Source organism: Larus michahellis, chromosome 3 (genome assembly GCF_964199755.1).
Source record: "Larus michahellis chromosome 3, bLarMic1.1, whole genome shotgun sequence".
Classification (NCBI taxonomy): domain Eukaryota; kingdom Metazoa; phylum Chordata; class Aves; order Charadriiformes; family Laridae; genus Larus; species Larus michahellis.
In genome coordinates this window covers 114,605,253-114,893,610 of record NC_133898.1, presented here as the reverse complement: position 1 = coordinate 114,893,610, position 288,358 = coordinate 114,605,253, and the positions used below count along the sequence as shown (strand labels likewise).

Below are 288,358 nucleotides of genomic sequence, written 5' to 3'. Positions count from 1 at the left end.
TTCAGTAAGAGTCAGAGCATAAAGAAGATGCTCCACCTTCATTGCTCCAACTTTGACACTGATGGGTACAGTGAAGAGAGGGTTACCTACTTTATGCTTCAGGGTCCTCGTGTGGACCCCATCCCAGAGATATTTCTTGCAGGGGCTTTACAAACCATTTCCCAAACAGGCATGCTTCACCGTTCATCAAGGTGTTTGGAGAACTGTTTGAAGTCCAGGTTTCCATTGTGCCAGCTGCTGGCCAGTGCAGAGCTGAACCCACCATCGTCCTGCTCCGAGCACATGCTGGCCAACGCCAGTGTCTCCCCAGTACTGCTGTGCCCTGGCTTGGTCACCTGTGAATGTATTTGCTAAATAAAATGAGAAAAGAAGGGGTGTATTGATGTTAAGAAAGAGATGTGAATACTGATGCTACAAGATGGGCTTGTAGGACTACTGATGCTACACTTCCAATAGTCCTTGGAAGCAGCTGTTTTGTTGGCAGGAGATTATTCTGGTGGATGGGAAGAAGCTTTGTGAGGAGGTAGTAGGACCTGGTGGAGCTTGAGCCCTGGTTCAAGCCAGGGTTTCTGCTCCAAGCCTGGCACTCACCCTAGGGCTCTGCGGTCTCAGTGCTTCAGTCTGGGGGTCCTTTGGGAAGCCCGACAAGGACCAGACCCACAATACAACCACCACACCACCGCTTTACCCCAGCGGAGGACCTGGACTTGCAGGAGATGAAAACACTGAACGAGCAGAAGCCGGCACGAGGGAGGGAAGCAGAGAGTTAACTGAATATTCAAGCTAGCATCAATATGAAGTGTAGCTTGCCGAGATTTTTCTTTCAATATTATCTACTGTCATTTAGTAATTGTATGTACACACACGCACGCATGAAATACGAAGTGGTGGGATGCAAAGTTTTCCTGGCACAGGCTTCGACAGATGCATTACGCATGGAGGGAAGAGGCGCAAGTAAGCTGTTCGGATCATCCCTCACGAGAGCCAATAAAATCTTTATACCATGCCATTAAGCATTCATGATGCACCATCTGGACTGCAGAAAAGCTAATTTTGGAAAGTTTTAAACACAGCAGTTTATAAACTCCGGAGCATTAGTTATCTGGTTACCTGGAGGGCAGTTTTGCAGAGAGAAACGGTAAAATGCACACGGGTGGAGCGCTGCAAAACAACTGCATCCGCAACCGTGCAGTTTCCGAGCCCTCCGTCCTGGGCAGGTGCAAAGCCCCAGAGGGCTCTGTCGTGTGCTGGAAAGCCGCAGATTGTCCTGTTCCCAGGGGATAAGCGCTGCTTTTCCAGCCAAACCCTGGAATTCTTTTTTTTCTTTTTTTTTTTTTCCATGTTTAGCTGATGTTGGACAAATTTTGCTGACAGGGAGCAGCGGGGAGGAAGGGCAGCAGCTCCTGAATGGCAGAGAGGAAGAGGAGGAGGTGGCGGAGGAGGAGGAAGCAGCCAGCAGGTGGACGGGGTTGCCTATGCCATCGGCGGCTCTTTGAACTGGTTTGGGGCTTGGCAGGCTCCGGTGAGTGGCTGGTTGCGGGCCAGCGCTGTGGTCAGGGTTATTTATTCCTCCTCTGCCTTCACAGTTGATCCCGATGAAGGTGCATTTAGCCCGCGCCACCCTGTGCAGGCACCGCGGCTCATCCTCAGCCAAAACCCAAGGCTGGAAGGAGACTTTCCAGACAGGTGAGCAACCCGTATAAACGAGGTACATTCTTCAAACCAGAAAACGGGCATTTTCCTTTTCCCTGCTCCGAGCAGAAGGCACCCCTGCAAGGAGCCCCATCGCTCCGCTCCCCTCCGGGGCTGCTCAGCCCCGTGCCCACAGGCAGGTCCCCTCCGGTCCCTGCTCTGCTTTTGTAATCAGAAAAGCTCATGTTAATCCGCTTGATTTCTCTCTGCTACGTCCAGGTAGCCTAGTGCCTTCATTAGGTCCTTGTCTGCAGCTGCTTTAAATACGTTAAGGCACTTGGCTGCTCTTTCTGCTGGCTTGGACCCATTGCTGCCTTAATGAGACGTGCAATTTTATGGACCCCCCCAGTGATGCCCGTTAACACTTGAAGAGTAGTAACCGTGCACACACACACTCACACATCTTTTTGGAAAAAAAAAAGAATTCCTGAAAATATGGAATGTACACGTAAAATTGCCGTGCCTCCTGAGAAAAAGTGTTTATTTTCACATATTAAATGGGTTTACTAACCAATAACATTTTGCAGAATCTTTTCTTAGATTTGAGTTTAGCAAAGTTTTCTACACATTTTCATAGAGGTAGAAATATTTTAATGAGGTAGAAATATTTTAATGAAGTAGAAATATTTTAATGAACTAGAAATAGTTGTCCAGCTAAGAAGTCGTGCCTTTCTTTTTTCCTAGCTTCTTTGCAACACCCTATTTGCCTTTTTTACACTTCACGCCTAAGGAGGCTCAACTGTGACTTTAGCCGAGGAAGGCCTGGGGTTTTTATTCAACTCAGAGCTGTTGTATGGCGCTGACTTTTCCTTGGAAAGGAAACCTCCCTTCCACCTCAGAGACTTATTTTGTTTTATAGGACTAGAAAAACACTGCAAGATGCTCGGCTGCTCTTGATGCCGCAGGACCTCACACGCCACAGGTCGTGTCCTCCTTGGCACGCTGGCTGGTGTAGAGGGCATCATCTGGGGACATCACTGGAGGGTCCGGGGTCCAGGGCAGCATCCTGCAAATCCACATAGGAGAGCCTACCCACATCCCAGGCTTTTGGGGTGGTACCTGCCATACCAAAAGCTGGCTGGGATGCTCCAGCGAGCTGAGTCTCCTGCCTGCCTACGTGTGGGTAAATATAAAAATTAACTGTCAGGAAAGAGAATTGCCCGAGGTGTGTAAAGGAAGCAGCAATAACAGGCAATAAGCTGTCTCTTATTAGGTCTGCCCCCATCCTGGAGTTGTGATTAAGTCATGGATAAGTCAAAACCACCTCCTCATGAGATGTAATATCAGGCTTCATCTGTGGATTCATTTTTTGCCTGCACAGGCATTGATCCCCTTGACTGGGGAGGTCCACATCCAGGCTGGAGAGAGCTGGGGGCAAGTCCCGCAGCGGGGGCTGGTTGGGAACACCATGGGTTGCTTCCAACTCAAAAAGCCAGAAATTTCATGGCAGCATCCAGGGTTTGAGCAACCACCCCAGATTATGAGACGCTCTTCAAGAAAAGAGCAGCAGCTTTATCATTTCAATGATGACAAAGATATCCCCCACTTTCCTCTTCCCTAAACCCCCATAAATTCCCCCAGCTCTTTTCCACCTGCCCCAAAATACTCACACAGCCATTCGCTCTCTACCCAGCGCCAGTCACAGCCCTGCGGGCACACGTCTGTGATTTCCAGAGCTGAACATTTTTAACGGTCTCCCTAGAGCTTCCCCAGCTTTTCCCTTCCTCTTGGAAATTGTGGAAAAGGAAGCAAAACCAAGAAACTTGCGATTAGCGTTGCTAAAAAAAAAATACCCAAACAAGGATCACTAGCTGGAGAATGAGATGCTTCCCGCACCAATAACTGCAGAGTGCCAGGGAGAGCAATCTTTCTATCAGTCTTCTCAACGGTACATGATGCCAGTCCTCAGTCGGTGCGGGCCGAGGTGCAGGCTCTCCCTGCCCCGAGACCTGCTGGAGCCTGTGGCCATGGGATGACCTACAGGCTCTTCTCCCCAAAGGCATACAGCTGCAAACCCCATCCATTAGATGATAACCACATGAGAAAAAGCAAGGAGAGATCCCTCTTTCAGAAGGTTTGCCCAAAGGGGAAACCACGGGTGAGTGTAGGGAGAGTGTTTCTAACCAGCCTTGGTGTGATCTTTCCTGCGCTGGCAAAAGGCGGGAGAAAAAAAATCTCTTTCTCGCTGTTTCAAGAAGTTCTGCGTTTGGTTACTTTGTGATGGTCCTCTCCCATCCAGACTCCATCTTTTGCAGAGACAAGGTAGGTATAAATAGCTCTTTCGTAGCTGAGACTTTACAGTGACACTCGGGGATGGTCTAACCTTGCCCAGACTGAGAAAGGCAGATCTGGGCTTGTCTACACGAGGAACCACGCTGCCTTAACCACATCAGTGCTGTGAAAAACATCCATCCTCCAAGCATAGACATGCTTCCCTGAGTGCAAAGGTGCTCGAATATCAGGAGAAGATGCAGAATGGAGAATAACTCCGCTAAAATGAATTATGTCTGTGTTTTATGCCTTGGGTGAGTAGAGGAGCCCTCAGCAGCTGCGATAGCTGGAAAACTTGCCAATGCAAAGTGGAACAGAGACCTGGACCAGCTCACTGTGACATCCCCACCACCTGCATCCCTTAGCTCGTCTCTGCTTTTGAGACATCACCAGTGGCGGGGAATCACAGAATCACAGAATGGTAGGGGTGGGAAGGGACCTCTGGAGATCATCTGGTCCAACCCCCTGCCAGAGCAGGGTCACCCAGAGCAGGGGAAGGCAGAGCCACTGGGGCTGCACTCAGACTGCGCCCCATCCTGGCAAGGGGAGGCTGCGTTTCACATTCATCTTGCTCCGGTGTCAGCCCTCCTTTGCCTTCACCATCTGGGACCACAGGTAGGGGGGAAGCAGACGACATAGGTCTTCAGGGTCAAGTAAATGACTTAGGAGGTGCCGGAGTAGCAGCTGACGAAGGCTGCAAGGTTCAGAGAGCGACCTTGCAAACTAAGGCATGATGATGGGTCAAAATTTCCAGTAAAGAAAGTGCTTCCTAAGTTTGTTTTTTTGGGTTTTTTTGTTTGGTTGGTTGGGGTTTTTTTTCTGGATGTGTAAATTCTGCCTAAGAAATGTAGAAGGTCTAGGGCAGAGCACTCACACGTTGTCAGCCAAATCACACAATAAAACCTGCCACAGCACAGCCAGAATAACCATTTATGGAGTGAGCCGATGCTGAAAAAAATTGTTGTTTACAGCTTAGCGTCTCCTCTGTCTGCAAATCACACAAAGAGAGAAAGGAACTGGGAGAGGAGTCATTTGGTGATTTAATGTTTAAATAAGAGCGTGAAATGGGTATTTCTGTCTCAAGAGGATTCGGGATTTGATTCCTCTGACTCCCTGCAGCCACTGCTGGGGAATAAGCAGGTGGGCTGCACCGTGCCCTGGGTATCTCCTGAAATGGGTGCCAGCAAATGGGAAAAAGCCCATGGGAATGGGATGCCGTCACACTTATAGTGGTAGTGGAGAGGGGGAGAGGGAAAACCACACTTTTAATGAGTTATTTTAGCAGGACCATTTTATGAGCGACTAGATAAGGGATGTGAGTCCATCCTGTCAATGGCTTTAGGAGGAATGGGCATTGTGGAAGGAGCAGATCCCGGTTTTCAACTCCATTCCCAGCCCTCTGTAAATCCATGGACTCCTGGTCTGCGGTAGGATGGCAGCAAGGTCGCACCCGTGCAGCCATACAGCTCTGGTGGCACTAACGTGCTGCCAGCCTGGATTTTACCTGTATTTTATAGGTGGCAATTCTGAGCCTCCTCTAATTTAATCCCTGCAAAATGATGAGCTAAATCAATAGTCAAAGAAATCATCTCCTGTTTATTATGGTTAGTTGAAAGAAATTGGTACCCTCTTCCAATTACTAGAGCTAATGATACCTAGCTTCTATGTGAAGAAACATTCCCCATTTCCCAAATAAATTGCACGTTCAGGCTAATTAACCCTCGCATCGCCTTTGCAAGGTAAATAATTATGATCACTGCAGAATAACAGGGAGCACTTAAAGGCAAAAAAAATTATAATTAGGAATCACAGTTGTTGAAATGAGACTGTTGGGGCTCCCTATGCCATCCGCAGCACCGTGCCCTTCACGGAAAAATCCCATATATGTGCCCAACTCTGCTTTACTTGTATCTGACCAAGTGTGAATGCTTGTTCCTCGGCAAACTATTGCCATTTAATGTGCTTGTGTGCATCCCTGAGGTTGCATCTACACCAGGACGCCGGCAGCCCCATGGACGGGTGGCCCCAGGAGGAATTAGCGCCGTTGCAAAAGGCATGGAGGACCACGCCATCCCTCAGCGCAGCAGTGCCCTAAAATATTTGGCCATGCTGAGCCCAATGTTTGCCTGTCCCACCACAGTGTAGCAGCCTGCACAATATAAAATGAAATATCATTGCTCTGATTAGCATACGCTTTCCACTTCTTTTAGACTGATAACAATCTGGCCCTGAATTTATCTGCTTTGCTATTTATTGTGCAGCCTGCTGTGTAACTTCCCTCCCATGTTAGGGTGGCTGGAATATATTATTTCAAAAGTATTTTTCCTTAAAGTGCTATTTTCAATGTCACAGGCAAGAGCAAGAGCAAGCGCGGTCTTGGGAACTTTCAGCCACAGCGTCTGCTCTAACACATGGCATGGCTGCTGAAATGCCACCCTCTGACCTGGAAGCATTACAGCCACTCAAGCAATTTCACCTAAGAAATGTGGTAAGGTTGTTATGGACGAGTACAGCCTGTGTCTACCATCTCCTATTCCCCATATCGGTGCCACTAGATGTCTGAGTCCATTTTCCCCATCCTGCTGGCTCCTGGCCCGTACGTGGCACATTGCAAAGACTGCTGCTTGCTGAAGGAGATGGCAAAAAGGGGACATAGCACGTCATCAGCTGTCACTTTCTGTCCTCCCTGCTGTTCCCCTCCTCGCCCTCCCTTTATGCCTCCAGCACCAGGCTGGAGGATGTACACGGTCCTCGGCACCAGGGCAGGGTTGTTCTGGGCACCTCCTGAGACCATTTTCTACAAAGATCAGCACCAACATCGAAACCTGCCCAGCTTTTTCCCATCTTCCTCAGGACAGAGCAGGGTTACTCAAATAAGTTTATTCCAGAAGTCTGCAGAAGGGCGATACTGACATCACAATACTAGCATTTCTGTGTGGGAAAGTACCAACATAATGATGGAAGCTCTCTGAGATGCCCCACAGGATTCTTCAGTAGGGATTTTTATTTTTTGTTAACTTTCTAAAGACTTTCCTATGGGGGACATCAGCAGGATGTTTTGCTGGATCGTTATGCCAGGACGTAACAAAAATAACGAGAAGCAATCCAACACAACCCACGCAGGGCTGAGTGCAGAACTGGGCATGATCCAGACCTCCATAATGGGACGGCACGGCTGTCCCATTAGCAGTGGTGGCACCTGGGTGGCATAAGAACATACCTGGGGCAGCACAGATCAGGAAGAGGTTAAACAATGCGTGGGAAGAGATGACCCGAAGACTAGAGGACATGTTTTTGCTCTGGGGCATGGGTAGAAGCACTTCCAACAGAAACCTTTTGATGTGGTACAAGACAGGAGCAGACCTAGGTCTCCTTCCATTTCTGCTGAGGAGAGGTTAAGTTAGTCATCAAACAGAAGAATTTCGGTTAATTAATTCCAAAAAGTTAATTAACACTATGGCTTCCTTGGAGCTTTCTTGGAGCAACAAAGCAGCCACATGCTCCCTGCCATGCCACCGTTTTTCCCTGGCAAGATGACCTTTGCTGGCAGCAGCAGACTTTGCATCCACCAATGGCTTTGTCCTCAGAGATGCTTCCTGAGCTCAGAAAAGCATTGGCTGATGTGGGCTTCAGGAGGGGATCTCCCAGACTATGGATGCTGCATTGAGATGGAGGCACAAACCTTCCCCATCCAGTCATGGATGGACTCCCAGCGAGCATCCGCAACGTCATCTCTCCTACGAGTGAGATAGACAGTTCTGAGCATGATTGCTTTCAAAAGCCCTGTGCACGTCTGATTGCAAGGACCAGCCTGATAGCAGCTCTGGAGAGGGTGATTTATGAAACCCCCATAGGGACAGAGAGTATTTGAGAACCAGAAAGCTAATAGCCATTATCAGTAATGCCTTTACTTAGAAGGCAGTTTCCCTTCTTCCGATGCTATTAGCTTGCAGGTAACGCTGGGGGAATGAGACCCCTTTTCACATGGGGTAATTAATCAGAATAACCAAATAAGAATGTGAAAGCACACAAAGCCTGAGAAAATAAAATAACCCCTCGTCCACACGCACCCTTCTTTTCTCCTTGCCCGGGAAGAAATGCCACCTTGGGTCAGAGGGCAGATTAGGTAGTTATATCCAGATGTCTTTTCTTCATGGGTAAACTAATTTTTTTTCTGCCTCTGTTTTTATCTTTCTGGCTTCCTCTGCATTACCGCAGAAACTACCTTTGCTTGCCTTTTGTTGGCAAGACGTACCATGTGATGTGTAGGAACAGCCTGGAATTGTCTGGTCTGGGGGGGAGGGAGACATAATATTTGACTTAAAATTAATGAAGATGAGTAAGTGACTAAAAGGAGCAGCCGGCGTTGTAGCAGCTGTTAGTGGAGCATTTTGAGCCCTGACTGAGGAGAGAGCAGCATCCTTCTCTTCAGCCTTCGGTCTCCCCAGTGAGTTCACCAGCGGCAAACTTCTCTTAGGACACCCGACCCCAACACAGTGCATGCAGCCAGAGTAAAAGCAGCTTTCCCTCAAAAGACCTAAATGTTTTACTCTGGAGTTTCCACAAGTGTTTTCCTGTGGCTGTATTCACGTGTCCTCTGCTGGGTCCGCAGTTCACCCGTGGGGAATTGTTTGCAGTGGCGAGGTGTCCAGGCACGGTTCTGCGCCATCCCTACCCCAGGGCATGGGGCTCGGACGCAGGTTGTGTCACACATGGCCATGGCCACGGCCACGTCGCACAGGGCCATGCTTTTGGTCCCAGGCAACAAATCCTAAAGCGCAAGTAACCCCTGTGAGACAAATAAAAACTCGTTGCAGGAAGATAGATAATTCACTAACCAGAGCGGTGGTGGGTTTACATTAATAAGTAATAGCACATTAGCTGGTGGAGGAACTCTCTTGTACTTTAATGGAATAATATTGGTGCTTTAATAGGTAGAAAGCCCCACTTGCCCAGGGAGGCTGCAGATGGAGGCTCCAGCTCCTTGCTCTCCCTCGGCTCGGAGGTCAGTTATCCCTGAGCTCCTGGGAAGACACCACAACAGCATGAAAACACCAACACTGCTGAGATTGCACCCAGGAACTTGCACAGCCTTTTGCTGATCCCGTAGCTGTAGTTTATTGAAAGACAGAGTGGCACCATGTTGGGGGTGGGGGTGGGGGTGTCAAGAGGATGCCAGAACCTCACTTGCACACTTTAAGGCTGTAATTGGAAAAGCGTGAGGGAAGTGCAAGCCAGCATCATCTGACACCAGCAGTCCTGGCTAGAAAGCTGGATTTGACACGTAGCCTTGCCAAAGCACTTGCAAGCACCATTTGGCATCCTCAGAAGCAGCGCTGAACATTTCTGGGGGATGTCTGGCCAAAATTGTAAATGGAAGGAGTTTTCCACAGCACGTTATCTGGGCTGGACAAAAGCCCCGGGTAGCCCAGTTGCCCACACCACTCTCTGTGGGGTTTGTGTTTCTGCCTACAAGTTTCTGGGCAGTGGCACCCAATGGGACACATGTGAGGACACACACCAGACACAAACCTCACCATCTCAGCCCACAGAAACCACTAATAAAATAAAATAAATCTTAAATGGCTACCCGAGCCCTAATTTGTAAGAGGAAAAATGCCCCTTTTCAGGCTAAAGGGCTTGGAAAATGAGAGTGGATTTATCAAGGTGATCCTTTTCTGTGAGGCTCTGAGGATAATTATAATGATCTGAATTCTTGATTCATATTTTAATAATCAGTATTTGTTGATCACTGGGAGCAAAAGACTAGCTGAAAATTGTATGAATTGTGGCTGAAAAGTTATGGTACACAGCTGAATAATCTGGTTCTACTGACTTGCACTTTTTCTTGGGAGGGCAGTAAATACTAACATAAAAACCTGGTGGTTTAATTCAATTTTGTGTCTCAGACCAGACGACTAATTTTAATATCTACATTTATAAAGATCGTATCCCCTAAACCAAATGTCTAAAAATAAAGGAAGAGAAGGCTAGTGGAAATTTAGTAAAACCGAAGATTTTAGGGGAAGTTACATTTTTTGAATGCTAAAATGTGTTACTGATGTTTTACCCACTGCTGGAAGAAGCTACGAAGGGGAGGCAGGACAGGAGGGAGCTGCTGCTTCCCCAGTTTACCCCTGTGGCGTAACGGGGGTTTGCCAACGGCAGACCTCACTTACACAGACACACTTTTGTAATTCGTATAATGCACAATGGAAAAGGAAAAACGCAGAGCTGCTTCGTAAGCTGAGATTTATGCTCCCCTTTGAACATTTCGCGTAGCTCACAGGTACAGCAGCACTCCTGTGGTTGCTGCGCTGTGCGGTGCAGGGAGGACGGGCAGAGCCTGCAGTGGAGAAATATTATTAAAAATACATCTGACTTGCAATCTCTGCAGCATCCAGAACTGCATCCAAACTCGCCAAAAGTTCAAGGATGCTCAGAGCAAAGGCTTTGGTTCAGGCACGTCCCTGGAGACCTCAGAAACGTGTTTACGCTGCGAAGAGAAAAACAGGAAGCAGAGCCCATGTCAGCCCCCGGGGCCTTCCTCCAGCTGAGCTGGCATGGTCCGGGAGAGATTATTTTGGTTGCAGGCACAAGCAGTTGGAACTTTCCTCCGCTGTTCAGTTACGGCTTTGTCCGTGGAGTATTAACCCCCTGACGGGAGTCGGCGCCTGTGAGCAGGCTGTTTCCCAGACAAGATGTGGAAACCAAGGGGCTGGATCAATGGAGTCTTGGGCTCATTGGCACTGGGAGGTAGCTTGCTTGGAGCATCCTTTCTGCACTGAGCTCATCACCTGTGCTAAGCAAATGACTGATCGGTTTTTAAGAGGAGAACTGAGTCTTGGTTTGCCCTATCGTTGGCTCTTGTGTCTTGGCTTCCATGTTCCAAAGGTGGCTTTCATGTTCAGGTGGCTGGGGCTTATCAGCAGGAAAACTCACAAAATAGGACAGCAAAATGCTTTTCAAAAACGAATTTGTAAAAACCATACATTTGTCATAATTGCATGTGAAGTCTGGAAACCATAGCACGCAACTTGGGTAGCTAATCAGCAAAGCTGTAATTGCAAACCCTTGCATCAGGCAGCTGAGTCATGAGATAAAGTGGAAGAATTGGGGATGAACAGCAAGAAAATCCACATTCTTGGCTTGGAGAGACGCAGAGCATTTCTGGTTCCCTCCCTGGCTGCTGTCAAGGCTTTGCAAGTAAATAATCAGCGTGAATAATCTATGCATGTCATGAACGCTACTCACGTAGAGTAGTTTTAATGTGGAGAGGGTTTAAGGGATTTTGAGAAAAAACTGCTCAGAGCAGTTTCAAACAATTGCTAGGTATTAATGTCACATTTGCAAGTCCCGGTGTCTCCCTGATTTTAGCAGAACAACGTTTTCTGCTTATTAAGGGTTTATCTTTTTGTTTTAGCTGTAAAAATACCAGGGACAGATGCTAAATTGCAGGTAAATATGCTGCTGTGCTAGGGAATGGCCCTCTACCAGACATAACTGAGGCAAACACTTTGGAAAACCAGGAGGCTAAAACTTTGTCATTCATTCAATCTGCTTAACCAAGGTTGATGAATACAATTAAGGAAAATCAGAGCTGATTCACAGGCTGTACACTGACCACAAGAGAAGTAAATACGTGCTGAATAAATTTTATCATAAGTAGTTCAACCAAGTCTAATTTCAGAATTGTTCACACCGTGGTGGTGTGCTTTTGTTCTTGCTCTGCTTTCAAAATATCAAGCAGGGGATTTAGTTCTTCTTCCACCCTCTCCAGATAATACTCCAGGCAGTTCTCACAATAACACATCTGCTCCATTTCCAGTGTGAACATCCCCACGTATGCAGAGCCCTGGGTGTCTCACAGTTTCACAATATCAGGATTGCATGTTTCCGAGAAGCCTTTTCCAAACGTGCAATTTGAAGTGATGGTTTTAACCATTATTCTGTGTGGCTGAGCTGGTGGCCTGCGCTTTCCTGACAAACGGGGAGACAACCTACTCAAAGAAAATGAAAACCTTGGTAGGGAGAGGAAACTAAATCCTCTTTGAAGAGCTTCAGAGAGTGGTTTCCCAGGGTAAGTCCAGAATAACTTCAGGCTGTGATTCGGTAAGCTGTGTAAGAGAAGCACGGATTTAACTCCCACTTGTGTTTTCATTAGCACTGCTATGCTGAATCAGTGTAATCAAGGATTGTAGCCCCTCCAAAAGGCTTTTTGTAGATCACCTGGCTTTATGGCAGGAGGTGGAGAGCACCTCTCTCCGATGCTCTCCAGAAACCAGCGAGAGAACAGTCAGGGTTAAATGCAGCAACAAACCACCCCACAACAAGCCAAAATTGCAAGTTTAGAGAAGTTTGGCAAATGGCCTTTGAGACACAGCTTCACAACATCCTTCCACCTTTGTCAATTTGAAAGGTCTCTTCTGTCTTCTGCTAGCAACGCTTGAGTCTGTGATGCTGCTGTGCCGTGAAAGTCAAAGAAAGAAGGTGTTTATCATGACTAAGAGGATCAATGGGCAGCATCAGAAGGAAGCTCAGCCTGCTCTGGCCCTCATCACCTCCAGGTGTCTGCACGCACACTCCCATGTCCCAGGCAAGGGGTGGCATCATGAGCCGTGAGTGCAAAGCAAGCACCGCAGCCACCTCCTGGAGAACAGTAGGGCCCAAAGGGTGTTCCCCACCAAAACCAACCCTGCTGTGATTCTCTGATGTTTCATATGAGAGAAGTCTGCATCATGGCCTCTTCCTCATGGTGGGTATTCACTCCCTTTTAGCTGCATTGTTTTTTTCCAAGGTATCAAATCTAGCAAAAGCATGTCAACTGGTAGTCACCAGGAAGATCCCAACAGATCACAGCTGTCAGTGCATGATGAGGTTTTAAGGTAGACTACCCCAGATCAGTGGTATCTCCTCTGCAAACCATCCGACCCCAGAATTTTTATCTGGGAATGTGGCCTCACCCCTTTCGGGCTTATATGCCAGGAATTCCCAAGAAAGGGCTGTGTTGCTGCCACATGCCTGGAAAATCCCATACTTGTTCACATTAGGAAATCAATCACTAAAGCATGGAAAACCAAACCCAGGCTAGAAGCGATTTTATAGTACACTTAACAACTTTTATTTGGAGAAGCAGCACAGCAGGCTCTTTACGTGACCCTTCCACCCCGCACCTCAAGAATTTCTGATTATGGAACAGTTCTTTTTTTCATTTTACGGGGGGTTTAAACTGCAAACCTCTTTCATTACTGAATGGACTGTGGTCTCCTGCAGGGCTTGGATCCAAGAACTTTCCAGAGCAATTATGGAGACTTTGCAATAGGCCTGTCAGTAGAATAATAGCCCAGACAAACTTTCCAATACAGACTTTCAGACTGGCTTCCCAGGGAATAGCCCAGGCTAGCTTTTACTGTCACTTTAGAGACAGGTTCTTTCTAATTTTTTCTCATTGCACTTGAATTCTGTGTGAACGGTTCGATTTAACCTCACAGTAAAAAAGCTGTGCATGGTGCCCTCAGCTTCAGCAGATTACTGTGATTTTCACCACAGAAAGATCTGCCTTTGATTGTTGCTGTCCCTGTTTGCCGCCTGAGAAGTGATTTGTCCCTGCCCGTGTGCTCTGACCTGCGACTTCAAGGTCCTGAGAGCTTATGGGTGGAGGTTACCTTAATATCCACAGATGTCCAGATAATTTCTGCATGAAGATCCCAGTTCATGTTTGTTCTTAAAAATGCAGCGTGCTAATTTGCTGAAACGTCATGGGTTTAAACCAGTGTAGGTCTATTGAAATCAGTGGTGTTACCTGGATTCACAACATGAGGGCTGGCTCCGTCCTTCATTGGTCTATAAAACTTCCCAGTTCAAGCAATGGGGCTTCCTCAGTTTTATTGTCTTGGAGCCAAATTTGTTTGGAACAGGTTGCCCAGAGAGGTGGTGGAGGCCCCATCCCTGGAGACATTCAAGGCCAGGCTTGATGAGGCTCTGAGCAACCTGATCTAGTTGAAGATGTCCCTGCTTACTGCAGGGGGGTTGGACTAGACGACCTTTAAAGGTCCCTTCCAACCCAACCCATCCTATGTTTCTATGATTCAATATATTAAGGAGTTACCTTAGCATGAAAGGCAGGAGTGAACTAATGACATTACAAACAAAGCAGTGCCTGCCCAACAGAGGGACCGGTTGTCCTACAGGCGTCTAGGTTCAAGGAAGAACTCTGGGGAGCTCCGGGGAGGAAAACCTGGCCGGTGTGAGGAAACTAAGTTTGATTTAGCCTAGTAAATTGGGGAAGAGTGGCAATGGTAGTGATCTCCGTTAGTGCAGCACACATTAGGGACAAGGATGATCACTAAGCTCGGGGACGGCAGGGCTGGTGTTGGCAGTTGTGCTGCTGCAAGTGCAAATGGGCTGCTCTGCTCTGGAATGGCTTTGGACTGAAAAGGAAAAGGTGATTCTGGACCATTAGAGCAGGGAGGGTCAGGAAAGGCTCCCTGCGGGATCAGAGTGAGGAAAAAACACCTGTGAGTGAAGAAGGGACTGGATTTGACTGTGAGAGGGTGGGAGGGAGAGGGTGACTGGCAGTGAGGTCCCTGCCCATCCTCTGCACCTCACATGGCCCCTTGCACCCACCTGTCAGGGGCTGCACTGCCCACGGGGCACTCACAGCCCTTTCCACGGGGCATTCAACTCCGACAACAAAAATCCGGTCCATTCTGCTGTTGGTTGGGCATTTAAACACTCACCCACGGGCCACTGGGCTGGACTGAGGAACCGCATGCAGCACAAACTGGTTTCAGACCAGTAGTGTTCAGACCAGAGTGAGCAGCCGTGTCGTGGTGCCAGTGCCCCGCATCATCCAGCTCCCACAAATCCACCTCCTTTTTTGTTAGTGTGGACCTAGGTTGGTATAGTTTTTGCATGAACAACCTCTTTTTTTCTTCTAGGCATACTACCTTTTCATTTACTACTATTAACTAATAAAAAATCCGGAGCTATGTATTAAACAGGTATGCATCTAACTGAGCCAGCAACAACAAATTATTTTTATTTTTTTCTTTCTTTAAATGAGAAAAGCCTCTTGTCAATCCCTCCTAGAGCATAGGGAAGATAAGCTAAATAAAATTTAAATCAATGTCAAGAAAGCAAGCCTACAGATAATGGAGCCCATAAAGGGGTCCTGGGGAGAGAGCAGCACTTATCTCATAGGTCAGGTAGCGCTCGTGTTTCAACATTAAACTCTTAGCTGTATCAAAACCAACCCTTGTTTCCACTGAAGTCATCACTAGCTATTCCCAATTGATAAATACCTTATTAAAAGGGGATGCTACTAAAAGTATCTGCGGCAAAGCTCAAAGCACACAGATTTTTCACTCAACAAATGCCTGGAAATATTTAGCATGTGTTTTTCTCTGCTTAACTACTTATAAAATTTGGATGTGCTACGAAGCATGTTTACACTTAAAGCGATGACAGTATCATCAGATACACTACTTCTCTAAATGGACATGTGCAATAGACCGGGCAATCACTGTGATGAGACATTAGATGAGCAATAGCAGCTCATAAGCAACTACACGATGTAAATCCATCAGGTTCAGGTTGGGCTGAACAGACTACTGTGGTCTGATGGATAAGGTACCCATGCCGTGTTCTTACTAGCAGTATTACTGAGCATTACATGGGCATGTCAAGGAGGAAAAAGACTTATTTCAACATATATTTTAAGTTCAAAAGCAAGTGGAATTGCTTTAAATTTGGTCTTGATGGAGGAAATCTGGTTTGTAACTGAAAACACGCGAGCACAGAGATGCTGACCAGTACAGCAGTGCTCCTGGTATATCACTCTGACATTATCCAGGATGAGGAGGAGAGTTGAGGCAACCTGGAGAAGGCCCTGTTTCCTTCTGAGCCTAATTTTTGGAGTCAGCTGAGACAGGACTTCTTCCTGGCCTCTCATGCCTTCCCTCCCTACAGTACACAGGACCAGACTCCAGCCTGGCCAAAAATGTCATGGCCCCAGCTCATGTCTCCTGCCATTTGTATAAGTTGGACCATGCTGTTGTGGCACATGAAGCTGTGACTCCCTGGGAGCTCCTCCTGGTCTCTGGGAGGAGGCTGGGAGGAGGCTGGCACATGTCCTGCTCCCTGGGAAGATGCTGGAAGGAGGGTGGCATGGCCAGCAAACCGTCCGGCTCCCTGCAGGCCAGCAGCTGCATGAGGGTTTAGGTGGCGAGTCTCACAGGCGAGACAGGTGCTGCTTTGCCTGAAGATCTTCTCCTTCCTTCTCCTCTCCCTTCCCGAGACAGACAAAGGTAGGTAAAATCCCTGGGCCTGTTCTCTGCTTGGGGGATCATTTCTGACTCACTTCTGCTTCCAGACTCACGTGTAAGCGACAGTGCTGGGTACTACCATTCATTTCATATAGGGTAATTTGACTGCCAGCTTTTTAATATGAAGATCTTGTTATCCTGATCTACAGAAAAAAGTCTGGATTGTAAAGGGATACATTTCTCTACTTAACAACTGCACACAACAGATAAGATTTTGCTTTAAACGTGCTAGGTGTTAATCAATCAGGATAATAGTTCTGTTATGCCCAACACCACTTACAGAGTCACAGAGGATGAGGAAGCCCTTCAGCAGCAATGCCACTGTAAGAAAACTAAAGGACAGATGCTTGTTAGCGGCATAATCCAAAGAGTAACACAGACCAGAATATCCTGAGTTTGGAATAATCAGCCTAAACACAGGAGAGCGATTAGTGAGAACTACATGAACCTGAACACAAATGCACGCTAGTCAACCTGCCTTCAAAAAACGTAAGGAAACAGAAATTAACCCTTGGGAATCAGTTCCTTCCTCAGGGTCACTTTGAATTGCCTGTGGACCCAGAGATGAATGTGGCCAGGGTATTTTTTCAAAGGCCAGATTAGCATGGGCTCCAAAAATACAAACAGGCCAGGTGGCAGATGAGAAACCTGCTTGATGAATAAAGAGAAGAAAGTCACAGATGAGACCCAACGTCTTCCTCAGGTGGACGATGCTCTCAGCACACAATGATGTGTCCCTGTTTTCTGGCACTGTTATTTTTGGATGCAGCCACCCTTCTCCCCTGGAACTGACTCACCTCTGCAGGAAGGCCTCTTCCCCCCCGTGCGGTTGTCTGCCTTTTCCTTCCACGACTCCTGATTTCCTTCTAGGGGTTTGCATCAAACCTCTCACACAAACAGTTTTAGAGGATGACCACTGCAACTGTTTTTACAGGGAGAAACCCAAGCCAAAGAAAACAATAAATGCTTGAACTCTGTCCTACTAATCAGATCTCAAAGCATGATTATAATGAATCTCGTAAACCCCAACAAATTAATTTCTCTAATGCTCACTTTGCATGCATGGAAGGTCAAGCATGGACAATTCAAATTATTTTCCCCAAATTCATTCTGTATGGCAGGGACAGGAACACATTTTAGATCTAGAGATTCGTAGGCAGCCTGAGCTGGAAAAGATGAGTTTTCAATCAACATCAGGTCAGAAGCTGGTCTGAGATGTCCCTTCTCAGGGCCGATGCTTAGATTGTACCAGGAGATAAAGCAGGGCAGGAACACTCTGAGCAGAGAGAAGACACAAACCTTTCAGAAACACCATAGTTACTCCTTCTCTGATTAAAAACTCTTCTTTCATGTAGAAAATGAAACAGGGTGATTCAGGAAGCAAGCAGGCACCATGTTGTACAGCCCACTGTGACCCTAAAACAGACCCCAGTCGGAAGCACGAGAGACCTTTCGCAGAAGATCCTTGTGGTAAATCTTTCCTTCAAATTCCCACAGAAATTGGTCTTAAAAATAACAGGCAACTGAAAAAAGTAAGCATCTTAGTAATCATTTTAAGCCTTTAAAAAATATGGGGAGGGTGAAGGTGTCTCGCTAGAGCTCAGCAGTCGGGTGGGCCTGTGGGTGCCCAGGGTGTGGTGGCAAACCCTGCTGGGAACAGGAGATGCGGTTGTGCCCTGTCCTGGATTTTTTGGGGGTGTTTCTTTGCCTCTTTGCCTTCCTGTTGAGCGTCCTCTCAGGTGAACTGATATAATGATGGGATCTTCTTGTCCCTTGCAAAGATTTACAGTGAACTGCCTGTTGATATGTGTTTCATTTTAGCATATCCATCTCCCCCAGCCCTGGGCACGCTGTAGCATCCAAGAGGAAGGCCAAGTGCTCAGCAGCCTTCCTCCCTGAGCGGTACCACCAGGTATCAGCCTACCATGTCCAGAAAAGCCTTCCCTATTTGATCAAAAAACCATAACAGCAATGAAAACTACAATTTCCTGGCTAAAATTCTGGTATGAAATTTGCAGGTAGGCAAGGCCTTACAGGGTCATCTTATGCTCTGGGCTGATCATGTTCCTCTGCCCACTCTTTCTCATCTGAAGTTTTTAATGGCTTAAATATGTAAGTGTTTTGGAGCAGTCACAGTTTGTATCCATGTTTTAGAATAAATAGGAAGTGAGAAGACTTGAGCAGCAGCGAGGTTGCCATAGCAATTGTTTGATGGAGAAGAGAAATTGCAACAAGAAGACCCTGGAGAACATGTCACTGTGCCTCTACCTTTTGCATCACGCCCGTCTGGACTTCAGAGAGGACAGGCTGCATGGGAGAAGGGAGCTGCCTTGGCCTCCCCGCTGCTCTTCAGACGGCGTTTCAGGGAACTTGCCTAGGGGCATGGCCAAGGCGGTGAACTCATCCGTTCAGCCTGGAATTTCGCTGAGTGACACACATGGGAACTTCGCACACACGTTAAATCACGCCTGAGTCATCAAGCGATCCCATCATTATATCGGTGCGAGTGCTTACTTATAAATCATAGGTGAATCATAAGGCATTAGTTTGGCCCTTTAAACCATGGAGTATCAATCATATGTTTTGTCTCAGGTTAAAGCCTGCATTCACTTTGAAAACAAGCTGATCTCTGGTGTAGGAAGGTTATCTGCAGGGTGCTCTTGTGCTACTCAGCTGAGCGTTGATGGGCCACTAGCCGGAGAAGCAGCTAAATGGAAAATAAATCCATGTGCAATTTGGGAGATTTACTTTCACTTCCATGAGAATATCTCTGAGAACCAAACACCAGATACATCAGCACAGCAATACTTGTACCGCTGTTATCTGAGCAATGCAATGATAAGTTGACAGCATTTGTAGAGAGTTTTTCACTTGTGGCTTTACATTTGGTGCTTTATGTATTTCATTTGCTTACACCTGGCACCAGCCTTTAATGGCTGACAGGCACTATTATTCTCATCTTACAAAGGGAGGGACATGAACAGAATCTAAATAGGGGCCAAGGTGAGATAGACACAGCAGAGCTAGAAATAGATCTTGTTTCCAGGCTCTGTTTGACATGGACCTTGCCTAATAGTATCAACTCACGGACGTTTTGCTGCCATTACAGCAGATGCTGCTGGAACCTCCTAGATGCAAGGGTCACACCACGTCTGAGCGTCAGTGTTTTCAGTGACAACGTTCAGAGTCACCCGCGGGACATTTATATTCACATGTCAACATCACTGGCCCAGGAAATAATGTTTGCATAAATAGGTTAAAACTGCTGCCTCGAAAATCTTAACCATCATAGGACACCCTTCTCTAAATCCAACAGCAAAGTGACCACTGTGCCTTAGGAAGAGGTGGCAGCGCATTATCTCGCCGGTCACTGGACCAACAGCTGGCTGCACTGGGCATCAAAGAGCTCTCGCAGAAGGGCTCTGACCTTTTCACCCACAGGCAGGACATCTCAGACCAGCACGGTGCTTCTAGAGGAAGAAATTAAAAGGTCGCTGCATGACCGTGTCTGTGCTAGGCTATACTGAAGCATGAATGCCTAAGCTGTACTCACAAAATATACATGGGTGATGGCGTATCCAAAACAGGTCTGGTTACTTTATAGAGCATATTTGGCCCCAAATGATCTTTTCTCTTGAAATATTTGCCAGCATTTTGTCAGGCAGAGCTGATGCTGTCTTGGAGCAGAAAGCATCCTGAGATCCCTTCCATCTCGGTATTTCTTGTCGTCCTTGTTCTGAACAAGATCAAATCCGTAGCATCATTTTTGATCCCTGCTTTGAACTATTAGAGTTTATGAAGCAGAACAAACTGCTCTGATACTTCTTCAAAACAGGGAATTGCCAGACACCCAGTTGTGTGAGATGTTCACCAAAAGCTGTGGAAGAACACCAAAACTGCTTTCCTACAACAAACCAATGAACCACACAATCTAGAAGCTGGTGTCCAACAGCGGTCAGTTATGCTGAAGTCAGAGGGAGATGCAAAGTAGCACTTGGCATAAATTCATTCCCAGCATATCACACAGTGTTGACCATGAGTTAATAACATTTTACTTTGAGAAAAAAAAAAAAAAAAAGGCAGCTGTAGGATAATTCACACCCACTTGCCCTGTAGCTTTACGGTGAACGTAGCTTCCTCAGAACTGCCAGGTATTGGTAGCTGCCAAGCAAATTTTTCACACACAAAGATCTTCTTGCTGTTTAAAATAAAAAACAGCTTCTCATAAAGAAATGAAAATCTGGGACCTTTTAGATATTCCCAAGGCAGTTTCCAAGACAGGATATGAAAAGCTAAGGCTGCACTTAAAATCCCGCATTAACTGAATGCTTGCGTTAGTGAAGGTTGGAGAGGGAATAGCCACCTTGCCCTCAGAAAAGACAGGAGAAAGTTTTGAGGTGGGAATTCATTTCATCTGCTTGGACCAGCTCGTGAGAAAGCCTCCCCATCTTGGGGAGGGCTTAGCCCTGGCGCCTTCCCCGAGGCTGCTCCTTGGCACGGTGTCTGTGGCGTTCTCCCCGTAGGGAAAAACAGTCCACTGAAATAAGCCTTCATGGTTGCCAGGTGCACCCAAGAAGTGAAGGTCAGCGCAATAAATCCTACATGTTTGCCACCATTTGGAAACAACACACCTCTCAGTCCGCAGAACGCATTCCTGTGCAGCATTCCTGCTGCAGCTTGAAAACATTATGTATGCTGCGCGTCTTGCTACCTCGGTACCGTAACAGCGTCACCAGACGAAGCTACCTCCCTTGGAACGTGTACTGAATACTGAATACCAAGGAACACAAACCATCCCACACCAGGAGATTTAGTTTGCTTTAAACGAGCTCAGCTACCAAATCCAAATTCTTTTTGCTGTAGACACGTTCGATAAAAAATATTTATATAATGTTATCCTTTGGAGGGTTTGAACTGCAGGTTCGGCTCTTGCTGACTGTGTTTCAACACACAGATGAAAGCTTTTTATTTCTCCGCGTTCCTGCTTTTTAGCTCGGTCAAAGATCACTGCGCTCACCTGACAGCACATCTTCTGAAGCCCAAGTCAGAGCTCATGTGTGCTGCCAGAGCTGGCACTGAAGCCCCTGGTTTCAGAGATGTAAATACTGACTCGATATCAACCAAGCACCATTTCTAAAGCAGTTTCCAAATCTTCTGTGCTAAGGAGCTACTACTGTCTTATGAAAAGCTTTACCAAGCAGGGACGGGTCTCCTCACGGGTCAGTTCCCTCCTCTTTGTTTTATTGCAGATATTTACCTGAAAATAAGATGCTTTGTTCATGAAAGATCGTCTATTCCTTGATCCATTCCACCACTAAAATCCAGGTTGGCTCCATACCATATGCAGAATTAGCAGGCTACATTAACGGCATCAAAAAAAAATACTTCATTTTTTGGAAGTCTTTGTTACAGCAAGCCAAGAGTGGGGAGAAGCATAAGTTTATACTGTCTCAGCAGAGCTATTTTCTACTGGAAAGCTTTTAGATTTGTCAGCAGAAGATTACAAAATTCATTTCATTTCTTAGCATCCCTCTTCAAGGTTATACATCCACTGGGACTCTTAAAAATTACATTTTTTCCCTACCCTTGGCAGAAAGACTACCAGTGACCAAAACAAACTCCTGACCAGCCCCAGCCCTCTCCCAGATAGCAACCAGGCAGCACCAGAGAGAGAAACTAGGACAAAATCTGTGCAACATATGGTCCGTGAGGCGACTTGCTCGGCCCCGCAGCTGCTGAGGGGGAGTGGGAGCCACGCAGCCGCTCCAGAGGCCACGAGGAGCAGCCAAGTGGCCCATCATCCTGCAGGGACCCGAGGTCAGGCTCTTGGCCGGTGACAACGCGCGTACCATTTGGCTGGCCAAGTGGCACATATGTACTACTGGCTAGCAGCCAATCTGTCTCCATTTTGTTTTGCCCATCCCAAGGGGCAAACAAGTGGGAAGCTGGATGTTGTCTTGGCTGGAGAGTGATGGAGGGTGGCTGCCACAGTGATGGGGGGTCGGGGACATCGAAGGCTCCAGGGATGCAAATTCAGGGTCAAGTAAAAGATGTGGGAGGTGTTGCATTGTAGAAATCTTAAGGTATTACAGACAGCAGACGTAAGGAACGAGGAAGGACCTGTCATCTTGTGGAGAAGAGGGAGAGGAAACTGGGGGATAAATATTGTGGGTGCAGGGAGTTGTGGCCCAGTAGTGATGTTTGGTGGTCTCTAAAAGACAACATGACCATATGAGCTGGGTTGCTCTGGGCTGTCTCTGCAGGCTTCAGGAAGCCAGCTTCACCTCAGGGAGTACGTTGGCTGTTTGCATTTGTAAACACCAGACCCACTGCACAGCAGGGCGTGGAGCCGCGCAGCCTGCACAGCTCACTTGTATCCTGCTCAGGTCGGGCAGCATTTATGCCTTCCTTTTTTTTTTTTTTTTTTTTTTTTTTCTTTTTTAATGAGTGAGTTTTCTATTCCTCACAGTTGCAGGCAGAATTTTCCAAATTGGGATCAGGTATTACAAGGGCCACACAACTACATAGCCTCCGAGTTCTCATTTCACCACAGAGTGTAATTAAAAGTGAAACCCTTCTCTTCCTTATGAGCGCGCCGTTCTCGTGAGCCACGCTGGGTAGAGTTTATTTTCCCGAACACATTTGAGCAGGGCTATAGAAGGAAAGTGCTGGTGATGCCGATCTCTGCAGCACCTCCCTTAGCTCTGGCTGTGCTTGGGCTCCAGTTCTGCATTCACAGATCAGGGCTGGAGCAGAAGGCCCCTGACTCCAGCAAGACGCGGCACAGCCCTGCACACCCACCAGATCAAACTGCCAGAGCAGGGGCTTATTCATTGCATTGCAGTCTCAGTGAGCTAAGGACCATAACCCAATACTCACCACAGGAACAAAAGTCCTACAGGTCATCACCAAATGAAGCATTTAGTATTCACTGCGCTATTATATTCTTTAAAATAATATTATTATTACAGGAAAATATCATGACCGCTTTCTCTTAGCAATGATTGTTTTATTTCCACATTAGTGCTTGTTAGCAAATTTCTTATATCAGAATGCGATGCTGGCTGGAACATAAAGTCTCGTATAGACAAATAGGATTTCATAAGCAAGTATGATTCATTACCACTGTCAGATAATGGAATTACCTATTCAAAGACCTCTGAACTATTCACAATTCACTGAAGGTGAACTATTATGTTTATTAACAAGAGGTATTTGTATGAGACAGCCTCTCCACATTCTCAAGAGGGCATTAAGGCACTACGGTGTGTGTCAGCCTGTGTAGAGAAAATTAGACGCATCAAAAGAAAATTAAGGGACTTAACCTCTCCAATTTTGGCTCCAAAGGGAAACACAGTGAAAACTTGCTCTTCTCTCTACTGCCACTAGAAAGTCCAGAGGGTAAGGTGCACCAGCACCCAGGCTCCTGGGATAGGAGTCATCCTGGGCGGATGCACGCTGTTCGCTCAGCCCCAAGCAGCCATGGAGAAAAAACCAGGAGCCTTGGCAATAAGCGCTCCTGCGACTGTGAGTTAATGTTGCCTCACATCATTGCTGGCACATCTCAGGAAGGGCATGGGTTCAGGTGGCACCGCCTGTTTCCCTTGCTCTCCTGGAAGCACCTCCAAGGTCCCCACAGTAGACCCGTAACCCAGCACCATCTTCAACCTCTCCTGAGGAAATTTTCCCCTTCTCGTTGCAAAAACTGCGTGCTGTGCAGCACTGCCAGCAGTGGAAACATCCGCGTCCCAGCAATTTCCCAGGCACCTGGCCCTTCGTTGGTCAAATGCACGCTCAGGAATCAGCCTGCAAGAGTTTAATGTACATTCAAATCTTCTTCTGCCAGGTGTCCTTAGATTAGAACAGTATTTCAAGAATAGGGCCAGAAGAGCCCCAACAAGCAGGCGCAAGCATCTTATGGTTATCCCTTTTTGTTCAAACAGTTAAATGCCAAATCTTTTGAGGTCTCTGGCTTTGTACGCTTTGCTATTTCATCCCATGGTGATGTTCTGCTACAGGAAGCATGGCCTGTGTAAGGCATGAGTAATATCCCATGTAGCTGATCTATTTGCGTTCTCCTGTGGAGAGCAGATAAGGTGCATTTTGTCCCATTCCCACTAACAATCCTCGCTCTCCCTGGGTAAGTCTGCAAGTTAGTTTCCTCATAAACTTCCTGAGAAGGAAGGGCCTTGCATGAGCACATCACCCTTAAAAGACATAAAAAACAAGGTAGGAATAGGCAGGCAGTATTCTCAGAGGTGGGTGATTACCAGTGAAGTCCCACAGGGATCTACTCCTGGGCTTAGATCATACGAATCATACGAATCATATGGATCATATGACAACACCTTCATAAAGGATCTGGAAAAGTGAGGAACAGAGATTGCTGGTGATATGAACTGATTCAAAGCAATAAAACAGAAAGCTGACTGCGCAGAGTTGTAGGGCACTCTTCCAATAGTAAGTGGCTGGATGATAAAAAGCCAGGTGAAATGTGATCTTGGTCAATGTGGAATAATGCATACTGGAAAGACAATTGCAACTCCATGTATGCAGTGATGGGATCTGACCTGGTTGTTACCACTCAGGAAAGACATCTTAAATAGGTCTGTTTGTTAAACTGTCTACTTGAAGTTCAGGAGCAGTTGTAAAAGGCTGATTTTAATATTAATGTTAGGAAATGTTAGAAAAGAAATGGAGAACAAACCAGAAAATATTATAATGGTGGTATGCCTGCGTCTTACCATACATCTCTACAGTATATAGCACTGGCATCTCTTTCCAAAGCAACATAGTAGTAGTAGAAAAAACACAAAGACATGACTCAAGGGTGATCTTCCTATATGGGGAACAATCTGACAGAAGTGAGAAATCTTCAACCCAAGGAAGAAAGGACCATGAGGAATGTATGGTAGGGTTTATAAAATCATGAGGCTCATAGGGAAGAATAAGAGGGTATAATGACTCAAATTCTCATAATTTAAAAAAAAAAAAAAAAAAAAGCTAGGGGGCCTCACCTAAAACTTTCTAGTGGCAGATTTGAAAACAAGAGGTGTGCACGGCGTGTTGTTAAACCAGGGAACTCGCTGACATATGACATTGGTGGATGTCACAGCTCTATGTGTTCAAACAGTGAATGGAAAAAAATGATGGAAGAGAGAATAAATATATCAAGGATTATTAATCACAAAGATATCATACTTGACTCAGGAGTTCCTTGGCAAATTCTCCCATGGAAGTTCTCCTACACCTTTCACACTTCTGTGCCCTTCCCTAAGCATTCACTATCAGTCACCTTATTTTTCCTGTGCTTTAACTTCTTCATGGTTCTAAAGATTGTCCTGTAGTCCTGTGAGAGGTGTGAGGATGCAGCAGTAAAACCTAGTAGAAATATAAGTCAAGCTCACAGGGGACTAAATGACACCGGGGTGTGCTAACCCAGGTCACAGAAGGAACAGGCGCTTCTTAAAACAGAGGATTTCTATGGCGACAGTGAAAAATTATTATCTGCTTGCTTGTCTTGACATCTTTTGATCTGCAGGAACCTATGGCCTGCACAATTTTTATCCCTCCTTCCAGACATGGGCAGAGACAACCTGCTGACCGACCAACCAACCATCCAGTCTCAGCAGTGCAGAGCTGGTCCTGATGCTTCCCAGCTGGCAGGGACCTCAGTAAAAAAGTTTGTATTGCGTAGTGTCTGTAGCGTGCTTAATGCAATGGGTGATTGAGTGAACAAAATCGTACAAAAAGGAACAGTACAGATTATTAATTGTGAAGATAATAATAACAAGACAAGGTTTGTTTGTTAAGTGTTGGAAAACAAAAAAAAAATGGTGCTTTTTTGGTACTTCAGCTTGTGACTTTGCAGCTTTCTCCTGTACATTCCTTCTCGCTCTCAGCCAAATTGCCACATGCCAGCCTCTGTGAGGTTGGGGATAACTGGCAAAATTCCTGCTGAGGGCAACTGTGCAAGCACCTTTTCATAGGATTCCTTTACGTCGTGATGCCCAGACTGGTGCAAAAGTGAGCTACAAGCCACAGTTCAATTCCACTTGCCAGGGTTGGTCTGCGAGGTGCGCAACACACATTTCTACAGAGGAAGGGCAGTCGCTCAGACCTCTCAGGGTCTGGGAAAAGAGACAGGCAGCCTTTACTTTCTGCAGATAAAGCACACACTCCATCCTCACCATGGGCGTGCCGAGCACCCGCTAGCACTGGAAGGCAGTTGGCAGTATAGACACTTCACATAGAAACGAGATATTTCTTATTCTGCATTGTGGAGAAACTGAACTGCTGCTGGCTCATCTGAGGATGGGTGAGCAGGTGTCAGGCGTGATGTTGGAGCGCCTGCAGTGTGCGACTGCAGCTATGCGTTGCGTAAGGTTACTAACTTTAAATGGAAGTGATCAGCTAAGTGTGGACCGGCTCTGAGCAGAAACACGTTGAGTTTGGCTGTTAACCTGGGGGAGCTGTGCTCGGGGGAGTCGTACCTGGATGAACAAGCCAAAACAAGGTTGTACCTTCAACAACTTTGAGAAACATTGACTTGGATGGACCCCAGTGATGGTAAAACCAGTGTGAGCAGGGTCAGGTGTGCTGTGATGGTGTGGGGCTGTGCAGTGTCCCCAAGGACACCATCCTGTTCCATGAGTGCTAGTGCCAACACTGTGTGACTACACGGGCGCAGCTGAAATGCCCTTTAAATGTCAGTAAACAGTGTAAGGAAGACATCAATTAGATGTTTCCCCTGCTCTATTTTATGCTTTCTGTGGTACAAAATCCAGTGTTATAAAACATAGGAAATTTATAAAGAAAGCAAAATACCTAGAAGAAAGGTCACAGCTGGCAGGGAAGGTGACAATAAAAAACCAGGATGTCCACTTTGCTGGTGCTAACTGTTGGATAAACCTCAGCTTGCTGAGCAGGTCGTGAAGTCTTGGAGACGGCTGCTGTTGTAGTAGCAAATTCAAAAATAGCAGGTTAGCACGCCTCAACAACTGAAGGGCACTGAGGTGTGGTCTTAGACAAAAAAATAAAAAAAAGCTGATGAAGGACAAGACTAGAAATATAATTATGGAAGATAAGACCTGCCAAAGAGAAGATTTAATTCTTTGAGGAGATTATGTGTTTGATTTATAACTGCAAAGACATAATAGATTTCTGCAAGGTATTTTTTTCTGAGCGCCATATTGGCATTCTGAATAGAAATTATCAATATAGAATATTAATAAAGCATTAAGTGGATTAAGAAGTGACTAATAAACAGCTCAAAAAGTATTTTGTTCATCAAACAGATTTGTTATCATGGGGTTTTAGGAAGATCAGCAGGAGCTTGGTACCTCTCCAAAATTTTTATCTGTTATCCGTAAGACACAAAATCACTGTTGGTAAAATTTCAAATGCAGCACATGTTGGGGAGGGCAGAAAGATCTGGATTATGTAGCCAACTGAGACTTTTCAAAAGCAAGGCATTTAAAGGCAGTCAAATTCAAAGTTGTTCTGATCCAAGCAAGGTAGACCAGCCCTAAGAACTGCATCTTAGACTCTGGAGCAACTAGTGCAATGCACTCAATGTGGTCAAAAAAGGCAAAAGAAGTGTCTAGTGGGCAGAGAGGCAGTAAAAATAATGCACTATGTTAAGGAAAGCACAGAGAAGCTGAATATGTTTGTCTCAGCCCCTTCTAATGCCTCCAAACCCACAAAAACCATCAGCAGCCCTTGCTCTGTGCTGGGCACTGAGGCTCTTCCCCACACTCCCCCCACCGAAGCCTGCATCCCTCTTACTCGATGCTGCTGCTTTCCTTGGGTTTTAATTTCCTGTTATTTAAAACCAGAGTTTGCCCAATCTCTTGGGAAGCAGCCACCTTGACAGGGATACAAGCAACTCTAGAGAACGTGGGCCTGAAAACAAAGATTCTCCTGGCAGCTGATAAAATCAGAGAGAGGATGGGACCAGCAATGGTCATGCCACCTCCAAGGAAGCACCAGTGGTCGAGGGTGCTTCTGCTGGGGCATGCAAAAGAAACTGCATTGCTTTGTCAAAGGGCTTCATTTCTCAGTGGTTTTGGACTACTTATGCAGTACACATGTCACTTTCTAATTTATTTTTGGCTAGTGAAATTTCTGAGAAGCAAATCAGATTGCTATTGACACTGAATCTAATGCAGGCCCTTCTTTGTCACAGTCACTTTCTGAAATGAAGTTATAACAGTGCTGTAAAAAATACTTGATGTGACAGGCCTGGAAGATGAAATGGTTTGTTGATGTCAGTCTGTGGTAATAGAAGCTGAGCCGAATTGCTCAAAAGCAACAAATTATATAGATTTAGGGCACAGAACAATTTCAGCTACATCGCCTTAATGTCCTTTTTAATGGAAACAAATTGCCTTGTGCTATGTAAAGTGGTGCCAGTGGGAGCCAGAAAGTTCAAAATGACACAAGGGCATTGGCTGGATCCTCATCCAGTTCAACAGAAGCATTGCAGAGTGAAAAATTAGGAAGGAACTAAGAATTTGGTCCCCAACACATACTCTGGAGCCTTTGTTTAGAACCTGTACTAAGCCAAACATGAACAGATATTCTTGTTTTATTCATAATAATAACTGCTTATCATTTGACTTCATCAAAGTACTCATCAAACTTCATTTAAATTTGCAACACCTCTGAAGCTTGGCCTAAGTTTCAAAGTGTTTAGTCATTTTAACTACGGTGATATAATTACAGCAAGAAAAAGCTAAAATAAGTGGCCGTACCAAGGAGCTGTTATCTCAATGCAGTTTATTTAAACTGTGCAAAGCAACATAAGCAGTGAGTGATCGTTATTTGTATAGTGTGGCACCTCGTGCTCCCAGCGACACACCCGCATCACCCTGTACTAGGTGCTAGATGAATATACAAATCTTAAGCCAATATTTTTGTACCAGGCTTTTGATATCCCCAATACATTTGCAAAAGATCAAGTCTTTAATTGACATAGTGCAACCATATCTTCATTTTAAAGAGGAAAACTGAAGTCAGTTGAACTCTTTCTACCACCAAGGTGGAAATGGAGAGATTGCCCAGAGAAGTGGTGGAGGCCCCATCCCTGGAGACATTCAAGGCCAGGCTTGATGAGGCTCTGAGCAACCTGATCTAGTTGAAGATGTCCCTGCTTACTGCAGGGGGGTTGGACTAGATGACCTTTAAAGGTCCCTTCCAACCCAACACATTCTATGATTCTATGACTCTAAATCTACAGATTTCCACAGAAAAGGCTTGTCAGGACACCTTTGCCTGCAAAGATATTGGATTGCTTATTCCAGGTCATATAATGAAGTGGGACTGACTCCTTTCCTCCTTCCTTACCCTGACCACAGAGAAGCACTATCCTTCTTCTTTTGGAGATGACTACATTTTAGTGCCAGTCTTCTGTACTGTAACACCGATATTTTTCAGGAATAAACCTTCTCCTTTGTACGCATAAGTTCACAAATGCCTTGAGGCTAGTCTTGAAATCCAAATAGTCTTACTAGGTACAGATATTATCTATCATCTTCTCTACTGGAAAAAAAATGTTGGAATAAATATTAAAGTCATTATACCTGTACTGTTATAAGGGGCCCCTGGAAAAGACTGATTTTGGTCAGGTTGGCCAGCCTGATGGAAGAGGTGTGGTGGTGTTCAACAGACAACACAGCTGTGCTGGGGCTCCGCTGTGCCAGAGCTCTGGGGCTGCCCCGGTAGGACTGAGCTCGGGGTAACCACACAGTCACTGATGCTTTGTTTTGCAGTAAAAGAAAGCTCGTACAGCTTTGACAGGTATATAATGCTTAGATCTTATCCCACTTCCACCTTTTGATGCTTAGATGACACACAAAACACTTTGTTCACTTTCAATTAATGTTTCTACAAACTAACTTTTTGCTAACGCATCTGTAGGAAAAGCATCATAAATTGCTGCTTTGCCAAACTGAAATGCATGAATGAGTTGGCAGTCAGATGCTCAGAAAGCAAAAATTACGTTGTATGAGCGGGGTGACTTTTCCCGCAGCATGAACAATGGATTATCTTGGGGAACATGAGCAAATTCTAGGAGAAAATGTACTTACTCAATCACTGGCCAAATAATTTGAATAGTAAGTATGTTTTTAAAAGATCAAAGTCTGTTGAAGGATAACTAAAATGGACTGCTGTGATGAAGGACATGGCCAGAGAAAAAAAAGTCTCTGCTCTATGTTCCATCAAAATTATACAGGTTTCCAAAATGGCCTCCATTTCTTTCACACATTATTAGGGATTTGATTATTTGCATACAGATGTGCAGTCAACAAAACCATGAAGTCTCTATGTGAACCTGCATATCCCACTGCTGCCATTACCCGGACGCCTTTCCACTCCCATGGAGAAGTTAAATTTAAGCCTAAAATGGCCTTGCCTGTGAAATAATTTCTTTCAGAAATTACTGCATTGCGTGATGGCTTTTTTATAATTTGGTAGGATGTAGAGCATCTGTGAGGCCAAAAAAATCCCCTACAGGCTGTTACAGAAACTGGAAGCCGAGAGTCTCTCCAGTACAAGGGAGACATGGACATACTGGAGCAAGCCCAGTGATGACCACAAGGGTGATGAAGGGGCTGGAGCACCCACCCTACGAGGGGAGGCTGAGAGACTGTTCAGCCTGGAGGAGAGAAGGCTCAGTGGGATCCTTCAATATCTTTAAATCCCTGCTGGGGAGGGAGTAAAGACGATGGAGCTGGACCCTTCTCTGTGGTGCCCAGTGACACAGGCAATGAGCACAAACTGAAACACAGGAAATTCTGTTTAAACATAAGAAAAAGACTTTTTTTTACTGTAAGGATGTTTGAACACTGGAACAGGTTGCTTAGAGGGCTTGTGGAGTGTCCATCCTTGGAGATACTCAGAACTCAACAGGACAGAGTCCTTGGTGACCCTGCCCAACTATTTGCCCTGCAGAGGTCCCTACCGCTGGTACCACAGCATCCTTGAAGGCCTGGTAGAAATTGTTCTTGCAGTTTGCATTTCATGAATTAGTTTCCTTCTGCCCTTCCATCTCTTTCTTCTCATACCCTTAATTTGTTTCTGATGAGTCTTTCTGACCTTTGAATGGCAGTTTGATGAGCCAGCTGGCTGAGCTTTGCTGTGACTGGACTGTGTCTTCAGTGCCTAATGTTTTTAATTGGGTTAAAAGAATTGGAAACGTTACAGTGGGACTGAGCTGGACAACCCTCACGTTGGAGTCACCCTGTGTCAGGCTGCCACAGGGAATGCCACCACCCTTGCATCAAACACTTTGGCAAGAACTAACAATTCAGCTTTAAACTAGATCACAGTGACGTGGCTGTATTTAGTCTTACTTTAGGGTAGCTGTTATAACAGCAATAACAGTAAGGACTCCAAGCAGAATTCTTTAGATGATTGATGGGATTGTGGGATTGTCTTGTCTTGTGGAATGTCTTGTGGGATGGGAGAGGTAAGACCAGGCTTCGTCTACACAGTCAAGTTGGTAAGGTCCTGACTTTGCTGTCCCTCCCATGTGCCCCACGATGCTTGAGAGCTACTGCCATGGCCAGAGCAGGGGCAGTCTGCAGGGCTGTAAACACCCATGGCACTGGTGAGCCTGGGTATAGGGACTTGGGTCACTGTCCCATCCCCCAGCAGGGCTGCCTTCCTGACCAGTCTCCTGCTGCCACGTGCCTGCAAATAAAGCATGTATGGGCCACAAGTATTGCTAACCATTACTCTTCACAAACAATGACATTAAAAATAAACAAAACCCTCACACCCTCCTTTTTTAATCAATATTATCTTGTGACTTTTAACCCACACTGGTGTTCCAGCTCTCTCCCTGCCACAAAGCACCTACAACAAGGGAGGTAAATCCTCCCTTTCCAGCAGGGACCACCTTGTCGTGATAAGGGCTATCCTGGTACCAATGACATCTCCTTTATGAGAGCAACTCCTGGTCTTCTGTCTTAAAAAATGAAGGAAGATGAATAATGTGCAAATCTGGCATGCTAAAATCAGTCACCTCAATACAACGAATTTTGAGCCTCACCTCTTAACGTCCTGAGGAAGAAACCTTTTCTCTAAGGCTGTTCCGGAGAAGACAAAAATCAGAAAAATTCTAAAAAAGTAAATTTGAGGGTTGTAGTGTTCCTAGTTGTACACGGATACATACATAGGAGCAGTTTACAGTGCAGTTGTGGTACTAATAGCTTGGCTCCCTTTGTGTGACAACAAGGATAGTATATTGAGGTAGGAAATAGAAATGAAGGGGACATTCATAAAGATGTCAGCAAGCACAGTAAATCCTCAGGATCCAGGCAGGACAGGACACCCAGGAACACACCGTTGTCCCTGGCAGCCCTTCGCCAGGGGTCTGTCGCCGATCAGACAGCTCTTGGCCTGGGAGACTATCGCGCCTTCCCTGCGTGCACACGGGATGATAACTGGTTGGCTGGGGTGGGAAAAGAGAGAATTTTCATTAAATCTGCTACCCGGGCAGGCAGCCTGCTGCCTGCTGAAACCTGACATATGCGACTGGCTCAGCCTCACAAGAGGCAGAGATGGAGGAAATCCAGGGTAAGGGATAACTCTTACTACAAGCAGACACGAAAAAAAAAAAGGGAAAAGAAAGAAAAAAGATTACTTAGGTGCAAACTCCTGCTAGGTGTAAGACAGATGGTTTCCCAGGGCCGAGAGCCAAGATTTTTTTTAATATTGGCCAGCAATTACATGAAATTTTATTTGTTTATTTATTTAGTTAGTTAGTCTCCAATTGAAAATACCATAGAAATAAATCTGACAGTATTCAAATTCAGTTTGCTCCAGCCTTATCGTTTCATCCACCGGTGGGTTCAATTTCTTTTTGATCTTTGCCTTCAGGATGGCGAAGCACAAAAACTGCTATATCAAATTTTTACGAGGGCTGCTGACATTTCCACTCTGCGTCAGCGCTCCCGAGACTTGCCGGCAGCAAACTCGCTTGGGCGGGTATGGCGCGAGCAAAGCCTCGCTCCTCTTTCCCCTCCACGTCAGTGACTCTCCCGGAAGATGATGTCATGGTGATTGCAATGACATCACCCACACGCAAGGAGGAAAAAAACAGTCCCGAATATCTCAGACCAGGGCAAATGGAAGGTGAAACCGAAGTCTCTGTGCAAGGCAGGGTGGGTGGCAGCTTCCCACACGGCACCATCACAGCCTGGGAGCCTACCTGCTGCAGAGACTGTGCCCCTCCTCCGCACAGCCACGTCACTCACCTTGGCGGAGGACCAAGCCCTCTGCCAGAACATGCTACATGGAGGTTGCAATTGCGTTTCTGCAACTGCATGGCACCGGACTCTCAGCAGAGGTTCGCAGAATGGTTGAGGCTGGAAGGGGCTCTGGGTGTCATCTGGTCCAAAAGTAGTTGTCTGCACTTGTGCGGTTATTATTTGTGTTATACACTCTCTCCACATATGCAAGGTATGCTGAGACGCTCAAGTCTAGCTTTGCTTACTAGATTCTTAGGAAAAAATGGGGTATGAAATGTACTCATCTCTTTCGGTTACATTTTTTCAAAGCGCTGCCATGTGCATTTTGAAGGAATGATCTGGCACAGCATCATATCCCAGCCAGGTTTTGCTGAAGGTGAGGATTGTCTGGGAGTAAGGTGGTGAGACAAACAAGCTGGCAGCAGAATCGTGCTTGGGGCGATAACGCAGAGTATGAGACTGACCTGCTCTGTGGGATGGGGTGTCCTACCTGCAATACAGGCAGCGCTGAGGACTGTTACAGACGGTCTAACCTCACCTGAGATACCGAGGAAAAATATCAAGCAAACACAAGACAGAGAGGAATAACCTACAGGAACGCCAAACTCCGTGATGACAAGACCAAAGGAGAAGATGTCGTGGCCATTGGGCAAGGGGCCAGGAGCAAGGAAGGCACAGAGCTGCCAGGCTTGGAGAATTTCCACCTCTGCCCCTATCAGCCACCGACTACAACAGAACCAGGCGGGGAAGGGGATGGGAAGAACCTCACGGCGCTGATGGGATGTGACAGACGTGGTCTGGGAAAAAACCCAACGCATTAGGTCAGCCTTCATCTCAGGGCTGGCTCTGAGATACCAGCAAACAAGAAGAGTTTGTATCACATAATTACTTTTAAAAACAAATGTGATGTGGGTTTGTTTTTTTTTTAAGTAAGAAAGGTCTGGTTATGTGATCCGGCTGGGTTTTTATTTAAAATCCTCTCCCCTGGTTTCAAGTCATAACATTTCCTCAAAGCAAACCACCCAAGGACTGAATTAGGATAAGTCAGAGCGTTAAATCTGTTAGTTCACATGGTTTTAATTTTCTGTTTGTTTAATTTAGTGAAAGTTCTTTTATAACACCCTAAAAGTGTTATTTAAGAGAAAAAGGATTTTAGCAGTTAGAAACTGGAGACAAGGTGTTGGGGCTTATGAATCAGATCATAAAGGGCAAAGCAATGAAGCTCTACTGATTTCCACGAAGTTAAAGCCTTTTTTACACCACCTGAGTGTCTGGTCTTTCAGCTTCAACTGGCCTCCACTGCCAAATAACTGTTGTGATAACGTCCTTCAATGGAGAACATTCATTAAAGAAAAACAACAACAACAACAACATGATTTTTCTTCCCTTGCTGCTGTTACAAAGATAATTACACCTAGAGAGTCTCAAGAAAGGTTGTCTTTGCTTTCAGTTTTGTAAATGGACGTTATTTTGCAGTGTCAGACACAAGATTTAATCACAGTTTGCACCTCCTTAGATACCAGTGCTAGTCACCCTGGCACACTAACACGGAGGGAATTCAGCCCCTTGAGCACCACCGTGCAGACTCGCATGTGTCCTGCCTTCCTTGGAACTGATGGGGGAAGCTGCAGAGCGAAGGGTTTTGCACCACTGCAGAGGAAAGCATGGCCCTTCAGAAGAGCTGCACAGAGAATTGATGAATGCTTTATGAGTCCTGTCTAGAGGTCAGACCACTTGTAAGGGTCTCTCTGTGGATTTACTCCACCATTTACTCAAAAGAAACTCCCAGATTTGCAGCCTGCAAGTGACCCAAACCAGAGTATCTTTGCTCTTGGACGCATTTCACCAGAAGTCCCAGGGTCTGAGCAGAGGCAGGACCCAGCTGTCCCCACGCCTGGCGTTCCTGTGCTGGTTCACAACTACTCGTAAGCCTTTTTCAGAGTCTGCTTGGAGTAGGGTGAAAGCTGGTGATCTAACGCTTGCTTGTAAGTGTGCAGCCTGCAGGACACGACCCATTACGGACTGAATGTGCCACAGGAGAGATCTTCACAACCCGGGGAGCGGAAGCTTTTCTTTAGTCTAGACCACAATCAGCTTTAGGCTTAATAAATTTCCTTTTCTAGGTAACAAGCTTCACTTTAGAAAGAGTAACACAGCGCATAGCAAGGACCTGAACATCCCAGCGTGGTGCAAACAAGCCTGAGAACCTGCAGATCAGCCGCTCCGACCCCAGCACATGCAGTTGGCGTTAACAATCTTTCCAGTCCACTGCCTGTGCAATAGACCTGGGGCGAGATGAGCCTCTGAGGAGCCCCGCACTCTTTACAGGTAACTCGGCCTCATACTTCAAAGGCAGTGATCCCGCTGGCCAGGGATGAGGCAGGCTGCCAGCAGGGCACAGGGAAGGTTTTTGCTGATCATTCCCTGAAGCAGGAGCAATAACTTCAGTCACCAGGGCTGCCTTTCAGCAGCACAAAATTCATATTGTTTTTAAAGACGGTTTATGGCTCTTAGCAAGTCGGTTGCAAGTAAGCAAATGAGGTTTTTAAAAAATTTGCATGAAAGAACATGCCTTGAAACCACATGAAACTGCACAATGGTCCAATTGTATAGGTCTCAGACCTGCTGTGTGATGCCTGCCAAGGATGCCCACTTCCTTAGGGTGGCATCCCTGGAGTGCTGGCAGGGGTCCTCTGCCTGCCCCAGCCCTCCGCACCATCACACTGCCGACATCCGTCCCTCCGGGGAGAGATGTCCACTGCTATCGCAGATCTCCCAACTCAACCCAGAAGTTCCCAAGTACTGCCTGGAAGTGCAAACGGCAACAGAATCATGGACCTGAGGGTTGGGGCGAGTCCAGAGGGGTGCCACAAAAATTACCAGAGGGCTGGAGCACCTCTCCTATGAAGACAGGCTGAGAGTGTTGGGGCTGTTCAGCCTGGAGAAGACAAGACTCTGAGGAGACCTTATAGTGGCCTTCCAGTACCTGAAGGGGGCCTATAAGAAAGCTGAGGAGGGACTTTTTACAAGGGCGTGTAGCGATAGGACGAGGGGTAACGGCTTCAAACAGGAAGAGGTTAGATTTAGATTAGATATCAGGAAGAAATTTTTCACTATGAGGGTGGTGAGGCACTGGAACAGGTTGCCCAGGGACGTTGTGGATGCCCCATCCCTGGAAGTGTTCAAGGTCAGGCTGGATGGGGCTTTGAGCAACGTGGTCTAGTGGGAGGTGTCCCTGCCCATGGCAGGGGGGTGGAACTAGATGGTCTTTAAGGTCCCTTCCAACCCGAACCATTCTGTGATTCTATGATCATGATCCCCATCCACAGTGAGAGATCATCAGCAGAACAGTTTGGGGTATCGATCCAGAGGGCAGCTCCAGCACCGAACCAAGCTGTGGGGTCGGGACTGCCTTGCAAAGTGCTGCATTTTGCAGCGAAAAGCCTGGCTCACCCTACACAGAGGAAAAAGCTCTGCATTTCACGGGGTTTGGATTAGATCCCCCACCTTTAATACAAAATCATGTTCTCTTGTCTTATTTTTCTTTCCGTTATTTAAAAACAACTGCAAACACCTGGTAAAAGAACTGTTATTTGAAGCTACAAGATAAGTCCCCCCAAATCCTTATCCTCTTGCATTCCAGGACATCTGTGCATATTAAGCAAAAAGAACTATTATCTGCTACAAGGCAGGTGTTTCAGCTGTACTGGGAGTTAAAAATGAGTCTCGCTAAAAACTAATTCGATTCAATGGGAAGTTCTTTAATTTAACACACAAATTGATTTTTTTTGGTTGATCAGTAGTGATAAAAATAGAAAGACATGCTTTGAAATAATTAAAGAAACATTTGACTGGAATAAATTGTAGACTACAAATGCCTTCTGAATGAGTATAATTCTGACTTCTGTTTTCTGAGAAGAGATTTGGAGCTGACAATGATCTGGACCAGTTTTCTAATGTTGGGGTCCCTGGCTGGTTGGTTGGGTTCTCTCCTGTTGTAGACTACTGAAGCCAGGTGCTACATTTAAGCGTAACCATCTGACTTCAGGACATGGCACTTAAACTAGTGCCATCATTTTTCAGCTGCCCCTACTTGCATGTGTTCTTCAAATCCTTTTTCAGCAATTCAATGCTCTAAAAACGAACAATACACGGTAGGGAAAATCATGGCTCTTAGTTTCTGTAGTTCCTTCTCATTTATTCCCTCCCTGAACTTCTCAGAAGCTGTAAACATCCAGATAACTGCAGCAGCATCCTCTTCTAAAAAGTGTTACTTAGTGTTTTGCACTATAATAAAGAAAATGTGACATTATGGTGTGGTTCTTCATCTCTGCAAAAAGTAAAGCATGACTTCTTCGTTCAGAACTTCTTGTTCTAAACTGATGGCTAACTTGGGGCAATTAATATGAGATGAAAACTAATAAATTTCCTAAGAAAATCTGGTTTAGGCAACATCCAGAAAGCTAGTATCTGGCCTATCGGGGTGAAAAGTTTGTAGTGAGAATCAAAGCAAAGATGCTGGATGCTTTTGTTTTTAAAAAAAAAAAGTTCATAAGCTCAGCAGACCTGGCGCACTCCTCAACAGGCATTTGCATCATTTCCACTGGAGAAGTTATCAAAAAATATTAATAAAAATAATTCAATAATATTTGCCAAGAAAAGGCACTAGAAGGTGTTTTTGGTTTATTTTTGCACCCACAAAGACAAACCTGTAAGAGATCCTTATGTTCAAGCAATAGCGTGCAGTGGGCTCTGCTGATGTATACGGACATCCTTCATATAGGTTTGGTCTTGTATTACAGTAGTTTGTGTGATTTTGTACATTGGAATTACATCAAGGACTAGCTTTTTAAATAGCTTGAAAAAGCTGTGCAGAAGAAATAACTTGGACAACCCCCCTGTATTTTTCATGTGTTACAATTCTCAAGGGATATTGTTGTACGGAGTAAATGTCTAAGCAATCACGATTGCAGTGGGAGACCAAGCAATGGAGCTGGTACATGGGCTGAGCATGGGACTGGGAAGCAGGACTGGCCTCCAGGGTTTTCCTCCTGCTTGTGCCACTGACCTGCAGGGTCATATTCTGCCAGATTTTCTGTAATACTCAGCATCCTTGAGGTACTTAACATTTAGGGTGCTTGGCCATCTCTGAAATCGTGCTCCTCAGAGCGTGATGGGTTCGGGAGTGATGAGCACCCTCAGGTTTGGCTGAAGTCAATGAGTGTCAACATACCTTTCAGCACACATATCCGAACAGTTACGTTAAAACGGAAAATCCCTGGGAGGAAAGATCAAGGTCACATTTACTTCTGTGTAGCTGGAGAAGGCCATTCCCACCACCAGCTTCCAGCAGGGATTTGCTTTCATTAACTACCTCAGGGTGGGTACAACCCTGCCTGATCGCCATTAGGATTTTACACACAGGTAGGCAGCTTGAATTCACTGTGCAAAGTAAGACCATTTTCTATTTTTATCATTGGGTAAAGACAGTCTAAAAGTCAGGACATTACACTCGTACTCAGTGTTTGCAAGGTGCCCTACAACCCTGGGATTGCAACCGTACGCTGTGCAAGAGGCAAATATTGTCGTAACCACTGAGAGCAAAGGGTGATGGCTCTTTTTCACACCACCTATATTTTTCTAATTGCGCTCTCTAGTAAATCGTTTATAAATAGAAGCATTGTTCAGTTAATGTAGTCGCTGAATGAAATGTAAGCTCATGCTAGACACCTATACTAAGAAGGGAATAGAAATAACATTGTTGAATCTTCCGATTGAAGAAGAAAAGCTGCAGAAAGATCGCAGACTGTGCCAAGAAAGTCTCTGCCTGTATGAATGCAAGTGCTTTAATCTGCATGACAAAGACTTCCCTCCCCTTCCAAACTGCTATTTCTTTCTGCTTTGTGAAACCATGAGAAATAACGTGGCGTTCGCTATTCACTTCATGCAGTCTCCATGCTGCACTGTGGAAAAAAGAGGCTGGACCCATGCGGGCAGTGCCATGAGTACGTTTTGGGAGACACAGAACTTTAAATTCTCATCAAAATGTGTATTCAATCCCTTGCCCCTGTGCAGGGCAGGACTGCGCTCTGTGTTTCCTTTGTGCAGCAGTCAGTCCCTTCGCTACACCAGAGATTTTTGCAAGCCTGACTCTAAATTACATTGCAGAGGTTCGATTACTCATTCCGTATAAAATTCTGCGTGGTAATAAGATGTCCCTTAGATGCAACCGCTGTGCTGGGTTTGACACAACAGAAACAGCACAGAAACAAAGGATGGAGCGTGAATCACCAAAATCCACAGCAAAGCGAGTCTCCAGTCTGAAACGCGGGTTGCCTGATGATACTGACTTTTTGGGGGGACAACCAGCGAGACCCTCCTGAGACCCGCAGGGTAGGGGATCCCACCAGGCCATCTACTGGCTGGTGCCAGCCTCCAGACACGGGAGCCTGCCCGGGGACGGTGGCAGGGCCAGGGCAGGGCAGGTCCCCAGCTGCCCGCTGGGTAAGCACACAGAGCCCTTCGAACCTCCTGCCTCCCCACATGATGCCAGCACTTGGCAGGGACCCTGAACCAGGGGGATTTCTTTAATTAGGTGTCACTTTTAACTCAGGTGTGCTCCTGCTCCCCAGACGCACCAATTCAGCTACTCCGTCTACTTACTGTAAACTCAAACCGGACTGGAAACCCTCGAGTGCTGAGCTGTGCTCTGAGCTGCATGGTGAAAGCTAAATTAACTCCAGTGAAGACAAAGCTTCACACAGAGTAAATAAGCAGACGTTGGCCTTTTTTCCATTTACCACTGACTTCTTGCATTTCGTTCTAGCCAAATCTCTCCCATGTTTTTGGCAGGATCCTCGCGCTCCGATCAGACAAAGGTCCTGATAAAGACAAGAGGGATTTTGCTCAGAGCAGGATCCTGCCAAAGGAGAGAATTGTTCAGATCAGGATTATTATTTTTTTTATTTTGATCAAGTGGCAACTGGTAGAAGAAAACAACAGATTTAAGGACCAATTTTTTTTAAAAAGCATCTATCTGCCCTGCAGATCTGTGCCCAAAAAGATCGTGGGCATACTGATGGTTCAGTAGGTTGGGACTGCAGAAACTTCTTATCACGGGGCACAGAGACACTGTGCCAGATTCTGATCTCAACTGCACGTGGTGTAATTTACCTTATGTTCAAATTTCACTAGAATAACTGAGATGGAAACGTGCTTCACCCTTCCCATCTTTTGCCTTTGGAGTTGAAGCGAAGGGAAGCTTTCCTTCAAAATGTAGGAACAGTGAAATGATTAACAAAAGCTAAATAGGGCAGTTTCAGGCTGAAAAATGCATGATTCACAGCAACTTGTTCAGACGTATTCCTAAGTCATATACATTATGGCAACTTAATTATGTAATAGAAGGGATCATGTACTGTTGCGTGCCCACAGTTCCCACTCATCCGGCTGAATGCAGACGGGCTCGCGCTACACAGAAAGTAACACACAAAAGACAGGGAGAGAGAGAGAGAGAAAAGGGATGCTGGGACTTAAGAGAAAAGCAAGTAGCAAAAAATAATACCCAAATGGCAAGCTTTGCATACCACAAAGTATTCATTTGTTCAACAATAGCAAAAGGCTGGGCAGAAGAAGAGCGTCTCAGCAACAAGCCACGGCAATCCCGGCGTAGGATTAATGCCATTAAGTGGAAGGGAAATGTCACAGCATGCATAAGAAAGCTGAAGACTTCAGACAAGCAAGTACCACTGCTCTCCAGTGAATGTGGGTGTTTCTATTACAAAGCTAGATGTGGAATGTCACAGGCTTTCCAGTACGCTTCTCCACTTAGATCAAGAGGTTTAAAGGCTATCGAGTGTTGCTTCAGCTTCTTTAGCATTCTGATAAAATCTAGCAGGTGATTTCTGAATGGTTTGGGGAGGATGCATGTATTTGTAGACCACTTGCACCCCATGACTGCCTTTTCCATGAGCCCACAACACTACTTATTTCATTCAAAGAGGCACCCTCTTCAAAAAACTCCTGTCTTGTTTATGCACTGGAAGACTTATGTCTATTGGAATATGCATTTTCACAAATTTGTATCATATCAATCTCTTTTGAAAGTAGCGGTGGCAAACAGCAGCTGAACACGAGGGATGCAATGGTGGCAGTGCTCACAGAGATAAACTGCTGCTCACAGAGATGGAAACTTCTGAAAAACCCGTTCAGCCCCCTGAGGTGCCAAGAGTGACATCCTTCCCTTGGTTGACCTTCATATTGCAGAACAGCGCTGGCACAATCTCCTGCAGCCATCAGACCTGGTGAAGACCATTTCTTCATGAGAACTTGTGTCTGCAGTTATGCGATTTGTCAGCATCAGATTTGTGCAATGAGAGATAAACCGCTGGTGCGTATACAATCTAGATCAGACACCAACATGTAATTACATTTATATAGAATTTGTAGGATCTGATAATGCCGAGTTTATGCTCGCTTTATGCCTGCTTTTGTCAGCTTTGGGAGAGCAGATAAGGACTGATTGTCCATGAGGTCCCCAGTGTGCTCTGCAGTCCCTGGGACAGGGGCATCCCCCCGCAGATCCTGCCGATGGCGACAGAGAGGATTGTGCCCAGCCAGAGGGCAGGAGAGCTGGGAGCAATATGAAATATAAATGTATTTCATAAAATATATAATATAATACAAAATATACATTTAAAAATAAATAACACTTAATGCTTCGGTGGTCTGTCTGAGCACCTGGGCATGCTCCCCAGATGCACGCTCTCTGTGCCAGCTCCAGCAGGGCTGTAAGTACACTCCTGCGCTGGAGGAAAACCCGCCTGTTCCAGGTGAATGGCGCTTGAGCCAGGGGCAGCATAATTAAAAAAAAATGTACAGGGGTGCGCAGCACGAACAGCCTCTGAGCAAGCAGAGCGGGCAGAGCCTCCAGCAAGCCTTGTTTCGTCAGATTTGGCTGCTTCCCGGTGGGAGGAGCGGGAGGAGTGAGGGGCTGCTTGCTGGCCCGACACCTCACTCTGGCCACCCAGGTGTGCAGGGGGACACAGAGGGATGCAGAGAGAAGCAGAGGGATGCAGAGGGATAAAGGCAGGAAGAGGCAGGTGCTTGCAGGAAGCAGAGGCAGCGTGGGCACCCCTGAGGGAAAAGGGACACCTTGCTGACATGGAGCAATGTGAGACGTGGAGCTGCCACTGGTGAAGGCTTGCTCCTAGTGCCTGGTGGGAACTTACACCCTGTGGAGAAGGCAGGGAGGACCTGTCGCACAGGGGAGATGCTCACACAGAGTGTAAGAAGAAAACGTTGATTTATTAATCTGTGCCCCCATTAACCAGCAAGAGCTAGCGCAGCACTTGCCTGCAGGACGTACAGGGAAGAAAAGATAAAGAAACCCTGAAGAAATGGGGTTAATCAACTTAATGAAGAATAGGGAAGTGTAGTAGCCTCCTGCAGGCGTGAGGGACAGCCCCCCGCGGTCAGCCACCCCGTCTCTGTGTCACCACTCCTACGGGGAGAGCCGCTGCCGCCACCCCAGCAGGCGAGGAAGCCGTGAGCAGCATTGCCTCATCCCGCGGCGGTGACTCAGATCAGCAGTATCACTGCTGCATGCCAAACGCACCAGGTCAATAAAATTATTTAAAAGTATTGAGGAAGCAGGTCTAGTATGTAAGAATCCCTCAAGGGAAAAGGAATGACACAGACTGTAGGGAAAGGCGCGTTATTGCAAATTCCTGTACATCGTCCATCCATGTAGTAACACGCAGAGGTGATCGATGTCCGTCAGCTGTGATGCTCTTCTTTCTCTTCAGGAAGAGCGCAGCATATTCATGCTTCAGGTGTGTACCTTCCCCATCCCTGCTGCGCACTGTTGTCAGTGAAGGCAGGGTCAAAGAAGCTCATCTGAGTTTGGAGCAGAAAGGGACATACTCCTAAGGGCTTGTAGAGCTGGTTGCACAATGGTGAGCCAGTCCCTGAAAAATCGCAGCTAAAAGAAGATCCCATTTACAGATCAGCTCTCGCGCAGCAAGGCCTTTGGGGTCTATCTGCAGAGTTAGGGGGTTTTAAGCTTGCTGGAGGCTGAGAAAGAGGAGCAAGTCTGATCACAGAAACCCTTCTGGTCTGGATGCAAGCTGGAATGGTATCGTCTTGTACGGGACATAAAAAATGTGGAGCTGGGCTTTGAGAGTGATGCAAGGAATATGCTCCAGCTTGCCTCACAGCTTCAAGCGAGAGAAAGCTGTGTCAGGAGAGGGACAAAAACCACCCCTGACCTCATATGTCAGTGCCCCACTGAGCTCTGATCCATGCGTATGGCACCGTTGCTAAGCTGGAGTCATCCCAGCGCAGGTACCGTGTGTTGTCCTCCACCGAAGAAAGCAGAAGAGGATTTCTGTGCACTTCCTTATGGAGAAAGCAGGATCCAGGTTTTAACATCTTTTACATATAATAAGGCACTGGCCAAAACTGGTTCAGTGACAGTATAATTTAACACACTTTTCCTTAAAAAAAAGTAATACAGTTTTCCTCTTCAATGATGGGCACCATTTTATCTCCGATTTAAACCCACCAGAACCTTAGGATGCAGGAAGCCGATTTCTGACCATAGATTTCAGCTGTTGAACCTTCACATAACCACCTTGGGAGGCAGAAGCTATTTCTTGGTTCATCTTTACTCACAGAGTTTTCAGCGGCTTTAAAAGACATTTTGCACTTCTTTCTAACCTAGGTTTTCAAAGGTTTGCATACCCTAAAGAAAAACCACAGGGTTTCTTTTCCTTGACAGAATAAAACCAGGAACATGTATATGTAATAAACACATGAAGAGTACCCATTTTATTTCAGTTTTCCCTTAAACAGAATAAAAAGGCATCGACTCACCCGAAAGGCAAGCGCTACCAACAGCTGACAGCGGGCTTTCGGCACCGCTCTGTCCCCGGCGCAGGTCACCGCCGGTGGCATGGTGTGCCGCGTCCTGCCAGCCAAGGGGGATCTGCTGAAGAACAAACAGCCCTTCTGGCACTGAGATTGCTGACTGTAATATTTGCCAATCTGGTATCTTTTTTTGCCAATCAGATTGAGAAATGGCAGGGGGATCATTCTGGTTTCTAAGGTGTAGCAGGTCGTGACAAACAACCGGGAGAAATGGCCCTGGGGCTAAAAATCAGTCCTTATTGCCAGCCCGAGCTCAGCCTTCGTGCAGAGGCTTGAGCAAGTTTCTGTGCATACGGTTACATCCCATCGGAGCTGATAAAGCTAACCCGTCTCAGGGGGGAAGATTTACTGAATTCACTAATTCTTTTAAAAGAAAACCATTGCTGGATGGAGTGAGCCCAGGGCTGGGAACTGAGACAAAGGTAATTCCTGGAGAACTGCTCTGTGGTCTCTAGGCAAGAACCTGTCCTGCTCCCATCCTCTCTGATTTCTGCCATTGGCATCAGTGGGGCCAAGATTTCATCTTTTTTGTACCAAGCACAAATAAAAAGGGATGCAAAACTGGGAACAGTAATGTTGACTGGACACTGTCCGCTGCTTTGAGGTCTGAGGGAGATGATTGCACCAGCGACTTCTGTCTTTGCCCAGCTGCGATGCAGCAGCAGAAAGACCTTCCTGTTAAAATGTCAGAAATAAGGTTCCCTGTTTGAACGGCTCATTAGCAGCAGAATCTCAACAGAAGTTTAAAAAGGCTGCGAGAAGGATTAACACTGCCTTGAACCTGACACTAACCATGGATAAGGGGAATTACACCAGTATAAAGGAAGGTGTGAATTTAATTAATCATGCTGGCAACATAATTCCCCATGTGAGCATTTCTCTTCCAATATGAACCACGGCCATTTTCAACACAATTGATGTTTTTAAGAGGTAGTTTAAACTAAGCTGAAAAAAAGTCACTCTTTATCCTGTAATAAGAGGATCCACATGGGAGATTATACGGCATAACTGCAGCAATATATCTGTAATTACAGTGGTTTGGCTTCCCATGCAGATGGTAGAGGTATTGATTTGTGCTGCTGCGTGTGAGAGGGGAACAAGCCCATTGAGTCTGAATTATCCTCTCTGTGTGGCCAAGAAGGAGGACAACAATTCTTGGTAAAGAAGAAAGAACAGAAATTTCCTTTCTCCCCTTTTTGTTTCACAACTTCCAACAAACAAAACTATTTGATGTCAAACCACTTACTCTGTAGGACTGTAATCCTCCCAAAATACCATTAGATCGATATCTCAAGCAGAATAGAGAAACAGATGTTTTGGTTTTTTTTTTTATTTCTCATTTTATCAGTCACTAATGCAGTCGTTTTAGATACTAAATCATGGGAGAAGAGAGAACGTGTCCCCACCTTTTCCCCTGCAGCCAAAGGTGAGAGGAGCTGGCACTGCAGGCTGAGGCTGCTTTCATGACATCTTCTCCAACAGCTCATTTTCACTCCCTCATTCGGCTGTCCCTGCTCACAGGTACATTGCATCAGACCTGCAAGCTCACTGGCAATTTATCAGACTACAAAGAGCATACTGTATTCCTACACGCTGTTCTCCATGTAAATAGCATAACGTAAGTCATATGTAAGTGTCTAAACACAGCCCAAACCACCATTAACTTCCAGGTAGACATATCAAATGCAGGCACAATGAAGTCAATGTATCAAACCCAGTTTACCCCAGATGAGAATCTAACCCCAAATGTTTGTGGAGTTCAGCACTGCCTTTGGCAGGGCCAGGTGTCGTTCCACATGCAGGGGACAGTCCGTATGGCAACTTTTAATTATTCGCATAAAAATTTGGCCAGGATATTAATATTAATGGCACAACTTTTGCAAAATAGTGCCATGCACAATCTTTAAAGTCTGCAGGCTCTGGTCTTTCATCAGGCCACTGATATAAAAGTCAATTTATGAACTAGTTTCACTACTCTTCTGATCAGGTTCATGGCCAAGTAAATGTAATGACTTGGGCTGGGAGACATTTTGTCTTGGCATAAGAATATCACGTTTTCCCTCAAGCAACACTTTTCACCTAAGCTATCGCATGAAACCAGGAGTGCCTGTTAAAACAATTTCCCTGATGAAATATTTAATACATTTGTTAATTAACAACATACATCCTCCTTACCTTTAAAAATAAAATAAAACATTCTTCTCTGCACAATGAATGAAAATGAGAAAAGGCCAATGGTGAAGGATCTCAGTAATGTTTATGAATGGAAAACACCTCACTCTTAAGATATTTAAGAACAGGGCTTCCACTTTCTGCACGAGGTGGAAATGCCTGGCCAAGGACTGCACCCTGGCAACGCAAGACACTGTCTTTGGAGAAAAGTCTTTTCTCCCTGTCCGGCCTTACATATGGGTCACACAGAGCATCCACGGCAAGCAACGGGCAACTGGCAAAACCTGGGCCAGCTGTGTGAATGAATCCTATTTCCACAGGCATCGTACATCTGCCCCACAACATGGACAGAGAGCTGAACACTAGATGACCATGACGATGGCCTGCCCTGGAGTAGAAAACACTATTAAGGAGAGGAGAGATCCGAGGGCGAGAGCACAGGAGGACTGAAACTCAACAGCAAAACACTGTTGGAACGAGCAAGAAGAGCCAGGACAACTGGCATGCTGTGTGGATCACCTGGGCCATGTTAGTACACGAAGACACAGGCAAACCCAGGCAGAACTGTGGGAGATGAACGTCAGCAGTGTGACTTACTGAAGAGTGAACTCCACTCCTGCCATGGCAGGGGGCACCCATGAAAAGGAGAATCTTGAGACGTTTCTTTCTCCTTGTTTGATCCCCTCAGGTGTCACCTGGGGAGGGTATTCCTCTCTCTCTTGTTTGAGCGGGGTACATTCCTGAAAGGAAAGGGCGATCTCTACCTGTGATGGTGGTGGGAAGGCGCAGCAGCCCTGCAGGCTCTCCCTGTGCACAGGAGAGCACAGGCTGTGCCCAGAGGTGCCTCGGGTCAGGCGGAGGCACAGACCCCTCGGTGTACTCACTTTGCACGGGCAGTTGTGTCAGTGACATGAACCAGGTCTGCGACGTGAGCCGCTCCACTGCCCTCCAAGGACCTCCCTCCAGGGCCTCCTGCGAGCCAAGGCAGGGATGACTCTGATGTGTTTGTGCGATTTTTGAGCTGCAGACCAACAACAGTAAGCAATAAATGAGAATCTGGTCCTGTCGTGACTGCTGGGCCACAGACAGTGTCCCCCTCCTGGAGTCTCAGCAGGGATGCTCAGTGCGCAGAGGGGCTCGCGTCCCTCCTTTCCTGGGGGGTTTGCCAAGGCTCACACTAAGCTGTGACCAACTACAGCTATTTCAGCTCCCCTAGAAAAAGGTTTTCTTTCTGCCAGTCGATTGCTATGAATCTGCAGCTTCCCCCCAAGAAACCCGTTTTATTCATCCCCACCGAAAATCGAAGGGACACATAGGCAAGGTATAACCCTCCAGGCACGCACATGCTTCTCCCAGCATATTCCCTTACCTACATGTATCCTCTCTGTTCCCAGCCCAGACAAGTCCCGTTTGCTCATCCTCGGGAGTCGCAGGAGCAGCCGGCATCACTCGCAGGCGGCTGCCTCTGTCTCCATCTTCCCGCCGACACACCCCAGCAGCCCCCGGCTCCCTCCCTTGCTGCCGGGCTCCTACGCTCGCCGTTCGGCTCGCCTGCCTCTCACCAGCCTTCCCAAAGCAGCCCCCCAGCCAGGGGCTAGAGCTCAGGGATCCCTCTTCATTCCTCTCAGCCTGGTTATCCATTTTCTGTCCGGGGTAATGGTTTTTATCCAAGCCATTGTTTTCTCTTTCCTGCCTGGCTTCTTTAGTAACTCCAGTACTGCCTCCTTTAACTCTGCATTTCCAGTTAGCAACACAGAACTGAGCTGGGAAAGCAAGTCATATAAGCGATAATCACTAAAAAAAGAAAAACAACCAAAAAACACTTTGGGTGCTTTTCCCCTGTTCCAAAAAGCTATGCAGAAATGGGTGTGCATAAAACGGCAGGGATGTTCTGCGGAGGAGCTGAAGCCCCGCGGGGAGAGCGGGGAGGCTCCAGCACTGAGTGACGCCGGCAGGCAGGGCGCTGGGGACGGCAGCCTGCCCTTGGGTCCAGGCTTTTCTCTGTTTTCCGAATAATCAGACATGTTGAATCCCACAAAGGGGTTAAGTTCAAACCTTAAGTCAGTAGGCTCCGGTGGGAATGAGTTGTGGGGTGTTTCACCATCCCTCTGCTCCTCCCTCCCAGCGAACTGGCAGAGTGTTCCGGTTTTTCCCTGCAAACTGCCAAACCACTATTAAGCCTTAAACTCATGCCGCTGGAGAAAGGAAACTATTTATAGAATAAAAAATTGAATGAGTTTGCTGGACCTAGTTCATATTTGGTGACTTCAACAAGTTATATAAGGGCAGATTTCAAAACCACCACCTTCGGAGAGCCCTTCTCAGGCTTTTCCCAGTTTTTCCTGTTGTTTTGCTTGCCTCTGCTGATTAGAGCTGAGCACCATTCTGCAAGTGATTTTAACTGGTATATTTTTCATGTTTTCTTTAGGTGAGGGTCCTATTGCCGTGGCCTGGCCTGTCCTGAGCACCTCACCCAGAGCCTGCAGGGAGTGGGATGCGGCAGCCTCCAGGAGTCCGGGTGTAGGGTTCCCCCGTAGTCTACTCGTAAGCCTGACAGGGTGGCAATGATGTTGGAAAGGACGGAAGATGTTTCCTTCCTTCAAATTGTTTAGCATTTGTCAAAAGCAAGTTCTGAATAAAATATTAGGTGTAAAAAGCACTGCAACTTAACTTGACCTTTTGTTAACAAAAGAGCTTTATTAAAAAATATTTAATGGCTTGCATAACAAATGCAGGATGAATATCATAGTTAAATTCATAAATTGAAACTCAGAACTGAGCTGCCAGAAGCCCAGGAATCATGGATGTTCATCTGAAATACCAGTCGTCCTCAAAATTGAGATACAGATGCAGATGCAGATGCAGATACAATTATGTTGATAAAATACTGACCTTCTCAGTAACAAAACTTTGAACATGGAGACCAACCTAAAGACAGAATTTATAAAACAGAGGAACAGAGAGACCTGCTGTCCCACTGAAAACTGCTCCTGCCAACTTCTGAGAACCCCTCACAAGATGATATCAGCCCCAGTTGCCACCAAAGCCAAAGTGCTTTAAGGGCTCGTGCAGCATCTCCACGAAGTGGAGATCTAGTTTGCACCTGGTGGGAAACGATACACATTATAAACAGGGCAGTGTATCCATGGCAGCGTGCAGCACCACTTTCAACTCGTCAGGAAGGATTGCTTTTCTTATTTCATGACATTTTATAGCAATACGTGACCTTTGGATCACACAAGGGGCCTGGTGGCATCTTCAAAAGCATTGCGTTGCTTTTTCACATCTCAGTGTCTGGGAGCTCCCATGCATTAAAAAATGCTGCAGTTTTACAAGACAGAGCAGCAGCCTAGGGATGGTTTTGGCGTCTCTGCCTACCTCAGGTCCGTGTGGCAGGTTAGAAAGCAGTTTCTCAGGTCACATGGAAGGTGTGTCTTATTTCCTCCGCTTAACAGAGACAGGGAAGTGCCCCCTGGGGACTGTGTTTCAGTTGTAATATTTCCTTTGTTGTAAACAACAAGTTGTGCCCTAGGAAAGGACCTGCTAAAAGGATCTGGAGGGTGAAATGTGCTTCGCTTGTGGCTTGGCTTGGCTTGGCTTGCCTTTCCCTCCTGGCATCAGAATCCATCAGCCAGTGCACCTGAGTGCCCGGCTCCTACAGACTTTAATGATGCTTTTGAGGTATTTAACAAGGAATTAAGAGTCTAAACTGCATGACATCTGTTAACACAATCTCCATTTTTTTCATAAACTGAGGCAGTTGTAACATTTAGGAACTTCAGGTCTGTGGGTGAAAGCTGAACTTCTGAAGTTCGAAAAGGAGCTGAGCAGTGTTTCAGGCCTAAGGCTCAACCAGTGCTTCAGGGTTCCTACTGATTTCAGCTAAAATGATGTTATAAATCAGTCCTTGGCTTGCAGATTAAATATTTTAAATATCTGTCACATAGCAATCTCAATCATTTAAATATCGTGTGGGCATACGCCAAAAAGATGGGCGAGGCAGTGGACTTTAAACAAAAGCAAGATGCTGCATTAAGTGCAGAAGGAAAGAAGTTAAATGATGTGTTGGAATGTAATGTAGATGTTTAACGTTCAGTTTCAACAAGCTCTCAAGCAGTGCTGGAAGCAGGGGTTAAATTTAATTCGTGAATCAGACAAAGCTTGAAAAACTCCATGAGAGAAATGTGATACTTCGTAGGGCCAGAGGTCATTAGCAGCACATAAGTGACACCCCTGCAGTGGAAGCCGATGAGTGCAGGGGCTGTGTCCAACAGCCTCCTGTATCTGCAGCTACTGGGGGTGAGCAAAGCTTTCCTGCGTGCACAAATGCAGCTGTATTGTGCCCCAAACTCTTCTTCATTAGGAAGATCCTAATGTCCTCCACAGCTTCTGTAACTCTGGAAAGGACTGAGGTGGAGGCATGGAAGGGACTACATAAACAAATACAGCAGTAATCGCATACCCACAGGGATACTCCCTCTGATGCGCTGAGTACAGTCACGATGACAAAGTGATAGGAGCTTCCCAAAGATACTGTGGGCAGGGCATCACTGCCTGTTGCACAGCAATGCTTGAAAACACATGACTCCGCCTCACATTATTGCCTTTAAACTGCTTACGGTCTCTTACCAGCTAACTGACACAGCTGGGTGAGGCAGGCAGACTTTCTCCACTGGACTCTGAGTTTTAACGTGGGCTCAGCCTCCCTCATGATGCAGAATGGAGACAGAAGTAAAATCACCAGGGTACTGTGTGGCAAGGGCAGCGCAAATTAGCGTGCAAGTTCTGTTACCAGGATTATAATGCCTTCAACAGGCATGATGCACATCCTTGAAACGCTTTGACAGAGATTAGATTTCAGCTATAAAGTCCGGATTACTTGATGTCCTTCATTTTTCTATTCAATTAAGTTGATACAAAAGGCTGTGAGGCTTCTGTTTCACTTTGCTTTCTTTGAGGGGGATAAAACCATCATTTCCAGCTTTATTTTCCCTAACAGTGGGATGCAGTGTTTTGGCCATATTCCTCCTTTCAGCTCAGAAGCTGTCTTGGAGCAGGTTGCTGTGATTTCTCAAGCTGTCCTTTGCTGGGCATACCAAAGGAAGTGTCTCCTTTGGACAAATGCTTCAAAGGACAGACACCTGGAGAAAGCAAACGTAATTCAGAGCAGATCCATCCTGGCAGATGTATACCTGCATTACCATAGGAGCTAAGCTACTCCCAAATATTTGGCAGTGAAAGCTCGCAACCGAAATGGGAGTGAGCCCATTACTGTACATACAAGGCATACTGCCTGCAGTGTACCTTAAAATGTGTGTCACTTCCTCCTGGAAGTGTGCTAGGAAGCTTCTGACCAGATTTGGGGGAACACAAATGGTAAAATTCACATGGGAAGGTAGGCAATATGATGTCCTGAGTTCAGGGACCAAATCTACTGCTGGTCCTGCCTTTTTCACTGGGGAGAGGGAACTTTCCTCTCCCTATCATCGAAAGGGACTATTCCTTTTTGAAGAGAAGATATTTGTCTCTCCTTTGCAGACACAGATCCCTACTCCTTCATTTGTGAGAGGGAGATGCTCCACAAGGCACACTCCCCCTTCTCCTGCAGGTGAATATTCACTAAGGTTCATCCTTGTGCCTCAGGCCAGTGGCTTTGCAGAAGGCTCATGGTCTGGCTGGTTCTCGCTCCACACCCGGCCCTGACTGTAAAAGAATGTAAAGAATGTGGGGAAATGGAACAAAAGAGATCTCCCGGAGCAAGGGATGAGCCAGGAGAAGGCTTTTTGTCTTTCGGTTTCTACACCTAGGTCCAGCTGGATGGATATGAGAGAGATAGGAGTTATCTACAGTGCATTTCACAAGCTTGCTCTGAGTTTACCAGCATTGAGGCAAACACTCGATACACAATAAACAATAATAACCGTGTCCAGCTGGGAATGGCAATTCCTTCTCCAGTGCACTCAGAGCTGCTTAAGCCTAAGGACTGGTGCAACAGTGGAACTACAGCTTAAACACTAATACAGGAATGACAAAGGGCAATACTGCACATTCAGATGTGGCTCAAGACAAGGAGAGACAAGCTTTTCCACCTCCTTCCTTTGGCCTTCTGAACCAAGAGGGAGATCTGCCAGCTACCTGGTTTTGGCTGCAGCCATTACCTGCCTTCTTGCGCTCTGGCAAACAGCCCAGTGCTGGTCGTTGGTAGCCTAGCTAGTGGCAAGCTGATTTACCATTGCAATCCTGTACTGAAGCCTGGAGCTGATGACCCTTTGAGAAGGATGCCTCTTGGCAACATCACTAGCAAGTGCTTAGTGCAGGAAAAAAACAGATGAGGGCTAGTTAGGACCCCCATTGTGATAAAAATAAAGGAAATAAAGTTAGGCTGCAGGAATGGTACCAGGGCATCAAGAAAAGGTAAGATGGCTTACTGCTGCATAGTATTACTGAAGACCTAACTGCTCCGGTTCTCTCCGAATCCCTGCTGGAGCATTACTCTACCTCATAGACTGGGGAAGGGACCACTCCAAAGGATATCGGATGGTACATTACACTGCACATGTTCCAAGGTGATAAAAATACCTCCCTTCAAAATAAATAAGATCCTACACAACAAGAAATCTGCTGCATCCCCCCAGAATGCCCTTCCATGTCCATCACAAAGCTGGTTACCTCCTTCTCCACTGAGCTGCTTGCCCAGATGATAGGGCATTACATCAGTCAAAGAAATCCACAGCTAAAGGAAAACCACATCAGTTGGAAGGAAAAGTTATTTTATTCTAACAGTGCTTAGTGAACAAGGGGGAAAAACTGCTAGAGACATGTTGCCGACTTACAATTTAATTAATGCCCTCAGCTTTGAGCCAGCATAAATTATTATTATGAGGGAAATCGCTGAGCTCAGGCTATGCAGACACTTGCCAAAGTAAAGCAATTCTGACAGGTGCTATAGGGAATTCTCTGCAGCTTTCCTGTCATTTTGCGGTGTACTTCATGCTGACCTGCTGGACTCAAATGAACTTTTGCCAAAAGTAGTGCCCTCCCTTAGCGTGGAGCCTTAGCGTGCATCAACACAGGTCTCTGGTGGTGCTCATACTGAGAGGGAGTGTGCTTGTGTCTAGGCTGGGGACAGCATTCTAGAGGAATAGGATGCATTTTTCCTCCTCTGTCCTTACCCTCATTTAATAAAATCTGATTTTGTCTGCTGGCAGCAAGCTTGACAGTAATCTCCTTCAAAGTGAGGACAGCCCTCCAGGTGCCCACTTACTGATTTGCCTCTTGTGCACTTTGCTACCCCATACCAAAAGCAGCCATCGACTCTCCTAACAGATTCACGCACGCCCCCTGAAGCCTCTCTCCAGTTAATAGCCTTCTATGCTCCTGCTCCTTCCCTGGATATCTAAAAATCCATGCTGTGTTTAATAAACTTGTCCCTGCGTTACCAGAAAAGCACTGCCGTTATATAACAGGCTCAGGGGACCAGCAAAAATTTGGGAAGATGAAATCCTTGTAACTTCAGATTTGTTTAGGTCTGGAAAGAGTTTGTGAGGATGAAGACCCAAACCTGAGGAAAAGAAAAAGGACATCTGCAGTGGGTTAATGCCTGCAAGTTGGAAAGTAACTTCTTGTTCTTCTTTGTATTTCCCCAGAGCTTCAGTATAATAAAGAGAAGACAGACAGAAAAGGGCAGGAAAAGGTCTGATATGCTACAGCACAACCGCTCTTGGGGGTGACGGAGGGGCAGATAACCCTCCTGGAGCCCACGGGTTTTAATACTCTTAACTGCTTTTCAGATGCTTAATAGTGGGGGTTTTTTTGCTCAATGTTTAGCTCTATGTACTCCTTGCTATTTATTTAAAAAATCATTGAAATTATCTTCCCATTCCACAGAAAGCGCAATTAAGTCTGTACATAGAATAAGGTAAAAGGTACACATGAATCATGGTAATAGTATTCCATACACCAGAAGACATGCAATAAGCTTGACTAATGCTTTAAACAAAGACATATCTGTTTTTCACAAGTGGCTGTTTGAGTCACGCCAGGAGCACAATGCATTTCTGACTCTATGCCCCCCGAGAACGTACAGCATTTCTGTGAGGCTCCTTATCTGGCTATTCAGGGCATTCGGCTCATGTATCCACCGCCTCTCCCCACATCTGCACAAGACCCTCTCGCTTTTTTTTTTTTCCTTACAAAGTTGCTGCAAAATGCACTCAGCAGTAAGACACTAGGATTTCTGTCCTGCCTCTACCTCAACATCAGTGTTATCCATACAACCATGCTTCTTCCAAATCAGATTTCATTGTCCGTATAAAGCTGCTCAGGCCATAGAACAAGGGACTGTTTTGCTATCAGTGTGCAGGACAAAAGACTGAAATGAAACAGCATCCTCTGAATAACCAGAATAACTCTACAGAAGTCAGCGGGATTAGGCTGATTTGCTCCCATGAGGATCTGTGCTGTGTCCTTTGTTTATCTACAAAATGTACCCTGCACAACCAATTAAGGCTTCTTCAAGCTTGGGACCTTGGAACTGATCTTATTTAATACTTTCATTAACGACCTTGGCACAAGAAAATGAAAACATGCTAATGAAACCAGAACATATCACAAGATTCAAAGGCTGTGTCAGCACAGAGGAAGATTAGGGTATTATACAGGTGGGCTAAGAGTAAAACAGGCAGGATAAAACTGAAGATCATGGAGTATAAAGTCATGTATTTAGGGATTAACACCAGAGTTTCTGCTATAAACTTAAAAGCCCATAATTTAGCAGCAAAATAGGAGCACCCGTTATTTCTAGCCAAATACAATCTGACAATCCCTTGCTAATGTGATGCAGGGCTGAGAAACCAAAGCGTGATGCCAAGAGGTATAAGGAGATTCATTTTCACCAGTAATAAAGAGAATGTGTTAGCACTGCAAGTCCTACCGGGATCTCGCTTGGATGCTCTAGGACACTGGGCCTTTTAATTTGAACAACAAATAATTCAGGCTCAAGAGGTGCAGCTTTGGTGGATGGAGGGAAGGAGGGAGCTGCAAAGGGGCTAGCATACAGGCAGTATGGGTGAATTGTAAGGTAGGACTGCAGCATTTGAGGCAGAGGCAGCCAACCAGGCACGCTCCTGCCTTGAAACGTGCACAGAATTTGCTCTTGTGCTTCAGTGAACAAGCACAGAGCCTTCCAGCATCCCTCGTATTGCCTCCCCAAAGGTACCCCCGGCATACTTCTACTGCTCATAATTAAAGACAAACCTGAGAGGGGAGACGGGCCTGCAGGAACGACTCCCTCAGAAGCTGCCCTAGCAAACTGTTGAAAAGTAAGTGGATCTTCCTTGCCAAATTGGACTAGACATAACCATCTCCTTCCAACTAATGAAACACTTCTTTTTGTTCATATTTCTCAGCTGGGACTCCTATCCTGGTGTTTTGATATCTGATCCTATTTCTCCCCATCTGCTCACACATTCTCTCCCCCCACACCCCGACCCATTCCCTCCGCAAGCTGCCTACATGCGTCTGAGAGGTGAGAAGAACTGCAGAAGGGAAAGTCTCACATCGGGCTCTTGTACTTAAACATGGGCATTAAGTAGCTCTTTTGCAATGAAGCAGCATCAATATTTCAGCAGCACGAGAAGAGTGGAAAGCCCATAGCTGACTAGGAGCCAGGCAATCATTTGGGAATGTAAAAGATGCCAGGACTTAGTCATCCTATGTTGAAGTTGTGGGAATATAACATAGCAAAGAGAGCAGAGTTTCCAGGGATTGTGGACTTTCATACTACCCCATGCTTGTTGAACGAGCCGCAGTGATGACAAGCTATGTGCAGAAATACCCCTTTCTAATAATGACTAGAAAGACTGATGGAAGAAAGAGAAAAAAAGGTACAGAGAGCCTTACCCTGATCCCAGTGCAATTGAATCTGCTGTGTACGATCTCCGGTGCACCAGCCAGGCTTATGCATACAGTAGAGAGAAGGACACGCACCCATCACCTTAGCTCTCGCTGCACCTTCCATCCAAGCGGTCAGCTGTCAACCAGTGGCTGTCTGGGGTGGTTAGATTCCAGATAACAAGCGCACGTCTCTGTACGCCGCAGCAAACACTCATCCATGGGCTCCACTCCTGCAACTCCAACAGGTTTCTTGGAACCATCCCAAGATTATGATGCCACCACGGCTGCTCACAGCATAATTTTTTATCCAAACTGGTTCAAACTTCAACCGATGCTAAAGTCTACAGGGACAAGATTTTTTTAGCCACTTTCTCAGCTGCCTCAGGTTCTGCTGTTGTCACTGATGCAAGCAAAAAAAGTGGGAATACAGGTTTTATGTTTCACTCAGGCCAAAGATTAACTGCACAGTGCTTAAAGATGCAGGCATGCAGGCTACTGCTCCGTGTCTTGACTAATGATCTGGAAAAGAGAATGAGCAGGGCAAGTTTACAAGTGACACAATGTTATTTGACAGTCAAAACAGTAGCCTGAGATAAGGTTGACAAAAAACTGCATACAGACCTAACAAATGCTGGTTGAATGGACAACAAAACAGAGGAAACTCCACGTTATCGAGTACAGTCTTGAAAGAAACCATTTAAGTATTGATATGGTCAGCAAAATGACAACATTTGCACAATGTTCAGCATCACTCCAAAAAGCTGACAGAATATGAGGAAGTACTGGACTGAGGAAGCACTGGAGTGAGAAAAGTCCTGAAAGCACTAAACCACTGTCTAAATCAATATAGCCTCACCTTGCAAGCAGTGTTCAGTTCCAAGCCTCCCATCACAAAGATATACAAGAAACAGAAAGTGTCCACAGAGGTATAATAGAAGAATTTCAGAAGCAAGGATGGACTAAATGAGATTGTACAAATCCCACAATGGGCTTACAAGAAAAATCTTCAAGCAATTAATTAAATACAAAAGACACACATTCACAACAGGCAGCATTTTTCTCTGATTTACACCAGACAAAAACATGGCCTTATGCTTTTAATGTGAATCAAAGGGAACTTGTGCTCTGTGAAAGTAAAGCACTAAATGACTCTTAACGACAATCATACTACTTATCAGGCCCTGCAACTACTGTTCGTTCAAACCAATTAAATGGCTGTGTGCCAAGAATAACAGTAAAACTGATTGCATCAGCAATACAGAATATTCTTCTCCACCTGAAAAAAATGTATAACTTTGAATTAAAGTATACAAGTATAATATCAAAGAGGGAAATCTAGAGTATTCAGCCCCTTAACAAATAACACTTAACAGTATGAAATTTAGCCCTACGTACAGACCTGATGACTGCTTATGTGCCTCCTGAGTGAACAAAACCTACACATAATTAGTATATAGTCTTTCTATTGGTCCATTAGGAGTAAACTTCAGCCATTATGAATATTCATCAAATTGCTCTCATATTTGTAGACTTTGGCTTATGTTCAACCTATTTCATTTTATTGAGTTGCTTAAGGATCTGGAAAGAGACACCTCCAGAGGCCCAGTGGGATGGGAAGAATTGTCCCCTGGAAATGCTTTTCACAGGCTACAGAGAGATGTGAGGGCTACTGTGCTCAAAAATTCATCAATTTGGAATTAAGCCTACAAGAGAGAAATCTGTGTCTGTCTGTCTGTGGAGTGTCCTAACGAAGTCTTGGGAAAACGACTTGACATTTCCAGGATACACTCTTCTGTTAATCTATATGGGAGCCCTTATTGTAGCCTTTCAATATGGCTTATAAGATCAAGAAGGACTTTTTACCAGGGGCTGTAGTGACAGGACAAGGGGCAATGGTTTTAAACTGAAAGAGGGTCGATTTACATTTGACATAAGGAAGAAACTTTTTATGATGAGGGTGGTGAGACACCAGAACAGGTTGCCCAGGGAAGTTGTGGACGCCCCATCCCTGGAGGTGTTCAAGGTCAGGTTGGATGGGCCTCTGAGCAACCTGATCTAGTGGAAGGTGTCCCTGCCCATGGCAGGAGGCAGGAGGACTAGGTGATCTTTAAGATCCCTTCCAACCCGACCCATTCTATGGTTGTATGATTCCATAGGAATAAATACATATTCACTAAATAGCCAACGAAATAGTTTTAATTATTCAAATTGTTTCATAAGACTACAAAAGGGGTTCTTGATTCCCCTGTATACTTATGATAAAGCTGGAGAGCTAATTATTTCTCAAATGATTGCTCGTTGTAGAAAGTCTTTGTTATTTCACATCACTACTATACAGATGTTTGTCGCTGCCATACCTAAATCTTACCTGTGCAGCTACCTAGCCAAGAACACATCAGTTACAATACCCTCCAATGGACACAACCTTTTTCGTTTAAGATTCTTCCACCCTCAGTAATGATTACCTGCCAATTCTAAAGAATCTCCAAGCCAAGCACCTTTACCAAAGCACCATTTTCTTACAAACATATTCGGAAGCAAGACAAGATGTTTGAAATGGTAGAACTATATTACAGTTCAAAAACCTCAAAACAACACAGTGCTGGTCTAAAGAGAAAGTTGGCCTATTATGATACCAACTCTGAAGCACAGCGCTTTGTGTGATGTCGCACTAACATCATTTAAAGCAGAAAATTCAGGCTTGAGAGGTATAGCTGATGGCCACTTTCTACCTAAAAAAATTTTAAAAATAAGAGAGAGAGAAGGGTGGCAGAAAATGACTTTCATGAAACAAGATCTGATGCATTTGACACACTGGACAAAATATATCATATTTGGGGAAACAACGTGCCAAGCCAGAGATTTTGATGGTTCCTAAGAAGGAGGCATTGACTGCTGCTTTCAGAAGGATGGATTTTATTAGTTTGTTCATAGAAAGTTTGCTTCTGATAAGTTCTAGGAAAATGTCTTCCCAGGTTCTCTTCTCATGTAGAATTTTTTATGATTCTGATACAGATTCCAGTATGGGATAGTACAATAGCCACGATAACAGCCACAACATATTTTTTAAATAATGCACGCTAAGAAGGAAAACCTACTTACAATTAATATCAACAGCTTAGCTTTCTGCATCATATTACATAGCCAGACGTTTCTTTGATATTATGCACATTGATTCCATAGTATGGAAAGGATGGAGATTTTATGTATTTATTTTCAGGGGAAATTTTGGACTGAAGGCAGGAAATAACAGCCGGTCCTGGTCCAGAGTTATCTGCCGAAACATGAGGAGGGGCTGCTGGAAAATTAATAGTCAATAAAACCTCACTTTGAAAAGTTTCTTGTGCTGGAGATAAGGAAAAGACAGAAGAGATTACTCTGCATTTAAAATAACCCAATGAAATAAAAAATGGCAAAATGGGAACATGAAAAGAGATCTCGCACACCAGGTGAGTGCTTTCATTCATATTGTAGAAACATGTTTTCTTTTTTTCAAGAGAAAAGCTCTACAGCCGCCTTCTGCAGGGTAAGAAGTCTGAGTTTCTGAAGAGTTTGACAGAGTAGGACGTTAATTTCCTACCCAGCTCTGACAACAGTGGCACGGGAACAATAAAACAAACTGGCCAACTGGTACCCCTCCAATATGACACCTAGGAAAGTAAGACAACCTCTCTTCAGGAAAACATTTGAATAAAATAGCTAAGAAAGGTGGTAATCTGAGATGCCAGAAAAACAGATTTATGAAATATTTGATACATTTAACATAACATTTTATATTAAAGCTTCCCGTTTCATTATCTTATGATTTTAATGATCCATGTATAGCTTTTCAGCACAGGCAAAGATTTATAGAAATGTTGTATTTAAATTTACATAAATTAGATCAATCCACAGAATTGGCTGTTCTCAAGAAGGGGAGCAATGCTAACTACTTAACAATAACATTCAACCTTTCAAAAACACTTTACTGAAGCTTATACAAACAAGAATAATTTGAGAAGAACAGGAACCATTTAGCTGCCCTGGGAGGAATCCCATAAACATGCAGAATGAAATAAATACTGGGATTTAATTACACCTTTTCTGTGTTCTATTTGAAAGTCTCCAGTGTTCAAATACATGGAAATTAGATCTGAAAACTCCTCACAGCACCACTGTTTAACATCTAGCACCTTCAGACCAAACTCCTCATGTACCCACCTGTGGATCGGGACCACATGTGAATCTCTCTGTTCAGAAGTATCTCCCACTGCAGAAATGGCATTACAGAGCAACACAGCAAATGGCAGTGTGTTGTTGTGCTCTTTTTTGGGCTATTTGTTGTAAGCGTAGCTCTTTTACCTTAACAGAAAGCTCTATTCTCTCATTAGCAGCAGATCATGAAAAGAGGGAAAGGGGAGATGTCTCTCATTTATGTTTCCCCATAAGGCAAAACCTCCCATTAGTAAGCTCACCCACTAATGTAGGAGGCAACCCATTGCCTAGATACCTCTTTCACTAGTCTGAAGCTTTTTTTTTCTTGCTTGTAGCTCCATGGACGCTCATCCTGTGTATCTGAGGCTTCCTACAACATTAACGCAAGTAATTAAATGATACAATTTGCATTAGCACAGGCCATCATTAGGCAGCTTGCTTATAGTAATGGCAGATAAGTACAACAGTGATAAAATATTTCAGTAAAGCAAAGATGCAGTAAATTAACTTCCAAAATGAATTCAGTTACTAAAGATGCATGTATAGTGTCCTGTTCTTGGCTTGTCAAATAGCGTTTCATCCTAAAATATGTATAAATGTATGTATGTATGTATATATGTATATATATGCATATGCCATCCCCTTCTTCCACAGAAGGGTTATTTCATTCTATATATAAATCATCATTAATGGTGTACCAGGTACGTAATCATAACTAGCTAAAGACCTAACATGCACTTTCCATAGTCCTCAGATTTCTGATCTTTGTACAAGGAAGACAGTACTGAGCCCTAATTAAACGCATAAGCAAGAACCTCGTCATTACAAATTGTAAGGAAAAATTCAATACATACACATCCTACTGCCACGTTCAGCTGATGGAAGAGCAAGAACTCTTCAAAACTGAGCTTGAAAAAATGTTTTACCTAAAAACAAACTTCTGAGGGTTACTGCAAGTTTTATTTTAGCCTATAAAATTCACATGAGAAAGGATAGTTATATCACATCTTCCCACAGGTATCTCTGGTTAGCTGCTTGACTACCTTCTTCCCATCTCTCTTTTTTCTGTCCTCTCCCTTTCCTTGGCTTGTCTACACTGGAAATAATCTGATAATTAAGGTTTGTTGCTATTGCTCCCTTAGCTGGCACTGTATTTCAGAATAAAAGTGTCTTGCGTTCTAGAGTGGAGTTTCCATGTGGGAAATTACCCCAGCTTACCTACAGTGTAGACGTATAATTATTCAGGATTCCTTTACCAGTCAGTTTCCCCCTACGGACGAACACTTGACCTTCAAATATCCATCAGCCTTGATATTATATGGCACAGAACAAAAAAAAGTCTGCTTAGATTATATAGAGAAACTACATTGGGTGCTTTCAGATCAAATGCTTGTTTATTTTTCCAAATGTAAATTAATCTAGTAAGAGATATTGCCTCTCTGCACCAGCTTCGCCTGCTGACACCCCTAGCCCATCACAGCTACACCAGTTTAGATAACCAAGCTAACAAGAGTGGCCTGCAGCGACCTGCCTGCAGGACCTAAGGCTTTCTCACAACCTCGTCATGCTCCTAACCACACCTCCAATGCCCCTTCTCCAGCCCCTGCTGGGTAATCTGCTTGACCGAGGTCGTACAGCAGCTGTAGGGGAAGGAGAAGAAGATAGAGATAAAAAGCAACAAGTGCAGAGATCAAAGGCATAACAGACAGAGCTCTCCCTGAATTTACTGAACCACTGATGAAGCCTTTCCAAGTACCAGTGCACATTTACGCCTTTCGATCTTGTTCCCTAGTGCCCCCTTCCTCTCCAATACTTCGAATTCCCTTAAAGACAAAGGTAAATGTGTGCAGGCTTTATGCTCTCTGCCCTCTGCATTTCATTTTCGCCTTGCACATCCATTCCCGCTACCTGCTTTCTCGTTTGTCATCACCATTGGCAAAACAGGAGAAGAGCCAAAAATCTATACGTATGTATTGCAATATAGACATTTTCTGAAACCAGCAATCTCATAGAATCACAATAAACTGTTCATGGATGAGTGACTTTAATGGTCCACTCTCATAAATTGGGTAATTTTTCTTGGATAAAAGCAAGCTATATAATTAGAAAAGGGAACTAGTTACTTGTAATGAAAGAATAATCAAATCACCATTAAAAGGAAATTAGCTGCATTTTTCTTAATTCTAGGGGCCCTACTGTTGCCTCCTGCTACCATAAGCTTCAGGAGGATAAAATTTACTTGACAATCTCCCTGACTTTTGCCACTCCTGTTTGTTCATGCAAAAGGGGGCCCTTTATCATGTTTTGTCAGAGCAAGTTGCATTCAACTGAACAAAAGCCATTAAAACGCTATTTGTTTTATTTCCATAAAAAAAGACACACCTCAGCTTTCAGGGATGCCATTGAGGTCCAGCTGGCTCCTCTGTCCTCCCACTTGCAAGTCACAATTGCTGAGACGAGCCAGGGAAAACAAGAGAGAGGCCCCAGGGAGATCTGCAAAAGCTTTGTGTCCAACTGGACAGGTGTGGTGCAGGGTATTCCTGGAGAGGTATATCCCATGGGACTCCTCCACTAGTGGCTCTGGGCAGTTGCAGTACAGTGAGGCCCCAGGGCTTTGGAGCCACATGGTTCTGTTTAGCCGGTGTCCTCCCTGCTTCACAGGGTAACAGCCTTTTCCAGTCTTCAGCGACACATGCCACTGAAGGAAAGGATTCCGAGAAACACTGTTACATGCAATAACGTGATACATATTGCACCCCCAGAAAGAAAAGTGGAATTTAACATTGACTACTGCAGTGGCAGGCAGGAAGAAAAAGTGTCAGACAACGGCTGAGATGTTACTACCAACCATTATCAGTAGCTGCTTCGGTGTATCAGACGATAGCAGCATTTACCCCGCAGCAGATATCAATATTCATCAATATCATTCTTCATCAGCAAAGACCAAAGTACTCCCAGCATGGAGATACACTTGTCCTGCAGCCAGTTTAAACAGACAAATGGTGCTCAGCAGCAAACCTGAGGTTCGGTACCACCCTCCCACGCTGACAGTCACCTTCCTAACCCAAGTATTCCTTGACTCCTCCCAGCAGAAGAAAACGGTTTGCATAAAACAGCACCCACCATTAGCTACACACTCAACAACTTCCTTCAGAGGCTTGTCCTCCCTGAAGCGATTAGTTTATCCTAGTAATGAAAGAGCCATGCAAGCATTTTGAATATTTAAGGAGTCCTGTGGCCTTCCTCACAGCAGAATGCAGATACAATACAGAATCAGGCTAAATAATGTTTAAAGAGCTTGATCCCACTAGCTTGCATTTATTTGTTACTTACTGGACACTGGTGATGCTTTAGCCTCTACATGGGTCACTTTTTATTTTTAATGCAAGTTTTTATTGAAGAACTCCAACACGTACGACCACCAGTGTGGCTCCTTTAAACAAGTCAAGAGTTGGACAGTTGGAAGTTCAATCTTTTGCTGGTTTCATGGAAAACTACCCAAGCATGGAAAACCTAATGAGAAAACTCAATTTTGGTATGCTTAGTTGACATCTTAAAATTTGCTAGCAGACTTTTCTTCAGACTCCAGCTCACACGTAAGACTGTTAAACGTCCAGTCCTGCTAAACAAGTCCTCTTCTCTGCTCAGAAGTCTTACAAGAAGTTGGAACAAGAAAAGAAGGGCAGAGGGTACAACCACAGAAAGAATGACAGCAAGGAGAACAAGATGGGGAGCATATGGGCAGGAGCTGAGCAGAAGGCAGGAATCAGGAGGGAGGAGATCAGATAGCAATGTAAATTAGGGGTAGATAACAAGGCAAAGAAGATGACGGGAAGAAGCACGGGAGCAAAAGAGAAAAGTCCTTCACCACCAGAACACAGGGCCTTTATAGACATGAAATACATTCTCTTGCCATTAAGCAAACAGACATGAGACTAGTTGTAAAGAATCTTCATCCCACTCAAGGCAGGACACAAAATGAGTAAGTTTTTCTACTACTACCCACGGCAGGGCTATTTCGGATAATACAGGAGTATGCTGCAGATCCAAAGAGCTCAGTCATACTGATGTTCGGCGGCAGCCCGTGTAAATCCCATGACAGAAGTCCACTTTTTGGGGGTCTTCATTTGTGTGTTTACCTTAATTCACTGTGCTATATGTTTGCCTTGTGAGATACTACCTTCGCCTGCCATGTACCTGTTGTACAGAGTGTGGAGAAGGAAGCTGCTGTCTGTGTCATCTCTAACTCATTTGCTACAGAGATGAAAAAGCATGTGATGGAGGGGGCTGGTTCTGCTGGGAAAAATAAAGGAGAGTCTTATAGTTATGGCAAATAACTGAGCCTGTAGAAAACTGGATTCTAACTCTTGTAAAGTTCACATGTAAGTCTAAGGAATTTGCATTATATATATTCCTCATTTTTCTCCCACACCCCAACTGAGTAATTTGTGGTGTGAGCTGCTAAGATGCTGAGTGTGAGTAGGTGCATCTGAAGTCAGTGGGAGGTGGACTTTCAGTACATGCCGAGCAGCATAAAGCATTTACCACCCTGGAAATCAAGATCTTTGATTTAGTATTTACCACTCTGGAAATTAAGGTCTTGTATTTCTCCACATAGGTATCCAGAAGTGTTGATATTTTTCATTTCCTGGACATAAGAAAAGATAATGCCAACCATTTCATAATGGTGTGACAAGGGTAAAGTCATTAATGGTTAGTAGGATGATAGCAGTCCTGAAATGCTCTAAAGGCAATTAATTTTTTTTATTATTCAATGAAGGATAGTGCTATGCAGTAAACTGTACGTTAAAGTATCCATGGAGTGAGCAATAAAAGAAACATTAAATAGAAACACAGAATTTGAAAGCTTCTGGAGTTTAGTCTCCTGCTATCTCAAGGAACTACATCACATAAGCACTTTTATAAGTTGATCAGGCTCCACTTTCAAAGCAGATGGGCTTCCTGCCTCAGCACAGGGAAGTAGTTCCACAACCTTATTGCTCTGAAAATTCCAAATCTTCTAATTCACAGCCTAAATTCATTAATGTCCATTTTAAACACATTTGTCTTCCATTTAAATTACAATTCTACATCCATGTAGGATGTACTGTCCTTTTGACACATCAAATCTCCTCTTAACCTTTATTTTGCTAAACTAAACACAACAAATTCTTTGAGCCTCCTCTCATAAAAGCTCCCCAAAGAACATCATTCCTACTTAGCAATAGGGTTCCTCTGGGGAAATGAGCTTATGGCTATGTGATTAAAACCCATATCATAGTGCAGTCTTAAGGCACATGAGCCCGCAGGACCCAAACCTGAAAAGCAACCAGCTGCAGCACACTGTAGGTCTGAAGCCAGACACACAGGCCGCACAGCTGCTCTGCATGTATGTATCAGGCTTTACATCACACGTGCAGTTAAGTCTGGATCCATCTCATTTCCCAACTTTTAAGATAGTTCTGCATTTCTTAATGCAACCTCTCAATAGATGGGAGAGAGACATGAACTAAACTGTATGAGGCTAATTCTAATATATTCCACATTTTTGAGGGGAATCAGTGAAGGAGGTAGCCTTGATTAGGTCAGCTGTCCTTCCTCAAATAAAACCCACTCACCCATGCCGCATAGGTGAAATGGTTAGTTTTATCTCTGATGGAGACATGAAATTAATCAAAAAAGGTTTAGTTGCAAAATTGGTCGGTTTTGGTCTTTACTTCATGCGTAAATGGAGATAATCATTAGGGACTTTGGTGAAAATGAGAGCATATCCTACTGACAATGGAGAATAAAAAGGCAACCTAGAATGGTAGCAAGTTGCCAGGACGGTAGTTTCTGAGGTAGAGTAATACATTTCCATAATGCTTTCTGAAAGAGTTTCATTAACTTTGAAACAGGTATGGTCGATAGGTCCTTTTTTACAACAGAAATGCTTCCCAAACTCAAATGACAAAAAGAGTGCTTGTTTACAGCACAGATCCAATTTCCACGTACATAATCCCAGTTCCAGTCCAAACACAGATGAAGAGCTTTACGAGTTGAGACAATAACATCCTGGGGTTGATTCAGAGAATTCATCATCCCATCTGGATGCTGAAGTTCCTCAGCATGACTATATTTGGTGATGCTGAAACTGAAGGTGAGAAATCTCACCACTTCACGCAGAGACTCGGTACTGCATGAAGACATAGGTGAACCTGACAGGCCGGATGCGTCCGATCCACACCGTGGACTTTGTATGCTGAATGCCGGGACAAACAGCACAAACCCACTGTGTCCTTACCGCATCCTCTGAGACTCAGGAAGCACGAGCGCAGACAAAATCATGCATCCATTCAGACAGCATTTCCGACGTACGTACGGCAATAGGTGCCTCATTTATCATTCATAGCTGGGTAACATTTATTCATATGTCATAGCATGGACCTAAAATTCCAGTCTCTGTCCTTTGTACCTTTGACCTCAAGAATCTGAAATCAGGAAGGGGAAAAAAAGTAATATATTGATTGTTGCTTATGTGAAATTCTCGCCTCCCCCCGCATGGGGCCTCCGGAATAGGAACTCTTCAGGAACACCTTCCTGTCACCCGGCTCCCAGGGGCAGAGCGCAGCCACCCTCACTTGAAAATGGCGTTTGAGGACCTGCCATTGGGAAAAACAAACAAAAAAAAACCACCAAAAAATACGTGTCAGGAGCAGAGTCTCTATGAAACCCCCGCCGCCCCTACCCTAGGCTGGGGCACGGGCAGGGAGGGGCGGCAAGCCGCGCCGAGCCCCCCTCCTCCCCGGCTGCGGGAAGGCGGACTTTGCCCAGCAGGCCCTCGCCGGCCATACCTGCCCCGCCTGGGCCACCTCAGGGGCAGCCGGGCCGTGCCGGGCCGTGCCCGCTGCCCTGCTCCTGCTGGAGCTCCCGCCCGCCGGCGGCTGAGGGGAGAGGCGGGCCGAGGGCGGCAGCATCACCATGGCGACAGTGACGTCATCTCACCCTGGATCTAATTGGAGGAAACCCCGTGGCCCCAGCCGCAGCCCACGGGCCAACCGAGCTTGCGCCCTGCCCGCGCTCGCCCCCGCGGCGGCGCGCTCTGCTGTGATTGGCCGTTGGGGTGCGGAGGGGCGGGGCCCGGCCGGCAGGCGCGGTTGCGATTGGCCGCGTGGGCGCGGACTGAGCAGCGGGTAGGCTTGCCTGTGCCAACGCCCTTTAGCGCTGGCTCTCGCCGGAGACGGGAGCGGCTCTTTCTCTCCGCCACAGCCCCGAGCCAGGCAGCCGATCGGGTGGCGCCCGCGGCCCGGCCTAGCGCAGCGGACTCAGGTGAGCGCCGTACCGCCGCCCGCTGGGGGTCCCGGGCCCGCGCCCCTTCTCCTGCCTGCCTGCCCGCCCGCCCGCCATTTTGTGATCGCGGCGTGGAGCAGCTCGAGCGGCCCTGGGGAGCGGGAGGCGCAGCCAGCCCAGCGCCGCCATTTCGCACCCCGGCGGGGCCGCCGGCTTCCTCTTTCCGTCTTGGCCGCCGCGGGCGGTAGCGGCGGCCGCCCTCCCTCCGTCCCCGCCGACCTCCCACCCCTCACACTCCCTCCTCCGCTCACGCCGCTCTCCCTGGGGACGTCGGGGCCGAGCCCCCACCCGCTGCCGTGTTACCGCGCTCCCTCACCGGCGGTGCGGGGCCGCCATCCTGGGGCCGGAGCCGGGGCCACTCCCGCCCAGGGGGAGGCGGGGAGGCCCGGGCCCCGCCGGGCTCTACCGAGCGCGGCGGGGCCCGGGCCTCCCCGCCTCCCCCCGCCCGCCGCCATGAGGCGAAGCCCGTTGGGGTTTAACCCCTTCCTTGCCTCGTCGTCTCGGTCCTTTATAATTTATTTTTCCCTGGTTTCGGCATCTTCAGCTCTCGCCTGCAGGGTTTGTGGTGCACGGCGGAAGGGGCTTTGGGCCAGGCCCCCCCAGGCTGGCTGGTCTCTTTAGGTATCCTTCTCCAGGCCCCTGTTAGGCGGCGTTATTAATATGCTCGCATGAGGATGGAGAGCGGGGTGAGGACAGAAAGTCAGCTTTGATGGAAAGATAGCAATTTCCTGAGGCTGCTGTGCCTTGGCCGCTGCTGAGCGCGCCTTCCCCAGTTGGGTTTCTAGGTCGCGGTTTCCCTAGGGATGGACCCTTGAGACGAGTCGTCTCCCCATAGCCCGGTGTGGAAGGACAGGATGCTGCAGTCCATCATCTCCAAGAAGCTCCTGGAGATGGGGATGGGGAGGCGAGGCTCAGCGTGATCCTTGTTTTCTGGTGGGTTGCGAGGGGTGGTGTAAGATCGTGCTCTGTAGTGTTTTATCCTAGTGTCATCATTACTGTCTTTTTTCTGGCAGGTTTTGAGGTGCGTTCTCGTGTCGATAGCGCAACATCCCCAGCTTCTCCTGCTTTTGCTACTATACTGCTCTTGCCCCACTGCCAGCCACCATGGATAAGACCGAGTTGATCCAGAAAGCCAAGCTGGCTGAACAAGCTGAGCGCTATGATGATATGGCCACCTGCATGAAGGCAGTAACTGAGCAAGGTGCCGAGCTGTCCAACGAGGAGCGCAACCTGCTCTCGGTGGCCTACAAGAACGTAGTGGGGGGGCGGCGCTCTGCCTGGAGGGTCATCTCTAGCATCGAGCAGAAGACAGACACCAGTGACAAGAAGATGCAGCTTATCAAGGACTATCGGGAGAAGGTGGAGTCTGAGCTCAGGTCCATCTGCACCACTGTGCTGGTGAGTGGGGATTTTCTTTTTGCTTCTGTTTTTTTTTTTTAAGAGAAAGAAATACAGTATTCCTGTATGCTGCTGTACTGGGGAATAAGACTGGGAACTTGTCTGGGGAGTATCATCTGAAGTACTATGCTGGGGTAGGTGAAGTCAGTGCAGTAACTTCTGCAACCGTTATGTGGGTTGCTCTGAGGAAGATCATCTGCACTCTGCTACGGGCCCCGTATATGTAGAGATATTTGAGATACACTCAATTTTGAGTGTATTTGAAGTATGTTTTTGGATGGAGTGATCCATATGCAATATTGCACTAGGTAATTGCAGAGATGCAGAGAATTTAACCTCATGCCTGTTTGTGCTGTGATTAGTAAGCCTATCTATTCATAAGATAAACTGAAAAGAAAATGAGAAAACCCCGTTATTTTTTCAGATCAGAGCTTATAGCCTTTTAAAAGCATTTAAAGTAACTGGATGTGCATTTGGTTTACATTTTATGAAGAAAAATACTCTCAAGGGGTCTTTAAGAGACATTTTGAGGATTTTTTTTTTTAAATATAAAATATGATTTTATGAAGTAAGGCATCTATATTGAAGATAGGAAATAAAGATATGTAGAAATTGACTTTGTCAGATTCAAGCTGACTTCTTGGGGGAATCTTTAAGATGAATTTTCATTAATTCTGGCATAACGTGAAACTGAGGTTTGAGGACTGGCATGACACCCTGAGTATGCATCGAAGCCCAGGAATACATTTCTGTACGAGAAGCAGAATTCCAGATGCCATCAATAGTGAAACTGTACTGCACTGTAGTGGGAGCTGAAGAGACGCTTGTCAGCAGCATGGAGGCTGCTGGACCCTATTCTCTGTGACCAGGGAGAGGTGGCTGCACGAAGCTGTATGTGGGTAATGCAGTAGTAATTGTGTGGCAGATAATCTTCAGAGGTTTATTTGTTCCTCTTAGTTACGGTTTGGGTTTTTTTTGGTGTCTAGTATTGTGAACATGAGAACAGGAAGAAGCAAGTCTATAGGAAACAAACAATTTTTGAGGTAACTGTATCCTAGGTTGGTTTAGGAGACCTGAGTTTAAAGCTGACTGGTTTGGAAGTAACTGAATTTGCTTCTTGATTAAGTGTTCTGGCTTGTGTACAAGGGAGTACTTCTTTGGGTTGTGCTGACAATATCTATATGCCTCCATGCATGCTGCCACCTAGATTTTTGGGGTGGTTTTTTTTTCTTTTTTCAAATCAGTCAAAATTAGTTGCCTTTGCGTGAAAATCATTTGGAAATTTATTAACTTAACGAATCACTTAATTCCTTAACTCATTTAAGAGTCCATGTCTTCCAAAGAAGCTGTTTTTACAGTTACAGGCATAGTTAAGTTGTAAAACTTTCACCTTTGTGAAAATATGACTTGTGTAGGGCACCGATTCCTGCTTCCTGTGATGAGAGTTTCACTAGAACCTGGGTGATGGGGTGCCAGCATTGGTGCTGTTGTCACTCCTCTCAGCACCCCACTTCAGAACTAACTTCTTGGGACCTCAACATAAAGCTCACTCTTCAGACTTCTTAATCTCCTTCTGTCCTTCTACCAGACCTAGTTCCTAAGAGAAGGTTATGCATAAAATCTCATAGTGGTTGCTGTGCCATCTTAACAAGGAGCTTGTGCTTCCACAGGGAGATGGAGTGTCTTTGACAAAGGTAGTGAGCCATTTCACGCAGTGTCTATACTCAAATTATTCCAGTTGCATCAAATGGTGGACAGCAGGTAGTCTGGTAGCCATGCTAACACAAACCTCTGATGTAGGGAAAGCAAACTCTTCCTGTGCTAGCTGAGTTTCTCGCAGTATTTTAGTCTTTCTCTGTTCTCAGTGATGCTCTGGTTGGCAACTCTTTCCTTTCCTTGTCGCCTGGAAGGCAGCAGGAAGTAGTGAAGACCGAAACCCTTTCCTGTTCTGCCCTGCTGGCAAAGGTGTTCCTTCCTTTGGTAGGGGGAGATGTCAGCAATCTACTGCAAGCCTTCCGATTTTTAGTATTCCTTTGAGGGCCATATGCAGTTATGTTCGGTTCAGCTTCTCCCCCTTTCCTCCTCCATCTACCACTCCTATGATCCATGAGTCAGCATCCGAGAGGTTGGAATTCACAATGTGAAGGCACTACAAAGGACAGGTTTCCTAAAGCTGAGCCACGAAGTGGTTTTGACTCCTCCTCCTTCGAATGATAATTTATTTTTTTTACTAGTACTATAGTAACTGCTTGTAGCTTTTTTTGGATCTCTTAAGTCGAATCTCAGAGGTGCTTTTTTAATTCTGGGGAGGCAGCTAAACTGAAACAACTGCTGGCAAGTAGTATGGAAAGGTTGCTTGTCATCTGGAGTATTTGGATTTAGCAAGGGTGGATGTGTTGGGTGGAGTGTGACTGCTGTTAGTCATACTACTAGCAGTTTTTTCAAAAGGCTTTTTTTTTATTATTTCATTCCTGGTATGGCACAGCTTTTCAAAATGAAGTATCTCTGCTGTTGTAGAAACCTTCACTTCTGCTTCACTACTGCTAAGTTATTAAAAAGACAGCAACACTGAGTCTGCAATTACTTTTTTTTTTTCCTGTAAGGAGTGCCTCAAGCCAATTAGGTGAGGCATTATTTTAGGGCATGGTTTGGTAAGGAACTTAAATTCCATCACCACTAGAATACAAACATCCAAAATTGTGTTGAGATACCTAAATATAGATAGATAATTAGTAAAAGTTTTATTTATATAATTAATTTATAACCACCGACAGTGGTCACAGTAAGATATTCCATCTCATGCCAAGCAGTGAAGACATTGCTTTAACTGTCTGTTTTGCAAGTAGGAGTAGATGTGATCTGAACCCTTTTTAACTGTTAATCTTATGACTGGTCTTTCAGGTGAGAGTGGCTCTTTAATGAAGAAATGGCATTACTTTGTCAAACAACTTGCACGAATGTTTTATTTGAAAAGTACACTAGCAGGTTTTGTTGAAGTCCCTATATTGATTGACTAATTCTTTGGTTATGTAGAGAATTAATGTTGAATCATCTCTTATGAATCATAGCTGAAACTGCTCTTGAAACTCCTGTCCCTGAAAAAAGAAACAGGTTGGCAACTTTATTTTTTCGAGATAAAGTTGAACTATATTGTTGCATATAGTCTCTGAGCACAAAGTTCATGTTTCTTTATATTCTCTGAGTGATTTCAAGGCAGAGATACTAGATAATGTAGAAGGGATGGGTGCAGCAGCAACTTACACATAGTTAGTGATATAACATGTGAAACTTTGAAGATGGAATGTATATGATAAAAGACTAATGCTTTATTGTATATACACCCTGCCATTTAGTGACTTGAGGTTTTCAAAAAGGGTAACTTTTGAACTGGAACTTCTCTGGGGGAGCAGATCAAACCACTGGGTTTGCTGGGAACCTCAGTCCCTTTGCATAGTGATAACCCACATTGCATTCAAGCTCCTTCGTTCTTTAGAGAGAACTAGTGTAAAGGAAGGAAGGACATCAACCCTTGCCTGCAAGGAGTTCACTCTCCACCTGGAACTTGAGTGTGTTTTTCATGTGTAGTGCTCTGCATGTGTTCAGTTTCTAAGTCCTGATGTTGGAGCTCTTTGCAGAGCGATAGAGATGACATTTGATGACTACTTGCCCACAGTTTAAAACTTGTTGAAGATGCAATGGCTAAAGTCATTAAAGCTTGGAAGCAACTGTATCTTGATGGTTACTTACTCCTCTGTCTCTAGCTGAAACTTAAAAAGTTTATTTTAATATGCTTTTAAATTTTTTTTCATAGAAAAGTTACTTATGAGGCATTTCAGTTGTTTGCAAACATCTATTTTTACGGTGTTCTCTGTAAACAGTTTTACATTGCACTGTGTCAGGTCCATGTTGGCCATTTTGTCTAGAAGTCAGCAAGGGCATTGTGAACTTTTAAAAATGGACCAACAGTAACATTACTAGTGCTGTTGATTATTTTCTGTACCCTGCGGCACTGCCTGCAATGAGACCATCTTGAGCTGTAAGGTGTAGCTTATTTCAATTTTTACTGTCTTAAGGTTGAGAGGATGCTTGTAAATGTTTGATCTTCTGGGAGATATCAGTGTTAATTGTTGAAAGCATGTATTAGTGTGTTGCTCTTGCCAGCTCCCCTTTCCTTCCTTCCTCCCTCCCCCCCCTCAAGGTTGCAGTGTTGTTACTAACTTCTGCTTTGTGTAATCAAGAAGCAATAAATGCTAATAAAAACAAGGGTGAAAAATCTATGTCTGCTTCTGATTTTTACCCATTTTGTATATCTAGTTCTAAAGTTAATCACTTAAAAATAAAACAAAAATCCCCATACTAAAAGGTAATGTTCAAAGCAGTTTTTTCAACAACACAAGTTCAGAGCTTCATTGAAAATGAAGTTGGTATTTTCTTGCAGCAGCAAAATGATTTCTCATGTCAGCTAAAATATCTGATGTCAGATGATGAGTAAGCTTTGACCATAACCCTCTTTTTCCACTACTGTTACCTCTGGCCTACAGAAAAGTGAAATCTTATTTTTATTATACGTGTGGAAATCTGATAGATTCAGCAAGTATGAGCTTGATGCTGCTATATAAACAGTTTACTAGAGTTTCATGTCTTGTGATCCTTTTTCTCTGCTTTCCTATTTTCAGTGAACTGGCAGAGTTTATACAGAAATACATAATGTTGTAGAGGTGAAATGCTTGAATCCAAGTAAAAGGATATTATAGTCTTTTGACAATGGGAACTATGTAGGGTGCAGTTTTATTCTGAAGGTTGGGCATACTAATCACTTAATACAACTTTTGAACTTGAATTATCTGTCCCAATAGCTGTTGGAAGAGTATTTCAAGCATTACTTTTTGCCTTTTGTAAATTAAAGCAAATGCTATTGACTCATCCTTTTTAAGTAACTGACTAAAAGGATGAGCTACTTCATGACTCAAAGCCAGACCATAAGTTGGGAATGTTACTTGGCAAATCCAGAATTGTCGAGTGAATGTTTTAATTTGGAATAACAGTCGGTTTTTTTGATGAAAGATCATATGTGGGGAGAGAGTTGATTCTCTCTTGTGTTTGTAGCACAACTTCTAGCAAACACCGATTTATGATAAGAATTGTGTAGCTTAATGCATTAATCTCTTCTAGTTCAGTATGCTTGAAATTTAAATGTGTGATTTGACCTTGACTTATTCATAGTTACACCTTGTTTTACGTCAGTTTTTGCCCTTCATTAGAATCTGCTGCTCAAGTACTACACTTTTGTGCAGGGAGAACCGAATCCTTTTCTAAGAAAGGACTGACACTTGCAGAAACAAAGCCTAGAATGCCCTGAGGTTCTTGAAGCAACTGAAAACTGTTAAAACCCAACTAAATACCATTGAAGGAATTCTGATGGTAGCTGAGGCCTCCATCCCTTGCAGTCATTGCTTGCTGACCCCTCCCCTTGCCACCAGATACTGAATTTCTAAAACATGCAAGCAAGCTAGTGAAGGATACAAGGTAAATGGCAGCAAGGTATTTTGTCTGAGGTTCTGCAAACTTGTGCCATTATGTTATTTGTGTGTGCACTGCCATTTCCTTTTTCAGAAGCTTCTGGGGTGAGTTTAGATCACTTATTTGATTTGCATGGATATCTTCATCTTGAGGTATGTCTGTTGAAAGTAGAAAAACCTGAAGATCAGTGGCTTGTCTGTTCTTAAAAGTTTAAGAAATGACCCCCAAAGAGTTCCACTTCTGCAAAGTAACAGCTCCTGACAGCCCTGAAAAGCCTGTCCTGAATGTTAACATCCTGTGAGAAGCAGGATGTGGAGTAATTGAAAATAGGAAATAGTAATACTGATGCAGGTGACCAGCTGTTGGGAATGGGGCAGCCAAAGCCTTATCCATCTCCAGTGTCAAAATCATTTTTAAATGAGGTTAAGCCATAGATTAACTAGCCTGGTTGTAGTCAGGACTATTAAAGCTTTGTCTGTATTATACCTCAGTCCACTTGTACTACTTGTACAGGAGGTCCATGAAGACAATCAGAGGGCTGGAGCACCTCTCCTATGAAGACAGGCTGAGAGGGTTGGGGCTGTTCAGCCTGGAGAAGAGAAGGCTCCAGGGAGTCTTTATTGCAGCCTTCCGGTACCTGAAGGGAGCCTACAGAAAAGATGGGGAGGGGCTCTTTATCAGGGAGTGGAGCAGTAGGACAAGGGGTAACAGTTTTAAACTGAGAGAGGGGAGATTTAGATTAGGTATTATGAAGAAATTCTTTACTGCGAGGGTGGTGAGACACTGGAACAGGTTGCCCAGAGAAGTTGTGGATGCCCCATCCCTGGAAATGTTTAAGGCCAGGCTGGATGGGGCTTTGAAAAACCTGGTCTAGTGGGAGGTGTCTCTGCCCATGGCAGGAGGGTTGATCTTTAAGGTCCCTTCCAATTCTAACCATTCTATGATCTAGAGTTATTAAATTTCCTAGAGGACATTTACTGATCTGGTGACCTTGAGAAGGTAGGATGCACTCACTAGGTAGAACTGGACAACAAAGACAAAAATTCTATATCTCTAATAATGCAGTGAGGCTTTTAGCAGATCTTGTAAATCACTGTCGTACTTACCTGACAGACAGTTGTCTAGTAGGCATTTCTGCTATGTTAGGTACTAATATGATAGATGTCCTTTTGGAGTAAAATGTAGAAGGCTATGTATCAGAGAGATGGAACTTGATGAGGAAAGAACACACTTGAGTTTGAAGGTTGTTAGTGGTTCATTTCTTTATGAAGGTACAAATTGGGGTTGTTTCACACATTATCAAAACAGTAGATTGTACCAATTTCTTTATGGGCACAGAAGCTTGGTATTCTGTTTTCAGTAATATGGGACACCTGGTTTTCAGAGGAGGGTAGTGAGGAAAATGGGTGGGGAGTGCTGGTAAAAGTGCATGGATATACTTCACTTTGTAAGTGAAGGTGTGTCATTAATCAATGTTTTCTTACTTGTGTAGATCTTGGCCCTTTTTTAGTTTTATGTTCTTGGTCTTTGAGAATGATGGGCCTAGTGCCCCTAGATGTTACTTGCTGTTTGTGTTGAAGTGCTTTTGTATTTAACCATAAACTTGAAGCTAATTTTATCACAGTCTAACTAGATAAGGTAGGTAAGACTTCTTGAACACGACCTTTGTGGCACTCTACTCCATATAGCTCTGCTGAGTTCATTGGCCTGATGTTTACAGGTTCCTTCTCATCGTTTCTGCTTCCCAAGACGCCGGAACCAATATCAGAATGCTCCCGCTGAGCATTACAGCCGACTTGGAGGCTTGTAATGTGCTAGTTCACTCTGTACATCTGAATAACAGCTCATGTGAACTGGGCACTTAAATTCTTTTTACTGCCCACTATGTCTAAGTGATGAGTTTCACATCTTGTGGTTCTCTGGACCCAACAAAACATACAGATGTGAAGACCTATGAACTAGGAAGTCCTGAATTAGCTGTGATTTTTACTTGTGCTTTTCTCTTAATTTGTTAAATGAATCAAGTGTTTACCAGTGATTTACCAGTTTCTGACATTGATAAAGGTTTATTCCTTGCTCTAGAAATCTTTATTCTGTCCTTTAATTATACTGAAGGAGTTGGATATAGGAGTCATGTTAGGCTCTGGAAACAGAGAATTTTCCATTTGCTCTGATAATAAATTTTCTAAATACGCTATATACACTCTTATCAGACTGACAGCCTCATATTTCCTGGATAAAACTTCTTCAGGAAGTTCTGTTCTGAAGTTGAATACATTTTGCAAAACTCTTGTAAGCAGAAATTGTTATAAATGGAAGTAGGTAGGCAGGGCCTTAGCAAGAAAGTCAAGGTTCACTTGCTATGAGAAATTGCTGTAACAAGGTTATCTGAAACGTTGGCTTCTAGTTTTTGTGATTTTAAAGGTTAGACTTCATTGGTGTAGGTTGTCTCATTTGGGGAATAACAAATTACTGGCACACTCCTAATACACTGGATAAAATAATACATTGTTGGGTTTTCTTCAAGGTGAAATTGGACAATGCAAAAGGCGCTTCCAGCTGCACTAAACAATAGGAAGAAAGTGCATCTGTTTCGTTGTCTTTCTGGATTTCAGTGATCACAAACCTCTGATCTAGGACTTACAAACACAGAGCAGAACTGAGGCAAGTAAAACTTTTAGGCCATCCAGAGTTTATTTATTAGCATGAAAGGCTGACTTTAAAATCAGTTATCTGCACAAGGGCAACATACCTGAAACCCGTGTAACTCCCACATGTTCATTTTGACTATTGTTAGTCTAGATATATCTCAGTCAATCATTTAGTCATACCTTCAGGGCTTCTGTAGCTGCAGAGCATAGAAATATTTTTAAATGCAAATTTAGGCTTTTATGTTTGATTGTATCATATTGTAGAAGATTACAAAGGGGGGATGCTGGAATAAACTTTTAGGTAGTCAGGATTCTGAAAGGAAGATTTTTATGTCAGTAATACGTGTTTACTAAGGGGAAAATAACACTTGAAGTATTTTGAGGAATTAGAAATATGGAAAATGCAATCACAAAAGAATGCTAGAATCAATTTGAGATAAATCTGTCTGATACTAAGCAAATTTTCCTGAAAGCTTTTGGCTGTGTTGTATGGCCATTACTTCAGCAAAAATTTATAATTATTGAAAAGGAATGGCATTTTTTTTGAAGACTTATTTCTACATTTGGCAGGGGGAAAGTGGAAAAGTTTAGACTCTTCCATAAAAACTGGAATAATTCTTTGACTTTCACTGGATTGTTGGTTTTGTCTGATGAAAATCTGTAGAAAGGAGAACTTGCATTTACACACGCTTCTAGTTCCTGGCTTACGTAGTTCTTTGGAGACTACAGGACTTTCTAACTTCTTGTTTTAGGAGAAATGTAAGCAGTGAATGTAAATTCTAGATGAAATTAATCTCAACCCCAGGTGGGAATAGTGTGGGCAGACATGCTACAGCTCATTCTTCCAGTGCCTCTGTTAAGTGGGATTCCAGATACTTCATTTAGGGCCAATCCTAAATATTGACTGCCAGTTTTAAAAACTATGTAGGCAAAGACTCAGAAACAAGTGGAAAAGACAAATTAGGTCACACTCTCCGTTTCCATGCCAGGTACGTTTGTCATTGCTTTTGACGGTGCTTTGCAGGTCATCTTAAGGCCATGCCATTACTGGAAAGGCATACACATATTTTCCTCAATATATAAACTGAAATACTAACGGTTTTCAGAGGTCTGTATGAAAACTATTTAATGTTCTCCCAAAAGGAGGTGATGCATAGAGCTTGAATCCAGAAGGATGAAGAGCTTACTTATGCTGAATTACACTTTTGAAAGTAAAGTGATCTTACTGTTGCAGCAGGGGACTCTCCCTTTCCTGTCAAGAAAACAACCGCTGAATGTTAAAACACACCTAGGTTGCAGTGAGTCATAGTGTGGACTTTGGAATGACTGATTATACTTGAAATAGTTGAGAAGTCATAATACCAATTTACTAGACGATTAAAACAGGCAGTCATTTGTGAGTACAAGCCTTATTGAAAGGTCTGAGTCTACACCAATCATCTGTGCTGTCAAACACTTTGGAACATTTAATGTGTTTAAATTTGCGCTTAACAGTTATATTAGGTGAATATATTGGTCTGAGCTGTCTCACCAACTTCTTAGCTTTTACTTTTTGACTGCAGTTAGAGTGGAAACCATTTCCCTCTGTGCTGCCTGTAGGTGGTTTTCTCATATTGGAGCTGGATGGACCTTCAGAAATACTTGAGACTGAAGAACTTTTCCAGCTATTTTGCACACTACAGCCCTGACTGAATTTATGTAGCGTCACACACTTCGCATAGTGTGCCTTTTGGATGCAAGCTGCTCATCTTCTAGATGGGACTGTGGTGTTGAATCCATGTTCAGGATGGTGAGTTAACTTGCTAAAAAAAGTGGTGTTGACGTGCACTCTGTGCATGTGCATTATTTTTAACAAACCTTGTCTCAAAATAGGTTTATTTCAAAACAGTTTCTTCGCTTGCATGTAACCATTTGGTTGTGAGGTTTGGCCAGTAAGTGTATGCTGGTATAGGCAGGTACAATGTTAAGTAAGCAGTTACCTGCTGTCACCTATGTAGTATCTGTTCTGATGGCTAGCTTCAATACTCCTTTAAAAAAAAAAAGGGCACTTAAAATACAGAGGAACATTCAGTGTTGGCTCAGGAAGGGAAGGAACACCTAGGAAACAGCAATAAAACTCAATCTAGTCTCTGTAAGACCCATGAAAGTTGGTACATTGCAGAATGGCAGCACCTCCTCTGTGGGCAGGTCTGATGAGCGCTGGGACAGCAGAGAGCTGCTGAGCAGTTGATCTGAAGTTCAAGCTGGTCTTATTTTTTCCATATCATTGAACTTTTCCCATCATGGGGCGAGGAGGGATATAAGGGATTTTTTTTTTATATTATATGCATTGATGTTGATTGGCTTATTCTTCTGTCAAAACCCAGTAATACTATTGAATTTCCTTTTCTATAGATGCTTTTCAAAATGCCGTATGAGTTAAAGACCAGCAGAGGACTTTGTCTTGAATTACTGAAGTGTGCAAATCCAAATCACTTCCCACAAACAGTTATGAAGTTGGCATTTAAAGAATAGCATTTAAAATCATATACCCAACAGGTGAAGATGGTGTTGGAATAAAGTATTTGAAACAACTTGAAGATATATGGGCCTTCGGCTCAAGAATATTGCGGAAACAGTCTGACTTGAAAATCAAACTTTATATAGACTTTATTCACAAAACTCTATGCCAGCAATTTTGAACATTGGCACAGTCCTTCTTACTGAAGGTTGTGCAGCAAATTAACCACTTTGTATTTATAGGGGTAAACTTTTGGAGACCATTGCTGCTTATGATAGTTGTGTTTACATCGACTTTTTTCCTTGGTGGAGCAAAAGGAATGATATACTGTACTAAGTCAGTAAAAAATGCAAATGGCAATGTAGATCAGGCTTTTAATAGCACAACATTAAATAACTTGGTGCTGGTGATGTGACCCAAACATGTCGTAGGTGTTGACATCTGAGTGATGGTGGCATTGTAAATATTTTGAGTTACTTCAGTTTACCACATTGAGAACTTCTGTCAGTACTTAGGCACATGATACCTTTAGCTTGCTTTGAAAATTGACCTTAAACTACTTGTGATCTGTAGATAATCTCTGGAGCTGACCTGGTTCATGTTCATCCTCTGGTATTGGACGGATAAGTGTGAAGAATATATCTATTAGCTAATGCTATTGGAATATATGCAGAGACTTATGTATTTGCTTTTCTTATTGAAGTCCAATTCCAAATGGTGCAAGTGCTGAAGGCAGCTCAAAGGTCAATTTAGTATTCAAGATTATTATTTTTTTTTAATTCCTCTTTGCTGTCAAGATTCTTTATAGCTGACTATGTGGGAAGAGAGAACAGCGCAGATCAGATAGTGGTGGTGTTTTTCTGCCACTTGAACCTGCCACATAGTTAAATTGTACAGAAAGTATTTATTGTACGCTGTGGTTGAACTTGATGTTTCAGTCTTTTTAAAATAGGCTCAGATGGGGGGAGGTTGGTGGGACTTTCTGTTCTGATGCCAGCTTTTAAAAGAAGGGGTTGTCCTGAAAACAGGTAACAGGAAGCATATGTGAGGTGGGACTGGTGCATGAATTGCAGGGGATGTGTGCGTGGTGTATGTAAGGAGAGACTGGCTGGGTGCTTACACAACAAATAATTATGAAGGAGCTGTGTCTTCAGGGAAGCTTCTCTGTCTGTATCAGGCACTTCAAGTAAAAATAAGGCTGGTGTATTCTTTCAGGGCTTGTTTTTTATAAAGCTGAAATAATGGGCAAGTGATGAGCAAGTGAACTAAGCTTAGTATTTCTGGCTCGGGTTAATTGCAGTGGTCCGATAGTACAACTACATGTTCAACCCTTGTTCCTGCTTAAGCAGAGGGGAAAAGAGACTAACAAAGGATGGTTACTCAGCTGGGAAAGAACAAAAGTAGAACTAGAGAAGAATCCGAAAAGGCAATTGAAATGTAACTTTCTCTTGGCATGTAAAGGAGTAATTTTGCCAATGGAGAGAAAAATAAATTTTAGCTTTAAAGGGGGAAGAAGTGTATTGCTGGTATTGCTGCCAGGCTCCTTGCCTGCTCGCCATGGCTACTGCAGGTTTGTTCCAGGTACCCGTAGCCCTTTGTTGCTGGCATCTTTTTAATAGATAAATAAGTAAGCCTGACTTCTGTAGGAGGGGAAAAGAATATCATATATGACAATATGATGCTATTAGGATGGCAAGAGCATTAGCATGCTGTGAAGGTAGAAAAAAAATTGAGATGGATGAGCATCGCTAATGAGAAATGGCTTGGGAAATCCTGTCACAGTACAGGAGGATAATGCATCAGTGTGGGCGAAGTAGCGGACGTCAGCCACAGGCAGTCACAGCGCAAACCTGTTCTAATGCGACTACACCAGGACATGATGGGTCTGGCTCAAGGACAGAGTTTTGATTCCTGCGTCTTCGTACTGCTCATGGCTCTGAGAGTTATCCACCAACAGGGCGGGCTGACGGCTTGAACCTCACATGGCTTTTCTTTGGCGACGTCTGAGGCATGTTTGACACTGTAGAGCACATAACTGCTGGTTGTTCAGGTCTTGGTTTAGAAGGTGATAAGACCGGTCGCAGTTCTTAACGATGGTGACAACTGTGTTTTGATATATGACTTTCTCTGACTAAAAAAAAAGTGATGGGCATATTTTGTTGTATGTGAACATGGATGGCAGTCGATTGTATTGGCTAACTTCATCACAGAATCATACCTGTGGCAGTGCCTGTCTCTCTTTACCTAAATTTAAAATAAATTTTGAGGTAGGCTGAGGTCTGCTTCGTTGCTTAGGCTGCCTGTATTCATTTTGCTTACTATAAACTGATGTTTAAATTGAGGATTCCTGGCTGACTACTTTCTGATGGAGAGGTAGAAAAGCCCAAGTGGGGAAAGATAAGACAACAGATGTAGGAAATCTTGAGTTTTCCTGGCTATTACTGACTCACAACAGTATAAAGTAAATCATTGAACTTATCGTGCTGTCTGCGTTTACTGCCCCACCAACATTTTATCTGTTAGAGGGAGGGTAAGATGCCTTCCAAGAAATAATGATAATGTCCTGAGATGAATGGCTCACTAAGTGTACCAAATACATTATTGATTTGAAAGATAGCGTCTGGATAGATAGATAAATAATTAGCTATCTCAAAGTCTGTTTGTATTCTGTTCTATCCCACATGATTCATAAATGAGATCTTGTTCCATTTAAAGCTATTAAAAACCCAAAATGGGATATGTGAAGTCCAGAATGAGGATGTACCACTCTAGCTGATAGAGGCATGTATCTCTCACTTACCATGTGCTGTGGTAAGGATTAGGACCTCGAGATACCTTGAGATGAACTGGGAGTGGGAGCTGCTGACTGGGCAGCCCAGCTCTTCCAACGGAGGAGTGCCTAGGAAATATAGCAGTGTATGTAACCCATTCTGCTGTCTGAAAAACTAGGGTTCACTCCCAGTATCTGCCCTTTTTTTCTTGTTTTTTTTTGTTTGTTTTGTTTTTAAAAAATCTGCACAGAACCGCTGGTTTTCAAACCTGCATAGTGGAGGCAGCACATTTAGGATTCACTGACGCGCTGGCTGCTTGTGGTAGGGCTGGGGCCATGGCAAAATCCTTTTGTGCTCCTGGAACAAGGGTGTGGCCTGCCCCATCTGAAAAAAAATTAAAGTGGACATTAGTGCTCTAGGGAATGTAGTTTGGAGGATCACCTTAAATTAGACAAGCTAAAGCTCTCCTGTAAACATTATTTAGTGTACACTAGATTCCGGGATGTTAGTAACCAAGCCATGAGAGTTACACACAGTACTCCACTGCTAGAGCTATCTCCAAAGGTGGAATTTTGTAATAAGATCAGTAATATTTTTTATGTGCTAGGTTTGCAAGAGCTACAAGTCTTATGAGGAGCAGCTGAGGGAGCTGGGGTGGTTCGGCCTGGAGAAAAGGAGGCTGAGGGGAGACCTTCTCGCTCTCTACAACTCCCTGAAAGGAGGGTGTAGAGAGGTGGGGGTCGGTCTCTTCTCCCAGATAACCAGTAATAGGACAAGAGGAAACAGCCTGAAGTTGCCCCAGGGGAGGTTTAGACTGGATATTAGGAAAATTTTCTTCACCAAAAGGGTTTTCAAGCATTGGAATAGGCTGCCCGGGGAAGTGGTTGAGGCACCATCCCTGGAGTATTTAAAGGATGTGCAGTTGTGGTGCTTAGGGACACAGTTTCGTGGTGGACTTGGCAGTGCTAGGCTGCTAGGTTAACGATCGGACATGGTGGTGATCTTAAAGGTCTTTTCCAACCTCTATGATTCTACAAGAAATCATTAGGTTTTGGAAGACATAAAAGAAAAAATGACTGTTTAATCCCTTTTTGTTGTACTTGTAACATCTTGAAAAGTTTTATTTCAGCATTTAAAAGAAAAATAACATATATGGCTTTGTCAAATATCTAGTTTAAAATCCCTTACAACATGCCATTCTTGATTGTCTAGTCAGTGGCACAATTTTTCTTACATCTAATCTGTTAGGAGAACGTGGGTAAATCACATCTCTGCTGCTCAGTGCAGTCCTGACCTGAGAATGGCCTTTAGAGGCTGCTGGTTACTCTTTGATCATGACTGATTTAAGGAACCTTTCTAAGCGTAGGTGTGTTATGTGTCAGCTTTCTTGATTCTGGGCAGTTTCTTGTAAAATCAAACTTCTGTGTTAAATTTGAGGTTATTGCGTTGTTGTCTCCGAGACACTGAAACCGCTTTATGTAGCGTTGTGTTTTTATGGCTGGCGTTGACATCTGTCATAAGAGAAAAGCATCAGGAAAACACAGAACCAAATGTGAAGTTTTTCCTCATTGCAGAAACCTGTAGAGCGGGAATAACTCATTCTAATAGGGGAATGACTCTTGAAAAAAGTAACAGTATTAATATGGGGTTGTATTACCCATCTGCCTACTATGTCTTAACTGTTGTTTTGAAGCATACCTAAGGTTTTGCTGCTTTTTCCGTAACACCAGTGAGGTGTCCTGTTGGAGAAGCTTGCTCAAGCCCTTGCATGCTTCGCTGTGTTAAGCTGTTATACAAGTTCCCCACTTGTCCCTATGCTGTACTAGCCCATGTCTAGTTTTTGTCAGTGGTTTTCTAGCCTTACAGAAAGTCCTAAAAATGTCTGATTTGGTAAGTGGAAGGGTATGTCAGGCTCAGTATCATCTTACCCTCCTGCTGTTTTCTCTGAGGTGTTAATAAGAGTGCTTGTAACTCTTTACTGTTTCTTAATGCCTTGGTAGGGATATCTCCGAAGGGAGCTTGTCTGTGGAGATATACGCAATATTACATCCATGGTAAGCACACTGCAGGGATGCAAAAATGCTTTTTTCACTCAATTGGAAGTACCCTGCTACAAGTGTTGGTTTAAAATAATTGCCAGCACCTCAAGTGGACTTGGAATGAGTAAACGCTTTCAGCTGGATTGCTCTGCTGCTGTTGATTATTAAAGGAAGTAATAATGGTATGGTGGTATGCATAGGGAGTAGGTTTGTGTCTAAAAATTTGCTCATTTAATTATAGTGATAGAGTTGTTAATTAAAATGCTAAGGATTTTTGCCCTGGAAGCTTACAGTTCCTCAAACATTTTCTTTGTAGCTGCTTCATGAATTTGGATACATGTTCCTGTAACAAAAATCTTACTTAACTAGCCACAGTTTGCAAGCTTTGTGGAAACTTCCTGATGCCTTTATGACCTGTTTATTTTCCAAGTAACTGAATGCAGATCTTTATCACTTAAATTCTTAGTGTAAAGTTGCTCTGCATATTGTGGAGTTTCCTTGAGTCTATTGGAACTTATTCACATCTTTTTGTCAACTCCAGAGAGGGTGGGTCAGTTGTGGTAACGAGTTGAGTAAAATTGCTGGGGCCCAGGGATGAGGAGGTCAGCCAGAAGCTGCTGCTCTCCTTGGCAGTTCTCTGAGGTACCCCCTTTGGGGGAAAATCCTGTGCCTCTTCTCTCCTTCGCCTTTGCCCTTATCTTGGAAGGGCTAGGAGGCCATGCAGCTTTGGAGAGAGACTTACCTCCTCTTCCTGGAAGCTTGTAAACGTTTCCCTGTCCCTCTGGTTATCAGGTAGGAGAGCTGAGAGCGAGGGGAGCGATGCTAGCAGAGCTCAGGGTGTGCTGGAGAGCACTGTATAGCTCTTCCCGTTCCTGGGAGCGGTGGGACGGACATGAAGGATGCCTGCTACACTGGAGTGGGTGTTACTTTACAGCCTTGCAAAGAGCTGGTAGGGTTTGGTGAGGCTGGATCCCAACTAGATGGGTTTGAATCCTTGGTGCTCTCTGGTAGGTGGGCTGGAGATTCCTTATCACAAGTTTAATGAATGCAATTTATATAAAAAACAGAAGAGTTGTTTTTTCTAACTTTTTTTCCTGTGAAGTGGGGATAAGTTCTTACTTATAAATAGCTTTGAAACTTTCTGCATGGTGTTTCATTTTTCCAGTAAAAGCTTACTCATTTGCAACAACATTTTTGAAATGAGAAGTGTGTATCCTGAAACTACACCTAGTCCTGAAACTATACAGCAGTAAACCTTTTCTTGTTACTTTTCCTGCAGTCTGATCAGATGGCTGACTGATCATCTTAATGTAGTCTCTAGCTTTGTGCCTTTACACAGCTTGTTTAATTAAGTGTGCATTTATCTAAAATGCCCTTAAAACTCCTTTTTTTTTTTTTTCGTTGTAGCAAACATTTGAGTTCATACAAACTTCTGGAAAGAAGAAAAATAGATTAAACTTCTTTGCAATGATGTGTGTAATATGCCAATGTCTTTTGTTGTTGTTTCAGGAGCTGTTGGACAAATATTTAATAGCTAATGCAACTAATCCAGAGAGCAAGGTATTCTACCTGAAGATGAAGGGAGACTACTTCCGATACCTTGCTGAAGTTGCCTGTGGTGATGACAGAAAACGTAAGTACCTTGTGGTCTTCAGGTCTTTAATAGCTAATGAACTTCAGTTTGGGGCCATAGGGGAGGGAGCAGTAAATGACGTACACGTGCAGAGTATCTCACTCTGTGAGTTTGAGTGGGAACAGCTACATTTCAGTTGGAAGTGTCCAGTGTTCATACAGTTGGAAAGTAAAATTCTGAATAGACCTTAAGCATAGTATGCCAGGTAATTTCAGCTGCAGTTCTTGTCACCTACCCTGAATTTCTGGATAGTTGTTCCATAATGCTTATTTGGACCTTCTGGAAAATAATTTAGGTGAAGGTCTGCTAACCTATTTAATGTTGGTTGTTTGTATTTCTTTACTAAAATAAAGTTGGTGAGGAAGAGAAAACAGATCTCTGCAACATTTTTTTTTTTTTTATTCCATGATGGAGTCCAGGTGATCTCTTAAGTTTTAACCATTTCAGTGTGAAGCAGACTTCATTGTAGTCACCCAAGTTTATAAAGAAGCAACAAAATTACTAGGTCAGTAAGCTATCCAAAGAAGTGTGAGCTGCACTCTGAAATGGTTGATGTTCACGGGGATAATACTGTCCCTGTAATTTTAGTTTGCCCTTTTGAGTCCAGCAGAAAAGGCCTGGAAAACTTCACAGCTGGTACTGTCACTTGATACTGGGCACGCTGAGAATGTAGAACATTCCTAGAAGTTAGAACATGTGCAAAGGTGGTTGTAAGTACCTCAGGAAGCTTTTCAGGGAAGGATTTTAATTCTGTTCAGAGGATGTATTGAAGTAAGTATTAGAACTGTCTTTCAAGGTGCCCAGATACTGTTGTGATGTTAAAAACTCTTGGTATGGCATAAGCTAGTGATGCACTTCTACATAACAAACTAAAATTAGTCCTGGAGTGATGCCATGACACAGAAAGGAGATGGACAGTTGGAGCGGGCAGAGTGCTGAAGTGACTGTCCCCTTGGGTTGGGTGTGGTAGGCATCTGACAGCGTTGGCTAGTTTAAACCGATTAAATTGTGAAGTGGGAGGACAGAGCTGATGTCACTTAAAAAAGGCTTTGTTAGTCTCCTTGTGTTGTAAGATCGTTTAAGTTGAAAGATGAAAATATGCAAAATGGTGTAAAAGTCCATGAGTTGCATGCAGAAAACTCTTTAACCCTTCACCTGATTCAAATGACAACAGTAGGTCCAAGTGTAGCAGAGACAACTTGTCTCTGGCTTTCACAAAGATAATCTGATATGTATTTTGTCTCAAGCAACAGTTACAAATCTGTGGGCTTGTCTGAGCAGAGAAATACCAGCTTATCTTGGCTAAAAAGACTGCATTTAAAGTGATACGCATGCTGGTATGGGTGCTTACTGTAGAAGAGGGACTGGTTGATAATCTTATTAGCAGATCTTGGTGTTTTACGGTGGGAGGTTACAGCTTATGAGTATCACTGTGCATATATCTTGTGCTTGGCTTCTTGCAAACTTCTAGGGGTTTTACTTGAAGCTTTTTTTGATGTTCCACCTCTAAACACCTGTTTATTTTCTTAGCTTCAAATATATTTTATGTACTTAGAAGGTAATCTGTTTCCTGCATTTGCTAGGGTTTTTGCATTTTTCCCCTGTACTCAACAAATTAATAGTCCATTAGCACTCATTACAGTATGAATACTGAAAAACCCAAGTCTGCGTTGTGACTTGAATACATAACAGATTTTACTTACCAAACTTTTTTTTTTTCTTCTCTTCCCACAGCACTTTCTAGAGCAATTATGGTGTTAGCTCCCTCAGAGAGCTGTATTCTGAGCTCTGACAATGGCTCTTCTTTTCCTGCAGTCTCCTTCCATTCTGCAGGCATGTTTAGGGTGGCTGTTGGCCCTTTGGTTGTCTATCGGAAGAGAACCTGGAATAGACCATAGCACTCTTAAAGTACTTGCTCTGGCCTGGTAACCTCCTTCCTCTGTGGTATTTCTCCCAGTTATTTTGGGCGCGACCTTGGTTTTTTTATCTTGACCTGCCTACACCCAGTTTTTGGAGGCAGACTTTAAGTTTTTCAGGAACGTGCAGTACATGCCTTCCAAACTTTCTCAAGAAGTAGGGCTGTGCAGACAGGATCCGCCTTTACTCTGCACACCCGACTGATGCCAGCATGTCCATCCTGAGCAAGGAATGAAGCAGGAGTTCTGTAGGAAAAAGTAATGCACAATTTATTATTTTTTTTTTTGTACCTAAAGTATCAAAGGCCATTGAGGTAATAGAGTAATCTTGGATGTTAGTATTTATTAACTTCTGTGTGTTTATCTGTCTTGAATTCCTTTGCTCTGTAGTAGCTTAATTTGCTCCCTGTATTTTGTCAGCGTGGCAGCTGTACTTAAAATGGGTTTAAAATCATTACCTTGATTAAAGTGAATGCAGTGTTTTGCTAAGAGCGGGCTTAAATAGAGGACTGTTCAGTCTCTTACTAATGGAGTACTTTAAATAGTCATGTATTTAAAAAAAAAAAAAAAAACAACCAACCAAAAAAACCCCTTAATGTTTCTCATTCTTTTAACAGAAACAATAGAAAACTCACAGGGAGCTTATCAGGAGGCATTTGATATCAGCAAGAAGGAGATGCAGCCAACACATCCAATTCGCTTGGGTCTAGCTCTTAACTTCTCTGTATTTTATTATGAGATTCTCAACAATCCTGAGCTTGCCTGCACGCTGGCAAAGACAGTAAGTTACTTTTTTCATCTGTTTGCCTGCAGGGACAGTGGAAGAGAGCTTGTGCTTAAAATAATATGAATGATTATTTCCTGGAGTTTATGCAGGAAATGATCCTATTTAATGTATCTGGTTTCCAAACTCATATTGTTAGTGGGATTAAAGGGCTACAAGCAGGCTGTATTTACAATGTGACTTAAATTTGCAGCAACATGGCAAGCTTTTATTACGCCTTTATTATGCTTCCGTTTCAGATAGAGCCATTAAGGTCATTAACTTCTAATGTTGCCTTTTTTTTAAGCTACTTTTACTGATAGGTTTAGCTTCTGGTTATTTAATGATCAGTTAATAGAAAGACTAAAGGTGGTTTAATTATTCTAGGCGTTTGATGAGGCTATTGCAGAACTTGATACACTGAACGAAGACTCATACAAAGACAGTACTCTCATCATGCAGTTGCTTAGAGACAACCTAACAGTAAGTTGCCATTTTATGTTCTATCTGGTTCTGTAACTGTGTATTTGCTTAGTTAAACTGAATTTCTGATGAACGAAAACCCTTATTTTTGCTCTAGTCCAAAACATAGCACCGATTTGGGCTGTTTACCTAACGATACTTTTTCATAACTTAGTTCGAACATCGTGTAAGTTGATGTCAGCAACTTCATGCTGTGTCATCTAGAATAACAGCTTGGACCGCTCAAATTCTTCATTGTTTGCTGGCCTTTTCAGTGGAGGGGGAGAAGGTGCATTCAGCTGACTTAACATACAAGATAGGGCAAGGAGTCAAAAAATAATAGTTCATGATCTGTCAGGGATTCTTACTCAAACTTTTTGATGACTACCTTGCAAACAAAATGTCCTTCCTGTTGTACATCCAGCGCAGCTTGTATTATTCATTTTCCTGATTTTTCATTTGAAAGAAAAGATTCAGAATTTTCAATGTGTTAAGAATAAAATCAGTTGATGCTTGAGTATGTATTATAATGACTAACTGTTTAAGGAAAGTGCCTAATGGAATGACTAGGTTCTATTAAAATATGTAACTAAGGCAATTTTTTAGGGAGTGTTCTCTCTGGATATTCACTGCATTTAAAATTACAGCAACATTTTATTATTTTGCAATACTCCTTCTTCAGTACAAATGTCTTTTATTACCACTATAAAATTCTTAGCTTCAGTAATCAAAATAGTGATCTTTGTTTCAGGATTCAGAAATTGCTGCTTTTGAAATTGACATTCCTCGTGAAGCTACCGTTCAGACTTGTTGAATGATCTAGGATGGATGACATAGCTTGCTATTAAGCCCAAAAGTCTGGACCTGTTCAGAACGCTGTCTGCTCTGCCTTCAATACCGGAGGTGCAGAGCTGGTTGTGCCCTGTGCATGGGGAGCTATTCCCAATTACCTCTCTCCAAGCAAGTACTGGAAGCCAGGGTTGTAAAGCTCCGGTGCACTGGTACTTTGTAGCCATCCTTAAGTCTAATTTATTATCACTTCTATACAGGCTATAGCTGTCGCTTTTTGGAAGTAAAGCTGCGCTTCCGAAAGCTGAAACTGTTTCTCTTTTCTTTCTAGTTATGGACATCAGACAGCGCAGGAGAAGAATGTGATGCTGCAGAAGGTGCAGAAAACTAAACTGCGTGTGGGGCGTCATTCTCCCTTTCCTTCTCAAGAAACCTTTTTACACGTCTCCATTCCTTATAGCTCCACTTGGATTTCCTATAGCAAAGAAAACCCATCCATGTGTATGGAAATCAATTTATAGTCTTTTCACACTGCAGCTTTGGGAAAACTCCATTCCTTGATTTGTGTTTGTCCTGGCCTTCCTGGTGTGCGGTTACTGCTGTAGAAAAGTATTAATAGCTTCATTTCATATAAACATAAGTAACTTCCAAACACTTATGTAGCGGACTAAAGTGTACCTGGTATTTAAAAACAAATCTGAACCAGTTCCTGCCAGTTGACTGTGTTTTGTATTACAGTAAGATGAAAATGTAGTTAATTGCAACTAAAGAGTGTTCCACATAGCTTTTAATTCTCCACATTCCCTTCTTATTCTGCAGGGTTTCCTTTCCATAATTGACTTTCACATGCTACTGTGTATTCTTTTCAGTAGGAATATGGAAGTATTGGGCCAGATCAAGTTGAGCATTTCTAGTTTGGAAAATGACAAATTGAGTTGCTTCCTGTATCATGTAATACAGAAGCTTGTGTGTCCGAAAACAGGGGCTTCTCTTAATCTTCAGTTGCTGCTGTTTAAGTTGATATCCCTTCCCAATAAAAGTTCACTTACACTCCCGCCTTTGTAGTTCTGGTATTCACTTTACTATGTATTAGAAGCAGCATGTTACTGCCGGAGTACAGGCAGTGCTTTTTGGCAGACTAAAGTGCATGTCATTTCTTAATACACTGGAATGGGAAAACCAATTGAAGTTCACATGTCCAAGTATAAAATTTAGTACTTTTCCATGCAGGTTTGTGCACATGTGAGAAGGTGTCAAGTTTGTCCAGTGATTGTTATTTAGAGAGTTTGGACCACTATTGTGTGTTGCTAATCATTGATTGTAGTCCCAAAAAAGCCTTGTGAAAATGTTATGCCCTCTGTAACAGCAAAGTAACATTAAATAAAATTACATTTTATAAACCACTTACTGTTGACTTGTAACAATTCCATGTAATCGCTTAAGGGCTAACCGTAAATGTAAGTATCTTGTGCTAGAAGTGTCTTTCTCAAATCTAGTGCATACTTCTTAAAAGTCTGCTCTTAAATGAACTCACTTCATATTTGAACAATGTGCATTTTACAAAAATATCTGCATAACTTTTCACGGTTAACCTGACATGTGGACTTCTTAATAACTAAATCTACTTGAGCTAATGGCTTCACCTTAATAATGACCTAAGAAAAAATAGCCAATTTCTTGATATCTTCCACGGCTCGCAAATCTTCTCATCTAAATTATACGGTTTTTTGTAATCTCTTGAAATTCTCCAGTCTGTCCTCCTGTTGTCTTTTTTTCACTGCTGGTCATCATTATTATTACAGTATTCCAGTTACACTTTTAGAAATGCAGAGGAATTTGTCCTGCTCTAGAACATTAGTTTGTGTGCTGCCACATCATAATCTGCTTTCTGTTGTTCTTAGACTGCTTTTAGTAGTACTGTTTCCCCCAGTTTTTTGGGAGCCTTTTGTAGTAATACATTGCTTTGCTTTTCCTTTCCCCCCCTCCCCTTCCCTTCCCGCTAGATCACTTAAGAGTTTTTTCCTAAACCTCTACCTCTTAGTTTCCAACATTGGTGGGTTTTTGAAAAATATTTAACTTCTCTTAGTGTCCTGGCTAGACAGGATATGACATTATGAAAAAGGACATACTACTAGTCCGTGCAGGCTTCTGATGGTACATCTTCCACTTTCCATGTTTTTGTTCATTCTTTGAGTGTGCACAATGAGTGTTCCGACAATAAAACTGTTCAGATGATGTGCTTCAATTGACATGCATTGCTTTTTTAAGAAAAAAAAAATTGTATCAATTCCATTTTCTTCATGCAGTCACTTTGAATTGCTGTCAAAGTATTGTGTGGCAGGATTCTACATAAACTCATATGCTTCTTAATCAGTGTTTTGGTTTCATAATTTCTTCCCCTCCCCCATGCATTTCTTACTGATCCTTTATTTGTTTCGTAAAGGTTTTTAACTTCCAAGTGCTGTCGTTCTCTAGTAAAGATGTTTGGGTACTGGCGTGTTAGCAGTCAGCTTTACCTGCTCGTTGGAGAGTTTGCGTTCTCTGCTGGCTTCTGGAGTACCGTCTTAGCTTGCACTGCATTGTCAGCAAACACTCTTCTCGTTTCCTTCCTTTCGCAACTTGTCGAGAGAGTTGTCAGTTTGCCTTACAGGAATGGTATCTGGGCCTCGTATCTAGAGTATAGCTTAATTTATTAAATGCCCTTTCTGATGTCTGTCAAGCTGGGCAGATTCTCACTGTCTCTTGCCCACTGCATCTACGTTTTGTGCAAACAAAGGAGTCTTGAAACTGCAACATCAGCCCTTGAACTTTAATAATAATGAGTGCAGCATCACCTTTCCTGATACTGATACTTCCAGAATTTGGCCAAATAGATGTATTGTTGTGGAGAGGGGAGGGAATGAAAGGTGTAGGGGAATAGGATGGTGGTACAAAAAAGGAATAGACTGTTACTCCCTAAATTATTTTGCCTCGTGTGTCGTCCGTCCATCCCCACATGGGTAAATTCCATTATTAGTACAATACCCAGACTAATTAGGTGTATTCATGTGGTGTTACGGTTTGCAGCTCCAGGAGACAATTTGCCCTTGTGTGCTGCCCCACCTCACGTAAGAGGACCTGCCCCACAGCTTAGGAAACACTGACAGAGCAACACCTCAAATCCTGAACCATCCTTATTCTGTGCAAGCCAGACGTACAATGGACAATGCAATCTAAGGCGCCGTAGTGAAACAATAGTGTCTTGTTAGTTTAAGGATGGGATTTTCGTATGCGGAATATGGTTGTCTACAGTAAATCCTGTGGGGCAGAGTTCTTGCCGTAACCTCTACAACGAATTTCACATTAATCACTTCAACTTCTTTCTTAGTATTCTCAGAATATTAAGAAAAAAGAGGTCTCACTTTTCTGGCAGAAGGGTGGTATTTCACACTAAGCCACTTTGCTTTTGAGGTATTTGTGTTATAACTCAGTTCAGCAGCAGAACATAGTTTTGTACTTAATTTCTGAGGATCTTTGTTAAAATGAGTAATGTCAACAAACACGCTGTCGTCTTTTCCTCCTCTCGAAGTCTAGTCGCAGTATTCTGGGTGTGACACCAGGCTACCTACAGCAGGAGACAAATTCTTTTATGATTCTGTAAAACAAATAGAGCCCTTGCTACTTTGCACCTGACTTTCTTTAGTGCAGTACAAAGCGGTGTAGGGAGATGAGAGTAAGTTAGGGTTTGTGGGGGTGCTTCGGTTTTTTGTTTGGGGGTGGAGGTTTGAAGGGTTTTGACTTAAATACACACAAAAAAAAACCCCAAACCAAACAAAAAAAAACCAAAAAACGAACAAACAAAAAAAAGCCAGTAGAAATGTTGATTTGGATAACCGGAATTTACATGAGCATGCAAAATATACTAATGTTTTAAATGTTAGTGTGGTTTTCAAAGTAATAGTAATGCCCTAAGTCTGAGAGATGGTCTGATGTCACCCAAAATGATCTGGCATATCAAACTAAGAGGGGTAAATTTGGCAATAAATCATCATATGTAAGAGAAAGACAAACTTTGACAGTTATTCCCAACGTTAGCGGAAGACTACAACCTTGACATCCCAATTCTACAACTGCTATCCCAGACTTCTGTAACAAGAACTAACTGCCCTCTTTTGTGCAAGCGTAGCTAGATGACACGGCTGCTGAAAGCTCCAGCAATTACAGCTTGGCCAGCTTTCAGATGAATAAAATACCAGTGTGGGAAGGGTGAAATGTTAGTACCAGCTTTGGATTACTGCCATGATATTTTCCACTACGCTGCGAAGACTCCAGCTCGCTAGAGGAATGCCTTCGTCGTCTTCTGCCAGAATCCTTAAATCGATAAACAGGCACGAGTACATCTCCGGTTATAAAGCGTAGCCTCGAACTATGTGATCAAGTATTTTAAAATTTAAATTTCTGTATATGCAAACTTGTTTAAGGGAAGTTTGTCTGTAGTGCAGGCTTTGTGAGTTGACATCAGTGTAAGAATCCCTGCGCTGAGATTCTGTAAATGCCATTAGAAGTGGCTCAGAAGCTCTTTTATTGCAAATTATATTCTCGGTTGCCCAATCTCTTCGCTTAGTTAAATCCTCATTCCTGCCGTGGCGATCGATCGTCATAATGGCCAAACCCCTCTACTTCTGGAAACAAAAGGACAGGTTGTAAAACCTGTTTGGGGGGAGAAGGGTGGGGTTTTTTTGGGCCTTGGCTTCAAATGACGTATGGCTGCTGGTCTTGTTACTGCTCAGCAGTGTCCCTGTAAGACAGGGAGGAAAAGGAGAAGGAGAAGAGATGTTTGTTTGTATGCTCTAAATTACTTAAATTGCCCTCTCCAAGGAAAACTCCTGATGCGTTATGGCCAGGGAGTGATAAAGTTTGGTCTCAGCAGTGGCAGCCGTAACAAAGCTGTGCATTAGAACATTCTTCACATACCTCAAGTTTTCCAAAGAGATTTTGTGCGTGTGTTACAGACACAGCAGCCCCTGTCGTACAGGATGCGTGAATCAGCCCAGTTAAGTTTAGATCAGAAAATGCTTGAGTTTCTACTCACAGAAAAAAATGATGCCAACGTGAGCTGGGAGGCAGCAGAATGCTTTGGGGCTATTTCATAAAATGGCACAATCGAGGTTTTTTCTGCTCTCTCGTCCCTTCTGAAAAATCTGGACTGCCTTAAAAAGCTACCTTTGCTCTGTTAGCATAATTTCCATTGGTAGTTTAAATTCCATTTATACTGCTAATTTGATCGGAATAAATGGTCTGAACAAGATCTTGCTATCTGATTTAAAAGGTTTCAGTAGTTGGTGAACCTTATTCATCACTTAATTCACGTTTAATGTTAGAATTAGTCTGTTTAAATACAGTACTTTGAGAATATAACTCAATTTTCATAGATCAGGTCTTCAGGAGGATTTTATGCAAACAGTATTAGCATGAGTTTTAGATGTACCCATGCAAAAATCTATTTTTATTTTGAGGCTTCAAAGTATTTGTTACTATGTAGCCATGCCAAAATGCATAAAATAAATGTTAGTGCCCAGTAAATACTGGGTCAAGTGGAAACTGTTGCTCTTATGCCGGTTTGTTGCTGCTAAGCTTTGTGCTTGGGAGATGGCTTAGGGTTTTATCAGGGGGAGGAACAGGAGGAACTTCTCAAGCGGTACCTAAGCATCGCTAGAGAAGTTTGTGCGTGCTACTAGTACAGCTGGAGGCAGCTTAATTGACTCCATGTTTTTGCTGTTCCACCTTGTCTCTTCCTGCAATTTTTATCCCATCTGTGACAGCTTCAGTATTACTCAGGGGGAGACAAAATGATGGCTTTTGCTAGGCCCGCTCTTTACTTACTTACCAACTGAGTTCAGAACTACTGCTCCATAAAACTTCTGTTCCTACAAATGTGTTTCTAATGTTCTTGTCACTCTCCTGCTCTGCTCCGCTCCAGCTGTCCTTGGCCTTGCTCTTCATTTCTACCCTGTCCCTCTATGGATCTGGAGTGAGGGCTGGGCACGCTGCGTGGCTGGGGAAGAGATGCGGTTCTTGAAGGCACAAATGGTTCTAATATCTTGCACCTTGAAAATACTTACAGGAGGGGATGGTCTCTGCACCCAGATGCAAGGTGTGTAGGACCCTGGAGGGGAGACGATACAGCTGGATGATTGCACTGTAAGGCAATAGAATAAAAAAAGGAAGAGAGCCCATAGATCAGCGCAGTACTGAATGTGAACACTACTGTCTACTAGTCTCCACTACCTCTAAAGTGGAAAGAACTCGAAATATCTTGTCGCTTTAAACACACGCTGGTGCATGGACGTGCAGAGGCGTGAAGGTCTCTTCCGTGGTCAAGGCTGAAACGATGTTTACAGCCCCCTGTACGTGGTGCTCCGTTCTTCTGCACGCAATGAGACAATACATTTATGTGCTGTCCTGTATCAAGAGTGCACGGATACCTCTGCGGAGGCTGTAGAATGTGGTTCAAAACCAGCAGCTTTGATAAATAACAAAAAATATGATTTTATAGTAATAATAATATAAATGGTTCCTATGGAGAAGAAAGCCTTATGTGTGCCAACGTAACCAATTAGAGAATTTTGCCTCAAAGTGGGACAACGTATGCCATGGTTTATGTACTTAAAATAAGAGTGGAGGAGACCCCCTAGATCATCACATCCCACTCAGTCCCATCACAGTCACCACACAGCATGTTTATCGAGCCTTATATTTAGTTCCTTTTCTTCCTTTGCTACTGGAAGCCTGTTCCAGGTTCTCACCCTGATGATAGCTCGAAAACCAAATAAAAAGCTTACTCTTAGCCAGCTTATACCCACTTGTTTTTGTGTCAGTGCTGCTTGTTGGCTAAAACCCAGCAAGCATTCAGCTGTCAGGAGGGACGCACAGAGAGAAATCTTGAATCAATAGATCCGAGTGCTCCAGGAACGTTTTGGGGTGTGCTGGGATGGTAGGAATTGCAGAGCTTCAATGTAACAGTAACTGGTTTTCAGAGGCAGGTCCTGATGCTGCACACCCTTTTGCTCAAAGTTGTGCTGATTTTTCCTGGGGATTCCATTCATGGAGGGTCTGCAATAGTTAGATTTGTATTTTGTCAATGATTATTTGATAGGCAAGGAGGGCATTTTGTTTTGGGGTGTGTGTGCACAGAATCTAGACTGCAAAGGGAAAAAAAAGCTGAGGAAAGAGGAATCTCTGAATTGTCATTTTGATTGCCTAATAGAACGATCTTTAAAAGCATGAGCATTGACATTCGAAAGAAATAAACATTTTATATTCTATTTCCAAATTGCTGCTCTTTATAAAGGCAGCTCTCTTGTTACTTCGCTGCCATAAGAGATAAAAGTCGTTAGTTATTGACAGGAAATGTTACTTATCTGTCTCTCTCGATCGATGGGTCAAATGCAAATGCTGTCTTTATCCAACTAGAACCAGAGAAGAAAGGGTGGATCGTTCTTGTCAAAGGAGCTTCAATTTTTTAAAAGATGCTAGACCCTTCTAAATGTAACATAGCAAACTTTTTTTCCAGGCAGATGCAAATATAAGATCGATATCAGCATCCTGGAACTTCGTACTTTATTCCTTGACTCTCTAAATGTCACTTGTCAAGACAACGAGGCAGGCCTCATTACTGACTAATGAATCACTAGAATTAAACAGTGCAGTAGGAAAAAATAATGGGAAATAAAAGAAGTTGACTGTTCAGTGGGTTTGTAATACTGGAATGGTTTTGGGTTTTCTCTTACAGTGTGAAATTGCTACACCCACAAAAGCATTGCAATTTAGTGTGTTGTCCTGTTGGTAATCACACCTTGCCTCATCGAGTGGAGTCTAGAAACCTCTTGCTTCAAGAAAACCAACAAAATTGATCACATCAGAGTGGATCTAATAATTATTTTTATTACGGTAAAGCTTCACAGCCTTGCCGTGGAGAGCATCCAGAAAAGTCATGTCCCAAGGAGCCCATATGTGAAATGCTAACCCTACTTTCATGACTGATGACTTTTTGACAGCCTTTTGCTAATTGACCTTGTGCTTCAAAAGCTACCTGAAAACACGTGGAAAAGCCATAAACCCCTTTTAAATTAACACAAGGTCAAGCATTATTTATGTAAAAGAATGAAACACAGAGTGCTGTCATGCGCTTTAAAAGATAAGTAGCATAAGATAAGAATTTGACAATGACTTCTGGGTTTATAGTACAGATGGAATAACCTTGTCATCTGTTTGTAGTCTGGAGTCTAATTTGCTGGAGACAAAAGGAAAAGTTTATGTGGATTAATTTGTAGATTCAATAAGGCAGCTGTAGAGAATAACCTGTTCAATTCCTGAACTCAGAAGCACCTGAGAAGAGACCACTTTTCTTCCTCTGTTGGAGAAGGAAAAAAGGTGTCTGTCTCACTAAGAAAACCTTATGGTTCCTCCAGTGGGACATAACAGCCAACCACATGCACTTGTATTTGAGGTTGCAGTGGTTATGATCTTTTCAGAGAAGTGCTAGAGAAGAAATTACTCATTCTGTCATGATGAGCTTGTTTCTGAACTGCTGGATTTCTGTTGAAGTTCCTTAGAATGCTCGTGTCCTCTCCAGTGAAAATGTTGCTGCAGGGTGCAGCACTAACAAAATTATCCAATAAAGGCTGACGGTCTGAAAACTACAAGAACTGATGCAGATAAGCCTGTGAAGGCAGAGAAGGCTGAGAATTTGGTGGCAAAGCTGAGTAAGTTTGGAGAATCCCTGCCTAATTTAGGAAAGCGAAACTTTAAACCAAACTACGTGGTGGCACCTCATGGTAACACCACACAAACACGTCCTTTGGGAAAGGAGATCAACCCATAGGGAAATACTTGGACGGCGACTTACTGATCCAAACCATAGGACTTACTCGATGAGCGTGGTGATGTAGTCAAGGGGTAAAAGATGGGGTTATTCAGATTTGCAGGCAGCGTGGAAGTTAGTCACACGAAAGCTGCTGAAAGAGAAGTAGTTTGCCGTTTCCTTACATGTAAGTTCTATCACTGTTTTTTCCATTTGTGTTCGTTCATTTTTTTTCCCCTTAATAAACCGATCTTGCTCTGTACAGTCTGAGTGTTTGCACATGGAGATGTTCTGCTGCAGGAGGGGGATCCAAGCACTTAAAGGAATTTATCAAGGCAACCTCAAATACCTACAGCCAGCTAGCACTAGTGCCGAGTCTCCTGATGAGAGCCTGCTCAGAGCATCACGAGCACGGCCTGCTTCCTAAACTACTTACTGAACTAGCTCTTTGATTCTTTAGCAGGAAAACTATTGTTTAATTTGTAGAACTGAGTCACAGAAACTATTTCCGGTCTGAATAAAAACAGTGTCCCTGATTATCCCAAATATTGCACCATTTCTCTATTAAAAAGTTTTTACTGAGAATCAAATTCTGAGATTTGCTTTTTTTCTTTTTTCCCTTTGAAATGTATTTAAAATTGTTAGCTCTGAGTCTCTCATTAAGCATTTTTGTCCAAATAAAAAGTCCTCAAAAGCTCCGGTAGTCATAGCCAAATGGGACCCTGAATTGCTTTTCCATCTTACGAAAGACAGTTGGAAAGATAACTGTGTGGGAAGTGATACACTGCAGGGAACAGTCATGCCCTGGCAGTGAGGATGGACCAGATGACCTAATTTCTCTTTTCCATTAGAGCTGTCTCCGATTCCCCAGCTAGTCATGCGAGCACATGACTGACAATAAGGATAAAAAAATATGGAAAACATATCTCCCAGTGTAACAAAGAAAGCCTGCTGTTCTTGATTCCATCACCTTGCAAGCACCGATCAATTGAACGCCATATAGTCTTCTGTCTTTATGCTGGTCTTTTAGATGAAACCTTCAGAACTGACTTGCCATCTGCTCTGCCTGGAATTCAGAACTGCTTTCTCCGCTGCATGAGACAGCTGCTTGATGCAGCTGATGGGTGAATATAAGCAAGATTCGAGAAGAATAGCTCAAAGAAGTCGCAGGGGTAATACACTCTATGCCTTGATTTAATAATATCCCACACAACTCATCCACAACGCGATTTCGGAAGCGCAGCACTGTGCTGGCCACTCCCACCCTACCATGCCTTGTACACAAACGACACGGGCTCACTGTGCCAACTCACACAAGGTGTGAAGTCACTGCCTGCCCAGTTGGTTAAACTGGTGTTAAGATGGCTTTTTGCTGCTGTTCATAAATTGGCCATGACCTGGCTGTTGTGATCCAAAGGATTTTCTTTCAATTCTTTTTTTTTTTTTATTTTTTTTGTCGGCAAGTAAAATCTTCCCTGACCATTTGCCAAATTTTCCTTTCCCATCACTTCGTCAGTCAGCTTCTTGCTGACCGACTGCTCTCCCTCAGCCAGGGAGCCTGTGGTCTTGCAGTGTCAGATCTTATCTGGGGCATTAAGAATTTTGGAATCAGAGTTTAGATAACGCACAACACTATCATTGTACATGTCTCTGAAATATATGTTATTGACATACCCTCATGCTGCAGAGTCTGTACATGAAATTTTATTCCCACCTCGTGTATTCCATCCATATCATTCTCCACTAACACTATTCATGTCATACCTACAAACAAAATCACCTACCAAAGGCCAAAGAATCCTGAATGTAGCATTAAGACAATAATGGATTACAAGAATGAACGTAGAAAGAACCTGCATCTTGGTGCAGAGAGGTGAGGGTGTACAAGATAAAGAACTTTAAAAAGCAGAATACACTGACAAAACACCATTGTTGTTTTGATGGAAAACTATACAAACCCACTCTGTCATCTGAAAGTGGATGTTTGCCCTTGAGATCCTCACAATCTGATCTGCAAATACTAGATGGATGCTGATTGGGCCAACTGAGACCCAGGAGGAATTTGCCTCTCAGATACATTTTGCTGTGCTGCTGTAAGTTTTATTTCCTTCTCTGTAAGAGATAGTGGAGTAGAGTGCATCTTGCTGGAACTTTATATTATATGCTTTCTACGACTGCAGAAACCTAAGGTCTCTGCGGTGCCCAATCTCTCCTGACCTCTTACTGTGGCTTTTTCTTTTTTTTTTTTTTTAATAGTTGTGCCTTTCAGCCTTTTTCTGTAGGTATTTTGTGTTACAGGACATTGAAAACCTGTTCTGTAGCCCAGATTTATGGACTCAATGCTTTGTGGAGCCTTTTGAAGTAGATGTCTACCACACTCTTACTTGGATGTAAAAAGTTGGCCCAGCCCTGTGGTGTTTCGACACTGGTAATCACCTCTTTGCTCCTCACGTGGGCCAAAGGAAGAGCTCTCTCCACCCTGCCGCCTGTGGAGCCGAAGACAAGGACAAGATACAGGGATGTTGACTGTTTTCCATGCCCCGCATTCCTCTTCCTATTTTCCCGTGTAGAGCAATCCCAATTTCTAACAGAGACAATGAGAAAAAACCCTTCAATATAAATAAATACATGTGGATTATGAAAATCTTACTGGTTAATAACAAAAGTACTCTGATAACGAAGAAAGTTTAACTTTAGCATTTAGAAACAAGGAATGTCTGACTACTGAGGGCCCTTTGTGGAAGAAATTACCAAAAATTCAAAATCCTACATTTAACAGCATATTTCCTGTCTGTCTCTACTTGTTTTTTCCCTTGACTTGTGAAGTTTTTCCATGTTTTCCTTTTCCAAATGCAATAGAGAGATTGTTGCTGTTCAGGGCAACTGCCTGAGAGACCTACCTAATCGAAACAAAAGTAACTAGTAGATGTAGTTTGATGTATTTCTCCTTGGTTTTTTTCCTTGTCACTCAGCTTTCAGATTCACTTTCATCCACCCACTCCCAAAACTGCTAATTGCTATTAGTAATTTGTTTATTTGTTTTCATAGAATGGTTAGAGTTGGAAGAGACCTTAAGAATCATCTAGTTTCTACCCCCCTGTATTCTCCTCCCAGCCTGTATTTGTGCTTGGGATTGCCCTGGCCCAGGTGCAGGACCTTGCAGTTGGTCTGGTTGAACTTCATGAGGTTTGTATGGACCTACCTCTCAGGCCTGTCCAGGTCCCTCTGGATGGCATGCTTTCCCTCCAGCAGGTCGACCTCACCACACAGCTTGGTGTTGTTGCCAAACTTGCTGAGGGTACACTCAACCCTGCTGTCCATGTCGCCAACAAAGATGTTAAACAGCACCGGTCCCAGTTCCGACCCCTGAAGAATGCCACTCATCACCGATTGCCACTAGGACATCAAGCTGTTGACCACAACTCTTTGAGTGCAGCCATCCAGCCAATTCCTTATCTATGTCATCTATCAAATCCATGTCTCTCCAATTTAGAGACAAGGATATCGTGTGGGACAGTGCCAAATGCTTTGCACAAGTCCAAGTAGATGATGTCAGTTGCTCTTCATCTATTCACCAACACCACAATGCTGTCGTAGAAGGCCACCAAATTTGTCAGGCACAATTTGCCCTTAGTGAAGCCATGTTGGCTGTCACCAATCACCTCCTTATTTTCTGTGTGCATGGTTTCCAGGAGGATCAGGATACCCATCCTTGCTTTCAGCCTTCTGTAGGTTTCCTTGTTCTGTTTGAGATTGTCCAGGAGCTCCTTGTTCATCCATGCAGGCCTCCTGGTGTTTTTGCCTGACTTCCTCTTTGTTGGGATGCATCACTCCTGAGCTCGGAGGAGGTGATCCTTGAATATTAACCAGCTTTCTTGGGCCCCTCTTCCCTCCAGAATTTTATCCCATGGTACTCTACCAAGCAGATCCCTGAAGAGGCCAAAGTCTGCTCTCCTGAAGTCCAGGGTAGTGAGCTTGCTGTGCGACCTCCTCGCTGCGCTAATTATCTTGAACTCCACCATGTCATGGTCACTATAGCCAAGGCTGCCCTTCAGCTTCACACTCCCCACCAGACCCTCCTTGTTGGTGAGAACAAGGTCTAGCATGGCACTTCTCCTCGGCTCCTCTAACACTTGGAGAAGGAAGTTACCATCAACGCATTCCAGGAACCTCCTGGGTTGCTTATACCCTGCTGTGTTGTCCCTCCAACATACATCAGAGTGGTTGAAGTCCCCTGTGAGGAGCAGGGCTTGTGAATGTGAGGCTGCTCCTATTTGTCTGTTTTCTTATTTCAAAGATCCCTGGCTTAAAAACACTATACATTGCTCTTAAACAATGTTGTAGGATGAAATGTATCAGTTTGAGCCTTATAAATCAGAGCAACCCAAAAGCTATGTCGATCTATACTTGCTGCCGATGGTGTCTGAGGACTGTTTCATGAAATGGGAATTGCTGTTGTACAAAGCTCCAGTGGCAGCCTGTCCTCCTGAGCTAGGCCTCCCATGCTAGCAACCAGTTTCTGCACTGGATATATGCTTTGGAGGCTCCCTCTGAGGCCACAGTTATGTGGTCAGTTTAGTCCAACATAAATCCATACTGCCTCTGAAACCTTCTGCTGTCTCATCTCTACTTGTCCCAAGTGTCCCCTTTAGGCTGGCATCAGGCAGCGTGAATTCAAAGCCGAATACGAGGACAGACACCTTTCACTTATCACTTCCCCAACCGTGTGCTGACCCACACACAGCCTGGTTCTGCAGTGAGAAATGCGCGGGAGGAGAGACCAGGAGGACTACCCCTCCCCATGGCAATGCAAATTATGTTGGACTAACGCAGCTACATAACAAAAACCTGAGTACAAGGACTTCTTGGACACCCTTGTTTGTCAGACTCAAGGCAAGTTTGTCTGATTTGCAGTGAATTCTGGGTCTGGTCTTGTGAGGTTTATGTGGGCCTAAAGTAAGGGATACCAGATTCACAGTCACTAGGGCTGCATGGTAAAAGTCTCTTCAGGAGTAATACTTTCCAGCAGTGAAAGCTCCCAAGACTCAAAAGTAAACTGCACGAAAAGAAGAGTTATATCTAAAAGACAAAAATTATGATGTTCACCAAGGAAGGAACCTTGGCATCCTTAGCAGAACCCTCAATTCCAATGACACCCTAGCAGAACCGTGGCATGGTCAGCAAATGTGTCTCACAACAATTTTCATGTATTCTGTGTGATCCAAATATCTTCCTACCTTTGCAGTTGAGTTTATGGTTAAAAAACGATTTTAAGCATCAAAAGACAAACCTTGTTTTCAGTCTTCCCGTGCTTTACTGTGTGGCAGGCTGTTTCTGTAGTGTTCCAGAATGAAATGTCCTGGTACTGATGCCTGTAATCAAGGAAATGGGAGAATATGGGATTAATACAATAAAAAAGATGATCTGATAATTACCCACAGAAAATTAGTTCACTAAAAATGCTTAACTGATTAAAATGAAACAATCAAGGCCAAGACTCCTATTTATTTCAATTGGGAAGCCAAGAGTATTTGTAATCCCCACTTTAAAATTATAACCTAAAAGATGCGCCACATCTGAGGGAAGTAAAAGGGTGGGAAAATAAGAAGTAGAATGCCAACTAGTTTCAGTTGTGCTGGTGTGTGTATACTGAAATATATATTTTATTTATAAATATTATATTGTATATATTTTATATGTATTTGTGTATATATAGTTATTTATTTATGAGACGTGACCATGTCTGCTTGCAGAAGACTGACTCATTTCACTTTGGAAATTAGTTATAATCAGATGGTAACAACTTTTGGTTACTAAGGACCTGGGCTGAACCCATGTCAGTAACTCCACATCCTCAGCTCTAAGTCTGCACTCCTCCAAGCGACTCATGTCTTTGCATAACTCGGATTTCTGGACTCAAATAGGGACAGAAAACAGTTTTAAAAATGTTAAAAACTTGTTAAAGTTAAAATTTTGCACCAAATATGGTACTTTGATTATGGCATCTTTGGGAAGACTATTTAGAAACCAAATTTGACACAATAATTACCGGTCATGTTATCTGGGAAAACAGAAATAAAAGTATAAATCCTTAAAGACAGAGATAACTCCTATTTTCTGTATGTTCTTGTAGAGTTACATAAGACTAGCCAGTTAAATACCTATTTTTTAATTAAATTCAACTTTTCAAATAGCTCATTTGAACACTGTTTGAGTTATTACAGGAAATACTAGAGGCTTGCACAGTAAAAACAACTATGTAAGTCTAATAAACTCATGCAATATAAAAAACTGCTCAGGTTTACCTACTATCATATATGAAATACCTTTGCATTAATAGGAGCAAGACAAGCAATATACATTTAGACATCTTACAAAAACATCTCATATTTAAACTGTTTCTCTACATTGCACAAATTGCACACGCATTTCTAAAATACAGCCACTGGGTTATGTTTTCATACTTTACTGATTAGAACATTTTATAGCGAAACATCACACCTGCGTTGCTTTTATCACTAGACAATGTTGTCAGCCTCTACCAGGGCAGATATTTTAATAAAAGTAGGCTAGTTTCAATAACGCTTTAGAGTCATAAAACCATTAAGGCTAGAAGGGACCTCTGGAAATCACCTGGTTCAACTCTCCTCTCAGAGCCGGTCCAACTTCAAAGTTAGAGGTTCCTCAGGGCCTTGTCTTTGAAACACAACACTAAATAGCCCTAATACTCTACAGAGCATTAAAAATATTAATGCAGTCGTTTGTTCTCACTAATCCAATAACAGATACGTTAGATTTATCCTGTGTTTAAACTCAGCCACTATACTTATTCTGTCTCACATAAACAGCAACTTAGCTGTTTTTCTCTCAAGATCTTAACTGCTTTTATTTTTATGCTATCTTCTTTTTATTTTAGTCCCCTTATCGCCGAAAGACGGTAAGTACAAATATGTTTGTATAGTCAGTGGTGGTGTTTCTATTCTGGTGAACTATCGTTGCATTCTGAAGACTGGGGCTCGGTGAATTATGCTTTAGACTGCTATTATTCAGATACTTAGAAAAGCCAATAATCTGTATTCTTAAGGGAAAAATACCTGGATTTGTATCAGCTGTGGTAAATGAGAAAACATGTCCAACAGCAACACCCTAACGTTCAACTGGTTTAATTTTGTTCTAATTGCTTTAGTGTTTGTAAAAGGTCCTGAAAAGTGATGTTTTCTTTAATCTCAGTATAATTGCATAAAAAAAAAGCAGCAGCACATCCTTGTTTACACTGGCTCCATCAACATTTCTCATCAAAAGACATAGAAGAGCTGTCTTTTGGACCCAAAAGATGGTTTAATTTGCGGGGCACGGTCTGCTGATCTTACTAATTCCTCGTGGGAAATGAATCCTACAGCAAGGCCTCTGTAAGTACAGCTGGAAGATGCTGGCTGTACCCCCGATCAGCCTGTAATCCTGCTGGAGATACCCAATAGGGATGACCATCATCATAGGAGCGCAGACACTGCTGCCCAAGGAGTTGTATGGAGAACACACACCAACTCCTATGTAAAAGGTAAGTGGAGGCCCATGGTATTCCATCACAAGTGTTACCACCTGTGTCTGATTTTTCTCAGTCAGCTGTCTTTGGGGAGTCTTTGGAGACAACCCAGGAATTGGAACAACTGTAGACCTTGATTCTGCATAACTATTTACACTTTTCCCTGCTTTTCATTACACACATTTGAGAAGAACACAAATAAGTGGGGAAAAAACCAGCCAGCCAATGAAATAAACTATGGATGTACTTAAGAGTTCAATGCAGTTTAATTACAAATACATACAAGGACAAACCATATTCAGCACTGTTTCACTGGTAAAACTGGAACAGTTTTTATGAAGCTCAAAAAGAAAAAAGCAGAGGAGAGGGAGGTATCAAGGGAACAAGTGCAAGAGCAAAAACGCTGATGGCACTACAGATTTTAGGTTTTTTCCTCTTAAACTTTTTCTTGGTCACCTTATTGACCTTCTCATCTTTCATGGCCCTCTTTATGGCCTGTTTCAGGGTCTGTCTTTGCCCTGGTCCCATGGGGTCAGCTTTTCTCAGCGTCCCAGAGCAAGCAGGAACAGTCACCCGCTGCTGATTTCTGACAGCAGAATAAGTTTGATTCAGCTGAAGCCAGGTATACAAGTGGTGTAAGATCAGAATCAGGCCTTCTCTGTGTGTCTTAGAGATTCGAACTGTATCCTTTGAACTGCATTCTTGATGATATTTGTCACACACTTCCTCAGCAACTTCAAAAGCGTTTGAGTCCTTTGATTACCGTGCCGTTTACCTAGTATCTTAACTAAGAGGCATTTGCTCGGAACAGACATTCACTCAAACACTCCCTTTATTATCTTTTCCCTGAAGTGCAAAAATACTTTCATTTACCAACAGCCATATTAACATCCCTGGTTAAATATAAAGGAGTATTCTTTTGAGATCAAAAACGTTAGAAGAGTGATAACAGAGTATGAGTTTCTGTCCTAGATTTGCAGTAAACTCCCCGCCTGTGCTTGCTGCTTTAGAGAACCTTAGAAACTTCCCGCCTACCAGTTCTTCAGCATTCAGTATGCGGTCACATGTGACAAACTGGAGCTCTAAGTATCAATCTCGCTTTTCATAAAGAAAATTGTCTCTTGTCTCTAAGATAATCACTTAAAAATGGGTCTAGCGCTGTGCTTATTTTCAGGTTATTTCCCAGTTCTTTTAAACTGGTGCTTTAGGTCAGCAAGTGTGTAATAACTATGACTACTTGGCACTTACATTGCATACTTAATGTATGTCAATATCCATTGGAAAACTAATTCCCACACAGAAAGGTGAAGAGACTTAGCCAAAGGTCTCCCCACTTCTGTAGAAGCACCTTGAGTTACTTACGGCTGAAGGAGTATTTTGGCCAATGGTTTCCTTGCTGTGCCCCATGAGCCACTCGTATGGGCTCTGCAGAACCACATGAAAACACGTTTTCAGGTAGAATTTTAATAACAGGGTACAATAAGTTTTGAGAGTTGACTACACTCCAGTGGTCCAAACCGTTTGGAGGCTGCTGACCTAGTTTTACATTTATGATTACAGAATCACCAAAGTGCTCCCAGGTGCCTTATGACGGCACAGCTGTGTTACCAGGGCAATTTAAGTCACAGCTCAATGAAAAAGCTAGCTCAGTGGCATATTTGCTGAGCCAGAGAGCATACCTCTCCAGGTTTTTTTACTACCACTGCGCAGGGTATACTTCCAACCAAACCTGCAGATGTACAGGTAAGCCAGGAGCAGGATGAGAGCCTGTGCAGGTGTAGCAAGGGAACATGCCTTCTAGCAGCACTCTCCTGAAGCAGAAGTGTCCCCTGGAAGTATCCTTTGTCTTCCTGTTGTGTGTCCCATATCAGATCTAGCTGGTGAGCAAATCACGGAGGAGTGTTATCAGGTAGGGCTGGGGAGTGGCAATTGTATGAGTCACATTTTCAGCACATGGAACTGAAAGGCCTGCAGTGGGGACAGAAATGAGGCACCATGAAAATGAGAGTTCAAAGGCATATAAATACAAAGACATACAAAAATAATGGTTGAAATCTCAGCTGATGGGCAGGTGACTCTTGAATCGCATGTAGGTCTTAAGCAGTTCAAGCGCGGCTCCTGCATCAAAGCTCCATCACGAGGATGGCTAGTTTGGGTAATCTGAACCCCAGCTGCTAGATGAAGTGAGCCAGCTAGCGCTCCCAACATCAGTAGGCTGCCTGCAAGTCAAAGACACACACAGACCCACTTTGCAGTAGTGAACTGGTGTCCCCGATGCAGCCTGCTCGCAGAGATTTCCTTTTCTCTTTGGAAATAGATGGCATATGCAGATTCTGGTCACACGAAGACTTTGGTATAGTGTTCATAGACCCAAGGCATTTGGTGAACTTCTTTCCTTTGCAAAGAAGAGAGCCCACCTGGAGTACTGCGTGCAGTTCTGGAGTCCTCAGTACAAGAAGGACATGGACCTGTTGGAACGGGTTCCAGAGGAGGGCCACAAAGAGGATCAGAGGGCTGGAGCACCTCTCCTTTGAGGACAGGCTGAGGGAGTTGGGGTTGTTCAGCCTGGAGAAGAGAAGGCTCCAGGGAGACCTTATTGCAGCCTTCCAGTGCCTAAAGGGGGCCTACAGGAAAAATGGGGAGGGACTCTTTATCAGGGAGTGGAGCGACAGGACGAGGGGTAATGGTTTTAAACTGAAAGAGGGGAGATTTAAATTAGACATTAGGAAGAAATTCTTTACTGTGAGGGTGGTGAGACACTGGAACAGGTTGCCCAGAGAACTTGTAGATGCCCCATCCCTGGAAGTGTTCAAGGCCAGGCTGGATGGGGCTTTGAGCAGCCTGGTCTAGTGGGAGGTGTCCCTGCCCATGGCAGAGAGGTTGAAACTAGATGGTCTTTAAGGTCCCTTCCAACCCAACCCATTCTATGATTCTATAAATCCTCTTTGTCTTGCTCCCATAGTCAGCAGGACTATTTTGTCTGGGAAAGAACTGAGGAGCTGGATCCAGATTTCCTGCTCAGTGCAGTCACACCTACTCAGAGTGTGAAGTACTTGCTAGCCTGGAGCAGTAATAATTCACACTTACGTTGCTCAGATACCAATGAGTTTACAGGGTCAAAAATAAATGAGGAGAATGAAACCTCTGAACAGGTTGATAGCTTGTTGACACTGAGGGCTCAGCAAAAAGCTGCTTGCATTCCTCCAGTTCTGGGGCAAATGGGTTCATTCAGCCAGTGGTGGAAGTTAGGATAAATCTGCTGCAGCCCCCTGCTGCAAGGTCATCATAGGAGATCAGAATTTCTTCTTCCTCCTGTCCTGGTCTTGTCCCTCCATTGAGGCTTTCAAGATGATACCCAGAGGAGCATTAAGACAGACACACAACTTCTCATTGTACAGGAGGAGAAGCACAGCAGATTTTTTTCAAGGGCACCTGATTCTGCAAGAGGCTCTAGGCTCCTGTTTTCTCCACAGAACCCAAAGAAGATGCATGTTCTTATTTGCTTGGCTGAGGCATTTGACTCTTTTTAAACAACTCTCAGCGATGTCACATTCACAAGTGTGGTCTGCTGCGGCTCTAATGGGGAATACCACACAAAGTTTAACGCTTCTTTCCATGTATTCCATGAATTGCTCTTACTTGAGATCTTGCCAAAAAAACCTAGATGGCATTAATCCATTCCAGCACAGTCTCTCTCTAGCCCACTCTTTTTCTGTTTCTTTATAATGCAGATTGTACTGCATTCAACACATTAAATTTTCATAGCATGTTTAAGTATGCATTTACACTTAAATCCCATATTCCCGATATAGCTTGTGAGGAAAAAAAAAAACAAACCACGCGATCCAGGAGTTCCACCTTGCAACTCTCACTCATGAGAATAAACCTCACTTGTGAAGCCACTGAATACTGACTTCAGAGTTTGCTCAAAAGAGTTTCCCGTACAGTTCTAAGCCTATACAGGGACTGTTCATATGTGTATACAGACATAGATATATATACATACAAACAAATACATGGCCAAAGCAGTCAGCATCAGGTAGATTCCCAGCAGATCTTTCCAAATCCAAATGTGTGCAAATTTAATCAATTAAAATTTCTACTAATTTTTTTTGCAGTTCAGTGGATGTTCAGTTGTCCAGCTGCCAGGTTTTGCTTGGGTTGCTGCAGCATACTGGCAATCAGTTCCCTCTGTGTCTCATACATCAAAATAGTACAGTTGGAGACTAGCCCACATTTCAGTACTTCCCAAAAGCTCCACATTAGCTGCTTTTACATTAACAATACTTCCTGGAGATATATTAGCGTGATCAAAAATATTGCCCAGAAGGAGTACATTTTATCTTACTCGATACTTATATTCTCTTTTCTTCTATTAGATTTCAAATCGGACAAGGTTTTTCTTAGGACAGAAAAGAGAAACAACAAAAATATCTGATGTCCTCCGAAAAGCAGGAGATTAGTACCAGAGATGTTAACTTTTACCAGTGTCTGTTACAGCTGTTCTCTGGAGAACATTACAAAACCTATCAGTTTGAAATTAGGTCCAGTTCTTTTTGTTTCGTTTTTTTTTTACTGTACCCATGAGTGTAACCAAACAACTGCACTGGTGAAAAGAAAATCTGGTACCAAACAAAGCTAAAAACTGGATCCTTTGAACTTAAAAGGAAATATGTTGCTCTGTGACATTTACACGTTTATAAATATAACCCCAGTGCTGACAGTAGATTAAAAATTACAAATAAGCTATCACAATGATCAAATAGAATAGCATGTGCCCCTCCATCAGACATTGCAAGGTCTTTTCAGGCCAAATTTTGTGTGCACAGTGGAACCAGGGGCCGCAGGACCTGTTCACATCAGCATTGATGCGAAAAGAATTGCCTGAATTGCTTAAAATTATTTAGGATGAGATTTAAAACGCCTTCCTGCTTCCATTTAAAGCAGTGTCAAAGCTCGGGTTCTCTGAACAGGGCTGGGACGCCTGTGAAAGCACGAACCACCTTGCCAGGGTGCATCCACAGATGTCTGTAAAGGTGAGAAAGGCTGGTGTAGAAACTATGCAGCAAATCATAAAGATGAGTGTTTTATATTCATCGTCCTGTCATGGAGCACTAGAAAACTCTGGAAAACTGAATGGCTTTGTCGTTGGCACATGATGGATCTTAAACATGTATGTCCAGTTCTGAGACAGTAGGAAGCTTTAAATATAGAAAGGTGTTTTCTGTTTCCCTTAAGATCCCTATTAGGACAAAAGTCCACCAGTCATATGGCAGAAGTATCATCGTTATTGACACATGTAATTCTACATAAACACATGCCACCTTTCCTAAGAACTGGAAAGGAATAGATGGAAGACTGGCAGCACCATCTCCTGGCAGATATAAGAAATAGGGACCACTTTCGTGTCAGAAAGTAGGGCCAAGTAATTTCTTTGTGGCTTTTAAGAAGACTGTAGCAGGAAGTAACTTCACAAGAGTATATTCCCTCCCTGGGAACATTAACTTTGATATGCTTCAGGGAAGAAATGCATTGTGTGTTATTATAATTATGGAGAACACATACTCACAATTATGAAGAACAAATTCAGGTTCCTTCTACCTTTAAAAAATCTCTCTCATGTTGGCCTCCCTACTTCCCTATATATTGTAGTAATAGCAGATTTCAAAATTAGCACAGCAGGTAAGTTAGCCCAGTTGCAGCGTATTAGCGTAGTCTTGGAAGACCACAGAAGACCATAGAAGTTCCCTGTAGTCAGAAAATAATGGATTATGTAGATTTCAAGAGTTGTAGCCAAGTTTCTGTCTTGCTGAGTAGGTAGGGGAAATAGAGGGAAAAGACTATTAATACTGGAAACTGCTGGATCATTAATGTGGAATGCTATTATACTTATTTAGAAAGTGACAATGGGCCAAAAAGCACTAAGCGAGCGTGAGGCCTTTGGAGTAATGAAAGGCTGTATGGAAAAAAACATCTATGGAGATAAAAGGAGACTAAGTCAGATGAGTTGGTGAAAGACAGCTATGGAAGAGAACAGAGGAGAAAGCAAAAAGAAAAAGGAGAGGAAGAAAGGGATTCTGGAAACTTCTACATTTTTTTTCTTGAACAGTACAGAACTGGTAAGCCACAGGATCTCATTTATCAGAACAGTCTCAATCAGCAACGGGGAGAAGACTTAAGCTCATCGATCAAAATCTAAATATACCAGTCATCTTCTCTGTTAACTCTTGCAGATCTGTTCTTGCTATTAGGTCCCACGTTCCCTGGTATTAAACAAACACAACGCCCTCCTTGTGTTAACACAAGCATGGATGATGGCTTGCTGTTGGGGTTTTTTTTGCATGTTTTGGAGGTTATTTTACTTTGAGAAACTCCCAAGTGCTTTTAAGGAATTTTTTTTGCAGATGATTGTGAAAGTGGAAGAGACTTATGAACTCATTCATTCTATCCTCCTCCCAAAGGAAGAACACTCCTTGTAAGTCACCACGCTTCCCAGGACTTCGCCCAACTTAGACTCAAAAGCCACAAGTAATAGGGGATCCAATGATTCCCATGGGAAAACATGCAGCTTTATGCAGCCTACCATCTCCCACATGGGTGGGGTGGGGCTCTGCTTATCTCTCTAGCTCAGAACCAACATCAGGCCATTTTCCTCGGGGCATCATTTATTATTCATACATTCACAAAAGAAAGGTAATCCTCATCCTCCTCCAGGGCCTGCCACAAAATCTACCTTCCTTTCTAAGTGAATTATTAAACTGTATATTTTAGGAATCACTCTGGTTAGTGGGCTAACCTCTTCTGTCAAATACTTGTTTTAAAGGAGCTCTTCTTCTGAACAGGGTTAGCTGTCTAGTTAGCTGTCTCTGCACTCCTCTAGCTTTTATTATTTACACATTTTACTAGCTATATGTATTCAATCCTTTTGTTTATTTTTTTATTCAATGTGCTGTACTTGTAATATTCCCCACCAAAACACACTACGTGCTATTTCCCATTAATTTGTAGTCATATCCTATGTATTTATCATATCCTTGTTTACGCCTTAATTACATTAATAAAATGGCTCAAATTCCTTAATGGGGGAAGAGAAGAATGTATTCCTATCAATACTGGGTATCAACACACTCCCCAAGTGTTCTTGTACTGGACACAAGATGATACGTTTGTATGAATAAATAAATAAAAAATCACACCCAGACATGCCATCAAACTAGCCTACTGATACAAAATAAATTATTGTTATTATTGTGGAATAAACAATATTGATAAATCAATTTAACTTTTCCTAATTACTATTTACTGTTTTGCTATTATATTGTCTAAACGCCTTGATCTAACAATTCCATTGTGCTGGGGTCTGTCAAAACACAAATCACAGTCGATAACCCTAAAAATATTTACAAGCACTCAACTTTTATTGTTAAGGTGTCCTTGTGAGATAAGAAGTAAATAGAAGAAACAAACATATTCAGTGGGAAAATTCAAGTGATAACAAAAAAAGAAACCTTTTACCTGGTTTTCTGTATCTTGCTTTGACAAGTTAGAAAACAGTGAGAGATAAGAAAGTCCACCCCTCAATAAAAAAATGATCTCTACTGGATGTCTGCTGTTCAACATATGATCTGAAAATAGGGATAAATAGTTTGCAGATAAAACAAGACTATTCCAAAAAGATCCATCTAAAGTTGATTGTAAGAGTTGCAGAAAGATCCTGCAATATTAAATGAAAATGACATCTGATAAAATGGCAAATGAAAATTAACGTTTATAAATGCCACGTATAACCTTTACCAAATACTCACAATGATGAGCACTTGTTTAGTTGTCGCTACCTTGGAAAGAGATCTTGGGCTGCTGGTGAAGTATCAACTCCCTGAAATCTCAACTCAGTGGAAGTCAAAAAATAGGAAAGCCACTGGAATTAAGACATGAGCAGAGGAAAAGGATGTATTAGATACTTCAGAATGGGTGTACTATATCTGAAAAAATATAGAAAGAGATAACTAGAATAAGCACAAATATGAAATAATTACACACAAGGGAAGACTAACTGAAATAAGAATTTTCATTTAGGAAAAATAAACCAACCTCAGAGTGTTACGACAGAACTCATGAATGACATCAAAGGAAAGAGTTATAAAAGGCATAAAACCCAACAATAAATCCTTTTCAAGAGGATTTGAGAGGATTTCAATAATCTTAGTGTAACAAGTGCCAGAAGCTTGCTAAGTTCTAAAAGCCACCAACTGAACTGGGTATAAAAGCAGCATAATTATTACTTGGAGGTAATAAGGCCATAGTGGAAAACCTAAGAGAACTTCCTGTGTCTGTGTTCCTCTGCTGGAACACTTCATCATCGGCCTTCTCTCCGGTCTGTTTCAAACTGAAATGTTAATTTAAAAAAAGGTTCATGAATTAACAATAGGCAAAATGAACAGTAACTGATTCTCAAGACTAGGTGGTGTTCATCAAAGGAACTTGAGGATGCAACAACTGAAATTCTAACTGTGGTGTAAATTCTTGCTTAAAACTTTCTTGGCATCTAAGGAGTGGATTGTATCTGTGGCGGTGTGCTCTTCCCTTTTTCCCCCCCCGGCTCCTGCTCAAGCCATGGCCATCAGCGGGAGTTGTTATGAGTTGCACTTGAACTGTAGGAGATGGCTGGCAACATAACCAAAACACTGTCTGGAGTGGGAACCTAGGTATCTTGTTCCCATGAGAATATGGCTATAGGTCCATTATCTTACTCCATAAACAGCGGACAGCCCAAGAGTCCTCTGAGCTCTCCTGCACGGCAGCGGGCTGCACGACAGGATCTCCCCTTGAGTGGGGACGCTCGCTTAAGGTTCTTCTCCTCGAGGTTGAGAGATTCCTTGCCGCAACAGATTCTCGTAAGTGACTAATAGCATGCTAAACTTTGAAATCTTAGCTAAGTGATATAAGGATTGATTGCGCATATATAATCCTTTAGACATAAACCGTTGACCAAGTCTGGGACTAGGACTGGATCCAGCCGCACCTAGACTCCTCTCTGAGAAGGAGTTTAGAAAGCAAGGGGGTCCTTTCTGAACCTCGTGACTCAACAGGAGGGTCTCCCTGAGAGCTCGTCTGACCCTCGTCTCTATGCAGTAAATGATCAAGTGTACCCTGGCATCGAATCTCGTAAAACACTGTCGCATTCACTACTAACTTTGTTAAATCCCTGTTTTATGTTAATAAACATTTCACTACTTTCTTACAAGTGAAGTTATTCACTCCGCCCGCGACAGTATCAAATGTTCCAATATTTTTTAAAAATGTTTCTAGGTGAAAGCTGGAGAACTACTGACCGTTAAAATTGACACCTGTTCTGCACAGATTAGTAGCAACTAGAATTAACGCGTACATGGACAGACAGGATTTACTAGGGAAAGGTCAATGTGTTTTTTGTCAACATTGCTTTTGCAAAGAGAAGTTTGGCCTTCTAAATTTGGTATGAAATTTTCTGAAGGTGTCAGCAAGCACTTGGATAATGGGATTGGAGAGAGGTGAGTTGCTCAGATTTCTGAAAGACTTTCAACACTTTTTTGCCAAAGGCTTTTAAGGAGACTAAGCAACCACGGGATAAGAGAGAAGATCCCTGCATGGATTAAAATGTGGTTAAAAGACAAGGAACAGAAAAAGTGTACATGGTCACTTTTCACAGTGAAAGGGAGTCACTAATGCAACTTCACATGTCTGTGCTTATTCATAAATAATTTGAATAAGGAGGTGAGGAGTGACGAGACAAAGCTTTTTGATATGTTACTCATGGAAGGAAAGAAAAGGCGTGGCTGTGAAGAATTGCAGAAAGACCTTTCAATACTCGGGGCTCAATTCCCCACACTTGTGCTGTACAATATGGGAGACATCTTAATGGTTCTGGCACAGGACCTAATGGAGACCCATGCTCTTCTGAAGCCTGGGTAAGATGCCCTGTGTCATCTGAAATAGAACTAGACACCTACATAAGGGCAACCGAACTGAGCCTTCGGTGACTGGCAGTAAAATGATAGATGATTGTGAATACACATAGATGCAAAGTAACGCACGTGGGGAAAACACACTGCTACACTGTGTGTAGAGTAACAGTGTCTGAACTGACCATTACACTTCAAGAGTAAGATCTTGGAAATGTAATGTTATTTCTTTTTCACTATTTCATCAACAGCACATTGGATGTTAGAAACATTGAGGAACAACATTGAGAACAAGACAGGGAATAATGTCATGAAACTTTAAAAATACACTGTACGCCGCTATCTTGAACACTGTATGCAGTAACAGTCCCACCACCACAAACTGAAATAGCGGAATTGGTAAAGTTCACAGAATAGCCACAAACACCTTCCACTGAAAGAAGAAATAAATGTCACTTGAACTTGCCAGTCTGCAAGAGAAGCCTTGCCAGACTGGAAGGGGATCTCATGGAGGCTATGAAGTGATGACTAGCATAGAGAAAGCAAAATTGTTTACTGTCCTTTCCAAAGCAAGAAGGAAGGATTATCAAATGGTGTCATGAAATGCCAGGTTGAAAGCAAAGAAAGCGATTCTTCATACATACAATTACACTGTGGAACTCCCTGCTGCAGGATGTTATGGATGCCACAAGTTTACAAGCGGTAGAGCGTCAACAGGACAAATGTCTGGAGGAGATACATTGAGAGCTGCCAAGGAAGAAGACATGGCCGCTGATTTAGGGAGTCGTTAACGCAAATTGGAAATTCAAAGCGGGCCCACTGGAGGCCAAAGCAGTTTGGCCTCTTATAATCTTCCCATCTTTGGAGACAAGAAACCAGGAGACATACACTCTTGCTTTAAGTCTTATGCCTGTCTTCATGTTCTTACAAAAAAATGAATACAGAATAATTTTATTCATGCTATAGCTATTTAAGTATTTCAGGTTAACTAATGAGCAGTGTGGTAAGAAGCAGGATGGTTGATGGTGCTGTTTTTTCTCCATTTTTGCTGAGTACATCGCTTGCAATCATCTTTGGTAGAGGCATCTGCAAACAGATAAGAGATCAAGCTGATTTCAGAAAACATTAACTGGCACACAGCACGACTGTAACCCAAGTAGCACCTTCCTACGTTTTTATTGCAATAAGGTGTGTTGTTCAGGAACAGCTGACACACGGACCCACCACTCATCATTTGCACCTAATGCCACAATCCTCAGTTGTGCTAAGAAAACTACACAAAACCTAGCAAAGTGTTGTTATGGTTTGAGAAACCCACAACAATTTATCGTAATTTAGACAATTATTCTATCACGCGATGAGCCCTCCCCACCAGGGAGAGGGAACTGGGGAAAAACAAGGAAACACAAGGGCTGAAATATAAATATATTTAATAGGATAAGACTAAATAGTTAACAGTAACACTAAAGAACCGGTACTGATCCTGATACCAATATAACATATACAAGGATTACACTCATCCCATTCCATCAGTGGGAAGCTGTGCACTCCCAGCAGTTGACAGTAAACGTCGGACACTGAGCACTACAGCTTTGGGAGGAGGGGAAGGGCCCAGGGGTCCGGCACTGGGGCAAGCAGCTCTCTGGACCGTCGCCATCAAGAGAGAGAGAGAACTACACCGCAAACTTTCTAACTTATATTGAATGTGACATTCCTGGTATGAAATAACCTGGTATGAATAAGTTGGCCAGCCTGGGTCAAATGCCTGGGTCTCACTCCTCCTCATCCCTGCACCTACTGATTCGAAAACACTGAGACCTTGAAACCCACATACCCTATCTGGCTACAAAGTAAGTATTTTCACAAATTCAGATACTAGTCTTCTAAAACTGCAGTTTTCCCAAGCATCACAAAAGAAATTAGTCCTGTTTTGCTCAAACCTGGACAACTGCGACTAAAGTCACTCACATGGACTCAGAGGAAACCACATTCTGCAAATTGCCAACGTAACTGTGTGAGGCACCACTGTGCGTCTGCGAAGATGTGACAAGGCTGGAATTCCCCCCAGGGCCGGCCTGCATCCTGAGCTCTCCCCAAAGAGGGGCAGCAGAAAGCCGGAGCCCCCTCCCTTTCCAGGGGAGCAACGGAAGGTCTCTGCTCCCTCCGGGAAACCGGTAAGGGCGCCAGGGCGAGGATGTCCCGAGAGAGCGAGTACACTCGGGGGGAGAAACGCTGCTCCCCGCGCCTCACGCGCTCACACCGCGGCCGTTGCCGGGGAGAGCAGCCGCGGTGGCACCGCCCACGTCGCACCAAGGGCGGGCTGTCCCCACCACCGCCCCGCAGGAGCCAGGCCCCCGGCCGGGCCTCGCCTCCCCTCAGCGCCCGGCCCCACCGCCTAAGATGGCGGCCCCGCCCGCGCCCACAATGCTCTGCGGCTCAGCCGCCGCGCTTCCGGGTGCGGGCCCAGGAGGGCGGCGGGCCCGGCACAGCGCCAGGGGTCGCGGAGAGCGAAGTTTCCCCGACCGGATGCGAACGAGCGGGCGGACGGAGCAGGAGGGAGCCGCGCCCGGACCATGAGGCTCCGACTGTGGCTGGTCCCTGCCCTGGCGTTGCTGTGGGGGCCGGGCGGGCTGGAGGCGCTGGGGCGCCCGCCGCGCCGGCAGCGCTACGGTGAGGGGCTGGGCGGGACCGCGGCGGGCGCGGGACGAGGGGTGGGTGAGGGAGAGACCACGCCGAGGGCCGGGGTAGGCTCCCCATCTCTGCTCGGGGGGGGCCCCCCGTATCTGCTCGAGGGAGGAGAGTGGGGAGGGGGGTGTGGGGCTTGGCCAGCGCTGTGGGGCGCCGTGAGGTGCCGGGGGCCGGTGGCCTGGCTGAGCGCCCGGCTGGAGGGCGGCCCCTGGCCGGGGGCGAGGCCGCGGCCTGCCGCCGTGGCTGCCTCCCGGTGGGTGTGCGCCGGGGAGCGCAGGGCGCCCTGGAGACCGGGTAGGCCCCGTCCCCTCCCGCTGTGGCGGTGGTTCCCCCTTCAGCTGAAGGCATGGCTGGTGGTGGGCGGTGTGTTTGGGGGTCGCTGCGCTCTGCAGGGGGGTGGTGAGACCACTCTTCGCACCAAGGTCTGCTGAGGAGTTTTCCTCACGGGAGTTTGCATTACATTAGAGCAGGATGATCATATAAATGGCTTCCCTTCATAGTTCTGGTTGGAGAGTCACTGTTGCAGAGAGAGCCTAAAGCTATTGCAGCTGAATGTGACTTCTAGAAAGCTTAACATGGAGGAGTACCGTTGTTTTATTTAACTTCTGTAAACTTAGTTTTGCATATAAGCTTTTACTTCGGAGTGAAGAAGTTGCAAACTTCTATTGAATAAGGAAAAGCTTATCACCGAAATGGCAGATGAGCTGTTGCGAGAAGCAATAATCAGCTCTTACCCAGTCAGATGTCCTGTCTCCAGTTGGTGCAGCCAGTGGTGACTGCTTCAAGTCCCCTTGTCTTTGCTTAGATCTCTCAGCAGATTTCCCAACAGGTGTCCGGGCTGCACCTCTGTCCCTCTCTCCCACACCTGAGGTGGAGACTTGTGGTTCTGTGGAGACCTCATCAGTTGGTGACTGCAGGGAGCTGGGAAGGAATAGGATTCAGTGGTGGACGCTCCAGGAAGCGTAACAGAAGCAGAACAAACACAGCATGTCCTTTCAACATCAGGCAGGTCAGGGAGCTCCTCAAACAGAAGTTGCATCTTGGCCTGTCAGATTTTTATGTCTTCTGAGTACCTATCTGCTTTGAATTTGTGTGATCTTTATTTGATAGTTTTTGTATTCTTGGCCTCCGTACCGTCATGCCTGGACTATGAGCTCTTCCGTTTTTTTGAAATACTGCATGGAGGAAAAACTCCTTTCTTGTGTTTCTGAACTTTGATCATTTCTGTTGTCAGAAATGGTCAATATGGAAGAATTATTCATTTTCTTCACACCTTTAGTGACTTACAGACCTATGTAATTTGTCGCCTTTGTAATCTGTCTTTTATATGTATATATAAAAGTTTATATAATAATCCTTAGTATGGGAAAAAAATCATTACTTTATTGGTCGTTACTTTTGTCTATACACTTTTTATTTGTATTGAATTTTTATTTGAGGTGTATGACCGGACTGCAAGGCAGTATTTGTGATACAAAGGTACCATGGATTTATAGTGATGAATGCTTTTGGCTTTGTTTTCTTCCTGAGTGGGATTTTTGCTTTTTTTTTGTTGTTTAGTAGTCACTCTAAGATCTCTTTTCTTTTTATTTTTTTTTTTTGAGCGGTAATAACTATGCTGAAATACTTTGCTGCATAGATATAGTGAGAATTTCTTTTCCTTGTGTTATTTTATACACTGAATTTCATCAGACTTTTTGTTCTGTCATTCAGTAATCTAAATATATAAAAGCATTTTGTGAGGCAGCTTGAAAAATCCAGGTGTGCTCCATTGTGTTACATTTATCCACACGCTTCATTCTTTCAGAAGAGCTAATATATACGAGGCACTACTTCCCTAGTATCTTATTTAGCCACAGGTCTAGTAATTCATGCTTTGTTGTTATTATTACTTTTTTGTCAGGTAGGGACATCAAGTGTATTTGTTGATTAGGCTCCTACATGATACCTGGAGTGGAGACTGGTCCTGCACTTGCCACTTTTCAGGCTGCCTGCGGCAAGCCCGGTAGTATAGTACTTGGATACCATGATTAGTAGTTGACCAGTTTAATTTTTTCAGTGCTTTGTAACTCTTGGGATAATACATTCATGTCCCGTTGACTTCTTGCTTATTTTTTTGTCTTGTTCTGAAGTCTTTTCTTGAGTCTTGGTCATCCTATCAAGACTGGCTTTCGGGCATCTTTTTAGTCTCCTCTGCAGTGAATGCTAAGGTCAATTACTCTCTTACTTTTTGCTACTGGCCTTTAGCATCCATTCTTGGGGTCATCTTTGCAGCTTACTTGTTTTACAAGCCCCTTTGATAATTTAGCTGGGTGGTTTCTTTTGGTATACAAAAGCTATTTCAGGTACTAGCCTTATGCCTTTTACAAGCTGCTCTTCAAATATCTTTGCCTACTTTACTGTGGTTTTATGTTCATCTTTTGCTGGAGTTCTGTTGTCCTCATCTTACGCACAGCTTGGTTTTCTGAAATATCTTCTTTTCCTTCTAATAATTTCAACTATGCTATTTTGAGAGCTCTCTCTAACCACAGAGCTTGAGTTTTGTGAACTGAAATCAGATTTCTGGCAAGCAGCATCTTTAAGGAAGTTTCAAGGATTACCATTTTGTGATTTCTATTAAGAACTTTCTTGCATGTTTCTCTAAAAGTTCAGTTTTTCAGGAAGGAAAAAAATGATTATACCGCAAAGAACAGAATTTGTCAAAAAATAGAATAAGTAGATATAAAGACATGGGTTATTTCCCAGCATTTTTCAGCTAAAGTAATCTTAGGGTGTGGTGCTCCAGCAGTCTAAACTGATCTAAATTGGGACTGCCACAATCCTGGCCTCAGCTTTCTGATCCCTTCCCCATTCCTGTGAGCACATTCATGGAGCTAAGCTGCCTGGAAGTTAATCGCTTTTTTTTTTTGGTAAGGGGTAGGGTGTCTGCATTTAGGTGTTTTCTGTTTGTGGAGTCCACTCCCTGGACTAGTGCACAGCATGACTGTCCAAGTCCCTGCCCTATGTGTTGGGGGATGGTAGGGGTTGTGCTCAAGGTGAGGGATGAAAGTAGGATGGTATCCACCTTGGTTTGTTGCCTTTAGATGATCTGGAAGCGGTGCTCTTTTTAATAATGTTGACAACAGGGATTAATTTCTGTGAGAAGTGTGACTACTAGTCAATACAATGACTGTCGTTATAGTTTTACCTCTGAAAAATTAATGTTAAGTCTTTTAAAATTTTTCTTTCTGTTGTTGTTTATCTTTGAAGATAACCTTTTATAACTATTAAATATTAATGCTGTTTGTCTTGGAGCTCAGAGATATCTGAATGATAACAAGTCTTAACGTACTTGAAAAGAGTAGCACTATAAATATCCAGCTTCAGTGCTGTTGAATACATCACTGAATATATCTAAAAAGCTGCTTGAATCTGTTTTACAACACAGTGGTATTAGTAGTGCACTGCCACTAAGCAGCATGTATCCAGGATTGCCCAGAATAGAGTTGATATGTAAAATGTGTCTTACTCTACCGTTATCTGTTTTTGATGAGATCTTTTTATCACAAGCTAAGCAGGGAAATAAAGAAATAAGATAGCTGTTCCTCTCCTGGGCAGATGATATTCTTTGAGTCACTCACTGGTGGTCTTTTTCTACCTATTATATTGCACTAATAAAATCTGAGGCAGGTAACATGGGCTTGAATTGTTTTTCACTGCTCAAATACCGCGCAGAACTCAAAACAAACTGCATGAGCTAAAGAAATGACACATCATATACGGTTTGGTGCAAACCTACGTAATGCACATCAAAAGACTAGAATTTACAAGTTGTTGTAAGTAAAAAAAAACAAATGATAGTAGGGTTGATGAACAAACTGGGGGAGCTGAGTCATACAGAGGGCAGCATAGAATCATTCGCAGTCAGTTTTGAATTCCGTTTCACACTTGGTGTGACAAAGCGCAGGAAGTCTGTAAGGCCAGGAGCGTAACTGGCTGCCAAAGAGTTAAGGGGTGGGAGGTTTAGTTCAGTGTCAAGAGCATGCAGTGAGATAATTAGTGACAAAATCCTTATGCAAGATTAAATTTCCTCCTTCTGGACTGAAGCATCTGTAAGAGACTAAGGCAAGACCTAGATAAGGACCAAATGACTAATTTCCCTACCATAGTCTGCCAGTTTTGTTACTGTTTCTTATCCCACTTTAATATCCTTTGAAGCAAGATTTTTTTTTTTTTGATCTATTTTGGATTGAGTTGGTTTTGCAGTTTGACTCCTCAAGCCTAACTAAGGTTGCATGTGTATGTTGCCATGCACTATGTGGAGGAGAATCCACGGACATACAAACAAATAGCAGTATATTGCAGTGTGCGATACGTGCCCAGGATGCTGTGGGATTATTTCAAAATCGTTGTAGAAATTTGTAGATGCAGTGTTTCCATAGGTGGTATTACAGGCTAAGTGATAACGTTACAGTCTGTCGTATGCTTTGTCTCCATGTAAGCAGCAAATGCTTCATATAGATGTGGTCTTATTGAATGCAAATTATCAATGTGATTTTTTTTGTGTTGTGGATTGGCCACCTATTCTGTGGAGGTACTTAATATCAAGGTTTTAAAGTACTTTTCTCAGGTTTGTTTTCTTTTGTTCATGTGAATCAGTCAATGTTTCCATTTCCAACTAAAAAAAAAAAAGAAAATGTGATAAAAGTGTAATTCCAAGAGAAGTACTCAAAGTCAAGAAAGTGAAGTATGTCAACACTAGATTAAATTCTAATTATTAAGAATTATTAAGAACATAAGTGCTCAGTGTGAGTTTGGTTTTCAGTACTGCCAGTTTGGTCTGACCTCTAAGCAGCCAGAAAGGAAAATTCTTGTTTGCATTTAAGATTTGTGGTGGTTTTATTTTCCTTTACCCTCACTGTAAAAATGGAGAACTTCACTGCTGCTGTTTGTTGCTGATAGCAGCAGTGACTCATCTCGGTTTCACGCTTCTGCTACTCTGGAATTTTTTTTGTGTGTGTGCAGAAGCCCCAGTGTGGGTTTCTGCTCTGTGGCTGGAAGAGCCGAGCAAGGAAGCGCAACCAGCCAGCCCTTCAGCACAGGGTTCTCCTGATTGCTCTCTAATGTTACACCAGGATTTAATTATGTGTTTAGTAGTCAGGAGAGATTTATCTTTGAGATAGAAGTTTATATTTAACTTCTGTTATAAATAGGTTGATTCCCCCCCCCCGGCTTTTTTATAAACTGCAGGAGTTTGAGTTTGCCTGTTTCCCAGGCTGATTAAGGGAAGTCCTTTGCTGTGTGTAATAAAAGGTTAACCAAGAGCCAGGTTTCTTTAACAAAGAGCAGTACATCCTGCTGTCCTGTTCTACAGATTTCATATGCTATACTCAAACTTGCCTGTTCTGGGGATACCCTGCAACCCTCTCAATGGTTCTGATGGTCTTCCTGGTGTCTTCTGGTCTTGCAGGTTTATGAGACCGTACTGCTTGCCAGCCTGCAGCTAGTATGCTTTTTATCCCATATTTATGTCACTTGTGCCCTGCATCTCTTCACAATATCCATCCCTGTCGTCTTGTGCTACTCCTAATATGCATTATTTGTACTTTTTTTTCCTCCTTGCTACTTGCATTTTTAACCTGTGTAGGTACATGGACAGGGGGGTGGGATGGGAAGGGGGCTCTGTTAGGCGGGGAGGCACCTATAGCTGCCACCCGCTTGATGCTGATCTGTAATTATGGAGCTGTTGAACAAGAACATGGTATCCCTTGCATTCCCCGGTTTCCTTTCTCACCTTTTCAGATAGTTAATGAAATCCTAAAGCTCTGCCCCTCAGTGTCTGTGACGTAACTTGAAGTTTGGAAGATTGTGTCTGAGTGAGTCCATAGTCATATCCGCAAGGAGAAGAGATGCAGTCAGATGGCGAGAAGGGGTTGGTCTCACATGTGTAGCCCAGACAGTAATTAGTCTCTATCTAGAACTGGTTCCGCTCAAACTTATTTTGTGACAGAGCAGGATTTAGTGGTGTGGTATCTAAGCACATCTAAGTAGTAAGGCTGACAGTTTTTGGAGAGCCAGACAAATGATCTATTTCCAGAGAAGACTACATCCTGTGACTTGGCTGTTCTTGTCCGCAGGATATGTGAAAGCATGTGGTTTTTGGGGTGGGTTTTTTTGAGCATCAAGTCATATGATGCTGTTCTGGTTTAAGATGAGACAGCTGTATTGCCCTGGTTTCACTTTGAATATGAGGATGTTAATTCAGTGGGCTTCCTTATGTTTTTTATAATGTCAATATTTGAGCAGGATATTGCTTTCCCCCTCCAAAAAAAGTGCTTTCTACTTTCACTGATAGCACAGACTGAGTTAATAAATCAAGTAGATCAAACAGAATAAATTTTGTTCCTCACTGGTCCCTATTTAAGATGTGTTTAGTGAAGGAGAAAATTTGCAAGGTTGGAAGTGTGTGAGGTAACATGTAGGAGTCATTGGGTGTATTCGGCTGTACTCAAACCCATCAGAAATAGCAGTTTAAATATCTGTATGACTTCTGCTAAACAGAATTTGCACCCTTAAGGAAGTGTTTGTGCTGTTCAGAAACAGATGTCTGTTTTACTGTAGGGGAAAAAAAACTTCGGAGTAGTATAAGCGTGCAGCTGAACAAGTTTTTTCTAAGACGAGCTAGAGGGTGCTTTGTAGGTTAAGTTTTCGTGGTGCATTTCGCTGGGCATTTCTCAACGTGTGATAAGTACAGAGTAGTTTAGCCTGTGTAACTGCAGGGAAACTGTACTATGGAGTAGCTGGTAGACAGTAAATAGTCAGCCTACCTTTACCTCCCAGTGCGAGGTCTGTGTAACCGTACCCTGAGGCTTTGTCTGTGCTGGTGACTAACTGGATTCGGTCACCTTGTTTTCTCACGTGGCTCAGCAAGTTTGGTGCAGCTGGGATCAAGTCAAAAACATGCCTTTTAAAACATTCAGCAATGCTGATGTGGCTGGCCCTTCTTACTAACAGGTTTGTCTAGAAATGTCTTTAAACAGAGTGTAAACCTTTATCCTGTTATGTTTTATAAGCAGTCTGACATACATTTAGTTCTTACTTTCAGCCTGTTTCTCACACAACTTCTGTTCACGTATACTTGATGAGCAAAACAGCAGCCACTCTTTGGTGGAAACAAGTAAACACGATTTATCTAAACTGTTAAAAGCATGGGTTGTTTCACATGGGATAAGCATTTCAATTCACTTTGTTTTCCGTCTTTGGCAACGGCTCTGTACCAGATGTACCAGAGAAAGATGTAACAGCACGTGTAATGAGCTGTTACAGAACAGCTTTCCCACAGATGGATCTTTTCAATGCATCCTCTTCATCAACAGTCTCCTAAAAGCAGTGCAAACTGTTACGAGAAGGTACCCATAAACATTTAGGCATGACTGCATCCTGCCTGGTGAAGACCATGTGTGTGCCCAGTTGAGATATGGATATATTGAGGTATGAATACATTGGCCTTCTCCATTAGCATTCCCTGGAATGGTGCTCCAGTCAAACGATCCCTCTGTATTGCAGCCAGTAACCGACTGTTACCACAAACAGCGGGGCAGCTGTTTTGTGTGCGGTGATGGAGACTTGCTTTAGCTCTTATGGTTAAGGTTGGAAAGACTCCAGAATGTGTTCCAAATTCTGACTGAGGCTGTGAATTATATTTGAAGTGGCTGTATTTGGTTACTTTAATTAAAATATTTTTATGTATAAAGAGGGTCATCATCTAAATAATAATAATAATAAAAAAAAGTAATAGCAATAAAGAATATGGAGCCCTTCAATCATTCAGTCACTCCCCAGCTGAATCAGAAACATTGTTATTAGCCGCTCAGAAGCTTTTGTTAAGCATTTGGTATCCATTGGAAGTCAGCTCAAAATTAGTGCGCAGATGGTAGTCAATGAGTGCAACACAAAATACAGGCTGGAGCCCTTTTTTCAGACTTGGAGGTACCAATGATTTAACAGTCACACAGCAAGCTCCTCCCCAAGCCTGTTTGCTGTGCTTGTTCTAGGGCTGCTCTCTGTAGGCTTGCCCTCCCATCCCAGTGCCTTTTGACAGGAGGTTTATTTCTGCTTTTATTCCCTTTGGGATGGTTGGAGAAGTAACTGCAATCTTTCCTGCGGACCCCTCTGATGCTCTTGTGGTCATTTTTAAATCTGAAAGTAATATTTTAAAATATATTGGGTCTTGTGTTTTAAGTGGAGACATTTTCTATCATTGGATATTTGTGAAGAGAGTTTTTTAAAATATTAATTATATCTTCTGGATTAAAACTTCATGCTTCTAGATAAGCTTAACCTTTCTATAAATACTGCAGTTCAAAAGAGTGCTTGTGAAATGGCTGACTTGCCACATTTACTTGTTGCTTTCCGGGCAGTAGGCTGGGCGTGAGATCATGGGAATTTACTGTTCTGCTTACGAAAGCTGAGCTGGTTGGAGAAGGATGCCATTGGTATTTCAATTGGTAGCTGAGCACTTGAAGAGAAACCTCCTCTTTTAAAAAATATGCGGTGGGCTCTGACTCAGTGAGCTAAGCAGTTGCCCAGCACGTTCTTGAGCTCTTTGCTGCTGGAGCACCCTGCTGCAATGCGTACTGGCCCATAATTTACTTTAAAGATACTTTGCTGTGTCTCGTAAGTTGCAAAGTGTAGTGGCGATTGCCTTTTAGCCTCGAAATGAGGTGGAAGAAAAGGAGGAAACAGTTGGTGAGTTCAAAGCTGGGGACAGAGGTAAAGTTACTGCTGTGGATTTCTTCTTGGGGACTTTGGGGTTATCGTCTGTGTCACCAATGTTCCTTCCCTGTTTCTCTTACAAACCTGAGATGTGTTATGGTCTGGCAAGGTCATGTCCCACTTCCTCCAGGGATCAAGGCGCAATGAGGTGAAGGCTGGCAGTCGTAAACAAACAAATATTCATGATATCCGGATGAAATTTAGGTCTCCTGCAAAAAGAGAGGAATGCAGAAATCTAGGAGGGGGCAGAAGGGAAGGAACCACAGGAAAGTGGTCTGGGAAGACCTGAGTCAGCTCAGTGCTGTTGAAGCCCCTGGGAAATGGCTGTTGGACCATAGTGAAGATAATGAGGAAGGAATGCCAAAAAGATTATTAAACTTGAATAAAAAGTAGTCAAGTATATGCCTGCTGTGGCTCCCATCCACAGACTGCTGTACAGTTGGACTCTGTACAGTTCTGTTTTTTTTTTTTAAATAATGACACTTCATCTTTTATTTTCAGTAAGCCATGACCATGGATTCATTTTCATGGTATGAAAATTTTACAGAAAAAATTTGGTTTGAGTGTGTAACCAGTATATTTTTTCCACATCCTTCTGATACCTGAATTAGTTCACAGATTTATGTCTAGCAGCAGCATGTCTTCAGCCTTTACTTATGTCGCAAGTAAAATTAAAAGCAAACAAATTTAGGAAGGGTAAGAGGAAATACGAACAAGTGCATTCTTGTTTCAGGGTTACAGGAACTAGGAGTGTCCTGTGCTTCATTTGTTACTTTAACAGAATCATCTTACTCATGTTCATCAACTCTGTAGGTCTTGCTCTTGCTACCTTTCCGGTGTCTCTGTGAGGCATTTCTGGAAGGGTGTTTGTGTGTAGTAAGGTGGAGCAGGGCTTCTGAAGTTCTCCTTGCCTACCAAATAAAAGAACGTAATTTCTTTAGCAGACTTCTCAGGTCTCTTGCCATGAAACTGGGACATTTTGTCTGGCCACGGTGGCAGCTGCATCTTGCTTTTTGGCATGACCCTCCTCCTGGTTCTGGGCAGTATTTTGGAAGCAGAGGTGGAAAGGGGCAGGAGGAGTAGTGTTTTGCAGCTGGAATTGTGCCCCTTGGGCAGACCTTGTGCTTGGCAAGTCCCCGTGTCAGCAAGTCCCAGTGTCAGTAAGTCCCCAAACAGCGCAGGAGTGGTACCACACCTCTCTTGATTCATGGCCCACACACTTGCTCTGTATCACAAACCAACACTTGGTATCCCATATATCAACATTCACTTTAATTGAGGGGTCTGCTCTAGCTGACGGTGTGTTGAAAGACTCTCAAATTTAATTAAAACAATTTAGGACTAGACAGTTTAATGAGGCTTTTTCCAGAATTGATTTTCCCTGCCTGTCCCTACCCTTCTCCCAGGTGGTTCTGGATGAGGGCAGGTGCCAGACCATAAGCAATGAATTTTGATGGGCTTTTTAAAGAAAAGGGATGTTTTGGGGGGTTTTAGGTATTTGGTCACTGTGTGGCTCTAGTGAACCTTCTCTGCAGCGTGTGGCAAGCTACCGATGATGGCACTGCCTGGCATGCAGCAACTGGGCACATAAGGGGAAAAAAACGCAACATGAAGAAGGTGGTGGAAACTTAGTTTTGCATATAACCCGAAACGCATGGTAATCGATTGCAGGTGCTCTCGACCTGTGGGTTGTAAACAGAAATCAGGAAATTGCAACTGCACTGCCCTTCCTGCGTTGCTCAACAGCAGGGGAGTGGCAGCCAGGTGGGAGAAGCCTGGGAGCCGCTGCTCCGTGGCTTCCGCTGCAGAAGGCAGCTGTGTTGCCAGTCTGTCACTTTGCTAGTAGGTCTGATGAAGGGCCAAGAGGGCTGTGAGGTCATCTTTTCCTTCTGCAGCACCCTCACTTCCAGTGTACACAAGCACATGAGTACACATACACTGGTGGTGAATTCTCCTCCCCCTCATAAAATAAAAAGGGAGGTGCTTGCCTTGGCCCAAACAGTGTGCCTGTTTTTAAAGGCTTTCTTGGGCTTTAGAGGCATGATGGTACTGAGTGTCAGGTTTTAAAAAAGAAAAAAAAGAACACCAAACTTCAGGAGGTATACCAGTCTGCATTTCAAGTTGGCAATCTTCACTTGTTGCACAAGAGCCAGTAAAACTCAGCTTCCTAGTGATGCTGCTCACTTAAAAGTCCAATAAAATGCATGAGGTTACTTTGCTGGGTGGCTCGCTAGTGACTGGGGGCTCTGAAGAGGTGGAAGGACATCTTCGTTAATAAACCCCCACTTTGGTAGCTGTCATATCTGGTTTAGAAGCATAACTGGAAATGGAGGGGAAAAATGATTTTTTTTTTTAATAAAAAATGACTGGATGAGCACTTCTGCCTCTTGTAAAACACAGTTGACTCCACATTTGGTGCAGTGAAAAGCATGAACGCCCCTGTCAGAGAAGGAAGATGGTGATGTGGGAATAAGGGCCTCTAAGGCTGTAAATAGCAAATTAATTGATCAGTGCTGGTGGAAGTGAAGGCTGTTGTCAGGTGTCTCGCTGGGTTGTGGGTGCTCTGGAATGGAAGAGCCTGGGCGGGGGGGGGGGTGCTCCTGGAGAAGGGCTGCCTTAGAAAGCAGCAAGAGGCTTTATCAGCAAGAGTCAAACACTGTTGGGAACTGTTTAGAGCACTTGTTAACAGTGGAAGCATCTGCAGAATATTGGCCTGAATTTGTAATTTGTGTGCCGCTCCCCATAGGGGTTTGGGCCCTTCGTCTCCCTCCTCTGAGCAAGTTTTCACGTTCTGAGTAGGGAAATCAAAGGTGTTCTGCATGATGATAAGGTACTGAGAAACCGGGGTACCTGGAGGTGCCTCATATGAGCTGCCTCATTAGTTATTTCTGATTGATTGAGCTGTGCAGCCATCTGTTTTCTGACTACTGTCAGACAGAAAGGTAATAAATGGAGTCCTGATCTGCAGTGAATTTGGTAGAAGTTTCCTTGGTTAAATTATTTTCTTCCTCAGACTCGCGTGGGGACCAGCAGGTGGGGAGGAGAGTGATTCACACCAGAGAAGTGCGGATACTCTCCCCAGTTTCCAGAGGGCAGCCAGGGAGGGCATTGGCTCTCCACAGCTGTGGCAGTAAAAATGATAGCTTGGTTGCTCTAAAATTGCTATGAGAATTGAGCTAAATTCTTTGTTTGCCTTTCTCAGATCGTGTCCTGTCTCACACAATTTCTACTTGCCTGCACAAAATGCACATTTACAACAGTTATCCTAAAATTAGAGCAAACTGTGATCTTGCTGTTGGAATGGGAGGCTCTGTTTTGCTGTTATGTGTGTGCGTTTGTGAAAGAAAGAGTCTCTTGAAACTAAAACTTCCCTTGTTCTTCCAGACACAGTTGAGTCCATGCTTTCACACTACGACATCCTTTCTCAGTCTAGCATCCAGCAACACTCACTGAAGAAGAGGGATCTCCAGCCTGAGACTCATGTGGAGAGGCTCTTAAGTTTTTCAGCCTTGCAAAGGTAACTAAATCATCAGCAACAGAACAGTTGCTGATTATTTCAGTTTACATGATGACTAATATGCAGTTCCAAACCCAGAAATAGTTATCTTGTTTTCTGTCATGACTGGCCAGTTCTCATAAATTAGTGATCTGCATGGTTATATGACTTCAGAGAGGCTTGGGGGAAACAGAAAAATGAGTTGCATTGTATCGCTGTGTTTGCTGAAGCGTCAGTGATTTTAAGATTTCTTTTGCTTTGTTCTTAGCTTTAGTTTCATGTAGATTACTTCCACTGATTGGGTTGGATCCCACTACCTCATCTTGGCAACATAGTCATGCTTCTGGACTGTCCTCTGTTTCTCGAAAATCTCTGCCTTCAGTTTGGGGAGTGCATGTGGTCTGTTGCCCAAGAGTTTAATTTTATTTTTTTTTCATGGAGGTTTAATCCTCTTCCTACTGAGTGTAAATTTCCCATTCAATAAAACAGTTTAATGTTTTTGGTTTTTTGTTGGTTTTTTTTGGTTTTTTTTTTTGTTTTTACAAGATGGGAAATAGAAGCACAGGTGAAAGGGGAAGCAGAGGTAGAAGAGAGCAAGCACAAAGGTTGTAGGGATGCTGTTCTGAGTGCCAGAAGAGTGCCTGACAGGTATCAGAGTGCTGAAATTGTGAATCTGAAATGGGGGAGTAGGGTGAGAATAACGCTTTGTATTAATTAACAAGTGTAGGTTGATTTTGTTCATCTGACGTCTTTGTCTACAGAGTTCTCGTGTGCTTTCCCCATCTGTCATCTACAACTACAACTGTCATGCAAGTTGTGAATATTTTTTAAATCTCTAAATGCTTGGAGTGGGGTAGCAAGTATAAAAGGTTCTTGGGATCAAATGTCTGGCTGTCCCTGTCTTGAACTGCCTCACGCGCCCTGACTTTATGGCGAGGTTGCAATACTGCCAATGATAATTGCAGAATAATTGCAGAGGGGCATACCAAACATCTTTGACCCAAACCCACATAAACCAAGAGCCCATGTGGCTCCTTCCAGAGAAGGTACTCTGCTTACTTCTTGGGATAGCCTTTGGTTTTTTTGACACTTTGTCATAAAAATCTACAGAGTTCAGATTTCTTATATTCTTCTGACTATTATTTTGGAAAATAAGAACTTTAAGATAATTTAACTTCAAATAGGTAAACAAATTCCTTCGTCTGATCTTCTATTAATAGGTACTGGTAACTGGTTTTGCTTGACTGCCTATGGAGAAGGTGCATCATGAGCAAACCATGACTGTTTGGGGTGAAGGGTGTGTAGGGTTTTGTTTTTAATTGAACATCTTTGACGCTTTAAAATTTTAACGTTTACAGTTATGACTTATGCAGCATATGTTTTTGTAACCTGCTTATCAGAGTTAATGCTTTTGAATGTCTTTGTTCAGTAAAATGGGGACTGGATGTGTCTGGTTTTTGTAATACTTTGCTTAAAAATAAATGGAAGTAAATTCTTTTACAGGCACTTTAAATTGTACTTAACTGCAACTGCTGAACACTTTTCAGAAAAATTTCAAGCATTAATTGTGAATGGTGAAGGCAAGGAAAAGGAGTATCGTGTTCAATGGCAAGACTTTTTCACTGGACATGTCGTTGGTTAGTATGGACTAGACTGTGTTTCAGTACTGAGAAGGCACAGCTTTGCACAAGTCTCTTGGCCAAAGGAAATGGTATATTGCCCTCATTTTCATCAGATATGATTAGAATGAACAACTAAACTTAATTCTCATGCCGCTTGGGTTTTCTGGGTTTTTTGGTGGGTTTGGGATTTGGGGTTTTTTGAGTTATTGCACCAAGGTTCTAATATTAGGACTCTTTGGTTTGGCAGAACACAAAGGTATAATTTACTCAGGCAGCGGCTTGTGATTTTTTTTGAAAATGATGATGGTGGCTTTAATTACAACTGGAATGTAGGACTTAAGCGTTCCTTGTCCTGGAACACAAAGTCCAGGTAGTGATGATGAAGTGTTGCCCAGATTGTTATATTAAAAGTCTTTACGATGGTTCTTTGCAGACTGCTTTTCTGCAAAGAAAGGGTATCTTTCTGATGTTTCTGCTAAGTTGTTTTGATTTTTATGTTGCCTTTGTGATGTGGTGAAAGTCTTTTCCACTGGAATGCAGGCTGACGCCGTGAAACTGCTGTCTGATAGTGGTAAGATGCAAGCTGCTTTTGCTGGCAGAAATATTCTGTGTCCCATTACTAATCCCCACAGCCACCTCAACACTTTCTGCAAAATTATCAATTAAATCTAAGTCTTGATGGCTATGATCATGGGGAAGTTAAGGCTGGGGGACAGTGATGGTTCTTTTTTTTTGTTTTCTGTAAACCGGACAATATAGTGTTCTTCGGAGACTGAGGAAGACAATTTGACTTGAAGTTTAAAGCAAATTAAAAAAAAAAAGCATCTGTGCAGGAGTGCATGCGAATAGAGCCAAGTTAATTTATTTTTTCCTTGCTTATGTTAAAGGAAAGCATAATTCCAAGGTTGTGGCGCATATTGGGGATGAAGACTTTACAGTAAGAATTAATACTGATGGAGAAGAATACAATATAGAGGTACACGTTACTGTTGAAAGCAACATTCAGACAATCATCTCTTTTCCCTGTTGGTGTTTCTGGTTAATTGCATTGACAACTCTGTAGCTCATAATATACTTGGTGGTGGTGTTTGTTCTGGGGTGAGGAGGGAGAGAAATGTGAAACAACTTTGACTTTCACCAGTGCTGAGTTTTATTAGTGAGTGACATTCTCTAACATTAGCATGTTTTAGATACATCAGGGAGAAGGTATGTTTCAAACAGGAAGGGGTTTTAGAAATAGAAATGGATAACATTAGTAGTTAGTGGTGATCATGTTCTCTAGAATAACAAACTGTGCAGCTTTCTGAAGAGAGCTGAGCTCTGTTGAGCTTTCTAAAATTTTGGCTTTTGTTACAGTTTGGAATTTTTCCCATTCTTCTGGCTTTATTTGAAAATCTGTTATTTTTCCCTGCTCCCTTGTTTCTGTTTTTCACCACTTTCATTGCTTGTGTTATTTTAGACTATTGGTTTAAAAAAATATTCAACAAATATATAATTAGAGACTATCCTAATGAGTTGTTAAGTGCAGTATATTCCCAGACACAAGCTGTATTAGAATGGCTGAATAACAGTAATTATGACTGTTATATGGATATTGTAATTGTCTCCAAACCCAAGGATATGCAGAATTATGGGTAAACCTGGGAAATCCAGTCATGTTAAAGTGTAAAAATGTGATTAGAATACCCAAACCAATGTACTTGTGTTTTACATTAAGATCATATAATAGCTCTTTGATTGTGATTTAAAGCATTTTTGTGTTTGTGGTCCAGAGTCATAGTCCAATGCATTTGTGTGTGTTGTACGTGTAAAGCTGTGGAGATTTCATGGTACATACATATAATTTTTTTACTTACATAGACTTAGTCTTTGCATTCACTGTGTTCCTAACTAATTGCATTTTTGTTTGTCTTCTCCCGTCAGCCACTGTGGAGATTTGTAGATAATGTGCAGGATGAAAGACTGCTGGTCTACAGATCTGAAGATATTAAAGATTTCTCAAGATTGCAGTCCCCCAAAGTGTGCGGTTACTTAAAGCTGAACGAAGAAGAACTGTTGCCAAAAGGACTGGAAGACAGGAAACAAAATGAAGGTGAGCGTCCGTGCCTTGGGAGAGCAGTGTCTTCAAAACAAACGCTTGAATTTTGGCTATATCAGCGAGTAAGATCAGAACCTGGGCAATAATCTGCGTTGCTGCTCCTAGTTTAACTATTAGCTCTTTAAATTCATTGATGGGGGGGAAAAAAACAGCACTCTTCCTCATGCCCATCCCCATCCAAAAAAGCCCAACCACAGAATCACAGAATCTTCGTGGTTGGAAAGGACCCTTAAGATCATTGAGTCCAACCAAACAACCTACAATCTCTGCCACTGGAGCATGCCCTGAAGTGCCAAATCTAGACGTTTCTTAAACACCTCTAGGGATGGTGACTCGGCCACCTCCCTGGGCAGGCTGTTCCAGTGCCTGACCACTCTTTCAGTAAAGGAATTCTTCCTAATATCTAATCTAAAGCTCCCCTGGCACAACTTCAGACCATTTCCTCTGGTCCTGTCATTATTCACTTGGGAGAAGAGGCCAACACCCATCTCTCTCCAACCTCCTTTCAGGCAGTTGTAGAGGGCAATGAGGTCTCCTCTCAGCCTCCTCTTCTCCAAGCTAAACATGCCCAGCTCCCTCAGCCTCTCCTCAGGTGACCTGGTCTCCAGACCCCTCACCAGCCTGGTAGCTCTCCTCTGGACACACTCCAGCACTTCAATGTCCCTCTTGTACAGTGAGGCCCAGAACTGAACACAGCACTCGAGGTGAGGCCTCACCAGTGCCGACTACAGAGGCACCATCACTTCCCTGCTCCTGCTGGCCACGCTATTCCTGATACAAGCCAGGATGCTGTTGGCCCTCTTGGCCACCTGGGCACACTGCTGGCTCATGTTAAGCTGGTCGTCCACCAGCACCCCCAGGTCCTTTTCTGCTGGGCAGCTTTCCAGCCACTCTTCCCCAAGCCTGTAGCGTTGCTTGGGGTTGTTGTGACTGAAATGCAGGACCTGCAACTGATGAAAGGAAGAAACTGTCACTCAGGGCATGTTTCTTCCTGGCTTGTTGAAAGGATGTTTGGCCCTACCAAAGTGTAGGCTAAGGAGAGGAAGTGATTTCATCAGGCCTAAGCGGTGTTTGTTGTGATAGCTGGCAGCAATGTAGGTACACTTTTGAAGGTGAACATTAAAACAACTTAGTATCTGTGCCCTGTGCACCTGGTGGTGACTCAAAGAATCCATCTTTTGCTGTGATGGCGTTTTGAGACTTTTTGGTCCCTTTTTCCTCCATCCTTTGCTGTGTCAGCAGAGGTTGGGTTAATGACTAGGAACAAGAGGAGGAGAGGTGTTAAGGCTGAGGCGATGACCATAAAAGCTCTATAGGTAAATCTGTTGAATAACTCAATTTTGCTACTATACTTACGTTTCCTTACAAGAAGTTTGAAGACTCTTATGAAAACAAAATTTAAAAGTAGTTACTAAAAAAACCTTTAAACTAAACATCCCCATTCTGCCCTCAGAAACCCACCCAAACTCACATTCATGTCCTAAATAAGGACACAGCAATGGCAGTTTTACTGAGTGCTTATTTAATTTTATTTAAAATGTTCACATTAGCAAGCATCCATCGGAAAAAAAGAGCTGTTCCAGAGACCTCCAAAAACACGTGCAAGATGCTGGTAGTGGCAGATCATCGTTTTTTCAAGTATATGGGCCGTGGGGAAGAGAGTACCACTATAAACTATTTGGTAAGTTAAATATACTCTGTTACCATTTGCTAGAATAAATTCAGGAAAAAATAGTGATGCAGTAGTTAAAACAATGTACAGCTTATACTACTTCTGTACAACATAATGTATTTACTTCTCATGGCTATGTGTGCTTTTTACCTGGGAAGATGCCAAATCATGCTTTAAAAATATTTTATAATGGTGATACTGTAGTTAAACAATCTTCAAGTTTCACTTATAAACAAATCCTTTACCTTCACATACTTCTCATGGCTGTGCTGATTTCTACCTAAGAAATTTTCTTTTTCTAGTCAGAGCTTTAGAATCTCCTGGATTTTGAAATCCACTGCTAACAATCCAAGCATCTTTATAGTTCAAGCACACTTAAAGCTCATAGGAGAGGCAAACCCAACTTGTATAGATCCCCCTCCCCCTCCAGATTCTTCCAGGATCTGCTGTCTAGAACAATAAAATTAGAAGCAGGCATGGTAAACAATTTAATTGTACATAGGTGTTGTGGGTTAACCCTAGCAGGCAGCTCAGCTCCTCCCAGCCGCTCGCTTACTCCTCCCTGGTGGAACGGGGAGAGAATCGGAAGAGTAAAGGTGTGAGACAACTTGTGGGTTGAGATAAAAACAATTTAAAGCAAAAGCTGCACACACAAACAAAGCAAAATAAGGAATTAATTTGCTGCTTCCCATAGCAGGCAGGTGTTTATCCATCCTCAGGAAAGCAAGGCTCCATCACGTGTACAGCTTACCAAGTAACTCAGCCAAAACCAGTACAATTGAATTGTCTACCTGACAACTTTTTGTGAAATAGAACACCTGCCCACAGCCTTTCAGCAGAAGTGGAGAGTATGGGTTTGGGGACTGGAGACAAAAACACATGAAACCACTTCTGGAGGTCTGTTGTTTGTCAAGAGTCTCTTTCTGCGCCTGAATCTTTGAAATGCTAATCACTCTGTTCCACCTTTGCTGGCTTTTTGACCTTTCTGTCCCAGAAATGTTTACATTCCCTAGGTAACGGAGCCTCAATTTGTGTGTTTGCAGAGATGTTATTATCTCAGCATCTGACATATGTTGAGACTAGCTTACTCTTGTGTTTCCTAGGTAGATGCGTACTGTTAACAACGCAGTGATTGGAAAACTCAAGCATAAGCTGTTATCGAGTGTCTCTGAACGTCCCTTCTCATTCTGAGCAAGTTTGATGGCTTATATTTAGTAGAAGGTGTTTTTTAGGAAGATGAGAACAGCTTGAAAAGAGAGGTATTGATAGTGAGCACTGATGAGAGACTTTCTGGAACCTTGTGCCTGAACCATGATGAGGAAAATAACAGGTTTTTGGCTGGGAGAGGGAAGCAAGCCTCAGGGGTCAGTTAAACTAGTTAAGCATCGTGCTAAAACAAAGCAGTAAAAACAACTCCCTCCTCTGCCCTTCCCCTCAAAGAAACATGGAAATCTCATATATGAACAAAGGGTTTCCCAAGATGTTCTTAATATTGTTGCTCTTCCACTACACAAATGAAAGCGATAAATGGGAAAGTTTGTACTGCTTTTTTATGATGGAAAATTTTCAAGGGTATTTGATAATAGTCTCTGGATCCAAGTGCTGTTGTTTTTGGATTGGTGAGTATGTCTGTTATGTTATATGAGGTTCAGTCTTAATTTGAAGTGGGTGTTTCTAGAAAAGTATGTTGCAGCTTCTCTGAGTGTCTTAAACTTTATTACATGAAAGCTCAGAACTAAATAACTTGTTTTTCTTTTCTGTGTAGATTGAATTGATAGACAGAGTAGATGACATCTACCGAAATACTTCCTGGGACAATGGAGCCTTCAATGGGTACGGCATACAGATAGAGCAGGTATTGACTCAACTATGCAAAGGGTTTCCAATTTAAAGGATAAGAATATGGTTTAGATATCAGGGTTTCTGATTATTTTATCTGGATTAGAGCTAAAATAATCAAATCCTACATTATTAACTCCAGCCAGGAGCGCTCTGAAAGATCATCTTGCCAGAGGTGATGTTTAATGATCTGACACAGCATGCCCGTGTTCCTTGCAGTATTTGAGACGGGAGTTTTTAGGGAGTATCTTTCCATAGTTAATCTCAATTCACAGGTGCTGGGTTTTTTTGGTCCTGAATATAAGCGATTCTTGTTTCTGCCAGATGTACTCTTATGCATGTATTTAATGCTTGTGTTTAAGTGCTTAGCTTACAAAACCTGAGTGGGCCTTGAACACAGATGAAAAAACACAAATCCTGACTGAAGAGCTTTTATGACTCACTTAGATACCATGATAGTTTAGATACCGGTATGGGGTGGACACGGGGGATACAGTGACTTCAATTTGTATGATGGCTGCTGAAAGTTAGTGAACAGAGATCTGGAAAAGGACATTAAAAAGAAGAGGAATCTATCAGCTCAGAGTACTGGAAGATCTGTCACATGGAACACAGAGAGTTGTGGTACAAGCTAGATGCCCCTTTGCTGGGAAAAGGTCTGCAGGAACAAGGAACAAGAGTTAATTGGGTGGGGAGGGGGAAAGAACATGTTGCCCTAATTCTAGGTTACTGGGAAAGTAGCAATACATTAAAATACATTTTGGTTAGATAGAACTCTGAAATGGTTTGGGGTTATTTATGTTAGATGTAAATCCTGGTTGTATTTGGTTTCTTTGATAGAGTAACATGTATATGAAAGCAGAATGCTACAGTGAAAACTGTTGATGTTACCCTATAAAAGGGCTGGTGTAGTTACTTATGATGTAGTTGGTGTATCTTAACTAGCAGAGGCTGAAAAGTTAACATTAGAAGCATGCTGAGTCTGAATTTTTCTCTTTGCAGATCTATTGAGACATTTAAGATTACATAGAAAGCTTTTCTGTAGCTATAAAATTGACCAAAATTCCTCTGCATTATTATTGCCCTTCTTGAAATGTAGATTATCATCCACAATGAGCCAAATCTTGTAAAACCCGGAGGAAAGCATTACAATATGGCAAAAAGTTACCCAGATGATAAGAAAGATGCCTGGGATGTGAAAATGCTGCTAGAGGTAGGTTTACTGTAACCCTTGAAAAATGGTGCCCCTTCCAGAGAATTACTCATTCATACAGCTGCTCTGTAGTAACAGATGAAACTCCTCTACTTCCTTCCCAGGACGTGCAGATGCTACACAAAGTCTAACTAGCTGATGTGCCCTGTAGCCCATGGGAAAGGGCTCCGTTGCATAATTATAGAGCACACACCAATTAGAATTATTAGTATGTGGCCTGAGTCAGAAAGGCAGTGCTGATACGTCTGGCCCTGAGACTGGCTGCCTTGTGACCTTCATCAAATTATGGTGCTTGGGTTTCCCCTTTCTGTGAAAAGGGGAAATGAATAGACACGTTATGTAAATGAATGCGTACAATGTACTTGGGTATTAATTTAATTTTCTACAGCTCTGTAGGACAGCTAAACAGCTGCTTTTTTCAGAGTTAACCAGATCTAGAAGGTGCTTGTCTGGCTCATTAGGTAAATGTTCTTATCTATAACTTCTAATATACACCATAAAGTGTCTTATAAAGATTTGACTACTTTTTTTTTTTCCTTAAAGCAATTTAGCTTTGATATTGCTGAGAAAGCAGCTCATGTGTGCCTTGCTCATCTCTTCACGTATCAAGATTTTGACATGGGAACGCTTGGATTGGCTTACGTTGGCTCTCCCAGACCTAACAGCCATGGTGGCATTTGTCCTAAAGGCAAGGCTTCTTTTTCTTCCATCCCAGTCGTGGGTTGAAAGCTAGTTTTTGTTATTTTTGTTTAATCCTCTTCTCCAACTTTCACAAAGCATGATGTGTTATTTGCCTAGGCTCTAGTCACTGCCTTTTGGATAGAATAGATGTTGTTTTCTTGGCTGGAGCTGGAAAATGAAGGGAGGGAAGGATGAAAGTCGCTAAGCTATCTGGTGTGAACAAGATGGATAGAACAAACCCTAGGCCAAATGCTGCTTTGTGTGTGTGCATCTTGCAGCAGTTCTGGAATGGCAGATGCTGTTGTTTTGGAAATTTCTTATTTTTTCCCCTTTACTGCAATACATGAGGTGTTTGTGCTGTGCTTGAAAGATTCCTCATTCCAAAAACTGGCAAGAGGCAGGGTCTCACTGGTGAGCCTGGGAGAACAATAAAGCTGATAATTTCCCCAAACAAGGATCCCTCTCTCCCCCCAAAAACCCGAAACCTAAGAACAATGTTTGTCAATTTTTATTTCTTTGTTTCTCACTTCTATAGCTTATTATAGTCAAATTGCAAAGAAGGACATCTATCTGAACAGCGGCTTAACCAGCACCAAGAACTATGGGAAGACCATCCTCACAAAGGTGAGAGAGTATCCTCCTCTGCAGAGCGTAAATGTTCGGTGTGTTGGTGATGTGTGCCATGGGGTTGTGACAAGCTTCTGTGTGCTCACAAACAAGCTGCTGGCTTTCTGATTGAGTCAGATCCCTGGAGACAAGGATATAGATCACAAAACCAAAATCACCATTTTTGTTCTTGCTGACAAAGGGGAGTTGGGACTGAATGGAATTGAAGATTGAATTCACTGCGGAACAGGAATGAGGAAAAATAGCTAGTGTCTAATAGGAGCCGTAGGTGTCCAGATATAAACAGGATTTTGCGCTCTAAAAATGAATTTAAATGTCTTTTGCTTAAAAACAAACAAAAAACAACAACAAAAAACCAACAAACACACCCTCAAACAGAACAAGCAGTATTATACAGTAGCCTTACAGTAAGAATAAAATTATCCTGCTGATTCAAGTATGAAAAAACTTTTGTGTTTGCTATTACATACACCTACAACATGCAGGTGGATGATTGCGGACACTTGGTCTGTTCCATTTGCAAGGAAAAGCAGTGAAAGTAGCGCAGGCAAAGTAGGAGTTTTAGTTTGGGCCTTTTAATGAAATTCCTCTACCGGATTTTTTTGTGTGTCCTGAATAAGTAGAACAGAGAACAGTATAACAGACACGGCTTGTTGGTGCTAATACCAAGCCTAATGTAAATTGATGCTGTCTGGATTTATTTTTTTTTTCATACTTGATGAGATAGTTGAATACATAAAAGCCTGAATATGAGCTTTGTCTCACTTGTAAAGACACCGGAGTAGTGCCTGTGTTTGCATCTACCAAGTCTTTGCAGTTGGGCATTTTTCTCTTTTGCTGACTTCTGCTGACTTCTCAGCTGTGCTTTTCTGTAGCTTGATTATAAAGGGAATTCATAATTGATGTGTGGGCTAAAACTTGGCACAGAAGCTGTCAAGAAGCTAGGGAAAAAAAAAGACAGTGAAGCTTTGTGTTAGAGGGATGTTGACAAAGAGCTCTAGCTGTTGCTGTGCTATTTGCATTTGTTGTTCAGTCTCCATGCTGGAGTTCTGCCTTGGATTACAAAGGAAATTAAGTTTGTTGTCTTCCCAGTAGCAGGCACAAAGCTTGGGATGAGGCAGCAGGAGCATTAGGTATTGGTTTCACAGGGAGAGTGCTGCATGGTGTCCAATTGGGTTTAAAAAAAACCAACACACCACTTGCTTAAAACCCTTCCCCAAAGTAAACACAATGAAGCACAGGAGTGATCCCTTGGTCTCTGGCTCTCGCATTAGCTATGCCTGGGCTGGGTACTGGTGCTGCTCATTGCAGTGCTTGGTCCTTCCTGTGCCTGCACAGCAGCAGAAATGACGGTTAGCTCTTCAAACTTGCTTCTTTCTCTTGTGAACTGCTCGGTCTCCTTGTGGTTAACTTTTATTTCTATGCTAGCTTTATTTGTGGTTGTCACCTTGTGAGCTTGACACCATCTGCTGGTCAAGGCACTGCAGGGAGGCACGCAGTGCAGCGAGGCAGAGCCAGTTTGGGATCCCCAGCAGAGGGAGTCCTGTCTTGCATAAATGGCGTTGGAAATCCATCCCTGTCGGGCCACATTTGCAGATGTCTTGCCTAGTAGTCGTGTAGTAGAAGAGCTTATTCACACTCCTAATGTCATCATCCATTTAGAATAAGTAATTCTAATGGCAAGATACGTTAAACAGGAGATCAACTAAATGTACTAGATGGTGTTTGTTTGGATTGTTTTCTGTTTAACTTTTTATGACTTCCAGCTATTTAAAAGCAAATTTTGATACTTGAAGCATCTGCATTGCATTGAAAATAAGATCCAGTTGGTATTGTAGGACAGCATTTTGCCTTTAACAGTGGTTTAGTATTCAAACACAGTCCTGGAACTTGCCTTTGGAAATGGACCATAATTTTACTTGCCTTCAGTTCCACACTTCTAAAACAAACAAATAAAATGTTCATAGGTAAATCCCTGTCCATCTCAGTATATCTTAGAATTGAGGGTGGCCTGGAAGTAGCTGGGATCTTCTGTCCTGTCCTGCTTGGACTGATTTTTTTTCTTCAGCATTGCTTTTTTTCATGTTCAAAAAAGGAGGCTGACCTGGTTACGACGCATGAACTTGGACATAACTTTGGAGCAGAGCACGATCCTGATAGTCTGCCAGAATGTGCCCCCACTGAAGACCAAGGAGGGAAATATGTTATGTATCCAATTGCCGTCAGTGGAGATCATGAAAACAACAAGGTACGGTTGCATGGTTTTGCTTCCACGTACGAGTTTCTGCTGTGGTCAATGACCCTTTGCATGGAAACTCTATTTAGTTAATGATTCCTGTAGCTTCAAACCGTCAGGAATGTAATGGATTAGCTATAAGAAGAAAACATACTTGCATGCTGTTGGGTTCTCTGCAAGATAAGTTCATCTTTGGATTCTGAGTTTCACTGGAGTTTGTAGCGGTCAGGTGCTTTTTTAATTAGTTGTTTGTAATTAGCTGTGGATGCATCTTCCTAAAAGGAAGTACCGAATAGCATTTGGGTGGTCCATAGCTCTTCTCGTTGCAGAGAGGCTGCCAGACACTGTAGCCATGGTGCTCTCCGGTCTCAGAAGCTTGCACTGGCAGTGTGGACTTGACATTATGCCGGTTCTGCAGATGAGAAACCGAGACTATCGAGGGAATGATTAGCCTGCAGTCTAGTCTGGCTTGTTGTGGTTCATGCCTAGCCCTGCTGCCGAGAGACAGTACAGTCTCTCCCTATTGCTACAACTTCACAGCCCTTGCTGGGGATAGTTGCTAGTGCTCCTCAAGCTGTTTGGAGAGCTGGAGTTGGTTCTGTGACCCTGAGCCAGACTGCGTGTGGGTGTCCCTGCATTGTAGCGTAGCAGTGTCCTTTATGGACCCAACCATTACTTTCCCATCTTAAAATTTTTCCAAGGTATCAAGCTGGTAGTACAGAGGGAGTAACTGCTTTCTGAGACACCAGAATTTGGAGGCGTAAGGAGGCTGAGGCTGTCTTAGATGCCAGGTGTTGATAGAAAGGTACGCTCCTCAGTGCTGCTCTTTCCCCTCGTGACTCTCTAGATGTTCTCAAGCTGCAGCAAAAAATCCATCCATAGGACCATAGAGATCAAGGCCCAGGAGTGCTTCAAAGAGCGCAACAATAAAGTGTGTGGGAACTCCAGGGTGGATGAAGGCGAGGAGTGCGATCCTGGCCTCTTGTACCAACAGGCTGATCCCTGCTGCTCTGCAGACTGTAAACTGAAAGAAGGCGCCAAATGCAGGTAAGGGGAAATAAGTTGCAACTTCTCTTACATAGGAGAGAACGGTGAGCTGGGCCGAAAGTTCCTAAAGCCACCTGCAGTGTCACAGACCTGTTTCCTGGCTTTAAGGCTAAATGTGGGAGCTGAACACAGTAAAGGATTTCAGGAAAGGCTGCTGTGTGCATGCGCTGTTTGCATACATTTAATTTTTATGGCATTCTGTTACTTCTTCTGAAAAGTGCCAAGAGCTACAGGCTTAGAGGTGATTGTTGTTATATTTAAGAACAAAAATCAGGCATTCAAAAATTAATATTAAACATTTCCTTTGCAAACTTCCTGTGCAAATACAGTTTTTGCTTGTATTGCAAGGCAGCTTCAAACTGGGGTCACATACTGGTATTTTCAAGACTGCTGCAAAATGTGCTTGAGCAGACAATGCAGGGACTGCGCTGAATGAGTCCTCTTTCTGGTCTTGCTCTTTGGGTGTTGTGGCCCTGTTGCAGTGCAGTGTCCAGCCTCGTTTTTCGGAGGTCAGCTCTGCACCTCGTAACAGTAGAGGGGTCGTGCAACTCGCAAGAAATTCCCTCAGCTTTAGTGGCCTGCTGTCGTGTGTGTTTGTAATAAGGGCCTTCTTGCATTAGATGCAGAATGAAGAGAATAAAGAGAGCGCAGAATAAAGAGTGGTAAACCGTCAGGACAAGTGGGGGGAAAAACGTGTGGGGAAGAAAACAGTGGAAGATTGTGTCCAAAGTTGCACAACAAGTGATAAGAGCATCCAGGTGCCTTGAATAAATATAAGGATCCCCGTGTTGCCTCTCAGTGTGTACTTTCTACGTGCTTTCACCTTCGGTAAATGAAGAGTGAGTGGGGGAGTAGAAAGGTGGTCGTGGGAGGGAGCAGAGAGGGCAAGAGTTTTGAGTCACTGAATTAATCTCCAAGAAGTAGCTTTTTTTTTTTTCCTGAAACATCCTTTTCCCCGGCCTTGTCATGCTTGTACTTGTTTTTTTTAAAAAATTGCTGAATATTTCTGCCTTTCCTTTTGATCTTTCCACAGTGATCGGAACAGTCCCTGCTGTAAAGGCTGCCAGTTTGAAAGTGCACAGAAGAAATGCCAGGAAGCCATAAATGCCACTTGTAAAGGAGAGTCTTTTTGCACTGGTAGGACGTGTTTCTGTCCCCTTTACGTCAGCTAGCCAAGCGCTTCAGGCTCAGTGTCCTGTTCGATCCGCTTTCAAACTAATGCCCTTTATTCATCCAGTACGTGTAATTTTAGAGACCAGTTAAGCATCACAAAATTGCCCTATAATGAGTTTCATTGTAGTTCAAGAATCACTTGGTGATTTACTGCCCAGAACATGAAAAATGTTGATTATTTTTTTCCCTTCTTTTTCTCCTTCTTTCTTTGCCTTAAAAAAAGAAAAAGCAAAACAGGGTGTGTCACTGGAAAGTGGACAAGAATGAGCTGAATCTTGCCATAGAAATTGTGGAATTACTGCAACTCTGCTTCACTTCCCCGCTTGTTTACTTCCCCCTCATAATCTTTCCTGGAGGCAAGGAGTCAAGTCAGAGCTCCTGCTTTGCTGATGGCGCCTCCAGGGTCTGCTACCTACTGCATGGTCACTGGAGTGCCACAATGCCTGAGTTGTTGAAAGCCTCCAAAGCTTTTGCTGCCTCTCGGAGGAGCTGGCAGGTAGCCTGCAGATGAAAGCCAAGAACAAGCTATTGGGGGACCCCCTGGGATGAGTTTGGATTTCCTTTATTGTCCTTTTTTCTTCTGCACGGCTTAGGTGCTCTGCCCTTTACTCTAACACAGTCCTCCCACCCTGTTGACCCCCATCTGTAGGGAACAGCAGCGAGTGCCCCCCTCCAGGGAATGCTCCAGATGACACGGTCTGTGTGGACATGGGGAAGTGCAAGGATGGGGAGTGTGTCCCTTTCTGTGAGAGGGAGAAGAACCTGCGGTCCTGTGCGTGCAACGGTGGGTGACGTGGGACTGAACTGAAATGTGTGCTTCAGCTCTGCTCCTTGGAGAGTGCCGGCCTCGCTGTGGGCTTGCCTGTTGGAGGGCTGAGTTTATGGTTTCTGAAAAAGTCTAAACTGTTAGTTTTTTCGGTTTGGGAAAGCAACGTGGATGTCCTCTTGTCCTGTGGTGGTCTGGGTTTGAAGACATTAAGATGAGGCTCACAGTCTGGCCACCCCAGTTAAAGGAGAGGGTGCTCTCCCACCCTCCATCTCCTCCGCCACAGGCGGACGGGAGGGAAAATCTGTTCTCTGGTTGTAAAGAGATCACAATCAGCCTCGGGACCAGGCACCTGGCAGAGGAGAGGGGGCCTCCAACAAGTCACTAAAGAACAATTTCAAAGAGGTTAAAGTGCCTTGAGAACACAGGATCCCTGAGTCCAGTCCTCTGGTACTGCAAACCTGCCTGTCTTATACTTCTGTCAGTAAGCTTTGCTGTTCCCTTGCTCTTCATCTCGGCTCTCAAAACTGGTAAAGCAGCTGCGAGCAGGAGAAAGGCTTCACAAGGGCAGTGCAGGGAAGTGCTGTGAGCCCCGCTGTTTGAGATGGAGGGTGTAGCCAAGGAGAAGGGTGCCTAGAGGAGCCAAGTCCAAGAAATATTTAAATCTGTGTCTTGGACATGTTTGGAACCTCTTCACGTGCCTGTTGATTCCTGCAGTGTTGGAGTATCAGCTTGGAGAGCTTGGTCACACTGTGTGCCCTAATATGTTGTACAGGGCATCTGGCTGAGTTTCAGGCTTGGTCATCAGAGTGCCCAAAATTGGGTGATTTGTACAGCCCTGCCTTGCCTGCAGGGAAGCTGGGCAGGAACGCAGTCAGCCAGGGACACGTGGGGTTATGCATCTGCGTGGTTATGGATTGCAGGTAACTCCTGGTGCTGCTAAGGAATGAGTTTGTTGCTTTATTACAGAAACGGATAATTCATGCAAAGTGTGCTGTCGGGACGAGCAGGATAGGTGCATACCCTACGTCGATGCTAACGACCAGTTCCTGTTCCTGCGCAAGGGGAAGCCTTGCACTGTGGGCTTCTGCGATACAAATGTAAGTTTTCCAGATGTCAGTGCACTGCATGCTCTGCATCTCTGGCTGGGTGTTTGAGAGTCCTCTGTGGTGAGGACTCTGCTGGCAAAGAGAAGCCAAAGCGTGGCATACCGCTGAGCAGGGTTGTCCTGGTTTAAGTTAAAACAGAACCAACTTTCTGTTCAGTAATTTTACTTTTTAGCTAAGCCTCTTCTGTGTCCTGTGTAAGTATGTCTCCACTGACTAAATATTAAAGGGTGCCTGAGGCTGTAGATGGAAGTTAGTTCTGCTAAACTCCTGTGGACGGTGAAGCTGTTACCTTCTGCCATGGCTTATTACCCCCTTCTCCCGCTCCCCACCGCTCAGCCAGCCGGCAGTTTGTGCGAAGGAGGTGAATGAGTGCTGCCGTAAGCTCGTCTGGCTTTGCAGTGCTTGCTGTTTCAGCTCTTCACGTTAACTCAATTAATTTTGACTAAAATAATTTGGGTCAGGGAGCAATCCCATGAAAATGTAGCTGGCGGTATCTGAAAGGGGCAGTGAGCCCGTGGCAGGGAGACTGGTGGGCTGCTGGCGCTCGGTGACTGTTTCCACGGTACAGCTGCACACACAGTCGTGTCACCTGCAGACGCCAACGGTTGAAGCTAAACTGGGTGTTGGCAGAAGTGAATTTGGGAGGGCATGCCCCAGCCCTTCTGCTGGCAGAACTGAAAGACCCATGATGTGCTGTGTTAAACCAACACAGCCAGATCTGGGAGTCTGTCTGTAACCTTGGGCTCCCGAGAGCTGCACCCTTCTCGGCAGGTAATGGGAACCAAGACTTCCAGCGCTTAAACCTCTCCAGAAACCTCAGTTTTATATCCCCTAACGTGGGGTGAGGGTGGGGTGGTTTTTGCACGTTTCAAACATTAAAACTTCTTCTGTTTCAGACGGCAATAGAATCGAAACTATTTTGCCAAAAATAAAGGCAATAAAAATGACTGCTGGTACTGGGCATGAGTGTAAACCTGTATTCAGAATGTGGGTCGAGTGCTGCTGTGTAGATTTAATTTCATTACTGTCTTTGTATCTTCTTCCCTCCCCAAGACGGCAGTAGTTCATGCTTAGATAGCATAAGATTATTTTGTAAATAAGTGTTTACTTTCGCAGGGCAAATGCGAGAAGCAAGTACAGGATGTGATTGAACGATTTTGGGATTTCATAGACCAACTCAGCATCAATACTTTTGGTAAGATATGTAACCATATCCTTTGGGGTTTTTTCGTTCAGGACGTGAACCTTTAAAGCCTCGGAGGGAGTTGGCTCACTGTTTTCATTCACCTGCCTGCAAGGGTGGCTAGTAGCTGTGTTTCTGATATATATAAATACATTTTTGCAAGTTTTGCAATACATTTTACAAATTTGATAATACTGATCTTGCCTTTTAAAGCTGAAAGGATAGGGGATCATTTTGCATTTTCCCACTGTTATTTTCTAGGCATCTTCCAAACTTGTAAAGGAGACGATAGCTTCTTGTCTGAATACCAAGAAGTAGGTCAATTAGAGAAAAGGAAATAACAGACAGTCTTTTTAGAGGTCAGCTAGATTCAATGTAGTATAAAGTGGGCCTCTCGGTGGGGTTTAAATGTCAACCCACTGGGAGAGGAAAACTTCATTTCTCTCTTATTTAAGAGAACCACTGAGGTCACGCACCTCAAGCTGTGTGCCCGTGCTGAGTCACTGGCTGGCGATTGTCAACGGCCCTCCTTGGTCTTGATCCCCAGCACGCCACCCAAGCAGGTGGCCCCCCAGTGTAACCCCCCCAGCATCTCGCTCTGTTACTGGAAATGTGTAAAACCTTTTAATAAGCTGGTGCTGCCTAATGACTGGGTAACTCCATATGCTCACAGTAATGCTGTGCCTACGCAGTGTAATTATCTGTGTTTGGAGCTTGCAATCTTCAGTTCTAGGGTAACAAAATTGCTTCTTAGGTAATTGTTAAAGCTATTCAGCTTGCTCAGGTAGAGGAATTTGTATATCTTTGATGTTCAAATATTTATTTGTGGAGGCAGGTAGCTACCGCATGACTGTGAAATCAGACTTTGGTAACAGACTCACAGTGTGTCATAGAATCACAGAATGATTCGGGTTGGAAGGGACATTAAAGATCACCTAGTTCCAACCCCCCTGCCATGGGCAGGGACACCTCCCACTAGACCAGGCTGCTCAAAGCCCCATCCAGCCTGGCCTTGAACGCTTCCAGGGATGGGGCAGCCACAGCTTCCCTGGGCAACCTGCTCCGGTGTCTCACTGCCCTCACAGTAAAAAATTTCTTCCTAATATCTAATCTGAATCTCCCCTGTTTCAGTTTAAAACCGTTACCCCTTGTCCTATCGCTCCACTCCCTGGTAAACAGCCCCTCCCCAGCTTTCCTGTAGGCCACCTCCAGGTACTGGAAGGGGCTATAAGGTCTCCCTGGAGCCTTCTCTTCTCCAGGCTGAACAGCCCCAGCTCTCTCAGCCTGTCCTCATAGCAGCCGTGCTCCAGCCCTCGGATCATCTTTGTGTCTTGTATAATTGAGAGGGCGACGTGGTTAACTCATTATAGCCTGTTCCCAGTCAACTCATATTCAGTGTTACAGCCTATCAGCATTTCTCGTCAGAGAACAGAGGAAAAAACCTGTTATTGTTAACGTATTGGATACAGTTTTCTAAAACTTTATAATTTCTTTTCTCTTTGCCTAGTCCTGCAGCCTCTGCTTCTCTGAGCAATTCCGTGGCTTGGCTTGCATGAGCAGTGGCTGCAGAACGGGGATAGATGTGTATGTTCTTGAAACAGTATTTGGTAGGTAACTAACAGAATTGAACTGATTTCACAGGGAAGTTCCTAGCGGATAATATAGTGGGCTCTGTGCTTGTTTTCTCCTTGCTTTTTTGGATTCCTCTCAGCATCCTTGTGCACTGCGTGGTGAGTAAGCTGTCTTTGAGCTGACTGCTCTGTTGGATTGAGCTGTAAGAGAACACCTTTCATATGTGAAATGGCAGATGTCTGTGGGAGAAGGTGATGGGAAGCTTTTAGCAAACCCCAGGGGGGGAATCCAGCGTATGTAGGACTTAACTGCTCCTTCAATCGGCAAAACTCCTGCTGAACTCTGCTGGGCTCTGACAGACCCAGTGCTCCCATGACTGTTCATTCCCTGGAGCCCTTCCCATCGTTTTCTAGGCAGATTTTCTTCCTCTGCCTCCTGAATTCTACCCAAGTATAATTTTGGTAACTTCCATTAGAGTCAAAATTTTCTAAAGCCCTGCTAAGGAATAAGACACCCACATTTTGTGGAGAGACCCAGAGCGGGAAGTGGTCTTGGTTGAGCTTGGGTGGATGGAGAAAGAGAGAGAGCTCACGGCAGCTGGGAGCGTGGGCATGTGGTGGGACGCTGACAGCAGCGTGGGGTTAGAGCAGAGGGTTGCCGCACCCCCAAGTGCTCCTGGGATGGATGGGGAGGGGGCAGGGGAAGGGAAAAGAGCCCCATGTCCTGCTCTGTCCCTGCAGGGAAACGGCAACACAATTGCCTTGCAATTGTGAAACTTAACTTTCTTATTTTGTAATGTGTGGTTTGCTTTTGTTTGTTTTCCAATAGGACAAGAAATTGGACAAGCAGTACGAGGAGAACACAAAGTCCCTGTTTTGCCCCAGTGTAAGTTGCTGTCTGAGTCTGAATTGGCAGAAAGCTGTCCAGTGTGTGTTAGGAAATCTGAACCCAAGGTGTGTGCAGAGTAGTTATTAAAGAAGCGACAGCAGACAGAATGTGCCTCACGCTGCAGATGGATGAATCAATTTGAGGAGAAACTGCTTCTTGAACAAGCCCGTGTTCGATGTATCAAGCGCTGCAGCTTGGCGGGGTCTGATTCTTCCTTCCTGTAAGAGCTGGGCCTTGACCCTGTTGACAAAGCAACTCTCGCAGCAGCCGCAGCGGCCGGGGCAGGAAGCCGCTCTGCTCTGCGAAGCACCGCTCCGCGCAGCGGGTGCCTGTGTATGGGGTCCCCTCAGCATGGGCCATTCGGCAGCTTCAACCACAGACCGCTTGTTCCCAGCCAAGTGGTATCAGCAAAAGCGGGAGGCTCAGCGGGGCGATGCTGCAGAAAAATCTCTGCAAAATGTGGGGTCTTTGCTGCAGAATGGCTGTTTGCAGGAGTCGGCTTCTAGTGGCCAAGTGTGCTAAAGCCTTCCAGTGGCTTATGGGAGAGCTGGCCTCGGGGTGCAGGGACCTGCCAGGGATACTTATCTCCTGGTAGATACTGAGTTGGGAGAGGGGAAGAGCAAAAAGTGCCTAGGTAAATTTTAATTACAGTCCATCACAGGGCACCTTCTGACAGAGATTTTTTTTGGGGGGGCGGCGGAGGGTGTCCTACCCAGTGCTTTGACAACCCAATTCATATTAATAGCCGAAACATTCAATTAAAGAAATGTCATTTTGTAATGGGAGGGGGGAAAAAAGCCTTGCAGAGCTCTTTCTTGTACAGCCCCTGGGGGAAGCATGCTGAAGTCAAAGACTGCTGAGGCAGATTCTCTCTCATCTACTCTGATGTAACTGAAGGCGATCTTAATTCAAGTAGCCTATAGCTGGTCTTGAATGCCATAAGAAAAGTCACCTTGGAGCTCTACACCCAAATTCAACAAGACAATCCCAGAAGGAGTTGTAGCAACAGAGCACGGGGTAGTTCACGGGCTCCTTGCACCGGCAACAGTTTAACAAACAAATCTTGTGCATTTTGGATCCGGTGAGGACTGAGCAGTTGGGAAATGCAGTACTGGTAGCAGGTAGAATTCTCATCCCATCCCCTAAGGTTCGTGGGTGGGTTTTTTTATGCACAGAGATCTCTGGATATTTTTCAAACCATGCTCAAATAGAAGCAGAAATCAATGGGATTTAACTTAATTTGGGTTGCAAAATTTGGGCGTGAGCACAGTGGCCCCCCACTGGTCTTTGACCCTACGTTCAGAGCAGCTTCTCGCACATGAAACGGGGAACCCTCAGGTTGGAAGAGTGGAATAAGCTGTACCTTGGACTGTTTCCCTGCGTGGAGCTCTGGGTGTCGTCTGGCTTGACCCTGCATTTCCAGCCCTCGGTTTTGCGGTGTTGGGCCCCAGGGGTGATGGGGCTGAGCCGTCAGCTCTTTCCCAGTGAGGCTGTCACCTGTGGTGCTTTATATGGAGGAGGAACCAGCAGAGATAAAAGGGCCTTTCTGTCTTTAGTGCTTAGTGTAGCTGGATTTCTTGAGAAAAAAACAACGCAACAAATTAACTTCTGTTGGATGTTCCCTTGCTTTTAAGTAAGCATAAGTCTAATGTAAAATCCAAAATCTAACTCCTTTTCCAATGCGGTGCAGTGGGTTCAGCCCAGCTAGCGCAGAGTAACCTGGGGCAGCGCAAGGACAGTCAGAGCATCTCCTGGCAGTGGAGGGGAGGACGTGGTAGCCTTTAAACTGCTCTAACAAGTGGGGGTGCTCCTCAGAAGGTGCCTGTTCCCCTTGAAAATCGTGCAAAAACTGAACTCCGGACTAGATCCTGATTGCTTTTCCCAGTGACGTGGCCGTTTGTGTCTTGCAGAACGTGGAGATGCTCAGCAGCCTGGACTCAGCCTCCGTTCGCATCATCAAGCCCTTCCCTGCGGCACAAACGACGAGCCGCCACCAGCCGCTCCAGCCCATCACAGCCGTGCCCCCCGTCGCCGCGGCACCCAAACAGGACCACCAAAGAATGGACACGATTCAGGAGGACCCAAGCACAGACTCGCACATCGACGAGGACGCGTTTGAGAAGGACCCTTTCCCAAATAGCAGCTCGGCTGCCAAATCTTTTGAGGACTTGACAGAGCATCCTGTCACTAGGAGCGAGAAAGCTTCGTCCTTCAAACTGCAGCGCCAGAACCGGGTGGACAGCAAAGAAACAGAATGCTAGTGTCTTGCTGCTTTCTAAACGTACGACTTGTGTCTGCAAAATAAGGATCTAAAACCATTTCATTTATATAAATATAAATATCTGTATATATATTTTTGTGAGGGAATGGGAGAAATAAGGAAGTGACCTACTGCAGATGCTGGTCATGTGTATGACCTTCCTTAAATTACATTTATTAGAGCATTCTATCTTTTAAAAAGGAAAATCCAAACTAAAACTGGCTTGTTTTTGAAGCTTTTTGGATTTGTTTTTCTATTTCCTTGACCTTTAACATTTCCTTCAACCTGTGGTGCAAAACCAAATATCCTGATGGATATTGGATTGTGTATATCGGCCTTTTTTATAATTTAATATTTTTTTAGTCTGACAGCACTGAGACAAAATTAAGGGGCTTTTAAAAAGAAAATGAAAACGCTGCAGCATGTTCCATATAGAGTTAGATCATTTAGCGATTTTAAGGTACATGAAAGCAAAAGCCTAAACAGATGCCTTGAGAACAGAATGAGAGTAATGAAACAGATTAAAAAAATATAGCCTCACAGCACCGAATGAAGATGCATAATTGCAACCAAGAAGCTTAAGATATACAGCTTCGCAATAAATAAAAATAAAAGGGTCATGCAGAGGCTGTTAAACCTCATATGGTGCATGGAAACGCTCCTCCAGCACAAAACTCTTGCCTTTAGTGTCAAGTTGTCTTGTCTCTGTGGCAGAGAAAGGCTTCCCTTGGGAGTTTCCCCCTCGGCACCAAGAAGTTTGTGTGTCGCGGGTGTCTGGTAGGAGAAAGACGTGTGAGGGGAGAAAGCACTGATTCGGATGAGGGCCGTTTTAACCAGCTGTTTACAGCAGTTGTTTTGGTGCAGAAATGTTTCTCTGCATGTTACTTTGAACATCTCAACAACGGCCCTTCCTATTTCAAAGAGCTGAGCCTCAGTTTGCAGGGTCTGTGCGGGCTGTGGAAGCTCCTACTGCATAAATAAATGGGGAAAAAACTCACTCCATTGCAGGGGAGGCATTTGTTTAAAAACAACGGTGAATTTAATCGAAAAAGAAATTGACCTCTGTTAAACTTCCAGGGCAAGTATAAGGAGGAGACTTCATGAATTCAAATTCCCACGCAGGTAGTACAATGTGGTGTTCGAAGTTCATAATTTAATGGTGTCCTCTGATATACCTGGAGCTCTGTAAGGTGACTGGGAACAGCACGAGCGCTGGTTCAGTTCCGCAGCTGCAGAGTGACACGGTGCGGTCACAGAGCAACGGTCCCCATGGCAAAGCCGCATCTCCATTCTGTGTTTTCTCCTGTAATGACCTATTGATAAAACTGACATAAGAGGTGACCAAGGGTAGAACTGTTCTAACTGTTACAGGCCTGCGCTCAGCCACAGGGGAAACCGCAGCTGCGGGGGAAGCCTTTGTGTTTTTAAACGGGAGGGAAAGGACCCCAACCTGTGCTGCAAGGATCCTGCGCGTGTCCCCCTCTCCTCCCCACCCACGGATACTTGTTACACTAATACTTGAACGTGTGCCTTATGGTATTCCTGGCTGACTAGCTATTGTGTTTTATAGACTGGTTTTGGACTTTGGGGTTGTTTTGTTTTGGTTTGGTTTTTTTTGTTTGATTCAGTGCAAAGTACGTGACGTGTGTGAGGAGTTAATTTAATTCCCAATACAATAAAAAGTTTTTATATATAAAAACAAAAAAACACATCAGTTACACAAGAGCTGTTTCTGTGCAGTCCTTTTAGAAAAGATGTGAATTCTTCAGTTGTCAACCTGCCAGACTCGAGCCAGTTCTTTCTCACTGCTCCCCTCTGAAACTCAGCTGAGCCTCCACGGGGCTGCGCTGCTTCCTACTGGGAACGGTGTTGGTCTGTGGACTGGGGTCAGTTCTGATGGTGACATTCGTATCTAAGGTACAGGCGTGTATTCAAATGCTTTTCCAGGTAGCAAATGTGCAAGTACCTCTTCTCAGCACTAAGGTCTTTACTTCCCTGATGAAAACCAGGCAGTGGCGTGTGCTTGGGAGCATGAAAATAGAGAATCACAGAATCCACTCCCAAATCCAAGCAGCATTCCAGAAATTGTGAAATGGGTACTTGCACAGTTTCTTTGTAACTGATCCACACCTTCCACAGGGAGCCCCTTCTGCTGTTCAGCCAGTTTCTACTGTAAGCATTTATTACAGAAAGAACAGTCCAGTTTAATATTCATAAACATTTATAAATCAAACCAGCTTCTGGTCTTAGCTCCAGGCACATGAAAAATAACTACTTAACTCCAATTTATAATGCTATTCCATAGTCATGACAGGTCTTGGCCAACTTGCCTTAGTTATTTAGCGAGGTAAAGGCAGCCCCATGGCACTAACGAAGCAGGACCTTGTGATGCTCTTTCCTCAGTCTCTGCCTCACCCAATGCATAATAAATACGTCACCCCCGGCCTCACTCGTGGCCTCGTCTGCTTTGTGCCAATGTAATGCTTAATACAGCCCAGATTCCATGGGGTTTTTAGTTGCAGTGAGACCCTGTTTCTCTTTAATCCATGCTCCAGCAGTAGTCTCATTTCTTCTGCTCTCTGGCTGGCTAGCCAATTATTTCCCAAACCACCTGTATTTTTTTCTTTCTTTTCTGTTCTTTGCTTGTTGAATTTCATCTAGTCTTCAGGCCATTTTTTAAAGTTTGTAAATGTAGTTTTGTACTTTGATTGTGTTCTCTTGGCCAAAAACTATATGCAGTATGCAGCACTTGTCTGTTACATCAGTTGTTAAATTATGGATGAAGGCCAAAGCTCACTTGAAATGTCTCCTTTGCTTGGTGGCATATTACCTATGACTCACGTTGTCAGCAGAGCTGCAGACCCTTTCTAGTAGCTTCTTGAAGATCCGAGCTGCTCCAAATGAGTTTAATGCTGCCCAAAACCACGCAATGTTTTGAAATCTGTGTATATGCAAGAGGCTGCTGCCAAAGTAAGTTAAACTTTAAAACCCCTACAATAAATCACTATCAAAAGCCTCGCTAAAGCTCAGACAACAGCTTTTACTGCTATGTTACAGCCAAATAAATTAATCGGGACTGACATTAATGGCCCTTGACAAACTCCACACTGCTGCCTCTTACCAGCTCCTGGGTGTTTAAAGCTAGTAGATGGTATTAATCAAAGTGTAGTCCCCAAAGGAACTCCTCAGGGCAGCCGAGACTCTCATTTTCTTCCAAGTCTTCCAAGGAAAGAGGTGCCCACTCCCTCAGATGTTCAAACTACCGGCACAAGCAGGGTGCAGATAAACCACCCCACAACACACCTCCAGTGGCCTCATCTTTATTCTGCCAGAGACCAAGGGAACGGGACAGGGACACGCACGGACAGAGGACTCCTCCCTACCCCGTTCCCCAGGTTGGCGGTGTTGGCAGTGTGCTGCTGGACACCAGCTGGTTGTAACTGGACTGGCTGGGTCCGGCTCGGCTGCTTCGGCTCCTTCCCGCAGGGATCTCACAGAAGACTGGCCTCGGGGTTCGTATGGTCCACGTCACGCCAGTAAGGAAGCAGCCAAGGAAGAGCAGACAGTTTTTTGTCCAGGCGTGACCAAAGTTGTGCTGCCAGAAAGCTGTTGCCTTTTGTTGATAAATGGAGCCCATCTGACAAATAGGAAGAGAAATCCTACGGGGGAGGTTAAAATCATGTATGAGCGTATTTTGCTAGTTGCAACTAGGTCTTGAATAATTTTTAAATAAGTTTTTCAAAACCAGATGGTAGATCGACTGGTTTTATCTTTCACCCTTTGCAGTAATATCAAGAAAAGGTTCTGATGGCCAAAGTCCCTGCTATTCATCGGGAAACGCTCGTGGGATTAAGTGATGCAACCAAAACATGGATTCTACTGCACTACTGCATGCTGCACTGTTGAACAGTCTAGTGCAGGAGAGAGGAAAGATTCAGTGTCCAAACTGGATTTATCTGCTTACAGAAAGCCTGCAACCTCTGTCACACAGAGGAGTTTGGGCATTTGGTCCGAAGCCTCAGCAGGATACCCGTGCAACCCGACCTGACTATGACGTTAGCCCAGCGCTGTGCAGCGGGCTGGACTAGGTGCCTTCCAGAGGCTTCTTCCAACCTAAACCATGATTCAAAGTCCAAGCAAAAGGTTATTTACATGTAAAGCACCCAGGGGACATCTGCTAACCAAACAGAATGATCAGGCTGTATTAAGCTTTATTTCTTCTACCCCAGTATGAAGCAGTATGGATTACTTCTTTTTTCCCTCTCCCAAAAATGTGATTTGGATATATTTTGTATCATTTCAGTGATAATGCAGCACTACTAAGTTCCTCCACACTAAATTACACATTTCACAGATCACGACAGTTTCAAAGTCTTTCTCGTGACATCATACCTGATTTTTTTGCATCAGTGTCCAGAGGTCGAGTACATCCGTTCCACAGTCCCTCGCGACCTGGACACAGGCCTGGGCGTATTCCCCGGTGGTGGCATTGCGGCGATTTAATTTGTCACCTATCAGTCCGAAACAAAACAATTAGCAGTCGTGACACATACAGCTTGATTTCAGTCTTCTCTGGTGCCCGTGATGCGTATCAGCGTGTTAAACCAGCAGACGTAACCAACTACAAACAGAAGTCCCCCCCCGGCACTCTCATTTGGAAGCTGAGTTTCTCTCTGCACCTCTTTTTACACCTGGGTGAATGTTCCTGTGAACATCATCATCCTCATGTTTCACAGGTCTCCTTTGCTCTGGTATTTATCTGACAAAACTAGAAATAAGCAGACTGTTTCTCCTGGGTACTGGCTGAGGGCAGACGATCTGATATTGCTGCCTACTGTGCCCACAGTACCTTATTTGCAGCCCACGGTCTGAGATCACCCTGTCTTTTTTTCCATCCCAAGACAGCAATCTCTCTTTTGGACAGACGCTGGCAGATTCAACACCGTAAATGCCAAGTTTCCTCCCTCCCTGCCCCATAAAAAGGATAACTTTACGACGAAAATGAATTAACAACATATTAAAACAGTTACTTGATAGCTAGGAGCCAGATAAGCAGCATTTGTGGTGTGCTCCCCTCAAAGATCTTCAAAAGCACAATACGGGTCTATGTTCTGCAAACTACGGCCAGAGCAGTTTTCGCGGGAGCGCGACACACACCGGGAAAGGCTCCGCACCTGGCCTGTCCCTCACGCCCTACCCAAGGATGTGCTCTCACATATACAGTACTGGCCATGCCTGGTGTCTGACCTCACCTGCTACAGCTGCTGCTGCCTGACACAATTTGTGAGCATCACTCTAGGAATTTCTCTACCTTTTCCAAATTAAACATAAAAACTACCCTGCTGGATAAGGCTGAAAGTCCCTGGAGTCCAAAATCTGTTTTGCACAGTGATCACTGTCACACACCAAAGCTCCCTCAGGTGAAGTCACGCAATAACATAGTCTAATTTAATGCTGTTTAAACATGACGTCATCTTCAAAACGTTACCACTTTGAGTTTCAAAACGTTACCACTTTGAGTACACAACTCAGGACACGCAATAGCACCTAAATTAGAGAAAATCCTGCAAAAACTCAGGTGACAGCTCTGTATTTACCTGAATCTAACTCAAAAGTCTTTTAAAAACGTGCAAGAGCTGGACAAGCTGTCCAAATGGAAAAGAGGACAGGCTCTCAGGAGGGATAAACCGTCACTGGGATTATGGCAATTTCCACCAGCTGAGAAACATGAAGTAAGCAGTGCTGTTGTGCCTCGATTTTTAGAATTAGCTCGAACAACATAATGAGAAATCATTTAATCACATTTTGCTTCTTTTTCAGGTGTTTTTATTAGCGTCCTTACACATGATATTCTCTGTGTGTTTTTTTAAATTTAAAATAAACCTGGCTGGAATATTACTGCTTATCCAAATAGATGTGAAATATGCTGCGACTATTACAAAAAATTTTCTAAGGCACACGATGCCAAAATTTCTTCCATTATTCATGTTATTTTGGAAGCTGCTAGGCCATGACATAGTCTGCCTAGGACATCCCGGCAAAACCTATGTTCTCAATGGGCGGCCACTTCTCTCCGTTTCACACACGAACAACACATCAATCCATGCTCTCAAAAGGATGTTACTAATTAGCGGGTAGTTACTCCACGAGCTTATCCAAAAGCTATTTAGCAAAACAGCTGGCAGTCCTTTTCCATCAACTCAAAGCACAGGACTGCAGTCTGGCCCAAGCACGAAGCTAACCACCTATCAGTCCGGGATCGGCAACTTACACTCTGCCCGTAAAATGCAGAAATTCTGCCCATCCACACCATCCTTTTACCTTTGGCAAGACACTCCTTTTCCCAAGCTGATTCCTGAAGAGGTGGCGGCGTTATCAAAATAATCCTGTCTTCGGTAATGTCTACTGACTTCAGATACTGTATCATGCTCTTTAAGTTCGCAGCATATTCCTCCAAAGGAACGTGTTGCTTAGGGTTCAGATCTGCTAGGGGACGGAGCACAGGCGTGAGCCGCGTCACACTGCTTACAGATTCATTACACAACGTGCTTTTTACACAGCGTGTGAACGTGGGCACTCCTTTTCAGTAAGCAGTTCACCTCAGACGTCGATTCAAGGAGGCGTCATGGGAAAAATGCCATTCCTCAAATACCCAAAAGCAGACAAAGCAAGAGTTTAAACACAGCGCTTCCAACTAACACAAATGAGGGACAGAGGGGGAAAAAATCACTTTTTTTTTTTCCAAAGATGCTTTGTTGTGCAACTCTGTATCTCAATGTTAGATCACATAATCACCTCAAACTTCACCGGAAACAAAAGCTAAGATTTTTTCCTCTGTTGGATGCAGAGAAAAATTTCAAAATTCCCACAGATGTACAGACAGTCCTTTGCGCACTGAGGTTATAATTTTGATTAGATTAGCTCTGGGTGCCGCTGTGCTTACCTTAAAGAGAACGCAAATGCTACCTGCCCTGATTTCGTTAACTCATTTGCCAAGAACTCATCAGACTGCTTTAAAGGCAGAAAGATCATCTAGATGCCCAACTCCAATTTTAGGTGACGGATATATGACTAATTCTTGAGCACCTTGAAATTTACTTTTAATATTAACATTTGGTAATTGGGAGAGAAATAGAAGGCACTGCATGGTTTAAACACAAATAAAACCATTGAAAGCGACCTACCGTAAAAACGAAAAAAGGGCAGCTGCTTTATAGAGAAGTGGCAGGAAGAGTCTGTGTAATGATCTGCCTTTTCTGATAAACTGTTTTACAGTTTTAGTCTTAAGAGAACAGATCACAGAAAAATGAAAAACAAAAAGAAAGGTACCGTACCTTTCAAAGCACTGTCATTGGCTCCAAAGAAAATAGTAACCGCAACAGTACTCTCTGCACCGGCACTTTTACTGATCAGTCGTGGAAGGATGAGTTTAGCCCACCTGGTGTTGTAGCCCGAGAGCCCGCGGTTCACAACATCACATTTTCTGAAACAGAAACGCATATCAAAAATACCATCTCTCCTCTGCCCACCAGAACAAAACCTGGGAAGTTTTGAACCATTCTGTCAGGGTACCTGCCTCCGTCCCTCTCAGAAACAATGAGAAGTCGGAGGAGTTTTCAGTGGGATTACAACTTTATGTTTTGAAAGTGCATGCACAAATTGCACGTGTAGTACTTACCTGTCACTTAGACTATGAAACCAGAGCTACAATCTTGAAAATCACTAAGGACTTTTTTCTTTCCACTCAAGCTTTGAGTGGAAAGAAACACCCAACGAGTGTTTCCACCAGTACTGGGCAGGTTACTACTGAGGCAGTTACACTTTAATAAATATACAAATGTTAATAAATAAATATGCATTAAATATTAACTTGTGTTGGCTTGCTTTGAGAAAAGCTGCATGGCTACTTGCATGCTAGAAATTACTTTTGAAATTTAAGCTCATACCTGACCAGTCTCTCAGCAAGGAATGCCCCCCAGCCGTTTTCCTGGAAGGAGAACTGAAAGCAAGGAACATGGTCAGACCCTCCCTGGAAGAACCCGCTTCCCACCAGCGGCACCTTCCCCCCTCAAAAGGTTTTTGTGCGTGGCCTCTGGCACTGCTGCGCCACGCTTCCTCCCTCCTGGCCTGCCCTGTCCCCGCAGAGGTCCACCAGCCCTAGTCTCACCTAAAGACACGACTGGCATCAGAGACAACATGGGACCATCCCTACAGAGAGAGGGACCCTGTGGTCCCTTTGTAATCAAAACTGGCGGCTGTCAGGCTGCAGCTGCATTTTGGCCAGTGAAGCTTTTTTTTCTTTTTTCGTTTTTCTACTTCCTTTCTACTACTACTTTTCTATTTTCTACTTCCGATGCCAACTTCTTCTAGCAGTGGAAAAATGAACCCCTTCTCCTCATTCCCACTGCCACGCCGTCCTCCCCCTTACAGCATTCTGCCTGCTTACAGAGCTGCACCGTGAGTGGGTTTAGACAACTGATCTCCATTAAAGATAACCTTTGTCTTCGGCCAAATCCTTACTCATCAGCCGGGCTCTGTGACCCACTCCACCATGCAGCAGAAGGCAGGAACCCAACATGAACACTACAAAGCTGGTACTGCCTCTAAAAAGATGTTCAGCAAGCCATGGCGTGGTCAGGTTGACGCAGAACAGTGTCTGTGGGTTGGGGGAGCTCACTGCAGGGAACTGCACAAAAGGGACACACCAGGAACCAGGACAGGGAGGAGCATGGGGGTCAAGACAGACAACAGGCTGTCCTCCCGGTCTGGGAAACAGGACAAGAGGAAACGGCCTCAAGTTGCAACAGTGGAGGTTTAGATTGGATATTAGGAAAAATTTCTTCACCGAAAGGGTTATCAAACATCGTAACAGGCTGCCCAGGGAAATGGTGGAATCACCATCCCTGGAGTTATCTAAAAGACGTGTAGACATGGTGCTGAGGGACATGGTTTATGGGGGACTTGGCAGTGCTGGGTTGACAGCTGGCCTCCACGGTCTTAAAGGTCCCTTCCAACCTGGACACTTTCATACGGTTCTATGAAAATGCCACTGCCAGCAAAATACCAGAAGCTACACTTTTACCAGATCGCACTTCTAACATAGGAACTCCGTGAATTTCTGCAAAAAAAAGGCTCTAAATCTCATAAAAGCCCATCAGCCGTTGAAAGCTCCTGGAACACTCTTGGCAGGAGACCCAATGGACACAACCACGCTGGGCCGCGCTCCCGCCTCACTGGTCTCCTTCCCGCCCCACGGAGCCAGGCGATCCCTGCAGATCCTCCACCAAAGCGGGCTTTCAGAAGGGCCCCGAGGGTCGGCGTCCCCTGAGGAGAGCGGCTCGGGGCGGGGGTCAGCCGCCATGCTCCCGCCGGACCGGTTCCTCCTGCACCCGCCCGGGCGGCGGCCGGCCGGGAGGGGCCCCACACGGCTGGGACACACACAGCCACTCCCGCCGCAGCCGCCGGCTCCTCCTTTTTTCCTTAAAAAATTAATAATAAGTAAAGCCCCGTGCGTGGCACAGTCTAACGCCGGGCCCCTGCCGGCGCGGCCTTCAGGGAGAACCGGGGCGCAGAGGGCGGGCTGCCGGTACGAGGAACCGGGGACGCTCGCGGGGCCCCGGGCGGGACCCGAGGGAGCCCCGCGGCGGCCTGTGGGGGAGGACGCGAGTGTCCTGAGGGGCCGCCGCAGGGCCGCTACCTCAGTGATGGAGTCTCCGAAGAGGACGACACGGGGCCAGAGCAGCAGCCGCCCGCGGGCGCCCGCCTCCGCCAGCGCCATGGCCGCCGCCGGACGTCCGCCGGCACTGGGGCGGAGGAAGGGAAGGAGGAAGGGAAGGGGGAGGGGGAGGAAGCCGCACCGCTCCCTCTGCGGCGGGAAACGGGACGGCTGTGGGTCGAGGGAGGCCGCGCTTTAGATCCACAGCGGGCCCGGCGAGGGGAGAGAGCCGGGCCCAGCGCGGGGAGGCGGGCCCGGCGGGGCGGGGAGAGCTGGGCCCGGCGGGAGGGAAGGACAATGGTGGGGAACCTGCCGCCCCCCGACACACGTAACACCTCCTCCTTCCCCCTTACAATGGCTGAAAGCACATTTAAAAAAACCAAAACCCCGCTTCATTTAAAAAATAAGATTGGCTGTTCCGAAGACAGGCGTCCTTCTTAAGAAAATGCGATTTTCTTCTCAAAAAGAGCTCATGCTCCTATTTATTTAGCTAATGACGTACAATTCGGGGAGGAAAGTCGTCCCTAATTCTGCTAATACTAATAATACACTAATTCTACTAATACACTAATGCTGCTATAAAGGTTATCAGGTGCCAATTTAACCAGCTGAGAAAAGGTGGGGCGGGGCAAAAAGTGTGTACAAGAGAACGATTAATGTTCTTTTGTAGAAAACTCACTTTCTGTGGACATTTTTCAGCATGCTTTACTGTTTGGCATCAACCCCAGCTAACTCGCAGTATCACATTTGTATCTGAAATTCTTCTCTAGGTTCTGCTGTCTCCGATAGCCAGTTTCTTTGCCCGGGAAGCCGGTGTGGCTGGCACGGAGCGGGAGCAGAGCGTGGTGGGGCTGTCACGGAAACAGGGACAGCAGCCATTGACTCCCACGTGAGGCCGTTACAGGTCATAAGCACCGACTTCGCTTGAAGCTGATTTGGTTCATCTATCCCAATTAACGGCACTGCCTGCCTACATAAATTTTACAGCTCCAATTAACCCCAGTATGCAAACACGCACTCCATTTTAAATGTGTTCAAGCCCCCTTTGACTTCAGGCAGATAATTGCTTCCCTGACATATATACAAGCTTGATTCTGAGCATACGCAAACCCAAACCATCCAATTTATCCTCCAACTATTCATCAAAAACATTATCTCAATTTAATTTTTGTAAGTCTACATTTAGATAGGTTAAGATTTTTTTTCTTATTTCTTGTACGTGCACACAAGAAAGAAGAACATATGCACACTTTGCCTGATTTTATTACAAACTATATGCACAAAATATAGTTGTTATAAGGTTGTCATCCATCATTTGAAGTAACTTGGCAGTTTCACAGTCACAGAATTGATACATTTGACTTACCGAAGAAAAAATTTTTATTTACTCTTAAAAAATAGTCCAAATAAATTGAACATTTACAAGATTTTTCTGATGCGTCCTAGGTATCTACAGAGGTCAGCACACTGGGCTGAGGGCATCATAAAGCCTCTGTGCAGCCAGTTCCACCATTTCACGAAGGGATTCGTCATCTTCACTTCCTGGCTCACAGTCCACTGTCTGGGGATAAAAAAAAGAAGCATGTTAGAACTAGCACTTCATATCCCTTTTCCGCATGTGAAGAATGCTCACAAGGGGAAAGGAAAAAGTAGTCATTAAAATTGAAAATAAAGTTATCATCAGGAACAGTACTGTATGTTTTTAAATGGTCTGCCAACATGTAGAAGAGTTCAGAGAAGACTTATGGAAGTTCTGCTAAGGAACAACAAGACTTATCTACAGTTTTATGTTTGATTAATAACTTGTTTCAAAACTACTATGTAAGATGCATTAAGTTCTATAGATCACAATTAATTCAAAATCAAATAAACACACGCAAGGTTCAGTCCTCAGAGATTTCGTTTTATGTGTGAATTCACCTGCATTGTACCAGGTTAATATTGTAAAACACGTGCATTCATGACAGAGGTACAGGCTCCTGTACTCGGCGAGTCTCCACAATGATCTTCCCATGCCCATAAGATAACATTTACATCAAAATAAAACCCCAAAGAGATTCATTTATCACTTAAACAATTTAAAATGTCTTCCTAGAGAAAGATGCCCATCCCAAACATGCTAGTTCATCAACATTCAAAACCCAGTCCCCTGACTGCTCTACCTCAAAAACAAAGGGCAGCATTTGCATAGTCATACTGCTCATGATCCGGTGGACTTTCTTAGCTCCAAGATTGTACCTTCTCTAATCCAGTATTACCTTGTTACTCTTCTGAACAAGTAGCTCCTTTCAACCATAAAGGTTTTTGCGGAAAAAAATGCATTTGAAGCAGCAAACATGCATTTAACGTTATCTAGCAATGCTGGTAAAAGCATGCTAACTGCAAGAGCACTGTGTTAAGAGTTAACGTGGCAAAAATAAATCCATCTCCCACCATATCGTCAGATCTATACTAAACTGTTTTTTATTTAAAAGCTATTAAAGTTTTATAAGAAGATACATATGCACACAAAGGATAGATCTTTCTTGTAAAACTTGGTTCACAATGGGACAAGCTTGCCACTGCCAACACAGTATGTAAAATAAGTACTACAAAGATACACAGTGTTGCAGTTGAGTTGCCATTAGAGTTTCTGTCAGTGCACAAGTCTTTTAACAATACTGACGTATATCAGTACAATATTATATGAAAACGAAACCTAACTTCTCGAGTAAGCAGTATGCATTTTTTTCCAGTCTCGTTACTTTTTTCTCTATCGCAAGAGCTCTCTTCATCAGTCCTGTATTTTTTCTGTACTCTGTATACACTGAAATGTAGCTTACGTTTATTAAAAAAATAAAAAAAGTTGACAGAGCGAGCTTTGTGTTTCAACCACAAAACTGTAACTCCCTATCCTCTGAAGATAATTAACATTCACTCGCTTTGTTTCAACAGGTAACAAGTTTTGGGCAGGGACCAACCTTTTCTTCTGGGTTTGTAGAAAACATTAACTTAAAACATTAATTGTAGTCTCTAAGGACAGCACCTGAGAGCTGCTCCAGTGGAATATGTTACTACTGTGGATAGTGGTAATACGTTATCTATTTTTAATACATTATTAATAATGACAGAAAGTCAACACATTAAAATGCTTAAGGAAATTAAGGACATGAAGGACATGGTTTTATTTTTTCGATCGGTTCCACATTGTTCGAATAACTAGATGTGACAGCTTACTAAAGCAGCCTTCTGACATACATGACATCCAATTCTGAACCTAGCTAGTAAATTAATAAAGTATTTACTTTTGTGAGTATTTCAGGCTTTCAATTTAGCTACAAAAGGATCAAGATGACAAAAAAAATAAATTATGAGCATCATTCCTTCTCTGTGATTGTTCAATTATTAAGACCAGAGCCTATGTTTTAAAAGCATTTAAAAAAAAAATAGTGGGTTAAATCAGTTTCTCCTCTACAATCTTTTTTTATTAATTTTTAAGTAGAGAGCTCCTGAAAAATACTGGGTAGTCTTCCAAATTTACATTTGGATTTGTTACATAAACATTGCTAGCATTTTTTTTTAATTCAGAAAACTCTAGGAAATGCCTCTGTAACAAACTCGGTGAACTCAGCTTGCAGCTGGATCAGTATTTCTCTCAGAAAGGCTGGGTACTGATCAGCTGGTGAAACTGTCAATGAAATGAATGAAAAGTGAATCGGCTTAAGGTGTTTCGATACCAAATACAAAAACACCGCCTCAGCAAATGGGTACATGATATTCTAGGCAGCACTGTGTACTAGACAGGAGACTCGCCTCTGCTAAACAGAGCGCACACAAAAGCAAGTGCTTTGCTGTACATACCCGAGTGTCCAGTGAAATGTTTGCGGTCTTTCCATCAACCGTGACGCACAGGACAGAGCCCTCTTTTGAACTCACACAGTCTTCTCCAAACATATCCCTAAAACGAAGACCTATGTGTGTAAGACGTGGCCAAACCGCAAACTTACATTTTTCCTTCTATTAACCTTAGGGTTCCAAAGGCATTTTGTCAGCAGAGCATCTCCTTTCAGCAACTATTATTTAAGCCACTCAGATGTAATTAACAAACACCAATCTATATTATTATAAGAGTGGGTGTCACATACCAGTAAGTATTTTACCGAAATAAATCTTATCATAAATGAAGGGAAGGAATTCTTTCATTTCAAAAGAGGCAAGATTTCTATGTAAATAACAGAACATACATCAGAATAAGTTTTAAAAGAGACGTGATCCGAAAAGGTATTTTCATAACCATTTCTAGCATAATTTTGGGACACAACTTAAAAATCCATTTCTGGAAGAAATACTGGGCCCTGTATTCAAAATTTTAATGATGCTGAGAACTTTTTACTGTACCTCTTTCTTTACTTAATTCCTGGCCTTCAGAGAAATTAGAATTTGCATAAAGTATTTTTAAGTAACTGTATCTTTAAACTGTATTATCCTAAAATTATTGTATTTACACAATTAAGAGTGATCGTTTTCCTTTAGAAAAATATATGCCAACTTACTGAAGCATGATCTCCATTCTCTTCCTATACACATCCATATCTACTTTTTTGGAAATTTTATGTACTGCAGCTGAAAAGAAAAAGTCATTTTACTTTCACAGACATTTGCCGGGAGGAAAAATTGGCTAATCGGTACATCCTGGTTCCTAACTGACTTTCATGAAAAATAATCCAAAAGCTATATAAGATATATATGTTTAAACAATTTATAATGAAAATGTATTAAAAAAAGATGGAAGAGTCAAGGAAGTACGTACATTTTAAATGTATGTTCCCTGTACTTATCACATTTTAAAATAGAAAACTTTGCAAGCCCAGTTCTCACTTTTTGATTCTCCTTTTTATTGTTAACGCTCATTATTTCTCACATTTCCTTTACTTATTTAAAATAAGGTCACATTTTCCACAGGCAGCTACCAGTTGCCATGTATGGGACATTTTCAACAAATGAACGTGTCAAAAATAATGAAGACCAAGTTGTAATTCTGTTTTCAAGTAGCAAACCTTACTCCCTGGAAAGTTTCATAAGGAGAGGAAGTACAATAGGGGGATTGCAATCTATTGCAAGGCATTATATCCCTCTAAGCTTGATACAGAAAAATTAAGAAGAAATGCCTCAGTTAAATAAGCATACACTAAACTTACTACCTTTCTGTATTTTGGGATTTGACTGAACTTCCAGTATCACTGTTGTCACGGTGTCTGCATACATATCGTTAGCAGGATTTGCCACCCACTGGAAGATAAAAAAGAAATAAATTCATAATTTGAGCCCATTATGTTGAGTGAGTAATGCAACATAAAACCAATATAATATTCACCGCATTCTCCTATTTGCTTTTCTCTGAATTCTAGCTTTGGATGACTGTCACACATTTTACACCAAATTATTAACTACTTTTAACTTGTTGTATCCCAGTAACTTCCCATGAAAAATTCAAGCCGTTGAATGTTTCTGAACACATTTATGAAATAGTTATTAATTACCACAGCTGTTTGCGGTGGGGGTGGGAGGAAGGAGGGAACACCATTAGACATTATTTCCAATTACTATTTGCCAAATAAAAAAAGGGCAGTGAATCTGCCATTACACTCTTGACCCACGGCAAAAAAAGAAAATAGCAGTGGCCAAAAGAAACAACAGGCATCAACACAGGACCATAGCTCAAGGGGAACTTTGTTCTAGCTTTCACTCTACTTGTCTTCCGACAGAAAACTACTTAAAACATGTAATTCTGCATGGCATCTATATGATATTGTTTTGCAGAAACTGAAGAACAAAATACTTCTTTCTCCCTCACCAATGCCCACCTCAAGGACCACCATGCCTGGTTCCTGGATCACAGTAATATTTTTGAAAACCTTCAGCGCTGGTTTTTGTTGGATTTCTATTTCTTCTACATCACCTAAGAAGTGACAACAAACGGTTAGCAAGAATAAAATTATACGGAAAGCAAGACTGACTTTATCTGCATAAGAAAACAGGTCATTTTAAGAATAAGAGGACTGTCTGTTATAATCACAACTGCTCAGAACAGCTCACAAAATGGAAGCACATACTCTCTTCCCTTACCTGACAATACTATTTTCTTTGTTCTGGAGCGTTTGGGTTTTTTTAGTATGTAATATTGGCCATTTTACTTGTTTTGAATTCTCATATTTGACTGGCTTAGTACACTGGTGTGCATACACCAATGAAAAAGAAAAGAAAAGAGACATTTAGTGCTCCACTTGCAGAATTAACCAGCTCCTCTTATACCCTTAAAGGATAACCCCATTGCTTCCTTAAGCACAGAGCTTAAAACTAAAGCATTTGTGTGCCGGGCAGCACTCAGGTTATGAGACCTGAACACCAACTTAAATACAGGTTTTCTTTTCACTAGTGATATGAGTTCGATTCTGTCACTAGAGAAGAAAAATTCCTGAGCTTTAAATCTGGGAAGGGATCCTGCAAAGCGCGTGTGCCTTTAACAAACTAGGACAGGAGTTGCCCCTAACCTTTAAGCTAGACAGAAGCACAGAGAATCACACTAGTGGCAGATTTAAATGGCTTCTCACTCAGAAAAAGTCCAGAAGGTTAGATTCTTGCCTTCTGGGGAGGGAGGCTGGCTGTCACAAAGGAGGACAGAACTTTTGTTTTGATTTATTGGATGGCATAACCCATTCTATTTTGGGTCTGGAGAGAAAAGTTCAATTAATAAATTTTGCGTCACAGTGGCTATGGCACTCACTTTGGGGGCTGATAAGAGATAAAAATCAGCCTAGGTTCTATATTGCCATATGTTTATGATTTTCTAGTACAACTACAGTAGAATCTGCCAAAAAAGCACATGCCGTACTCATGAACTGGATCTGGCAGAAGCTGTATAATCTGATAAAAGTTGTCAAATATGAAATAAACTGTGGCCCTTCAGTTACTGGCAAAGAAGTTTCCACTCAGAAGACCTCTGAAGACTGGAAGTTGTTTTAAAAGTTGACCAATATAAATCACAAACATGTCTTTCCAAATACGCACCGGTAAGTTTTTGTAGCTGATAATAAAGCAGATTAAAAGGGCCCGTATATGGAATGGCTTGTGTCTGTGTTACAGTGCTCATCGCCAAGTCTGTATAATCTGAAAGAATTTTAAAAAGTATTAGAAATTATCCCTTTGACTTACTTAAATAAAATTGCCACTATAGATAAGCAATGATACATTTAGAGAAAGAGGGTTGAAAAGGACAATTTGTAAAGAGGAGGGTGGAACATCTATTGTAAGACAAATAATATATATGTGGTTAAGAAAGCAGCAAGAGCTTGTTATTTTATCATACCCATCAGAGGCAAACAACGAACCAGGACAGCAGAATTGCTTTTCCCCAAGTTCTTCTGACCTTACATTTAATTATTCTTCTGTTTTGAGAATAGATCAATCCCTTTAGTAATAAACAGCACAGGAGCAATACACAAATATTTTCACTGTACTGTAGCTTTTTACACTAAAAATTAATGACATTTTAGAAACTGGCAGGACAATTGATCGAGGTGCCCTTCTGTTCTCACTCTGATGTTTTATGCATATTCACGCAGAGGAAGAAGTTTTACGTAATCGAAAGGGAAATGGAATTTTGCTTCTTGTCTTTTACAGAACAAATAGAAAAGATCTTAAACTTCAGAGGACAATGAACTGAATGCCTTTCTTCTCACTACGACAGTTCAGAACTTTATGCAAAACTAAACCAACGTAAAAACCAAGATGTTCACTAACTGCTTATCAAGCACAAAATTACAGGAAAAAACCCCACAGTATTGTACATGTTTTAATGACTAAAGAAGGACGCTGTAAGTTTCAATTACCTACTGAGCACATCACTGTCTTTACTTACTGGAGAGGTCACATGGAGAAAGGATGTGATAGTTAAAATTTCTTTTAACTAGGATTCCAGAAATTCTCTGTCCTTGCTCTGGTTTCTTATCTGCCAAAGATCCCATCACCTGGAAAGAAAAGCACATACAGTGCAATGAGGCAATCTGAAGTATTCATAGCTTAAAGGTAATTATAGAGATGAAATACAGTTTTCTCAGAAAAAAATCAAACGGTATAAAATTAACTCCGAAAATAAAAGAAAGTCAGAGTAACCAATAAACTTTCTGAGATGTAACAAAAGAAAAGGCTGTAAGAGTGAAAAGCCAAAAATACCCAACAAAACCCCACCAAAAAAAACCCCAAACCAAAGCCCGAATACAACATTAAATACAAAGCATTCACATAAAGTATGTGAGTCCCTGGAAAACATACACAATCTAATGCCAATTAAAAATAGAAGCTTGGAAGAAAATATGTGGTTTTTATCCCAGAGAAAAATACTGTTGTACAGATAAAAAAATACTGATTTTATACCTTGGCAAGTTTTTCTCCTCTGAAGTTTAATGTCACAGCTTCAGTATTCCTAGGATTATGAACTTCTATATGAACTTCATCGTTATCCTCATATTCCCGTATCAGTGCTGCTTTCAATCTGGCCATTTCATTCTGCTCACCATGAACTAAAATCTATAGGAAAGACAGTTTTCCTTTTAGCAAAGTTACTTGCCCAGACAGACATGTCTAGCTAACAAATTATCCAAGATAACTGCCAACTTGTACCTCATCTATATAAAAATGTAATTTCATGAGGTCACAATATATGAAACATTAGCTCAATCATACTACACAGAGTTCTATGTATGTCTTTGAATTCTATGCATTATTCAAAGGCATTTCACGACCCTGAGTATTAGTAGAAAAATACATGCAAATAAGCAGAATGCATTACAGAGATTCCATTTAACTTTTCATACACAACCACATTGTTATATTGCGAAAGGGAAATATTAAGTTCAATGACAAAAGTTAGTTAGCTTTACATTTTTGTGTCTGCATGCGGATAAACACATACATAATAAACATGCAATTCAGAGAGGATGCTTATTAAGTTCACAATTTTCTTTGACAAGTTAAATCCTCTTTTCTTCCGCTATGATTTGTTTTATTTCTTATCTGTCCTTGCACACTGGTTCTCCCCCAGTCTCAGCAAGTTTCAGATCCTAGTTCTCATTTTCATATTCTTGTCCTTCACACCTCCTGCTCCCTGGGATTTGCTCATGCTTTTCCCCACAAGTGCTGCCTACTACATACCTTCTTACAGACTGGCCTACTCTTTTTCAGTCAATGTTTTTCTATTTTATTTTGGGGCAAATTCCAGTGAATTATTCCAATACCAGTGTCCCCAACTTAATGTTGTCCTATACTGTACCTTACTTGTGCAAAATGCTGCTGAAACCAGTTACGGACCGTACCCCTTGAAAGTCATTCCCAGATATCCCACACGCAGAGTGTTGAGAGCAAGTTCATCTTTACTTTGCTAAGGTAACATGGCGAAAAATGGTTAAATCTCCACCTTTTAATATTCAAAGCATGGGGATGCTGGCTACTGCTAGACACCAGTACCTGCCTTGATGACTCAAGGCTGTGAACTGTTTTGATGAATCCCCCTCTGGAGAAATGGGCAGCATGAATACTAACCACATGTGGAGGTTTCAGGGCCCGGATAAATTCACTAGTTTGTTGATAATCTGTGTGAGCAGAGAAAGAAATGTAATCCACGGACATCTTCAGTGGGAGTTTTTGCCCTGACATAGTTGTGATCTCTTCGGGTTCAGACATGATGTGCTAAAAAAAAAAAAAGAGTACTTTAAATAAAAAATTGAAACTGTTCTACAGACACCATGTAACTAATGCTTTACATTTCAAAAATCAATGAAATAATATTGGCAGCCAAGTTAAATGTGAAGAACTGAAGAAAATCTTCAAAGTTCACAAAATACACACTCACAAATGAAAAAAAGCATGCACAACGCACACCATTTCATCTTTTGCATCCCCAGCAGGTCTGGGTGTTCATTCTTCTTCCAGACACATCTCATATTTGCATTGAAATTATAACAGTTGTGTGATTCCCATCTCTAAAGGCAAAACTAGACGCCCTGGTTGCCCTTAGCTGCTGGAATTCGTAAGGAAGGATTAAATTCTCTACAACTGGACAGTGGCACAACGTGCACAAGGCAGTGTGATCTCTGACACTGAAGATTTAGATTTAAAATCTAAATCAGTTAGATTTAATATTGACTCCTCGAGAATTAGGGTTAGGGCTCCCCTCTCAAAAAGTTAAACGGTGGAGGGTTCTAAACATGGAGAAAAGTATCAATTATTCTTTCTCATGACAAGATAACTGCTCATAGAAAAGATTATTCTGTATAGCATCACTGGAAATGGCCATATGCAAATTTTCTATACTTTTCATTAGTATGAACCAAAAGCAATTAGCTTTGACTACATAACTGTGCATACCTGACAACAATCTTCTCAGTAAATACAAATAAAGAGACTTGCTATTGGCCAATTCTTTTTAAACATAGCATGAATACTGCTTCAAATTAAGAAGTCACGATGCATTCGCAACTCACCTTAGCAAGGGTTCCTTCAACACAGTACCCTGCTATAATGACTCCATTTCTCTTGTCTGTGCACCAGCTCTCAAACAACTCTCTGGATAAGCCACTCTGCATCATACCTGGGGACGCCATCACAACACTTGGGCCAATATCATCAAAATGATCCATACTCTAAATGGACAAACAGTGAGAATATCAGTTACCATAACTCACTTAAATGAAGGATAGCTTAGCTGCACCCTTGAACAATGTACAAGTAGAGCCCTATATTCACAGATTATATCCCATCCAAAGTGCCCTTTGCAGGGAAGTTCCTCCTACTGATGCCCATAAGGAGCAAACTATAAGCAGGGATCTATAGTGGAAGAAAAGTTCACAGAATCACACAGAATCACAGAATGGTTCCAGTTGGAAGGGACCTTAAAGATCATCTAGTTCCAACTCCCCTGCCATGGGCAGGGACACCTCCCACTAGACCAGGCTGCTCAAAGCCCCATCCAGCCTGGCCTTGAATGTCTCCAGGGATGGAGCATTGACAGCTCCCCTGGGCAACCTGTTCCAGTGCCTCACCACCCTCACAGTAAAGAATTTTTTCCTGATATCCAATCTAAATCTACTCTCTTTCAGTTTGAGGCCATTACCCCATGTCCTATCATTACACTCCCTGATAAAGAGTCCTGCCCCATCCTTCCGGTAGGGCCCCTTTAGGTACTGGAAGGCTGCTGTAAGGTCTCCCTGGAGTCTTCTCTTCTCCAGGCTGAACAACCCCAACAATCTCAGCCTGTCCTGATAGCAGAGGTGCTCCAGCCCTCTGATCCTCTTTGTGGCCCTCCTTGGACCCATTCCAACAGGTCCATGTCCTTCTTGTGTTGAGAACTCCAGAGCTGGACGTAGTACTCCAGGTGGGGTCTCACCAGAGCAGTGTAGAGGGGCAGAATCACCTCCCTCGACCTGCTGGCCACGCTTCTCCTGATGCAGCCCAGGATGCGGTTGGCTTTCTGGGCTGCAAGTGCGCATTGCCTGCTCATGTTGAGCTTCTTGTCTACCAGCACCCCCAAGTCCTTCTCCTCAGCGCTGCTCTCAAGCCATTCTCTGCCCAACCTGTATTTGTGCCTGGGATTGCCCCGACCCACATGCAGGTCTTTGCACTTGGCCTAGTTGAACTTCCTGAGGTTCATACAGGCCCACCTCTCAAGCCTGTCAAGGTCCCTCTGGATGGCATCCCTTCCCTCCAGTTGGGGCGTAAGTTCCCCTCAACCAGCCCTCTAAACACTGGGATGGCAGATAACTCAGATATAAACCTGTACCTAACCCATCTATTAGGATAGTAAACATGCAAACTATTCAGCAAATATGAACTCTTCTGTCACCCTGCCTCTTTTGTAAGAAAACAAGCTTACCTTCAGATTACTAATATGCTTGAAGACAAAGGGATTGTTGATGTTAATTTGCTTGCGGATTTTGTCATTCATGGCATTGACATATGTCTGATAAACTGCCATACACTTCTTGGCCAAAGAGGAGGCATAGTATATAGGGATATCGTGGAGTTCAGGATGATTCTGCCAGTATTCATCTAAAAAACCAAAAACAATGAAAAAGAAGAAAAAACCACCGACAACCAAAACCCCACACAACCCCATCCACAGCATTATCTCCAAAATATATGCTTCTCAGAAATGTTAATACTTCTTGTAACAGATTTAGCAGTGGGTTTTTTTCAATTTTATTAGAGAAAATCACAAACTTTTTTTTTTTACCTGCTGTACTGAAGAAGAAAAAGCAATCACCAACTAAAAATGTATACAACTAGTACAAACAAACAGGCAAACAAACAAGAAAAAGATGAATTTCAGATATTTTTGGCAGGTCAAATTCCTATCAGTCACCAACTTCGGCTACAAGGGATAAAGTATATGTGATATTACACAGCAATAAATCTACATTTACAACAATGCAAGTTGTACCACACCACTGCAATAATGCTAAAACGACACTGTCAAATATTAATTCTACATCTAGGAACTAGGGACATCTGCATATAGAGATATGTTGGTGAGAATTCACTGTATCATTCTGGAAAACAAACCCATGGAGTTCAAGGTGTGAAGCGAACACCCAGTTATTAAGCCTGGCTTCCTGTATATCACCAACAATTGTATTTTACAAGCTTAACTGAAACAAAACCAGGCAAAAAGCCTCCACGAACCACAGCCGTGGTTATCACTGATGGCAGTAGCCATGACCTTTACTAAACACAAAGAAAAGATCTGAATGCAGCTGTACAAACCTAACATTAATTTTCCCACTTGCATGCAGTTCTGCTAGTCTAAAACATATTTATATTGTGTAGCTGGGGAACAATTATCCAAAAAGAGCGGTAGGCTCTTTTGGCTGTATTTGTACATTTAAAATGATATGGCTTTAACCTAAAAGCTTTCATCTGCAGACAAATCTTTTCAGAACATGTCAGAGAGGCTCAAGGACATCAATATCTTAAGCTCAGGTGTGAGGTGGAAACAGCCAGTAAAAGATAACTAATAGCAGGACCTACATTAAACATTAAAAGACTGCACCCATCATCATAATTTTCTGTACCCCACTGCAATATTTTATTTTTTGTCAGACACTTATGGAAAGAAGAAAAACAAACACAGAAGCCTGCGGGCTCAATTGTGTAGGCACGTGAGATGCAACTGCATTTTCTACCTAATTAAGCATCCAATTACATGTCTAGCTTTACTAGATTATTTTCAAGCTTATCTTCAGAAACTCACTTTCACATCTACACACAGCAAGGAGAGGTGAACAAATGACAAGCTAATGGCTACACAAGATGTAAAATGTTCAGTTTTTGTCTCCTCTATAAAATAAAAAAAACTTAATCAATCACAAGTAGTAAATAATCCTACAACACAGAGTACTACCCCATGAATAGATCCGAATTTCTTATTAACATTTGAATGGACCAGTAACACGTTTTGAAAACAAACTAGTTTCTAATGTTGAGTTAAACTGAAATGGGAAGAGAGAATTTCAGGTAACACTTTAGAGTCAATGTCCCTAAAAATAAGTATTTTGAGATAGTTATCTTTTGATCTTGCAACATTTACAAGAGCAAAAAGACTGGTGAAAAATCACACACATAATACAAATTACATGTGCTATAAGGAAGCAAAGATGCCTGGAAATAATTTATTTAAAAATTTGGTTTTTTTTCTGAAGTGCCTTGTACTAACTACCTTTATATTTTATGTGAAATGCTTGTTATGATCATGTATAATTCTCTCCTTTCCCCCATTTTTGCTCTTCTTAACAAAGGCTAATTTGCTTTCCCATTATCATTATGATTTAGAAATGCTAGAAGTTTCTTTTATGGTCTTCTCAGCTTTTCCATGAAGAATTCTTCATACAGGTTTGTGAATTAAAGGGCAAAGATAGTGAAACTTTGGAACAAAATGTATCCCTGTTTCAGCAGGACAGTTTAACTAGAAGAGTTGTTACGATTGCTTCCTTTTCAATCTGTAATAATGGTCCCCATTTGCTGAAATGCTGGTTCAACAAGATTCAAAAGTCAAGCACATATTACATATTACCATGCCATTACCCTTTCCTTTCTAGGTCTCCGTCCTACCTCACAAAGCTGAAACGCCTCAGTTTGTTTATTGGATGTTTTGCATTTGAACAAACACGCATTATAGATTCTAAGGTAATTAACATGCTGGAAAATGGCTGAAGAGTTGTTTAAAAAATTATTATATCTGAAAGACTGCACATGAAAACATTCTCATTTAACTTTATATACCTTTTATTAAGAGGAACTGTGAAGGTACATACCTAAAATTAAAAGTAGTTCTTGAGCTCGACCCAGGGCAAACACAGGAATAAGACCTCTACCTCCTCTGTTTACAATGTCGTGGACGGTATTACAGAATCTTGCCTCTCGCTCTTCCCTTTTTTCATGAATATGAGTACCATACGTGGATTCCTACATATAGAAAAACCGAATATTAAAAGTGCTGACACAGAGGCTAATTCTTGACCTTCTCCTTTGAATCACACAAGAATTGGAGGGGAGAGGGGGAGGGTTGAGGTGAAGGGAAAAATCAAAACCACCCTCAAATTCCCATAACCATCTCCACCAAGATAAATAACTAAAATTTCCCCTCCCCAAAACCTCTCCCAGCAATTTGGAAAGACAGATCCTGTTAGTAAATAAAAAAAAAATTTTAAAAAAAGTAGAACTATTATTTTTGATGCTTCTTTTAAAAGGTTTCAAATGTAACATACTGATTTTCCTAACTGCAAATGCTGCCACTGCTTTGATGAAGGGGTTTTCACGTTACCGTGGCTCACTAGTGGTATGTGTGCCACAGTTTAGAAACACCTACCCTAAAAGATAGGAATTACACAAAATACAAGATTTTGATGTGACTTAAAATGAAACTGTCAGTTACAGAAAGCAGTCAGAAGGGACACAATACATTAAATAATTTTAAGCATTACTCTGAAAGATCCCACTGTTCATTTCCAGATAAAACTGTTACTTTTAAAGTTTCCCCTAAGCCTCTGATTTCCCAAACATGGCTTCAGAATAAAACCATTTTGCTCAGAAAACAAAACAAAAATATGGAATAGCACTCAGGGTACCTCTACCCAGGACAAATTCTCAACAAACATAGTTGGAAGTAGCTTAGGTTCTACTGAAGAAAGGTACCTGGCTAAACTGGGTTGGTACAATACACCTAGCACACACAAGTCGAAACCTAATAAACCTCCCATCTTGAAAAGGTTTGTCTAGAGGCTTAAGGAACTTAATCAGAAGGATTATAAAATGAAAATTAGACTTTTTAACACAGTGAAAAGAAATACTGGAGTGTTCTGAATGCCCAAGCGTTTGGATATTTAACACAAATCACGTACTACCATTAAATCTCCACTGTCTTTCTCATTCCACTTCAGCTTTAATTAAGTAATACCCCTATAAATATTTGATTACTAACAGAGAAATAATTTTGTAAAACTTACAATTATAAGAATATCAGGTTTAATATTGGGAATCTCAGCTGCCATCAGATGTCTGTCTTCCTGTCTTGAGAAGTCACCTGTATATAAAAGCTAGTGGAGACAAAGAGAAGCAGTTATTCTGATTACAGGTTCTACCAGGTCAGCAGTCTTTAAAAGACTGTTCTATAGGAATGATATTTCTTAAGCAAATATGGTTTTAAAGAATTTATGATAAAAAGGTCCCTTGTACTTTAACTAAAAACTCTTCTGATGTGGACAGTGCTTACAATATTAGGCCAATAGTCCTACAATACTAATATTTTAACCACAATAAGTAACGGTATTTCGAGCAGTACCATAATTCCGACAGAACTAAGTAAACAATTATTAAAATTTTATTTTTCATTTGGGATTTAAAGGTGCCATCTCCAGCCCTTTGCATACATGCACTGACTATTAAGAAGTAAAAATTGACATAACAAAAAATACAGCAGGTCCTAAATGGAAGTAAAGAGTAAATAGAACTGCATTTATATATCAGACTGCAAATGTAATTAATAATCCAATAAAATTACTTACTAAAAAGTCTAAGATTTGCTGATACTAAAAAAAAGCCTCTAATCTAGCAGATTTTCCAAACAGAATGATCACGTTCCCCATTACACCAAGAAGTAATTTGTAACTGTTTGTAATTTTCCATTGATGAAAATGTGAACAATAACAAAATACATACTCAGCAACAGCAGATAACTACTCTATAGGTAACCTACTATCACATTCCTCATTTGCTTCATAGGAAATTAAAAAAACTAATGAATATTAAAGCCCAATTCATTTGAGTCATGCAGAGTCAGAGGGAAATCTTTCTCCATCATGCCTTAATGAGAAAATGAAAACCAAAAAAGGCAGTAAGATATCTACATTTTATTGTAGTCATTGTAAATTCAGTTCTATTTTTATACTTTTTTTACACTTTAAAAAATTCTTAATCATTATAAATCATGAACAAAGTCCTACTAGACGGCACGCCTGAGGACCTCCATCTCTCTTCCCTCTTCAAGGCTGTACGAAACTTTTCTTGGGCCACGATTATCCTACTAAACTCCAATTAATGAGATTAGTTTCAAGTATCTGGTTTTGACACAGCACTGCCTGTGATTATATGATCGATTTATTTAATCTGTGTTTAAAATTAATAATAATCCTATTTCTTTAGGTACTTTCACATAAGAGCATTATGAGAAAAATATAACTCGCATACTTTGACAAATGCCATTTAAGCACTCAGACAGGCAGACGTGGTAAATCAGAATTACAAAACCAAACATCTGTTTATAGATTTTACTAATATGCAGCTTCCACAAGACTGCCTCAGCTACCAGCAACCTCTGAGTGGACCAGCAAGGAAAACTACATATTTTCTGCCCAGCAGAAAAGGACCTGGGGGCGCTGGTGGACGACCAGCTTAACATGAGCCAGCAGTGTGCCCAGGTGGCCAAGAAGGCCAACAGCATCCTGGCTTGTATCAGGAATAGCGTGGCCAGCAGGAGCAGGGAAGTGATGGTGCCTCTGTACTTGGCACTGGTGAGGCCTCACCTCGAGTGCTGTGTTCAGTTCTGGGCCCCTCTGTACAAGAGGGACATTGAAGTGCTGGAGCGTGTCCAGAGGAGAGCTACCAGGCTGGTGAGGGGTCTGGAGACCAGGTCACATGAGGAGAGGCTGAGGGAGCTGGGCATGTTTACCTTGGAGAAGAGGAGGCTGAGGGGAGACCTCATTGCCCTCTACAACTGCCTGAAAGGAGGTTGGAGAGAGGTGGGTGTTGGCCTCTTCTCCCAGGTGAATAATGACAGGACCAGAGGAAATGGTCTGAAGTTGTGCCAGGGGAGCTTTAGATTAGATATTAGGAAGAATTCCTTTACTGAAAGAGTGGTCAGGCACTGGAACAGCCTGCCCAGGGAGGTGGCCGAGTCACCATCCCTAGAGGTGTTTAAGAAACGTCTAGATGTGGCACTTCAGGGCATGCTCTAGCGGCAAAGATTGTAGGTTGGTTGGTTGGTGGGTTCTTTTGTTTGGTTGGGTTTTTTTGGTTGGGTTTTTTTTTGTGTGTGTGTATGGTTGGACTCGATGATCTCAAAGGTCCTTTCCAACCATGAAGATTCTATGATTCTATATTTAATGGTTCCAAGCCTGAGTCATAACTCACTGCTATAAAATCCAAACATCCTACCTGGTTCAATATATGTGTCACTTGCTAGTTCTAATTAATGAGAAAATATATGCTTTAAGTCAAGGCCTCCCACCTTGACTTGACTCCAAGTCTATTTGACAGATCCAGCCACAGTGGTGGGTCTTAATGGACAATAATAAATAATTAATGACTAAGTTAGGATTCAGGCTTGCTTTCAACTTTATAATAAAAAGAAAATACCTTCACACCAGCTATTTCAATCATAAACATGGCTGCTCCCAGAACGTGGCCTGCGTGGTAACACCAGAATTTGATTCCTGCCACCTCTTTCACTTCATGGAAGTTGATGGTCTCAATCTTGTCCATGCTTTCTTCAAGGTCTGTTTCTGTGTATAGCATGTCATCCGCTGATATATTACTGGATATAAGTGAAATGGCTAAATATCAGCTCATCTTAACATCTTAGATCATATTACAGTTGGAAAAAACTCTTTCTGGATTTTTCCCCGCTGACAGTAAAATTCCACTCAGTAATGCTACGTCTCCTATGTTAGAAATCAAGCCCAGGTACTCTAATGCAGTTGACCTAAGCAGAGCTAGAGCATCTTTCTTTTGAAAGGTCGTGCTAGAATAGTTTTTTTCATTTCAGGAGCTGCTCTGTATTTGTCTAAAAGTACCAGTAGATTCCCAGCCCTGGACAGAGATCTGCCACTTAGCTCATAACAGCCCTCAAAAACCAAACTAAACCACACTTTTCCCATCAGCCCAGAACAAACAAGTTAAAAGAAGACTGTTTATCAGGTTTCTGCCCCAAGCTAGAACCTGCTGAGTTGAGATATGCTCAAGACCACTGCATTCACATAGAAAAGATGTGTCAAGGCATGTAACAGAAGGAAAAAAAAAAGGGAGGAAAAAAAAAAATAAAAAAAGAGAAAAATCCCAACAACATGTAAGTAATAGAGCGCTCTTTGTATATTTAATATTTGATACAACCTTGTCCTGAAAATTGATTTGTATATTTAGGGGCTTAAAATTCATTACTTACATGAAGCTTAAGAGAAAATAGACATTAAAAAGCATGAGAACAAAAGAGTGTCTTAAGAGAAACAGATGGGGAGGAAAAAGAAGGATACTAGTACAGGTCCAAATAAGGAAAATGAAAAGAATGAAAAGAAAGAAGGAAAGATTTGTTTGTTTGTTTGTTTTATTGATAGGAAATTATTTGAGACATATTATCCATGAGGCAGTAAGATGACTCATTACTTCTAACCTGGTTATAATGTTGCTACTTGTAGCAACATCCAGGTTCTTCCAGCCACCTTTGTTGGCTTCATTTTCAATTTCCTATTGGATATGTAGGTGAAATAATTCAGGAGTTGAAGAGAAAAACCACAGGTCGGCTTACCTGACTTTGACATAGTCTGAAAGAAGCCATCTGTAAATAGCTTTTGTGGCATGAGTCATGAACGTCCTTCCTTTAAAACTTGTTTTCTGCAAAAACCATGGCAAAGCCCCACAGTGATCTAAATGGAAACTTAAAACAGACACACAAATCCAATTAATACATTAACATTACACAACACTAATATACAATATATATCATATAATTCACTGGATTAACATAGATAGCACCATGAAAATCCAGAAATAGAATTTGCAACCTCCCTGTTAACTACGTTGGTCTATATTCTGGTCTAGTCTAGTGACTACAAATGCAACCAAGAAAAGATAAGAGTAATACAGGAAACTTTCCAATTATCGCAAAGGTTTTGCCCGTATAATTTCAGAATTAACGTTCTTGTCATTTACATATACCTTTAGAGGGAGAATAACAACAGTAACCAGGAACACAATAAATGTCAAGGATACAAGAAAGTTATCAAATGTGATCCTAAGTTCGCACTTTGGACACCATGGGTTAAAACACGAACTACCAAAATAAAATTATTTGGCCATATTTCTACTTTGACCTATCTGAAGGAAGTACTTTTGAAATATAGGTAGAACAAAGACATAACACAAAAACTCAGGATTTCATACAGACTGTTTAAATAATTTAGAAATGGCTCTCCTTGCCTCTCAGTCACTAAGCAATATTTAAACCACATTCAAAGATTGTGTAAGTCTCTGAGAACATTTTCATTCAAAGCCAATAGAGCAAAAACCACAAGCAATACTTTTCAGCAGTCTTTATGCAGAAAACTCATTCTAGAAGCTGTCAAAACAGTGTTAAAGCAGGCCAGGTTATAAAAAAGACATCACAGCAAGCTCAGAGGAGAGTTGTCATGTCAACAGTGACTGAACATCCTTAATTTAAAGAAAGCTGGAAACTAAAATTTTGCCACGCCACTACATCAATGGAACATCCATTTTCAGCCTCTCTTAATAACGTACAAGTGAACACAGCTCAGACCATGACCTCAGTATATTTGTTCTTTTAGGTGCAACTTACTGACTAATTAGAAGGAGATCAATCTCAGCAGGATCTATCAAATCAATGTAAGGAAGAGCATCCATTCCTTCCAGTCCAGGATGGATTCCACAATCAAGCTGAAAAATGAAGTTAAAGCTTCTAACAGAACACATAAAAACACCTCTTCCATTTTGGTCTAAAACGTAGTTACTAGTGACTGATAACTTTTAGCATCATGCAAAAAAAAAGTATTTTTTCCTTAAACACTGCTTTTTAGCATTGGATTTCACATCTTGGGCTTCTGTCCAGATGACTTATCTCCACTGGAAAACTGACCACCTTTCAAAAGATCACAGTCTTTGTTTACAATTTTGTATCTTTGCAAGCCTTCATTCACACTTCAACAATACCTGAATATACATAACCAGTGTATGCAAGTTATTTCAGCTACCACCTGAGAAGACAGCTGGAAAAGGGAAAGAGAACATGTATGTGCTTACACGTGACTGTTTACACATAACTGTAGGTAAACATTAGCCTTAGGTTCCACTGAAACCTACTATGTGTAAATTTTAGAATCTACACTTAAAACACATATATTCTATTTGGGGATATGGATTTATTTTACAGGACAGCATCTGTAATGCCTACTGTCATATATGCAATATTGTTCCAGAAAGCTACAAAACGTGCCTTATCTAGCACAGTGGCTGACTTCAGTGTGGAGGCTGAAGTTAACTTATAACATCTTTTTGTAATCTGAAGTACCATAATGAGAGGGCGTACATATATATTTATGCAATAATTACCATTATTTTTCTTCCTTTAAACTCCAGAATAATGCATGACCTTCCTACTTCTTGGCCAGCACCTCTGTAAAGGATAGCAAAGTCACCAAAATTACAACAATGCACATTGTAGAGATGTAACTGTTCATTGGATGCCATTAGTGGGATTCTTTTTCTATGTAGAAATAACAACTGCACAGTCCTTTTAAGCTCAGATATTTAAAGTAACTGAACAGTTCTACTTATCTCGATGGAAATGACCCTATTTAATGCAGCAGAAATAAAAAGAATATTTGGGGAAATTATTTTGGTCTCTTATGATTTTTATAGCATGCCTGCACACTGGGCTCTCAAAGTATTGAGATGTATAATGAATGGAAAGTTCACTTAAATAACAAATTACCTTGGGCTGAATAAGCTTTGCAGTAGCATCCTCAAGTTGTCCAGAAGACAACCCTTGTGATGCTACCAGAAACACCTCCAAATTGCATTGACATCTTTACCAGAGGAAAAAAAAAAAACAAAACCAAAACAACAAACCACAACTTAAAACACTACAAAACCCACGATGCTGTCGAAATGCAAAAGGGCAAAAAATGAGGTTTTTAGCTCGGACAGCACTGCAACATCGCATAAGGAAAGGAGGCAGTCCTTCCAGCCGCGCATGACAGCTCTCCCGGCGACTGCAGCCTGCCCGCAACGAAAAACCAGGAGTGGGGGGAAAGCGGCATCCCGGGATTTCAAAGCCCGGGACAACGTTCCACCCGGGGAACGATCCCGCCTCGCCTGTCGCGATGGCGACACACACCCACCACAGCCCCGCGGGACGGGCCTCCGAACCGCGGCCTGGCCCGGCTGCCCTGGCCCCGGCGCCGGCGCCTCCCCGATACACCCCCCCAGGCCCGAAACCCCCTCGGGCCCGACAACCCTCCTCGGGCCCAGCGCCCGGCTCCCCCCGTCGCGCCCGCCCCGGCCGCTCACAGGGGGCGGATGAGCAGCTGATCGCTCTCCTCCGCCGGGATCAGGGCCTCGGCTTTCCGCTTGGCCGACATGGTAGGGGTGAGTCCCGGCGGCCACCGGCACCGCCGTCCTCCCCCCGGCCCCGCTCGCCCGTCTTCCCCCTTCCGCTTCCGGGTGGCTCCGCATGCGCGACGGAAGCGGAAGGGAGCGTGCGGGCAGCGGGCTGAGGTGAGGCGGGGGGCCGGCCGGCGGCGGGGAGTGGGGTTTGGGGTTCTCGTCCGGCTGCGGGGATCCCGGCAGCGGGCCCGTGGGGAAGGGGCTGAGGGGAAGCGACCCTGGGGCGGGGGTGGGGGCTGTAGAGGGGCCCTCAGCGCCAAAACGCCGCTCGGCGCTGCCTGCCGTGACAGGGGCCGCGGCCCTGCCGTCCCCCGGCGGCGGGCACCAGGCAGCCTGCCTCTCACCTCTCAGTGGGAAGCGGTTTTAGTGTTTTTTCCTTTATCAGGTTGTCGTTTGGGGCTAGAAGGGAAGAACAGGTAGGCGCGGGTGCAGTGCTGCCTTGCCCGGCTCCTCCCCGCCGCAGAGCCTGGAGTCGGGCAGGGCTCGGTCGTTCCCGCATCCCTAGTGGAAAAGATGTACCGCAGAAAACGCAGTGTGCTAAGCAAGGAGCTGCTAAGAGCTCCTTAATCATCTAATGTATTAAAAAATTTTGTAAAGTAGCGTAAGCTGTGCCTTCCTCAGAGACTACCGGCAGAACCGGGAATTTTGCCTGTCTTCTAGCCGCTGCTCTGAAGGAGGGGCGGCCAGGTCCATGCTGGTGGCTGGCAGGAGCCCCGGGCAGGTGGGTGTGCTGGGTACCGCCATGCCTCGCTGCACCGCTTGTCGCTGAAGGTGGTTTTTGGTCTGCCGGGGACCAAGCATTCGCTTAATGTCAAACACAGCAGCAGCCTGGGGACTGTAATGCCGCACTGCATCACAGATCTGAGCTCTTTCTTGTGCATCTTCCAGGATTTGCTGCAGAGTGAGCTGTCTTCAATAGGCTGCCTTCCTCCTTTGTCCTATTTCTTCCACCTGCTCAAAACTTCTGAATCTTTGTAATTAAAATATTCTTCTCTGAAGCTGGGAAGCACGGTTTGAGCACCCCCTGACTGGGAGCCATCTCTTCTTGACACTGTCTGGCTGAATGCTAGGTGAAGCAATTGCAGTAGTAGGGCAGATACAGGAAAAATGCTTCTGGAATACTCTCAGAACTCCCAGTAACTCAGCTCTGAGGCAGTAAATGTAACGTGCTTCTTGCTTTAATTTTCAGGAACATATTAAGTAATAATGGCTGCTCCAAGAAGTATTACAATCGGTAGTTCTTTAGAAGTAGGTTTTTTGTTTTTAATGGGAGCATAATCTTTGGAGCAGGATTTGCATTGGATGCACTGTTGTAGGGCACTTAGATTGTAGTTACAAATAAAAAAAATCTCATGCTTTTAAGTGGGAATAAAAATTTTAAAATTTTGTCTTGTTTCTAAATCTATATCATTATATGCATTAGAAATTGGCCTTTGCAATAGTCTGTAAACTAGGTAGGAACATTTTTTTTATGAATCGGAAGAAGGAAGTTTTAGCAGAGAGCTTGAGGGACTTTCCCCAGTCACACATGAAGAGCACCAGAGGAACATTTCTGCTTCCATTCTCCGATTCAGTAGCTTACTATTTTCCAGTTTTTGTCCATTTTGGATACAGTCATTGTGGTGTTTGCTAGAAACGTCAATTCCCTTGATGATATGACAACTACCGTTTTTATTTTTCCTACCCAGAAGATTTTCCTTGAACCAATTATGACAAAATGTTTAGAAAAGGGAAAAAGCGACACAGCAGCAGCAGCTCACAAAGCAGTGAAATCAGTACTAAAAGCAAGGTAAGCTGAATTTGGTGTATTCTTTGTGGAAGCCCTTTCATTTGTTACAAGTTGAGCGTTAAGCGGTTTTCTTGCACTGATGGTAGGATGTGATTTCCATAAAATGCCATGTTCCACAAGGAGAACTTCCTACTTCTACTATTCCTCAGATTATGTTACGAGAGTTAAAAAAACCCCTATCCACTATAAAGCCCTTGTATTCTGAGATGAATGCTCGATTGCTTCCATAGTGAAGCGCACAAACGCAAGAGCTCCTGGCAGCACAATACTATGGTTTGGAGGAAAGAGTAATACGTTTGTTCTGTAGTGACAAGTATTGTCTTTAAGAAGGTGCCTAGTGCCAGGTACCAAGAATGAGTTTATTCTTCAGTACTAGTTGGTTACTCAGTATCTCTGAAAAGTATTCTTCATTTTGAATAATGTGTCCATTTTGTCTGATAGGTTTTGGAATGATCAGTTGAATGTTCTGGATTTTCCAAGGTGCCATTTCACTTCCCTTGCACTGCTATGTTATTTCAAGCATTGGTGACAAGCGTGTAGTTGTCAATTTCTTCAAGTTAAGATGCAGTACCAGAAAAGTCTGGACATAACTTTAAGGTTCATTTTCTCTTTTTCTTTTATTTCCTCCTCCTTTCAAAAGATTTGTGGACTTCTCAAGGGTTGCTGCAGAATTTATGTCAGTCTAATCTACATTGAGGCAGAAAGATAACTTCAGGAAAGAAATAGGTGTTGGGTTTTTTTTTCCACATTTTGCAGTGCTGCTTAAGTAATTAGAACGTAAACACTAGTTTATTTAAAAAAAAAAAAAAGGGTTGAGGCAGGGCATCTCAAAATGAACTGTTAATATGTTCTCAGTAACTTTCTGATGATACTATTTTTTTTTTCTTAGTCTGTAGACTCCAGTCTTGGAGGACTTTCCAGGTCTAGTACTGTGGCTAGTCTAGATACAGACTCCACGAAAAGTTCAGGTACGTAATCAGAGTTCGAGGAGGTATGTATAGAGCGGGGTTAACTTTATGTGTGTCTGTATAAAAAAGCAGAAAATGTAAAAGGTTAACATATGTATTTTTAATAATTGTGGGTGAATCTGTTAGCTTGTTGCCTAATGCATGCATAGCTCTAGGCCTCTAAAGTATTATTAAGGATTCATCTAGGATTCAGTCACAGTTTTCAAAGTAAAGTGTCTAATTAAGAAAAACTTATTTGTGTTACCAGTCTGTTACACAGCATAAATCTTGTATAACTTTTTGGAAGCTATATTTCCTGCTTTTAGAAGTTTACATTTGCACTGAAATAATAGAAATAAGATTTGATTTTACTTGGTTTTGCTCACCATATCACAGCGCATCACTGTTAGACCAAGCAGTTCATTTTAAAAAAAAAAAATATATATATAAAAGTAGAACCAGCTTTTCTGTGTTTTCTGATTTAAGGTTGTAAATTCCAAATTTGAATTTGTATCAACAATGCTGTATCATGGATTCATGTGAAACTCTTGACTTCACCAAGGGCTGTTCTGAATCAACCCAGGACAGTTCGTTAAAGAGAGGAGTTAATATACTGTGGTACAGTTAAGTGTTTAATGAAGGTCTGCAAAAATTACGGAATTTAGTAAGTTAGCCCCATTGACAGCAATTAGAATAGCATTACTGTTCTGGAATTCTTCAGAAATGCTTTGTTTTATTCTGTTGCAGGACAAAGCAATAGTAATTCTGATACGTGTGCAGAATTCAGAGTTAAATATGTTGGTGCCATTGAAAAACTGAAGTATAATGAGAGCAAAAACCTTGAAGGGCCATTGGACTTGATAAATTACATAGATGTTGCACAGGTAAGTGGGTTACAAAAGACAATACCAACAACATCAGAACGTTTTAAGTTTAGGTGTATTTATTTCATATTATCACATGATCTGACCTTTCTCTGTAAATTTTAGACTTCCTAGAATAAAGCAGCTTACTTCAAAAAATACTTCGGTATGAATCTTAAAAGCTGTCACACTCAATTCCATCTTACCGAGTAACTGGAGAAGATGCACTGAAAAGGCCGTTCTGAGAAGCAGACTCAGAGCAAAGGCCCTTTTAGTGAGTCATTACTGACCGAGTATCCCAACTGAAAGTTGTTATATTGTCTTCATCACTGTTAGCATTAGTATCTGTGAAAGAATATCTCCTCCAGGTTTCCTCAGTAGCGTAGAAGTTTTCCTATAGAGGAAAAAGTCAAGTTTCTGCTTACAGTCACTTACGAACCTGTGACCAAAGAACCTGAATAATATTTGGCTCATCCTTGCCAAACTGTGGTTGCTTCTACTTATTTTTGTACTAAAAGCTGTAACTGGTGGTTCTCATTAGGTAGCTGATTGTTTGTATCTTTAAAAGCACGGAATGTGTTTATCTTACAGCAACTCGACATTTCAAGTATCTGAATGTATGCTAAAACTATTTTTACAGCCAAATAACAAAATTGCTGCCAGTGTGGACCATTGATCATCCAGGGTCAGCGCAGCATGACAGGGCATGCATTGTTTTTCAGCCCATCTGATCTGACCACTCCCCCCTGAGATGATAAATTCCTTTCTGGAATCATGTAGTGAATAGAATAAAAAAGAAATATTTCCGTTGGAAGGGACATACAGCAATCGTCTAGTCCAAATGCCTGACCACTTCAGGGTTGACCAGAAGTTAATGTGTGTTATTAAGGGCATTGTCCAAATGCCTCTCAAAAACTGACAGGCTTGGGGCATCGACCACCTCTCTAGGAAGCCTGTTCCAGTGTTTGACCACCCTCTTGGTAAAGAAATGCTTCCTAATGTCCAGCCTAAACCTCCCCTGAACATATTTCACATCAAGTTAAGGGACTGGATGAGTGCAAGAGCGGCAGGCAGGCTCCACAGATGTGAGCAGGGTTAGTGATATTGCTGATCCAGTGGACTGAAGTACACATTAACACATTTTCTAGTATGTATCTCAGTTGTTCATGTTCTTCTGTCTGCACTAAAGGCTTTTGTTTGTTTCCCTCCAAAGCAAGATGGAAAGTTACCTTTTGTTCCAGGTGAAGAGGAGTTTATTATGGGAGTTTCCAAATACGGCATTAAAGTTTCAACATCTGATCAGTATGTAAGTGATTCACAAGTAACTCTCTTTTTGGTGAGAGTTGAAAAGTGCTTTCATTTGTTTCTCTGATAGATGATCTGTGTCACCAAAATGTCACTTCTGGCTTTAAGCAAAACAAACAAAAAACTAAAAAAAGCTCTCTGGTTGGATTTATGACAAAAATCCATTCCTTTTGAGACAGAGCACCAGACAAAAGGCAAGCAAGCCTTTATGCTCTTTGGGCATATCTTCCTTTCCACATGGCTGTCCTGCCATCCTCTCACGTGGAAAAGTAGCATGACTCTGGTGGTCAAGACCATAGGTTCCTCAGCCTGAGCTAGTAGTGCAATTCCTGTTTATGTTATTGTGGAGAGGAAAAAAAAAAGGATGTGTTTTTCAAGAGTACCCGAGTTGTCTTCCTCTTTGAAGTTCCAGCTTTGCACTCCTAATCTAGGAGTGTGAGTTCACTCCAGCATTAAAGCCTCATGATTTCACTTTATTGATCAAGCCTATTTTTTGTTTGCATCATTTCCTACGTGTAGTTTATTTTCCTTTAGCGCACTTAAAGTAGCTTTTTTGCTAAAAATAAAAATCCGGTCTCTTCCCTAGGGCCCTCCAGTTGCCTTTGTATAGCTTTGTATTGCAGCCATGTGGTTTCCTTCTGGTTGCCCTCAGAGCCCCAGATACCATAAATACTTGGCCTTATGAAGTTGTGACCCGTCAACAACCCCGCAATGCCTGTTCATAAAAGCCTCAAGTATGAGGACGGTGAATAGCGTTGCTCAATAGCTGAATACTCTGAAGAGAGCCAGAAAGTTTCCTTTGGTCCCTTCAGTAAATAAAACACTTGTTTCTAATGCCTGGGAAGAAGTGTAGTAGTTGATACTCAAACTTTGAATTGTTTTGGGTTCTGGTTTTCCTGTCCTCCTAAATTCTTAGTTCTCATTAAGAACATAGGTTATGCTATTATTTAAATTATTTTGTACTTTGATAAAGGTCAAATAGGTAATTTTAAGACTTTTATCCATCATTCTTCTGTCTTCAAGCTGAAAGCAAAAGCACGCACAAGCTGATAAAGCCTTCTGTGATTAAGCTGGCTTGCACTGGCGTTTTATTGCATTGCATTCCGTTTCCCGGATTCTGGCTTTTTGCATCTGTGTCACTGTTGACATGTAATTTGTCCTTTAGTGTGTTAGCCCACCTAACTCTTTCATAGAGTTCCAAAATGGAAAGGTTTTCTCTGCATTCATACAAAGAATTCAGTCTTTTAAGACTTCAGGGGAGAAGTGAGAGTTCTGTGATTTGTAGGTACCTTTGCAGGTAATAGGCAAGTATTTATTTCAGATACCAAAAAAAAAAATTGACTGAAGGTCAAAATAGAAAATTTTTCCTCATGGATTTCAGCCAACATTTGAGAAATTATTTAATTAGTGGCTGAAATATTTGCAGATACGTAATTCACTGACATATTTCCATTGTTTGTGGATGCAACCACTAGAAACTGAAGGTGAAGTATTTATAGAAGTCACACTGAGGCTTTGGCCTTCTTCACGTTCCATTTGAGTCTGTTTGTACATTATATATACCTACATACACGTATGGCACAGTTTGTCCATCTGCCATCTCATTTCTCTCTCAACCGCAGAATCCCCTCGTAGCCAAATACTGGAAGGAGGGGAGGAAATGAATTTACAGGGGGACTGTGAACTTTATTCTGTCCTCCCTCTTTTAGTGATAATCCACATGCACATTAGCGCTGTAGCAAGTTGCAAGCAAGTAAGTCTAAGAAGTTGCAAGTAATTTGGAGGTGAATCTTGGCATCTTTCATACAGAGACTGGAGGGTTGATCCAGTAGGTTCCCTGTTGGCTCCAGCTGTGTTCGGTACGATATGAATAATTGTGATTGCTGAGGCAATGTCAGGGATGGAGACGTTTTTCAGCAAGGTGATTTTAGGAACTTTGCTAGAGGCGCTCTCTCAACGGTTTCATAGCAGGCATCAAGCTCACTGTCCATTTTTACAGCTTCTGTATCGAAGTGGATGTTTCTTTAGACCCTTCAGCTACTGACAGGGACAAGGTGTTTAATGCCATGAACACAGAAGAAGAGCTGTCCTGAAGTCGTAAGACCCTAGAGGTGGTATGACTGGAAAAAAGCAGGTGTATATTGCCAGTTGGGGAGGATCGCTTGAGAAGAAAGGCTCTGTGTAGGGTAGGTCTGCAGATACCTGGTACTGGACAACATCAACCAATCCCTTTTTGAAATGGCTAAGGTCAGAACTGTTGGGTCGATGGTGGAAGCCTGCAACTGTGGTGGAGAGTAGATGTCTCCCAGACTAGATCTCTGCAAGAGTCAGGACCCATGCTGTGGCTCAGGCCACAAGTGGCCTGGCTATATCCACATGGCTACCCTCCACCCTGAAGCAACTAACCTTGCCCATACCCTCTTCTGTGAACAGTTTGTGGTGTTTACCCTTCCCGGAACGGAGGCAGGGCCTTGTCTGGAAAAATACTGGAAAACTAAAAAGTCGTTTTAAGTTACCCCTGTGCCAGAGGGACAGAGTGTATCACCTATCATACTCACAGCAGGCGAGTGAGGATAGGTGGGAAATGAATGTGCGCTTCCATAGGATGGACAGGAATACATATAGTCCACATATGAATGCAATTCTAAAGTAGAAGCAAAAATTAAAGTAAAAATTGTGTTAAACCTCCACTTATTTTTTTTTTAATCTTGACTAAACTCTCAATTAAAAAAATTATAATTTTACCAAGGAATACACTTCTGTAAATAAATCTGAAGTATTCTTTAGTAAAAGAAAGGATCAAAACAGGTGGAAAACTGAAATGGCTGTTACGCTGTTCCAGAGTAACTTTTATTTGCCGCATGGTTTCAGGATGTGTTACATAGGCATGCTCTCTATTTAATTGTACGGATGGTCTGCTATGATGATGGTCTGGGAGCAGGAAGAAGTTTACTGGCTTTGAAGACAACAGATGCAGCCTCTGAAGAATGCAGCCTCTGGGTATATCAGTGCAATAGTTTGGTAAGAGTTTATGTTTACAGTATTTAATTTAGGTATCAGTATTTCAATTGTAAAGGGAGATTCTAAAACCCAAAGCCCTTGTGAAGACTTTTTGGCAGAAGGGAGATTGCTCAATTAAAAGAAGAGTATAAATATGCCCTGGCTGAGGGGGGGAGAAAAGCCCTGCTGACTGCATTTGATCAGCTTTGAGGAGAAATACCTACATTCCCTAAAATTGCCAATGAATGTACACGCCTGAGAAAACTCTGCAATCTGAAGAGTGCTGTCATAGCTGCTAAGGACAATCCTCTGTATTTTCAAAGACAAAAATCTCTTTAAAATCAGACAGAGCAGGGAGGGACTGAGTAACGAGTCTGATAATAGAGCATGCATTCATATTTATAAGCAAGGGAAGTGATCTCCTCTTAAGATACTATGATACGACACACACCCTTAGCAGCGCTGGGGGAACACATGAACTGACTTTCTGAATGCTAGTGTCCTGCTATGATGAAAGCTAACAACTCTGACTTGTTTCAAAAGAGCTTATTTAAAACAGCTTCCCACACGTCATTGCAGACCACAGAAATCAAATTAAATCTCACTTGTGCTACTCCATTTTGCATGTCTCCGCCAAAAGAATGATAAAGGTCACATTTTGCTTTAAGTGAGTTTTGAGACATTTAGGAGTTCTTCAGAAAGTTAATGTGTGTGCTTGGGTTTGTTTTTTTTTTTTTAGGAACAAGCACAAGCTATTTGCAAAGTGTTATCTACAGCCTTTGATTCAGTTTTAATGTCAGAGAAGTCCTGATTTTCCTTCAGCAGCATGTGGTGATGTAGTACAAGCGGCCTTTGTGTATGAGGAGGAAATGGGGCTCCTTTGTGACACCACGGACTGGCTGTGTAGCTACCCACAAACCTAGGAAAGACTGGCTGGACAAAGAGGAGCCACGCGGCCTTGCACATGGTACTTTGTCATTCCCCAAACATGACTTGAAGAAATTATTCCATCTTCAGTTTCCAGGACAATACAGAATTTTATATTTAACATGATTTTTTTTTTCCTAAATCGTGTTTTCTATGTTAATGTCAATATTGTAGAAATGTAAAATAAAACTGACACTTCCTTCTATCTTCGTCTGAAAAACAATTTGTTAATATAGACTTCGGTTCTGCTTAATACAGATATTAGAACAAAACAAGAGCAAAGTGATAATAGGTAGTCATTTGGTGCGTTACACCTCTAATGTAATCTTAGGTGTGCTGTCTACACCGTTTCTACATTCAACTAAAAATCCAAAAGATGTACCTTTTTTTGCTCAAGTGCTACTTGTTTGTATTTCTCATTTAACACACTGAAAAGAAGAATATTGCCTAAGCAATGCAGAGTAACAGAAGAGAAGTAGCCAAAGTGATTTTAAAAGTAGTTTTATTTTTTCCAGACATTTGACTGGTTAACAAGAGTAAAATTTATTAATCATGCTCTAATTATAAATCACTGCATCCAGGACATTGAAAATAAGAGCTGATTTTAGGTTATACAATATATACAGTTGCTCTGCAACTAAACAAAATAAAAACAACTGAATTGAATATTATACATCTCATAGCATTCTAAGCTGCATTTTTAAGTGTCACTTGCTCCTTTTTAAACAGTTAACACAGCAACCTAATAGTCTGTCTATTAACAGGTTCTTTTGAATCATTACTTTAATCAGATTTGAAAAGTTGTATGAAATATGCCAAAATTTTGGACTTAAAATTCTTAATTTTATATTATAAATAGATATCTACAGGCTCTAGAATTTCTTTTTCCTCTAGCAGAGGAGCAAACTTTGAGAAACATGGAAAATCTAGGGATAAATTTTGCTTAGCTGCTCTTCATTGGTCCTCGAGATTGTGTCTGTCTGCACTGTTAGTGCTATTGAGTTGTATTCTACAAGTTTCCTAGTTTTTAAGTAACCAGTGAACGAGGTTGTGACATTTTGAAGCGTATTCCTCTTCTAGCAGAACTCGAGGAAAGTTTGCATCATTGTTTAACTTTACGAGTTGTTACATACACTATAAGATTCTGTGTTAAAAATACTGTACATTAGGAGATCTGTGCAAAATAATATGCCCATTTACTCTCTAGACTCTATCAGGGATAGAAACATACAAAATAGTGTCGCAAACTGAACATATCAGTAAGTGAATAAAACTGTAGTGCTAAACTATTACTCTATTAGCTTTACTGGGAACTTCGAAAATACAGACTAATTTGCTTCAACTTGCAACAAAAATATCTTGAAACATTCCAGTTTGTTCCCCATTTTTACTGCAGCAACAGCATCTAGGAAATGAAAGTTAGGCGTATTCTTGGCTGTACCCACCCATTGGAGAGGCTGTCGACCCACTGTACCATTGAGGAAAGGCGATACAAGGTAAGATCAGTGTTGCTCTTCCAGCACTAATGCAATGTGATTTTTCTCCAAATAAGCGTACATGGTGGTGGCCTATTTTCCATTCCATTCAGTATGAAATGGCCAATTCAAACACCATTTGTCAGAAATTCAAAGTTCTCTTGATAAATCCAGAGATACAATATTCACAAAACGTGATCAAAGCCAATGTGACCTAGACATTGATTTTTCTTATCCTATGCCATCAGTTGTTCTCCTGTAGCATAAGCAAAAACTGGTACAATTTCACAATATACAAACATCGAAACGACGTCAGATGTCATATTGGTGTTTTGTATTCCATCAACCAACTGGGAACCATCCACGGCCTAGCCTTTGTTCACAAATTAGGAAAACAAATTTAACAACAGTGTAGCTACCATATATGTGGGTATATTATATAAATACAGAGTGAGTTAGCAAACTTACCATTGTTTGCAAGGTAGTGGCACACAGATTGTATAAACCAGAACATAACGTAGTGTACTTGTGAGGTGTCAGATACCTTATTGACCAAGGATAATTATCTAAGTGTTCCACCAAATATGTTCTCTCTGTGAACACATTGCTGGATGATTTAAGAAAGTTCAAGAATTTAAAAATAAAGTCTAAACACTATCATGAGACAAGCGTAAGAAATGCTCTGCAATCCATCATCATAGTTAAGTACATTTCAGGAAGTGCAGTTTTCATATCCTTGAGTTAATGTAGTAACTCGTTAATATTGCCATAGTTTCGTTAACCAGCAGTAGTCACATTAAATGACCAAAATGGATGTAACATACATAAAGAACATTCAAAAAACAGGTTCTACACACGTGCAGCATAGAAAAATGAAACAGTCTCAAGCTCACAAAATTAGAACTAGGAAGTTCAACAGCTAACACAGATTTCAGATAACTTTAAGCAAATATCTACATCCATTCTGAAAGAAAGAAGTTTCTTCTGTGGTAAACTGAAATACTTTTTCCACTTTTACCTGGCCAAAGACACCCGATTAAAATTGTTCCTTTTGTAATAGTTGACATCCTGGATGACAGCCAGTATGGCAAGATGCTGAACGAGCCCAGTTTAGAACTACGCAGCAGCTTGCGTGTTTTGGTTCCAACACTTCAAATGGTATCAAGAATTGAATAAATTCACTGCCCTGTCAGATGCACACGATTTCTTTGACTGGGGAAGCAACACTGAACCGTGGTATTGCCACGTTACAAAAGGGAGAATGAAATTACAGTGAATTGATTGAAAAGAACGTTCATAATGTTGTGATGTTCACACACTTATATGGATTTTGATCGTTAAAGCTTTTCAGTTCACCTTGAAAAATACATGAAGAGTTGTGTTTTTTTTAAAAAAGTGTAAACTGCTCATGAGAAGTTTTCACATAGAAAAAAGGTTTTAAAAGTCCCCAAATCAGAACAATGGCAATAAAAAAGTAAGCTACAGTACCTAGGACTCGGGCAGTGCTCTGGCAAGGTGTCTGCAGATGAAATGAAATAAAGCAAAACTGATTTCTGTGACCGCTGGAAATGAGAAATGTCTCCACTTATCAGTAGCAATTTAATCAACAATAAAGTGCACAAATGATACAGGGAAAGCTCCTTTCCGACTGGGATCTCCATCAATATGGCCAATCTGAAAGAGTCCAGATATTTGTCAAGTTAATCTCAAAAGGGCATTTCAGAATCACCAAAATGAACACCAGTGACCTTCCTGCCTGTAGGAGCACAAGCCTCTCCCTACGTCTTTTCTGCAGTGGTGGTCTTTCTCTTTTGCGAACGGGAAACATTATCAGATAATTCAGTCCTACGAGGTATTTTGTTTGTAAGGTTTGTTATTCAGCTACAGACATTTTTGGTCAAATTCTGTTTTATCCAGTTCTTTGAAAGTAACACCTCTTGATGCAGCGCCACTGCTACATCATTTCCGTGCATTCTGCAATGCCTGGCAGCCCATATTCTGCCTCTGTTAAGTTGCTTCTGCTTCCGCCTCTTAACAACCACTGCAAAGTACAAGGATGGATCAAGCTTCAACAGTTCTGGGTTTTACGTGAATCTGTTTGTGTTTATACAGCACCATTGTCAATTTAGATGCAATCTGATGTTCTATTCTTCTCTAGCTAACAGAGTAAGGCAAGTGTTTTAATGCAGAACAATTTCCCAAGACTTTGCTTTGGCTGATGAGGCTCCGGGGTATAAATAGTTGAGATGGTTTCCCAGCTCAAACAGATCATTTCTTAATCTAAGTCAGCTGAAGAATTAGGACAACACAAAGCTGTCTTCTGAAGCCCACCACACAGCATCTTCAAGGAAGATGAAACAGTAGCAGATTCTTAAACTGCTGACATCTCCCAAGAATTTCCTCAATCACACAAACCGTGTCCCCTGTACACTGTGAACCCTACTACTAAGATTTTTTTTTTTTTTTAATGAGAACACACAAAAATTTATCTGAAGTTTGGCTTTTGAACAAAAGAAATTTCTGGAATCAGGTTTCCATGAGATGAAACTTTTCCTGTTATTTGGAAACCCAACAGGGGATCTTCTGAAGTCAGTTGTCAGCCTCTAGATTTCATTTATTTCTTTCAAAGTGTGTTGATGGAAAATGCAAAATACTCACCCACCACTCCTGATCTTCTTCACCATCAACTACAATAATATCTCCCTCTGAAAAAGTTAGCTCATCTGGGTTATCTGCTACACAGTTGTAAATTGCTTTTACTCTCTTGGGTTTAGTTTTTGACTGAAATATAAAAATAAGTGAATGTTAATAATACAGCGTGGAAAAGACAGAATAGACTTGGATTTGATCTAAAGAAAGCTTCAGAACTGCTTCCAACTGTTATTTTTCATAGGTTAGAGTTCAGCTGCATCATTTATGCTGGGTGCTCATGCTTCCAGCTGAATTTACCAGCATCCAAAGCCTTTCACAACCACTGTGCCACCAATGTGGGCCAGGTTTCCCTTAGCAATCTTCCATTTTGGCTCATCCAGACTTGTCTTTGGAGCTCTACAATGTTGCAGCAATTACGATTTTATTCAGAAGATGGGGTGATCGAGATCAAGTGCTACGCAGCAAGTGTAACAGCAGCAGCAGCATTATCGGAAAGAGGCCCAAGCCACCTGCCAAAACACCCCTTCTTAATCTGCTGAACCCATTTCAGCGGTGTACAAACGCTCTGAAACCTCCTCTGCCTCTCCGTAGTGCTTTGAGGACTGCAAGCCACAGAAGTAGCATATCAACTCCTACAATAGGAAAGTTTAGCAAGGAGTTGCAATATTCCGATGTTGCAGTGGGACTCCAATCCTACTTGAGTTCTATTTGAAGTGATGCCAGAATTGTTTTGCTCTGGTATCGCAGTATTCACCATTCTAATCTCACACCTCTCCCAGTGCAACCCCACCTGCTGCTGTATTTATTTTCAGCTTCCTCACTCTCTGTTGCAGACCATCAATAATGCTACCTACATAGTGTTTCCACGCAAGGAGTGGAGAGGCACAGGACCTGGAGGCAGAGCATAAGCTTTCTACCTTGAGTTCACGCTTCTCCCCAGTTTGCCCAGCCATAGCCAGCAAAAATCTCTCCTTTCTACTCTAAGATGCCAGAGCAGAGCTGTAAGTGCCACTTAGATCAAGAGATGTCTGTTAATGCAGTGGGTGTTTGGGACAGAGGCTCCAGATTGGATGAGGAAAAGAAGGTCTCATCATCATTCTGGAGTCCCCCAGGGACTGATCCCACTCTCTAGTTAGGTCAGCTGTGGAAGAGGAAGCTTGTAAGGAGAGAAGAGACTCCATTCACAAGTCTACTTCTCTCCACCAGCAAAACGCTCTTCTCTGCTGCCCAAAAGCCTCTTCGTGTGCCATTTTGTTAGGGCTGAGCACCATGCAGAAAAAGGGGGATGTGGGTGGGGAAGGAGGGAGACAGCACGATCACGATCGTTATGCTCCTCTGTAAGCATCCATTTGCATTTTAGTACAAAACCCCGACCTGCCCAGAGCAGGCATACCCTTAGGCTCTGTCTGCGGGGCACACCCCTGTGAGCGGGCAGCCTTGCACCGCTTCACACCAATTTTGCCAGATGCTCAGTCAAGTTACAGTTAGAACCACAACTACCTTTAAGGTCAAGAGGGAAAAGCTTCACAATTACTAACTTCAAAATGCAGTAATTACAGGTGTTTCTCGTTCTTTAGAAGGCAAAGAAATTAAAAGAGGTCCCATTCCCAGAAGACTAAAATCTTCCAGGAAAGTTTCCCACGTATCTACAATATGGTTTCAAAAATCTAAAATATACATTGGGGGGGAAAGGAAAAAAAAAAAAAAGGCATCAGGAATTTTCATCTGAAAAATAGGCTATTGGGCAAATGCAATGTATAGGAGACAAGTCACTGGCTATGTGTGCATGTACAACTAGACCGCTTTTTTGCTTTTTTTTTTTTTTCTTTCCCTTTACTCAAGGAGCACTTCTGCAATCATTTCCTAAATCTGTGCTGGCCTCTGGATTCTCTAGCAGGGTAAAGACTTAGCAAAAAAAGGCTGGAGTATAAATGCAGCGATTTAGTCAAAGTTCTTTAGCTAGATTGATCTAGCTAAAGCTCTTTAACTGAGGGGCCCTTGACTAAATCTCAGCTAAGATGCTTTAGCTAGATTGATTTAGCTAAAGCACCTTAACTAGCACACACTCCCTGAGCCAGGTTTCCCTTACTTCTCTGTCCTATGACAGAAGAAAATCATCCAGCTGATTTTCTCAGTCTCACGAAATTCATCCTACTGAAGCCCTGGAGACATCTGGAGAGTCAGATTTGTTCTTCATAAGATGTGCAATTAATATTAAACAGTGGAGACACTGACTGATCCTAGAAACTAGCCAGGACATCCCACTCACTCATGACTAAAGCAATTTGTCCCATAAAACAAAAAAGAACAAGATAGAGAACTACTATGACTTTAATTTATCCAGAAAGCTTGGTAAGGAGCTGTTTCCGAGCCAACGGATGTGTTAAAAGGATGCAGCCAGCGTTCACACCTGAATCCCAGAACACACTGCAGAAATTGTGGTCAGGGTCCAACAGCTTCACAAAGTAAATATGGCAAGTCCCTTGGTGCACATAAGCAAAAGGGATAGATATTACATTTTACATTAATCAGACCATTTAATTTTATTGTGGCTTAAAACATGAATGTTATTTTGATGTAAGACAGACAGTAAATTGGTTGAACAAGAGTGGGGGAGGCAAGAAAACAGATTTTATACTCCCAACTAACGCAGATGAACTCCAGATGTCTCTGTGGCTTTTCAGCATTATCAGATGAGAAACAGCTAATAGGAACTCTAACAGCTCAAGACAAATGTGCAAGGCTACACACACAAACACGCGGCCGTCTGTCCTGGAGACTTACTATTTCAGCAGACAAGGGTAAGGAAAAACGGATGAAGGGAGAGAGACAGAGGGATGAAGAAGGCAGGCCTTTTCGCTACAGCCCATCAATAAGACAATTGCAGAGCCAGGAACAGCACAACTCCTGCCTCTCAGTTTATTATTTACCTACTGAACCATGCTCATACACAGAACGTATGTGACTAGCCCAGTCACATACAGCATCTTGGAAAGTATAGACTCTCTATATTGTGATTTGCTTACTGCAGAGAAATACCGTCATGCTCACACATATGGATGTTTATGTCTATCGCACAAGAGAGCAACATGAAATTGGAGCAAGGACCAAAGACCTAGCTGAACTACACATAATGTAACAGCTCAACTGACACCTGGAAATACATCCCTTTACCTCCACCAGTATAAGAATACAGGCATTGACACTGTGTGTTACCATTCACTGTTCCTAGATTATAAATAAGTAGGAGTATTAAATGGCCACACAATCAGGTCAAGAGTCCATCTTGAGTCTAAAGTCCATCTAAATCCAGCATCTGTAAGGCTGGGGGAGGGTGGAGAAGAAGAATATACAATACTTCCAGCCTTCCCTTTCACCCACCTTCTGGCTGGGGATGTCTCAAGTCAGATGTTTTCTGTGTATTTACCAAGAGATTCCTCTCCTGTCAACCAGTGAAAGCATGACAAAGAGATGCAAAGAGAACCAGCTGCACAAAGAACCAATTTCTTTTGTTTTGAGCTTGACTCCTACTAGTCTTGTCTGAAGCCATTTGATCTACCTATGTGAACAAGTATGAATATATCTACTTCCATTATAAAAGAAAGCCCAAAAGCTCCCTTATTGTGTACTTCATTGAAGTTTAAGAATGAAGTTACATATGATCTACAAGTGACTCACTCACCAAGCTCACCTACAAGTGACTCACTTATGAAGCTTACCTACCTTCAATAAGTCAAACCACACATCCTACATCAGTCACATTTGGACACAAGCAAAGAATTCATGCTGCTTTTCTTTGGTTTCTCTTTGGTTTTTCTTGTTTGGTTGTTTTTTTTTTAATTTAAAATCACATACTATCATATAGGAAATGCAAGAAAAGCAAAGTTTTCATAAATAATTAGTACAAGTCATACACGTATTTAACACAGGATACAAGCTTTGTATTTTTCAAAATTCTCACACTTTCTCTGTAACAGGATACACTATTCATGTCAACAAGTGTGTTTGATAGAAAACGGAAGATTTAATAAAATCAAAACCCAGATTGTCTACTTACTATTTGTGATTTCCTTGGCATTGGTGCTGGTGGCTGGATCTGTGCCAAAGTATTTGCTGTAGAACCAGTTTGTGTTACTGGAATTTCACATACAGAAGACGACTCTCCTGCTGTTAAGGTAAGTAAAACAAGTAAATTTTAGGCATGCTTTAAAAAAAAAAACTAAGAGTGATGATACAAATTGAAACCAAATTAATTATTCTTTAAAGGATACAGATAATTTTATATCCCAGGAGTATTTCATTTTTAATGGTTCTTTCTAAATAACTGAACAGAATTTTTTCTATCTTTTTCCTTACAAAAAAAAAAAAAAAAAAAAGGCCTCTTTTCCCAAACCTAAGACCTTTAATATGCTAAAAGAGAAAAAAGCCTATAAAATAGATGAGAGCAGAACCAAATATCCCATTTCCCCATTTGTTCACTACAGACTGTATGCTTTCAGAACCCTTTTTTCCTAGTAAAGACCATCATTATCAAGATGCTGTATCCTTCACAGGAGACTCCTGACACAGATGGCAGATAGTCATTAGCAAATTCCCCTTGGGTATGCCAAGGAGAAATAAAAAAGAATCACAGTAAGAACCAATGAATATAATATACATAGTGGAAGGGGAAACTGGGTAGGAGAAATTGCACTACAACCAACACAGAATCCACACAAACTTTACTTTGGACATTTTATTGAGACAACATTATTGTTATGTCCCAAAGTAGTAGTTACTTTGAACAATTAAAAGAGCAGAATCAATAATGAACTCTGAATAATGAACTCTGTTCATTAGCATGAAAAGAGCAATATCAATTTGAAATTTAATTAAAAGTGACACAATATATGTTTTAGATTTTCAAACTAGAAACACATTTTTCTACTCTAAAATGTGTAATGTGTTACGTTGTTTATGACACATGCAAACAAGAGAGAAAACTAACTAAAGTTTTCATAATGCATCCTTTGAGTGGGGTTTAGGTGAGGTCAGGAAAGCTAAAGCTCAACTGGAATGGAATCTGGCAAGGGATGCCAAAGACAATAAGAAGAGCTTGTGTAAATACAGAGGTAACAAAAAGAAAATTAGGGAAAACATGGGCCCATTGCTCAATGAGATGGGGGATCTGGTTACGCAGGGCATGGAAAAGGCTAAGGTACCGAATGCCTTCTTTGCGTCAGCCTTTGCTAGAAGACCCATCTTCAGGAATCCCAGGTCCCAGAGACCAGGGGAAAATCTGGAGCAAGGAAGTGCAAAGTCCTGCACCCGGACACAAACAAGCCCATGCACCAACATATGCCGGTGGCCACCCATCTGGAAAGCAGAACCAGAGGCAGCGGGCACAAACTGAAACACAAGAGGTGCCACATGAACATCAGGAAACACTTTGTTACTGTGTGGGTGGACCAGGCACTGGCACAGGTTGCCCAGGGAGGCTGTGGAGTCTCCATCCTTGGAGATACTCAAAAGCCATCTGGAAACCATCCTGGGCAGTTGGCCCTGTTTAGCAGAGAGGTTGGGCCAGATGACCTGTGGAGGTCCCCCTCAACCTCAACCATTCTGTGACTCTATTTCTTATTACATGGTCCTGTTATTTACATTAATTGGCCCATAACTCTGTTCATGCTGAAAAGCTTGAGGCATCAAGGCCTACACAACCAAGGAGAGAAACAAGAAGAATGCTGGTAATGACTGTATTTAAATGTGCAAGGTAAATAAATAAAAGAACCCAACACTTTCCGTAGGCTGTTATAATGATAGCTTAATTACAATAAATTAAATCTCTAAAGCACAATTACCAGTTTGCTGTAGAGACCCAAGTCCTCTGGACTGCCCTTTGTTAGTTAAGCCAGATGACTTCTCAGTCCTGTGCAGAAAGTTAGAAATTCATCCATTTAAGAAACAAACAAGAACTTGAATCTTAACAACACAGAGTATTTTCCAAACTATAAAATTCTTTTCATGTCTTCCATATATTCCAGTGACACCTATTTTGCTTTTAAAATACTACTTTGCTTCTGTATTTTTGATTACACCAATCATAAGTTGCACTTAATTTAAAAATATTAGGCAGAATAATAATAATATAGGATCAATTACTGCAATTTAGACCAGTGTAGAGCAGATTTTCTTTTCCTAAGTTCTGAAGTTCCTTTCACTGATATTTTAAAATTCTTCATTAAAATTATGTATCCATATTAGCCTGTACATTATAGCAAGCTTCAGCAATTGTTTCCCCCTTTTATTTTGTAGGGTACATTCAATCAGGGGACTAGAAAAGGAGCTCAAAGATCAAAGGTTGTTTACCTCTTCCATTCACAAAAGATCAGCCATGTATATTACTTATTTCACACACACACATACATGTCCCTGTATCTTGTAACTACCTAAGTTTGCACAGGCTGTACTCTGCCAAATTTTCAGCGTCAGAGAATCCAAAAACTTCCCAGACAAGTTACTACGGTGTATCCCTATGCTTACTTTTGCGAGGCTTTCCCTAGTGTCTAATTAAATTATTCTTGCAACAACTTAAACAAAAGTCTTCTTTTTTAGAGCCATCATGAGATGTATAAAGGAATGGCATAATCCAACACTGTACAGATTTGCAGACGTGTACTCATACTACAATTTCTTTTTTAAAAAAAATATAAGAGAATCTTATTTCTTCCAAACTTTTCTCATATTTTCTACACTTCTCATTACCTTATTGATCTCCCCGAGTTTCTGCCTCACTATTTTCTATCTTTATTTTACTGCAGTACCCAAAACTGAACACAGTAGTCCAGAGCTGAGGCATTACTGATGTTGAGTCAATTGGAAAGATTAATTCATATAATTTGCAGGCTATAATCAAACAATACTATTTCTCTTTGACTTTTCCACAACAACATGAGTCGTCTGACTTACTTTCATGTATGATTCACTATGTCCTTGCAGAATCTTCTCTGAAGGACTTTTGTTTAACCATACTCTGCTGTTCTCCATGATTCATTTTTGTAGTTAGTTGTCCTTAAGTACTACGTGTTGCTTACTGAAAGACACCCCTCTTCTCCCTTGACTACCACTCCAGTTTCTTAAGGCTGCTTTGGATATAATCCTGTTTTCCAGTACACTTGTACACTCCTAACTTTGTTTCCTGCAAATTTAAAGATTATACTTTCTGTTCCAGGTCTCTCTAACTCCTGCCAGGAATGAAAATACTGAATGGAACTGAACCTACGCAAAGCATGTGAGCAAAAAATGGCACAATCACACATAAGATCCCATTATCTCTTTTTTGTTATTATATGAGAATTAGAAGTGGATTATCCCACTTGGGTGGTGAGACACTGGAACAGGTTGCCCAGAGAGGTGGTGGAGGCCCCATACCTGGAGACATTCAAGGCCAGGCTGGATGAGGCTCTGAGCAATCTCATCTAGTTAAAGAAGTCCCTGCTTACTGCAGGGGGGTTGGACTAGATGACCTTTAAAGGTCCCTTCCAACCCAACACATTCTATGATTTTATGATTCTTTGTGTCTTCTTTTTTCCATCACCATTAAGCATTCTGTAAATATTCTGCAAGTCAAGTCATACAATCTTAAATCACTAAGTTATCTTGTTTTTACTGTGGGAAACGTTGTAATCTGCTCTTTAGTGTCTGTCTTCTGTTCATTCACATACTCTAGAATACATCATTGGCAAAAGTATGCATGCTTTATAGATGACTTGCATGTTATATACCATAAAATCAAAAAGTTACTAATAATTATGAAGTATATTAAATACCAAAATTACGTTAGTTACCCAGGGATAGGTTTTCTTTGAGAGATTCTACTAGGAGGTTGTGGGGGCAGTGGTGGTGGGGTTGGCTTAGTTTGTGGAGGAGCTGGTTGCTGTTTAGATTGCTGGTTCAAAGCTTCTATAATGCTGGCCGTCTTTGCCACTGGAGGCGGTGGTGCTGGAGAAAGCACATCTATAGAAGAAAGTTAAACAGTGAAGTGGAATTAAATTTCTATGTACCATTTTGATTCTTGCGTTCTCATCCACAGGTTTTCCTGTTACAGGATTTACCCCCATGCAAGAAAAATGTAATCAACAATTTAAACAGAAAGCAATCCTTCCATTGGACAGAGGACTTCTTTGGAAAGAGGTTTACCTTTTGTTTCACCTAGTCCAGGTCAGAGACCTCTCAATTCATTCAAGCATTAAAGTACAAGCGAAGAAAATTCTTACCAAAGTCAGTCATATTCTTGAAAATAGTAGATCATACTATATTTAATAAAGTGTTTGCTCAACCGAGGCCTTCAGTTTGTGTTCTATGGAAAGTAACTGAATAATAACTGAGAAATTTTATTTAGAGAAATGCCTTTTCTTAAAAATCCTGTTACAATTAACATCTAACTTCACATTAGGTTTAGCAATTAATTAAAATTTCTATTGAATTCTTGAAACCACCATAACAGCAGCTGGCAATGCATTAAAATGTCTTTTTGCATTCCTACAGTCTGCAAGAATCAAGCACAATGTGGAGTCATAGCCCCAGGCCTACATGTAACACTCATCTTCACAACTAGTGAGAAATGCGTCATTGAAACTATATATTAAAGTGAAAAGCTCGCTCTTTAGCTCTAGTAATAGATAGTATTTCCTGTTGACCCTGCACTACACTGTACAGTCCTCACTGGAACATCAGAGAAGACAGTTCATACAAAGTTACTGGATGGGAACGATAGGCCGAAGCTACAGTCACCAAAAGAAGAAGTATGAGTTGTGGAAATGGAAAAATAAGCCAACTATGATTAGATACAGCAGAAGGGAAAACAGGGGAAAGTGGAAACATACTTGTAGATGTTACACGCAATGGCGGCACAGGGGGATGAATAGCTGGTGGATCTGATGAAGACCTCTGCCTGCTTATACTTTCCACTCCTAAAGAATTTGTCTTCCACATTGCATTAGATGAAGAAATTGTCTGAATACCACTGCCAAGAACTGAAGGCTGAACTAAAAAGAGAGGAAAATACTGTATTATTATTATTGCTTACCCTAAGCACAAAGTGTTAATATTCGCACCCGTGCTTTTAAAAATGGTGCACTGTACTCAGCAACAGGAACCACTGCCATCCTGCTGGAATGCCAGAGCAGAAACCAGAGTCTGGTGTAAAAAATTACATGGAAGTTTCTGGGTAAAGTCTTACTAACACTTTACCCAAGTAAAAATTGTCTCCAGTCATTACTTTAAAATACGTCAATAATTGAAAAAGCAGAAATTTCTCAACAAGACGACAAAAGGCAAGTCTTGCTACCTTCTTTAATCCCTGTCTGATAGATGTAATCTTCTCAGGTACTGCAAAAAAAAGACCTCACTCTTGTATGAGCATTATCAGACATGGCTCACATATCAGTTTTGACTTTGAATTGACACAAAACTGTAATTATGAATTCAACCCAAACAAGAAGCTATAGTAACTAGTCATGAAACAGTTACAAAGTACGACTTCTTTGGGGCCTCCTAAACAACTCCATTCTTAGGCTGAGGAGCTGCCTCCCCACTTCACAAAAACACACTACAGGTTTTCTTCATAAAGTCAATATTTTGTACATACCATGCCACTTCTCCATACTCAGCACATGAGCATCATATTAAGAAAAGATGAAATAGAGTAAGGTATGAATAAATACTAGTTTGCAGGGAAAAGCATAAAAGGCTCAGAAGACTTGGAGAACAGCCTAAAGCTAAGAGGATAAAGGAGTAATAAAACACCATAAGCATAACATCAACAACATCAGCAACCAACAAGAAGCTATGATTGATGATACTATTATAGCTTTTAACTAATAAAATAAAATAATCAGCTAATACGTTACTAGACTAAAGAATAGGAACTAATAATCTAATCCAGGCAGCGTGCTTTCTTGGCGTGAGTTGCACTGTACCTGTGCCAAGAAGTCTGGGGTTGGGAATGAAATTAAAATGACACTCTTTGAAAAGTATCATTTAATCAAGGGCAAACAGTGGGTAAAATAGTATGGCTGGCATGGTTAAAATAATACCAAAGTGTAAAATAGTCTTTTTAACTATCTAACTGTATTACTAATTCAGAGATAGAATCTAACAGTTAAACAGACTGCACAAGCTCCTTGGGTGAATTTTCCTGTTTGGTGGGGGAAACATTCCTTTCCATCAAGTCTAGATATTAAGCTTAGACTTCATGCAAAAATGTTAGATGAAAGGAATTCCACCTTGGTTAAATTTTACATGCTGCTAAACTTTCCCCAGCCTCATTCTACCTTTTTTGAAGTAACCCAATACCATGCTGTTCTATTGTTCTCAGTTTTTCTGCCCCCAAAAGAACATATTTAAATGCGACTTTTATGCTGCAGCCATTCTTGTGAGACCAATAACTGACTTTTCATGTTACGCAGATGTTCAATTTGCCACCTCAGACACAATCACTGGGGTATGGAGTCTTGCATTCTGACCTCTGCACAGCGCTCCCAAAGGCAAAGCCACTCAAATATGCCTAGAACATTCCCCACTCGTATCTTCTCTTACAGAGTCTGAATTACAGCACCATAGAAAAGCATGTGTTTACACAGTCATTTGTCTTGAATTGAACTTTACATAAATTTAGCGCCCAGGAAAGCTGCTGGATTAATAAAGGTATTCAAACAATGAAACACACCGAACATGTACCATACAAAGAGGACCTATACAGATTTCTCTACACTTCTTTAATATGATCCAAACAGATTATATATGAAGATAAGAATGAAGTTCACAGCATCAGCTGTAACGGTAGATTTTGCAAGCACACAACCCTTCTGAACCAGGATGACACATGTACATTTCACACTGTTCTGCTGATCGGGGTATAACCACTAACTGGCAATTACATTTTCAGTCAGCAACCAGTTCTCTAAATTATCCAGTTCTCCACGTCATGACACTTCGACTTTTATTTCAACAACCTTGAAGCCTCTATTTATTAAGAAAAGACTTTGCAAGGTTAAAATCTCTCATGTTCTGCATATACTCGCCATTCTCTCAGATCTTAAACAATTTTCTGCAGCAGCCAAATGCTATTGAAATTGTATGTTTAAATTGAACTCTGACAATGACATCTTCAGGAAACAGAAGTATGAAAAGATGGAGTATAACAAGAAAAAAAAAATTGCTGAACTAAATTGACTGCAGCCCCCCTTTTAACAAATTGTTTAAGTGTATTGAGGCTTACTTCAAGTATATAAAATGAAGTCATCAATACACTGTTCCAATACTTACCTTTGCAAAATAACTGTAAAACCTAAAACTGTGATAATAAATAATGTATGATCCCATTCGTCTAACATACAATGATATTTCCCGATGTCAGTACCTTTGCCAATATTCCTTGGAGGTAGAGGAGGTGCACTACTCGTAACAGGTACTGCAGGCTGAATGGGAGGTGGGCTGCCACTGAGTATTGCTCCATATGTTTCATTCTGTAATATACTTGGCATAAATCCTCTTTGCTTATCCTTAGCAATGTTCGCTGCATCTCTTGCCAAGGATGCTACATTAGGCTGTAGTTGGTTTGATCCAAGTTGATAGAAGCTGACAGGCCTGTCCTCTCTCCGATTGGGACTGGGTTGCTTAAACACAATAACAAAAGTGCTCACTGATACCACATTAGTTGTACTAATTTTATTTATGAGTTGATAGAAAGTTATTAGTTTCTAGAAAGAAAAAATGGCTTCTAAAATGCATTTTTGTTGCTTTTAATATGTAATCTAAAACCTACGTTCTGCCCTCTTCAAGACAAAGTAACTGTGGACATTAACAAAAAAAAAAAAAGATTAAATGTGAATTGCATTTCAAAACGATTATCATTTTCTCATTTTATCCTCTAGTGTACTCCTATAGGATAATTCTGTATTGTTACATACACAGGACTATACTTCTCTAGGTAGTCAATATAGATATTCAGAGTGGGTCAAGTAAAGTTTCCCTGCATCAAAATAACAGGCAATATTTTCAAAAGAAAATAAATAGAAGATCCTAAGCCTTGTCCAAGGTTCAGCAGTGTTAGCTGCCAAATAGACGATCACGATCTCAAAAACCAGACACAACTGCATCCAAGTACTCTACCTGTAGCTCAGCCTACAACAAATTAGGAGCCAAAACTTGTCATGAACTCTTTCTAGCTCACTAACATTGCTGGACAAGTTTGGGAGATTATTTCAATTGGCAGCTGGGATGGAACACTGCTCATCCCATGCACATTTTCAAATGAGATCTAATTAGTTGTCTTTGAGATTTGCAGCAAGTCATCTGCTTGCTATGCACACTTAGCATTATTTTTCCTGTTTCAACAGCAAGCATTGTAATTATTGTTATCAAATGGTAATTAAAATATCTGGAGTTATAAATTCATGTGGCTAGTACAGGAATGGGTTGTAACAATCCACAGCTCAGAGAGCATAAATATGGCTTTAGAAATAGTGTTAGATAAACATGTTGCTGACATACCGTCTATGAAATTACAATAAACCATTTATAGTAATAGCGTTTAGACAGAATAAAGATTTACACCAAAAGTATCACAAATAAGCAATTGATTTTCCTCTGGAGATACTCAGTGCTTAGTCTGGATTGATCATGTAGGGCCTTTAGATACGTTGTGGCACAGCATTATAGTTCAAAGATTTGTAAGAATGATGTATGTGACAGCCAGACACATTAATCTCTACCTTTACTTTGGCTTAACAGCCTCACTCCTCACTGGCTGATGCCCTTCATTTCCTGACCTCTCCACTGTCCTGGTTCTGGTGTTTGTTTCAGCCCACACTTGCTTCTGCTTTCTAAACCAGCAGAAAACTCTTTTTTGTTTTGTTGATTTAGCTTTTCACTTGTTTACCAAACTGAAACAGCTCAATACAGGGACAAACATGTGCCAGAATGAAGGCAAAAGATGAGGTTGGACCAGGCAGACGGCATGTGGAACAGCAGTAGATACCAGTTGGATCATCTTAGTCTTCTTTTTCGTTAGACTCTCTTTTATATGAAAAATTCTGGGCTAAAAGAACTTCAGTTTCAGACATGACCTATTCTGACAAAGATTACAAAACCTATTCAATTGCTTTACCAGAGAGACAAGCCCAATAGCTTGACACCTGCAAACAGAGCTCTGATGTGATCCTAAGCAACAGCAGTACTCACCACTGCATTCAGTGTAGTCACAGACACTAGTCTGTGATTAATAGTCCTTAATCTCCTTTCAAAAGTCCCTGTAGTATAAGCCTATTAATAGTGGGCGGTTTCATTGCTTTAGCATCATTGCTGAGAAGCAAATAGCTTCCTTTACGAGGTGGAGCTCAGGGACCAGCCAAAAAGAGAACGCTCAACTGCAGAAGGCAACTGGCAACAATGAAGGAAGTGAGGGGAAAAAACACATCAAAAAATACAAATTGAGAGCATCCCTGAAAGGGATTTCCTAGATATCTAGTTGTAAATACCCAAACAGTTTTACAGCTTGAAAAAATTAAATCTCTAAAACATAACAGAAAGTTTCAAGCTGCTTTATCAAAAAGGTCGTTACTGCTGTTATTATCTGGATGGTGATATAGGAATACATAAATACTGGGATATAATATAAAAGATCACCTGGAAGAACTGGAATTAGAAGCTCAGGGATTCCAGATTCTTGCGCAGATACCAAAATTGTCAAGAAAAATCTTGAGAAAATTCTCAGAAGGTAGCAATTGAGCTTTGAAAGGGATGGCTTGTGACATGTTATTTGCTCTTCTTTGCTAACTCTAGTTCAAGTCAAGCACCAGAGGTAAGAGCTACCTGGGACTAAAGAGACAGGACATGGGGAAAATAATCCTATACAGACAATATCTTGCAAAAATGGTACTTTGCAACAGAGAAAACTTATTGATCTCAAAATTGGTCTCCAAAACATTAAGTCAATTCAATGGTCTGACGACCTAGCATTTTTTAAAGACATTCTGTGAAGATAAGGAAAATGAACCTATGACTGTCAGGTTTTAATATTTCTGAAAACAAAAAAAAACCCAACGCATAAGATTTGGTTTTACATTATTAATTATTAGCAACTCATGCCCTAGCTGAGGTGGGGGATTTACAAGAGAAGTATTAAAATGCTAAAACTTGTAGAAAGAAAAAAGTCAAATTTCATTATCCAGAGCAGAAGAGGGTTTTTGTTAGCTACTTTCAAGAGAAAAAAGGTTGTGCTAACATCTGAAAATCAAATAATATAGAACCTATTGTGTATTCTTTGCACTTTATAAAGGAAGCAGAAAAGGCATAAGCAATTTTAACACTGAACACACAAAAAGAACAAAAACATGTGTCCAATATTTATATGGAATACTTCAAATTATGAAAGTTTCAGAATGTCATTAGTATTTAGGAGCCTATACGTGATTTCAAATTACTTGTCCCCTAGAAATCCAAGCCATGCAGCGCTACAGGCTTGGGGAAGAGTGGCTGGAGAGCTGCCTGGTGGAAAAGGATCTGGGGCTATTGGTCGACAGCCAGCTGAATATGAGCCAGCAGTGTGCCCAGGTGGCCAAGAAGGCCAACAGCATCCTGGCCTGTATCAGGAACAGTGTGGTGAGTAGGACTAGGGAAAGGATCGTCCCCCTGTACTCGGCACTGGTGAGGCCTCACCTCAAGTCCTGTATCCGGTTTTGGGCCCCTCACCACAAAAAAGACATTGAGGTGCTGGAGCAGTTCCAGAGAAGGACAACAAAGCTGATGAGGGGTCTGGAAAACAAGTCGAATGAGGAGCGGCTGAGGGAGCTGGGGTTGTTTAGCCTGGAGAAAAGGAGTCTGAGGTGAGACCTTATTGCTTTCTGCAACTACCTGAAAGGAGGCTGTAGAGAGGTGGGGGTCGGTCTCTTCTCCCAAGTAACAGGCGATAGGACAAGAGGAAACGGCCTCAAGTTGCACCAGGGGAGGTTTAGACTGGATATTAGGAAAAAATTTTACACTGAAAACTTCATTAAACATTGGAACAGGCTGCCCAGGGAAGTGGTTGAGTCAACATCCCTGGAGGTATTTAAAAGATGGGTAGACATAGGGCTTAGAGATATGGTTTAGTGATGGTTTTTGTCAGAGTTAGGTTGATGGTTGGATCTGAAAGGTCCCTTCCAACCTAGGCAATTCTCTGATTCTATGAAGTGTTGTTCAGGTATTAACACACGGTAGTTTGTTCCCTATCTGTATGTTTAGGTGCTTAAATACTTTTTGAAGTTGGTCCCCAAATTGGGAAATTAAATTTTGAAAACGCAATGAAGTTCCTACGCTACTGGAATACTTTGTAATACTTGTAATATGACCATCCTTTGAGATATTCAAAAGCAATCGGACATGGTCCTAGGCAACTGGCTCTAGGTGACCCTGCTTTAGCAGGGGGGTTGGAACAGATGACCTCCAGAGGTCCCTTCCAACCTCAAGCATTCTGTGACTCTGGACCCAGTAGCACCACAACACCACCAGAAGTTTCAGGTATGAAAAGGGAGAAAAACAAAAATATTTTTACATGAAGATTCAGAATAAAGACCCTACTCTGCTATTAAAGGATGTGGCTTATTTAATGCAGAATTTTAGTTCCACTGAAGACAAGCCAATGCATAACCTCTTCCAAAATTAAAGGCATCGACTGGAGCTGTTTAACAAACATGAGGTACCTCTCTTTGTAAAGGCAATTTTCCTATCTCATGTCAGTTCTGCTTCATGATCAGCAGATCTAAATATTCCTGATGTATTGAAACAAACTATTGGCTCCTTTAAGAAAAAGATATGACATCTGGCTAATTGTAACTTGATCATCACCACACAGTCATACATTTTATACCTTATATTAAAGAGCAAAAAGAAGACAAACTAGAAAGTAAGGAACTAAAATTTAAGCTACTACATTTTACTACAGAACTTTATTTCACAGTGTCTTCATACCTATAGTAAATGTAGTGTTATTGAGATCACTATGAACATCATGCTTACACAGATACGTATACAGAAAAATAATAGCGTATTGATACAAACCTGCAGCTTTTCATCCACATCATCATCACTTTCATCCAGATCTTCATGGAGTAACCGCCATTCATATTCTACATGAACATGTGAATTAAATCTTCCAGACAGTGCTTGAGTAAGCTAAGGGAAAAAAGATCACTGTTGATACGTATGTTATGTGCAGTACTTATTTTAAAACAACGTATTTCAAAACAAACAAAAATCACATATAGAAGGAACCTTGGTTTCTAAGTACAAATATTACTTCTATCTTAAAAACTGTTTTCAGTAATACGGAAAGTCACTGCACTGAGGCAAGTTTAAAGAATTAAGCTCTGTGACCAAACACAACACAAATAAATCAAAAGCAAATAGGCTTTTCATTAACAATTGTAGGTCCATTCTCCATTTTCTGATAATAAGCACCACATCCTATTTCGCTTGATTTAGAAATTCCAAGTCAAAGACGTTAACTGCAATGGCAGGTGGTTTTTTAAATCAGACTCACTTATCAAGAAGCTGTGACCCCACTAATCCATTTTTCTTGCTTACCAAAAGCAGTGCTGGTAGCCACCTTCTCTTCATAGAATCACAGAATGGTTTGGGTTGGAAGGGATCTTTAAGACCACCCAGTCCATCCCCCCTGCCATAGGCAGCAACATCCACGGCTTCTCTGGGCGACAAGAATATGGCCTTCATTCATGGCCTTAACCCATAAAAAGTACTTTAATGACCAGATTTCAACAGGATGTCCGACACTGGTGGATCTGGGACTAATAGCTCGAACAGAATCATCCCCTGGCCCCAAGAAGTTTAGCATTTCCAAAGCATCTAAAAAGTTATATAACTTTCTTCTTAAAAGCACATAACTATTCCTAAGCATGCAACTCTTTCATCTGGAATATATTCATTGAATATTCAACTGTAAACTGTTAAATATCCAGATGTGACTCCGCTTATAAATGCACAAACAAACAGAAAGATGCAACACTTACCAACTCTTCACAGTGAGTGTGTTTTAAGCGTTTAGCTATATCTAGTGGCGTCTCTCCTGATTCATTAGCTATATTACAGCAAGAAAAGAAAATTATGATGACAGGCGTCACTATTAACATACCCATTACTAAAGATAAAGACAAACTTTCATGTACAAAGTGAAACACACTCTAAAATTCATCTCTTTCCTTCATATGTAGGTCCACCTCATACCAAGCCTCCGACCATGACAAGCAGCAGCAACTCAACATGCCATCTATATGGAATGATAGCCATGAAATGGCAGTATGTAACTCAGCAATAAGATATCAGTTGAAAATCTTGGTACTTATCTAGATGTGTTCAAAAAGCATGTATAATGTATAAGTCAATTTTAAACTTGAAATAAACAGTGAATATTGATTTTTTTTCATAACGAAGATTATATTCACAGTATTATGATAAACAAATCAGGAGAAAATGCACTTATTCCACCTTCACTGTTTCTTATCTGAAGCAGTGACAAATATGAAATTGAAGTACACATTACCCTTTTACCTATTTCAATAGAAGCCTTCCCTCTTAGCAGCAGTTTGAGGCACTCAACGTTGTCCGTCAGGCAGCAGTAATGCAGGGCTGTGCTACCTTTACATGTTTGCTTATCTAGATTGCCACTATTGGAGTACAAGAAAGAAGAAAAAAATCTCATTAAACTTAGTTCCTACCCTGTATTAATAAACTTTTCTTATTACAGAATTTTTAAAGAACTAAATTACATTTGCAAATGCTAGAATTAGTTTTAGTATTTGTATTACTTGACATAAAAGCAGTATCAGTTACGTTTTAGTACCTTTCCATACACTTACCTGTTCTGCACTAAAAAGTCAACTATATGAAGGGATGTTCGATCAACTGACCTAACAGCAAGGTGAAGTGCTGTTTCATCTTGCTCCTAAGAACAAAATAAAAGAACACTTTTGATTCTTCTGATCTACAGAGATGCAGAAATTTTATTAAGACCTAGATCAATTAAAACTATTTAAATTTTAAAATATTCAGACATGCTACCATTAAAAAAAATCTCTTGTGAAGACATTTATTGCTCCCCTTTTGTTCCTTTAAAGTAAACAAACAATTGGGTTGAAAACAAATGGATTATCAAACGTTTAATGTAATGTTTGATGTTTAATACATTTAAAATATGGTAGTATTCGAAAACAATTTTAGATTCAACTATTTAATATCCTCTTTTGTTATTGTTAAATTACATCATCAAAAGCACAAATGTTCAGAACAGTGTTTCAAATAAGACAAAATAGTCCTTTTTAATTAAAGAAAACATATTGCACTTATTACAATTTGTCCAATAAAATTTACAACACTTACATGGCCATTGGCCAGTGGAATTTTTTCTGTGAGATCCACACCGTCAGCATATACTTGGACTAATCCAAGAATGTCTCTTGATTTGACCGCTTCACAAAGAGCATGCAATTTAGCTGCATTGTCAGCGTGCTTTTTCCTTGCATATTTTCTCTCAATATACTTGGCAGTAATATAATCTTTTCTTGCATTCCTGAAATTGAATATAATTTACTTCTATAACTTTTAGCAGAAGATACACATTAGAATTTCCATAAATACATGCAAGTCATTTGAAATAAAATCTGGGAAAGACTATTTCTCATTCATTATGATAATTTTTCTTTTCAATATGCATGTAAGACATGCAGTCTCGTATTTCCAGTATGAAATGTAGCTACAGAAGATGTACCAAATATCCAATACGAAGACAGACCGTGAATTTTCCCCTCTGAACTCTGGTGTGAAGTTGAGATCAAGATTACCCATCTCCACGTACAGAAGATAGATCAAAGCTGTTGATAGCCAACTACCAAATGACTGCTCCTCTTCCCATCAGAGCAAGACAGGAGCTTGAATATCTCCCAAAGGCATAACTCCTCACCAGCTCTTGAGATGCACACAACATTACACAGAAGACATTTAGCAAAGCCATACTTTATCATCTAGATACTATATAATGGGCAAAAAGAAAAAAAATAGAAATAATAAATTGAATCAACAGATAGCTCTTATTCCTAACAGCATATGACAGTATTCCTTCAAAGTTTTTAAAAAGTGTTTGTCTTCAGGTTCTCATTCCATTAAAAAAACCCTGAAGTTTGATATGTAGATGTATCAAACTAAATGATTTTTTAAAATGTCATTTTTTAGAAGTCTTCCTATACTATAGATTTAGCATTCAGTAAAATTATTAATTTTTATTGTTGATATTCTGTATTATGGATAGTGGTAGTAAAAAAAATATTTAAACTGTGTGGTTTAACATTGGTTCTGTCAGAATGGTGAAAGTTCAGATAATGTAAAATGAGCTTCATCCAAAGCCAGTTCTTCTGGGTTTGTTTCTACATCGTTTACTAGCTCTTTTACGGTGGAGTAGTATCCAGCCAAGTAGGCAGCTGGCCTTGCTGCGTCTCTGCCATTACGGTTCAGTGTTTTCAAGGAATTCAATTAAATGTTCTGTCTTTATTCCACATAGTTACGGACTTAAGTCCTAGATGTACTTTCTAAACGCTAGGTGTTCAGTATCTTTTAGATAAAATGTGTACCTTATTCCAATTTCTAAATTGTGTTTAAATAGCACAAAATTAATAGCTTTGTTTTTAATCCCTACCCTTGTGTGTCTTTAAAATTCCCAACAAGTCATGTTTAATTTGTTTCCGTCCCACAAATCATGATTCAGAGACTTGGTAAAATAATCCTTTCTATTAGGGAAGGTACAATCAGCTAATCTAAGTTCAATAAAACAGGCATGAAGAGCATCAGAAAAAAAGGTTTACTCCTTGGCTATAAGGCTATATATAAGACATTATACCTCTTCCATGGCCTGTCGGTGCAAACCGTAATGGCACAACCCATTAACAATATTAATTTAAATGCCTGCCTTTTTCACAAGTAGTGGCTTTTACTTACATATCACTGCTTGGATTAGGTTTGACCGTCTCATCAACTGGCAGACAGAATTCCATAATCTCATTAAACCCAGCATTCCCAATATTCTTTGCAAGCTGTTAGAAAAACAAAGTAATCCACAACTCAATAAACACGTTCAGTTATTGGCCACACAAATTCTAGTGGAAGGACAAGGGAAAACGGGAGTTGGGACTTTTTGTTTCTGATTCCTAATTCTGCTACTATGTCAATGATCATGAACAAATTAGGTACCTTTTTGGATGTCAGTTTTCAGCTATGATTTAATACACAAATAAGTAACTGCAGAATAATCTATCAAGACACTAGTTCCCACAACAAATGCAAAAATACTTTGTGCTGGGTAAGAACATGCATGTGAACTGTCACAGAGCAGCTAATACCTGGTAACCTCTTTGTGTAGCAAAGCTGGATACATTTTCATCCTTTGAGGATTAAAGTTCTCTTCTAAAACAATGCTAAATAATTAATGGAATAAGTATTTGTGAAGTCCTTCAATTTTTAATCTGAGGCACATTAATATGTCGAACAGCTGTGTTCTTTTAAAAAGCAACCAAGGATAAAAAGACTTGGAAACACACACACAAAAAAGAAGCCTCTACTAATTTGAATTCTAAGATCAGGCAAAGTTTACAGTAAGAAACTAAATTCCAGGAGGTTCCCTCACACTTGACGAATTAAGCTTTCTTAAATTATATTTATCCAGAGATTGGATAAATCTCTGTTTCAAGATTGGAACAACACATCATTAAAGTGACAGAAGTATACTTGTGTTGGAAGTATTTTATAGTACTATTTTTAAGTTAATTAAAGCAATTTGATTACCAAAAGTTCAGATGTTCCCAGCACATCTAATGTAAGTGATTGCATTCTGGAATAGTGAACACCAAGTTCTCTATGGATTCCTGAGCATTCAATGCAGGTTAGAATTCCCAAATTTGTTGAAAGCCAGGTAGGATCTGAAACAGAAAGTACCCACAGAATTAAAATTTATTCAGGTAATTATTTCCTTCTGGAAAATGTAGTATACAGAAAGGAAATTCAGTAAAATAAGATTCCTGTACATGAATTATCCATTTTTTGATTTACATAGTTACATTTACTCTATTGGGAAACACAAACCAGGATCTTTTAGTGGCGAAAGTAGTGAATTTTTTTTTATTTTTTTTTATTTTTGTAAAGGACATTGCTCTCCAGGGGAGCTGTTCAAACAGTCCAGTTTGTCATTCTTCACACGGCTTTTCAGGAACTGCATTTTCCCACCACCAATATAATGGTGTCACGTTCTCAACTGAGGGTGTTGGTGCAGTTCAACCTGAAATAACAATGCCTACAGGTTTCTTTTTTTTAATTTTATTTCAAGTATAGACTCTAGACTAAGTGAAGCAGCAGTGATTCTGAAGTATACATACAGCACCACACTACAATGAATTCTCACTCAGCTATTTCAAAGATACTAAGGCTCATCCCTCTCCTCTTGTTACCCTAGCTTGTCTTTTCTCCTGGTATTTTGCATTCTTGGTATAACATTCCCTCAACTTCCAGACAAATAATTAATTTCTGAAGATACAGACATTCATTTACTTGATAAAGGTTTGGTAGTAGCTATTTAGAATGTTCTCCTTTAAAGACAGCAGGATTGACTCTTCCCATAGTTTTATACAGTATCTATTGCTGGAAGTATTGCTGGAAGGGCTACAAAGCTGGTGAGGGGTCTGAAGGACAAACCTTATGAGGAACGACTGAGGGAGCTGGGGTTGTTTAGCCTGGAGAAAAGGAAGCTGAGGGGAGACCTTATCATCCTCTACAACTACCTGAAAGGAGGTTGTAGAGAGATGGGGGCTGACCTCTTCTCCCTGGTGACAAATGATAGGATGAGAGGGAATGGGTTCAAGTTACGTCAGGGGAGGTTTAGATTGGATATTAGGAAACATTTTTTCACTGAAAGGGTTATTAAACATTGGAATAGGCTGCCCAGGGAGGTGGTGGATTCACCATCCCTGGAGGTGTTTAAAAAAAGGGTAGATGGGGCACTTAGGGACATGGTTTAGAAGTGGCTTTTGTCAGGGTAGGTTAATGGTTGGACTTGATGATCTTAAAGGTCCCTTCCAACCTCAGCAATTCTATGACTCTATGTTACTATTGATTTATAAAGTGCACACAGTTTCAGACCTGAAGTTTTCAGCTACAGTTTCAGATAAAAAACCCCTAAGTCCTGCAGTGCCTCTGTAACATAAAAGAACACAGGAAACAGCAGGATTTAAAAAATAATTTGAAGAGGATTAAAGTACAAAATCATCGATCAACAAAACCAACACTGCAAACTGCAGTCAGCAGGTGCATTCTTTTCCAAATGAGCACAGTCTTAGACATATTCCCTGGCTCACATTCAAAGTCAAACATAAAAAGTGGGGGGGGGGGGGGGAAGAGAGAAATGTATTAGGAAAATGCTTGAAGTATTTTACTGCTGTCCAGTCTTACCTAAATATGGGCTAATAAAATAAGTTCAATTGATTTATATAAGCAAAAGTTACAATTAGCAAAATACATGGGAGAAAAATCAGCTTCTTAGTAACTTTTCTCCCCACTGACAATATGCATATAGCAAATTAATGTTACTAAAATAGTTCAATTAAATTCTTAGCATATTCTATTATGTGTATATAATCTTTTGTGAGATAAGGAGTAAAAGCGAAAGCATAAAACATCAGCTGAAATACTCTCATGAGACACAGAATTTTTACCAATTAGAAATATGCTTAATTGAGTCACCTTGTGCTCCGCAGTCACAACACACATCATTTCCAGTCATCCTCTGGACTTCAGATATAATTTCTTTTGTCAGTTCCTGGACAATATTATTTTCTCCTGTGTTATCATCTCCTTTGAATGCATTATTTAAAGCTTCCTCTTTGCTGTTTTGTAGCACAGATGTCCATCTAAAATGGCAGTAATATTTTGCTATTAAATGTTTCAGCACTTCTAAAGTTCAAGGTAACGTCACAGTAGAACACCCGTATCAAAACTAAAATTAGCAAAGTAACTCACATTTGACATTCCTGTTCATCCTCTGCTTGAAAGTGGTACGTTCTGTCATCTGCGCAATAAATAATTCACATACCGATTAAAAAAAAAAAATATATTGAAAAACTGATTTTGCAAAAATCTCTCAGGAAAATTTAAAATTAATTGACGTGTGACTCCTGAGCTTTCCAGTGTCATCACTGGAGTGTTGACAGGCAAAAAGTCTATCACTCTTACTACCTACAGTTCATCTATGTTTACACCCGTGTTTACAAAAGGTGGCTTGCTGCTCTTTAAACAGAAACTCCTTTCTTCAGTGCTGCGCTTCTATCGCACAAGCAAGAGCATAGTCATTTTTCCATGTTCTAGATATAACCTCAGTAATCACAAGTCTGAAGTTCTGCTGGGGGAGGAGGTGTTTACGAGTAAAATATAGAGTTCATATTTGAGTTTGTCGTGTATGTAAGAAAGATTTGAGCTCTTAAAACCACAGTAATCAAAAATGGCAAAACAAATTTGCCACACCCAAAGTCCAAATTACAATCAGAGTAAGCTTTTTTAATTAAATCAAGACTAAAAATTTCAATTTACTACTACTTTCATAGTTCTAAGCATTGTTATCATAGTGTATTATTAAAAAAAAAAGCACAACGCATTTTAAGTTTATGAAACAAATGAGATATGACATATGAGAGTGGTGATTGAGCCGGAGTGAGAATAATTGATGAGAAGGACAGAGGGAAAGCTACTGGCAAAAAGGTATTCTAGGCTGAAAATTCCTAAAGTTTGAAAAATATTCAGGCAAAAAGGTATTAAAAGATACTTTCAAACATGGAAAATGTTAAGAGAGTGAGGATACGTGAAAGGACAGAAAGGAAAGTGCTAGATAAAGAATAAGAGATTTCTATCTTGCCATGACACAGAAATTTGCAGTTTTTAAAAAACAAGGAATGTTTTAAAACTATAGTAAAACAAAGTGGAAAAAGTGATCTGGAGAAGGCTGAGAGGTAGGTTATGCCTTATCATATGTATGAATGGACAAATGATAATGCTGTGACAAGCTGATATTGGGCAAAATGTGATGTGGTAATCAACAAAGAAAGTGCAAAGCAAACAGGAGAGACCACTTGCTCGTGCAGAAATGGAAAATCCATATACTGCATACATCAGTACTAGTCTATTAACATAAGTAGCATATCTTTAATTTATAAACAGAGAAGAAATTTATGCTCTGGCAAAGGAACAAATGAGGAATAGATTTATATTCTTCTCCCCAAATAATTTGAGATATATATTTTAATAATGTATTTTTATTGAATGTCCCAGTGAGGAAAAAAAGGAAATATTCTACTATACAATTTTGTATCACCCCGTTCAGTTCCCAAAATTATTCAGTTTTGGTGGTTTTAATAGGTGGACTCTTTATCTCACCTTTGTTATGAGATGATAAAACTAAAAATGTTTTCAGTATTTTCTTCAGTTACATAGCAACCACTATGCTTAAATTTTAAGAAGTTTTGTCATGGTTTAAAAGCTTCTTTCGATCTTGTACAAAAGTCATAACTTTCCAAGATAATCAGCTAGGACATTTTCAATATAAAGAGTGATGTCACAGGAAAAAATATTATTACTCTGCTGTAGAGCAGCACAAAATGATACAGAATGAAGGAGCAAAGAAAGCTTTAAAAACAAGTGGTTTTCCAAAGAAATAGGTTCAGTTAGTTGCATTATGCTAAAATAAGTTAAATGGTAAATTGTGATAGGAAGGGCATTTTATAAAGGGAAGCATTCTACAACTGCGAAAATGTTGGAGTGGATTATTGAGACATCTACAGAACTAACGCAAAACCCTCTGATATTAGCTGCAAGTAAAAAGACCTAAACAACAAACCTACGTGATATGAGGTCAAAACATTTTTTCTCCTCTGGGTTTGTTTTCACTTGGCAGGTTAACAGATTGAGCTTTGCTGGAGGTCGGTTAGCCTATTTGAAGACAAAGCATACATGTTTTAGTATATTGATACTAACTGAGCCCTGCAGTCCAAAAACATAGGATAACATCCCACTGGCCAAAAACACTTGACAAACGGCTGTTACTTTTATTTTTAAGATACCCAGGTTTTGATTTATGTTTTCTTCTGCATCATGGTTTGTAAACTACATTTTCCTATATTTAGATATTTTGTCCAATGATAACTGGATAGATGCTAGAATTTTGAAAGGGGAGAGGGGTAAAAATCACTTTCATCACCACTGCTTCCTTTAACCTGCCTGTCCTACAGACCTGAGACAGCACCTAGAAAGATGTTATGTTTGCAACCTTGACTTGAGGAATGGCTTGCACTTGCGACAATGGATCACTAGTTTCACTCTTTTAGAATAATTAAATCAGAAAGCAGACTTAACTAGAGAGATGTAACTAGAAAGGCAAGAACTCTAGACACTAATATCTGAAAAATAATTTGTTTAAATCATTAGGAAAGTACTATAATAAAGATAGTGATACACAAACACATTACCACACTTACTGTTGCATTCTAACAATTTTAATCAAATTGCTAAAACAAGACTTAATCATCTAAAGAACTATTATGAAGCTGAACTACCACATAATGTAATTAACTTGCAATGAGTTATAAGAAACATAGATCATCTCAGTCACTTCTAAATTTATTGATGAAAACATTTAGTTCAAAAAAGAAGGGAGAACAAGTCTGAAGAGTACAGATTTCCTTGAAACAACCTGATAAAACCATGTAGCTGGCCAAAAAAAGAACATCATCATCATTATATGTGAAGACCAGTAAAAAAAACCCAAAACCCTGGAGAAACAGAAGGAGGGAAACAATTACTTTTTTTTTTTTCCCTGTTTAAAGAGGAGCATGGTGCCCTTGAAAAACAGCATGCTCAGGCTTTGCCCAACATAAGCAGCAGACATAACAAAGTCATGCATGCTTTGAAACAAGAAACCTGCAGGTCACTTGCTGGGCAATGTAAAATAAATTGTACCCAAGAGAGGTTTTGGAGGCAGCAAGACGACAATTAATTGACAACCACATTGTATTCTCTGCCTAGTAAATAGCTTTTCAAATTCCAGACATTGCTTTTAGCAGTAAAAGTGTATACAGTTTTCATTATTTAAGCCTATCAGCAAGAGTTCTTTGTAACTAGAAGCGTACAAGAAAACATCTGAAAACACCAGCTTGGGCCCATTTTCTTGGTTATATTTAAATATACCTAATATCCATAGCACTAAAGTTTCCAGTGTTTACATTTTTAATGTAACTGTTTGTCCAAGAAGTGTCCAGAAGCTGCCTAAAATGGAAATATAAAACAAAGCAAACAAAAATCAAAATGTAAGTATTTGATAAGCAAGCCACTGGGCAACTCGTACACACCTTTCTCACCGGCTCTATTTAAAAATGCAAGTAAATTCAAGTTAAGAAAGAATCCACTTGCCCCGGGACTTTGGATCTGAAGCACATTCAGGACCTACCTAATTTTCTATAACTTATGAAATATCAAGCTTTAAATGGATCCACTAAAAAGCTTCAAAGAGGTCTGAAGGACCAATATACAAAGAACTCATCTCTCTGGACAGGAGAATGAAGCATAAGAACTCTGTATCGGGATCCAAGAAGCTAAAGAAATGGCTGCGATGACCTAAAACACATCCTAGGCCAATGTGCTGATCTTGGAATCCAAACATATTCCAAAGCTTTTAACTGAGGATCTCACAACCTGAAGTCAGCATTAACAAGGGTATTAAAATACCCTGACATCTTTGCATGTGGCTGATACCACCACATTCACACTTCTGTCCTGTAGCCAAGTAACAGCCTCTCCCCATCCACCTCCTCAATTATTGCCCATTCCTTGGTGGACAACACGCTTCCATCACATGGTGGATGCTGCCTGGGGAGAAGTTAGAGTCACAACACAAAGGGAGAAAAGGCTGCATAAATTCCTTAGCCACACTAGGCTGCAGGTGGATCCAGACATTTGGCAGGATTAGGAGACACTAGAAGTAGAAAACGGTAACAAATGTGTAGCTGCTATCATACATTTTGTTTGAAACCTCTAAGCTTCATTTTCCTGCTCAAGTCTCTGACTAGACAATTAAATTTCAGATGACTGCTGAAATTTTGGACATCCAAGTTAACACACCAATATCCTGAAAAGATATGCTGCCACCCTTCATGCCATACACGCAGACTTCAGCATCAACTTGTTCCTTCCTGCACAAACAGTAACCCTCCATCCACCAAAACTGACTTATAATCTGTTCCGGGAACAAACAGCAAGTGTAGGAATCAAAAGGTTAGGTCCCTAAAACAATACTGAAAAGTGCTACGATACAGAGCTGATTTTTACAAAAGGCATGAGCAAATGCGTCCACTTACTTAACAGACCAGTTGGCTGATTTCATCCTGCATTTTTTTCTGGATATCACAGTGATCTACTTAAGAATCAAAAGATTAAATCTGAGTCTTTTGCCTTTAGATTGTCCTGTTAATCATAATGGTAGATTAAAGTTTCCAACAGTAAAGAACGAACAACTAAAAACACGTTTCCTTGATAATGAGTCTCTCATATTCCTTTTATGCAGACAACCAGCAAATTCCGTTTAAGCTCTTTAAACACAAATCAACGTTGAGGAATCTGGAGGTTCCTCAAGTGTAAGTTTTTCCCTTGTGACTTCTTGATCCAGAAACCACTTGGGAATTCCTATTTACATGGTTCAATCTGCTTCTATCATTGTTTTTTTCATCCACGTGTGTTAAACTGCAGTCAGGCAGATGTCAGAAAATTTCCAACTGCTAACAATTACACAAAGGAGCAGTGTCTGGTTTTCCATCAACCATGACCTTGCACGTTGCTCTACGAATGTTAATTTCTTTGAAGCTTTTAGTTGTCTAAAAGTATAACTTCTGCACATATGCTAATGCAGACACATGTATTCAGCGTTACAGCTGGATGACTGACAGAGAACCAACCATATTCTCCCCGTCCATACCAGGAGAACACTTGGCAGGCAAGTTTAAGTCAGAATACAGCATCTGCAAGTGCCTGAAGATAGCTGTTCCAGAAACTAACTGAAAAAATAGTCCCTCACAAAGACAGGCTACATATGACCAAAGAACAAAAATCCATGAAGAATACTTAGCCTTTAAAGGGAAAGCATTTACAAATTTGTATTCGATAAAGCAAACAAAACTGACAACTAAATTTCTGAGAGATGGTTCGTTTTGACGAACAGCTGGGAAGAGAGAACGACACATTGTATTTCAGAGACCAGGAGATATCAACCCCGAGAAAGCTTGGAAATCAATGTTGTTGCTTCATAAGTCTCAGAAGACATTCAGAGCAGTCCATAAAATTCTTAACAAACAGAAATTGCTTCTACCCATTTCAATGTCTATGAAACAAGCATTAATTTTTTTTATTTTTTTATTTTTTTTTTTTTTTTTTTTAACACAAAACGGCCATCAGTACATAACGGGAAAGTGTGCAAGTAAGTAAAAATACTTTTTAGGACTGTATGTTAAAACACAAAGGTACTCTTTTAATTCTATAATATGAAAAATCAAGACCAAACCTGTGAAACCCACGTATCTAAACTCACATTTAAGTATCTACCTTAGTAACTGAACTCCAGCTACAGCTCCACTGATTTCAGTGGGAACTTACTGCTTCTAAAAATGTTAGACCATCTGGTAGACAGCTTATAAAAAGAGAAGAACAACAGTATCTCGATAGACTCAGTAACTGTGCTTGCATGTGAAAGTTTTAAAATTCTGCTCCACGAGTGGATTTTGTAGCCTCTGCCAGCTCTGAGCTGCCCTAGCTACACTCCTACTGGTGCCCCCGCAGCATGTCCAATGCCAAGTGCATTTACAGCACACGGAGACACCAGTATAGAAACAGTAATAGACTTTTCTCCGTCAAAGACACACTCATATGCACTCAAATGAGAACAGGGATAAACTGGTGGACAACTGCAAAGCCGTAGTAACGACTCTACTTTGCAGGCCTGGTTTTGTACTCTTCCTTAACTCCTGGTTGTCAATTCAGAAGGCAACAGCTCATGGTCAGATGCACAAATGAGAGATTGATTCGTTTTTGCTGCCAGGGTCAACTTGTAGTCATAGCAACAGGCATAACAGGATGAAGAACAGAACGGTTCATAACAGGATCAAGAAATAGGACTGTTTATTAGACCAAGAATGGGAAATACCATCACTGAATTCATTTTTGCCTTAAGAAACTTCCTTAAAAGTTTTGAGAAAGCAATATAAAAAGAGAAGAGTTATGAGAAAGCAAAACCAGCTGAGTTCAAAGCCAAGTGTAAAAGGTCCAAAGTATGAAAGTATAAAGTTTTAAAACTTTAAGAATAAATATTAAAAGTTTATGTGTTTAAAATATTGGTAGGAAAGAGGGACTTCTAACTCTCTATCTCTTGTCCTTCTGGTAGAAGTTGCCTTCAGAGTTGATTTTTCCCAACAGCCGCTCCACAGAAAAGCTACCTTCATTAACAGACTATCACATAACAGCCAATGTGGGGGGAGAAAAGAGACTCAGTTTATCTAGTAAATATAATTTGTTGTTTAACCCATATCTAAAAGATGGCTTAACGCCCAACCATATCTTTCCAAAAAAATGAAGTTAGAATTTGTATTTTTAGATAATCTGGTAAAATATGAACAGTTTACATGAACTAAATGAGTCATTAAAAAAAGCCAATTTTTTCCCATTAACAGTCACGAGCATTCAAACAGTTGTATTTTTAGATACTGTTTATGTCTTGATATATTTCTGAAAGACTGCCTTAAAAAAAAAAAGTATCCATCATATTCAAAACACTGCATCAAGCTAATTCCAAATTATAAATATAGACCAGCATAGCTTGCCTTTTTGTATTAGCAACCATGTACATAAAATACTGTAAACAAATACTTACTGTACCATGGGAAATTGTAAGAAAACCATTTTTAACTGAGCACTTCCTTTTCTGCCACACTTTTCTGATTCTGGTTTAAAGTGGGGGGAAGAAAAAAAAAAGTGACTCAGTTTTTAATATATTTAATATTACATTGCTTCAGCTCTTAGGACCTAACCTTTTTTCTTCAGTAGTATCCAGCAGTACTTACCCATCGCTTTTCTTGTAGAGACTACCATTTCGTTCAGTGCCATGTTCCTTGTTTCCCTGAGGCTGATGTAAACTGTAAGTTGTACTCTGACGAATCTGAGAATCCTGAAATATACAGAACAGGAATTCGTAATGCATTCCACACTTTCAACCGAAACATCCCACCTATTAATGAGTTTCAGAGCCTTTCCTTCCTGCTCTAATCCTACAAGCTAAATGAAGCACATTTTTCCTCCTCAATGAAAGAGAACAAGATCCATTTCTTTTTTCAGAGGGCACAAAACCCACTTGAGAAGTAGCGATTATCAGCACCTGCCAAAATCCTCTTACTAGTTTTTATTTAGCTTTACTATCGGCCTTAATATGTGGTCGTTTTAACCCTCAAATTAATTAAGCAGTGGTCTTTCCAACTCATGCAAACACTGCAGTGCATAAACATTAAAGATGATTATTACCTGCAATTCCTAGTGTACCCTTCCATTGTAAAAAAAAAAATTACATACATAAATTTGAAGAAGTGGTTTTCCTTGTGGAAATTGAGTCAAGTTATTCTCTGAAAAGCAGAAGAGACCTCCTGGAAACACACTTCAGGAGGCACACAGGAAAACTGCCGCATACATACAGTTATTTCCGTAAGAAGAATAATTTAAACCAAAATATTTTGAACAAAGTAGAATTGTGGGACAGGAAGTGACAAGGATTAACTAAACCCTTCTCACTGCTCTCAGAACTACCCACAGGCAGGACCCACTGCTGCAAGACTCCAACTTCTTAAAAAATAAGAACATGATAATGAGGAATCCGATATGTCATGCTGCACTAGGAGCATTAACATGATGGAATGGACTTTTCAATGCACACAGTAACAATGACCAGTACTTATAATATTTATTGTTTTCTTTTTTATTATCTTTGCTCTAGGGACATAATACAGCTCTGTTATATATAGCAGATAATACAAGTATAGCAAGGAAAAAACCCACAAAGCAAGCAGTTCACCTAAATGACTATCTATCTGAGCTATTCTAAGCAAAAGCTTACAAGCTATTAAGAAATAAACTTCTAATTTGATTAAAAAAAACTCTTTTGCTAAAAAGATGAGATCCCGTGTCCCAGATATACTAGGAGTACAATCACGAGATACATCATTTGGGGTTTTCAGAGTGTACACATGATAAAATAAAATACATGGTGTGATCTAAAAAGTATAAATTAAGTAGATAGTTTCTCTCTAATTATAATTAGCTTCACACACTTTATTAGCCTAAGTTTAAGACATCTCTGGATATAGGTAGGGGAAAAAGACCAACTAAAACCAAGAACACACTTGGACTGTGCTTTTCCCCAGAGAATGCCAGCTCAGATGGAGCGCTGCTCCTTTACAAGCTCCAGCAGCACATTCTGCTACCAAAGTTGCTAATGCAGCCAAAGTTGTTCAGGATCCTCCTCAACTGCAGTGGCAATACCTGACAGGTTGAAAATATGATGGCAGGGACGGAGCTGTCACCTACACCCCTACTCAATACACTTGGGACACCACACCTCCAAGCTCAGGATTCCGTGATTTCAGGCTCACCCCAAACACAGTGCTGGAGCTCAGAGGTCCTGAGAACCACAAGATGAGCTCAAGGCTACAGCACTCCTTGGTGCTCCTTTTCAGCAGAAGCAACCTGTGCCCACTTCCCTGTCTCTTGGCTAGCAATCTAGGAAGCTGTATCAGGTAGCTGCAACATTTATCTGAGGCTTCTAAAGGCACTACAAAACCACCACTTAAATGTCTGTGCCTGTCAAAGCATCCCTTCAGATTTAAACCAGTCTGTTTATTGTTCCTCTCCAGCCTATTTACACAGAATTATTTGGTTTTGCACTCTGGCTGCCCAACATAGAAACAGCACGACATTTAAAAAGAATTCTCATCACTGATTAAGAACCACTGCATGCATACATTTACTGACTTCTGAGGAAAATCTGATCTGACACTGCCTATTGTGTCCTACTGATGCCTTCGTCTCTGCCTCCCATTAGTCAGTAAAGGAACTCCATTCCCAAGAAGATTAGAGGCCTTACAGGAAATTAATTTCAGTTCTCCACATCCTCAATTATGTAAAGATTCCAGATGACCTCCAACACCTGCCTGTAGCTCTGTTCCCATTACTTAAGACTGTGCTGCTACTTCTTGTGGAATATTTTCTGCTGCATTTTGGCTACCTCCTCTCCCAAGCTGTTGTTTACGCTCAGCTGCTGTGTTTGGCCAAACTGGCAAGCCAATAATACAAGTTTCCTGCCTTATTTCAACCAGAAAGGAAGCTGCTGTAGCTGACGTGTATTTCCACACATTCATTATTATGAACAGTATCTTTAAAAAATGTAATACTATTTTATGAAAGGGAGTTAAGGACAAGACAAGGAGATTTTCAACTTTAAATCCCCGTTTCAGGCCATGCCCAAATCAACAACGTTCAAAGTGATTGCCAGATGATGGTTTTCCACACCTCTCTGACAAGCGAGTTCACGATTTTGATCTAGCTCCTAACAGACGGGATGCAAAACCACAAATCGCCATCACAATTAACATCCTTCCGGGCAATTTCAGCATGCCTTTTCCATATGCAGCCTCCCCAAAGGATCTTCCCTTATTTCTGGTTTGCATATTGCACATAACAAGGGTACAAATCACAGAAAATGGGGTCAGACCCAATGGCCTTATCGGAGGAGCAAGAAAAACGTATGTTACCTATGGGAGGAAATGGATCACCACAGGCTATAGGACATACCTAGCACAGAGTACTGTCATCTGAAATATCTCTTGAACATAACAAGATCAGAACAGACTGAAGTACACAAGCCTAAGAAACTGAACTTTGTCTGATTTATCAGCTTTGAAATGCAGATAGGCATACACAAAAAAAAGGTGAGTCATTTGATTGCAGCATGTTTATAGTGAATCACTTCACTGACCATGAAATGATTTCTTCTAAAGACTGACTGACTTCTAAATCAAGCTGAATAGCATAGCTAAAAACGAAAGAAATGTGAAAAGAGTATTCTGTAAAGATGGTCTGTGACTGGTGATAAGAGAGATTCTAAAAACCTATTTATCAGCCCCACTATTTAAACACAACAGAAGTTTCCATACAAGGTGTTTTAACTTACACGCAGCAAATTTTGGCTAGCCATTCCACAGCTCCCATGGAGCAGGATTTTAGACTGCCCGGATCATCCCTATGCATAAAGCTGCCAAAAAGCCCTTACAGCTCTCCATGAGCCTGATCTTCTCTTGCATTTGCAGGATCATTGCCAAGAGGACGTTTCAGAGATCCATCCCCTTATCTGTTAGAGCCCCACAGAGCCTCCAACCGATATATCTGCCAAAACCTCCTGCAGGCAGCCTCCCCTATAGCACAGCTACCATAATTTTTGCCAAGAAACACAAAATTTATCCTATTTTGCAGTGGCCTAAATAGATTATAGATTCTAACAAACAAGAAGCAGAAGCAAATCTAAACATTAGAGTGAGGCTACCTTCAGAGAGGACATGGGAAAGGGAGAAATGAAGGCACTATGACCCTAAGGTTGACCCTGAAATTTGTAGGAGCTCTACAGTTAAAAAAAATAAACGTTTAAAAATTAAAAATTACAGAGGTATACACGCAATGAGGTTTCGAAAAGAAGTTTCAATACAAACCAGGTTAGAGGAAGTTCTGTGCAGGAGGAAACTATGTATACAGGCACAACAAAAAAGGTTCACTATAAGTGTTTATGTCTTTTTTTTTTTAAAGACAACAAAGACAATATTTGTCAATGTTCTATTACTCCATACATGAAGTTAATTTTAATTAAAAAAAACATATATCTTCAAAGTCTTGCAAGAACATCAAATCAAGCAACTGGATTTAATTCCCAAAAGAGAGTGAAAAGGAAATCACCAATTTGTTTTACAGAAATTTTCTTTCCCAAGAACAAACTTTTTTATTTTTTTATTTTTTTGGTAATATAACAAACAGAAGAGGAGGAAAAAAGAACCAGTCTTTTCATACCAACAGAAAAAAGCTCAGAGCAAAAATCCAGTTTCTTGAAATCTGAATGGAAATCATGCCAACTATTTTCATTAAAACATAGTAACACTTACTCTCCTAGACTTCGGTCACAAAATGTAAATGCATTTCAGGAAGAAAAAAGAAATCAGTTATAGTAAAGGAAATTACAGTGCAACAAGAATAATATTAGTGGGTTGTACAGTAAATTATATCAGGATTGTTTGGCATCCCACTGATTAATTGATGTCTTCAAAAAAACTTTAAAAATCATTATAGTCCTTCATATGCTCTGCAGGTAAGCATTATATCTAAATTTGTGAATTAATAAATAATGAATTTTTAAAAAGCCCCACTTTTTACACTTGTACTTTTAAATGCAACAAAACCAGTACAAGTGATAAATTTATGTGTATTATTACATTTTTCAGTCTGTGAAAAGATGTGTGCTCACCACATCTTCCATATACATTTAATATCAGTGTCACTGGTAAACAGGTGAATTTAAAGAAGCAACATTCCCAGCAACCATGAAACCCAACTGCTGCTATTATCTCTCTTGAACAAAGAGCTGAATAAAATAGGAAGCCTGCTAACACACCCTAAACAGCAAAGGCTCCTTGTTGAGAGTGGGCAATCAATGGTGAATCCAAAGTAGTTACCGTTTCCACTAGGATCGCTGGTCTTTCATTCCACAGAGCTCAAATTTGGAAGTTTTTAGCAAATGCACTCCCTCAGGGAGTCCTAAATGCCAGGCAGAACCTAAGAAAGTGCCCGTAAACTGTATGGGACTTTGTACACATTGGTCATTATCACAAACTTCACATGGTAACAAACAGCACCTCAAAGTGAAGAGTGTTTAAGACTGTTCGAATGCCTATCAGCAAGTCATAGAATAACAGAATGCTCTGGGCTGGAAGGGACCTTTAAAGATCATCTAGTCCAACCCCCAAGCCATGGGTAGGAACATCTTTCACTGGATTATGTTGCTCAACAACCACTATCTGGCCATCAATAAGAGCTAGGAGTCACCATAACCTCCATGGGAAGATGAAAGCAAGACCAGAAAAGATCAAGGAAGTCCGAGCTCTACAGACTAAACTATTTCATTGTGATGCCTCTCGGAAAGAGAATCTGAAAAGGGGGGAGGAGGTTCATTCATCACTTACTCATGGCCCAGCAGCCACACAAAGGAAGCTGGCTGGCATTTATTTATATGAAGAGGAAACACTAGCAATATGAAACAAAAGTAGACCCAATATTTAGGATTAGATTATACAAAAGATGCTTACTTCCAGATCAGAGTTTGCCAAACAAAGCTACTCCAGAATTCTTTAAATCTAATGGCAATCATTACAGAAATTCAAAAAATACTTATTTGTTAGATTGCCAAACTGATCCAGCTCTTGCATGTTTGAAAACTGGCATCTCGCAGCAGAGTAGCAAATTTAATTGTCATTTTTGCAGATGAGGACAAGAGGTGTTGTGGGATTTGAAGTTCAGTTTTACATAATCTTTATACAGTTTGGAATATTATTGTGACATAAGATTGTACTAATGGGGTCTCCTTGCTACTGCCAAAGTTCTTCATTCTCAGTTTGAGCAACACAGACACCATTGTCTGTTAGTTCACACAGTGCACCATCTTAAGTATTTTGCAATATTGGTAACAAAAAGAAATTATTTTGCAGTAAGTCTCATATATTTTTAGTGAGAATAAATTCTAAAAAACCCTGCCTTTGTCAGAAACATTCAATATCAGCATCAGAACAAAGATGAATAAACAAAAGAAATTAGATGGCTGATAAAAGTTAAAATAACTCTATTTCAAATACTAACATTACATTAGAAGTAATTAAAATGGGTATTCCAAAGTTAAACCACCTTATATGCTCACCTCTTTCTGATCAACCTGGAGTGCTGATTTTAAAATATCTCTAAGCTGTGTTAATTGTCTTCTTTCCTCATCTTGTGCTTGTTTAATCTTGAATGAAGAAAAACACAGGTTAAAAATAACATTATTGTTTCAACGCAGTTCTTCCAAACTAGCTACTTAATTGGTTCATTTTTATGAGAAACGTTCAAAAAGAATGAAAACATAAAGAGAAAAGATAACATGATGAAATTATTTTCCTTTATATCTTCAGAAAACTTGATAATGACTAGGATGTTGCTGGATTAAGACTTTGATGTTGCCTCACACTGTTCTTGCTTCCTTGTGTTCCATTTGAAACCGTATGTTATTTTCCACTTAGTTAGTAAACATTTTAGAGCAGAGGCTGTTCTCCTAACATTTTACACAGTGGGGTCCTGAACTGAAACTAAGGCTTCTGCATATGACATTAAAATAAAATTTTCTCAAAAATCTACTCAGTCTTAAAATGCTGACTATTAAAAGTCAGCCAGCCTGAACCAAAATGATCACAGTTTTACTGTAAAAAACTAATTTTACAACACAAACATGAAAGGTTGCTACTCACTGTATAAAGATCTGTTGAGAGTGTCTCAATTGAAGGCTTGAGACTTTCAACTGCTTTTAACCCATCCTGAAAGAAACTTAAAAAGAAAAACAAAAAGCAAACTGTTATTAAACTTTACTTTGTATTTTCTGTTTAAAAAGTTGCCAAAGGAAGACGTGCATATTATTATGCCATCATAAACTTCAAAACATTAAAAATTTATTTTTTATGCATCTTTGACTGATCCACCTCTTTATTTCCATCATAGCTTATTCTAACATGCAAAATCCCCAATTAGATTCAGAACTGCCACAATCCACTGCCATGTAAGTTTTCCTCCTTCTCATCTCCAATGCAGGTTCTCATCCCACTTTTTGAAAGCCCAGAACAAGCAAGACTCATTTGTACAACAGCAAAAGATCTAGTAGATGTAAAATAATTGTGACTTCTTGAAGCCAAATAATTTAACACCCGATGCAATCTTCCTACTAAAGCAAAACACCTTTGTTTCCCAAGCATTAATTATGACCTATATGCAAACTAAGTTTGTTAGTTTGTTACATTTTACTGTATCATAGGTATTTTTGTATTGGCACAGGAATGTTATCAACGCCAAGTATTCCAGCTCGTGTAAAAAAAAAAAAAAAAAAAAAGGCGAGACTTAAAAAATAAATTTAAAGAAACCACAACTACATGCACTTTTGATTAAAAATTGCTCCATCATTTGCAACAGAAAACACTTTCACTCCGGGAAGCCGACATGAAAGCAACAACACAACATTTATGTTGTTAAAATCTTATTAAATGGACAGAGCAGATGAATGACATAGTACAAGTGAAATTGATTTTAAAAGCAACACAGCTATATAGGGAAAAAACCTACATAGATGCAGACTGGTCTTTTAAGAAGAAAAGAAAACTTACTGATTTGAACAGGTTAACAGCAGCTTTTTCAAGTTTATAGCTATGACTTTATTGCTGTATTATTGATCTGTAAAACTACCATAAAAAAGTACATCATTCTAACGAGAGCTTTGTGTTTTATTCCCAAGTCCTCTAATTAATTAGAAAAAGAGTGATTCTTTCAATATAGTTTTATCCCACTGCTTATGCAATTTATTTTTCTTAAGCACAGAATTAATTCAGATCATTTCTAGATGCACTCAAAAAAGCCTGTCAAAACTAATGGACCAATAAGTAATAGATCAAACTAATAGCTCTGTTTCAAGAGTAGCTTATGAAATATGCCAAATCACTGTGCATCACTCCTTTGGAACAGACAATTATATTCTATGGGACTAGCTCAACCTCATTAGATGTTTCAGAATACAGTAACAAGAGCAATGACTAATCTATGACCACCGTAATTTGTCAAAAACTTCAGCAAGAATAGTTTAATTTTAGATTTATTTTGAAAAATCTAGAAAAGTGTTATGATGATGTCAGAAGTTTAAAACAAAACATTGGTCCAGTTATTGTGTAGATATAAAGAAAACTAAAACATACTTGCACTGAGCATGAAAATACTTGATCAAGTTCTGAAGCAAGTCCACTCCTTTTTTAATCTTGATTTCATTGACTTTCAGCAGGTACTGTTGAAACAGTAATTCACAAAAGAAATTAATTATCACTGCTACAGTTTTTTTTTTAATATTTTAGTTATATTTCAACAAGCTTTAACAGTTGCAGGTTTAGAAGACTTAAAAGAGAATGCATCAAACAGTGTCTTCAAGGGTTAACTACACAAAAGCAATTGTTGTCACTGCTGATTTTTGATACTCTGTGCGACTTCACTATGATTAGTTCAAATTGTTAAAACATCCTTCATGGCTCCTAGTGGAAGCCTGCGTTAAAGGAAGCATAAAAGGGTTTGTGTAGTAAATTTAGGAAGCCATTCTTAACCCTAGCAGCCCATCTAGGTATCTAGCTCACTAGTTCTTAAATTCATTGCTAAATAGATGTCATTATGGAAATAAGCTGTTTACTCAAAAAAAGTGAGGCATTATTTTAACTATATTTTAAACCTGCCTTCTGATTTTATCTTTTTCTCTATTAATTCCTTATACACGGTAATTACAGCAAATTAGTTTAGCAAGAGATTTTAAAAATCTACTGCCAAGTAAAAAAGAAAAAGTGTAATTAGTGTCCTCTTGCATTAGACACAATCAAAGTCCATATTAAGTGACAGCTCCTCCCCTGAATGCCACAGCACAAAGGATGTCAGCCATTCAAGCAGAAGTAAGATTGACCAAATATTTACAGGAGTCCTTAACTGTCCATTAAATGATGACAATTTTTAACCCCTGCTTAGACAATGATCTCCAAGCAAAGGAGTGAAATATCTTCTTACCAATGCTCTAATGCATCTGGTTTTCCCTTACCTGCAGTACACCCTAAATGTTTTAAGTCCACTAAAACAAAGCAGTATCCAAGTGCCAGCTTTCAATGTTGCAGTTTTTTATGCTGGTTCAGGTGAACAGATGAATAGCCTAAATGTAGACACGTGCACTGGATAGTATTTAGTTAGAAGAATCACACCTCTAGCTCCTGTTAATTTAAAATGGAGCTCTAGGCATCTGGCATTCAGTTCACTTTCACAATTTATAGAGAACTAGCCTGTACTTATGATACAACTTCAATATGTCACACTTCTGATTTACTAACAAAACCAAAACAAAGTCCCCTTTTATGACTATTGGCTGGCAACATCCATATGTTTATTGGGTACTCAAATCCCTTCATCAGTTTTGAATACTTTAGTCTGACTCCACATAAGAACATGAAGCCTTTCTACCCGGTATCAGTGCATGCAGTTACTAAAAGGGGTATTCAGGACAACTGCTGTTAAGCTATGTTGGCAAATGAGAAAATTAACTATGCTGATTAGCATAGTAAAAACAGAAGAAAGACCCGGGGTATATTTTTTGAGTGAATGCATAGGAAGAACGAACACAGCAACTTGAATTCCCAGCCACGGAATCTGACATGTCCTTAAACGAATCAATCCAAAAATACTCACATCAGATTTAACATACTTCAAAATCACAAAGATTTCAAAGTAGAAACATTCTGAAACATCTTGAAAGACAACTGGATTCCATCCTTAGCACTTTTGTTCCAGCACCAGCCTAACAGTGTGCTAGACTGGAGTCTCTCCTCATAACACAACAGCTGTCACCATACAGAACAATTTAGAGAATGATCTAGCACTTTAAATAACTTATAGTGAGGTAGTAGTGTAAAGCCTTATTTATTATCATCTTCTCTTAGTGTTTAATTGAGCTTTGCATTATTTATTTATTCTACAATTCACTTAAGTGAAATGAGAAGAGATCTAAATTCCCTGCAAAGTTAGCACATCAGGATTAAGAATAAAAAAGCGTTTTAGCAAATGAAATCCATTAATAACTTGGTATTTCCCTTTAACATCACAGTTGCCATTAAACAATTGTGTTTTTCAAAATTAATCCTGAAAATATTAGCAGAAAAACATCAGTTTCACATTCAATCTTACCTCACACATTTGTAACTGGAAGAACCTTCTTTCTTTCTCCATCTCTTCTGCAATCTCAGCTCCACTTATTTCTGTACGGATCATCCCATGCAGCTTAGCATGCTCTTTTTTCTCCTTCTCTATTTTTGTACTATAAGGCAAAGAATCAGTCAATGAAGTGAGAAATCCACAGCTTCTCAGGAAAACTGATTATTCACAAAGTCGATTGACAGATGCAGACTCAAACTCTTGTAGCTTTGCATATGACTTACTTCCAGACGACATTTCATTTGAAATTTGACAATGATTAAAGATCAGCAATGACATAGAGTAGCTGAAATCTAAGTCAATCATCTGTTAAAATAATGTCCTGACAGATATTCCAAAAGAAGGTACTAAATGAGAGGAAGATACTAAGTTCTTACATTGAAGGAAAAAAAAAATACCCAGAAGCAAAATAATGAATTTTAATTTAAAATGTAGGGAGATCTTCAATCCCAACTGACCAAACACTGGTTAGCAGAGTTCAATTATGTCATCAGCTTTATTGAGTCTTGCCTGTCATCAAGTCATCTTCTATATATACAGGGTTCCCGAAGCCAAAATCACAGTTGCCATCTCTACTTGCTACTGAGCCAGTTGGCACTGGGAATGCCAGCCAGCCGGCTGTGTTGCAGACTCCAAAGTCTGCTAGACCAGCTGTCCTAATTCCCTAAAAGTTTCCACGAACGTTTTCCAAGAGCTCTGAATAAAACAGGTTCTCCTGCAGAATGTAAATGAATAACCAATGTTTGCCATACAGTATAACTCCCCTAAACGCACTTGTGTGTTTGTTACAGCCCTTCTCCATATTATTTCCAAAGGCGGTAGCATAATTATACTACCAAGTTAGACAAGCCTGCTATGAAAAAAGACATTAATAAAAGAAAATACATGAGGGTGTTTACTTTTTGGCAAAAGACTTTTAGTATGCCACTTGTACTGTTTAGAAGCTGAAAATTCTGGAAAGAGCTTCCTGGGGAAATGCTATACTGCTTTTGAAGAGGAAGCATTACACAGGAATACAGGAAGCAGATGAGAGGAACAAATAACACAGGCACTGTCATACCTCCTCTTGGGCAGTCAAGTGTCTCTCAGCTCTCTCTCTGAAAGGATGACATGTCTCAAGTGCTCTCTTAACCTGATGTTAACATTACCCTAACAGCTTATGGGAAAACATCCTAGATGGTCTAAGGACTTCCAGTCAACAATATATTCTGTATTTACAGTTCTCAAGAACAAGGAACTGCCTCCTCTTACACCTCAAGCAGCAAGGGAAAACTAGAATTAATCCCATTAATCCCATCCCATAACATTCCCACAGGGAAATGTTTTGAACAGCAATTCAGAAAGCTCCACTGCGCTCCCGGTACTGGCAGGCACAGCAGAGCCAGCTCCGAGCAGTATCCCAGCAGGCAGAACATCCAGCCAGCTCTGCGCTCCTCCTCACCCCATTGCATCCCGCCAGAAGCAGGCAGGCTAAATATTCTGAAAAACCTTTGCTCGCCTGCAGAAAACTTCAGTTACAGAATGTTCTGTTTTCATCAAAAATAAGTCTGTACTCTTACCCACTTATTGCCAATTATGCCATTTTGTAGACACAGAATACAGAGTCCAAACACAAGAATTAACCAGATGTTAACTGTGAATAAGGAAGAGAAACCATTACAAAGATTCACAGAAAATTACACATATGCATCTCCTTTCTAGCACGCATTCTAGGAGAGTTTAGACTATATCATACTTCATAGTTCTAAGAAAGTCAAACCTCAGAGCAAAGATCCAGGACAGTTTTAATTCTCTCAATTTCCACATTAATCTAATTCATGAGACCAGAGAATTCACTTGAAACGTGAGTCAAATCTAACAATACAATAGAAATTGATAGTTATATTTTCATCGTTTACAGAGAACAAGAGTCAAACATAGGATGACATAACCACTTCTAAAATCTTAAGAGCTTATTAATATGTTATAAGGTGTCCCTAGATGTTAGGTAAACCAAAAGACAATACTGCCAAAGAGTCAAACATTATGCACAATATTACAGCATACGTCGTTTTAAGAAATTCAATTCCTTCTAAAGAAAGAGCTAGATTTCGGTGAAAGAGTCCTTTCTACTCTTTAAAGGATAAATCATACTCCACAGGCAAAAAGTAGTTAAACCAAGACTAAAGTGTAACGACATCTACCAAGTAATTCACAGAAATAAGACACCCTTGAAGCCAGCTGCTGGAGCTTCAGGCTCCACGGCTTCAAAAATTTCAGAGATGCTTTACAAAAAAACCCAACCATCTCTTGTTGACAAGCACCAGAGATACACGATGGTGCATTTCACATTTGCATTTCCTTATTATTGGTGCTTTTAGTCTCTATGTACATTTTCAGCTTTGTAATCCTGAATTTAACCTGTTGTTTTTCTACAGTAATATGCTACCTCCAATCTGACTGATACTACAGAGCACTTTGTTTCTAGGGAAACAAAGAAACTGTGTACAGCAGTGTTGCAGGCAAATCTTCGGAGTGCTAAAGGTTGGCTGTGTTTCCTATCCACATGCAAGGGTCAACTCAGCTTCAAGTGTCACTCTACAGTGACATTAACCAAATCCTGCTGGCAAAGACAGTTCTACGAGGTACCATTGTGGGATTTCCAAATTTTGCAGGGTATTCAGGTTTTCCAGGCAGATCAATTACATAAAATTAATAAGAAAATTAGGAAAACTAGAAAAATCCTCTAGAAGCAATAAGAAAGATGCAAATGTTTTGTAAAGCTGATGTTCTTGAAGCTCATGCAGCACATGTCACGTATATAGACTTTGCTGACTAAGATTAAAATCGGAGCACACTTCAGTCCATTTACAACACAGCTGCACATGGCTAATATACTGTGAGCTCAGATTTGTGTAACAGACAAATAAAGCTGAAACACAGGATGAAAAATTACAACAGAAAAGTCGATCAGATACAAAATAAATGGTCCTGCCCATTCAGTTTCTACTATATGACTATTTTTACAGCTCCAATGTGAAAACCAACTGTTTTTTCAGTATAAATTTTAATTTGTATTTCAAAGAAATCAATTTTGTCATACATATGATAGCATAAATAAACATCAAAGTAGGCTTTTTTTTTTAAACTTTAAAAAGGACAGGACCTATTTTACTCTTTAACATGCCAAAGACAGGTGTTTATTTTCAGACAATGAACAAGGGTAAACAACTAGAACACCCTGCGTACATGCAGCAGTAGTGAACTGGCTGGCTGGGCAGCCATTCTGTCCTTCTTCCTCTCCTTCTCCATACAGCAGTAACCCAGGCTGAGTCTGGGTACGTACATGAGAAGGAGCAGAGATTGGGAATAGCACCTGGGAGGCACAGACTTAAATGGGGAGCACTCTGGAAAATTAAGTGCTTCCAAGGGCTATTTTGTCTGACACAATAATATTACGCATTTTAATTTCAAATGTCCTTTCTTTGTCTAGACTTCCTTTTCAGCCCGAGAGTCCAACCTCAGCTCTGGCACCCTAGCCTTTCAGTGGAAGACCTACATTTTACCCTACTACCTGCCAAGGTTGATAGTAAAGCACGACTCTCTTATCACCCAAGTCTTGAATGAAGAAGTTATCTTTTCCCTTTGAAAATGCTGGAAAGCTTTTCCCCTTTGGTCATCCTGCACTAGAGGATGGGGGAGAAGAGGGCAGAGCCGGCAAAACACATCCAAATCATTTCAGTATTTCATCCATAATATCTGCAGACCCATTCAAAGCTTTTTCCATTTAATTTGCAGGTAATCTCTTTCAAAATAAAAACACTTAGTATGAAATCTCAGGCTCAAAGCAGCATATTGTGGATGTTGTTTACCTAGACTTTAGCAAAGCCTTAGACACCATTTTCCCCAGCATTCTACTGGAGAAACTGGGTGCTCATGGCTTGGATGGGTGTACTCTTCGCTGGGTAAAAGACTAGCTGTATGTCTGGGTCCAAAGAGTGGTGGTGAATGGAGTTAAATCCAGTTGGTGGCCGGTCACGAGTGGCGTTCCCCAGGGATCACTACCGGGGCCAGTTCTCTTCAATATCTTTATCAGTGATCTGGATGAGAGATCAAGTGCACCCTCAGTAAGTTTGCAGATGACACCAAGTTGGGCGGGAATGTTGATCTGCTTGAGGGTAGGTTGGCTTTGCAGAGACATCCGGACAGGCTGGATTGATGGGCCGAGGCCAACTGTATGAGGTTTAATAAGGCCAAGTGCCGGGTCCTGCACTTGGGTCACAACAACCCCATGCAGCACTACAGGCTTGGGGAAGAGTGGCTGGAAAGCTGCCTGGTGGAAAAGGACCTGGGGCTGTTGGTTGACAGCCAGCTGAATATGAGCCAGCAGTGTGCCCAGGTGGCCAAGAAGGCCAACAGCATCCTAGTCTGTATCAGGAACAGTGTGGTGAGTAGGACTAGGGAAAGGATCGTCCCCCTGTACTCGGCACTGGTGAGGTCCCACCTCGAGTCCTGTGTCCGGTTTTGGGCCCCTCACCACAAAAAAGACATTGAGGTGCTGGAGCAGTTCCAGAGAAGGACAACAAAGCTGGTGAGGGGTCTGGAGTCTACGAGAAGTGGCTGAGGGAGCTGGGGTTGTTTAGCCTGGAGAAAAGGAGTCTGAGGTGAGACCTTATTGCTTTCTGCAACTACCTGAAAGGACGGTGTAGCCAAGTGGGGGTTGGTCTCTTCTCCCAAGTAACAGGCAACAGGGCAAGAAAAAATGGCCTCAAGTTGTATCAGGGGAGATTTAGACTGGATAGTAGGAAAAATTTCTTCACTGAAAAAGCTATTAAGCATTGGAACCGGCTGCCCAGGGGAGTGGTTGAGTCCCCATCCCTGGAGGTACGTGTAGACGTGGCACTTAGGGACTTGGTTTAGTGGTGAACTTGGCAGTGTTAGGTTTACGGTTGGACTTGATGATCTTAAAAGTCTTTTCCAACCTAAATGATTATATTATTCTATTCTATGACTCTATATTAAAGCTACCTCATTTAGCACTTTCATTCTATGCCACTATTTTCAAGATGCGACCTCCGCTTTGTCTTATGTACATGCTTTAAAAGGAAATGAGGCAGAAATACCTACAGTCTATGAATATCAATGATCTACTGAGTCAAGTTAGAGCTCTGAAGAAGTAATTTGAGAAAATTTGCATATTTTTCAGGTAAGTTTTTTTATATATTATTTAAAAAATTATTTTACCAAACCGGAAATATCATCACTTAATCAAATTGTTATTTGATTAACGTCTTTACAGAAGCCTGCAGAATTTGTTCATTCTTCCATTGGCTTCAAATGGTTCAGAAACAAATCATTAATGATAGTTATATCCAGATACAAGTGTTTGCATTTCCACACTGTAACGTAATGCACCCCAGCCTACTGCCTTGATCTCATAATCTCATAAGCACATTCAAACAACTTGTTCTCTTCACTCACTTGTGCATAACAGACCTCATGCCCGGCTTTTCCAAGGAGAACGGCGAAGAAGGAGAGGGAGCCAGCCTTCCCAGGAAAAGCTTGTTAGTTTTCATTAAACATTTACGTTTCATAGCATTAGCACAACACTTACTAGCTAAGGACTTCTGAAGATAATATATATTTACAGGCCTAAAAGTAAGACACCTTTATTAAAAAAATTAACATTTCTTTCTTTTCAGGAAAGACAGGTTTATGTCTGGAATACAGACACTACTATTCAGCTAAAAAATGAGTAAATAACATGCTTCAGTAAGTTAATGCTTGTATTTCCTGTGAAAAATTAATACAATGTCTTTACCTCAAAATCTACCACAACAGGATGGATTAAACTGAAGAATGTGGGTGAAATCTGGCTTGCCGCCTTGTTGATTATGGTCTGCCTGCTGGGAGAATGAGCAGTTTTTATGACATGTGTACTCCTTCCCCATATGCTCCCCCGGCGTGTCTGCCGTTAGTGTTTAAGTACGTTGGGGAAAGCAACTGCCTCAAAACAAAAAGAGCCCAGTCTGCACCAATTCTACCCAAAGGACACAGACAGACTAATCCCGCTGCGGTGCCGTGGTGGCAGTTCTTATATGGGAAACAAAGGCTGTAACTGAGGTCCTAAGAGAAATGCACTGCTTTTAACTACTTTAAAGTTTTAAACACATTTTAAAATCTTTATGGCTTCAACTGAAGCATGTTAATGACTGATGGTGAGAAAAGATGAATTATTCATGAATGTCACCTCAGGATGTTCCCAGCTTTTTGATGGAGGTAGGCTTGCATAAAGCTCCGGGGTTATTTGCTCCTCTTACTCCCTTATTCGAAAACAGTCCCAAGGTATTAAGAAAAATGTATCCACCCTCCCTCAGTTACTTCGGCTCAGGTGATGTTCAGGAAAATACCCCGAGAAGTTAGGCAGCTACAGAGTGAAGAAGTTGCATAATAATCAACACTGATGGACGGTGATCCATGAGTTTAAGAATGGATCTGAACATCACTCTCCCAAAGAAAACTAGATACATAGTAATTTTTAAGCACACTTAATTACATACAGAGCTTGAAGTAGCATCCCAGAAATTGCTATGGGGAAAAAGCAAGACAAACGCCATTTTTGAATTAACTGAATTTCTTTTCAAATAGGTCACACCTGGGTATATTAGCACCAGATATGTCATCACAAAGGTGCAAGTAAGAGAGATGAGATATTGAGGCAAATAAGCTCCAATTCTTCCTTATAAAGACAGCCTACCGAGACAGAAATCAGGATGAAGATACTGTTACTTCTACACAGACTACAAAAATACCACTTTGATATCTGATGCTTAGCTTCACAGGTCTGTACTTGTGACTAGGAAATGCAGATGAACGGTATGATTTTAAGCATATGATACAGAGGGATATGCAGATAAAGAGTAGCCAAGCAGCCTTTACAGTTTTGTCAACCTAAAGGGAAGAGAAAAAGAAAGGAAAAAAACAAAGAACTAAAAGGCACAGTCCAAAAAAGGAGTCATCGAAGGTAAGAGACTGAAGAAGGCTGAGCAAACCTCTGGCTATCAACACCTACCATCCACCATCCCACTCTGGCAGCACAAGCTGTAGGTGAGGCTGAGCTCAGCTCTCCCAGTCCCTTTGCCCTTTTTGTCAAGGCAGAGACTGTGAAGCTATTACCACAAAGAAATTCAATTCACGATCAAGAATTCTTGAGATGACTCAGTGTCTACCCACTGCTACAGATGACCAAAATGCACAGCTATAAGGAAGTTCAGATCCATTTCGGACAGCCACAGAATCAAAACAGTTATTATCTCAAGAAGCCTCAGTGGCATATATAATAGCAACCCAGAAAAACCTCGCTGTTTTTCTATGTCCAAAATTCAGTAGATGATAAAGCAGACTGGAACAGATTCAGGCTCGAATTAAAATTCTCACCTTCAAAATCACATCATTAAACTTCCCGTCTCTGATTCGTAAAGATCAACGCCTAATAACGACAGCTGGCAACTTCTCAATTTTTCTGGGAACTGATCTTATGTGCAAGAGGATCTGACAAATCCCACAGTCCTGCTGCAGGGGCAGGGGTCTTGAGGAAGTTCCAGTCTGAATTTAACTCAACAGAACTATGCAAAATTGGTTTGCTCCTTGGGTAGAATTGAGGCAGCTTGCACTGAAAAACAATATTCCCCAACTGCCAAACTTAAGTCACAATAAGTAACTTCTGCTGTTGTAAATCAATCAGACACACGCACAAAAAAAGCCCCTTGTTTTAAAGAATTTTCCTGTACATAGAATTCCCAGGCTCCCTATCCCAAGCCTCAAGCAGATGATCCTTTGGTCTTGATCAAAGTGAAGGAGTTCAACAGGCTAGACTAAGAGCTTTAAACTCTAGAATATTGATGGGAACTTTCATCTAACCACTTAAAAAAACTAGAGCACAAATAAATTGTACCAGCCCACCACCAGGAAATATCACGGAAAATGGTAATGGATCTGAAAGAATTTCCTGATGAACACATGCTACCTTCTGTTTTTGCATGTTGAATAACCTGACACATAAATAGCTTAGAAATAAGCATTGTCAAGGAGGTGTGCTTCATTTGTTAAAAAAAACTTGCAGAAACTAGAGGTAACATGTAAAGAGGTATCTCCTTCCAGCGGAAAAAGGAACCTGTCTCAGATCAAAACCCAAGTGTCTAATTTGAAAGCAAAGTCATAGAGTAGGCTTTCTAAAGGACTGTTGGTTAAAAGGAAAAGAAAAAACAAACCACAACCAAACCTCATGATATCATACAAGCAACATTGGATTCAATCCCACAGACAGAAAATAAACATGTCAACATCACATTTTCAGATCCTGAACAAAATAACATACACAACAATGTTTCCAAGTATCTACTGTCCTTAAACTCAAATGAGAATCCCCAAATATGCAGATTCAAATACATTTTCTATGGCATTTTTACTTCTCAAGTACTTAACTAGGTTAAAAAAGCAAGTAAAAATATTTCTGGAACACCTGACTCTGAAAGACTCTGAAACAGACCACCTGCTCTGACCAAACTGAGGATCTAAGTATAAATCTTTACATTGCTGCAACATACTCATCCTGGTGAATATTCTATCAGAAATTCTAAAAGCATCAGAGATCTTGGTCCAGTAGTAACAGCGTTCTTGGTATGTGTCCCAGCAGCGTGCAAATGTATTTTAAATTCTGCACATAAATTTTGTGGGATGTCACTATGAAGGAGTTACACGTAAGTAAACAAGCATTCAGATCCAGCAATCAAGCACAGGTAGACAATAGCAGACTAAATTACAGGACTGTTCTTTATGGCCCATCCTCAGAGATCAACTACTGCTATGGGCAATGGTTAGAAATCTTAATTACTTCAACAGCCGATAGCTGGCACGGCACCAAATTCACTGATATTAAGAACACGAAACACTGGAGCCATCACAGTGTTCCAAGGATTCAGACTGGAGGTTTATCTCAACTTTTCAGAATGTCTTGTTATGAAAATCCAGCTGTAGCGAGGCAGTTTCAAAAACCAAAAGCCACTCAGGTCTTCTTCACAACTGAGCCTAGAAAGCAGTAATTAGACCGTTCTTATTCACAAAAGGAATGAAATTTAACTAACTTGCTAAACTTGTTGCTTTTTTAAGTAAACCACCTACAGGAATAATTTCTGAAGTCTGTTTGCACACAACAGTGGGTACCAACCAGATAATCATTATAACTTTGTGCAATTAAAAAAAAAATTAAAAAATAGTGCTAGATTCTCAGCCAATCTAGGTGGCTGGGGATCTGCAAGCTATTTATGTTAAACAGTGTCATCATATATGATTCTTCTGGACCTGTACCATTAGAAATGGCCTGACACATGCAGCACCATTTCAGAAGATCAAAGATGATGGATGTGTGACATGAAATTTAGCCAATAGCCACAATCCAGGTAACACTAGAACAAGCAATAAAACCCACTATAAGATTCTGTTTCAGAGATTATTGGCTGTGCTGATACAATTGACTTGGTCAAGCCAGGAAACAACTGTTCTGATGTAGGGCACTAAACCACTTGAAGATTTACAAGATACCAAAATTAATTATGTTTGATTTTAGTTGCTCAGCTTTGTTGACTCATTTGATTAATTTAGCTGGATATAAAATTCTGCTATGAAAACTAATTTTATAGCTGTTTATAATGTGCATCAGGCACCTTCAAAAAAGTGTCCTATAGCAAACTGGGCTGAACGCTCAGCATGAGACATAGTTGACAAGACTCACATAGGTATTCATCCACTTCCAGTGCACAAGACACTTGCTAAGAGCATCCAACCTTGGCATGAAATGCAGAAAATACCTATATCTTTAAATAAACTGCACTAATTAAATGTGGTTTCCCAAGGTTACTGGATCAATCTGGAATCATGGGCAGTTTTGGATTGGTAGCAGCAAAAAAATTCATGCCCCCACCAGCCTTACCACCTCGTTGGTAAGTGCCAAAGGCTCAGCGTCAAATAACGTATTCCTGGAGACCTCAAGCATAGGGCATGGTCTCATGAGACACACTAGAGCCAAAGATGTTAAAGAGTCATTACAAGAGTTTTAGGCTAACAAATCCAGTACTAAATCTTGACTTGCATAATCTTGACATTTTTTGTTAAGACATTTGAAAACACTCAGGCACAAAGTATATAATTTCTTCTGTGCTCTTCTGACTAAAGAAACTTGCTAATTATAGTGAATTAGTCACTGATGAGGAGAAGAAAAAAAAACAGCAACAACAAATGCTTAAAAGGACATCAAGTACAATTATGTTGCTGCACTTTTGGTAGTTAAAGATGAAAACATAGGGTAGCTAACTTTTCCTTTTATATAGTACTGCCCTCCAAAAGTAGAGGAGGACAGAAAAGGAAGTAGATTTTCTCATTTAGTAGATTACAGGTAGTAATATGGACACTATTAAAAATGAAAAAAAAATATTTCCCAATTAAAGCAAAACTTTCTCAATTGAAGTATAAGAATTTGCAGTGGAAGAACATACACTGAGACGTTATGCTCATTACTTGGAACTTCATTAAGCAAAGAGGTCTACCACAGACACGAACTGTCACACACTAACACATACACACACACAAAAGACAATTTTGTCTTGAAATAAGTTGCATGTTACAGAATTTGAAATGATTGTGTCTATGCACTTGTATTTTCACACAGTTCCAGGTTTTAAGAAAAAAAAAAAAAAAAGAAGAAAAAAAAAAAAAAAGCTCAGCTTCCCAGCTAGGACTTTGGGCTGGGACCTTAACATTAAATAATGACCTTTATAGATTTCAGTTATACTTCCCTTTTAAATAAAAGTTTAAAAGATACATACACTTTTGTTTCATAGTCCTTCCAAGCTTTATCAAAGGGTTTTTTCAAGTCCTGTCATGAAAAAGAAAAAAATACAGTTAGTTATTTACATGAAAAATATGGTGGATCTAATGATGAAGACACACCTTGGCCATTTGCAGAGCCAACTAGAATAAGGGACTCCACCCTTTCTTGAATAGCTCGCCTAAGGATTGTGTAAAAGCAATCTCACACGTAGGAAAAACAATCTTGTACACAGAATTAATACACTCATGTTTTTAAAAGCATCTCTAGGATGCTTTTTACTATGCTTTTTACAGCTCCATTTTACTCCTTAAAAGGTATAACCACATGTCATCCCAAGAGCACGCTATGCAATTAATCCAATCTATTTTCTCATCATTCCATCGCTGGCTCCACTGGAAAGAGGCACCTGTCCTGAGGCTGTGGCATAGCCTTGGCTGAGGACTTGATTCATCCCACTGAAGATAAAGAAATCAATTTCCCACTGACTTAATGGGAACAGTATAGGCCATACGGCTCGACATAACTAATTCTGTTAAAATTTTGAAACACTTATGTTCCAAATCCCTTTATTTTTTCCCTCCGAAGAAGCCAATTTGGATAAAATGATCATAACAGGTTTTAAAATTGTTTCACTGATATCTAAAAATGCAGCAGTTGAAATTCTGCTGGAGTTCAAGAGATTAGCAACTACCAAAAAAAAAAAAAAAAAAAAAAAATCGCTGTTAACTGTCAGGCACTGGAAAAACTTTGCAACTACAGGTTAGGAACTAATTCTTACATGTCAGCTAGTTATTTCAACAGTTTTGAAATTAATCAAAGTGGCATTTGATTATTTTTTTAAGTCGGGAACACGGGGCAAACATTGCATTGTAATAAATGTATTTATTGGACATAGAAAAAGAGAAGAACAAGAGGAGTGAAATGTGGTAAGCAAGCAACACAAAGATGATAAGCCTATCTTACTAAATAATCTTTTTATCCTCCAGTAATTTATGGAGGCCATTTTTAGTCTATGTACATTTTTCTTCTTCGTTCGATGTCCAAGAACAATAGCTGCCAGTGGCTTCCTGTTTGCTCAGTAGTAAATGAAGCATAAGCCAAATAAGTTTGTTGGCCATAGGCTTTAAAATTTATTATAAACATATTATCCTTTGAGTCCTAAGTTATTATTATTTGAAATATGAAATACCCGCAGGGCACAAACAGATCCCAGCTTTGTTAAGAAAATTCCTATGCTCATGCAGTCTAATGTGTCTTTCTTAATAATCTCTATAGTTCCAGGTAAGTTTAGAATGCTAAATAAATATATTAATAATAATCCTTTCAAATAAAGTACTACCCCTTCCACAATTAAGTAAATATCTAAATTCTTACACCTCTTTCTCTGCTGCCCTCAGGGCTGTTTTTAAAGCTTCTCAAATATTGTTTTGTATACATAGTCAAGAGCATGCTGTATGTGAAACCACAAACAGAAGGGATGATTCAATTCACAAAAAAAAAAATTAAAAATTTCTTTTGTTTATTAAGCTAATACATTAATTTAGTATCCCACGCTTTCCATCAAATAAGATTAATATGCTAGCTCAATTTATTTATGTACCAACAATGATATATATAAATATTAAGAACAAAAACATACCCCTTTTACTCCTTTCAGATCTCCCTTCAGCAAACTGTCTAATGGAAAAGTGATTATGTTGTTCATATTCTGAATCTGTAACAAGAAAATTACATCAAAATATTTAACATATTTTAACACAGAACATACTTTTTGAAATGTGTGAATTGAGACAGTGTTCCCCAAGGAAATCTTAGATATTATTTTCCTAACCCTGCTTTATGAAGATGTTTATCAGTACAGCCAGTAACCAAAGATGGAGGCAATGTGAGTTAATTAAACTTACTCTGGAAACACTGTAACCCAAGCCAGCAGGAAATCTGCAGAATTACTGCTGATGATAAATATTTCATCCAACACTGACTGCAAAGTAAGACCACTAATTTTTACATTGCTTGAATTCACTGTTTAAATGATACGAAAACAATCATGCAATTTTTCAGCCCTTACATATTTCAAGTTCATCTGTATATTTTAAATTAATCTTGTTTATTTTCCATTCTCTTCAGACCTATTTCATAAAACATATCTGCTATTCTCACAATACATGGCATCTTATTCTGACAGAAGTTATAAAGACAAAAAATGCTGGCCTGTAAAAAAGCCAATATTCAAATATTTTCTATGTATTTTTAAAAAGTAATACATCTGCCTTGTTTATCTCATACAAACTTTGAAACAAGGATTTTATGAGGTCTTGAGTATGCAAGTAATTCAAGAGTAAACAAGTAATTCAAGATGAAAAAAATTTCAAATGAAGACAACAGTAAAATAATTACAGTTTTAGATAAGTATCTGCAAGATAGTGTTTTGATAAGGAAAAAGACTGAAGAAAGACAGTAGGAATAAGAGAGTAACTAATATACACTAGTATACACAGTAGGAAAAGAAAGACTTTATGTCTAATCTTCTGTGATTCAAGGTATGGGCCATGATGTCTATGCACAGTCTAAACTATAACAATTCAAATGGATTGCACTGAAGAGTAAAAATCAGTATGGAAAAAAACTCAGAATAACTTTTACAGCTGTTTTGTGAAGGTTGCCTTTGGATGCATTTCTTTTTTTGGTGTTATTGTTAGCTGTTCTTTTAAAATGCAATTTTTTCAAGAAGCACTGAAATGCATATGGATTTCAAAGGTTCAAAGTACAGAAAGAACTTTGCACCATGTAGGAACAGATGTTTCTGTTTCTTCAGGAACATCAAAGTCCCTTCTAGAGTAACTCATCCAGAGAAGAAAGGACACTAACAGGAACTTCAAGAAAAAAGTATTTTCAGTTATGATGCTTCAGCCTCCCCAGAATGGAAAAATACAGAACATTATCACCCTATAGTTACTTGGTGGCCTCACTAGAACAGACTCAGAGGTCCCATCCCCAGTGGTACTCAACAGCTGCTATTAAAATAAAGCTCCCAAACCCCAACCCTTCCTCTTCAAAGATACTACCTTACTATATTTGCTTGAAATTTTAGCCCAGCAATCACAGAGAAAGTGAACATCCATCAATTTTTGAGCTTAAACAGATTGCCTCTTCATGGGAAGGTTGAAGAAATATAGAAAATATGGGTTTCTAAGACAGAGGGAACACACACACACCTATGGGCACGCACATCCAGAATGGCTATCCAGGTAGAGAAGCAGAAGAGGTCTCCTCTAAGATCTCATCCTTTGCACAGTTTTCTACTTCGTTATTCTACTGTATTAGTATGTTACAGTCAAATGTCTAATCTAAAGATCAATACTTTCACTGCCTCCAGTTAATTATTCTTCAAATCCAGACAATTCAGCACAAAGCAAGAGTAAAGCATTTCTCAACAGCAGACTCAAGACAAGTAGTTTTTCCTTAAGTCAGAAAGAAAGAATGTCAGGCCCCCAAATATTAACCCAGCAGTTCTGGATGTTCCTGAAATTTCAAATCATGGGGCCTAAAGTCCAAAGTGACTTTAAAAGAATTGGAGAAAAAACTCAACATGCTTTTTAAAAGTTTGCAGAAAGTTTGCCCATTCAAATTAATTCCTTCTATGTGCTATCACCTGTGTATTACTACCAGTCTATTGTATTCCCTGTGCTCCTATTTTACTTGCAACAAATGTAAACATACATAATGCATGAAGTTGTCATTATTAACCCAGTTAGATGAATCATACTTGCTCATATTTCTAAATCAGCAAGCAGGATACAGAAGAAAGATCTTACATGTTTTTCCCCTCTTTCTTGAGAGGTTTGAGCTGAACTATCTAAAAATATAGACCCATTTTTGGCATGCAGAGAAGCATTAATATGCTGCAGCTCCTATTTTGTGTGTATACGGGGAGCTAAAATGTACACAACAGCCTCTACATTTGGACTATTTTATATTTTAAAATATTCTTTAAAAAAGAGACATGCACAAAGGTGCAGGAAAGCTTCACAGAAATTAAAGTCATCCAGTGTCAGAGGAACACTAGTAAGTTTCATGTGTTTTTAAAAAAAGAAAGAAAATAAAATAGTTGACCTGGTTTCCACTTCCAGCACTGCTGCTTTGTCAGACTAGCGGTTTTCCTCTGACAGTTTCCAGTAAGATAAGATGACAGAGACAGGGTAATAAATTAAAACTTCTTAAGTTGGAGAAGGCTCAGAGGAGGAGAAGGAGAAATGGCAGGAGGGAGAATGTAAAAATAAACAAACATGTAGCTGCCAGAAGCAATGGTGGAGGCAACATGCAAGCCAACATTTGCAAAGGGGAATGAAGATTTTCAAGTAGTGTAAGAGCCAATGGCTAAACACTGAAGTTTTTCATTTGCCAGCCCTCCTGGTCATTTTAATGAGTCTTTTTCAGAACAGCTTCAGACAGTGAAGTACTACAGTACTTCAACAGGTTTTGTTGTTTTCTAAATCTAAAGGAGAAAAAGTTAAAAACTTTTCTTAACATGCAGATAAACAGAGTGGACATTAAAACATTTTTAATTTAAACTAAAATTCAGGCAGTCAAACAGCATATGATATGACTCCTATTGCCATTACTAAATTGTAGATGTAGTCCATGTACATGGCTGTGGGCTTCTCAAGCACCAATGAAGTTGGGTGTGCACAAGTGACAGTAGTACTGCCTGCTGACAAATCACTGTTTAAGCTATTTTCATTTTTTTTATGGCAACTACTATCGGGTTGAATACTTTTCCAAGTTTTCCCAGTGGTGTGAGCTTTAGTAGGACAATGTCAATCAACACAGCAGGGTGCAAATGGAAATCAGAACATCCGCTATAGATGAGAAACAGTTTGTTTGTCTGAACTTTGAGCTTTTAGCATCTAACCCCAAGACTTCAGAAATTCATGTAATATACAGACTTGTAGTGCAAACTTTCATCTTCGCACCACACCTCCTTCCCATGCAGAAGGCCAAAACGCTGCCCTTCTGCTGTCCTCAGCCCCTGCCACACCTGCAGCGCGGTGGTGCGTCCCACAGCACAAACGGCATCCCACCAGGCTGGTGGATGAGGTGGGACATCACCCACCACCCGTGGGGGCCATAGGAAAAATGACTCCAGCAAAGCAGCAGCTGAACACGACTAAGTGCCCATGTGGAGCTGCTGGCTCACCTGCCTAGAAAAATGCCCTCACACAAGATATCGAGTGTTGCCACCATTTGGGAACAGTCCCTGTACCACCAGACACAGGCTGGCAACTCTTCTATTAGAAAGTGCAAATGCAAAATGACAGGAAACACCTTTTTAAAGGTATTCTTAAAAGCATAAGGTGAAGAATTTTAAAAGCAAAGGAAGAAAAAGACTTGAGGTTATTCCAGCCCATCTTCCTTGCCAACGGAGAATTCCCAACTGCACAGTTTCTAACCTAGGTTAAAACACCTAAGTGGTAGGCTTCCACCACTTTCTCTGGGACACTTCATCTAATATTTTTACAGTGAGATCCCATTTATATGCAATTTCTTATTTTCCTCTTCCACGATCACAGTTATTTGTGAGGCAAACCATACATTTCCAATTCTTCTAAGCTTTCTTCATAAATCAACCTATTCAAGCCCTTATCATTTTTTTGTTACTGTCCTCTGAATTTCTTCCAGTTGGATCAATATCTTTTTGGCAAAGAAATAAAAATAAGATTCCAGGTGGAGCTGAACCCATGCCACTACAGAGGAATTATTACGTCTTGGTTTATATCTTTACAAGTGTAAATCAAACAGTACTCTTATTTTTTTTCCTCTCACCATTAAGCCAATCTTTCCTTGGGTGTACCAGTGAAAAACAGGAACAACACAACTTAAATCATTAAGTTTAACATATAATACTCCAACCTCAAATATATACATCTGTAGCTTTTTATATACACTTAACTGAGTCCTTCTAAACATAACGTGGTTGTGAAGGTTCAGCCACTAAACATATTTTTAAAACCTTAGTCTGACCTATTATCCCAGAAAGAAAATTGTGAGCATAAATTTCTTAAGTTCATCATACAATACAGAAAATATATTTCCTTCAGTTTTGTCATTTGTTACCTTTTATATTTAAGCAAATCTCCTTTCTTCTTACATTTAAAAACTGAAGTAAACCAGGAGCATATGGTCAGAAAAATATGATAGTTTTCTTCCATTTTTCCTGGCTAAAAATCCAAGGATTATTAATAGAAAAACTTCTCACATGGAATCTTTTTCTCCCAGTTACCTTCCACAGAGTGGAAATTTCAGATTCCAGTCCTCTCAATCCATCATGTTCTTTAAAATTAAAGAAATGAAAAAGAAAGGATAGTACCATGTAGAACAACAACAGATACAGAAAATGGAATTTGTTAAATAACTACTTCATCTTCACAGATCAAATCCCTTTTGAAGGAGTGCTGACAAAGATGACAGGCAACTACAGATTGTATTTCCTCTCGGTGAAGCAATCTAATAGGATTTAAAGGAAAAAATATTTAAAGTGCAAACACATTGCAATGAGCCTTTCCTTATCGTAACATTTTTCATATTAAGACTCACACCTTTATCACTTGGCACTAAATTTATTAGGAAGACAGAGTAATTAATACTATAAGCAAGTGCCATTACAGACCTAAACTACACGGGAACTGTGAGTGCTACCATTCCATTGGGAATTAGCACTACGGTTACCATCAAGAATCACAGAATCACAGAATGGTTTGGGTTGGAAGGGACCTTAAAGATCACCTAGTTCCAACCCCCCTGCGATGGGCACGGACACCTCCCACTAGACCAGGCTGCTCAAAGCCCCATCCAGCCTGGCCTTGAACACTGTACAAGAAGAGATACTGTACATGCCACAAAAAGTACTGTGTTACCTCTGAAAATGCCTTTAGTAGTTTCTGATAGTTCACTACCAAAAAAGATATATTGATTGATTGGTCTTCTTAAAAACATTTCTAATGCAGAAAAAGTTGAAGAAACATTTGTAGCTTGATATTTGAGCAATAGCAAGATGAAAAAAAAAATGCACAGTAATGATAAACCCATCCAAACAATGCAAAAAATGTGTTAGAAAGGCTAAAATGAGTAGTTACAAGGACTTGATATGTAGTAAATGTAATTTTATTTCTTCTCTTAAAGATATGTTTTATAAATCACTTCAAATGTGAAGAACCAATGTTCTTCAAAGGTTTTTTTTTTAGTTTTATGCACTCTTAAAAGTGCACACATAAAAGAAGTGTAGCAAAACACATGTAAAAACCCAAGACCTGAACTTTAACTTGAATAGTTCACAGTTGAATAACTGGATTCCAAGGAAAAAAAAAAATTCAGGTGTTAATATTTTGAAACACTGATGCCTTGATAAGTCCACAAAAACATCAGTCTCTTTTGGGAAAGCTTGAAAAAAATAGAGAAAACAAGAACCTAAAATCCCTGTTAATGCGGAAGAACTTTATAACTGCTTTCCTTTAGCTTACTAAAGACAAGTTTAAGGAAAATCTTTTCACGGAAGCACTTTAGAGCTACAGGTCTAAATGCCACCCAGGCCAGAGCTGACAGAACACATCAGCTTCTAGAAACAAAAGCAAAATATACAACAAAGCAAAACTTGACAATAGCCCTAAAGCTTTGCCAGTGTTAATAGCTCTGGCATCTGCTCCAGTCTGAACACGTCCTCTCACTTCCTTGCACATTCCCCACTCATTTCAGCTAACATCTGTGGAAATTCAGTGCCCTATGAAACTCCAGGGAAAGATCTATTTAAAAAGGTATCTTTCAGAATGTTTTTTTAACAGCAGCAGGTTGTATGGCTCTGGCTACGTTTTTGATGAAACTATTTACAACCAAAATATGTCAGGTGCTACAAGGAAACACCAGAGGAAAGCGATGTTTTTGCTGCCAACATGCTTAGAACATTCCGAGTTGGATGCTTCACCACACTGCGAGAATGCATGGGGCTTCTTTCATATATGTCTATGCCTATAAAAAAATAGGATGCCAAATTATTTCCAATTACTGTATAGGACTTTTTACACTAGTCAATACCCTTGTAATCTCTTAGAGCACTAGACCTCCATCAGTGAACTTATGAACAGATTTTCAACGTGATCAATTACCAACAAGTTATTCTAGTGGTATTAACTTCTAATAGGCAAAGTTACATAAAAACTATAATTTTGTTTTATAATTCTTTTATAATTTTAGAATCCTTGTTTACAAATATGGTTTTTTAAAGCAATAATGAAGTTTACGTGTTTTTTTTCATATGTATTTCTTTCTGGAGGAAACTATTTTCTTAGACACCAAATTCAAGGGCCATTAGGTTCCTCTATTTCTTCAGTTTTCCTTTGCTAAGCAGGAGAAAACAAAAAACTTCAAACCTCAACAATATGATGCATACAAGGAAAGAGCAGAACCTTACAGAGACCTGTCCTTCACCACACAGTATTAAAGAAGAGAGCAGGTGCCTATGCTTTTGCAATGTAAAAAAAAACCCCAAAATTACATTCACGTCTGTGCAAAATTATTTGCTTCAAAACCAGAGAAAATCAGAACTACAAACTGAGAAAAACTAAAGACTTAGCTATTGTCTCATGACATATCCTCTTCTTATAAAAACTGAAGCAAAAATAACATAGTTGCTAGTGATAAAGCGGTATACACAAAAAAAATTTTGAAATAGTCCTTGGAGAAGACACACAAAACGTCTTATGTGTCTAAGAAAACAATAAAAACACGCATCCCGCTTCCTATAGATATTTATTTTGTTTTTATTTTCCTTTACAGTTTGTGGAAGAAAAGTTATTCTTGTCAGAAATATTTTGCAAAGATAGTAATCACTGTTTTTAAGAGAACAAATAGTTAAGATTTTTGGTAAAATGGCAACATTTTTTCACTTTTCAAAGTCTCCTTGAAATATAATACATTAAAAGGTTTTTCTGGGGAGGGGGTGCAGCTTTTAGTAGATTGCTTTTTAAAACCACCTAAACATCCCATTTCCCAGACCCATTTGCCTAATGAAGTCACCATATTGCAATTAATATATGATAGAGAGGGTTTTTTAGTCAACCGAAGGCATCATTTAGAAGACCAATTCTATTTCCCCTTCCATCTGAGCAGTCTACCTCTGTATGGGAGACTCAGGATAACCGACTGACTCACACTCAACAAGGATGCCTCTTCTGATACATTATCTCAGATAATATTGGTACATCCATATATTCAAATCAATATGACCAATATGAAATACATTTCAGTGTTCATAAATACATTTGGGGCTAGATTCTCTCTCCTCAATATCATGACTGGTAAAAAGAGGGGACATCATCAGGGAGTGAATGAGGCTGCCCTAAATCCCATCAGCTGGAAACATTCCCCAAAGAACTGACTGTGACCAGCTGGCTGCAAACTACAGACATTTGGTCTAGACTCACAAAAGCATTTGATGTGTCTCCGTCCCATTGATTTCAGCAGGCACAGACTTTTAAATGTTTGTAGGAATCTGGGTCATCTCCCCTTCCTAGCCCCTGGTTTAAAGTTCTGTGGTCTCAAGTAAATTTGGGACTTACTCAGACATGGGAAAGCTTTAGCTGGTAGGATGGAGTCAAAATCTGCTCTTTCTGTGCCTTCTGCTTAATGTGAAATTGAGGCTGAAAATTCTCCATTCGTAATTAAAACTCCCGTTCTTCCATTTGGCTCCATCCCATTTGTCTCAGTGAAGAGGGCTTTTAAGCCTTACTGGCTTCAGTTGGAGGATTGGTCCCCAGTGGACACTACTGTCATTATAGCAATATGTTTGATTTTGTTTTCCAGACTCCCTTCCCTGAGAAGCAAGAGACTCTCTCTTACAGGGACACTAAAATCTCCCTTTATAAATACAAATGAAAAGTGTGAAAAAGTAAAGTAAAAGCAATGTGAACACAGAGTAAACCAAGTTGGGTTCTGCTGGTTTCACAATTTTAAAGCAAAGTTTTATATACATAGCTACTTTATTGTGGGAAGCTTTTATACATGAGAATTGTTGGAAGAGGGGGTTTTGTTGGGTTTGTTTGGGGTTTTTTTGGTTTTTGTTTAGGTTTGGGGTTTTTTGGTTTTTTTGAGTTTTGAATTTTGCAAGAGGAAAGGCCAGGACATGAGACATTTTCCTAAGCCAAAATTTTTTTAAGAACAGTGGTTGCTAAAACACAAGTTGTTTTCAACATGAAGAGCTGTTATAGTTCAGAAATACAGCATTTGTAATGGCCTTAAAATTTCAACATGTTTTTCTTAGGTAATTCTTACCAAATTTTTGAAGAGTGCAGTTAATTCCTTTGTAAACACAGAAAATTTTAAAAACGCTGTTCCCAAATCTGGGTCATCCCTGCAAACACAGTTGCCTCCGAATTTCTCCAGTGCTTGTGTATACTGTTCTTCATTTTCCACATGAGCTTCAAAAAGAGAAAAACACAAAAATATCATCAGTAGATAAAGGTTATTGAAATTACTATCCCCATTTTTTTTAAAAAAAAAACCCACAAACTTTTCAGAAGATTTCTTGCTAAAAATGTTTACTTGATACAATGAACATTTATTATTTATATTTTAACACTGATATGACAGAAGTATGACGTATCTTAGTAATTTTAGTTTATGAGTATCTCTTCACATGCTGTACAAAGGACAATATGCCATAAAGACAAGACAATCATCTGACACATATCCACACTAGAAAGACCCACAATGTTTCTGCACCATACCAGACACGGCATATCAATTCTCAACTCCTATAATGAACTTTTAGAGTCTTTTATTAGCACTCTTTAATTTTAACTGTATGCTGTTATGTTTAATTGTCTGCTGAACAAAGAAACCGAGGAGATCAAGTGTGTTGGCAAAGTCCTGAATCTCTACAATAGAAGGCAAGAGACCAAATAAGACTCTCAGGTCATCTTAAGAAAGAAATGGGACTACAAACTACATTACAGATGAGGACAAAACCTGTATCTACGTTAGCTCTCTGATTCAGAGCAGCAATGGGGATCTGAAGCAAATCTTAGCAACCCGCATTTACCACAGGCCAGTTCAGTTCTCAAAGCAGTTTTGGTTCATGACAACTAGGTTCCTTTCTGGAACAAGGAAACCAGAAGCTCTGCCCCAGAAGTGGTCCAGTGCTTACCTGAGACAGCAGGTTCTGAATCAGTGTGGGCTGCACCGATGCAAGTCATCCAACACACATCTAATGCTTCTGCCCTTCAGAAAGCTTTGAGATGCATGTGTTGGGGGATTATTCAGCCCAGGGAATGTGATGAAATCTAGGCCTAAAGCAAGGTCCCCTGATTTAAACATAAAGGAAATCTGAGGGGCCTCACTCTTAACTACTTCGACCTACTGATTAACTCCTAGGACACCAGATTATTTGCTTGTGTAGACAGGCATAAAAAGTCCCTGTCAATTTGATCTGTGGAACAAAATGGAAAGTCTTTCTGAACCCAAGCTTAGAGACTGTGTTAAGCTTGAGCACAAGGACAAAGCACACCAAGCTGGCACCTCAAAAAATTAATGTTGCTATTTCTTATTCTAGCTGTAGCCAACTTCTAATGCTTCAAAGGAAGTCAGGAAAAAACCCCACACCCTAGAAAACAAATTATGCATTAATAAGAACAAAGACCCTTTTTTGGTCATTGAACGCATGAGACCAGCATAAACCCTGAATATTACTTAGAGAGGATTAATCTGTTCAAACAGGCAATGATCCAGTTTCATTTCAAGCCCGTTTGTATACATCAACACATTTAATATCCAAAGGATTCTTCACGCAATGTCCTTTCTCCAAATTTCTATGAATTAATTATACAACCTGTTCAATAAACCTAGCACGCTCCAACTTAAAAACAAGCCTGTCCACATTCCTGTTTGGACAGCCATTCAAGAACTTTATTTCTCAAGTAGCTACAAATTTTCTTTAATTTCCAATATAAGAAACTAAATCCATGTAAAGTAGTGGTATATTATAATGTAATTAAAGACTGTCACAATGTACATGCAGAATTGAAGTTACACAAACGGCATTAATTCTACAAGTTTCTACCATAAGCGCTTGAATTTGCAACCCGTAAAAGATAGGCTGCTTATAGTCATTCAATTTAAAAACTAAGTCCTAGCACTGAACTGTACTTCTTTTTCCTCAGCATCAACAGCAGGGGCTGGGTGCTTACTAAACTTGCTGCTACTTGAGCTGTAGGATGAAGTAAGGATGTCCAACTAACACAATTGTGTGACGTGCATACACCTGAACAAGCTTTGAACAAACTGGCCCTGACAGCAAAAGCCAGGATGCAGAAGGTCACAACTCCTCTAGTTCACGGAGCTACCCAGTAAGCTGAATTATTTCCATATTACTTTCTGCATTCATACTGCTTCCTGCATCCAGCTCAGCATATTTGAACCTTGGTGAAGGTGGAGGTCAGGGCACAATTCATACAGCAAAAAAGAGAAGGCTGCCACGGCATGAAAACAAGGTGAAAAGGTTCCTACCATTAATTGTTGTAGTTAGACGTACAATTAGCAGCTGAATCATGCTTTTTACCTTAGGAAACAAGAGCTTCCTATTCCATACGTCACCCCCAAGAGTTTTCTATTCCCCAGCATCCTAGTGACTGTTCTTTTGGGTCTATGTATCAGATTAAACAAAACCAGCTGCTCACCAGCAGTTCTGAGATGTTCCCCAGAATGCTGATGGTAGTTATTGCAGCAATACTATTAGCTGAGCTGGTACTCTGCAAGTGCTTCTGAAGAACACAAAATTATGTTTTTTCATGGAAACATCCAAAATACTCTCCCTGCCCTATGGTTTCTTCCTGATGGATTTTAAAAGTTTCTGAACAAACAAAAGGTTTGGAATCTCTCAAAGAAAGAAATCTGAGCCAGGTTTGTTTGAGGGTTTAAAACATTTTTAAGTAAGAAACTACATTGTGTACCAACTGGAGTCACTATCTAAGCCTCCATAATGGTTTCTAAATTCACACATTAAAAAAAGAAAGCAAACCCACCTCCACTCAGTACTCAGGGAACCTATATTAAATAACTGTGCTCTTCTTATGAGTGCAGGGCCATAGTTTTTGTTTTGTCAAAAGACACCCCAAGGGCTGGCCAAGTGGCTGGGTTAGCGATATTTCTGCTGGTGGAAGAGAAATGCCTCCGAAGTTTTATTGTCAAGATTGGGCAGTATGAATTTAAAATTAGGCAAGGTACTGATTTTATGCAAAAACTGCAGTGATTTGCTACAATGCTCTAACAAGTACACTGATTATGAGGCACAGTCAAGCACTCAAAAATTAAAAAAAAAAATATAAAAATAAGCCCATCAAAAGCCCAGAAGAAAGGGTGCCAAATAAATATGTATGGCACAGATGACACAGCTCCAGATGAATCTTAAACTGGACCCTCCACAATCCAAAGATAACAGATTCATTATGTTAGGCAAGAAAGAACTTTCTTTCAATGAGCTGATAAGAATTATACCACAACAGCAGTTTTGTAATAACTGTATATCTGAACACCAACATGCCCACAAGTTGTCAGATATTGGTGGCTCTCCAAAGTCGCCAGGCCTATCTATTTTGCATATAATATAGGTTTTGTTAGCTCCAATTGCTATGAACTGAAAAGTGAGAACAAAAGCCAAAAAATGCTGTTTCTTGTCCACAAAAACAAATGCTGTTTCTTACTCACAAAATGCTGCTGATCCACAAAAACAAAAGCTTCAGTTATTTTTTCAAAGATAAACACACAAAACTCCATGAGATTGGCACACACATAAAAATGCACACAGCAATAGTTCTTTGTGTTTTTATCAGCATTGTAGGAGAAATATCTGACTTTGTGCATCATGACAATAAAAAAAATCACAGCTCATCAGCTCTCTTGTCATGAAGTTCTCAACATACATAACTGGAAGCCACCAGGAAGGGTGAGGTTTCACAAAGCAGTAGAGCCAACGTAGCTTCTTACCGCTGCCAAAGAGAGTAATTTCACCCCTCCCATGCCCTCAGCTCTCAATAACACATATATGCCTTATCAGTTCAGGTGCCAGTTAATCTCAGTTAAGTTGATTTCACTGCATATGCAGCTTTATATGAGCTAAAAATCTCATCTAGGGATCTGCCAAACACCAGGGGTGGCAGAAGGAGCAGGTAGCCCAGATGAGGTGGAAAGAGGAGAGCACGTCTTTCCCACTTGGTAGCAGTATGCCAGCTAGATGGGTTCAGCAACCTCACAAAATTTCATCCTTACTGAGCTCATGATCAAGCAGCTAGTTCAAGACTCCTATTTAAAATGTACATTTTTCCCTTCTCAGAGTTACCCATATAACTCTTTCCGATTCAGTAAGACGACTGACTGTTTAAAACCTCCAATTTCACCAATATAAACTACCAGGAATTATTATGTACTTACCCAAACCAGATATGTTTATGGCTTTGACAGATTTCTTCATTTTATAGAGAACAGTTCGGTCAACATCCAGAGCCTTAAAAAAAAAAAAAAGAGGAAAATTAAATGTGAAATGCTGGATTGTCCTCTGGTAAACTTGTGCCCTGGAAACCTTCTGTAATTATAACACTATTATGTTAGTTAACCTTATTTCTGTAATTAATAAATTACTTGCCAGTTGCTCCCACGTCCATCCATACAACCTATTCTGTCCTCTTGTCCATGAAAATACATCTTTTCTCTTTTGCTGGTGACCAACATCACATATACCCAGCACCATCTAAAATGAAACTCTTTACACAATATCTTCTTCCTATGTTAAATTATTAAAAAAGCTTAAAACAGTTTCAACCCATCGTGTGTTCTGGCACTGCTGAAGAAACAAGCAATATCACTTCCCTAGGCAGGATATTAAAAATGGAATTTAATTTCAGTTTTCCTGGATAATTTAGTTAATTAATTGCACTCCCAACCATATGAACTTTCTTACTGCTATGCTGAACAAAATAAATTGCATATCTCTCAACTGTATTTCACATATTTTATCACTAGGCAAAGCTTTCACCAACACAACATAAAATTCAAGTTTAAATCCTGTCCAGAATGCTCAAGCACTTATAACCAATTTGTTTCAAAGAAAGAAGTGGAAGTAGACAACCATTTTCTTACTGAAACAAAGATGGGCAGACCCAAAACCACACAATTGTTCTGGAATGGAGAAGTAGAATTATGATTATACAAATGATTAAAAAAAAGAATAGAAAAAACCTTTGTGAAACACCAAGAACATTTAAGTATGAGTTCCAGAGATGGTGATGTCTTTTAGGCTTCACTGAAGAACAATACCAAACACTACAAATTATATTATGCCAAGAGCTGTTTAGCATGATACATGCTAAAAAAGCAAACAAAAAGGACCAAATTAATTCCAGTTTCCATTCAGAAGTTTTCAGTGAATCGCAGCAGCTACACGTCTGACCTACCATTGTTTTATTGTTAATAATTTGTGTAAGAGAAATGATGTGGAAAAATCAGTTCCTAGGACCCTATCCAATTATTTTAACATACTGAATGCAAAAAGAAATATTATCCCTCATATTTATGGGAGTATTCTTAAACTGAATCCATTCAGACCACACATAGCTGGGCAAAATCTTTGCAGCATTCCGCGGAAACCAACAGATTTAGATGTTGCCTTAATGTTATAGTGCCACAGTATGGCTATATCCATTGGAACTTTTACCTCCAGCATCTTTATAGTTCACACCTGAAACATATTAGCAGGAGAAGTGCAGAGGCCTTTTCACCTGGAACTCTGAAGTACAGAGGAAGAAAACTTCTAAGAAAGCCCATAAAAGTCACACACCGCTCTATTCACTCTCTTCAGCCATTTGAAGCGCATCCACTATAACAACCCTGTATACAGTGCGATCTCAAAGGTTAGATTAGTCACCTGTCTGGATGGGAGTACCCGAAGTAAACTCCCTCATTGTGCGTTCAGTGATTTCTAAAAATAACCTCAGAAAAGCACCATCCGATCAGCTGACTACAGAGGAATGATAATTTCATCAACGACTGCATCAAAGGGCAATTACCCTCTTGGAGACGAAGCGAAAGGAATATCTCCAGCTACAAGTATTACAAATAACAGTCTGAAGAGAAGGCTGATGCCCAGAGACTTAAAAATTATATATTCAGTTCCCAGCTAAGTCTCAGATTCATGTGTGCAGTTGATAAATTATTTAATCTCTGCACCTTTAGTTTGGGGGAGGGGGAGAAGAAAAAAAAAAAGCTGACAGTACTTCTTAAAAAGAAAAGAAGTGTTGGAAGGATAAACGCATTGGATGAATTATGAACTACTTGAATTACTGTGGTCAGGGACCCAGATAGACCTATGGATTCAGAAAAATATTCTAGCCCATCACTGCCTCAGAAAGCATAGACTCTCAGTAAGGGAAAATCTTCAAGTCCTCTTCCTCAACTAAAATAATCATTTTGGTGCGCAACTTCTCTCAAGCAACTCCCGATTTCACTGGGATTAGGCACTAGAAGAGCAAAGCTGTAGGGCACAGCATAGCCAGGGTCCAACAGAAACGCCAGCTAATGCCCTAACACACCAGTCATGACAATTCAAACACCCAGCTATCTCAGCCAGCCAGTCCACATAAAAATTCAAAACAAGGGTGACAGGAAAAAAAAACAAAACACAACCACAGACAGCACTGACGGCAACAGAACAAGCAAAACCTAAAACCCTAAGGTGGTGAAAACGTACAGGACTGCAGGCCAGGCTTCCTTGGGTCCTTCCTCCTTCTCCTGCCTGCCTTCTCAGCTGTGCCAGTGCAAGTGGTTGCAGGTATGTGTCATAAATCACTGGAGAGAAGCAATCCATGTTTAAAATGATGCAAGGAGGGAGGAAAAAAAAGTTATTTTCCAGTTGGGTAAATTTTCCAATTCCAGCTATCAGGCAGCCCCTTGATATAACACAACCCGACGGAAAAGACAATGGGAAAAACAGGAATGAGTAGGAGGACCAACATCCCCAGGTGTTCCTGATGAAGAATCCTCTAGGGACATTTCTGAACAAGAATTCAGAAGCTGCATGAGTGTAGCGAGTACTTTTACTATGCTGTTATCTCTACCAGTTACATTTATTTTTAACTCTTATTATTACATTAGTCTCAACATTTCTTCATATATTCATTCACCACAATAGAACAGGCTTTGTAAGTTCAGTTTGTCTGGAAACTGCTACCACATTTTTATGGTGATAGCAGACACTGAGCCTGTAGAATGATGCTGAAACATACAGGGATCCAATATGACTGAAGCAGAAAAACTATCCTGGTAGCAATGCATCCTACCCTCGTATCAAGGCAACATGGACTCAGCTTGTTATTTCTTCCCTCTCTCAGTCAAAAAAGAAAAATACAAATTTGTGACAGTCAATACTCCATGCAATTTTATTTGCATATAAAACCTAAAAGAATATCATAATTATCAAAAAGAACAAACTGTCACAGAAATAAACTATGTTTCTTTCTTCAAAAACATGTTGATTCAATTCATTGATGTGATTAATGAAAATGGGAAGAAATTCAGTAGTGAAGACTGCGAAGTTGTGTATTCAAGGGAAAATACATATATAAATTGACGGAAGTCAGAAAAAATTAAGGAGAATAAAGGGGATTGGCTTACCAGATGACTGCAGAATCACCACAGGGTGCCAAAGTGATATCGCCGTGAGAAACAAAAACATTAAGATACAAGAGATCTCCTTCCACCAAAGGCAAGGAAACAAACAAAAAAATCACTGAATACTACATACTCTTTGGAATGCAAAAAAGGTGCAGGTCCAAAACGTTGGTCTAGACACGTCTTACATGTCTCTCTGAACCACTGGGTTTTTGACTCTGATAAACATGAAAAAATGACCCACACAAAATTGGAGGCAATGTAGGTGGTGTTCTCATCCACCAGTATGTGAAGCATGGAATGGAATGGAATGAAAAGTCTTTCTTGAACTGCTCTAGTTTTGTAATTAGATTACTGGGAATAAACTGTAGGAAACTTAAAATTGGCTATCTTGAGCAGATAGCTAGAGGGAATTGGAATGTGCCCATTACCCAAATATAAATAAGTAAAAAGCACAAAATGCTTAAATAAATAATTTTTATAAATTTAAAAGCACAAAATGTAGGAAGAACAGGCTGCCTTCCTGAAATGAACTCCAGTCACCCAAGGATGTTTGGGCTGTTATCTAGGCAACTAACGATCAATATGACTGTGTTTGGATAATATGGCACTGATTGCCCAAACTTTGTGCTTGTTCAGTTCCCCTGACGGACAGGCTCTAGGTAGCCTTCTCTCTCCTGAATGGAAAGGGTCCTACCTAAATTCCTTACTGGTGGTAACAAAGAGGAAAAAGGGATAAACCCCAAGGAATATTTAAGCAAAAAAATAATGTTAGCATAAATAAAAATAGCATAATAAAATAGCATAATAAAAATAATGTTAGCTAAAAAATAATGTTAGCATAACACAAGAAGTTCCGTCTCAACATGAGGAAAAACATCTTTGCTTTGAGGGTGACAGAGCACTGGAACAGGCTGCCCAGAAAGGTTGTGGAGTCTCCTTCTCTGGAGATATTCAGAACCTGCCTGGATGTGTTTCTATCCAGCCTGCTCTAGTTGAACCTGCTTTGGCAGGGGGTTTGGACTAGATGATCTCCGAAGGTCCCTTCCAACACCTACCATTTTGTGATTCTGTGATAAGAACAGCTGAGTAAAAGCTGTACCTGAAGTATCTGCAACTAGGAATTGGGAAAAATAAATCCAATTCTGGAAAGCTTTCCAAACAGCAGATCAAGTGTGACAGATATCTAGACATTTTAAGAGGGACCTGAATAAATTTATGAAATATTATTATGCTTTTTCCTATTGTGGTAAGAAACTAGACTTGCTCCTCTAGGAGGTTTTTTCTTGTCCTCCATTCCTTTGTGAAATCTTTTGATAATGCTGCATTTAAGAGTGGCTAAGTAGCCTACAGACTACTGGACAAAATACTGAAAAATTTTGCATCTTTAATACTGTATTTTAATCTTGTTTATAGACCAAAAAATGGGGAAGGGGACTTTGCCTTTGTTTAATTGTAAGATATTGGTGCTTATTCACAACTAGTGTTTCAAAGGAGTCACTTCAGCATAAAACTTGAAAACGTTGGCTCTTTGTCTTTAGTACATGTTTCCTCATCCTTTTCTTTGTCCAAATCTTAGCACTTAGAGATCTATTTAAATACCACTGTAGCTTTATTATACTTTGAATTTCTAATCCTATATTTGTTTCATAAATATACACACACTACACCGATGCACACACACACACGCCATAACGCTACCCTACCCAAATTCAACTGCTTTGTGCACTTTCAGTACAGTGTCAGAAGCAGTGAAATTTAAAATGGCTTCTGACGTTGCACATTCTAGCATTACTTTTTCCTTTACCTAAAATGCCCGGTAAACTTCTGAACCAGAAGAAAAGTGACCATGTAATTCATATGGTGGGATCATTTTGTCCTCTCATGTAATCCTTCCAGTTTTGACTCAAGAAACTCTATCACAAGACTGTTTATTTTGGCATCTGTTTATTTCAGCCCAGTGTAGTCAAAGAGGCTGTATAAATCATTTTCATAGTCCCAACTCAGTTTCTACTGATGAGTGCTCAGACTTCCCTCTTGTTAAAAAAAGTAAATATAGATTTGATTTATGGGAAAAAAACACCACACCCCGAATTCTATACAGTACATTAGAAAAGGAGTTACATTATTGTATGCAGTGTGAATTGAAACATAAACTCCAAAGTGACCTTCTTGAGCGTGGCCTGGTCAGTAGACTATTTTTCCGAAGACAGTATTTGTCTTCTGTTCATTTACTTTTCTGTGACTCCTAATGTTAATCTTGTGAAACCATTTTTAAGGTAAATTACATTTTAAATCAGAATCTATGTGGTGTTGCTGTAGAACATCTAGAGATCACAGAGATCACTTGTTTGACAAGTTTAGAACAAATATGCTATGATCAGCTTGGTACTGATCTTGTTATCTCTCCATGAATTTCAAGGCTTCTAAAAAAAAATGGCAATATTGGATTAAAATACATGAATGTTAGGAAATTTATTATCAAACCTGGTGCTCATATCAGTATTCTTCTTCAAAATGCATAACTAATCTCTCTTAAAATGGCATAGAAACATGATTTAGTTTGAAAACTGTTTTACCTTACAACCTAAGACTACACAGTGAAAACGATAACAAAAGATGTCTATTTGCTACACTTGAAAAATCTGTAGTTTTTTCATTTTTCATGTTGTATCTTCAATTAGTTTATCTCTCTGTGCAGTTACCACACATGATCCTACACACCACAAAAAAACCCAACCCTAAAATTACCTGCAATATATGATTATTTTTTATTAAATTGTAATTCATGTTGTTTTTTTCCTAGCAAGTTAAGGCTAACATTCTGGCACCCATCACAAATAAGCTTCGGACACACTGATAATGTATTTTTCACAAGGTATCCAGTAATAAAAGCATTAAGTATTTGGGGTGGCACAGGCTGAAAATTTCAAAATGACAATAATGAAGTAAATGTATTTCTGGGGCCCATAAAGCGTGTAGAAGCAACGATTCAAATAATTACACAAAATATTTTAAAGTCCTATATGCCTGAAGAGAATTTAACAACAAACATGTCTGCAATAGATATATTAGGGAGGGGGATAAACATATCAAAACAAACAGAAGAAAAAAACCCAGCTTTTAAAATAAGCACTAGAGAGAAGACTCAGCTACCAGTGATTAGTAGCAAAGCTTTTTTCCTCATGTAGGAACAAGGTCCAGTTTCACTTGCCAAAGGCCAATTTCCATTTCAACTGCTTCAAAGCTTTCTACTCTGAACAATAAAATGTGCCAACTAATTAGAACCAACACATCTTACCAGGAAGAAATCAGTCTGAGGTTACTGAAACTTCCTGAAATGTTATTCTACATCCTACTTCATATGCCACAATCTGCCCTGACACTTTAAAATAATAATAATTAAGCTGTTCAAGTCTGTTTCACATTTAGAAAGATTTAAGCCCACTGGGAAATACAATGTTCAAACATTTCATTGCTGCTTCCCTAAAAAAAAACAAAAAAACAAAAAAACAAAAAAACAAACAAAAAAACAAACAAACAACAAAAAAACCACCTCAAAACTAGCATCAACCCAAAAATCTATATAATCTATATTGTTTAAATAGATCTGTGCAATATACACACTTCTTTCTTCTGGAAAGGGTATTGGCTCAAATTAATAAATATAGGTAATACATTTCAGGCTGGCACAAAAAATTAATGTATTATTTGCTCTTTTCAGTGGAGTGGGGGGAAAACAAACTGTTCTATTTTTGTCATATTTAATTGGGGGAAGAAAAAAAGCAGGAAGGCAGAAACTGAGTAATTGAACATCCCAAAGATGATTTTGGCACCTTTTGCAGAACCAGAGGGTATGGGGAAAAAACAGGGCAGTAGCAGCATAAATGGAAAGTCCCCAGGCTCTAGTGGTTAGATGTTCATTAAACATCTTTTATGCCAAACTTGCAGCAGAAGTCTGGGTCTTTATCTTATGAAAGTGTCCTTACACCAGTGCCTTATTTCTTTGTGGCCCAGAAAATAATTGTTTATCTGTAGTAGAACAGAAAAATAGCCATACTGGGTCACATCAACACTCCATTTAATCCAATACCCTATATCGGTAGTGGCCAACAGCAGATGTTTAGGGCAGCAAGCAAAGCAAAGCAGATACACATCCTTCCCCAGGATAATCTCCCAGTTTCCAGCAATCAGTTTAAAAACAAAGGACTGACACACTCTCAACCAGAAACACTAGATAGCCCATCAGGCTATTCTGAAGAGAAACAAAGAAGCACGTTTGCTAAATCCAGTAAAGGGAAAGAAAAAAACTAAACTCGACTTCTCACAGCTCGATAGGAATACTTTCATGACCGCACAACAGCCTACTGTGGAAAGTAGTGAGGGTGGAAGGGGAAGCAGGAGGCCATCATCTTTGCTCTATTTTTTTTTTTTATTTAAAACAGTTGAAAGTCCCTTAATACATTCCTTTCTTCTTACCCACTGCAGTTTCATTTTAGAAAGGCTAAAATTAACTATTTCACATTTTTGGTCATTTGGATGGGTTTTTTGCTGAAAATATTCAAAGAACTGGATCTGAATTTGTGAGAAGTCTCAAGGCAACCAATTTTTTTCCCTTTTTCCCCCCCTCCTTTTTTTAAAAGAAATAAAGAGTCAATTGGAACAACAACAACAAAAAATGCTTGAAAGTAGTGCTAAAGCAGTAAGAAATGCTTGGAAGTACTGCTAAAGCAGTAACAAAATTTTGGGAAATAAATCTTCAAGCCATCTGAAAAATAATCCTGCAGACAGGAACCTATGTGTTCTTCCCCATCCTGCACATCTAACTGACAAAGACACTGGCAAATAAACTATTAATAAACTAAACTAACCAACAAATAAAATATTAACATATTGACTTTAGATCCAATATAAACAATTATCTTAACCATTATATCTTTAAAACAAAATCTAATCTCACTCTCAATTTTAGTAATTGACATTAAAATATCAGGCTACTCAATAGCCATAAATCCTCCTGTACTTCACCCATTCCAGTATTACAGAATAAGTAATAATGCCAGAGGCTGCTGCAGACTCTGAACACAAATAGGAACATCCTTCCAAAAACAAAAGACGCAGGAACAAACTTGGTCAGTTAGTAAGGAAAAGTGAAGTGATTGAATAATTACTATAGAAACAGCAGAGCAAAAAATCAGCTCTTGTGCCTTACTGGACTGGTCTTGTTTAAAGAGTAACTACAGCAAGTTCTGAATACCCAGAAAGAACAGACGTTGGCTTTTCTGCTGTATCTTTACAGGCAATCTGATACTTGCTGTAATTAATCCTCTCCGACTCAAAAGATCAGAGATATCCACAGACATTCTATCTCAGTTGTTATTTTTCTATTAGAAATGAAAAACTGCCTACACTGCTGGTCTCAATCCACTTCCCTGTTACAGAAGGTGGTAAAAAACTTCCTAAATTATCTTATCCCCCTCCAAAATCCTCTTTCCATTCTCCTACTGTTATGTCATTTCCTCCCTCCATGTATTAGTTTCTTTTCTAAATCCTCTCCAGTTTCTTTACACTGATCAGCTGGCACATTCAGGGAGGGACTGATAAAAAGAGTGGGGGAAAAAACCTCATAGGCATAGTCTAAGGCAAGGCATTCTAGCCTCTGAACATATTCTAGAAGAATAATAATTTTAAAAATTTTAATTTAGGGTAATTACTTTATTTGGAGTGTGCATGTGAAGAAATGTTCCAGAACATTATATCCTACAGCAGCTATGACAATTCATTTGTCTAAATAAGCTCTTAGGTATGAGACTTGTCTACTTAAGAGACTGTGAAGGTACAGAGACAGACATGCAATAAAAAAGACAGGGTTTATGGCAGAATTGTCTCTGCAAAGTCCCTTTCCACAAAAGCATAATTTCTCCAGCATCTGGGTATGTGGTTCTTGTGGGCCCAATGCCAAGGCAGTCTGTTTGAACGAGCACTGGTCTATCTGGCAGAAAAATGTAGTAAACATTTCAGCTCTAAACTATTGCGCATATAGCTAAGGGTATGCATGGTGGAAAGAAGTAATAGCACTGCGTTGGGAAATTAATACTTGTAAGTAAAAGGTAATTCTGTTGCAAAGGTAAAAGATGGGAAAATTTGACACTACTGTATGTTGTATATAAAAACACACTTGAGCATAATGACTTTGTACAATGATATTATTTTTTATTAACACAAAGAAGTGATGCCTAAAAATCAGAATTCTCTAACAAACCACTTCTATCAGTAACGAGAAATCCCAATCAGAGGTTCACAGCCTACAAAATGTTACATCGTTAATACAAGTCACTACATGATACGGTTGCACACTAAACAAAAAAGGTGCTGTATCTGTGTATTAATCATTCCACTTCCACATGCTTTCCTTGCTACGTAAAATTGGAAATGCAACAGATACTTAAGCAGGGGGCAGACACCAAGCATTTTTGTTTAATAAAACCTCTTGCTTAAGAGAAAAGGATGGAAGCTGCCCATGCCAACTATTTCTCCAGAACACATCCACCTCCTGCATTACCCAATTTTTATACTGAGAAATAAATTTACTTCTCTTTTCATAATTTCACTACCAACATTGCAGCTATCTGCTTTCAAAGGCAAGACAACTAGACTTTAAATACAGATCTCATAAGCAATGTAATAGACTTGACACACTTACTCTTTACAGTGGCTCCTTTTTAAACAAAGGGTGTGTAAATAAAACTCCCTTATTTATTATTTAATTGTTGTTTAATTTTCCAGTTGCACTAGCCAGTTCCTGATATCCTTAGCCATGTGTTTAGTATTACATGCTTCAACATCCTAAGGTATATCATTATGTAAAACAAAGTAACATAGATAACAAGATAAAGTTCCAGTGACGACTGTCCTGAACAGACAAGTAAACTTTACCATCCTTTTACCCATGTCAAAATTCGCTGGTCGTCAGCCTGCAAGAGACTTTCTCTAGCTTCATGTTTTTGCATTTCTGTCTGCTGTCAGCATCCATCAAAGCCCTTCATGGTTCAGAGCCCAGCTGTCGGAAGAGGCTGATCCTCACCCTGTATCGCTCAACAGCATTTACGATGAGCTAGGCTGATGGGATTTTCGTTCTGCAGATTTCTCAATTCAGTACTCTTTTCCCTAGTATTAAATCCTTTTATACACCATCAGAGCCAACAAGAATTAATCTTTGTGGAACATAATGCCCTTTTATTCTGCATATGACAAGCTTTTTGAATAGAGAATTTTTAGTTATTTATGGGAGTAATCAACAAATGAAACACTTTCCAGCTACTCAAGAGTTCCCATATCAATGGTCTAATTTGGTTTTAGTAGTCTTCAAACCCTCTACTTGAACCATGCAGACATCCTAGTTGCAATATCTACAAAAGTATGGAAAACTAAGCTTTCCCTATATATGATAAACCTTATTGTATGCACACAGATCAACTGGATGCCATAAAATGACCTATCCCTCCCCATCCAGCACTCCTTTGACTTTTTCTTCATTTATCTTCTTTATTTATCCAATAATTCAAGGGATCAGAAATTAACCAAGAAAAGAAGAGTCTACAACAACATAGCACAATCAAATTTCAGTCTTAACAGGCCTCTGAGAACTTTTTAACAGAAATAAACAGTAAAATCTGTAATACAAACATCTTTGGCAGACAAACATATGAGGTAGCCATTCTGAAAGGGAATAAAAGGCACACAAACTTTATCTAGTTCATGATACACCTGGAACTTTTAGGACACCACACTCCCACAACAAAGAATGGCAGGTAACTAGAGGGGATTCCAGAAGAGACAAAGACAAATCACCTCAAATGTACCAAGTATTCCTAGGGAAACACTGAACCAGCCGCCAAAATTAGGATAAGCAGAGGTAAATCAAAACATCAGTCATCACCTACTATAAGGGTAGAAATTTATGAAAGGCATCTAGCTATAATACTGGTAGCATATGAATTCCTACAGTTTAGTTTTCTTCAGTGAAGAGTTATTTCCTCTTACAATTTAGTGCATTTTGTATGTTAACCTTTCCACTTCATTGGCCAATTCTCACATGAAAGCCCAGTGTCAAATGATAAAACTCATTTTCTCTTCAAACACCGTAAAGTTTTTTCTATTCTATAGTCAGTTCCAGACTTCAGCCTGTGATTTTCACTCCAACCTCTCTATAATTCAGTATACCACCTTTGAAAATCTCTGCATGGTCTCTCTGTATTAACACATTTTTTCCCCATTAAAAAGTAACTAGACTTAATAATTAACTAGTAGTTAACTAGTTAAAGTAATTAACAGCCGCTAATGCAAATATAAGATCAGCCAACTTATGGAAATCAGATATTTGATGTCAGTATCTTCCTGTTTTGGTTAAATGGGAAAAAGAAATTGCACTAATTTCATTTTGTTGATGCTTTATCACACTGTAGCTATCAGTAAAAAGCATGAGTTCTTGTTGTATAAATGCATAAACATAATATTGTATAAATTTCCTTTTGGGAATTTGTTTTTAAATGAAAGAATGCATCGAAACTGTCATATACTGTCAATCATTTTAGGTGCCCAAATAGAGAAATCTCAAGACACCACTACAGTCTTGAAAACGATCTTAAATTCTGATGGAATTTCAACAGCTTTAAGTATAACTAAAATTAATAGTTCAGGCACTCGTGTCATGAAGTACAGCTTCCTAGAAGTGTAAGTGCATCTTACATCACACAGTTATTAGTGTACCAAACAGTAGATATAAAACATCCATTTATATCATATTTGATGTAAAACTAAAAGTTTTCCTCACAGGGTGACCTTTGACAAAATAATTAGGGAGTTCATGTACGTAGAAGATATCTATATAATTGAGTAAACAGTACTTCTCTATACCACTGAGCATTAGGAAGATAAATTCATACACAGCCACTATCTAAGACAAAATACTGAACAAATTATGCTTTTAAAATTGAAGCAGTTTAGAACAGAGAAGCAGGTCCAGGCCTATCAGCACTTTTGTTATGTTCTTAAAAGAAACAGGAAACAGCTATTGAATCAACTGACTGAAACTGAAGAGACAAATGCCTGAACCTATATGTAACCAAGCACCATCACCACATCCATATGCCTTGGGGGCGGGGAAGGCAGTGGCAAACACTACCACTCCATCCCTAGCACAGAGAAGACTGACTGAAACTACCTACATGAAAAGCTTGTCATCCACAACCAGAGCAGTTAAGCAACAGAAGAGAATGAACTAAGCAAAAGAATGAATGAAACCAAACAAAAGGCAGCTTAGAAAAGATTTACTACTTCATTCTTCAATGCTACTCTCTTCAGCACAGCTAGCATCTAGGCTACATGGAGCTCAAAGTGTAGGAGGACTCTGCTGGTGTTTTTTCTGTTGTTGTGAAACATACACCTACAGTTCTGGAAAAAAAACCCTCGAATGATTAAAAACATGTGCTTTGCAAAACTCTATCCTGCATGTTTTGCATGTGACAACAGAGCAGGGGCTCTATGCTTGCAAGTGCTGAGGAAATTTCCACTCCTATTGCTGTAGCCAAACAGTAATCCTGTTTGATTGAAGGGGCTTAAAATGATTAGTAAATGCATTTATTTCTAAGTTGACTTCCCTAGAATACAGTCTAAGTTTCCTTGAAATTGCATCTCCTAGGAAAGAAATCTTTCACTGACAAAGAACAGAAACCATAAAGCATGAGAAAATAATCTGTATGAATGTTCACGTCACTTCACTACTTTTTTTTCCCTTCCTATATGCCTTCTAAATGTAGAACAAAGCTTTCAGGAATGTAAAAGTAATTTGTTCAGCTCTAATCACTTCAGCTGTTTTGATGTATCTACAGGCATACTTAGCATAATGCCTAGACAGAATTATAGATTTCAGACTAGAACTACATTGATAATCTGATCTTTAATCAGGGATAGCTGAAGGGTCCACAAACAGCAGATGGTTCTATACACCATACTGCTCCAAGACAATGAGGAGCAGTTCAGCCTTTGCTCTCAATTCTCTATTTCTTTCCAGTTTAATGAGTCAGACGCTAGAATTTATACTATCGGTTCTTTCATGTTAACTTTTACAGCCACCTCTTAAAGAATATACTCCAAAGAAATACACTTCACTGCATAATGTCACTTCCATAGTAAATATTTTTGTGAAATGGAGTTCACATATAGAAAGAAGCAAATTTTTGAAATTCTGTCCAACACCTACTCACTTGAAAACAAAGCCTGCTACTCTAGATGAAAAGTACTGAAACACGCTACCCAAGCTTATATCCTGCAAAGCAGCATTGCTTATAAGAAAAAAGCTATTCAGTTACAGCTCTGTATCTCAGTTCCTCCATCAATAAATTCTCCCTCATAAGGCAAATTATTTTCTCTTTCCAAATAAAATTGAAACATACACAGCAGCTAGAAAAGTCTGCATAATACTTAGTACTGTGTCCCATTTTCTGGATATATAACATGCAGAACTCTTCTTCCACTTTTCTAAAATACAGGACAGGATGTAGCTGTGATATCACCCTCATCCACTTTCCTCTGTCACTATCCCTTCCCCATATCCCTGCCTACCTCCTTACTATACTGATCCTTTTATATTAGCCCTCCCTCCACACTCTCTGCATTTTCATCCTACTTCCTGCATAAACACTGCCGCACTCCCCCTTCCTTTGCAGTTCCTGTAAATTATGATTCCTCTGAACTTCCTTAGACTTTTGATACATTTCCTTTTCCCCTCCTTAATGGTTCTGCCTATATGCCAATTCCTGAGCCTCCATTCCTCACAGGCCATCACAGTATTTCTGCCTCTGGATGACTCTCTTGACTCCCAGTTTGTCTCGAATTCAGATTCCATTTCCTTGCTCTTCCCTTTTGACTGATCCTCATATTACCTCTTAGACATTTCAGCTATTACTTTCTGAGTCTTAGTTTTTCTTGTGTTCCCATTTTTTGTTGTTTCCTATCCAAATTTACTCCTCCACTTAATTCCTACAGTGATATAAACTTAATGAAAGAAGTCTGGAGTTAGTCCAAATAGAAGAAACTGGTGGTCATCTTGATCACAGAAAAATCTCATATCTAATACCAAAAGTCTTCCAGCTTATCTGTCTGCACTGAGAACAACTACACACATAAGCATTTTGCATACAGAAGAGCTTGAGTTTGGTGCTAACACAAGTGAGATGGTTTTGGGGAAAAGGCTAGGAAAAAAAGAGAGAAAATCTAACCATCAGCTTGCAACAAAATCAAGTTATGAACACCAAACTTCTGTTTGTCACATAACTTGATCTACATTTTCCAAATGGATTTAAGGGAAAAAAAAAAAAAAATCGTTCTCAGTTAAAATGGACCAAAGCAGAGATTTCAACTTTGCACAAAAGCTGAGTTTAATCACCCTTTAAAGCTTTACAAGTATGATATTCAGTAATTCTGGTTTTCCATAAGAAACTGACAGCACCAATGCAAGAGGAAACAAGGAGCCACACAATTTCTCCTGATGTGAAGTTCTTGCACATCTGACTAATGCTAAAACTCAAAAAATGAAAGCAAACATGAAAGTACTGTCTTCTTGCATACAGTGGCAGCTGCTGTAAATACTTGTTTACAGTATTTTTCAAGCACTTATGGAAGCAGGAAAGGGAACCGGTTACTTTGCTAGCCTGCCACTCATCCAGGGACACTTGCAATCTTTGAGTATGAGCATCTCTCCTCCTCAATTTAACAGTCATGGTCTGCAGTTCTGCATCCACTACAATCATTTTTACTAGCTGTAAATACTTCTCCTCTTCTCTCCATCCCTGTTTTTTTAACCCCTGTGCTTAAATTGGATATCATCCTAGTCTTCAGAGGTTTTGTTAGGAGCATTTGCCAGTTACCATCCTATTTTTTCAGAATCCTGGAAAACATGTTAACCAGTCCCAACAAACTGCCTGCTTTAAGCCCACAGTTTTGTTTATCACTTTGCTTACTTGTATCTCTATTACTGCTATCCATTCTACCTTCTCCCACACTTTGAGCTCAAAAACTGCAGCAGAGCACTCATTTAGATTTGTCAATACCTAAATTATCTTTAATACTACAACATTCTAACTGTGTATTATCCTTTTTCTCCTCGCAACTCTATGTGCTTCAAGAGTGTTTTTGTTTTCTTTACTGCCTGCCATCATTCCTAAAGAAAACTGACTTTTGAAAATTTGTGGTTTATCTTTACACATACTCTTTAATGCAAAACTTTCCTCTGACTATCTGGCTTTTTCTTCCCATTTCTGGCAGGTTCTGGCAGGCATTTGTGACATTCTTCTTGGGGTGTTTCAAATCTGTAGTTTTTCCCATCATTTTCCCCCTTCTTGGGATACTTCATTAACATTCTTCATGCTTTAGTACATACACTCTTCAGTTCTGCTGACCTCACTAGCTCTCAGCTTAATGACTTTTTCCCTAAATATAATTCTTTTGTTTGTTTTGCCTTGCTTTTGTTTTTAATTTCTTTGTTTTGCTTTTAGTACACAGTGAATTGAGCCCCAACCATTCAACAAACACTTCAGTTTTTTCCAGTCTCATCCGCAACATGCACTTGATTCCTGCCTTTAAATCAGTTCTCAATTAGCTCCTCCTGCTTCTGTTTCCTTCTGTAGAAGCCAGTATCTTGGCTTGTCACAGATGCCTGACCATAACCTGGCTGAAATACAGCTCTTATTTATTCCTCTTGCACTCTTCCCCCATACTTGCAGTGTTAACCAACAGCTGGCTTTACCAGACCATAACCAACAGGTTCTCTTAAACTGAAACCTGTCTACCATCAATGACCCTTCTGCATAGTATCTCTAAAATACAGTCTTTCACTCTAAGCTAAAGGTTTTTATCCACAATCTCATAATTTAATTTTCATTATTGCAACATCCTGGCCTTGACAAATACAGTCTTCTTCAGTCACATCCGCTCATGATACTAAACCTTTTGGTTTGTCTTCTATGCAATGAATCCCTTTCCATACTTGTAACAGCACTCTCCTTTGTATCAAATGTAAGACAGTGGTCTTTGATTCTAATACTTATTAGTAGGCAACATCAATGATCTCTCTTTATATTCATGATTCCTTCTCACTCTGATCAGACTAACTCCAGCCACAAACACCCATTTGGGTTTTTTTTAGAATCACACCTTCATGTTTTCCTACCAGTGCTTAGTTGGGACTTTTCTTACCAACACTTACATTTTATAGCATCTACAAACTCACTGAACATAGAATGGGAAGGGGAGTGAGGATGGAAGATACCTCCACAGCTGGAGAAGCTGCAGAAAGATTTCATTCAGAGAATGTCTCTTCTTCCCTCTCTAGGAACTTCATGAAGAATATAACATTTATCTAGAGCCAGTGAGGACTGAGGGCAAGTGAAGACTCTTGCCACTAGCCCATCCATGAGAGACACCCCAGCTTAGCATGAAGTCCATCTGAGCCCCAGCTATGGCTTAGTACCATGGACAGGGCTGGGCCAAGGCTGCTGCAAAGGGGGTAAGGCCAGGGAGTTCCATGGAGGTAGGGCAATGCACTGATAACCTCTGCAGCAAGGGATTTTCAAGAAATTAGGAGATGTAAGGAGACTGCAAACATCAAGAATGTATAGAGAAGCTTGATACCCAAGACAAGAGAGGGAAGAGCTAACCTAAATACGGCTAGGCCAAACTTTTCTGGAGCTTCAGGTCCAAAAGTTGTTTCTGGAGAAATGGGGCAAACGGATCACGTTGGTTGTTAAGAGTGAGGCTCAGAAGCTGGGGTGGAGAAGTTTAGATAGGGAATGGTTGTATGCAATATATATATACACATATATACACACACATATGTAAGGTGCAAATTATCAAAAAAGAAAATATTTAAGAGTTGAACTAAAATGTTTGAGAACCACTACTTGAATGCATATGAATAAAAAGAAACCACTTCACAGTGGTTCAGCTACACACACAGTACACTAGTCAAGTGCACCAAGTTTGGTTTTTTTTTTTTTTGATTCCTCCACCTATATTCATCAGCCATGTTCACTTTACATGTGAACTATAAGTGCTTTGGAGCAGGGATTAAGCTTTTGTCCTGTGACTTTGCAATACCTTTCAGAACAAAGGCCTCACCTTTACCTAGCGTTGCTGTATATTATGGCACACGAGAATGACATGAAGATGAGAAAAGGAAGTGAAGGTGGGTTAAACCTAAGCAGAACCAGTTACTTTCCACGTCTACTCTCTTAGCATCAGCATGAAGTACACTAAATACAGATATGATGATTCTGAGAAATGCAGCGGCACTAGGGCAAAAAAAAATAAAAATCAGAAAACAAAACCCACAGTTAGTAAAATACTTCAGAAATTTACATATTTTCCACTGATCCTCCTATGGGGAATGAGGGCATTTGATAACAGTAAGCAGATGTATCATCGAACGCGCCAAAGTAAGGTGCACAGCAATCTACTTACATGAGCCGAAATTGTTTTAACTGACTGCACATTGTCTGTATTTTAAAGGTGTAAGGTTTTTTAAATTTTTAAATTAAGGTATTTTAAAATATGCACAAAGCTCCAGGTGAAGACCTACAGTTTAGCTCCTGTATTTCTGCAATTGACATCCTCTGTATTTCTCACAAAAAGAAAAAAATTCCCACACTCCTTTTGAAATCATCCTCCCGTTTGTGTCATAATGACTTTTCCAGAAACCTCTTTGGATGCTGATGACAGAGAATTACGATTCCAGAAAGGAAGAAGTGAAACAAGAAAAAGTTTTAAACTTCATGTATTTATGCAACTGTATTTAGTAATGAAGTAAGAAAAGTGTGCAAATAAGTTCTACCAAAGAGCACATCATAGTAGGCATGAAGGTATATTTTATTAAAAGGAAATATATAAATAATAGGAGTAAATTTCGCAAAAAGCACTACAATATACGACATTTCCTACTGCTTCTAAAATTATACAAAACCACCTTCTTCACATAGCTTTCAAAAGCAAGTCACAATCACATAGTATAGGAAGACAGAACTCCAGTCCTAAAGACTTAACAAGCAAAATATACATAATGGGGAAAGTATAAATTTTAAAAACACACATGTGCATGCATGTATCCAGTCTCATATTTGCCGACCCTACCAAGCTGTTATCACCTCTTGTCTTGGTTAGCTTTGCAGAACCAAAATGGAGCAGAGAGAATTACAGAATTTTAACATACAAGAGGGAACAAAATTTAATAAGCATTGATCCCTTACACCTCTCCAAGCCAGCTGAAAACTGCAGGACTGCCTTAGGTGGCAAGAAGTTGCTACCATTTCTGATACAAAGACTTGTGTTATAAGTGACAGTGAGGAAGAAAAGGACTTGATAACAAAATGACATGCTGCATTCCTAGGAGTGGAAATTACACACGCACACACACAAATCTTTTAAATTGTAAACTAACAGAAACATTGAGGTGCAATAATCATGGAACAGGACCTGTAGAACAAAGGCAATCAGAGACCTGAAATTACAAGTTATGGCTTTAACATTAATTTTACAGAAGTTCCTGGAAAGCGGCTTTTAAATAGATCCCAAACAATAAAATCTATTTCTATCCGGGCAACTAAGACCAACTTTGGTACCACTGTACTGTTTCTTTTTGTTGTATATTTTACATCTTTCCACCACACATTTGTCCTGTGTACTTCCTACAACACATTCATCCCAGTAGCAAAGTGCTACTTTGCTGGGGAGGGTGTTACAGTAACCTATTAAACTTGTCTCAATGTTTCCTTTCTCCTCTCTTTATAGGGAAATCTGAGCATGCAGTGAAGGTTAAGTAGGCGGGGTAAACTTTGCACCTAAAGTCCTGACTTAGATGGAAACGTCTTCAGCACATGAACTGTCTGCTACTCTCTGTTAACATAGTAGCCTGCACAATAGCCCCCGACCCTTCTTTCTTGGTCCAGAAGCGCTGGACCACGATAAACAGGTAGAATAAAAATAAGTAGGTAGGATATTTAGGGGCTTCAGTTCCAACCTTTATTGTAAAAAAAAAAAAAAAAAAAAAAAAAAAAAGTGGCACACTTGGATTCTATTCATTAAATCACTCTATGAAATAATTTCTAAAAATCTGTAACGATCACAGCTATTAGGACCACTCTGCAGGCTCCATTACAGTTTAGGGACTATTTTATTTAACTTATAGGACGTAAAAGAGAACTGTATGTTCTAAGTAATAGCAGTACTAAAATCAGATTTTTAAGCATTCATAGCTTAATAATGGCACCACACATTTTAGAACCTGGGACCTTTAATAGAAAAAGTCAACTAAAAAGACTGCATTTGTCAGACTGGATTACTGATTTCAGGCAACCCCTCCCCCAATCATGTGACTATGCTCTGCACCCTATCAATTAAAACTTGTTTAATCTTAGTGACTATCATACATGCAAAGATTAAACAGTAACCTGCAAGGGCACCTGTGGCATATACTGCTCACTTGTAATTTTGTTTTAGCAGAAGCTAAAGATTCCCAACATTTTGCTAAGCAACATCCTAATCTGAGAACAATGCAGAAATTATATGATTCCTTTTCCTTTGAAATCACGTTGTGTTCCACAAGCATGCCTTTCCTAATCCCTTTTTCAATACCGAGAGCAAAGGATGAGATTTTCTCTCCAAGTGTTTGAACAGGCACCAGTTCCCAAACTGCAATGCAGGCGCTTCTGGTGGTCTCAAAGGCTATGATCCGAGGTCTGTAATCAGTGCATGCAATCACATAAAACAATAAAACTCAAAAGTATTTTCCACTGATACTAAAAATCAATCATATTCTGCAACTGACAGAGGTCAGTTAATCCAAGTTCAAAAAACACCAATTTAAGGCGATACCATTGCCCACAGAGACATATCGGCAAATTATACACTTATAATTGTCCAACATCTTATTGATTTCCTCACTTAACAAGCCTTTTCCACTCCATCAGCGAAAGTAAGGCCTCATTAACTAAACTTTTAAGACACTATTAGATACCTGCTAATTAACCAAGACAGAATTACAAAACTGGTAGCCAGCAGTGGTAATGATAAGCACAAAAGACTTCCCATTGGGATCTGGAAACAGATATCTGTGTTTGTGCAAAGCTGAGCTCAGGCTATCAAGTCCCAGTAGCCCCCACCTCCTCTGCTTTTGCAGTGCCTCCCCCTGTGCCTCTGCTTCTAAGGGAGGCTTGGGAGACTCAAGCTGGCTTCATGCAGGCAGTTGCATAGTCCACTCCAGAACCAGATTTGCTGGGAAAAGCAGTTAAGAGACATCCTCAAATATCAGTATTAACCAGCTAATTTGATTTAATACATGTATACAACATCCTGGAAAATGATAACTTAACTGTCTTCAGTTAATAAACTGGCACTTACAGTCACTTGTTAAAATCAATGCATATACAAAGGCAGCAGTCATCAGGGTTTCAACTTACCTATTAACTGTTTTGAGTAACACATTCCCTAAACCATACACAACCAGACTTCCTAGTTTTCAGAACTGTACTGTTTACTGCAACGCAGCAGCGCACACTGGAAAGTGATGCTTCACAGTACTGGTGATACTGGAAACGGAAACAGGTTCTTTCTATTACCTGTACATTTTTAGACTTTACTAAGCCTTAGTTCATAACAAGCTGATGAACTAATTTTTGCCTAGCCTTTTAGAAAAAGGTGCTGAACACTGACTTCTCTATTACACAACATATAGACCGCTTTTTATCAAAGGATCACATTTAACCTGAAAAACCAGGCAGACGTCATGCTAAAGGACCTGCATATTTCCAAACCAAAGAAGTTTAAGTCTGAAAAAAGATTTCACAGTTTTGAAACCATGAAAATTTATATGGTGCTCTTGCTAAAGCATAAAGAAAAAAATTCAGGAGTAATTTCAACACGTGCTTTAGGACAGCATCACAGAGACAGCAACTGCTGATATTTTGCCAAAAGTGCTAGATAGATCAATACTATTAAGAACAGTTACAGCCAGTGCAATCTCTCATCTCCTGCCTTGCAAACTTTACTTAGCTCTGTAAGACACTACGTACATTCTTTATCATCATTATCACAAAAGATCATTTTTGTACCTAAGCTAGCAGACAGTACCTAATATCTGAAATATGCAAAGACACAAAGACAGATTTAACATACTGATTGAGTTTCTTTAAAATCCAAACAGTAGTGTATCAGAGATATGCCACAAAAACAAATGCCATGCAGACAGATTAAATAAGAAAGGAATCCACCATATTAAAATTTTTAAACGAATATCATTCTCTTAACATAAAAGAAAGGTTTTCAAGATGCAGCTTACTGAGTTGAATCTTTAAAAGACCTTAAGATATACGTTCCAAATTTCATGCCATCATATCTAAATTTTGTATCATCAGATGTGAAAATGAAAAACAAAAAAATTTTTGCATGTTTTTTCTGAGAAATGACATGACATTTTTGCAACCATACTGCTTTAGAAATCGAGGCTCAGAGAATAACCAATTTTTGTGAGACTTACAATAAAAAAAAATCTCTAAATTTAGCAAAACTGCTTTTGACCCAAACGCTTACACTAACTTCAGTTTTGTGTTGATCAATTATTAGGCAGGTCTACCTTACAACTAAAATGATTCACTATTATAAATATTCTTTAAGAAAAAGTGTCTTTGATACAGAATTGTTGATCTTAAGACTATCAGGTTAGTAAGGTATAATTAAATCCAGGCATTTAAGTGCAAGCTTGCAGGGAGGAAAATTACCTCAGGAACAAAACAGTAATTCCTTCTGTGCAGATTATTTTGAATTCAACTCCTTGCTTTAGTGGTTTTGGGAACTGGCAAAACAGGAAAATCTTGAAAAGGGTGTTTAAACACCTAACCTGGGTTTTGTTCACTTAAGACACGTTAATAATCCATTGCTAGTGGCAGTTCTTTTGTAAGAAGGGACATCAACTACTGACAAGATTCTTTTTGCTGAAGAGGCTCTTTTTAAAATATGTGCTTAGTGCAAAGCAAATCAACTAAACACACACTGTAAGAACTGATGTAACAGGTAGATGGAGCAAATTAATCTGCATCACAAGTAAGATTCCCCCCCCTCCCTCCCACAAGTTACTTCAGAGAAGCTGCTAGAGGAATCAAGATACACAGACGCTTCTCATTTCATTGTGCGTATATGACTGGGATGTGGAATGTGCTCTCACTGTGTTCAGACCTGTCCCAGATTTCCCTCTGATTTGAAACAGGAGAGAAAAAGAGTCTCTCTCTCCCCACCGCTGGCAGCCACCCTCTGAGGTAGGGAGGGCTCTGACCATCGGGTTCAACGGCACGTTTCGAGTATCTCTAAAGAAAACCAAACAGCGCTCTTGGCGAGACAAAAGCGGCTCACATCAAGTATCCGCAGCCCGGGCTGCCCAAGGGGAGGCAAAAAAGCGGGGGCTCCGTCTCCCGCACCCCCCGGGGACGGGCCGGCATCGCCTCAGCGCCCCGAAGGAGCGGCTCCCGAGGGAAGGCTACCCTAAAACATATGCCCGGGGGTGGTGGGGGGGAAGGCGTTCAAATTTCTACGTGCGGGGACTGGAAAGGAGATTAAATCCCACCTGTGCCGGGAGGCTGACATACACACAGACGGTGGAAAGGACATTCCAGCCTCCCGTGCCGCCGGGGCCCAAGCCCCACAGGGCAGCTGGCAGGGCAGGAAGGAGGGGCCGCGGCGCTTCAGGTGTGATTGTGAAGGAAGGGGGAGGCTGGAGAGCACCGGTCCCCCCCCAGGTAGGAGGGCAGACGGGCGGAACCCATCGGCTCGGAGCTGCTCGGGCGCCGGGAGAGAGAAAGGAGGGCTCGGGTTCCGCTGCCCCCCGGGCTGAGAGGAGCGGGGGGCGACTGGCGCCCTGCCCCGCCGAGCGGGAAGGCGGAGCAGGATCCCCGCGGACCGGGGGGCAGCAGCTCCTCAGCCCTTCCCCCCCAGCTTCTTTCCCCTCTCCAGCCGGGCGAGCCCCATTTCCTCTCAGCGGCAGCCGAGGGCGCTCCTTGGGGCTGGGCGGGGAGAGGGAGCGGCAGGAGCCAGCGCCGGTAGCGCCTTGTTCTCTGCTGCCGCCGCGGCGGCGGGCAGCCAGGCCGGAGGGGGCCGCGCCTCCCCTCCCCTCCCGGGGCTCACCTCTTCGATGGCCGCCACCGTGTTCCTGCACTGGGCCATCCGGGTGGTGAAGTTGGAGGCGGTAGGTGACTTGTAATCCTCATTGGTCTCGGACACGAATTCCGACACGGAGATCTGGTCCGGCATGGCGGGGCGGGGATGGGAGGGGAGAGGGGAAGGGGTGGGGGGGGGAAGCAGGCGGCTCCGGGGGGAGGGGAGGGCCCAGGGGGGGCTCCCCCCTCACATCGCTCGGCAACCGGCGGCGGCGGCAGCGCCCTCCTCACAGCCCCGCCGTCTGGAGCGGTGTTGTTCCTCCGTCGCCACACAAGGAAATTCCCCGCACCCACACTACTACTCCTCCTCCTCCCCGCCCGGTCACGCAGCACCGGGGGCCGGGCACACGCCCAGCGGCGAGCGGGGGGGGCGGCGGCGGCGGGAGCTGCCTCCACACCCCGCCCTCCCTCTCGCTTTCTCCCTCCCTCACACACACAGGGCGGAGGCGGGCCGAGGCGCGGCCGCATGGACACCCCCCTTCACTCTCTCCGCACGCACGGAGGAGACCTGCAGCCACGGCACTCGCCCCCCGCCCTGAGAAGATGGCGGCCCCCTCCTTCCCGCCCTCCCGGCGGGGAGAGAGGAGAGGGCAGACACGAGGAGGCGGGGGGACGACAACAGCGCGGGTCCAACGGCAGGCACCGGATGGGTAATCCCAGGGACAGGCAGGACAAATCCAGCCGTGTTAATTAAGATCGTGTTCAACAACAAGAACCCAAGGGCAGGGGAAGGTGAGGTGCGATGCCAACCTGATGCGAGAAGGGACGGGTGGGGGCTCACAGGTCTCCGTGCCTTCCCCGCCGTGGCTGCCCAGCAGTGACAGGGACAGCCTCTTCCCTCACAGTGCACGGTCTATATTTCAACAGCCTAATCTCTTTTTAT

The 288,358-nt window shown here is 41.5% G+C and overlaps 6 protein-coding genes across 21 annotated transcripts; 3 read left to right on the top strand and 3 right to left on the bottom strand.

The window, feature by feature from the left end:
* Positions 1-67,850: 67,850 nt before the first annotated feature.
* YWHAQ (tyrosine 3-monooxygenase/tryptophan 5-monooxygenase activation protein theta) lies at positions 67,851-91,910 on the top strand. The gene is made up of 6 exons (XM_074581817.1): positions 67,851-68,044; positions 69,079-69,463; positions 86,454-86,577; positions 89,111-89,274; positions 89,644-89,739; positions 90,839-91,910. The coding sequence occupies exons 2-6, from the start codon at positions 69,170-69,172 to the stop codon at positions 90,896-90,898; spliced, it is 738 nt and encodes a 245-aa protein (XP_074437918.1). The 5' UTR covers positions 67,851-68,044; positions 69,079-69,169; the 3' UTR covers positions 90,899-91,910.
* Positions 91,911-119,254: 27,344 nt separating this feature from the next.
* ADAM17 (ADAM metallopeptidase domain 17) lies at positions 119,255-155,480 on the top strand. Of its 2 annotated transcripts, none has more exons than XM_074581812.1 (19): positions 119,255-119,503; positions 131,660-131,792; positions 133,275-133,408; positions 134,281-134,369; positions 135,317-135,485; positions 137,042-137,172; positions 138,929-139,018; positions 140,102-140,215; positions 140,759-140,903; positions 141,432-141,520; positions 143,619-143,771; positions 144,607-144,806; positions 145,840-145,943; positions 146,629-146,763; positions 147,715-147,845; positions 148,971-149,049; positions 150,679-150,767; positions 151,438-151,494; positions 153,408-155,480. In XM_074581812.1, exons 1-19 carry the CDS (start codon positions 119,407-119,409, stop codon positions 153,756-153,758), a joined length of 2,490 nt encoding a protein of 829 aa, XP_074437913.1. In that variant the 5' UTR covers positions 119,255-119,406; the 3' UTR covers positions 153,759-155,480. The 2 variants fall into 2 exon arrangements, with proteins under 2 accessions (XP_074437913.1, XP_074437914.1); XM_074581813.1 differs by having other exon boundaries at positions 119,261-119,503; positions 133,260-133,408; positions 153,408-153,991.
* IAH1 (isoamyl acetate hydrolyzing esterase 1 (putative)) lies at positions 154,774-163,714 on the bottom strand. Of its 2 annotated transcripts, none has more exons than XM_074581815.1 (6): positions 163,455-163,578; positions 161,704-161,756; positions 161,092-161,240; positions 160,079-160,243; positions 158,150-158,268; positions 154,774-157,416 (listed from the first exon to the last, which is right to left on the bottom strand). In XM_074581815.1, exons 1-6 carry the CDS (start codon positions 163,533-163,535, stop codon positions 157,249-157,251), a joined length of 735 nt encoding a protein of 244 aa, XP_074437916.1. In that variant the 5' UTR covers positions 163,536-163,578; the 3' UTR covers positions 154,774-157,248. The 2 variants fall into 2 exon arrangements, with proteins under 2 accessions (XP_074437916.1, XP_074437917.1); XM_074581816.1 differs by having other exon boundaries at positions 156,778-157,416; positions 160,079-160,240; positions 163,455-163,714.
* A 1,003-nt stretch (positions 163,715-164,717) lies between these two features.
* Positions 164,718-185,541, bottom strand: CPSF3 (cleavage and polyadenylation specific factor 3). 4 transcript variants are annotated; one of them, XM_074581799.1, is made up of 18 exons: positions 185,355-185,513; positions 184,395-184,458; positions 183,625-183,722; positions 182,578-182,706; positions 181,413-181,590; positions 179,006-179,095; positions 177,815-177,965; positions 175,378-175,553; positions 173,990-174,148; positions 173,049-173,195; positions 171,885-172,037; positions 171,370-171,478; positions 170,520-170,618; positions 169,316-169,410; positions 168,653-168,740; positions 168,005-168,074; positions 167,313-167,409; positions 164,718-165,033 (listed from the first exon to the last, which is right to left on the bottom strand). In XM_074581799.1, the coding sequence occupies exons 1-18, from the start codon at positions 185,423-185,425 to the stop codon at positions 164,932-164,934; spliced, it is 2,076 nt and encodes a 691-aa protein (XP_074437900.1). In that variant the 5' UTR covers positions 185,426-185,513; the 3' UTR covers positions 164,718-164,931. The 4 variants fall into 4 exon arrangements, with proteins under 4 accessions (XP_074437900.1, XP_074437901.1, XP_074437899.1 ...); XM_074581800.1 differs by having other exon boundaries at positions 181,413-181,558; positions 185,355-185,496; XM_074581798.1 differs by lacking the exon at positions 184,395-184,458 and having other exon boundaries at positions 185,355-185,541.
* On the top strand, positions 185,503-206,736 carry ITGB1BP1 (integrin subunit beta 1 binding protein 1). Of its 10 annotated transcripts, XR_012586345.1 has the most exons (10): positions 185,503-185,561; positions 187,139-187,239; positions 188,129-188,207; positions 188,934-189,070; positions 193,226-193,375; positions 194,094-194,321; positions 195,678-195,777; positions 202,386-202,583; positions 205,619-205,678; positions 206,480-206,736. XR_012586345.1 is itself a non-coding variant. In XM_074581802.1 (7 exons), the coding sequence occupies exons 2-7, from the start codon at positions 187,168-187,170 to the stop codon at positions 194,163-194,165; spliced, it is 627 nt and encodes a 208-aa protein (XP_074437903.1). In that variant the 5' UTR covers positions 185,503-185,561; positions 187,139-187,167; the 3' UTR covers positions 194,166-194,486. The 10 variants fall into 10 exon arrangements, 9 of the variants coding, with proteins under 9 accessions (XP_074437903.1, XP_074437908.1, XP_074437906.1 ...); XM_074581802.1 differs by lacking the exons at positions 195,678-195,777; positions 202,386-202,583; positions 205,619-205,678; positions 206,480-206,736 and adding an exon at positions 190,239-190,355 and having other exon boundaries at positions 194,094-194,486; XM_074581805.1 differs by lacking the exons at positions 195,678-195,777; positions 202,386-202,583; positions 205,619-205,678; positions 206,480-206,736 and adding an exon at positions 190,263-190,355 and having other exon boundaries at positions 185,504-185,561; positions 194,094-194,978.
* Positions 197,209-288,038, bottom strand: ASAP2 (ArfGAP with SH3 domain, ankyrin repeat and PH domain 2). Of its 2 annotated transcripts, XM_074581796.1 has the most exons (28): positions 287,444-288,038; positions 263,993-264,065; positions 259,841-259,986; positions 251,160-251,234; positions 249,516-249,565; positions 238,630-238,759; positions 236,622-236,707; positions 235,137-235,212; positions 234,554-234,640; positions 228,624-228,727; positions 228,434-228,503; positions 223,368-223,455; positions 221,497-221,545; positions 221,221-221,387; positions 219,274-219,407; positions 218,431-218,525; positions 216,823-217,012; positions 216,303-216,388; positions 215,995-216,110; positions 215,457-215,524; positions 214,489-214,602; positions 209,810-210,065; positions 207,273-207,434; positions 206,235-206,403; positions 204,249-204,316; positions 202,466-202,575; positions 198,415-198,537; positions 197,209-197,430 (listed from the first exon to the last, which is right to left on the bottom strand). In XM_074581796.1, the coding sequence occupies exons 1-28, from the start codon at positions 287,567-287,569 to the stop codon at positions 197,356-197,358; spliced, it is 3,093 nt and encodes a 1,030-aa protein (XP_074437897.1). In that variant the 5' UTR covers positions 287,570-288,038; the 3' UTR covers positions 197,209-197,355. The 2 variants fall into 2 exon arrangements, with proteins under 2 accessions (XP_074437897.1, XP_074437898.1); XM_074581797.1 differs by lacking the exon at positions 207,273-207,434.
* Between the last annotated feature and the right edge of the window lie 320 nt (positions 288,039-288,358).

What these genes read in the sequence shown, in the direction of transcription:
- YWHAQ (XM_074581817.1), top strand. Translation starts at nt 69,170, where the DNA reads ATGGATAAGACCGAGTTGATCCAGAAAGCCAAGCTGGCTGAACAAGCT. An exon ending in CCATCTGCACCACTGTGCTG is followed by an intron (nt 69,464 to 86,453) that starts GTGAGTGGGGAT and finishes TTGTTGTTTCAG; the next exon opens with GAGCTGTTGGACAAATATTT. An exon ending in CTGTGGTGATGACAGAAAAC is followed by an intron (nt 86,578 to 89,110) that starts GTAAGTACCTTG and finishes TTCTTTTAACAG; the next exon opens with AAACAATAGAAAACTCACAG.
- ADAM17 (XM_074581813.1), top strand. Translation starts at nt 119,407, where the DNA reads ATGAGGCTCCGACTGTGGCTGGTCCCTGCCCTGGCGTTGCTGTGGGGG. An exon ending in GAGAAGAATACAATATAGAG is followed by an intron (nt 134,370 to 135,316) that starts GTACACGTTACT and finishes TTCTCCCGTCAG; the next exon opens with CCACTGTGGAGATTTGTAGA. An exon ending in AGGAGAGTCTTTTTGCACTG is followed by an intron (nt 145,944 to 146,628) that starts GTAGGACGTGTT and finishes CCCCATCTGTAG; the next exon opens with GGAACAGCAGCGAGTGCCCC.
- IAH1 (XM_074581815.1), bottom strand. Translation starts at nt 163,535, where the DNA reads ATGGCGCTGGCGGAGGCGGGCGCCCGCGGGCGGCTGCTGCTCTGGCCC. An exon ending in CTTGCTGAGAGACTGGTCAG is followed by an intron (nt 161,241 to 161,703) that starts GTATGAGCTTAA and finishes TTTCTGTTTCAG; the next exon opens with AAAATGTGATGTTGTGAACC. An exon ending in AAAGGAGTGTCTTGCCAAAG is followed by an intron (nt 158,269 to 160,078) that starts GTAAAAGGATGG and finishes TCGGACTGATAG; the next exon opens with GTGACAAATTAAATCGCCGC.
- CPSF3 (XM_074581798.1), bottom strand. Translation starts at nt 185,519, where the DNA reads ATGCGGAGCCACCCGGAAGCGGAAGGGGGAAGACGGGCGAGCGGGGCC. An exon ending in AGCATATTAGTAATCTGAAG is followed by an intron (nt 174,149 to 175,377) that starts GTAAGCTTGTTT and finishes TTGTCCATTTAG; the next exon opens with AGTATGGATCATTTTGATGA. An exon ending in AAATCCCAAAATACAGAAAG is followed by an intron (nt 168,075 to 168,652) that starts GTAGTAAGTTTA and finishes TTTTCTTTTCAG; the next exon opens with CTGCAGTACATAAAATTTCC.
- ITGB1BP1 (XM_074581802.1), top strand. Translation starts at nt 187,168, where the DNA reads ATGTTTAGAAAAGGGAAAAAGCGACACAGCAGCAGCAGCTCACAAAGC. An exon ending in AAATCAGTACTAAAAGCAAG is followed by an intron (nt 187,240 to 188,128) that starts GTAAGCTGAATT and finishes TTTTTTTCTTAG; the next exon opens with TCTGTAGACTCCAGTCTTGG. An exon ending in TATATCAGTGCAATAGTTTG is followed by an intron (nt 193,376 to 194,093) that starts GTAAGAGTTTAT and finishes TTTTTTTTTTAG; the next exon opens with GAACAAGCACAAGCTATTTG.
- ASAP2 (XM_074581796.1), bottom strand. Translation starts at nt 287,569, where the DNA reads ATGCCGGACCAGATCTCCGTGTCGGAATTCGTGTCCGAGACCAATGAG. An exon ending in TGGGAACATCTGAACTTTTG is followed by an intron (nt 218,526 to 219,273) that starts GTAATCAAATTG and finishes TTTTTCTAACAG; the next exon opens with CTTGCAAAGAATATTGGGAA. An exon ending in TTCCACTGGCCAATGGCCAT is followed by an intron (nt 216,389 to 216,822) that starts GTAAGTGTTGTA and finishes TTTTGTTCTTAG; the next exon opens with GAGCAAGATGAAACAGCACT.